Source organism: Triturus cristatus, chromosome 10 (genome assembly GCF_964204655.1).
Source record: "Triturus cristatus chromosome 10, aTriCri1.1, whole genome shotgun sequence".
In the NCBI taxonomy this organism is placed as follows: Eukaryota; Metazoa; Chordata; class Amphibia; order Caudata; family Salamandridae; genus Triturus; species Triturus cristatus.
In genome coordinates, this window is record NC_140593.1 from 1,113,028,133 (window position 1) to 1,113,316,490 (window position 288,358).

General features: G+C 45.1%; 2 protein-coding genes and 1 pseudogene across 2 annotated transcripts; all 3 read right to left on the bottom strand.

Annotated features, from left to right (window-relative positions):
* Positions 1 to 31,735: 31,735 nt before the first annotated feature.
* Positions 31,736 to 105,754, bottom strand: LOC146796658 (somatostatin receptor type 2-like). The gene is made up of 2 exons (XM_085629337.1): positions 105,627 to 105,754; positions 31,736 to 39,639 (listed from the first exon to the last, which is right to left on the bottom strand). The coding sequence occupies exon 2, from the start codon at positions 39,587 to 39,589 to the stop codon at positions 38,627 to 38,629; it is 963 nt and encodes a 320-aa protein (XP_085485463.1). The 5' UTR covers positions 39,590 to 39,639; positions 105,627 to 105,754; the 3' UTR covers positions 31,736 to 38,626.
* A 21,050-nt stretch (positions 105,755 to 126,804) lies between these two features.
* On the bottom strand, positions 126,805 to 166,154 carry LOC146796659 (somatostatin receptor type 5-like). The gene is made up of 2 exons (XM_085629338.1): positions 166,060 to 166,154; positions 126,805 to 130,623 (listed from the first exon to the last, which is right to left on the bottom strand). The coding sequence occupies exon 2, from the start codon at positions 130,560 to 130,562 to the stop codon at positions 129,576 to 129,578; it is 987 nt and encodes a 328-aa protein (XP_085485464.1). The 5' UTR covers positions 130,563 to 130,623; positions 166,060 to 166,154; the 3' UTR covers positions 126,805 to 129,575.
* A 27,250-nt stretch (positions 166,155 to 193,404) lies between these two features.
* LOC146796660 (somatostatin receptor type 1-like) lies at positions 193,405 to 194,388 on the bottom strand (annotated as a pseudogene).
* Positions 194,389 to 288,358: the final 93,970 nt, after the last annotated feature.

The window sequence follows — 288,358 nt, forward strand, 5'->3', positions numbered from 1 at the left end:
ATCAAGTTATCTTGTACCACAGTCACAATACTCTTCCATAAAACCCTGTAACTATCGTGTCTCAGCACTTGTTCACTCAACGCAGAGGCAATTTGATTAAAAGTATTGATTTGAAGACATTAAGAATGGAGAAATCAGCAGTCTGAGACAATATCTCTCCAAAGGAGCACAGGTCAGACAACCACATCACATTGCTCCCTGTTGGCTTGATTAAAATCCAGTTGCCTGCTACAATAGTTGATAACAATTACAAAGAATAGTCTCCAAGGGAATCAATTCTTTTCATTAGGTTTCGCCTGCATAGCGTTTGCGCTGTGCTTCAGACATCTATTGTATTCAATATAATATTTAAAGCAAGTACCCTTGCATTTCATTGGTTCTTGTGATTGTTACTTATTTTTCCTCCATTTCTATTGGCTGCAGCATAGTTTCTTGCATTTACCAATGCTTGTTCCTCTCTACTTCTCCTATCAGTTTCCCATCGTAAAAGTACTGTTTCACTCTGCTTTTGGGACACTTTTGTTTAATGCACACTGTTATTTAACACCCTTTCCTTTCTGCCTTCATTTGTCTCGCATTTTATTTAAACTTTTTGGGCACACATTTTAAGCGTGCTTGTGAACCCCTGCCAAGACTCGAACTTGGCTGCCCAGCTCCAAGGTCAGCAGTTCTGGCCGTTAGGCCACATCATCTGTCTTATAGGCGAAACATAATCCATTTACCAATGCTTGTTTTTTAACGTGAATATCACAGAGTATGAGAGTTCATTGTTGTGCAAACCAGAACTGAGTATATCTTAGCTTCTTATTGAGGTTTAGTTAAATCATACAATTATTACGACCTGCTCATATTCTTTCTCGTCATCTAAAATTTTGCGGCAGCGATCATCAGATTTAGGATTATTCACAAACACTTCCTAATTTTTGGGGAATAACCTATTTGGTTTGCATATTGCTCCTCTTAGATTATGATTATGTTATTATTTTTCAACATGGCTACTTACCTTTTGGAAGACATCAAAATACTTGATATCTCAGGACTTTCATGCGTATGCAAACGACTCGCTCCATCTACATATGCATTGCCAAATAAGGAACTCCACAATGCGCTGATTACTGGATCCCAAACAAAAAAAAAATTCTGGCACCGTCTGGGTTGAAATTAAAGTAGTAAGTGTATATTTTGTGCACTCATTTTGTACAAGTGGCTAAGCAATGCTGGATAAAGGCTCTCCGCTGGACAATACCTATAAATGCAAATTAGGGAAGTGGTAGATGTATTGATAGTGCTGGGAGAGTGGATTTGTGCATGTTCTCCACGGTGAAATGTCTGCAAGTGAGCTTCCTGTGCACACATATACAGTGGGGTAATGCAAAATGATGGGGCCATCCTGAAGAATGTGTTGTTAGGACCATGAGCCTCCCATAGCTCACGCCAACTCATGACCTTAAACTGAATGCTACCCCCTTCCATGGGGAGGCCCTCCTGCACTGCAGGGGCTGCAGGGACCTGTGTTACACCACTGCAAATCTAAACATATGCTCTAAAACAAGAGGGTCATGCAACAGAAAAGGCCTGGGAGGAGCTCAAATCACGCAGTGGAATGTCGAAGTGACCATGTGTAAATAGGTGCAATGCAAGGTTTTGTTGGTGAAATCAAGGCATGTTGACTGATTTTGGGAGTCAGAGTCAGTTTTATGGTATTTTTCATCCCAACAAATTTGAGAAGACGCACTTTTTCATCCAATTTTTTAATTTTTCCTTTTGCTGCTTTTGTTTAGGTTTGGAAATAAGAGGAGCACCTCTGGTGTGCAACAATAACACGTAGCGTATTCAATGTGTGATTCTGTGCAATGGCATATATGAAAGAAAAGTCCACTATTTCTTCTGCTTGGATTTCGCCAATGTGGGTACTGTAACATGCCCCCTAGTGAATTTATGTCTATGTGGCTCATTTATGAGATGCGAGCGTGCCGCTGTAAGACCAATTCACATTACGTCAGTTGCTTGCATTGGTATTGGTTACCAATGCAAGAAAGCACGGCAAAAATGTAGGGTACACACAGGTAAAAGGCGTCTACCCACTATTTTCTTGGGTGGATGCCGCCCCCCCGCTAAGAAGTTGGGCCCCAGTGAAGTAAGCTGAACTTCTCCTGTTGTAATTTTCTGACATCAAAACACATTCACCAGCTCCCCTCACATTGTCTGCTTTCTGCTGAGCAACAACGTGCAGGCAGTGGAGAGGCTATTAGGTCTCGGCTAGACAGCGCATGCGCTGTCTCGATGAGACATATTGTATTTAATCTGTGGGCTTCAGTCCACTCATAGGCTTACCATTTGCTTGCTCCATCTTCACTCTGATATTCTTTGTCTTTATCTGTCCATGGCATGCATGTGTCATACCTGGTCTTGTGTTTAGCCCTCCCTCAGAGCATGGACCAAGTACTTGTGTCCATCCGCTGCTCCCATTTTAGGAGCTCCTTTTTTGTTTCTTTTTGAGCTCTTCACATGAGTGCTTGTGTTTTTACAAGTTCCGTCCCATACGTCGCAGAGCTCTCTTCCTGCAGCTTCCAGACAGTCTACCTGTTGCGCCCTCCTTGCCCATCCTCCTCCCATTCCCTTTGCCTCTCCCAGCAGCTTGTTGTTTCATCCTATGATAGTGCCCCTGCTCCTCCATGACCCCCACTGCTCCCGGTCTCTGGTAGTCCTTCTTCTTGTTGCCGGCCGGGGTGAATGATCTGTCCCACAACAGGTGCACAATGCCCATAGGCTTGTGCATCTCAGCCTGGGCTGATGCAGCTTCCAGGGATACCACATACAGTTTCTGAGCTGTTGTGGGCTTGGCTGAGCAGTGTCTGGCATCTTATCTCAGCCTCACCCGAGTATTTCACAGGTATTTAAAAGACAATTTACATGCCTTTGGAATTTGTTAACGAGGCTTTGTAATACATTTGGTGAATACCCTCAGCAGTGGTTCATGTTTTGCAGAGGCCCACGCCATTTAAAATGATGCTTCTTTCACAAGATATGTTCATGTAGCTTATTTACTGTTGACACACACTCTTAGAGTGCATGCCTCTGCAGTCCCAAATTCACCTTTTCTGTTGCTGCTCGGTCTCTTGTGTTTTTTACCCACACCCTGGCATCCTCCCAGCTGTCTCTGCTTGCTTTCCCACCCCCTGCCACACCACCCCACTCCCAGTCCTGCTTTAATTGTCTCCAAAATCCCCCCTCCTACCTCGTGTTGCTTGTTACAACTGGCACTGTAGTAATCACTGAAACAACATAGGGAGAATAAAATGTTTTTTCAGCCATTCTTTGATTGAACTATGTGCGGGCACACAAGCCCTTAATTGTTTCTACCTTTAATGAAAGCACATTTTTAAGATATCAACATCAAGCGATAGATAATGCAAGGTATCTTTTTGGGAGAAACCGAGGCGAAGTAATTGAACTGGAGAGCGCGTGGGCCAAGCCTCTCAGCGCGAGCGTCTTCCTCCAGTGGCTCTTGAAGGCATTTCTGCTGAGTATACCTATTTCCAGCTCCATTTGCATAATTGCTTAGTTACGTGTTCAGCTACTTAATTACACTGTGGTTTACAGCCGTCCATGATTGCATGGTGGGGTCGTTCATTCGGTGGTTGTGTGTTCCACACCCCTCTCACACTGGCTGAGCAGCAAGTATAACATTGTGCCACAATCTAGGGTATATCAAGGCAGATTAAACTGCTGCAGGAAAACTCATGGACTGCCAACAAACTGGGCCTGTGAGAAGACAGAAGGGCCAGGGCTGGGACAGGGGCAAATGGCAAAATGATGTCCTCCACCCCTGAGGTCTCTGAGACTCCTGTAAGTCTCAGGGGCTTCAGCCAATGGGAAGCGATTGCCAAATAGTTGTTTGCTTTGGCTAAGATACCTCGGTGTTCTTGGCACAAAGATTTCATAGAAACCTCTATTGAAAGAATCATGTGTACCTCTGCATTCTTTTATGATCAGGGTCGCAATCGCAGGCTCCAGCTAATCAGCACATGGGGAACAGAACTTTACTCCAGAATGAACCACAGCTTTTCATAGATGCAAGCATGCTACCTGGATCACAGCTTTCACTGGCAGCTCAAGGGTAATACCACTCTCAAATTTCGGGGGATTTTGGGATCTTTAAGAGACCCACTGTCAAGGGCATCAAAATGTATAAATAAGACCTTGTGTAATGTAACTGGTGATCTTGTAAAATGCTCCAATACCTTTGGGTCGAGTTCCCACTATATAAAACTTCAACAAAAAAGAAAAAGTCACACTATAATCCCATGGCCCGCATCCAGTCCTTTCCTCAACGTAGATCAGGCATTAGGGTCCCCATTAGGACGCCGGGCAGACTTCAGTCCACCCGCCACCCTAGCGGTGCTGGGACCAGCTGCCAGGGGTGTGGCGGTCCCGCACCGCCAATAAGGATGCGACCACCACCCTGGCGGTCGCATCCCGCATCTTTAACATTGCGGTGGGTGCCGCTGTAAGCAGCACCCGCCGCAATGCCAAAGAGGCATGTTGTGCATTGCCATGCACAACGTGACAGGCACTGCGCGGTGCCTGCCACCTTCAGCATGGCAATGTAGGGGGGTACCATAGGTACCACCTAAGTGCAGCCCCCACCTCCTTACCCCCTGGGGGCCTGCAATGGGCCCCCAAAGCAATTCCCACCAGCCCTTCTATGGAAAGGCCTGAACCGCGATGCATCACAATATGGATGGCGGTGCCTGGCACCATATTATGCCCGAGTTCAGCCCGGCCGGCAATCGTGACGATTGCCGACCGGCGGATGGACTTTCCGTCCGCCGCGGTAGTCCCCACCATGGTATTATGGCGGGGGTAAATGTGGTTGTGATGGCGGGCAGATCGCCACCGCCGCCGGGCGGTGGTCGATCCGCCCGCCATCATAATCACCCACTAAGTTCGCAGATTTCCAATGAGGAGTATGTTAGCAACATTCTGTAATCTTCAATTGGTGTTTTTTCCAGGCTTCAAAATTACTCATAAGCATATGAATTGTATCATTTTAAATAAGAGCGAATTGTGGGAAAGCACAACACAGGACGTGTGATACAGTTCAGTAAAAATTACCTTGGCAGTTCTGCCTATAACACGTCATGACTCATGGTGTGAATAAATTATGTCTGGGTCTTGTGAGGAGCAGTGGCCTCAGTAACACATCTCTTCAGAAGGGAACATACCTGTGCAGTGCAGTGTTTTAGAGAGTATGTGGTTATTATCTTGCTCCTCAGGGCGATGACTTTGTCTTAACAGGTTGTAACTGCAGTTTGACCAAAGACTGTAGCCTCCTGTCTAAATGAAGAGGGCCGACCACTTTTTTGAGCGCTGCTGGAATAACATTACCTGGAGTTGATTGAACTATACTTAAAACTGCATTTTTTTTATTCTTCCTCCAGTAAGAGAGTTCCCATGCACTTTTTCCTCTGCATTCTGCTGCTGTGAAACATGGCTTAAAGAAAAAAAGTGATATCAGGCAGGCAGCTCTGGCCATGTCATAGCGCTTTGCTTTTATTTACTTTAAGCCATGTTGCATAACAGCCTGCACTAATGTGCAATATGTAAAAAAAAAAATTACAATGCCAATAGGTCAACGGTAAGTAAAGCCTGTTGAATTTGCCAATGCTTGTTGAAATTCCTGTCCCTCCTGTGGCTCCATCTACTGAGTTCAGAGCAATAAGGTCCTTACTGTTCACAAAACTAGGACATAGATGTCTGGAGAGTACATGCAACTTGTGAATCCGTCCTTGGACACCCTTTGCTTTCCTCCAAAAACACTCCTCTTTGCGGTTATACTAAAAAGGCCAAGCTGCGGAACCAAAAGCAGCCTTGCCAACAATTTCAAAACAACCCGCTCCCATCCTCTGCTCGATCTACTTGTCTCTTTCAACCCATCTTTTCAATCTCCTTCTCTCTCCTCCCTCTTCCCCCTCTCTGATTGTTCTCTCCACCTCCCTCTCTCTCTCTTGAATCCCCCTGCCCTGTTCCTGCTAAACTTAACCTTGGGAAGCTGGAGAAAGTGACAGAGGAACCAGCAGCATGTGCTGGGATTTCAAAACCAGCCTCCAATGGCTGGAGACCATGGAGGAAATTCCCAAGAGAATAAAAGGGCAGTGCACTTTGCTGCAATCTACCCAAACTATACTCAATCCAATCTACCTCACCCCAATTTACACACCCTACCCGATCTACCCCACCCCACTGCAATATACTTCACTCCACTCTACCCCACTAAGATCCAGTCTACCCCACTCCATTTCAATCGCCCCACTCCACTCCAATCTACCACACTCCACCCCAATCTACGACACTTCACTCAAATCTACCCCACTCTTTTCCAATCTACCCCACTTCACTTCAACAACGTACCCCACTCCAATCTACCCCAATCCACCCGACTCCAATTTACCCCCAGCCAACTTATTTCAATCCAATTTATCGACTCCGCTCCAATCTACCCCACTCCACTCTACTCCACTCCAATCTGTTCCAGTCCAATTTACTCCACTCCATTCTAATGTAACCCTACTCCGCTCAAAACTCCATTTGCAATCTATTCAACTCCTCTCCACACTAATCTACCCCACTCTGCCACAAACTACCCCACTCCACCACAATCTATCCCACTCCATCACAATCAAACCCACTTCAATCTACCACAATTTACCCCACTCTAATGTACCCCAATCCACTCCAATCTACCCGACTCCACTCCAATCTACTCCACTCCACTCTACTCCACTCCAATATATCCCACTCCAATTTACCCAACTCCCTTCCAATTTACCCATACTCAGCCCCAAACTCCACTGGAATCTATCCAACTCCTCTCCACTCTAATCTATCCCACTCCCCTACAAACTGCCCCACTCTACCACAAATCTACCCCCACTCCATCACAATCGACCCCACACCAATCTACCACAATCTAACCCACTCGAAAATACCACACTGTCCAATCTACAACACTCCAATCCACCCAATCAACCTCAATCAACCCCATTCCACTCAACCACACTTTACTCCACTTCACCCCATTCCACCCAACTCCAATCTACCACACTCCACTCAAATCTACCCCACTCCACTCCAATCTAAACCACTCCACCCCGATCCACCTCAACCCACCCCACTTCACCACAATATTCCCAATTCCACTCTACCCCTACCCAATCTTCCTCACCCCGATCTACCCCACTTCAATCAACCCCTCCACAACCTACCCCACCCTCCAATCTACCCACTCTAATCTACCCCTATGTACTCCACTCCAATCTATCCCACTACACCCCAATCTACCCTACTCTTATCTACCACTCCCCAATCTACCCTACCCCAATCTACTCCACTCCAATCTACCCCTAGCTACTCCGCTCCCATCTACTCCACTCAAATCTACCCCACTCTACCCCAATCTAGCTCACTCCACCCTACTCCAGAACAGCCCACCACACTCTACCCTTCCCCACCACACCCCACTCTTCCCCACGCCACTCTATCCCACTCCAATCCAACCCTCTCCACCCTAGTCCACCTCAAACTACCCCACTCCAAACTACCCCACTCCAATCATCCCTCTTTAATCTACCCCACTCCAATCTCCCCCACTCTAATCTACCTGACTCCATTCCAATCTATTTTACTCAAATCTATCCCATGCCACTCCACCCTACCTAATCCACCCCACTCCACTACACTCCAGTCTACCCCACTCCACTACACTCTTCTCAGACTATCTCACTCCACCCCAATCTCAGCACGACTCCAATCTATCCACCTCCAACCCACCCCATGAACCCCACTCAAATCTACCCCACTCCAATCTACCCTACTTCACTCTACCCCAATCTGCCCAACTCCAATCTACCCACTCCGATCCACCCAATCTACCCCACTCTACCCTAATTGACCACACTCCATTCCACTCTACCTAAACTTCCCTCTTCCCCACTCCGATCTACCACATGCCACCCAATCCACCCCACTCCAATCTACCCTACTCCACTCCACCGCAAACTACCCTACTCCAATCTACCCCATCCAATCTGCCCAACTCCAGTCTACCTCAGTCAGATCTATCCCAATCTACTCCAGTACAGTCTACTCAAATCCATCTACCCCACCCAAACCCAATCTAACCCACTACAAAGTTCCCACCCTATCCTAATCTACCCCACACTACTCTATCCAACTCCACTCCAATCTATCCCACTCCACTCCAATCTAACCAACCCCAAACTACCCCACTCCTTTATATCTAGAACCAATCTACCCCACTCCACACCAGTCTACCCCACTTCACTCCAATCTACTATACCGTAATCCACCCAATTATCCCACTCCAATTTACCCCATTCAACTCTACCCCACTCCACCGTCATATATCCACTCCACTTCAATCTTCTCCTCTCCACTCCTATCAACCCCACTCCACTCCAATATACCCCGCTTCAATCTACCTCACTCCACTCCAATCTACCCCTATTCACTATACTCCACTCTTTCCCAATCTACCCCACTCCAATCTACCCCAATATATTCCACTCCACTCTTCCCCAATCTACCTCACTCCAATCTCTACTCCACTCCATTCCAATCTACCCCACTGCACCCCAATCTACTCCAATTCACCCCAATCTACCCCAATTTGGTCTACCCACTCTCCCACTCCAATATGCCCCACTCCAACCTACCCCAATCTTCTCCACTCCAATCTACTCTGCCCTACCCCAATCGACCCCATTTTATCTCAATCTACCTCACACCACTCCAATCTAGCCCACTCCCCTAATCTATCCCACTCCCTAAATCTACCTAATCCTCTCCACCCAATCAACCCTACTCCAATCTACCCTCGCTCCATTCCATTCTACTCTACTATAATCCACCCGCTCTATTGCACGCCAATCCACCCAACTCCATTGCAATTTACCCGAGTACACTTCAGTCTACCCCACTTCAATCTACCCCAACCCACCACACTACACTCTTCCCCAGTCGACCCCACTTTGCTCCAATCTACCCCAATATATCATGCTCTACCTTATAGCTGATAGCTGAACTGACAGAACGCGGCACTGTATATTTTAAACCGGCGCTTAAGCAAGCGCGATCAGGACTTTACCTGAATTTTTAAAATCACAACCCTTTTCTGTATTTGTGTTTGCATATGGTTTAGTTTACCTTGTTTTTAAATTGTACCTACTGTTCCTACTTGCCCACACACCCGCACTTAAATTGGAAAACTCACCGCTGCTTTAGCGGGCAGAACCGGCTGTTTATTCGTTACCTGACGCCATATTGGAATTCCCTCGGGGCAACATCGCGCAGAGCGCTCTAGTGCTCAGCCGGAGGGAGGGGAGTGACTATTTAAGGCGAGCTTTGGCTAGTGTGGCTAAGGATAGCTGAACTGACAGAACGCGGCACTGTATATTTTAAACCGGCGCTTAAGCAAGCGCGATCAGGACTTTACCTGAATTTTTAAAATCACAACCCTTTTCTGTATTTGTGTTTGCATATGGTTTAGTTTACCTTGTTTTTAAATTGTACCTACTGTTCCTACTTGCCCACACACCCGCACTTAAATTGGAAAACTCACCGCTGCTTTAGGGGGCAGAACCGGCTGTTTATTCGTTACCTGACGCCATATTGGAATTCCCTCGGGGCAACATCGCGCAGAGCGCTCTAGTGCTCAGCCGGAGGGAGGGGAGTGACTATTTAAAGCTCACATTGGACCGCGCAGCGGTGACGCGCAGCGGTAGTGCCAGACTCGTGCCTGAGTCGGGCCAGAGTCTTGCCCGTCTGCGCCCGTCAGCGCAGCGGAGGCGGGAGACTCTCTGTTTCTGGGCTTTATCTATACTACTCCACTGCAGGTAGGGCATCCCTGATCGTATCATTTGGCACGAGTCCATCAGTTGACTATCATAGGCGGTAGACCTTGTCTCTGCCGCGTGTAAACAAATATATTGTTATGCCTCTGTCTGTATTGTCCCCGGAAACGTCACCTACCTCCCCCATACTACGAGGCGGTCTCATCAATGCCCGCTCGTTGTGTAAAAATGCGCAAAATATACAGGAGCTCATTTCCGAAAATTACCTCGATTGGCTTCTGATTACCGAGACATGGCTTAAGCCTTGGTGTAATCCTGATTTGGCCACCGCTCTCCCGGAGAATTTTTCTATTCAGCGTCTAGATAGAAAGGAAAAACGGGGAGGCGGCCTGGCCATTATATATCGCAGCTCATTAAAATGCTCCTCCCATGAACTCGCTGAGATAAAGGGAGCAGAAGCGTTAGCATTCTCTTTGGGTATACATGATTCACTCACATTTTCAGGTGTACTCATTTATCGCCCCCCAGGCCCCCCTAAGGAATTCCTGGAAACTGTGGGAGAAGCACTCAGCAATCTGGTACTTAGATTTTCGAATTTTACCATACTGGGTGATTTAAATCTGCACCTTGACTCTCCAAAAGCCTCTGGAGTGGACTGCTTTATGGACATTATTAATATTCTAGGACTCACTCTTCTGACTCATCAATATACACATTCGGGTGGCCACTTATTAGACTGTATTTGCTCTAATTCCAGCTGTCTGATAGTTAATCCTCCCTGCCCCCAGATTTGGTCTGACCATTTCTTTATCCCGTTCTCTATTCCATCTCCGCATAAAATGTCGGATAGAACTAGAAATAATACCACCACCCCTAACATGATTCGTAAACCTAACTGGAAACAATTATCCAGCAGACTTGATGTGTTGGATGCTCCTGGAATTGGCACCCTGGCGCCAACAGGTAACACCTCTGTTGATAACCAAAAGCTGCGGGATTGGATAACTATGATAGGCCATCAACTAAGTCCCTCCAGCATTAGAAACTCCACTAAAAAGAAAAAGAAGGCTCCTTGGTTTACATTGCCCTTGAGAGTAAAACTGGGGAAACTAAGAATATTAGAACGCCGGTGGCGCAGGCATTATGAGATCACTGCCCGTGACACTTATAAACAGGCCAGAAGACAGTATCATGCAGATATAAAATCAGCCAAAAAAGCTTACTACCTTCAGGCAATTGAAACGGCAGCTCAAGGGCAAAGGGAAATTTTTAATATAGTCAAGGACTTTATGAATCCCTCTGTCTTGTCGCAGGAGATTCCACCATCTCAAATCCTATGTAATGAGATCTCGGATTATTTCGAGAATAAAATTCTTAAAATCGTGAGAACCTTTCCTCTAGCTCCTTCCATTTTAGAAGCAGATGAAAGAGGGGAGAGGGTGAAGGCTCCAACTAGTCTGGACACTTTCGCCCCTGTCTCCCTTGAAGACTCCCTTAAAGCCATTTTTGCGAGCAAATCCGGTTCCCCCTTTGATCCTTGCCCTCCTTCGGCTTTACAATCTCTGGCAGAAACTATCAACCCCATTGTAAACAGTATTATTAATTCATCTTTAGCGACGGCAGATGTCCCTAGTGATTGGAAGCTTGCTGCGGTCAAACCACTTCAGAAAAAAAACCTCGCCGACCCTACCACCCTTTCCAACCTACGCCCAATCTCCCTGCTTCCAGTGATGTCCAAACTAACTGAAAAATTTGTGAATATCCAACTCACAAATTTCCTGGAAACAAATGATATTTTACATCATAATCAGTCAGGGTTCCGGTCAAAACACTCTACCGAGTCTGCCCTATTGTTTACAACTGAGACTCTCCGTTTGGCCATCGACCAGGGAAAGAAGGCGGTCCTAATTCTACTTGACCTGTCGGCAGCGTTTGATACGGTCTCACATAACATCTTAGTGGACCGTTTAGCTGCCGCGGGGGTAGATGGGACAGCTCTGACCTGGCTGAGAAACTTTCTCAGAGATAGACACCAAATCACAGTATTGGGCCAGTATCAATCTGAAGCTAAGGCCCTCAGCTCGGGAGTCCCCCAGGGTTCGAGTTTAAGTCCCATACTTTTTAATCTGTACCTGGTTCCCCTGATTAATTTGATCACTTCTTTCCAGATCAGTACCATTTCGTATGCTGACGACACCCAGCTTATTCTAGTACTAGACAGGGATCGAAAGAGTGCCTAGCCGCAACATTTAAATGGATGACAGATAATCATCTTAAATGCAATGCCGAGAAGACGGAAATTCTACCGGTCGGAAAAGAAAATCTGTTTTCCCCGAAAGGTTGTTGGCCGGATGGTGAGGTAACTCCTCCCAATACCATCACATCAGTCCGGAACTTAGGCATTAAATTCGACAATCAGCTGTCTTTTAAACAACAAGCTGTTGCTGTAGCTGGCACATGTTTTCACATAACCAAAACCTTGAGAAAGTTCTTTGATCTTCTGCCGTTGTCAGCTAGGAAAACTGTTGCAGTAGCCTTGATCACTTCTAGGCTGGACTACTGCAACAGTTTATATGCAGGAGCCAACAGATCGGTACTCCACAGACTACAAATGGTCCAACATGCAGCTGCCCGCCTAGTATTAGGCTGGCCCCGTAGATCATCAGCTTCTGCAGCAATGGATGCATTACACTGGTTACCAATTGCAAAGAGAATTCTTTTTAAGGTCCTCTTGATTACTTTTAGGGCTTTTCACCATCGAGGCCCTAAATACCTAACCCAGGGTTTTAGGCGATACAATCCGGTACGCTGTCTAAGATCTGTGGGCCAAAACCTGCTGGTTATCCCTAAATTTAAGCTGACAACTAAAGGTGGAAAATCTGTCTTTGTGTTGGGTGCTAAAGCCTGGAACAAGCTTCCCTTTTCCTTACGTTCCTTGTCGGATGAAACCCAATACAGGAAAGCATTAAAAACTTGGGTATACTCTATGTCCGACTCAGCTTGTATAGCAATGGTCTGAGATGTAGTGTGCTGTGCGTAATCTGTGTCTACCCCCCCCCCCTTCTCGTACATCTGAGCTGGGTGAGCGCCAAGATACTCCCTGGAGTGGTAGCAGCGCTATAGAAGTAGTTTTTACATTACATTACATTACATTACATTATGCCAATCTTCTCCTTTATACCTCACTCCAATCTACCCCAATTTAGTCTACCCCATCCACTCCAGGCTACTCCACTCCACCCCAATCGACCCCCCTACACCCCAATCTACTGCAATTCAATCTACCCCACTCCAGTCTACCATGCTAATCTACCCAACTCCCTCACTCCACTCACATCTACCCCAATGTACCCCACTCCCATCTACCCCAAGAGACCTCAATTCAACCATTCTAACCCTACTCTCCCCACGCCACTCTACCTCAATCTACTTCATTCCACTCTACCTCAATCTACTCCACTCCAACCTACCCGACTTTACTCCACGCCACTAACTTTTAGCCATGCAGAACAGCTGCATAACAGGTATACATAATGGCTAAACACAGTGCCAAAGCCAATAAATACCTCTATCATAGGCAAGACCTATTGACTTTGCCAATGCACTTTTTATTTTTCGCCCCAGCTGGGCCAAGACAAAGGGCTGATTTAAAGACCGTCAGCTCTCCTTTTGGGCAGTACGCTCCTGCCTGGGAGAAACCTGTAGCCTAACTCACAGCTATGTGCAAGAGCATTGGAGGGGAAAGCAAGGCACACAGTTTGCGATCACTTCGCAAACATTTAAGAGAAACACGTATTTGGGAGCAAGCTTTAGAATGTATTCAATGCCCACCAAAAGCCATTTCAATTCCCTTTGCTTTCATGAATTATTTTACAGATACCTCTTCCTGTGATGCCATACATATGCGATGTGACGCGCGGTGATGTCATTTGTATACTGTCTAACTTAATCCCTCGCTTCTGTTTTCTTAGAACTTGTGTCCTGCATGAAAGATATTCCCCAGAGCCCTGAGGCGGTGTTAGTGGTAAGAACGCGCTAATTATCGCTTTGGAGAGCTCGGTTGTTTCTCTTCCGTCCTTTGTGAGAAGAAGGCTTGTTTGGTTTTAACTTTGACTGACAGTGGTCTTGGTGGCTATGGTCCCCCGATAGAGGGCGCTGTAGGCCTGTGCAATACAGTGCTTGCTATTCTGCTGACTCCGAATTACCACTACCAGGTTTCCTGGTAATTTCCAGTGTTCTGGAATTCCCATAAGTGGGGCCATTGAATTTATCGGGAATTTAGGGGCGAGGATGTCTTTCGGTTTGCCACGTTGTCCCCCCGCAGTGCATGAGGGGCAGATAACATGAACTATTCCACATATGAAAGTCCTTACTCCGGCTGTCTGAACAGGATATAGGATTAAACGGCAACCCACCGAACAGACTTCAAAATGAAGTGGCTAAGAGTGTGGGGCGAACATATTGGGGGAAAATGTTAATATTGGGATTCTGAAAGTTTCCCAGATGAATTGCTCGTTTAATTTTCTCCCACACACTTCAATAGCGTTCAGTTCTGCCATTCAAAACATTCTGTTTGCCCCAAACTATACATTAAAATATACGGAATGATCCCTGTGCACCCCAAACTTTCCCCCTTACTCAGGATATTACGTAGTGTGCTGTCTCCAACTATAAGCAGGATTAAACTGTGTACAATTTCCCCTCACACACCTCACTGCTGTGTAGAGCAACCTTGCACATGTAAATGTAAATCAGAGTTCTTTTCTTCCATATTTGTGCCCACAGGTGGCCTATCCCCCTTTACCAGCAAAGCAGGACTACTTTTCTAGGGTCTTACCTCCCAATGGCTCACCGGTACCCATCTGCCTGTTGCTCCTCTATTATAAGTGTCTAGGACCAGAAAATGCTGGTTTATCAGTTTCTCTGTGTTTTTCTGTCCTCGTCAACGTGCTGTGCACCCTCTCAAAAACCTTTACAGACTTTCGCCTACGTCATGCTTGTGACGAAATGTCAGTGTCAATCAATGAATCTTCATAGTTTTACATTTCATACACAAAAGATATTACATTTGTAAAAAATTCTGAAATATGTAAAACCACGTGTGAAACACGAATACCATGACTGATAGTGCAATGCACTTACATCTTCACTTCGTCTTGTGAGGCTGGTCACAGACGTCACTGAGGTCCCTCACACAGCTACAAAAGAGCACAAGTGGCAGAAAAAATGGCATTTAATATTTTCTGTAAAAATAAATTTTCCAATCTCTAGACAGAAATTAAATGGAAAATTATTTTTATGCCCAGATGTAGTGCACAGCATCAACGTCGTCTGATCTGTGTCACACTGGCCCGCTGGGCTCTGACACAAGCCTCTATGTAGCTCTCGTGGGACTCCAGGCAGTCGTGTGCTCTCGTGGAGTCCAGCACTTTTCACGAACACCAGTGCGACACCTTAAATCTCCCAGATGCTTCTGTAATCCAACTCTCACATGGTCTATGTAATAAGATGTATTCCTTCACCCTGCTTGACTCACTGAGACTCACTCGCTTCCGCACTCACTGAATTGCTCACAGTTTCCCTGCCTGTGTTTTGCAATCCTTGCCCCCAACAGTTTACTTGGATTTCATGTCAAGACAGGAGGCTAGCATTATGCATGACCTTTTAAGCAGCACTTAAACATTCACATGGAACAACATGAAGTCACCCAACAGTTGAACATTCATCATTAACATAATTCCCCAACATTACAATCTAATCCTCTTTTGATTGCTGCTTTTGAGCAGATTAGTTTATTTTTGTTTATCTGTGTGTTTGTGTGATAGATGTGTGAATGAGAGATTTTTTCATATAAGGAATGATTTTTTATGTTTTGTTTATCTCAGTTTGGTATTTATGGTGTGGTACAAGTTGTTTGTATGTTTTATTAATATACCAAATTTTCAGATAATATCTCTTTATGTACATGGTACATTGATATTTCCTGAACCGCGAGAGGTCCAGGGAGGCTCGCCCATGTGAGTCCCCAAGCCTCACAGTAAATACAGTCCAACCACTAATCGTTATCCCACAATTGAAGAAATGTCTAAATGTGAGGATTTCCTTGAATTTGCCTCTGAGTGCTACTGGTCATTCTAACCTTGAAGGCTGCCATCTTTTAGCAAGGAAGGTCATTGTCTCAGAGGAAGGAAAGGGGAGGGGTGGATTTGAGGGAGAGCCCTAGAGGACCCCAACTTTGACTTCGAAGGGGGACCCTTCTCTTTGCTGCAGTCACCTCACAGAACTGGCAGCAGGACTCAAGAAGTATGAAGCGGACAGTCAAGTGTTTTGTACCCGAAGTCCAACCTACTGAGCCCCCAACATCAGAAGCCACGGCCCGATAAGGTAAGTCGAACTCTTCACTGCATCATTTTGAGGTCTGCTGCCGCGCTCTCTGCCTAATAGACCAAGTGAGATATCAAAAGGGAGTAATGAAATGAAGATAGGATTTCTAGAGCACGACTATTACCCGGGGTATCTAGGTGCTAAGCCGACTCAATGAGACTTTAGATGATGACAACAGGAAAATAGGAACTACTTGTTAAATAACTTAGGGGCATATTATCAAGCCAGGTGATAAAATTATTGCCGCTTTAGCGCCAGAAAACTGCAGCTAAAACGGCGATAATGGGCTTGATAATATGCTCTATGGAATTCCAAATGAAGCCCACGTTAAATGTGAAGGACATCTAACATGGGCTTCAATTGGAATTCCATAGAGCATATTATCAAGCCCATTATCGCTGTTTTAGCGGCAGTTTTGTGCCGCTAAAGCGGCGATAATTTTATCGCCTGGCTTGATAATATGCCCCCAGGTTTTCAGACTTTTCCTGAATTCTAACAGATTTGATTTACTCTTGAGTTCTAGGGGGAGCGAGTTCCACAAACGTGCTATGCAGGCTACGAAACTCCTCCCACCCCGTTTGGTCTTTGTAAATTTGGGGACAACAAGATTTCCACTAAGGGAAGAGCAAAGAGGGCTCTCTTAGGTGTATAACGTTGAAAACGTTGTGCCAGAGAGGCTGGGCAGGAGCCGTGCAGAGGGACTTGAACTGAATGCGCTTGCTGATATAAAGCCAATGCAGCTGGATCAAAGCTTGGGACACAGATTTGTGTCTAGGGATGACCAGCAGCAATCGTGCTGCTGCGTTTTGAAATGTCTGAAGGTTGTTCAAAAAGCGTTTTTGGATATTATTTACAGTGCATTACAATAGTTCAATTTGGAGGTGATGAGGGCCGTGACTACTGTTTTTTGTTTGGTCAGCAGGATGTACGACAAAATCTTTATAAGAAGTTTCAGAATAGAGAAACTTGAAGAAGTAATGTGATTTATCTGACCTTCAAATGAGAATTTTGCATCGAAAACAATCCCCAAGTTTTTCACCTCAGCACTTGGGATGGTAAGAGAACCAAGGGGCATATCAACAAGGGCTTTATCTCTGCTTTTTTGGCTTTAAAAGCCAAAAAAGCAGAGATAAAACTAGCACCCTATCAACAACAGGGTGCTAACATGCAAATTGGCATGTTAGCACCCTTTTACTCTACGCTTCCCCTTGCATCTCTAATAAGATGCAAAGGAGGCGTTCCAGAGTAAAATAATAGGAGAAATGTCGCTAAGCGACATTTCTCCTATTATCAAGAATATCGCTAACCCTGTTAGAGACAAAAAAAGCAGCGCTAACCTCGTTTAACGCTGCTTTTTTACGTCTGGTATTTTTCTGAGTTAGCTATGATATCCTATGGAAGGAGGATATCATGGCTAAGTTTGTCTGTCCCTATCAACAATCTAACGTGAGATTATCGCTGGGTTTCCAGCAATAATCTCACGTTAGCCACTTAGCGTGCGGATTTTCATCGCTATTGAGATAAGCGTTGCTAACAGCACGCTATCTCAGCGATAAAAATCCACGCTAGCCGGCGATAATTATCCTAGCGCTAAGTGCGCTTAGCGATAATTATCGCCGGTTGTTGTTGATATGCCCCATAGGCGCATATTAACAAGGGCTTTATCTCTGCTTTTTTGTCTTTAAAAGCCAAAAAAGTGAAGTTAAAAATATCGCCCTATCAACAACAGGGTGCTAACTTGCAAAATCGCATGTTAGCACCCTTTTTCACTACGCTTCCCTTTGCATCTCTAATGAGATGCAAAGTGGGCATTCCAGAGCAAAATAATAGGAGAAATGTCGCTAAGCGACATTTCTCCTATAATCAAGCTTCACGCTAACCCTGTTAGAGACAAAAAAAGCAGCGCTAACCACGGTTAACGCCGCTTTTTTACGTCTGCTAATTTTCAGACTTAGCCATGTAATCCAATGGGAGGTGGATTACATGGCTAAGTCCACCATGGGCTATCAACAAAGATATCCCTATCCTTGTAGTTTTATCGCTGCATTACCAGCGATAACCTCCCAAAATGCCGCTATCGCTGGATTTGTTATCACCTAGGCGGTTAGCGTTGTTAATAACGCGATAACCAGGCGATATTATCCAGCGATAGCGGGCGATAAAAAAATTAACGCTAAGCGCCCTTAGTGTTAATTTTCCCTGTTCCTTGTTAATATGCCCCCAAGTTCTTGAGGCACCAAATTCGAGACCAGAAAGAGGGATTATTGCCAAACAAGCAAGACATCAGTTTTTGAGAAGTTTAACTTAAAACAGTTGTCCCGCGTCCAATTGCCTATCTGAAGCATGCAGTCATGGAATTTGACTGCAGTGGCATCTGGGTTTCCCACTCCTCACTTGATTATCTGAGAGTCGTCCGCATAGGAAAGCAAGGCGACTGAGCCTAATATACGCTCAACTGGGTAAACCCTAATGCATCCCTACATCTTTACCATCTATTGCCATTATTGGGCAGACTGGCCTGGCCATTTGGGACAGCGGAAAACGCTGTGGTCCCGATTCACAAAGGGCTTTCGCACTTGTGGCAGAGGCCACGCAGAGGTAGCAGGGGGCCTGCACATGTGGTGGGACCACCCCACTGCAGTTTATCATTACAGAGGTCCCACCATGAGTGTCGTCCCCCCCATCACGACTACTGGGCCTTCACCACGAGTGCCGAGGCCCTTTGTGAATCAGGCCCCAATTTGGTGGACAGTAGGAGGCTGTCAGAGCAAGAAGAGCCCCAATGTCTCTACTGTGCATGAGACCTCGATAGCACTGAGCACGGGCTTAAATGATGCTCCGCTGTGGAGGACACCGATCTTCGATGTCGGGTCACAGAGTCCGAGTTGATCTCAATTGTTTCTCTTCGAAGAGACCTTGGAAAGCTCTTTAGACAAAGCACATTCAAGACAGAGCTGTGACATGAATACTTTGACCCAACTTTAAATACAGACTTCTCGATGGGTGACCTATCCTGAGCTGCCCCATCTCTTCCTCTGGATAGTGTAGGGTTTGCTGGCTCTCTCAGTATGAGGCTGATCTTAAAACATTTCCAAACAAGGCTTTTAGGTTCCAGTCCAGCACTGATGATTGCAGTAAGTGTTAGTAATGTCCAATATTGTCTGCAGATGTTTCCCTTCCTTGGAAGAACTATCATATTCCACCAGTGGCAGCTTCCCCCAAATTGAAGGCTTTAAAACACCCCCTCTATTTGTGTTCTTGATTAGCTGTGCTTTTTGGACAGCCGTGCAGTTTTTCCATTAAAACACTTTTCTGCTTTTTTATAGGAGTAGGAAGAATATGTTTCAGAGAAATGAGAGCTCGGTGCTGTGGGAGTGGGTAATTCCCAATGCCATAAACATCAGCTGTAAACTTCACTAGATATAGTTTCATTATTTATTTTTCAAATGCAGTGCATGTGTTTTAGGCACTCTTTAAATCCTTCTCTGTGTTACATACTGAACCCTTCAGCTTGACGTATAGCTAACATCATTAAGACAGTACTGAACACAAGATTGGGTTACTAATCACTTAGCATATAATGGAAAGTTAGATGAAATCCTCAATATTGTATTTGTGTTATGAAAATCTGTGAGTGATGAAAGTTACTGATCTGCATTTTCTTCTGTGGTCTCTCTTGGAGAGTGTGACATATTTATCTTGACAAATATGTATTAATTAATTAATAATTAATTAATTACTGTATTTATTTATTAATGCTTTTATGTTCTTAATTGCATATACCAGGCTCTTGAGCATCACAGGGCTACACAGAGACCAACATTAAACAGACGTGGGTTACAACAATAACTACTAAAACTGTATATTACAACTATTATAACTGGTATACTAAGTGCTAATACAAAAAGGCAATCTATGACAGCATAACATTTCAAAAGTGAAAGAAGCAGGAGTAGGTAAGAAATGACTGAAACAGTAGTTGAGACATAAAAAAGACTAGTAATCAAAAATAGATTATATTCTTCTTCAAGGTTCCAATGAAACCAGTGACCACTGAGAGATGGAGACCGGAGTCAGGTGGAGGACGAGGGAAAAAAACTGATTAAGGAGAAAGAAGTAAGTTCTCTTTGAAGCAAGATGAAGAGGCGATGGTACAAATCCAGTATGTGCATCCGGAGAAAGATTGGTTGAAGGTGCAGCACATTGGGGTTTACAGTGAAAGAGAATCTGAGCTTCATCGTTGGTGGGATCCTAGAAATCTTCAGCTTGCTTGGCCGGCAGTGAGTGTTGTGTCTTGTGTGCATTTAAGAGTTTGTGCACAAAGCACGTAAGTGTTAACGTCAATCTGCGTACGACAGGGAGCCACTAGATTGAAAGAAGTATAGAAATGATGTGATCAGTGTGACCAATCCCAAAGGTTAGGCATGCAGCACAGCAGTTTGAAGAGAGGCTTTTGGCAAAGCTGGTGAGATGGGAATGCTCAAGGGCGAAGTTGTTGTAGCCAATTCTCAATAGAACCAGTGGTCGGCTCTTTACCTTAAGTAGGCCTGGGCAGTGAACTCTGCTCGCGGAGTTTGTGAAGTTTTCTGCACTCTGCACTCCGCGGAGCTAGGGGAGTGCAGAAAACTCCGCTTTGCGTAGTGCAGCGTTAATTTTTTTCCCCGCTCGCGTACCGTTCGCGAGCGCAAGCTGCCGCACCGGTAGAATTTCTACCCGAGCGACAGGAATTCCAGCCCGAACTGCAATTCGCACTGCACTCCGCCACTTCCGGAACTCTGCTGAGTTTTTTAAGAAACTTCGCGGAGTTCCGCGTAGCAAAACTCTGCGAACTATGCTCAGGCCTGGTTAAGATCCTATTCTCTGAGGGGGGCTTGATTCCACAAATGAAATGAACATTGTGATTGGCTCTGCTGGCCAAGGTATTAATGTTTTACTGTAGGTTTAATTGGGAGTGAACAATAAAACCTAATAATTTGGCATTGTCATTATTAGATTGATTATAGCTGAGGATGTTTACAAAGAGGATCAGTTCTCAGAGTAGGAGGGATCAGACAATATAAGGGATTTTGTTCTGCTGCCACTGACTTTAACATGATGTGTGGTCATCCAGGTATGAAAGTTCTTGATAGTTGTTACCAGAGTGATGTCCTTGGGAGTAATGGTCTTCAAGTACAGCCTTGTATCATCCACACACCGCAGGCATGATAAGGCTGGACCTCTAATAATGTTGAGAAGAGGCTCTAGGTAGAGGCTGAAGAATACAGGATCACTTACTTTGGTATTACCTATGGTGGGAGTATATCTTGGAAACCACATGTCACCAAAGCTGCCCTAAAACTCAAGCAAGCCACGGGGGCAATTCTTAAAGAATACAGGGCCTCGCACACTAAACCTATCCCTCCTGAGTTCCATCTTTACAAGGCTAGGGTTCAGCTTTATGCCGGGCAGAGTTGTGGGGCTTATCCAATATTGAATCACTTATCAGTACTGAAAAGAAATTCTTATGTAATCTCGCATCTCTTCCCCCTAGCACCTCTATGACACCACTCTCACTGGACATGGGTGTAAAAAGTATTTCTGGTAAAGTCAGGTTGCGCCCTTTATCATACTGTAGACAGCTATGGACAACCCCAGAACTTGCTCACTATACCACAGCCCTTCAGGACGTGATACATGCAGATCAGTTCACTAAAGTACCCTGGCTCCTCAATATTAAAGAGTCACTTTACACCTTTGGGATTTTTGACCTTTGGGACTTTGCCGCCACTTCTTGTTTCCTGTCAAAAAACTCACTGAAGGCGCTTTACTGGGCAGATACAGAGGCCAGCGACCTAAGAAGGGCTGACTCCCTCAAACTGGTTAGAGAATTCCTTGATTTCAAGCCTCTGAGAGGGTATGAGTCATATGGGCATCAGGTGACCGTCTTGATTGACAGGAAGTAATTTAATCAATTCAGAGTGGGCACTCTCCAGCTGGGAGCTTTCACCCAGAGGTGGACCATCGGGGACACTAGTGTGTGCCCTGTATGACTGCCGCAGAGCAGCATATCGCACATGTTTGTTTTCTTTGCTTGCCCAGCCTATGCCCAACCATGTAGAATCTGGCTAACTCTCACCTGCAGGCGCCTATACCAGCATAGCCATTTTTCTGCCCTACATATCTTGAGATCGGACTGAAGCTTACCCCTTACCCCTTGCCACACCAATTGTCAAGTTTCTGGGGGCTATATGCATACTTCATAGAAAGGCACTCCTCCCCTCCCAAATTTAATGTGGCTGATTGCATTTTATCCTTGTTTCTTTTATATCATACTGCAACAATGTTTAATAATACTTTTTAGCATTTTATTCCATACATGCAAGTCGACATTTTAATTTCCTACTGCACCATTTTGGTGGCTACTTACAAGGACCATAATTGCCACAGGTCAGATTGTCCTGTAATTCACTGATTTATTTATTTATTTACCATGTACTCTTTTTTTGCACTTGCACTTTTATATCCCTGGTGGTCGAAATAAAGTCATTTGAAATACAAGTAATACTGATCCCTAAGATATAATGTGGTGCACTCGAGCGGAACTTAAAAGGATCGCCTATGTTGATAGCATGGGATCAATTAGCTAGAAATGGAGTGAAGCAGTTGAAAACTCACCTTCAAAGTCCATGCAATCCTTAATGTTTGGATAAGAATGCCGTGATTCACAGCGTCAAAGGACGCTGAGACGTCCAGTAAAATCAGCAGGCAGCAACTCCTTTGTCTGAGATACATAGAGTGTCACCAATAAGTGATAGGATGGAATCTTCAGTACCATGCCAAGTCCAAAACCTGCTTGTAGTCACCCAAGCAATGTTGTGATACCTGCATTTTTCAACAAAATGAGGGCATTCCTCTTCTCCAGCAAGGGTAACAGGTGCCATCATCATTTCTGGAAGGATAGCTCTAGAATACTTACACACCAGATGTTATATGCCTTAGGTATGTTACTATCGTCAATCTTTTAGCAGCACTGCATGTTTCGATTCTGTCTATCCTTTGTCATGAGATGGAAGTACATGTATCGCTACTTGGTCACTGAAGCCAGAGTTTTATTCGCCTTTGCAGCTGACCAGTCCATTCGGAGACTTTCGAAGACCTCAACTCACCTCCTCTGGAGCTTATGTCTTTCCCCGTACCCTCACGGAACAGGACATTGAGTCACGCCCTGCAGTAACTCAAGACAGAAGGACCAACTGTTTTACTAACCTTGTTACATTTGGGTGATCACTCCATGGGAGATAACTGCTAGAGGTAGCCAGCCAAACCTATGACTGGGGTCTTGTTATGTTTGGCTTGACACATGAGATATTGTAAAGTGTTTCTGTGCAGTTCACACTTTGGGAATTTGTACACAGCCCTATACATGATTACATTTTGGGCTTGGTTTGGGATTCTGCACATGGATTACTCTGTTGCAATGTTGATGGATATGCTGTCCGCCATACTGCAAGTGTTTTAAATCAAATATAATGTGGATGGGATACCCGTCACACAGGGCTTTAAGTGGGTTGAAAAAACTGAGGGGGTCTCTCAAGTGGGCGTGGCCAATGTAATTAAAGGCGCGGCTTAAAAACACATGAGCTAAAAATTTGTGCTTAGCATAGTGTGCCACCCGACTGGTATTTTGCTGTTTCTCTCATTGCATCCAGATAAATGAAACAACAAGTAACATCATACCTACAACAAGTCGGGACTATTGGCTTTGTCAATAGTTGTTAGTTGCATAAGATAAATAAGCAGCAACTATGGCTTGCAAATAATATTGAAAAAGCTTCCCCTTAAAGCCCTGGTGACACCACAAAATTGTTGCTGCTCCTGAGTTTTAAAAAGAGAAGGGAAATCTGGAGAGAAAATGACTCTCTTTAAAGGATTTCCCTTCCCCTATAACGCTTGGAAAAAAAAGGACCGCCTGTCACAAAACAGAGCCGGATAGAGACCCGTTTCGAGGCCTCCTTTAAAAAACTGCCGGTGCTCAGACCCGGTGAGACCCGGCCCACTTAAAGCCCTGCCGTCACACATGTGATGGGGTAACCCATCCGCTGAGCTCTAAATCAGACCTTTATCCTATAGAGGGAAAAACATGCCGACATTCTCATTCTAAAACACTTGAGACTCCACTTCAAATTGTTCACGGGCACTTTCGAGCAGATGGTGGTACAATGTAAATACCATCATCACCCCCTGAAGGAAGGTATGACCTGTTGAAAGGTTTTCGTTAATGCAGTAAATGCTTTTTCAATGAGTGGGAGTAAATTTAATTGAATTCACCAACTGGGTGAAACGTTTTACGCAATGTAATGTGAAATCAGGCACTATTTATCTAAAAGGTTTGTGAAAATGACTTGAAATTACACACATTTTCCATTCAAACCAGTCACCTGGAAATAAATTAAGCAAAATTGCACACCCATGAACTTTTATGAATGCAATACCCTGAGCATCCACCGTTACAAGAGTACAGTACATGTGCACAAAAATTCTTTTTGTTCCTTGTTCCTTTGTTTTCTTTTTTTCTTCACAATCCAATTGGTGTTTCTTAGATACACTGCATAGTCACTCGAACAGCTTCAGTAGTCCATGTGTTTTGTAAGTAAGGTATGAACAGGCACATGCATCAAAGGAAAAACTGGTCGCAAACGGGCAGATTCTCAGAATCTGCCCCTTTGCGACTGGTATTTTTGCATTTGGGCTGCATCATCCCAAATGCAAAAATCGCAATTTAAGGAATCTCTAAATTGCAATTACTTAAATTGCGATTGCATTTAAGGAATCCCAAATTGAGATTCCTTAAATGCAATGCATTAAAGTAAAAAAATTTGCGATTTCGCTAATAGGGGGAGCAAAATACCAAGAAGTTGAACTTCATAGTAATTTGCAAAAACTTTGAAAAATGCACTTTTGTACATTTTTCAAAGTTTCATGTTGCGCAACAGATCAATTTCAGGGGTGACACCCTTGCTCCCTTGAAATTGCATGAGCAATTTGCGAGTACCTACAGGTACTCGCAAATTGCTCATGCAATCTCCAATTCATTCCTATGGGCCTGGAGGCCCATAGGAATGAATGGGACGGCATTCCTTAATTGCGACTCGCAATTTGCGAGTCGCAATTAAGGAATGTGTATGAATCGCTATTTTTATGGCGATTCCTACATGCATAGGCTTTTGCAATTCCTTATTTGCGATTCCTTAATAATCACAATTAAGGAATCGCAAAAGCCTACGTTGATGTATGTGCCAGATAATCACTTCTGATTTCGTCATGGCTGCCGTCATCAGCAATCTCTCAAATGTACGAATAATAATAGTAGCTCCTCAGTTTCTTCTTCAGAACGGTAATGTTCTCTCTACTTATATTCTAAGTTCTAATCTCCAAAAGAGATGCTGCCTATGAATTGTAATTCTATCTGAAAGAGAGTACTCATCCATGTATACATTACAGCGTGGGGCACACATTTCACATTATGTGAAATTCACAAATTTCATACATTTTGCAAGCGTAACTAAATTCACCTAGTCCTCCTTTAAACTCAGTGACTGCTCTTAAACTTACATGTATCAACTCGTTAACATGCCATTTGTATGTTTATGTTTCATATTCGTCATTGAGTTTCTTCCAACTGCTCGCTACACTCCCCTGTGGTGTTGCTCAGTAAGTTCCCCATTATGAGCTGCCAGGCAACTCAAAGGCTTAAGTAAGGTTTACAGCCACACAAGGGGCAATTTGCGCTGCCCTGCATGACTTTGTGAAGAAATGTAATGCAGCACAGCGACTTGCAGCACATTTCATAGTTGTAGGCGTTCCATGTGTGGAGCATGGGCAATCCCATACGTCCACCTATGGATTTTGACACAATGTCAGATTTGCAGAAATCAGCCCCAACCATGGAGTAATGAGGAGAAATAAGTTTATTTCCTCCCCATCACACACAGAAAGAAGAAATTGCCTCTTAGGATTTTTGTTTGCAGGAATCCTGCCCATAACACAGGCACTCTTGCACCATGGCAGACTCAAGTGCGGCAGCACAGGTAGAGAGCTGAAGAGGGTCATATCTTAGTAGACGTTGCATCGTTCAGCTCTCTCCCATTCGGTAAATATGCCCCTTGGTTTTATTGGGTGCGCTTTCTCACCAAGTTACAAGTAGGGTGGTATGCCCCCGGCAATGGGCCCCTGAGTGCTTGAGTGTTAGAATGTAGAAAATATATCCACAGGTAACATGGAAAGACGACATGCGGCCTGGTAAATCAATGTATTTAGGGCCTGATTTATGGTTTGGCGGACAAGGTTCTCCATCAAAAAATGCATCTGAGTTCCCTGTAGGCAAACCATCAGTCAACCTACCTCATTTCGAGTCCAGCGAAAAGCCAGATTCCTGTCAACTGAGCCCTCAATAATTCCTTTATTGCCACCACTCAGCAGCAAGAAAAAACAAACATCATGTTCTTAGAACAGAGAATACAGAATCTCTAAGAACATTCCATTACTAACAAAACTCTTTAACAACCTCTATTCTCCCTTCTGACATTGCCTGCTAAAAGAGAGAATTTATATATTTCACCATTACATATTTCAAGTCCATAAACAGTGAATAAAACCATTCAAACGAAATCTTCTTTCTTTCCTCAATGATGTAGCCGTCCAAAACCGAACAATCCCCGTCAGTTTAACTTTGTCCTGCATAAATACAAGATATAAACATTAGGGTTCGGGAAACAAAATAACGGGAGGGATAATATTAGCCTCCGTGTCCTTAATAAAATCCAGATTTTCAGCCCACCAAGGCTGTGGAAAATCTACATTTTATGGCACGACACGGAGGCCAACATTATGCAAATTCAAAGCATATTTACAATACATTGAGCTGCATTCTCAATAGGCTTAAAATAATATTTCCTAAACACAGAATCTGATGACCAATCTGCACATTTTAAAATGTCTTGCAAACTACCTCCCAAAATACGTGCTTTCGAAGCAGCTGCACCTCTAACAGAATGTGCACCAAACTTACTAATATCTATACCTGCTTTCTCCATTAATGTTTTCACCCATCTTGCCAAAGTTGGTGCAGAAACTGCTTTATATGGATATCTGAAAGAAATGAGTAACTGATCTACCCCAACAGGTCTTATAGACCTCGTTCTGCACTCATACTCTTTCACACAGCGTACCACACAAAGTTTTTCCTTATCTTGAAAATACGGATAGAAAATTACATTTGAGTTAGTTTTTGTTCTTTGTCTAACATAAAAACAAATACCCTCAGGAGTAAAACATCTGCTTGATACTTCCAAAGCACGAACATCCGAAACCCTTCTAAACGAAAGAAGGCATAACAACATTGTGAGTTTATAGGATAAATCTTTCAGATCCAAAAAACCATTATCATCCCATGACTCAAGTAAACGCAAAACTATAGACACATCCCAAAGAGAGGTATACCTTGGACCAGGAGGTTTAGCCAACCTAATACTTCTCAATAATCTTCTGACCATAATATCTTGACCAACAGTATTTCCATTTATCAAAATATGACCTGCTGATATTGCCGATCTATACAAATTCACTGACCTATATGCCAAACCTCTTTGATACAAATCTGTCAAAAAATTCAAAACATGAACTACATCCGCTGATACGGAATCCAAATTCCTTTCCACACACCAACCATTCCATTTATTCCATGCAGACTTGTATACCTTCCTTGTTCCATGTGCCCAAGATTCCTCAATGAGTTTCGATGCCTCTGATGAAAGCCCTGGCTTACTCCAGACTCTCCTGAAAGTCTCCATGCCAACAGGTGAAGATGACCTGAATCCACCAAACTGTGAACCTCCCCCAACGGTCCCCGCAAAATCCCTTGATACATTGGAATTAGAATTGGAAAATCCACGCTCATCTCCAACAACATAGGGTACCATGCTTGCGAGCTCCAGAACGGGGTGATCATCACCACCGTTTCCTTCCACTTCCGTATTGTCCCTGTCACTCTGCTTATCATTGAAAACGGAGGAAACGCATATGGATGTAGACCTCTCCAATCCTGAAGAAATGCATCTATTCCCATTGACTCTGGGTCCGGATGCCACTGAAAAACCTTTCTAGTTGAGTATTTATTCTGTTTGCAAAAAGATCCGTCTGAAACGGACCCCAAAATTGATTCACCTGCGCAAAAACTGATCGGTCTAACATCCAGTCGCTCGAATCGTAAAAATTCCTCGAAAACCAGTCTGCCACCGAATTTGAGATCCCTGGGATATGCTCTGCCTGAACATGAATATTCCTCTCCAAACAATACTCCCAAAAAACTCTTGCTAAATCTGCAAGGCCTTTCGATCTCGGACCACCCATCCTGTTTACATATCGTACTGCAGAAGTATTGTCCATCCTTAAGATGATAGAACATCTTGCAGTTCGTTCCCCAAAACACTTTATTGCAAAAGAACCTGCTAACAATTCTAAACAATTTATATGTAGATTCCTTTCCTGACTTGTCCATCTCCCTCCAGTACTTACTAATCCGCATCTTGCACCCCAACCTTCCAAGCTTGCATCTGACTCCACAATCAGATCTGCATTCTCTCCAAAAATTGCTCGCCCATTCCATGCTTCCATATTCCTTAACCACCAAATCAACTCCTGCCTCGCTTCCTGCGAAAGACATACACTCTCCGAATATCTCAAACCATTCCTTAAATGGAAACCTTTCAACCTCTGTAATGCTCTGTAATGCAAAGGACCTGGGAAAATTGCTTGAATCGTTGAAGATAATAGCCCTACTATGCGGGCCAACATTCTCAAAGATATACTGTTCAATTTCAAAACATTTTTTAGTTCTTTCCGTATCCTCTTTAATTTTTCCTTCGGAAGTTTCAACACTGCCTCTCTCGTATCCACTATAAAACCCAAAAACTGAGTCTGTTGATTCGGTACACATTGAGATTTCTTCCTGTTCACAACAAATCCCAAATCCTCTAGCAACCTTATCGCCAACCTCGTATGAGACAGAAGAGTATACCTGTCCTGATCCATTATAAGAATATCGTCTAAATAAATTATCAGTCGTATACCCCTCTCTCTCAGAAAACCCGCCACCGGGCGTAACACTTTCGTGGGGTGCAAGATGCGGATTAGTGAGGAAGGTCATAACACCATACAACCTATCTAGAGTGAATAATGTAATGTCTTTTTGTCCTTTCCAATACCACAAGGCAAAACTTGATGGTGAGGGACAGCGAAAAATAATGATGACCCTCACACCTTGCGAGAAAACTCCCAGGGTGGAGATCTTATTTGTTTTTTTGTTTTTAAATGACAAACCTCCACGTTAGGAGTTTGTTCTTGGAAAACAAAAAGTTTTGTAAAGTTTGGTGTACCTCTGTCTAAACCGATTGCAGACGTACATCAACATTTTTGTACATTGATAGGATACACCATGATGGCAGCTCCTTTCAGTGTACAGAATTGTCCACTGGGCCGGTGGACAACTCTAAATTTGGTGGCTGGAGTACCCTTGGGATGGGAAAGGTAATATTCTCTGCCAGCCTGACAGACACTACTATGTCCGACAAACTCTAAATCCTCCCTAGTCTCCTTGAAAGTGGTACTTAATGGCTGATGGCCGGTGTGAAATGTATATTTTAAATACAGATACGACTGCGTTGAGGGCATCATTTTTTATGCAATACAAGAATAATTCATAACACATCGTTAATACCCTTTTAAGAAATTATTTCTTAAACTACATTTTTAATGCTTAAATCAGTTGCTCCACATGTGTCCTTTATGACGAAAGAATGTACTTAAGAGCCTTTTTACCGAATAGATTCATGGGTGCTACAAAAGTACCTTGTGATGGTACGCAAACGCATGTGGAGAGAGATGGACAGGTTTGTGACTATCCACTGCTTTAAGGACTTGCAGACAGCCTGCCACTGCTCGACTGCCTTTGGCAAAAAAACTGGCCTCATCTATCAAAGACCCATGCCACTAGAGATGGTACCTTAACCTACTCTTGACAAGTGTTCATCATGGCCTGCTTCCCTTTCTCCAACACATTTAGGAAGGCTGTGTCTGTGCTTGCAGAGGAACCAGCAGGTATGTATAGCAGGTATTGTATCTACCTCTGTGTTGCCAGCTGTCTTAGTGAAGAATCTGTGTGGCTCTGTTGGTTCTTTTTGTTTCTTGTAGTCTCCAGCATTCTTCTGTGTATCAGCTTGCAGGACATCACCATGTTGGTTTTGCTGTATAATGCCAATGAAAACCTTAATGGCCTCAGATCTTGGTTTTGGGTTGTAGAGGTGTGTGAGGACTCTGCTTGCTGTCTGTGCTAGTGCCATGTGCTGGTGGTCTGCCTGTGAGTGGCAGAGGACCATCCTCAGGGTTACATTCTTTGGGGTGATTCTCCTGTGTGACACCTTTAGCGATTACTCTGCTAGCAGTTTGTGTTTGTGCCTGGAAACCTCATGCATGTGCCTCTTGTGTGTCTTGCGCTTCAGATACTTATCTTTAGCTGATATGTTCATCCAGCCTCCAGTCTTCTAGGTATTTCTGTAATCCCTACAATGGTCTGTATCACCAGAGCTCTCTTCCATGGCCCTTAGATGAGCTAGGGGTCAAGCCACCTCTTATGGCAAGACTAACAGGTCACTGTATCGACACAGCAATCCACATTTTATGTTCCTCATTTCTTCTACATCACATGAAAAGTGCGGTCATCTTGTCATTGATGGCTTCCCACAGCCCTTCCCTGGTTCTCTGGCTAGTCTGGGTCATCAGTCTCCACATGTGATGTGCCTCCTTTCTTACCACTTCATCTGCTAGCACCTGTACCTCTTCATGTGCAATTGTCTATTTTGCTGCCTAGCACTGCTATGTGTGTTATCGGTTTAGGTGGTGTAACCATGCTGCTTAGGTTTTTAAACCTTATCAGGCCTTTCTGCCCCCTCCAAGGTCTCAGGAGTCCTGGCTCAACGATAGATTTGTTTTGAGAGACCTCAGTGTTGTCTGTCATTTTCTTAATACTCACACTCGTTTTCAGGTTTTTCTGCAAATCACTACTTTACCACGTGCACCATTATTACATCGCGCTGTCACAATGCATGAACTAAAAACTCAATTTAATTGAGCAAATTATGTAAGATTGAATGAATCCTCTGCAACAATTTACTCAGCATGCGCACTGGTCTAAACGAGACAATTTCCCCACATTTTAAATACTTATACATGGTGATTCCACATCACCATGTGCCCTGACTATTTCAGGAGCCAGTTGCCATCCTGAGCAAAACAAAGCTAAACTGTATGCAATGGATAAACAGAAATAGGCCTATTACCCATTAACTTTAATGAGGGAAGCAGTATCAATGACCACAATACATTTGAATTTAAATATATTTTTATTTAAAAATGCTATTATGACGTTGTAGTGATCCATATATAAGTACTATGTTAGCATGCATTGTAAAGAGATAAGACTCAAATACTAAAATAAAACATGTTTTTACTGCTTTGTCTTGCCAGTGAAACTCTTTCATATCTACAAACAAAAGTAGGTTTGGCACAATATTGGTTGAGTCAAAAAATCCAAAACCAACATGAATCGATGCATTTTTTTCAGATTTAAGAAACACTTTATTTTGAGATTGCATCATGCACACATGAAGGACAATTCAAATACTTCTTTGGGCGGTCGCCATTTGTAAAAAAAACATAATAAGTGGGCCCTACAAGGGCATTCCTACTGCCATGATTTTGTGTATGTCTGTAATAAATTTCAAATCAGTTATTTATGCTTATGGTAATTTCATTATACTGATATTCATTATTATTACTTTTTTGCTGCAAAGAACGTGTTCGTTACTATCTTCATCAATTATTAGGTATGTTACTTGCATTTGTTGTTACCTGCCATATTGCTGTGAATAATGGCATTTGAAGTTTGTTTTAAGATCTCTTATCACACTTGCATATTAATGGTCATTGAAATGGAAGGCATTATTATTAAAAACATGAACATGCGTAGTTGCTCCAGGGCACATATTAATGCTTCCTAATGACCCTGAGAAGCTTACGTGCAACTCTACCCTTCTTTGCAAAGATGTCCTCTGAGGACATTGGACGATGCTAGGACCAGCTCAGATTTACACCAGCTATCCTATAGAGGATTTAAAAAGATGTCTACTGGATCACATCAGAAAATGCCTGGAGCTTCCCAGATCCTCTTGAAGATACACTTCACCAAATCATTCTAATTTCACTCAAACGAGAGTGACTCAAAGATTCATATCCAGGTTTTCAGGTCTTTGTCAATACGGTTGTAGTCTGGAATCCCGCAGAGGAATATCGAGTGGTCACAATATCATGACCAATGTATTGAGGAGGAAACTGCATAGTGGTAGGCATAGATTTACTATTCTTAACTCTACGTCTACAAATCATATAGGTATGAATAGGTGAGTTAAGTATAGCAAATCTATGCATGCTTAACTGTCAATGTTAAGGTTCTCGATATTCCAGTCACGATATTATTAACTCTCAATATTCCTTTTGTGATATTCCTGACCCAACCCTGGGAATAGTCAAATCGGGCATAGGATGCTTGTAAATCGGAATAGCTCCCGGCACCACCTGATGTGGTTCAGGGCAAGTCTCTGATCTGGACCCAGTGAGGTTTTTGATTCCACAGATGCCTGCAGCCCTAACCAGATAGGCTTTGCACAGAATCTGATCCAGCAAACATCTTCAACGTGCAACAGACTTGAGGCACGATGAAGAACATCTTAATAAAAAAAGCATTTGCAATGCAATCGGTCTCGCCTTTGGGACCTTATATGTATTTAGCTATGCCGCACATTAGCCAGGGTGCTGAAACATCTACTGTTCTTTAACATGGAGGGAAAGTAAGCACCAAACTGCGTGACACGCCAGGAATGGGAACACATGGAGAGGTATATTTCCTTTCAGCGGGAAGTGGTATAGTCCAAACCTCTGTTTTTAATTTAAAATCAGGGCCTTCGGTTGTCATATCATTGAAAATACAAGATTTGAAAAAAATATTATTGTCAACGGGTGCTCGTGGAAGACAATTTCTATGGACTGACATCTAGAGAATGCTGAAGTGATTCTGGTATTTTACTGACTTCTGCTGGTTGTTTTCTATTAAGAAAGTTAAATAGAGGCATTTACCAGAAATCTTTTTAAAAAGAAAGTCACTCAGCAGAAAGCAATTCTGGTATTTTAGTGACCTCTGCTGGTCGTTTTCTATCAAGGCAGTTAAATAGAGGCAGTTGAACAGAAAAAAAAGTCCCTAAACAGAAGCAGACTAGTCCTAGGGCTAATCTACAGAGCCCACAAAGTACATACACATATAAGTATATAACAAGTATATACTAAAGTATATACAAGAGGTCTCGAATGCTCGACCTAAAAATGGCGGAGATAGCTGATGCGGTCCTGATTAACTGGGGAATAATCAGCAGAAACATTGTTTCAACAGATCCTTTCTTTCTTTTCTTCCGGGAACAAAAGTTGCCATTGATGCTAGTAAAGTAACAGGAGGAGGGCGGGGTTACTGTGACAGCTTCGGGCAATTTCCGGGTACATTTGTCACTCTCTGGAGTTAAATAAATGTACAGTAACAACATGTTCCTTATTTAACTTTGCTGGATGCCTACTATACACCTCAGAGGGGGCGCTGTGGTAAAAGTAAATCATTCCAACGTTGTGGTAAATCATGTAGAATCGGCGCGTATCCTTCCGCAAATACCTTATTTATTGTGCACCTCACTGCAAAGAGATCCCTTTAAGATTGTAAGAGCACTGTAATATTAAAGGTATACAAGCTCAATTATCAAACATTTAACATTTTACTGTTTAAACAATTATTAAGCATTGTAAAACACAGAAAGAACATTCAAAAGGACTAGGAAGGTAACAAAGTAATTTACATTATTGACGTAATGGGAATGCCCATGCACTTCGCTTTGAAGACAGTACTGTCAAAACACTATTAGTTACATTAATAAACGTAATTTGAAAGACTATAGAAAGGGGGTAATTCTGTGGTTTGCTTCAAGGCCATCCACCTTGTGACGTGGAAGAGTTTATCTGCATCCTTTAAAAACAAGATTGGGAAAGCCAACATATCTCATCAATGCGACATATATTGTATTGGCTTCGTCAATTCTTTTTTTCAGCCATGTTGTACAGCAGCACAGCTGAAAGTAAAGAAAGTGCAATGATGCGGTCACCGCTGGCGGCCTCATAGCACTTTATTTTTCAGCCATGCTCCGCTGTACAACATGGCTAAAAATATCTTGGGAGAGCCAATAGATGTTGCATAGGCAGGATCTGTTGGCTATGCCAATGCTTGTTTATCTCTGGCACCCCGTTAAAGCTGACTGCAAACTGCGCTTGCTCACATTTTTCACATGCTTTTTCCACCTTATTTGCCAAGGGGACTTTTAGAAGGTTGCGACAGCAGGAGGAAAACGTTAAAAAAATGCAAATATCAACCGCAAAACATGCAACAAATTCGTTTTTATTAAAGTAATTCATCATATTTTGCCTCACTGCGTAGAAAGGACACCAGCCCTCGTTGGATGCATATATAAATTCTATTTAAACCTGCATTTACCATAGTAGTTATGAGTTTCATCTCTTATAACCCTTACTTAAACAAAGAGCATTGGAGGTTTAATAACATGTATTTCCCAGTAGTATTCTGCTCTCTGTTAATCAGAGACAGTGGGGTGGCATTATATTTCTTTAATGCATAATAATAAGGGTGGGATCAATCTGAGTGCCCTTCCCTTACTTTCATTTGGTTATGTATACCAATGTGGAGGTCAATCTACTAGAGTTAATACAGTAATGCTCGGCAACGGATATTGTGTACAGCTGAAGTGCTAGAGGGAGCTCAGATTTCAGGGAAGCGCTGCTTAGGGTCGAGAAGTAGAAGTTAAGTGAACCCCAGGTCGCAGAGGGATGTGCCTCCGTCCACTACGTGTCCGTGACTCCGGACACTGAACGCTTTGCAGTTTGCTCGTATTACACCACCTAGAAAAGTATGCAAATAAGTTGAAGATTATGAAAGCTAAAAAGAAGACAAGATTCAGGCACAGCTGGAGTGAGATCACTTTCCTTCCTCTGGAGAGCAGCTCGGGTGTGAAAGGGAAGTGCAGTGATTCAGAGCTGTGTGTGAATGACTGGAGCGCACTGTGCAGAGCAGCGGATTCAAGCTTGGGTAATCCTGCTGTGTGGTTCATCAACAGCGCTGAATAATAATAAGCATTAAAAATAGTACCGCCATCTGTACTTGGTCCATGCTCCTGAGGAAAGAAGAGGAAGTGAAGCCTTCATGTGCTGCCCAATTAGTAGTCAGAAAAAAAGAGTTCACAGTGCCGCCAACGAATGGTAAGCAGTGGGCGGGCTCTAAGCTCCATGTTGGATACAATATGTCTCACAAGCAAGAGCACATGCACAGCATGCGCTGTCACGACCTACAAAGGCAGTTTTCTGGCCTTTCATTATTTGGCACACACTAGTGATGGAGGTCTAAAGCTTCTGACTTGCCTCCTATTATCAAAGTGAGGCCCCAAATCCCAAGTGCCTAACCTCACTGCACTCTACCTGTTTGCTTCCAGAGTGTCCCTTGACCAGTGGTTTGCACCTACCATTCCTGGTTGGCATTACAGCCCAATATTTTCAGTGTATGCACATCAAAACCCTCACTCTAATTCTGCCCCCTCAAACTCTACACTGGATGATCATGGGGGCGCTCCTTTTTAGACCATGGTAAACTTCCAGCTGAGATGTCAATCGCCAAGCAACAAAAATGATGTCACCCTTTCTAAGGGGCGACACTGCAGGCCCCTTCAGTGAACCTGGTTCACACTCCCACAAGAGAGTACAAGCGATTCAAAGACAGAAAATACACGTTTACTCCAAATTGTGAGTAAACGTTTGGAAATGTACATTTTTTTACTATTTTGTGATGAAAATATTATCAGAACGTTGGTACTCGCGATGACAGTCTCAAGAGAGAAAACAAGAAGAGAGGACAACTATGGTAGGATTGAGGACAGTCGGAGCATGACGTGGTAGGAGGGTTCATTGGGGTCTTTCCCATCATTCAAGGCCTCAATTCTCAGACGGAGGTTATTTACAAGTAGTTGAATTGAGGTCAGAGAATCAGTAGGAGTGAAAATGGGCAGCATTCCGAGTAAAAACTTGAAGTAGTTGAAATGGGAATTATTATGTCAAAGAATTAAAATGCACTAAAATGCAAAGTTTAATAAGAAATGACAACATCCAAGAGAAGGAATCAGATGGGCGAATCAGTGTGAAAACAGGGAACAGGAGCTTCAACAAAAAAACCCTACCTAGGGTCTATAACTATAGAATATTTACCATTATTATTTTATTGTGTTTGTTGACATTTCTCTTACATTTTGGGGCGAAATGCATTTTGAACCAGCCCCTCCTTTACCACTGCCTCCACTTAACCCACTCACATAGCTTTGTATTTATGATCTGTTTGGCTTCTTTTTCGAGGTTACATGTTTCTTAGTTATGAGGTAGTGATTTTTACATAATGCCAGATTAGCAGAGCTCGTGGGTCGATTTAAGGCATATCAGCACTTAAAAGCAGTTACAGACCTAAACCAGCAAATCACTTTGATTTCTTAGGACTGTCAAAACTGAGGCATTGTAAAGAAAGTTTATTTTTGGTTAAACATACACCTGCATTTTGTCCTTTCTTTCACATGCTCTTCATTTGGCATCAGTCACACTAGGTAAGCAGACCACTGCTCACCCTCAGGGTGTCAGTGACATATTCTCAAATATTGTTTGCATGGCAGCAAAGTTCAAATTCATCACGTTAACATGCATATTGTAATAAAGTAAATAGCAAATAATGACCATGTGATGAAGCGGACTCCGTTGGGGTTTGCATGGCAGGAGAACTCTGGGGCCTATTAGGATGGCGGGTGGACCTGAGTCCGCACGCCATCCTTGCGGTGTTGGGACCGGCCGCCAGACATGCGGCGGTACAGCACCGCGAAATAGGATGCGACCGCCACCCTGGCGGTCGCATTCTGCATTTTAACATTGCGGCGGGTGCTGCTCGCAGCAGCACCTGCCGCAATGTAAAAATCGCATGCCTGGCATTTCCCTGCACCACATGGCAGGCACTACATGGTGCCAGGCACTTGGTGCAGGGAACTGCAGGGGGATACCATGGTCACCCCCCAATTGCACCCCCCCAATCCCTGCTAGCCCTTCCATGGTGGCATCGCCGTCATGGAAGGGCCTGTATACCACACACATCGTAATATGACTGGCGGTGCCTGCTAGGCACCGCCACCATATTACTGACCCAGCACCGCGCGGCCGGCAATCGGAACGATTGCTGACCGGTGGAAAAACAGCATACCCCTGCCATCATAATATGGCGGGTGGTATTTCTCGTTACGATGGCGTAACGGTCGCCACCACCGGCTCGGCGGTGGCGATCGTTACGCCATCGTAATGAGCCCCTCCGTTCTACAATTCAAGCTGCCCATTTGTGACCCTTGAACTGTGCTCCCTTCTCTGTGACCAGTGTCTTACTTTTAATGAGAGAACATATTAGGCTTTATTCACAAAAGAAACTTGCACTTTTGTATAAGTTTACAATTGTTTTCTGTTCACAAAGGCATTTTACTAGTAGTATCTTTATGACTGTGGAGTCTCCTCACATAAAAAGATAGGACAGCCTGGTCTTTTTATGTGCAGAAACTCCAAAGTTGTAGAGATATTACTCATAAAATAACTTTCTGAATAGCAAACGATTAAAAACTTACACCAAATTGTACGTTTATTTTAATGAATCCTGGCCTGAATGTCCTCTTGCCTGTACTGCTGGTGTTCAGTTCTATGCTTACAGCCCATTGCTGAGGGCTACACCAGTTGTTATAGGCCCTGAACCCATGTTGTAGGCCTGAGCCATAGGCGAGGGCCTTGAGGGAGCAAGAGGGCCTTTAAACACCAGTATAGCATGAGACGGAAGAGCTATAAGGATATTAAACCATTTCACCCACTAAAGGTAGAATGTTTTAAATTAATTGGAGAGAAACAAAAAGACAAACATTGGAACATTGAAGCAGAAGGTGTATACTAACAATTATTAGCTCCAAGCCACTTCATTGTCTTCAATGGAGCTCCCAACATTCGGAGGTTTTCCACAGTGTTCACCCGAGTCAATTGATGTATCCTGTCCACTTATTCGATTGCTGAGTGTAACATCAATTCCGTGTAACTGGGACTCTAACTTATAACCAATAGCTTCACTGCAGCTGTTCTATTTTCTTGCAGCACACCACACTCTGAAAACATTTCCTGAAATCATCCGACACAAACCAATACATTATTGGGTAGATGCAGCCCTTAATATAGGGCATAACAGCAACAACTGAACCAATATGCACCAATGCACGGTACCCCGTGATAGAGCCCAACTCAACGTAGAGCATGTTGAAAATGTGCAGTGGAATCCAAAATGCCACATAGACAACAAAAAGCGTGACAACCATTCTTGTCCTATCAGATCCTTTGTGTTTTGGGACAAGTGGATCGACAGGCGGTTGTGCTTTGACTGCAATCATCAGTATGCACATAACAATCAATACCACAGGTTGGAAAAATCCTAGACAATACAGAAAAACTGTGTAAATATAATTCTGATTTTGGTCATGCCAGAAGAGTTGACAAGTGGAAGGATGTTCGGGGACCGTTCCATACACAATCACTGGAACTGAGGACAGCATGGAGATCCCCCAAACGGCTAAGCTGAGAAGACAGGCCACCTTTGGTTTATGCCACTCACTGGCCAGGGTGGGGCGGTAGAGGACCACACAGCGGTCAATGCTCATCACCGCTACAAAGAAGATGCAGGCTACCGGATTAATGGACTCCACTGCCAGAACAATTTTACACCAGATGATTCCAAAGGGCCACTTAATCATGGCTTCTTGAGTGGCAAGAAAAAGCAAGGCCAGCATAAGGAGGGTATCACCGATGGCCAAATTGAAAATGTAAATATTGGAGACAGTTCTGATCTTGGCATATCTCAAAAACATGTACATCACCAAGGTGTTGCCCAGAAGCCCAATCACAGACAGCAGAAAGTAACTGATGGCAAGAGGGAGATTCGGATATAAGGTAATGTCTTCCGTAGAGAAATAGTCAGTCAAAGTCAGGTTATGAACCAGTGATCCATTTCCAAACATTTCTTCGTAATCGGGATCCATGTCTCTTCTGGCTTGACTTATTTCAAGTTTAAGTGTTTTTCAGAGACTACCTGGTTTCCATGTAAAAGAGAATGAATATATTTATTAGTTTTTATATATTTATTAGTTTTTTAAACATACAATTATATATTGGTCCCCACAGAAGCTCCTGATACATCATTCTGGCATCAATAGAATACACTCTCAAATAATTAATAAAAGGAAAGAGAAAAATTCAGTAGTAAAACATCATAAATATCATAAATTATTAACCTGAAAAGAAGGAGAACTAACAGACAAAGGACACGTGTGCTGAATGTTGTTATGCACTGCAAATGTTTATTTTGACAGGTTTTAGTCTTTCACACTTTACTGGAATTTCCGCTTAGCCTGAAATCACGTGACTCCAAAACACACTCCCAATCTTATACCATGTTTATACCACAGGAGGGGTATATTCACATGTTAGCTGGAATCCACCACCAAGGCTGTTGTAGAGCTAATTTTTTTACAGTGAGAGACATTTTCAGGATGCAGTATAAAAATCTAACTCTGGGCAAACTACTATTAGAACAGTGGAATGCTGGGAGCTCCATTTAAAGCAATGGGGTGCTCAGGCTTCTAGTGGCAGTAGAAGCCCGGAGCTCCAACATTTCAATGTTTGTTCACAGCTGTTGCTGTGAACAAAAGGCCTCCTGGAGACCAAGGGGATTTCAAGATATAGCGGTCCAACCATCATAGCAAAATAGCCGCCAGAATGATGAGTGTCTCACCAGTGTTGTCAGAGGCCAGCAGGACTGTTGGACTTGGCCCTCTTTGGCTAATGTTCCCTAAATTTTTTGCCTTCCTCCTAGACCTTTTTCTGACATTGTGTTACCAACTTAGATGCTTTGGGCAATTTGCCACTGTTGATCAGTGTCAAAGTACAAGTGCTCCCTGTGTAAAGTGTTATGGTAATTGGTTGTCCATAATTGGTATGTTTGTCTTACTAGTAAAGTCCCTAGTAAAGTGCAGTACGTGTGCCAGGGTTGGTAATGCAAATGCTACTAGTGGGCCTGCAGCACTAATTGTGCCACCCACACAAGTAGCCCTAAAGAGAGAACTCAGGCCTGCCACTGCAGTGCCTGAGCGCAGTTTGTTAAACTACCTTGGGGTAGTTTACAGGCGCCACTTCAGGAGTTCGTTCACAGGCCTGACCTTGGTATCAGCATGCAAATACCATTTGTTGACAGCGAGGTAATTGAGGAGAGACAGCTAAGGAATTTAGACATCAGCAAGAGTGGCAACAACTGCCAGAAAGACCATCATCAAGGTCACCAAGTCCAGTACCATCAAACCCACCACCACCAAATCCAAAAACAGCGATACCACAAATAGTAACAGTGTGGAAAACCCCTATCCTATTGCTGTTTTGGAAGCATTTTATATTGCTATAACACTGATCAACCCGGGTCTAATGCTGTGTCAACAAAAAAGAAGAGAAAAGCGTATCTACTGATTCTGACATCTCTTATTAATAGAGAACCCTTCTAGGAACAGAACCCATCAATTCACCAAGGAGTCAGTATGTTTGTCATCATTTGGGTCTGTGTCTCTTGATACAACGCCCCTGGTCCTGATGGAACGACCCGGTGGCGAGTAAAGAGAAGTAGCATACAAGGGTTGCTGTCAGATCTCCACCAATAATAACAAGAGAAATGTAGTAACCTCTCGCTTATGTGAAAAGGGTCCTAGAAGTGCAGCACTAAATCATAAAAGTGACGATAAAAATGGCTAGGGGAACTCAAAAGTGCTTTAATTGGTAGAGTACCTCTGCCAACATTAAAAAGCAAAATGGCAACTTAGCATAAATAATTTGTCATTATGCTCATTGTCCATAGCATCTTGCTATGAATGGGATGTGAATGGGTAACATGGCATTGAAGACTAGAGCATAGTCCTTTCCTTTTCCAGAACACTTACCTCTTGGACAATACTTGCAGAGGACACAAGATAATAATCTGTGGCATCTATTCCACCTACCAACTCTGGATGTTGGAGCACAATATTCAAGTTAAGGCAACTACAATAGAGCCAAAAACATCATGCAACCAGCACACAAAATCAGAAAATGACCAAATGACTGCTAAGGATCAACAAAGCAAATCTATTGAAAATATGAAAACAATAATAAGAACTGGTTGCAAATTTTGAAGAAGGCAAACTTCAACAAAGTACAAAGAAAACATTAAGTTATAAGTTGAAAACACTCTGAATTCAAAGAGGAAGAAAAATACACCAACTAACATGAAATCTTGGGAAAGCCAATAGAGATTTTCCGGCGCTAGAATGGCATCCGCCAAGATTTTCTCATCGCAGCCGGTCATGACCGTTCGTGGTGAGAAAGCTGCTGCTCGGGTAGAAAATCTACTCAAGCAGGAGCCAGGGAGCAGCTCCCTATGGTGCACCGCATGGTATAGTTTGCACTGATTTTGCAGCACGAAACAAGCTTCCGGCTACAAAATCAGCACAAGCAGTGTGACGTACTGATTTCCTCCTTCTTCAGAAATCTGCGGAATCTCGCAGAGTTTTTAACTAAGTCCACGGAATTCCATGGAGTGAAACTCCGCGAGTTCAGCCCACCCCTAGTAATTTTCTGATAGTTCCTAGAAATTTTTCGCAGTGTTTGCAGTCATTCTGCAGATGAGCCCTTTTAGATTAAGGCCTGGTGTACAAAGCCACTTTACGTTTGCAGACCCTACATTTCACAAAACGACTGGGTTTGTGATGAAACCCCTGGGTTTGTGGTGGCAAAATGGCTTTTTGCGATCTACCAAACCTATTTTGTGAGTTGGAAAAGCATTTCAGACTCGCAAAATGGGTTTAGCGACTGATTCCAAATCACAAGTACAGATGCATGGAAGGGACGCCCCCTCCTGCAGTTTAGAATGCTACGTATCAATGGTTTGCTGCTTAAATTGCATTCACAATCTATTTTAAAGTTACTGACTACTCAGAGGAGGGCAGATCAGATTCAAAAGAGAAAGCTGTCCTTGTTGGGCAGCTTCACTTTTAGGAATTCTATTAGGCGACCATGTGAGAAGCTGGCAGAAGTCTGGAAGTTTTTATTTTTTTGCAGCACACATTGCTTTAAAAACATAATTTTCCAATTTGGAAAGGCAAATATAGCAAGGGCGGTCTGCTGTTCCTTGCTGTTTGTAGCGAATCACAGAAAGTCACAAGTAGCAACCTCTATGTCACACAACCACCCTCCCTTCATCCTATACCATACACATAAGCTTGATGAAAAACAAACCAAGTCACCATCTAAGGAAACCCATTTCTTGGGTAAAAAAAATGTCCTTAATCTCTAATCGTAGCATTCTTCATCATCAAGCTACTGCTACACCCACTGTTGCCCATCAACAGGGATGGAGCAATTGTTCTGATTGGTTTTTAATCACAATCATGAGGGGTCATGATTGTGAGAGTCTTTATGGGTTAAAATTGCCTTAAGGGTGTATATTCAATTTTAATATTTTATTCCTGGGTTTGCCCAGACAGAATTAAAAATTGCTTCATTCCATGGACTATGGGCTTATTTTTTGCCTAACCATCGCTCTAAATACTCACTGCCCTCTTTAGCTTAATATAATCTTTATGTAAATAGCACTTGTACGTATGTGCTCTCTTTGGTCTAATGGTTCTTATTGCTATTTCATTAAACAAATGTTTTTATTTCCGTTCCCCCTCATACTCCTGTAAAGCGCTCTGATACCCCTGGGTCTAGCCAGCGCTATATAAAACCTTTAAAATAAATAAATAAATAAATAAACGTCAACATGTTTCAGCCAATCTTTATACTAACCCTGGGTGGAAAATGACGCTACGCTTGCAGAGTGTGCGTAGCGAGCGCAACTACACGCTACGCGAATCGCATGTAGCACAGTGCAAAAACGCGTAGCGTAGCGGGCATTTTTTGCTCACTCGCGGTCCTCAACGTCATTTGTCGACTGTGATCGAGCAAAATCAACATCCTAGCTAGACTTTTTCCTCGTTCGCAATCGGCAACATCAAGTTGCCGATCGCGAGCGTGGAAAATAAACCTCCCGGCAAGATTCTCAACGCGGGGAGATCAGGTTTCTCATTGTGAGTGGTCGCGTATGCTCGCAAACGCACGCGATGAGAAACTACCAGTCCGCGTTGAGAAAGCTGCTGCTTGAGTACAAATCTACTCGAGCGGCAGAAAACGACCGCTTGCACTGTGCATGATGGCGTTCACAATGATTGCACGGTGCGGACAAGCATCCGGCACTGTGCAATCATTGTGAACAGCATTTCCCTACCGCACTACGCAGTTCGCGTAGCTACGCGTAGCGTGACGTAGAGCAAAGTGCACTTCGCGTAGCGTAGCGTGACTACGTGAACTACGGCAGGGTTAATTTATACACCAATAAGGGTTGATGGCCTCCATCAGGAATTTATGATCCCCTTTATAATCACTGTTTCTTTTGATTCGTCGGTCGTATTTTTTAGTAAGACCTATAAAGTGTTAAACATACATCATGCAAATTCCTTACTCATGGTATGCACACTATGACGTAAGAGCTGTTCTCTGTAATAACAGAAATTATAATTGTCACATGCTGATTCTTAGATGGCATAATATGCCAGGTCACATTGAGTGAGTGGCCCGGCATTAAAACATCACTTTATGAATACTTACTTGTTATTGTGGTGCAACAACAATATGGGGAGACGAGACACTGCAAACTATGAGGCACAGCACACAATAAGTGAAGCACATCTTGAAGACACACAAAAAACCTGAAGTCGACATCACAGGTATTCTTAACAATTAATCTGGTTAGTAACTCCTAATCCTGGGTGGGAGCATTGCCCTGTAGTCACACACTAAGGCGCTGATTACGACGTCGGTCAAAAAGCCCCTGACTGACAGTCGGATTCACCTAGACTGTGTCGGAACCCATCTGCCCGACTCAGTAGGAAACAATTCTGACTGACTGATTACGATGCTCGCGGTCGGAAGGGGAACCGGTCGGTCATTCCAAATCGGTTCCGACTGGCAATCGGAGAACCCGAGTTGGTTGGAGGCGATGCGTACAGTTCTACGGACAGCGTTTCCGATCGACCGATTACTATGTCGCATTCTGACAGCCCTTCCAACTCGGTCTGTCCGACACAAAAAGGCTGTCTGAAACTGACTTTGGGGCCCCCCAGCAGGCCCCCCTTCATCCTGAGTCCTCTGGTTTGGGGTCGAGGGGTTACCCAAGGGACCCTCCTGTAAAACCATGCACAGTGTGGCAGGCATCGCTACAGGGTGCAAGGTTTTCTGCAGACACCAATATTCCCCATAGGAGCCTGTGTTGTCGGTCAGAACACAGGCTCCCATTGAAGTAATTGGGAGTCCTTCTGAACTGGGTTCGGAAACATGATAATCGGTCAGGCAGACTCGTCTACCGCGAGTCGGTCGGAACCGAATCCGACAAGTAGTCGGGCGGTTTGGTTTCCGACCGACTTCATAAATGTGTGAAAAATGAAAAGCAGCTTAATATGTGCATTAGGGTATTCTATTGGTCATATCCAAACTTTTGTATGACACTTTTTATTTAAATATATTTGCTTCTTTGGTCTATTAGTCTATAAGGGCCAGATGTACGACCAATTTTAGCATGCGCAACCGGGTTAGCGATACGTTTGCGCATGCTAAAATTGGTATGGCCATGTACTAACACAATTTTGCGACTCGCAAATGAATTGTTCTCTTCCAAATAGCGAGTCTCTAACCCATGTACTAATGTTTTGCGACCGCAAGATGTGGTCGCAAAACACTTGCAATTACCACCTACTTCAAGTGGGAAGGGGACCCCTTGCCAGGAACCACTGCCTGTCCTTAAAAAATTAGACAAAAATGGTTCATTTTAAATGTTTTAAATGCATCCCATTTCCCTTTAAGGAAAACGGGCTTCATTTGATATAAAAGGTGCTTTATTTAAAAGCAATCCCAGACAAGGTGGTCTGCTGAGCCTAGCAGGCCACCATCCCTGGGAGGACCATCCATTCAAAATGGGGTCACAAATTAATATTCATGAGCCTCGCATTTTGCGACCCCATTGGGAATCGCAATCAGTGTCTCTGACAATGCCGTACATACTAAATTGCGACTCGCAAATTCCGACTCTCAAATGAGCGCAAATTTTGAGCCGCAATTCAGTATGGTCGTACATCTGGCCCTAAGTTCCTATTATTCTTTTATCATAAGCGCTGTTCCTTGTTGGACCCTATCAATGGCAAAAAATATCCTCCATATTAGCTGTTTAGGTTAAATAGTGCTCCCATGGAGAGGGGAAGCTCAAGTTATGTGTCCCCAGATGTACTTCGCCACCTGCATTGCCGCTCCAGACCCTCTGTCAATGACCACAAAGCCAAGGGTTAGGGATTAACTACATATTCAATGAGACGTGTCCCGTGGCTGGCATTGCAACACTGATGCATCAGAGGAAAGACTAGGATGGTAATCCAGATCTTCCCATGTAGTGAGGCGGGGTGACACTATTTTTGCCATCAAATGACTAGTACGGTAACCCTAGCTTGGTTAATTGTAGAGTCCACAAAAGTTGGGTATTTCTGGAACCGTTATGATTAGAGCGATAAACCCTGTTTCATTAAAAACAGTTAACTGCATAAAACATATATAAGATGTTAATTGTGTTTCTGGAGCCATACAATATTACATGTGTGCTTTCACTCAAGACCGAGAAAGTAAAATTCCTTCCCTTAAGAGGATACTCTGTCTTCAATATGGTCCATGATTCCTGACAACGTATAAATGTTATTTCCAGGACAATTGGGCCAACTTATTGTCATTCTATATTTTCACAACCTCTGGCTCATGTAGGCCTCTTTTCCCTCAACATCTTTTTAGAAGGGAACATTTATTTTATCTCTCTCACGAAAGGCACAAGGGGTACTTCTTTAGACGTAACCCAGGTCTTGCTTTTGATGAGCATTGCCCCTATGAATAGTCAGTGTAGTTTCCTGTTTCTAGACGGTGGACATAAAAAAAATACAACATAAACTCTATTTATTGGCTGTTCTGGTGATGCCATGGGATATCATCGTTTAAACCCCTCACATGACTTCCGGCTTGTCTCAACAACTCTGTCCTTGTCTAGAAAAGAAAATGTTTTGCATCTCTTAACTAGAGTGTATCTCATGCTTGTCCAAACACACCTATGCTAGGTGTTAACAGTGTGATTGTGTTCCAGGAAGTGAGTGGTTAGTTTCGTTAATGGTTTTTTTTTTTTTACATTTCCCATTACTTCTGTTTTCCATTATCCTTATTCTTACCTTCTTGGTAGTCATTCTTACATATAGTAGGTGGCATTGACACCTGCTCAAATACACTACACATTCAGAGTTGCATGTAGTATGATTGATCAGAATCCATGGAGTTTTTAGACCCAGGTTATAAGATTTTGTAGTTTTTGTCAAATGGCACACTTTACATGAACCAAATGCATAATGTCCAGTGATTGGTGGAAAATTACTTATTGCTGATTTTCTTGCCAGTATTTGAAGCTGTGCTGTAAGTGGTTACACATATCAGTCTGTAAATGTTTGGTCTATTGACAGTGTCTAATAGTGCTTACTGATTGTTGATTCTTGCTCTCTACCTAATTGTAGTGTCCTCTGCCCTGCAATTTCATCCTTGGTTATTCTGCTTCTTGATCAAAATCCTCTGTGAATGTGCAGTTCCAGTGCAGATGTAAAAATTGTCCATAGGGCAGATTCTGTCACAGTGCCTCACGGTGAAAACTTTTAGAAGAAAGCAGACTGTTTTTATCAGTGCATTTTCTATAAAATATAGTTATTAATTTGCCATTTTGTTCAATGATGTTCAGGTCCAAAAATTATGTGAAGTGCAACAGGGGGTTCCTCAAATTAATCCAGTTCACAAATGCTTCCTATGTTTTCTCAAATCCTTTCCATACCAAATGAACATCATCAATGTCCAGGTTAAGTGGGAAAGCTTTTTCCTACATCGCTCCCCTCTATTGGAACCAACTCCCCATCCATCTGAGACAATTTTCTGACTATCTTCAATTGAGAAAGCTCCTCAAGACCGCTCTGTTCTAAAAACTGCTCGTCAGCCTAACTGCAGCACCGTTCGAAGCGCAGAGATACCCCGTCAGGGGTGATTCAGGCGTTATGTAGAACCTTTAAATAAATAAAAAAATTAAAAAATGTATCATCACCAGAGTCAGATATTCTGTCGTAATATAGGTTCTCAGTTGGATAAATGAATTCTTTTTCAAATTGGTGTACATATAAGACATGCCAGCCACAGTGCAAAAGTGCTCCCCATGGGTCCCGTGTTTCTGAAGGTACTGGGTGCTGCTGAACTAAAACAAATTGTTTGTAAGTGACAGTCTCGCTAGGTCCAAGATAAATGCTCATGGGGTCCTGAATTGCCAATCCAGATGGTAAAGTATTTCTTCAACCACACTCAAGGTCTCACCTCAAGGAATGTTGGTGTATAGTGATTCTATATCCAATCCACCAATAATTAGGTCCAACGGTCAAAGGGAAATTATTGATGAGGTTAAGGGCCTCCTCAATGTCCTTCAAGTATGACGGCATCTTCTCCACTAGGGGTCTTTAGAAAAAAAACACAGAATTGTGATAGGGGTTCCAGAATTCAACCGAGGCCTAAACCTTTAGGCCATCCTAGTGGTGAATTTGTAGGTTTGTGAATTTTAGGGAGTGTGTAGAAATAAGATGCAACACATCAATCAAGCGAGCAAAGAGCCTCAGATTCCCTGTGAACCGTTATGTTCATAGGAAGTAAGTTTGGCCACTATGGAACAATACCCAGTGGGTATGAAAAAGCCCTCACTCACCAACCTGGTTGGTGACATGCTTCATCATTGGGCTTCCACTGGGACGACCGAATGTCATCCCAGTGTGCTGCGACGCCAGGTTACTGCGGAGCTGGGTTGGTTGTGTGGGGAAAGTGAATTTAAAATATCCAATCAAGTCAAAAAGAAACTTTATTAATTTTGCTTAAATGGAAAGGAGTAAAAAGGAGTGAGGGTCTAAAAAATTAAAAGACCTGGTTCACTCCGTGGCGGTCAACATGTTTCTGCCTCATGGAGTGTTAATCGGGCATTCGTCAGGACCAGAGGGGGATGTGCGCAGCCTCGGTGGTGTGAACTCGCTAAGGTCCACCCAACCGTAGGCTGATGTGTGAAAAAACAAAAAAACACTAAATAGTGTGAACTCCGCCAAGTAAAATAATTAATTATGGGGAGAGGAAAGAGTTTACTCTGATGGTACAAGGAGACAAACAAACAGAAAGACAAAACATAAAGAGAGGTATCAATGTTTGTCACACAAATCGTGCTCTACAGATCAGGAATTAGGAACTGATGTGCTCGAAGGACAAGTGAGTGCCTCTAGGTCTACCACAGGTGCAAAAAATGTGAGAAGCTGTGCACCTAGGTATAGTCAAATATCTGTGTAAGGAAAACGGGACGTTATCCTCTCAAAAGTGACTAGTAGTCAAAACTCGAAACGCATGTGAAATGTAGCAGTGACACTCATATGCGGAGAAATCAGGCTAGGGACTAAAACAGCTGCACGCGATGCTCAGTGTGCAGAGAAAAGGAACGGATCTTACAGAGAGGCCTGTCCGTTAGAAGCCTCATGGATCCCGGGAGGGGGGTGGGAGCAAAATGGCACACCCTGCATCAGGAAAAGATAGAAAGAAAACGAAGTTCGTGTAAATATCACGAACGGGTGAGAAAGCGAAGGCTCGCTTACCTTGTTGGACGAGGAGCGGATAAGGTTACTTACGCCCTTGCTGCTCTACACCCGCGATATGCCTAAACAGCCTCTTGCTGCCGGGTCCGGATAGTAGTGAACCGGGGCCGGAGGTATGAATATAAAGACCCCACGGCGTCTCCCTGGTCAGGCTCTCAAACAGAGCTTCTCCCTGATTGGGTAGAAAGCTCTAACTCGAACGCTGATTGGCCCAGTGGGAGCCAATCGGTGCGGAGATAAAGAAAGACGAAGATATTCGTTGCGCTAGGCAACGCATAGCAACGGAGGGGAAAAAAATAAAAAGGAAGTTTTATAAAACTTTAATGGCACGGAACCAAAGGAGCATAAACGAACCAGCACAAAGCCCTCGGGAGTGTGCATCAGGGCCTGGGGAAAAGCAGAGGTACTGCTGAAAGGGGCTATGTGGCGGACTCGCGCACAGGGTCAAGGAGACCTGGCTTATACGTGAAGGGCATGAATAAACCAAGGTAATCATAATCGGCAAAGGAACAAACCGGACTGGGTGTCAAGAGTTCCTAAAATACAGGATAGTAATCTTAAAAACAGAGAGGATGACATGAACCCATCGACTAATTAGGGTCAAAAAACAGTGGTATCAGGGGATTAATTTGTAAGAAGGTGATATTCATATAGGATGAGAGCATTTAGAGGATATTGACCCAAGGGACATTATCATTCAACCCATGGAGGTTAGTCCCCAGGCGGTACACCCACCTCTGTTCCCTTTCAAAAAGCACTTTGGGAATGTTTCTGCCACTTGAGCTCTCTTCTATCACTGTCCACCTTAGATCGTTGGTAGTGTGGTTGATAGAGAGAAAGTGTTCACTCATTTTCGTAGTTGTGCGTTTGCACCTAATGTTACTCCGGTGTTCGCATATCCGGAGTCTCACCTTCCGCGTCGTCATCCCCACGTATCGTAGGCCGCAGGGGCAGGTAATAGGTAGACCACATTCGTTGTATTACAATTCGTGTGGCCTCTTTGGGTCCAGGTCTTGTTGGATTCAAGGTCGAGGGTTTTGGTATGTGTGGTCAGATGGCATACACTGCAGTCAGAACAGGGAAAGTGCCCAGTGATCTTGGGGAGGCCCCAAGCTTCCGTTATAGATCTCTGTGGGGTCTCTCGTGGCATCAGTGGTCGTGTGTGTACCAGATTGTTGCGGAGGCTTTGTGCGCGTTTGAATGAAAAGAGGGGTTTTTCCCAGTTGCGATTGGCGCTGTTGATTATACCCCAATGTTTATTGATAGTCTTTTTGAGTTGGTTAGAAAGGGTACAGTAGGTGGTGACACAGGTAAGTGGGATAGATGCAGTGTCCTTTGGGTAGTCCGTTAAGAGTACATCCCTTGGTTGATTCCTCGCACGTTTGTAACTTCTGGAGAGGAGGGGGGAAGGGTACCCTCTCATACTCAGTTTAGTTGTTAAATCCTGAGATTGGCTCTTGAAATCGCTCAAGGTGGTGCAATTTCGTCGTAAGCGGAGGTATTGTCCGTAGGGTAAATTTTCCCTCAGGGGACGTGGATGAAAGCTGGTGAACTCGAGGAGATTGTTCCTCGAGGTTGGCTTGTAATAGGTCCTAGTTTGAAAGGACCCTCGTACCTTAGTTATCACCACATCAAGAAATACAACCTCAGAATCGTCATATGTATATGTGAACTTCAGGTGCGGGTTCAGAGTATTGATCCATGTGAGGAAAGACTGGAGGGTGTTGTTACTACCTTGCCAGATCAGGAGCACATCATCTATATATCGCTTCCATAAGGCTATGGAAGAGCGGTAGGGGTTTGAAGTCGGGAGGATGAACTTCTGTTCGAAAGCATAGACGTATAGTCCAGCTACACTGGGAGCAAAGGTACTCCCCATGGAAGTACCTGTGGTTTGGAGAAACAATTGACCCTGGAACTCAAAAAAGTTTCTCTTCAAGGCCAAAGTGGCACATTGTATCACGAACTCTTTGGTGGTTTTGTATTCCCAGGGAGTGGAGTCAAGCGATTCTTCCAGGACCCTGATGGTTTCATCCTGGGGGATGCTCGTGTACAAGCTTTCTATATCCAATGTTGCCAGTATAGTGTGTTCTGAGCACGTGGTGTTACTGAGTAGTTTCAGAAGGTCCTTTGTATCCTTAAGGTAGGTGGTCGATTTTTGGACCAAAGGTTTTAGGAAGTGGTCACAGAACCGAGATAGGGGTTCCAAAAGAGAGTCAATCCCCGAGACAATGGGGCGTCCAGGTGGAGGGACTCTCTCTTTATGGATCTTGGGGAGTGTATAGAAATAGGGGATCTTCCCCGGGCCTTCAGTGAGAAAACGTGCTTCAGCTCTGGTGATGACACCCTGTGTTTGTGCCTCTTCGACCACACTTAGGATCTCGCTTTTGAGCCCCTCAGATGGATCATTGAGGAGTGGTGTATAGTTGTGGCGGTCGTTCAATAAGCGGAGGCATTCCTGGTCGTAGTCGGTAGTGTTCAGTAGTACGACAGCGCCCCCCTTATCTGCGGGTTTTATGGTTAAGGTGGTGTCCGCACGGAGAGAGGTGATGGCTCTGTACTCCTCTGCCCTCAGATTCTTAAAGGTAGTGGGGATGATTGTGTGCTCAAGTTCGGTAAAGACTGCTCGTTCGAAGGTCGTAATTTCCACAGGAATGGTGTGTGGAGGGGGATTAAAGGTCGACGGTGGTCGGAGGGGGGTATCCCCTACGTCCAAGTCAGCTCCCTCGTTAACTCGACTTTCAAAGAAAGCTTTTAATTTCAGCTTCCTAAAGAATGCTGCCAATTCGCAATGAAGGCGAAATTTGTCAGGGCGGGCTGATGGAACAAAGCCCAATCCCTTTTCCAAAACCGATCTCTCATGGTCTGTTAGTGTCTTATTTGACAGATTTACGATCAGGCTGTCGAAGTGCTCGGTCCCGAGGCCAACAGTTCCTGAGCTTGTTTGCTCCGGGTGTGGTTGCCCACTGGGTCGTCTTGTGCCCAGTGTACTCTTTGGTTGTTCCCTCTCCGCCGGCCTTTTCCCCTTTGGCCCCTCTCTAAAAAATGGGGCTGTGGAAAGGGGTTAGGGGGGTACATTGGGGAAGCATACCCTGGATTCCATCCCATCTGCGGGCCGAATGGGTAATGGAATTGTATGGGATGTGAGCCCATAGCACCTTGTTGTGGGGGAAAGTTTATCCAAGGCGCTTGATTAGGGAAGGGACGCGACCTTCCTCTTTGTCTGCCCCTTCTGGGTTGTCTGGAGCTGCCACTGCTTGAACCGCTGCTGTTAGAGGAGTCAGTGAGTGTGCCATGCTATCATAGCCCAGCATGGCACTGCACTCGAGACTGGTTAGTCTTAATCATTAAAACAGCCGTCCGACTGTCTGAGGCGATTATGATTGAGATTACCCAAACTGAAACACAATTCAAAACCACACTCACTGGTTTTAAAAAACGACTTGATGAACTGAACAAAGACATCAATGAGTACAAAGAGAATCTCACACAGAGTAAGGTAAATCAATTTCAGAAAGACCTTAAAAAATTTGAATTCAATAAAGTATACCCTTATGCTGACCCGGCCTTTGTGTCCATACGTAGAACTGAAACTAACTCCTACGGGACAGATGATGACTCCTCTAACAGCAGCGGCCCGCAGATGGGATGGAATCCAGGGTATGCTTCCCCAATGTACCCCCCTAACCCCTTTCCACAGCCCCATTTTTTAGAGAGGGGCCAAAGGGGAAAAGGCCGGCGGAGAGGGAACAACCAAAGAGTACACTGGGCACAAGACGACCCAGTGGGCAACCACACCCGGAGCAAACAAGCTCAGGAACTGTTGGCCTCGGGACCGAGCACTTCGACAGCCTGATCGTAAATCTGTCAAATAAGACACTAACAGACCATGAGAGATCGGTTTTGGAAAAGGGATTGGGCTTTGTTCCATCAGCCCGCCCTGACAAATTTCGCCTTCATTGCGAATTGGCAGCATTCTTTAGGAAGCTGAAATTAAAAGCTTTCTTTGAAAGTCGAGTTAACGAGGGAGCTGACTTGGACGTAGGGGATACCCCCCTCCGACCACCGTCGACCTTTAATCCCCCTCCACACACCATTCCTGTGGAAATTACGACCTTCGAACGAGCAGTCTTTACCGAACTTGAGCACACAATCATCCCCACTACCTTTAAGAATCTGAGGGCAGAGGAGTACAGAGCCATCACCTCTCTCCGTGCGGACACCACCTTAACCATAAAACCCGCAGATAAGGGGGGCGCTGTCGTACTACTGAACACTACCGACTACGACCAGGAATGCCTCCGCTTATTGAACGACCGCCACAACTATACACCACTCCTCAATGATCCATCTGAGGGGCTCAAAAGCGAGATCCTAAGTGTGGTCGAAGAGGCACAAACACAGGGTGTCATCACCAGAGCTGAAGCACGTTTTCTCACTGAAGGCCCGGGGAAGATCCCCTATTTCTATACACTCCCCAAGATCCATAAAGAGAGAGTCCCTCCACCTGGACGCCCCATTGTCTCGGGGATTGACTCTCTTTTGGAACCCCTATCTCGGTTTTGTGACCACTTCCTAAAACCTTTGGTCCAAAAATCGACCACCTACCTTAAGGATACAAAGGACCTTCTGAAACTACTCAGTAACACCACATGCTCAGAACACACTATACTGGCAACATTGGATATAGAAAGCTTGTACACGAGCATCCCCCAGGATGAAACCATCAGGGTCCTGGAAGAATCGCTTGACTCCACTCCCTGGGAATACAAAACCACCAAAGAGTTCGTGATACAATGTGCCACTTTGGCCTTGAAGAGAAACTTTTTTGAGTTCCAGGGTCAATTGTTTCTCCAAACCACAGGTACTTCCATGGGGAGTACCTTTGCTCCCAGTGTAGCTGGACTATACGTCTATGCTTTCGAACAGAAGTTCATCCTCCCGACTTCAAACCCCTACCGCTCTTCCATAGCCTTATGGAAGCGATATATAGATGATGTGCTCCTGATCTGGCAAGGTAGTAACAACACCCTCCAGTCTTTCCTCACATGGATCAATACTCTGAACCCGCACCTGAAGTTCACATATACATATGACGACTCTGAGGTTGTATTTCTTGATGTGGTGATAACTAAGGTACGAGGGTCCTTTCAAACTAGGACCTATTACAAGCCAACCTCGAGGAACAATCTCCTCGAGTTCACCAGCTTTCATCCACGTCCCCTGAGGGAAAATTTACCCTACGGACAATACCTCCGCTTACGACGAAATTGCACCACCTTGAGCGATTTCAAGAGCCAATCTCAGGATTTACCAACTAAACTGAGTATGAGAGGGTACCCTTCCCCCCTCCTCTCCAGAAGTTACAAACGTGCGAGGAATCAACCAAGGGATGTACTCTTAACGGACTACCCAAAGGACACTGCATCTATCCCATTTACCTGTGTCACCACCTACTGTACCCTTTCTAACCAACTCAAAAAGACTATCAATAAACATTGGGGTATAATCAACAGCGCCAATCGCAACTGGGAAAAACCCCTCTTTTCATTCAAACGCGCACAAAGCCTCCGCAACAATCTGGTACACACACGACCACTGATGCCACGAGAGACCCCACAGAGATCTATAACGGAAGCATGGGGCCTCCCCAAGATCACTGGGCACTTTCCCTGTTCTGACTGCAGTGTATGCCATCTGACCACACATACCAAAACCCTCGACCTTGAATCCAACAAGACCTGGACCCAAAGAGGCCACACGAATTGTAATACAACGAATGTGGTCTACCTTATTACCTGCCCCTGCGGCCTACGATACGTGGGGATGACGACGCGGAAGGTGAGACTCCGGATATGCGAACACCGGAGTAACATTAGGTGCAAACGCACAACTACGAAAATGAGTGAACACTTTCTCTCTATCAACCACACTACCAACGATCTAAGGTGGACAGTGATAGAAGAGATCTCAAGTGGCAGAAACATTCCCAAAGTGCTTTTTGAAAGGGAACAGAGGTGGGTGTACCGCCTGGGGACTAACCTCCATGGGTTGAATGATAATGCCCCTTGGGTCAATATCCTCTAAATGCTCTCATCCTATATGAATATCACCTTCTTACAAATTAATCCCCTGATACCACTGTTTTTTTACCCTAATTAGTCGATGGGTTCATGTCATCCTCTCTGTTTTTAAGATTACTATCCTGTATTTTAGGAACTCTTGACACCCAGTCCGGTTTGTTCCTTTGCCGATTATGATTACCTTGGTTTATTCATGCCCTTCACGTATAAGCCAGGTCTCCTTGACCCTGTGCGCGAGTCCGCCACATAGCCCCTTTCAGCAGTACCTCTGCTTTTCCCCAGGCCCTGATGCACACTCCCGAGGGCTTTGTGCTGGTTCGTTTATGCTCCTTTGGTTCCGTGCCATTAAAGTTTTATAAAACTTCCTTTTTTTTTTTTTTTTTTTTTTTTCCCCTCCGTTGCTATGCGTTGCCTAGCGCAACGAATATCTTCGTCTTTCTTTATCTCCGCACCGATTGGCTCCCACTGGGCCAATCAGCGTTCGAGTTAGAGCTTTCTACCCAATCAGGGAGAAGCTCTGTTTGAGAGCCTGACCAGGGAGACGCCGTGGGGTCTTTATATTCATACCTCCGGCCCCGGTTCACTACTATCCGGACCCGGCAGCAAGAGGCTGTTTAGGCATATCGCGGGTGTAGAGCAGCAAGGGCGTAAGTAACCTTATCCGCTCCTCGTCCAACAAGGTAAGCGAGCCTTCGCTTTCTCACCCGTTCGTGATATTTACACGAACTTCGTTTTCTTTCTATCTTTTCCTGATGCAGGGTGTGCCATTTTGCTCCCACCCCCCTCCCGGGATCCATGAGGCTTCTAACGGACAGGCCTCTCTGTAAGATCCGTTCCTTTTCTCTGCACACTGAGCATCGCGTGCAGCTGTTTTAGTCCCTAGCCTGATTTCTCCGCATATGAGTGTCACTGCTACATTTCACATGCGTTTCGAGTTTTGACTACTAGTCACTTTTGAGAGGATAACGTCCCGTTTTCCTTACACAGATATTTGACTATACCTAGGTGCACAGCTTCTCACATTTTTTGCACCTGTGGTAGACCTAGAGGCACTCACTTGTCCTTCGAGCACATCAGTTCCTAATTCCTGATCTGTAGAGCACGATTTGTGTGACAAACATTGATACCTCTCTTTATGTTTTGTCTTTCTGTTTGTTTGTCTCCTTGTACCATCAGAGTAAACTCTTTCCTCTCCCCATAATTAATTATTTTACTTGGCGGAGTTCACACTATTTAGTGTTTTTTTGTTTTTTCACACATCAGCCTACGGTTGGGTGGACCTTAGCGAGTTCACACCACCGAGGCTGCGCACATCCCCCTCTGGTCCTGACGAATGCCCGATTAACACTCCATGAGGCAGAAACATGTTGACCGCCACGGAGTGAACCAGGTCTTTTAATTTTTTAGACCCTCACTCCTTTTTACTCCTTTCCATTTAAGCAAAATTAATAAAGTTTCTTTTTGACTTGATTGGATATTTTAAATTCACTTTCCCCACACAACCAACCCAGCTCCGCAGTAACCTGGCGTCGCAGCACACTGGGATGACATTCGGTCGTCCCAGTGGAAGCCCAATGATGAAGCATGTCACCAACCAGGTTGGTGAGTGAGGGCTTTTTCATACCCACTGGGTATTGTTCCATAGTGGCCAAACTTACTTCCTATGAACATAACGGTTCACAGGGAATCTGAGGCTCTTTGCTCGCTTGATTGATGTATTGCATTGACTTAGAGTGCCCCTTGTTTCATATTATTGTACACTGGCTTTGTTGTTTTTTGATAGTCTACTGAGGGGACTAGCCGTGTTGATCCCTTCCTCTCCTGTTGATTCTGATAGAAATAAGATGCAACAGGTTTTTCATTGCATAGAACTGCACCTTTGTTTATGGAAAACTAATTGTTGGTGATTCCGTTTTCTACAAGAGTTCTGATTTGATCCTGTAGATCTGCTGTTAGTTTCTTCTGTCTGAGAGGAGGCGTAAGCATTCTGCATCATAGGCCTCTTTTGATTGTAGCACAATGGCAGCTTTCAGAACTGGTTCCAATTCCAACCTACCTAATTCATATTCATTAGCAGATTTAACCCTTAGAGGTCTTTATTCAGTTTGCCCGGGTGGCAGATGACATTATGTCTGCCGCCCTCACGGACAGTGATGGCTCCTATGAAGTAAACTGCTTGGCCGCTATCTATTTAGGCAGCCGAGCCCCAAACTCATTTATTTTTCAGAAACAAACTCAAAAAGCTAGACAAAAAAAGACTAATGACCGCCATACATGGGGAATTTTTCTTTAGTTCAGTGACCTGGTGGTCAAAAGCAGAAAAAAGGACATCAGACCATCCAGTCTCAATAGGGTGGGCAGTCTGAAGTCTTTACTCTCACGGCCCTTAATCCATCAGCCATTGGAGTTAGATGTTTGATGGTGGAGCCAGCGGGGCACCGCTGTCGGAAAACAGACTAATGGACTCAGGGTTTGGCGGACAAATGTTACATTGACTCTAATGTGAGAGCCGTAAAGGCCAGATGTGGGATAGAGAGAAGACGTTGGACTCAAGGGGTGTCATGGAAACATAACCACATTTTAGGAAATATGGCTTATCCAGCTTGTTCAGTTTTATTTTCACATTGGGCTTGTGTTAGGCCTGCACCATCCTTCAGTAGTCCAGGCTGCAAATGACAGTTTAATGATCTGTAAGATGCAGCTTCTCTGTGAACTTTGACTTTGCATGCATTATGCACCTCTAGAGCAGCTGTGCGTACATTTCATGCCCAATAAAAAAGTCAAATACGTGTATTTCATTTCAGCAGCTCTTGAAACAAGCCTTAGAGTGGCTACGCACCTTTCATCGCAGCTCAGCTGCTTCACTGCAGTCAAGCCGCTGTCTGACAGTACTTGTCACAAGAAGGTACTTAGAACTGCAACAATCAATGCATTCTGTTGTAACTACTACAGAACTGGATTGTCAGATGTTTACCAATAACCATGTACCTTGATTGTGAAGTGTCTGCATGGTGTGACCAATGTTGCTCCTCTGCAAGATCATGGTGTCATGGGTTGCCACAGGAATCCTGGGACAACAGTTCAGTATACAGAGGAGAGCATCGGCAAATGTTTGTGCAGCACTAATGGCTGTGGGAAACTTCTTTAGGTGTAGGTGGGACCACCGCAGTTACATGTGTACAGTCAGCAGATTCCAGAGCATTGGGGCAAACCAGTATGACATAGAAGTGCACCTTGATGGTATTAGTTGCGCGGTGACCCATGGCAAATATTATTTGCTTGCCACTCCCAGTCAACAAAGCATTGTGTACGTTGCTGAAGGTTGGTTGTGTCATGCTGTGAGCCAATGTTGTCCACTGTGTGATGCCGATAGTGAAGAAATGAAGTGCATTTTCAGGAATGAGGACAGTGCAGATCTGTATACTGTGGCATGTGATGGCAGCGTTTTCTTTTCATATCCAGCCTGTATGGCATCAGCCTCCCTGGAGATTCAGGGGATCCAGTGTGACTTTGACTTAGTCTGCACTCCTGCACCCTCGGTGTTTGTGAATGGGCTGTCAAGCTATCCTCTTGCTACTGCTTGGATTGCTGCAGCAAATCATGATGTAGTGACCTAGCAGTACTGTGTCCATGGTGGTGTCCTGCTCATTTGAAAGGCATGAGCTGCTGTTATCCATCCATGCATGATTTATTTTGCATGGTTTTTCCTAGGTTCATGTATGTATGAGCTATGGGCAGTGGTTCCCAAACTTTTGACTCCTGAGGACCCCCATTGAGTCACCACTGGAAGCTGGGGACCCCCGAGCAATTTGTAGGATTTAAATTTCTAACATTAAAACAGTAATTCGAAAAAAATAAACAAGCGTGTGCACACAAAACAAAACAAATACTCAAATTACTAAGGATTTTAGGGGCATATTTACAAGTCCCTATCGCCATAGGAATGTCACTTTTTGCGATGTTCCTGTGGCAATAGGGGCTTTGCCCTATTTACAAGGCACTTATTGTGGCTTAACGCTGCCTTGTAAATAAGGACCCCTTTCACGCAATGCTTAGCGTGAAAAAGGTGGACAGTGGGAGTTGCAGTGGGCGTTTCACTCCGACACCCATTGATTTTGACGCTGCCCTCTATTTACAAGGTCAGCTTAAATAGGAGACAGCACCAGAATTAAGACCATGAAAAACATGGTTTTAACTTGGCGAAATGAGGAGAAATGCCTTATTTCTCCTCGTTTTTGCTTGTTTATGTTCAGGATGGTGACCCTTACTGCACACAAACAATCTTTAATAAAAATGACGTTTTGTAACTTCCATGTGTGCTGCCTTAGTGAAGTGACAAAAAGGCATTACAAAATTGTTCATGTGCAGGAAGTGGGAACATAGCAGCATCAGTATAATGATAGACTGGGAATAAACATATGTTGATAACTTTTACCATGCAGTTTGCAAGCAGCTCTTTGATGACAGTTTATAGGACACTGCTAGACTATGATTGTCCCTTATGAATTGCACAGTGACAAAAGAATCTCTGTGACAAAATCTGTAGCCCACTGACCTATGCACATAAAATACTGTTTTTTAAAATGCATTGTACACGTTCTTTGCAGTAGGCATATTAACCCTCTGTGTCACATTAGATAAGTCAAAGCTGCCACTAGACAAAACTCTCATCTCTCTCCAGCAGGTACATTAATCACTGGCATTTTCTTGACACTTTTATAGTTGCTCGAAAACTGCTAATTTTACAAGGAACTTTACAGTGCTTTTTAAACTTCTGCCTGCGGACCCCCTGGGAATGTGCCACGGACCCCTGGGGGTCCTCGGACCCCAGATTGGGAAACACTGAGCTATGGTGAAAACAGAAACAGTGCATGTACTTTTTTCTTGTAATTTGTATTTTTTTTCTACAACAAAATCTACAAATTTTGGATAATTGTCTACCAAGGGATATTTTCAGGTGTTACCTTTCCACTAGTTTTGACTAGCCTCTCATACTTAATTGGGTTTTATGTTCACAAGCAATATTTATCGCACACAGTAAATATCACTATTAATATTTTTCACTTGCGATATTTAGCTTATGTGGACAATGGGCTATTGGTATTATACACATGCTCTGAACACTTCATGCTGTTCCATACTCGAGATCAGAGAGGAGCACAAAATACATGCAGAATTTACCAGGACATGCTGTAGTCCCACTATCACAAACTTGTCATCGAGGAATATTTCACAGCAGGAGCAAACCATATTTATTTATTTAGGATTTTCATATAGTGCTGTGCATCCCCTGCCATTCACTTCAAAGCATTTAAGGTGAACAGGATCATCCATGTTTGGTGATGGGTCAGTTAGACTCCAGTCAGTACGAAGTTGGCCCCAGGTCTAGATTCTTCAGTTGTTACCCCTTTCAATGTGGAGCTCACTTATAGGTGATCCAGAGGAGTTCAGTTTTGGCCGCTTCTGAAATGTGTCCATATTGGCCATGCGCTCACTCTTCACTCCAGTGTATTCCTCAGCCTGGGACCCATGGCTCCAATTGAACCTCCTTCATGTTTTATTCTTTCGAAGGATCTTTACTCAATGAAACGTGCCATTCATGGGGTCTGATTTCTGTTTGAAGCATGGGGGAAAATTGATTTGAAGGGATCCTGATCCTTTGACCCAGTAGGTCTTATGGGAAAAGGGTCTAATTTACAAGCTCCTTGAGCCACTGGTGCGCCCTTTCTAATATGGAAAAAGTGATGTAGCCGTGGCGCAAGGGGCCTGTAAACAAGCCCCAAAGCATTTAAGGTGAACAAGATCAAGAACTTTGAATTTGATCTCCATTTTCACAGGGAGCCAATGCTGTTCTTTCACAGCTGGATTGAGTCGGTGTTTTTGCAGATTCAGCATATGTAATGTTTGCCTATGAACGAAAACTGATTTTGTTCGAAGAGGACTTTACAATTGGGACTACTTTGTGTTAGATCATTCAGCCATCTGCCCTCAGCCTAGTGTGGGTTCTCCTATGGACCTCATGGCCAGTGGCCCCTTCCCAGCAGCTTTGATGCATCCAAGGTGATGTGTTATGTTATATGTAATAATTTAATATTGATGTTTTCTGTGTTTAGCTTGAGTTTGTCACGTGTCAATAGTCAATAGTCTAAGGAAGCTCTCCTTGTGATCTGACTCGGGCAATATTCCTTCTCCACTGTTGCTAAGAAAACAGGGTGTTGTACACAGTCAATCGTCACAGTTCCCATTGTAATGACAAAATGTACTCTTTATTAATGTGGGGTTGAATTGTTACTGTTAGCCAACATCTTTTCACAAAAAGGTGTAGTTAGCAATTAAAAAGCCACAACCCCAGGTGGCCGTGTTCTTGTGCATACTACTTACCAAACTTAATATGCAATTGAACACTCTTAAAGTGTTTTCATTTTGTGGTTGGGATTTTTTTCCAAGGAATTCCCTTTTTTCTGGTATCAATGACCACTTCATGAATGGCTGTTTGCAAAAGAATACAAAATAGTCCCATTTTGAAAACATGTGCTGGTTCAGTGGCTCTTCTTTAGTTTCTCCACTAGAGGGAGCCAGTTAAGCAAATGGCTAAATGCCCCTTCTATGGTGCACTCCTCTGTGTTTTCTGTTGCCTTTTGTGCATTTGATGATGTTGTTTTTCAATACAACAGTTGGGGCCGGAAAGGTAATTCAATTCATTCTCACAAAATGCAAGAAAGGATCATTCAATAAAAATATGAATAGAGAGGAAAGGGTAAATGCAAATTGCTCAGCTTACCAGATTCCTTAATGTGGGTGGCTACTACTGCTGTAAATGTGATTGCAGAGTGCTGTGAGACTGCAACAGATAAAAGCTTCTTCAGGGCTTAGGGCAAGAAATGGAGAATGTCAGAGGAGGAAGGAAGGAGGGAGATGCAAGCAACTGTGATTCTAGATGTATTTATGTTACAGTTGAGGTCTGATTATATACATTGGAGCCGCAAGAATCTATGAAGAAGCAGAACTTTCCAGAGAGCAAGAAAAAGATATATTGAGAGAGATGTGGTTTGGGAGTAAGAGAGAAAAGGAGAGAGAAGAAAGAGAGAGAAAGAGAAAAGGGAACAAAGAGAACCGAGACACTCTCAGAAGAGACAGGTTTGGTGTTTGTGAGTCCAGAAGAAGATGGGGTAGCACTACAGGGCACAAGCACTGGTGGCACAGGACCGATATATCCTTTCAGGGGACCCAAGAATTGGAGTGGGCCCCTGCCCTAGAGAAAGGGACTGTGTGAGTGTGTCTGTGATTGTTTCACCAGAGTAGGAACGCTTCCAGGAGGAGGTAGGCTCCATAGATGTCTTCAAGATAGCTTCAAGCGCCTGATGTACAAATGACTTTCAAGAATGTAAAAAAGTGCTTTACACATTACAAGCGAAGTCCCCTCCTATTTACAAGTCCCTGAGCTATCTGTCAATGGTCTGTGGCCACTGATCAGTGACCAACCCCTGAGTTGCAGTGGTAACCGATTAACGAAGGGGAAGCTGTCCATCTGAGACGCCTTCCTCGTTGCTGATCAGCCTCGGGAGGAGTGAGCAGAGGTTCTGAAGACCTCACATGATCCTCCTAATGTCTTCTCAAATGTTAAATATTTTTTTGAGAAAAAACAGCACCTGCCCTTTATATGGACATGGCTGTTTCTAAAAACATGTTTCCAGATGTTCGGGAATGCATTTGCAGGGATGGAGGGTTACTGACCCAAGCAGAATTCTATCCCCACAGTTAGAGCCAATCCCAGGTGTCGTAAATTGTGACCTATTTAACTAATATACATTATGCAGGTCATTTTGCGACCTCCTGCATATGCACCATGTGCAGTGTAACCTACTAGTGCATAGGTAACATCGCAAATTGCATCCTCGTTTGCAGATAAGTCGATGTGAAATGTGTACCTTCCAGATTTATGAGTGGAGATTGTGCCTCAGCCCCAAGCCCCTATATATAGTTTATGTGCACACGGATATATACTAGTGACATACTGACCACAGGTATAGGTTTGAGGGCGAGATATAGCCTCTACATGGGGAAACTAGGGCAACATATATGTGACTTTGTTAGTGTTTTCATTATGCATTTATCACACAACTGACATACTTGCTTTTCTTCCTAACTGTACTTCACAGTTTACTTCTGCAAATATTTTCAGTTTGCAGAGCAGCCATCTGCCAGACTTCTCGAATCAGTGTAAAGTAAAGCTCGCCTTCACTTCCTTGTCCAGCCTGCCTAGTGACTTAAAAGGTGTGCATATTCATTGCAGATGTCTCTTGACATCCTCCTGGGAAAAGCTATCTTCTGTCACTTTTGTGTAGTTTTGCAGCAGCCGCTGCAGCTCCATTGACAGAAAACAGCCTTCTTGAAAACTCACTTCGTTAAGAAGATACATCCTGGCTCCACCTTTCATCTCTCCACAAATTCCTAGAACTGCTGTCCAGTCCCTGGTCCTGTCACAACTAGACACCAGAAATACCTCCATCACAGGAGCAAAGGCTATCCACGGGGGTCCGGAGCATACAGGTGTCCTGGGACCCCATCCCTGGGACACAAGTATTACCAGGGCCAGACTGGGAACGGCAACCAGCCCTGGCAGATTGCTGCTTGACCGGCTGCGGGGGAGGGTTTGGGGAGGCGTGCTAGTAAGAAGTACCGCTCCCGCTTTTGTTACATGGGGCCGATATTGCAGCACTGCTGCAAAAACAGTCTCCAGTAACAAAACGGGCCCCCATGGCCACAAAACCGGCCCCCACCCCTCCAGCCGACTGGGGAAATGCCTGGTGCCCGCTACGGCCAGTCCGGCTCTGATTGTTACCTGCCCACCAGAGCATGGTCAGGGAAGACTTAATTGCCCCCATCCGGTGGGAACAGTAAGGCTCCCACTGGTGGGAGAAGTAATGTATCTCCCTGCCCACGCTTTGGCTGGCACAGAACAGAGGATTTCACTCAACTGGCAGAAGCACATAGAAAAGAAGCTTCCACTGGATGGGAGAAAACTAGTAAAGCTGCTCCCACTACCACCACAATGGGCGCAAGCAGAAGACCGGTGGGACCGGCAGGACCATGGTCCTTACCCCGCAACCCCGAATGAAGAAAATAGGTTGTGGCGCCAGGGCACACCAACATTTAAAAATGTGAAAGAGGTGTAGCCGGCTCCTGAGCCGGCACACCAACAAGGTGCTGGTCCTGGCGCCGGCAGGGTGCAAGGGCCATGGGCCTCCCTCCTCAGTCACCAACTTTAGAATTCCGGCCGGCTGCCGTAGGTGGGACTGGGGCACCGCAATAATAACAACAACAAAGAAAAAGAAAAACCTGTCCGGCTCCTATGCAGGTAGTTGTGTAAAATCATCAAATATTGATATTGAGGGCTTCTAGTGACATTTTGAATTTGTATATTACATGTTTATTTTGAGGCAAATAGCTTTAAATATCTGTTTATTTCAAAGGCCAGCTAGTAATGAACACCAATGGGAATTAGACTTTTTAAGTTTTGTTTACATTTTATGAATACATTTTTGATTAAAACTATGGACAATGGTGAGGGTCATTGGATTTGTGTAATCCTGTGGCTGTAGTGTTTACTGTATAATATGGATTTCCCACATTTGCCACATAATTTCCACACTTCCCCAACATTTTGATTCTGCTTAAATGGATGAAAATAATAGTACCAGAGAATGTGCCACATAATTTGGCTATTTGCCAGTCTTGGGTGAAAGTGAAGTTAAGCTACTGATGTCACATATAATGACCCACGCATGAAACACAGCCTTGGCAAAAGTCCCCAAACTACAAATTGAAAGCTACTGATTCCGATCATTGAGACGGAGCAGCCCAGGGTGAAAGTGAAAGAACAGGCATTGAGATGGAGCAGCCCAGGGTGAAAGTGAAAGAGCAGGCATTGAGATGGAGCAGCCCAGGGTGAAAGAGCAGGCATTTAGATGGAGCAGCCCAGGGTGAAAGTGAAAGAACAGGCATTGAGATGGAGCAGTCCAGGGTGAAAGTGAAAGAACAGGCATTGAGATGGAGCAGTCCAGGGTGAAAGTGAAAGAGCAGGCATTTAGATGGAGCAGCCCAGGGTGAAAGTGAAAGAACAGGCTTTGAGATGGAGCAGTTAGTGAAAACACCTCATGCTGCAGTGAAAGCCACGCATCGAGATACTCAAGAGCTAGCTTTCGAAAATCAGGAGACTGAAGGGAAAGTGAGAAGATGGGGAGGGAAAGTGAAGAAGGCTGGGAATTGAGGGAAAGCAAGGAATGGGAAAGTGGAGTGAGGAGAGGAGAGGGAAAGTGTTGAGCAGGGGAGAGAGGAAGACGGAGTGTAGAGGAAAAGCAGGAATAGTCGATGTGAACTGAGAGCTCCTGGAGGACAGGAGTGCAGATGTGTGTCAGGCTGCTTCTTGAAGACCCATCATCAAAACCTAATGTAAGAACTAATATAGCTATGTAACCATCCGCGAGATGCCACAGCCTTGATGGACAGCTCAAACAAGCAACTGTACGCCACTCAAAACACGTGTCAGGCTATGGCTGAAGGGAACTGACCAGCATCTGACCCTCTCTGTACCTCTTACATGTACATTTTTCAAAGTAGTGGAAACGAGATCTTTTAAAAAGCTAGTGCTGTCTTTAATGATACCTAAAAATGGGCCATAGTGGGAGTACTTTGCATTCCTTGTGAAAAGAAACTTAACATCATCAAAAAGGAGTTGGTAAAGCCAATAGTAATGGCTTATAACTAAAAGTGCTTCTATCGCATATGAGATTAGGCACTAAATAAGTAATCATACGTGCACTGTCGCTCATCTGAGCAATCATGCATCCATTCATACACCCACTGTCTCACTCTGACATTCACCCAGAGATCATCTTTGATGGAAAAAAAGACAAAATTCAGTAAGAATAGGGAAGATATATTCAGTGGCAGCAGCCACAAACAAATGGTGGTGGGGTGGGTGGAGGGAACGCGGGAGGGGTCGCACGGTGGTGTGTTGTAGTAATAATATCTTTTAAAAACACAGAACTTGCCAGACACTGCCAGCCACCTTCCGCGTTGCGCGTCCCCTACTCATCCTGGTCCCAGCAGTCCCTGGTACAGACTCCCATCCAATCCCTGTGCCACAGACCAACACGTGGATTGGCCTGAGTGAGCTAGAAAGATGCTCCACTCAGACCATGGAGTCTGTGGGGTTTCTCCAGCCCGGCTGTTCAATGCAGCTAAACTGGAGAAACCTAAGTGCACATGTGTGTTTTGGCTGGCCTGAGAGGGCTGGCCAAACACATATGTGCACTTAGGGAGTGCACTTACCACTCCTCTTCTCCGACTCATGCCTTTGCCCCGCCCCTCCCTACAGCGCTGGTTCAGAACCGAAAAATGAAAAAGAAAACAATGCTAGAACATCATTTTATTTTTCATTTGCTGGCTCTGAGCAAAGCAGTGGGGAAATGCTCCTCCGCCGTTGCTGGGTATATTTAACAAATGAAAGTAGCAAAAAGATGTTGTTGCCTAAACATCAATCAAAAAATAAAATTAAACAGCAGTGTGTGGCCATCTTGCAATGGTATTGTAAATAATAATTAAAGTTCTAATCTGGTTGCTATGCTTAGAAGCAAGGTATTAGATGTCTATGAGCAGTAAAACAATGATACACTATGCACAATACCATGCCAACATGGCCACTCATTGTGGTCATCTTGAAGTAGTATTATGGGTAGTATATAATTGTTGTAGTAATCCAGGATAACCAGTAAAATGATTTTAAACTTGGTGGCCATCTTGGAATGGTAAAACAATGAAACTCTATGAACAACACCACTCCAAGATTATTCAAGGCTTTGAATTAGTGGCTGCACAGAATGCAGCACGCTGCAGATGAAGAGCTTTATTTACAAGACCCTTGCACCGCTGGTATGTCACTTTTTCCCATATTAAAAGTGGCACACTGGCGGCGCATGGGACTTGTAAAGAAGCCCCCAAATGATCAACAAGAGAGCATACTGGTATCACTCTCTGGGAAGCCGCGTCAGAGTGACTTCCTGTGCAACTTGCATGTTGAGCTCTGCCGGCCATTGAGTCCTGGTGTGAGGGGCATATGTCTTGCCACTTTGAGGGCAACAGAATGACATCATACGTAGCATATGTGTTATGTTATATCTGCTTACTGTTCATAGTTTATCTATGTCTTTAAGAGTGAGCATCATTTTAGTATGCACTGTGTAAAGAAGGCCTGAAGACAAAGGATCCAGACATAGCGGTGGTCTAAGATTGCTACTTATTATGCAGCATAATATTGTTGCCTATCTTATACTGTCATGTCAGATCATTAACAAAACAAAAAAAATATATCATATCAATAAACATGGGCCCTGTAAGCATAGTGAACAGAGGTGTAGTGTCAGCAATTGTTGCACAATCATGTTGGTTTTCAGGATTCATGCTCATTATATCATTAAAAGATAATATGTATATTGAAGGGGATGATTATGTTCCCAAGAGGGCCATATCAGAGTTGTTGACCTTGCACTCCAACACAATTCTACCTCTAATTCTATGGCTCGTTCCCATCATCTATGTTACTCCATTATAATATATGGTGCTGAAGTATGTCCATGGAATGCCATCATTGAGACCTAACTGGTAAGTCTGAAGATCTTAAACCCATCTCTGTTCTTTCTCCAGAAGTATTCCGGACATCTTTGTGGGAGATCGACAGGACATTACTTCATCAATAATCACCCATAATAGATATTTTTTCCGTGTCCTATATCTATGTAGAAATTGGTCATGCGTTTGGTATTATTTATTACATTTGATGTTGCTACGATGTTTGCAAATTTGTGTCTGATTTTTTGACATGCAATAACAATGTATCGCAGATTAAATGGACATTAATCATATATACATATATATATATATATTATCTACTGGCGGTCTCCAGTAGATAGTTATAGTTAGGACCTATTTTCCATAGGAGATCTGCAACATTCTATTTGGAATAACGTTAGTGCCGGTTGACGAATCCTCGCGAAATTTTCCAAACTTTTGGCCAGCTCCGCCCTGCTCCCACCCTGAAAGTTTTGCGGTGATCTGTCAAGCGGGGGTCGAGAAAAAAGTGGGGTCCAAAAACGCGTTTTCCCCATGCAATTTCCCATAGGATCTGTTGTCGCAGCTACAGCCCGAACCGCGGAACGGAATGACACCAAATTTGGCAAAGAGGTAGTCCTCAGTTCGGACTCGTGCCTTTTGCATATATGGTGTAAATATACTCAGTAGTTCCTGAGAAAAATATGGTAAAAAAGTTAGTGATATCTATGGCCGCGGAGGATCCGTGGACCGTACCCGCACCGTAAGCGCATCCTCTCCGAACCGAGCGCGCACCTTCCCGATCGCGCGCTGAATGCTAATTGGCTGTCGAGTGTCTCTCTACATTCAAAACCAGGAACTGTTGGTGGCCATTTTCTGCCTTGGTAGAATCGAGGCTGAAGATGCAAGGGGAATAAGTGTGTAAAACATATAAAGGGGACAGAGTGGAAATACTCTGACCCTCTAGAGGTGCTTAGGGGGCCCCAGAAGGACCCCCTGGGGCCCCCTTTTTAAAAAAAAAAACACGGGAAAATGCGCGCACGGTGCGTGCATCCTATCGCGTTGGATGCACGGATTCTCTCGCGGTGGGTGCGCGGATCCACGGCAATGTTTTTTGAAAAACGACTAGAAATCATTGGCTGTATGACAACTTTCTACACTGAAAGGTAGGGTGTATATTTCTATTTTTTAAAGGTATGATTGTTATTGGTTAACAAAAACAGATTGTAAGGAACATTATATATGATAAGCTGATATGTTGAAAAGTCAAGCACACTTCCTGTCTTGTGTAGGAACATTGTGTGCTGAACTTGTGACCTGTGAGCTCAGTGCAGTGTTCCATGACCTGTTTCTATGGTAACAGACAGAAGGCAGATTGGGGGAAGGGTTGAAATGTATTTCAGTTGGAAAGGGTTGAAATGTTTAACCAATAGAAATGTGTGTTTGCTTTTGAGTTTATGTGCGAAGGATTGTGATTTGATGTTTACATGTATATGTGTGGAAAATGAAAGGGAAACTTTTTCATTCTTTGCTTTTGCTGAGAGGTGCACAGTGCAGAGATTCTGTAAAAGAAAATATGCTGAGTGATTGATATACTTCTTAATCTACAAAAGAAGTTGAAAGATGAGTTATTTAATTGTGAGGGGATGTATGTAGACTATTTTGATTTTAATCAGACTAATGTATTTTTCCTGCTAAAGTGTAGGGAGTGCTTTTTTTCTCTACAATGTGTCTGCATGTAGAAACCATTCTGTGATAAGCATTTGTGTTTTTCATGTGTTTGTAAACAGATAACTGTGCAGTTTTTATATTTTGGTAGAATTAGAAACCAGTCATTGTTTATGAATTTGTGAAATGAGTTATGTTATGTTTCTATACTAAAATGTAGTACTACTTCTAGATGAAGAAATGTGTTTTGGTATAGTGCAAGGGATAGTGTTGTTTATCTAGAATCACACAGTGAGTCTGTGTACATTTGGGAACCACTGTGAGAGAAGCATTTGGTAACATTGTGTATTTGCTGACAGATAACTGTTTTAACTTGTCATGTTGTGAAGTTTTAGTAGAATTAGAAGACAGTTATGGCTTATGATTTGATTAAATGAGTCAGGCTTTGACAGAAAAGTGCAGTCCTGAAATATGTAGATTGTGTGCAGTTCCCTTACCAGTTGCACTGTAGTGAATGAGTTTTGGTAAACTCATAGGGATAGTGGTGCATGTCTAGAATCACAGTGTGAGTTAGTGTGTATTTGGGATCAGTGTGAGAGAAGCATTTGGTGATATCATGTATTTGCTTACAGATAACTTTTTTAAAACCTGTCATGTTGTGAAGTTTTAGTAGCATTAGAATCCAGTCTTTGCTTATGCGTTGATTAAATGAGTCATGCTTTGACACTGATGTGCTGTACTTAAATATGTAGATTGTGTTCAGTACCATTAACTCTTCCAGACTAGTTAATGAGTTTTGGTAAACTCCTAGGATAGTGTTGATTGTCTAAAATCACACTGTGAGTCTGTGTGCATTTGGGTAAGGATTGTGAGAGAAGCATTTGGTAACATCGTGTATTTGCTGACAGATAACTGTTTTAAAACCAGTAAGGTTGTCAAGTATTAGTAGCATTAGAAGACAGTTATGGCTTATGCTTTCATTAAATGAGTCAGGCATTGACAGTGAATTGCAGTCGTGAAATATGTAGATTGTGTGCAGTTCCCTTACCACTTGCACTGCGGTGAATGAGTTTTGGTAAACTCATAGGGATAGTGGTGCTTGTCTAGAATCACACTGTGAGTTAGTGTGTATTTGGGATCAGTGTGAGAGAATCATTTGGTAACATCATGTATTTGCTGACAGATAACTGTTTTACAATCTGTCATGTTGTGAAGTTTTAGTAGCATTAGAATCCAGTCTTTGATTATATGTTGATTAAATGAGTCATGCTTTGACACTGATGTGCTGTACTTAAATGTGTAGATTGTGTGCAGCCCCCTTACCCCTTCCACTGTAGTGAATGACTTTTGGTTATGTCCTAGGATAGTGGTGATTGTCTAAAATCACACTGTGACTCTGTGTGCATTTGGGTAAGGATTGTGAGAGAAGCATTTGGTAACATCGTGTATTTACTGACAGATAACTGTTTTAAAACCTGTCATGTTGTCAAGTTTTAGTAGCATTAGAAGCCAGTCTTTGCTTATGCGTTGATTAAATTAGTCAGGAATTGACATTAAAGTGTAGTCGTGAAATATGTAGATTGTGTGCAGTTCCTTTACCACTTCCACTGTAGTGAATGAGTTTTGGTAAACAGCTAGGGATAGTGTTGTTTGTCTAGAATCACACTGTGAGTCTGTGTGCATTTGGGAACCACTGTGAGAGAAGTGTTTGGTAACATTGTGTATTTGCTGACAGATAAGTGTTGTAAAACATGTCATGTTGTCAAGTTTTAGTAGCATTAGAAGACAGTTATGGTTTATGCTTTCATTATATGAGTCAGGCATTGACAGTAAATTGCAGTTGTGAAATATGTAGATTGTGTGCAGTTCTCTTACCACTTGCACTGTAGTGAATGAGTTTTGGTAAACTCATAGGGATAGTGTGCTTGTCTGGAATCACACTGTGAGTTAGTGTGTATTTGGGATCACTGTGAGAGAAGCATTTGGTAACATCATGTATTTGCTGACAGATAACTGTTTTAAAACCTGTCATATTGTGAAGTTTTAGTAGGATTAGAATCGAGTCTTTGCTTATGCGTTGATTAAATGAGTCATGCTTTGACACTGATGTGGTGTACTTAAATATGTAGATTGTGTACAGTACCATTAACTCTTCCAGAGTAGTGAATGAGTTTTGGTAAACTCCTAGGATAGTGTTGCTTGTCTAAACTCACACTGTGAGTCTGTGTGCATTTGGGAAGGATTGTGAGAGAAGCATTTGGTAACATCGTGTATTTGCTGACATATACCTGTTTTAAAACCGGTCATGTTGGGAAGTTTTAGTAGCATTAGAAGCCAGTCTTTGCTTATGCTTTGATTATATGAGTCAGGCTTTGACATAAAAGTGCAGTCCTGAAATATGAAGATTGTGTGCTGTTCGCTTACCACTTCCACAGTAGTGAATGATTTTTGGTAAACTCCTAGGTATAGTGGTTGTTGTCTAGAATCACACCGTGATTCTGTGTGCATTTGAGAACCACTGTGAGAGAAGCATTTAGTAACATCGTGTATTTGCTGACAGATAACTAATTTAAAACCTCTCATGTTGTCAAGTTTTAGTAGCATTAGAAGCTAGTCTTTGCTTATGCATTGATAAAATGAGTCAGGGTTTGACACTAAGGTGCAGTACCATGTACTATTCTGTTCACTGTGGCAGAACTGAAAATTTAAAAGTTTTACCTAAGCACTGTCCTAGAAGTAGTCTGATTATTTAGTCTGTTTGTAAGTACCAAATAGACTGCTTCAAATGTCTATGCAGTATGCATGTAGTGTTCTAACATACTATACACTTGTCTATTACACCTTCAATTCCCTAGTCAGTATCCATACACTTCCAGGAAACATCCTGTCACTTCCTTTGCAGTCCTCTAGAGACCCATTCAACAGCATGTACTAATCCATTCACTATGCCAAAACCCAAACACTTATAAATTCACCAAGACACTCTCTTTCCAGTAGTCTAATGATTCAGTCACTGCCTAAGTATTCATGCACTGAGCCACGTCTTAGCACATGGACTTCTTCAAACCCCTATGCACTATGCATGCAGTCTTCTAACCACCTAGACACTTGTCTTTCACACTTTCAATTTCCTAGTCAGTATCCATACAGTCCAGCACTTGTGACTGCCTTTGCACTCCCCTAGTGACCCATTCAGTACCAAGTACTAATCCATTTCCTGTGCGAAAAGCCTAGCACTTATAAATTCACCTAGGCACTCTCCTTGCTGTACTCTAAGCATTCAGTCAGTACCCAAGTAGTCATGCAGTGAGCCAGGCCTTAGCACATGGACTGCTTTAAATGCCTATGCAGTATTGATGCAGCCCTCTAATCACCTACACAGTTGTGTTTCACACCTTCAATTCCCTAGTTAGTATTCATACTCTTCTAGCAAACACCCTGTCACTCACCCAGTGTGTCTCCTTATAGTACTGTAACCATTTAGTCAGTTAGCATGCAGTCTTTTAGTGAGGTAGGCTTTAGGGCATGAACTGCTTCAAAGTAGTATGCACTATGCATGTAGTGTTTTAACGATCGTCACACTTGTGGTTCAGGGCTATAGTTTCTTAGTCAGTTTTTATATAAAATGTGTTTGTACAGTAATGGAATAGAATACATTTGAAAGTTATTAATATACATTTATTTGTGATTCTTTTTTACAGATACAGAACCGGAGTGTTTCTCATCTGTTTGCACTCTTCTCGTGCAAGATTGTTTGGATGAAGGGTCCTTAGGTGTTTCATCATGCTTGCTGTGCCGCACGAGTATTTTTTGTTAGGATCCCCTCGTAACAGAACTCTTTGGCAAATCTTGCGAATGAAGAAGGTGGCATTGGTCTTTGTTTGCTCCTTGGAAAAAGTTAAAAATTTCTTCACCACTGAAGAAAAACGTTGTGGGCGTGGTGCCTTCTGCAAAAAATTTTCCTCAGATTCGGTAAATATTTTAAAGCGGCAACATTTACAGTTTTTGTAAGTTAAACTTATAAAATGTTGTTAGCTGTATACATTTTATATATCTGTGATTTGTTTCTTGTGGTATTTTGTTGAGAATACCATGTTGTTTTTTTTAACAATCTTTCTGATTTTCCAGGTCTGTCGTCGACATCCGTGGTTCCCACAGGAGTGTTCCGCCTTGTTGTTTTGTATTATTGTTGTTAGATTTTGTTTATTAGTTTATTGTTTATATTTATGTTAATAAAAAAATAAAGTTTGAAAACAGTTTATCGTTTATATATTTATTATTATAAAAAATAAAGTTTGAAAAAAATAATAATAATGTTTTCGGTTGTTCTCTTAACTGCTGTGTGACTCTTTCTTGTTCTTATTACTGTTATTTGATGGAGTCTACCATGGTGTTAAATTTTGGGGCACTTATCGCTGGAATACTGGTGATATCTGCAGTTTGCACCAACTTCTGAATAGTGTGTTAGATTTAACTCAACTTTACTTCCGTTATAGTGCTGATAATGAAATGGAGAGTAGCCGTTCCCATGCAAAAAGACACGAGGTGCACCTTTGCGATTTATTCTAAATACTAAAATCCTGTATTGTATTGCACTGAGGTATTGGCTGCACTTACAGTGTACACAGAAAATCTATTAAGAAATCTCATTGTATTTATATTGATTGGGAATAGTGCGTCAGGTGCTGGATCTTGACGAGATACACTGCTCAGTTCGTATATTGTTCTGCACACGAAAAAAATCACATCACAACTTTCACACCAATTGCAATGCGAAACAAATTCCGGCGATAAGAAACGTTAGCACCAGGTATTTTAGACCTGCTTTCTGCTGGTGTTAAGCAGGACAACTAACTGCACCATGAAAGGGAACACAGCCAAGAGCCACACCAGAACACCCACAGGTGCCATAGAGTCAATGAGCATGATACAGGGATACCCATGAGGACCAGAAGACTCATCTCAACAACTCCAGGACCGCCAATGCCCCCCAAACCCACATCTTAGTAAGTGTGTCCCTGTGGTCATTGTCTTAGCATGATAGGCACGAGCCCTGCAACATCACAGTGTGCTGTCACCTCAGCGTTGGCAGTGAGCCTGGATGTGTAGCTACGTACGCATCCTCCTACATGCACAACTGGCGTGTGCTGGTCTGTCGTTCACAGGTCAGTGCAGGGGTGTGCCTATCCGGCAAGGGGAACGGGGTGTCTCGGACATGTCCGTGTACAGGAAGTGTGGTAAGTGTGTCTCTGTGTTCTGGTGTGGCCTGTTACAAGAGCCGCAGCAGTCGATGTTGTAAAGTGGCATGCACCACCTCCAAACGGCACTGTGATGTTGTAGTTGGAATGTAGCAGGACATGCGCAAATAGGCATTACAATGGCGTGTCGTACGAGTGCACAAGATACAGCAGCTCACCGTACAAAAGTGTGGGGGCTCGTGGGAGGGAGGAGCATCCGTTTGGCAACATAACACACAGTGAACTCGACCATGTGCCACATGCTGGGCATCTCATCCATGATGCCCACGGTCGCAGACATCCCACAACACCAACGACTGGCCTTTGTACACATCCTGTATGAATGCAGCGTGGTTTTCACTTCTATGCTCGTTCAGTGGTGTGATGTTGGCAGGTTGTGTGACTTGTGCTCCTTGTTGGTGTGTTTCATTTTGGCCATTGTTAGTCTATATGTGTGTTGTACTTAATTGTGCATGTGTGCCATTCTGCCCATCTCCCCCCCTCCCCCCACTCCCTGCTTCTTCCTCCTCCTAGTGCTGTTGTGTTTATAATTTTGTTGCTGCACACATAAATACATGTAAAGAATAAATTAGAATAGTTCCTTGATTCTTTTAGGTTTCAAAACTTCTCTATTGGTTTCTTTTTAATTTTCCATAAGAACCGTTTTTTAAAATATTTAACAACACATAGAAGTCAGAAGTGCAACGTATTCTATCAACACACATTCTACAATACGTGCAGGTTAAAAGTTCATCGATTTTTTAAAACTTTATGATATTTTTTTGTAACATTTTCTTGAACATTTAATGACACGTGCAGGTTAAAAGTTGACGATTGTTTTAAGTTCGAACAGTGCCTTCCAAATGCAAGTAGCAGGTGTGGTTGAGCTGAGCAAATTTTATCCTATGATATGTACTCCACGTTGAAACTGCTTTTTCTTAACCAATCACAAAGATGCTTTTCCACAAAACTAATGTGCACCCTACTTTTAAAAAAGAATCCTTTTCATGATATCTTCAGAGATAAGTTATAGATAGGAATTAGCATTTAAAAAACCTTTGAAATTCACTGAAAAAAACATAGGTTTCCTGCATGTTATAGTTAGGAATTGGCCTTTAAAAAACCTTTGAAATTCACTGAAAAAACCAAAAGTTTCAGGGGAGTTATAGTTAGGAATTGGCATTTAAAAAACCTTAGAAATTCACTGAAAAAACCATAGGTTTCAGGGGTGTTATAGTTAGCTGGACATTTCCCTCGTACAAAACCCTAGAAATTCCCCTGTTATAGTTAGTTCAGCTAACTATAACTCGCGCCCCCGCAATGCACTGCTGATTACGTCACATATTACATCACTCATGACATGGCCAGTGACATCACTGATGACATCACTGATGACATCTCAAATGACATCACTGATGACATCACTGATGACGTCATCCATGTGATAAATTAGTGCATCTTCTCACACCCTAATATAACCTTTGATACACCGACTCATTCAGACGGCCATTTTGACAACCATAGATACTCCAATACCAATAACTACTCACCCACTCATTGACTTTTAGGTCTACAATCTACATACATCTCCACTCTCTCACCTGTACAGTCACTCATACTTACAGTCACTCTGTGCATTTATACACCTATATAGACACTCACACACCGCCAATCATCCATTGAGGTACTGACACATCTAGTCAGTCATGCAAATAATTAATCACAGTAAGATTTACTCACCTATACAGTTAAAAACACTCAAGTTCACTTACTCATAAAAATACTAACAAATTCTGTGTCTTCCTGCAAAAAAACAAACAGCACATGACACAGATATCCTTGCACTATGGCGCATACAGCCACTCCCAAAATCACACACTCTCACATATAAATAGTTATATACTCTTACACACATATACACTGCGTTTCACATATGTAGTTACTGACACATGTACAACTGAGATATACATTCAATCACTAACACACCCATACATACACTCACCCAACCATACAGTCCATCACAGATGCACTCTTAAAAACATGCACCCACTGAATCACCCACTCACACATCTAGTCACAGAGTCACACACACCCTACCCACACAAATACTCAGGCACCCATACAGATACTCAGACAACCAATCAATAACCCATATAGACACTCATATAGCTATTCACAAAACCATGCAGCCACTTATACACCAACACACAGACACATACAGACATTCACACAGTTTAATCACTAGTCTGCAGTAAGATACATTTAATGACTCACTTATAGACTCAGTTACGCACCTAGAAAATCATCCATTCACACACTTGTACACCCACTTATTTTTCAACAGGCCTTTCCCTATATATATTAAACCTAATAAAACTGTTCAGAAATACATACTCAATGGATGATGTCATCAGTGATGTCATCAGTGATGTCATTTGAGATGTCATCAGTGATGTCATCGGTGATGTCACTGACCATGTCCTGAGTGATGTATTATGTGACGTCATCAACAGTGCATTGCGGGCGCGCGAGTTATAGTTAGCTGAACTAACTATAACAGGGGAATTTCTAGGGTTTTGTACGAGGGAAATGTCCAGCTAACTAAAACACCCCTGAAACCTATGGTTTTTTCAGTGAATATATATATATATATAGATATCAACCCTGGCAGAGTTTTATGCACTCCGTGCTTTTCCTCGCTAGTGTTCCTCAACGTCAAGTTGGCACCTGCGAGCGAGGAAAATCAACCTCCAGGTGAGATTTTTCCTCGTTCGTGATCGCCAACATCAAGTTGGCGAGCGCGAGCGTGGAAAATCATCATCCCGGCGTGAGGACGGCCGGCCAAACACACGTGCCCACTTATAAGTGCACAGTACGCCTCTCTACACGGCCCGGCCCCGCCTCTCCTGTCGGATGTATTTAACTCCGACTGAGATAATAAAATATAATAACAACGTGTTATTATTGTTTTATTTATCATCTGCTGGCAGTGCTGGCAATGGGGCGACGCTCCTCCGCCAATACTGAGGAGCTGCCCCTACACGCACGTACCAACATAAAAAAAAATAACATTTACCGGGAGAAGCCGTAGTCTCAGGTGGTGGGAGGGAAGCCCCTGAGGTTTGTGGAAGGTTGCGACTGACCAAAGGTCAGCCAGTGAGAGGAAGCAGCAGTCCTGTACTCGTCACAGAGTGGGATGGGTCAGTGAGAGTTGCTGACCCCACCCCACTCTGTGTCGGGCGTCACTGATGGACATTCAGGCCTGGGCACTTCACAGCTTAACACTAAGGTGCCCTGGTCTGAGTCTACCAGGACCTCCAAGCGATTATGCCAGGCTGAGAAGGTCACGTCACCAAGGCTGTGAAATTCTCAGCCTGGCAAAGTTCAGCTCAGGGAACCAGGCACCTGAGCATTTAGCACATGCACAGTGCCTGGCTGCCTGACATGACCATGAAGAGTGTCTGTCAGGCTGACCTTTACTCAGCTTGATAGACACTTGTCATGTCTGAAAAAAGGTGGGGGGGACTTCCTCCCTTAAGTGGGGGTGGGGCCACTCCACTCTTAAGGACGGGCCACGCCTGGTTTTCTTAAAAACGTACTGAAGATTAATCTAATTTTTGGAGAGGAAAACTACAAAGCATAATAGTTTCAAGGCACAACAAACAGACTCAATCTCAGCCCTAAGTCCCTCCTTGCCCCATGTCATGCATCATCAAAATCATGGCAATCGGAAACAAGCATTGGTAAAGTCAATAGGTTTCGCCCATGCCAAATCTATTAGATTTGTCAAAGTTTTTTTATGTGTTGCACAGCAGTTGAGCTGCTAAACAACATGTTTTTGGGAAAATCATGGAAATCGACACTAAAAACAGTACAGCAGACCAAAAAAGTGGCACATATGTATCAATCGGTGCTTCTTTGAATTAGTAAAGACAAGCTATTAATGTGCTTTGCAAGGCACGAGAGACTGTATTCATGTGTGCTTACTGCATACAATGTTGTTGATAATATCACGCCGTGTATGCGAAACCAGAAATTGTATCGTAATTGAAGAAAAAGATGAGCTGGGGCACTAGTGCAGGTGGATTGGTGGAATGGGTAACCTCTGTACATTGTGAAATTTGCCACGACATCCACACTCTTGTGACACGATTCAACACTTACTAAGGAGGTCATAAAGCTGGTATCACACACTCAGAAACACAAAGCAGGAGCAGCAGCTGCGCTAACAGGAGAAATAAGCAGCAGGCTTGAGAAAGAAAAAACAGACTTCGACGCTGCAGGAATCAGATGGCTGTATGGAATAGGAGCACAGCACGAGTAAACACAGACACAATTTGTTTTTGGAAGAAGATTTTATTTTGAAAGTATGTAAGCGAATAAGGTAATAATAGAAATAAGGGTCGAACTAATTACCAGTAAAACCAAAGGTCATTTCTAAAAGAGGGAAGGAGGAGGGTGGGAGTGAGGGAAGGACTTCTTTGAAGTGGGGTATATTTTTAATCTGAACTTTCTGAGGTTTCTCTGAGAAGCCATGTTTAAATAACAAACAGCAGGCAGGCGTTTTGGGGGAGGAACAGCAACAGGTGGCGGAGGTGACTGGGTGTAGGAGAAGTGACAACAAGCCGGGATAAGAGAAGACAGCCTGTAGATGCACTTGCACAGAGTGCTGGCTACGAAATAAAAAAAAAAAGTACCTTCAGAGTGGAAGGATATTGGCCAGTAGGCAGTGGCCGATGACCAGAACCTGTACTTGGTCCAAGTTCCATGCCATGGCATGGACAGGCAAAGTAGAACAAGAAGACATACAAAGTTGATTGCTGACCAATCAGAAGCATGTAAATTAGAGCGACATTGGAATCCACCAATGGGAAGTTCATGTAAGCATTGGGCGGGTTCTAAGACCCTTTTAAGACTTTTTATAGGTCAAGCCTGGCAGAGAGCATGTGCTGTCTTCAAGACATGCTGTATTCACTCAGTGGGCTCACAGCCCGCCTTCTGCTTTTGATTTGCTTTTGTCAGTGTCATTCAAAATTCCTTGCTTCTAAATGTCTAATGTTTGCTGCGTGTCCCGCCTTTTTCACAATTGTTAACTCCCATGGAGTATTTTTGGAGGACTTGCCCCCTTCCACTTGTACCATTTTTTGTCTTTGGTTCTTTTTTTCTTATTTTCAATGGGCACTTCTGTGGGTTCATGTGCAGCCTCGTGCTTTTCATCAGCAGGGCGACCGCTTCATGGCCGCAGTGCTTCGTGTCTCATGAAGCACAGCAGTCATGATGCAGGCGTCATGTTGCTAAAAGAAAGGCACGCGGCTGCTTCCTCCGACTTCAAAACAGGCCTTTAATTCTTGTTTTTTATTGGAGCTCTTTTCTGCTCAGTTCGCTCCCCCACCCCCCACACACACAGGCTGTTGTTACTACTTTTGCATCCTCTTACTTCCCTGGAATCAACTGGAGGAAGGGCTGGAGCACCGCACTGATTGCAGATCTGTGAGTGGCCTAAGCAAGCCCGGCCAGCAGAAGCGCTTCCCCTCAGCCTGCACGTGAATGTACAGCAGGCGGCAGCTTTGTGCGCACATTCACCGGGTGTTTCTTTCTCAATACTTCCCATCTCTTTGCATTGCCTCTCCCCTTTGTCCAACAGTCAGTCCATCCAATGAATCAATCAATGAATCAATGAATCAATGAATCAATTAATCAATCAGTCTGTCTGTCTGTCTGTCTGTCTGTCTGTCTGTCTCTCTCTCTCTCTCTATCTATCTATCTATCTATCTATCTATCTATCTATCTATCTATCTATCTATCTATCTATCTATCTATCTATCTATCTATCTATCTATCTATCTATCTATCTATCTATCTATCTATCTATCTATCTATCTATCTTATCTATCTATCTATCTATCTATCTATCTATCTATCTATCTATCTATCTATCTATCTATCTATCTATCCATCTATCTTCAATATCCCTAACATAACAGTGTCATAATGTCAAACCCTCTTTCTCCTATCCTCCACACTCACACTGGACCCCCTTTCCTCCTCTAACCCTTTTGAGTTAACTATTCCCATATTTCATCCACTCCTTCCCTGCATCTCCAAAACCTCAGGACACGTGCTGCAGCAACTCTATTCCTCAGACAGCCCATATCAATATTTAGCCATGATGTGAAATGTATAAAAAAAAAAACATGCTTTATGTAAAAGGAAGTTCAGACCCTGTTCCCGGAAGTCACTCTGGAGGTGGTCTCTGACCTGTCACTCACAGGCGTCAGGCTCTGACTGACTTGGTAAAATACTTCTTCACAAAGGGTGGCCTCTGGTTCTGAATATTTAATTGATCCAACCTCGGGCCGATAACTTGCAGCCAAGGCTGGGGTGTTTGATTAAGGATTTAATGAGGCTGGCTTTAAAGGTCTCGGTTTCACTAAAACCTTCCGCCCCCCCATCTATCTTCAGACCACCCCCAGGATTTCCTACTAATTTGTACGATTTTAAGATCCTTTTGGCAAATTGTGCCTGATCCAATTGTTTGATCTCCCAATAGATCTATCAAAGCTTTTGTGACACCAGGTAACAACTTTTGGGTGCCACTGAGGTTTTTAATCCAAGGAGCACCTGACATTAAGAAAATATTTTCGCTATGGGAAGAGAAAACCCAGTAGTTGCCTCCACATAGTAGCCTGGCCGTGTAAACTGCACCCCATAGCCTCACCTTATTGCTTTATAGAATGTTTCATTCCTCCTCAGCTATGTTCCAATATGTATATTTTTGAGAGATTTTCTCAGACAGGGTCAATGTTTCGTAAAACAAGTTAGTTCCATTGTCACTCTCGTAATATTGACCACAGAATACCACATTCTGCCACAAAATTCAACAAAACACCACATAATTAAACTCCACAATATAAAATACCATTCCACATAATTACACTCAATGAGACACAATCCCACTCCCCATATATCCAGTACACTCAAACCATATAATTACTATCCACATAATTCCACTGCACACCATGCCACATAATTCCACTACACACATCCACTCCACACCATACAATTCCACGCCACACAATTCCACAACTAACAATTCTAATCCAACCCACATAATTCCATTCCACACTACATACATCCACTCCACTCCATAATGCATAGGTAAAAGACATTGTCATTTACAATGCCGTCATAGATGATTTACCTCACACTTTAATGTATTTAATGGCCAATGGAATATAATGGATAATGTGCTGCCTGGCTAAACACTCATAAGGTCCCAAAGGTGAGACTTCTTGGCTATGCCAATGCTTGTTTTTTTAATACTGTGATTCCGCAAGCACTTTGCAGGCGAAACCTAAGAAATGACAATTTCCCCACATATACTTTGCCACAGCCATCCTGTGCCTATTCATTGGTTGAAAAAGATAGTGAAAATAAATGAACTTACTGGTTTTGGTAAAGACAAATGGAGTTCTAGCTGTAAAACAAAGTATGGCTTCCAGTTTCTTTACTCGCTGGATAACTTAGTAAACATTTATGCACCCCGAGGCAGAACAGTAAGTAGAAGATGTATGGAGTCTGTTAAGTGTGGTCCAGTGCCTGTTCTCTTGTCATCATCCGTTTGAATTGCTAATAGAACTGGAGCTTACTTGAAAAGCATAGATTTTTCAAAAAATAATTGCAAGAATAGCTTTTTGCATATTCCCATGGCAATCACAGCAAACATTGGCAAAGCGAATTGGTCTAGCTTTAATGATTCCTGGAGAAAAAATTAACTTTGCCAGAGAAATTTGTGAATTTCCCGAATTTTGTTTTGCATTTAATTCTTACATTTCTCATACAATTTCAAGTAATTTTCCTTTTCAAGAACTTTTTTATTGTTTTTAGGTCGAGCCTAGGCAGCCCGCATGCGCTATCTGGCAGACCTTCTGTAATCACTGTACAGAGTGAAATCCTGCCTGCTGCTTGCCATTGGTTCACTCATGCGTTGCTCTTTTTTTCAGGCTCCTTATTGGTTGGTGCTCCCGATCCATCATTTCCGGTTTATGCCGAGGAGCACTGGTCAACTATAGTTTACTTACGCTGTAGGTGGTTATCTGTTCCTTCAGGGACTACTTATTATATTTCCTGCTAGTCATTCATCACGGCTCCCGCTTCATGGCCCGCCACGCGCATAACTTTTTTCCACACGGATGCCACGCTTCATGTTACAGCACGGTGTCCACTTTCATGTGGGCCGTCAAGCGCATTACTGTGTTATAGATGGGCACCATGCGTTATGTTTCAGCATGGCACCCGCTTTTATGTTTACCATCCCAATTGCTCTAAGTCTCGCAAATGCTAGAACTATTGCATTGCAAATGCTTGTTTAAAGTAGAAGCTTATAAACACTTTCAATTAACATTCTGTGCTGCCACAGTGGAGAAATCTGATACCCTCCTCTCCCTACCCCTCCCCTCTCCTCCTACTCTTCCCGCCCTCACATAACTTTATTTAAGCAGGCACACTTGTTAAAAACAAAACTTCGCACAATATACCAGCGGAGAATGGCGCATACGGAAAAATATCTCTAAGATACATTTTGTGCTTCAACCAGTCTACCACTGTTAGACTTTTTTTTACATGAGCTGTGCTTTGTTAAAAAAAAATCTTTGAGGTTCTGGCCATCTCAAAGAGTAATTTCGCAAAATGTTAATGATATTTCATGTACATTTAAATTGTGCAGTTTTGCACACCTTTTTAGGTCTCGCCTACGCAGAGTGCATGTGCTGCTTAGGCAAAAAGACTTTTAGCAATCGCTTCAGCTTTTCAGCCGAAAATGTGCATGCGTTCCATTGCCTTCAATGGCAACGCATGCACGTGTGACGATTGCCTTGCGGGAGCGAGCTTGACACATATGTTTGTAAGTAACTTACAAACACATAGTGCCCTTGGCTCGCTCCCTCAAGGGGAATGCTTTGTGTGCTGTCGCACTCCCCCCAACCCTTCGCGTGCGCTTGTTATATGTATCAACGTGCTGTGATTCGCCGGAATCTCACGCACTGTAGATTATTGTATGCCGTATGCAACGTTTTTTTTAATATCAGAACTGCCCTGGTCATATGCAAACAGATGTGAAGCATTAAAGAGAGCGATTTTTATTCAATGGGGACGTTTGGTGACCTCCATTTTAACGCACTTGGTGAAATCTAATTATATAACATCTCATGTGCGCTTTCAGGCATTTGCCTGAAGAATCCCTCGGTATGATTACAAGCTAGGAAAAGGACAGTGCATTGAATTTCACCCGCCATTGTCCCATTCCAATTTACAAATGTGGTAGAAACGTCATAGTTTGAAGGGTGCTGAGAAAGGAACGATGTAATTTACCTAGCAAATGTAAATAACACTCATAACTGATTCCGGAACCCTGTGCATTGTTTTTCTATAGACTCTTTTCTTCTAGTGTTTGTGTTTCAGTGAGCTTGTTTTTTAATCCCCTTTGTGGCCGGGTGGGAATGGAGCTCCTTGTGGGCACGTCCCTGATCTTTAGGAGTTATGCCTGTGCTTAGGGAGTGGCCACCTTTGCTTTGCTGTCTCTTGTAAATGAGGGCTGACTTGTTTGTTAACTGACATCGCAGCATGTAAATCATCCCGTGGAGCTATGAGAAAGTGTCCGCCCACCTGACACCCCCTTTGCCGAAAGGGATAAAAAACACAGGGCGCTTGCTTAAATTGGATTTTAGTGTTCGCTTTGCCTCTTGTGCTTTGGAGGATATAATCCTGTTTTACTATGGGCTAGAGAAGCAACAATGTACATGCTCATCCTTAAGACACATCCATAGTATGCCCGTGTTACTGAATCCACGGAGTACACATACAGTCCTGCATCACAGGAGTATCCCACCCTCGTTGGGAGCCAGTTCTATATGCGAAAACCCCCGGCATGGTTACTATTATACCACAGTGTACTTTTCAGTAACTTTTGCCTTGTCCACCTACCGTTGTTCGGGTCAGGTAACGCATGTTTAGCACTGTTGTCTTTGTTGCAACACCATATTACGAATGTTTTTCAAGATCTTTTAGACTGAGCAGAAGAATGATGACACCCGTGGTCTAAAAACAGAGTCGTTTGTAGATGACGATGAGATGCTATGCTGGAACACATCATGAAACCTATAACCTTCGTGGCCCTGAACCAAATCAAAGTTGTGTCATCGCCAGAATGGCCGCTGTGCCTTAGTATTAATTGCGGTACGTTACTCAGACAACCTGCTGGTGTCAGGTGATGCTTCAGCAGTGTGACACACTCATGAGTCAGGGCGCTCTGTTTCTGTGTACAACATACGCGAGCTGTCTGTTTTGTAGTCAGAAGATCACTTCTCAAGGACGTAAATACAGGCCTTCTGAGCTGATTGCGACTTTTCAGGCCAAGAAGAAATTACTTAGTCTGTCCTCCATATGTGTTCATTGTGTTATGGGAGTACGATAGCCGAGGGGACGAGTGTCTGTAAGAGATATGTGTATAGGTAATGGAGCACAGATTCACTTCTTAGCAGACCTGGGTCCGACTTTATTTCCTCGAAGGTCCAGCGCAGGCAAACTTTAAGTAACTATTGCAGTGTAGCTTCTTGAGGTGCAGTGTGATGTGGGTCCATCTGGGGAGCTCGAGGACGTCAATAATGCAGGTTCTCATTGAGAGCCACATGGTAGCCTTGTGGTGATGAAGGGAGGTGATGAAGATCTCATGATGGAGGCCTAGGTCTGAGCATGCTATGCTGAGGTCTCGCAGCAGGTGAGATTTCCGTTTCCTGCAAGAGTACTTCCCATTTATGTGAGTCTTTGCTCTCCTGGTTGGATCGCTGTCAAACGAGCGAAGAAAGCATTCGGTCGCATTCCTGAGACTGCAATTTGACAACCAACCATCGTAGCATTTGTCAATTACGGCACGTAGACACTGCAGTCACAAAGTGCTGTTAAGGTGTCTGCTGGGATGGGGTGCTCTAAAGTTATGACTCAAGAGTGTCAATCGCAGACGCAAGATGACTGCATTAATGCCAGACTTTCAGGATAAGTACATAAGTTGAATAGTACATGCAGGTAATGCAAATGTAACTCATTTATATATTTAGTTATTCTGCAATCGTAGTTGGAGCCGAAAATAGCCACAATAAACTTTGATCAAATATCACACCAAAGAAGTCCTTTGTAGTTAGGGGTCAACACAGATGCTTTACATAGTCCACTTTTTAAAAATATTACTTATTGACATTGCCACCAACCGTAGTTAAGTGATGAGACAATTCAGTTTGCAGTGCCTTCTCTGGAGTTTCGTTTTATTATGTGGTTGTTTTTTAGGATTCTCTCATACTGTGATCAAATCCATAAATTCCCCATTTAGACATTACCCCCTTGCTGCAATCGTGGGCTCGTGCAGAGGGAGCTGTAGTATCTAGCCACTGGTCAGTTTCTGTCATTTGATCATTCGATATTGTGATGTTCTGTTCCCCTTACTCTGGATCTGGGTTATTAAACGTCAGCCCAAGAGGCCAGGGTTCATGTCAGATTATTCCTGTGACGTGTAAGTAAAGTCAATAAAGCTGATATACATTCTCAGTGGTTTTCCTAAATATCAGGTGCTTCTAGACCTACAATGGACATTCCCACTAGAGTGACTGCTAGCCATTGGTATGTTTCTCTTGCCTGCGTGTGATTACTGTATAGGCAGTTGCTCTTTTTTTTTCTTTGGAAGGCGTTTGAGATGGTAATTGTACATTAGGTTTTCTAGCATGGACATTTGGGCTAGGATTATTTTAATTTTTGCGGCTTCCTTTTCCATTTCCTCCAGACTTGCATTTCCTTCCCTCTAGTGAGTGATGTCACTTTCTGGTGAGGCAACGAGGCATATTTACAACCCCCTGCGCCACCACTATGTCACTTTTTCGTGATGTACTGGTGGCGCAGGGGGCTCCTCCATATTTACAAGGAGAGGAAAAGCCACCATGCGTGACTTTTCCTCTCCTCGTAATTATGGCCCCTTCACACGCAGCACTGTGCGTGGAAGGGGCGTTCCATGGGTGTTGCTGTGGGTGTTCCCATGCAACACCCATGGAACAAGACACATCTCCAGATTTACGAGAAATCGTAAATCTGGAGATGCATGTGAATACTAAGCCACCCTAGAGGTGGCGCAGCGAGGCGCAACGAGGAGAAATGTTTTCATTTCTCCTCGTTATTTCTTCTTTCAATGCGTGCTGCATTCTACAACACATGTTGAAAAAGGAAAACGCCTCTTGTGATTGTTTTTGTGCAGGAAGGTGTCCCCATGACGCAGGCATCCTTGCACCATGGTGCAAGGGTGCCTGAGCCGGCGCATGGCTGCAGTTTGTGCGCCAGCGCTGGGGAAGCACAGAGATGCGACATATTCTTGTAAATATGTCGCATCTCTGTGCATTCCAAACTAACGCAGCACGGCGCAGCAAAATGACTTGCTGCACCGTGCTGCGTTACTTTGTTGTAAATCTGCCCCAATGTCTCTTCACCAGTCATCCTGGATGGAAAGTGACATTACCGTTTGGAGGATGGGCACCGCAAAAGTAAGGAAGTACTTGTTTTATAGAATAAGCTGAAAGAAAAACATTCGAAAGTAAGTCTGCCGCACTGTCACAAAAGTATGCCTAACATTTCCTAAAGGAAAGTAGAAAAGAAAATGTGATAAATATTCCTTATTGACCTAGTTTGTAACATACGTATGTTTTTTAAAATTCATTCAGTAAAGTTCCGTCCACCTGCATAGAACGTTTTAACGCTGGTTCTCCTAGCATACTGTATTCTTTTTTACTTTAAATTTGACCTGATGGTGAATTTCCTTTTCCCATTACTCTGGATAATATTCAGTAGTGTGATCTTTTGTAGTGCCCTTTTCTGTGTACTGAAATGCATGTAATAACAATATAGTAGCTCTTCACCATATACAACCTATACAGGGGACAATTCCGATCCGGGTCGGAAAGCAATCCGACCGAGTCGGATCCGGAGTGTTTTCCGACTGAGCCGGACCCCTACAGTCCGACCGAGCGAGTACGATGCGCACGTATGCTGTCGGACTCGGTTCGGTCGGACTCCCATAGAAGTCAATGGGAGCCAGTTGTACGACACGTACATGCGCTCCCATTGACTGAATGGGTACGTCTCGAACAAGTGCGCCCCCTACAGTGGGTATGCGTTTGTGCCATCTGCGCCGTACATGCCTGTGTGGGGGAGACCCATGGGTCTCCCCCTGTGTGCGAGTCGTACAGCTGCGGGTGTCGGGGGGACCGACTCTGGGAGCTTTTGCGAGCTGGACACTCCAGCTCGCACAGGCTGTCCGACGCGTGCATCGTACTGGCTCGGTCGTGAATCACATCCATTGCACGCCACGGTTAGCTTACGACCGAGACGTACGGAGCGGTTCGGACCCGGAAACGACTCGGTCGGTGAATTTCATGTGTAGCTCGCATCGTACTGGCTCGCTCGTAGAGCTGTATGAGTCGGGCGGAAAACACGCATACGGCTCATAGTATTTATGGCCCGGATCGCAATCGGCCCCACAGTATTACATTTCCACGGATTGTCGTTTTAGCTGAATAATGGTGTTTTGCACAGGGTTCTTAAAGCCAAAATCTGGGTACCCCTTTTGCCTCCAAATAGTGTTAGTTGTATAATACTTCTGGACCGTTCCTATTGCAGCAGGACCAAGTCTTATTTGCATATAGCTGAGTCTAATTTGATGTGTCATGGTGTGCCACAAACAGTGTATTGGGATGTGGCTCTAGTAAATTGCTAGTGGCTGAGATTGATTCAAGCACTCAATGCGTCCCTTTTTTGTAGTTTATATTGTGATGCCCTTAGTGTGTGTTTGATTTGTTCTGCATTCCGTCCATCATCTGTTGCTTTTGCACCTGACCCTTTAAATGGGATGGGGATTCCCAGGTGTGGGACCCGTGCCAAACCATGTGGTAAAAACCCTTACTGAACTGTTGACATGTAGGAGACTGTAATGATTGCCTTCATTTTCTAAATGATTCCCAGTGTAATCAAGGTTCTGTGTAGAGGAACCCTCTTCATGTGTTCACATGCCATCCCTCACACCTGATCTCCAAGTGCATGTCTTGTGCCCAAATGGCCTTTACTTTATCTCTAGCAAAATGAACAAGCATTGGCATAGCAAATAGGTCTCGCCTTTGGGACCTTATAAGTGTTTAGCCATGCAACCGTTGATGTTGTTGCACCAAGGATATTGTGCTGCATAACTAAATACTTATAAGGTTCCAAAAGTGAGACCTATTGGCTATGCCAATGCTTGTTTTAATATGCTAACATATACAAACACAGAGACGCGCCCGCGTGCACAGGCTGTTTGTGATATATTCCTATGCCTCCTGAGTCTGCACTCTGTAGATTTTTAGGTCGAGTCTGGGCAGCGCATGCACTGCTCTGCAAGGCATGCTGTATTCAGGTAGGGACTAGAAGCTTCGCCCACTCTACACCCATATTTTTCATTGGGTTGTGTCATTGTCCACTGTAAAATGTGGCTGTTCATTGGTTATTGGACGGCCTTGTCTCATTTTGTCACCTCCCATCGTGACACCCCGTTACGTTACGTGTGTTATTACTTGGTAGGCTTTAATTACAGCTTTTGAGCACTATTCTCTCAAATAGCTTTGTCCTGCCTGCTGCCTCAGGCAGGACATGATCTCTCCTAATGCGTTTAAAACAAGCATTTACAATGCAATGGTCTCGGCATTGTTAAAGTTAGAGCTGTTGGCATTGTTCATGACATTCTTGTTTTTGTTTTTAAAACATTTAAAGAAACGGCATTGTTATTTACAATGTTAATAGCTTAATCACTCTCCAATGCGAGACCTATTGCATGTGCACTCACACACAGAGCCACACACACACAGCCACCCAAACACAGAGCCACCCACACACACAGAGCAACCCACACACAAATAGAGCCACCCACTGAGCCACCTACACACACAGTTACCCACACACAGACAGAGCCACCATGCATAGAGCCAGACACATAGCCACACACACAGAGCCACATACACAGAGCCACACTCAGTGCCACACATACACACACAGTGGCTTCCACAAACCTTCCAGCACCTGTGACGAGATTAGCAATAAATCATCATTTAACAGTGTTTAAGGCACGAGAAACCTAAAAAGGGTGCCAGGTAATTGAAGCTCCCCCCACAGCCGAGCATCACAGCGAAGACCTGGTCTCTTGGTAACACCCACTAGGAGATATATGTCCCTTCCACTCTGGAACCATCACGCCCCACACCCCCTTTCCCATCACACGTTCAAGGGTACCCCCTCGCCCGCCTGGCAACCGCATCCCATGCCCACCCCTTCCGTGCCCAGCTCATACATTCACAAAGCTTCCCCAGCTAGAGCCCTCCTACTACCCCTCCTTCCCTCCTCTCATTTTCACCTTCAAAAGATGGCGGGCAGGGAAGAAAATTTTTTCCCTCCCGTGAGATAGTAAGGAGAAAAGCAAGACAGAGAGTATTCCAGCAAGCAGAGAAAAGACTTTGTACACACCATGCGTCAGTAGCACATCACTGGCTCAAAATCTACCAACACCATTATAGCCATGCGCACAGAAGACACACTGTTTGTAGATAGTGGACAATCCTAAACTCCCCACCCAACAATGAAAACATACTAGTCTGGGACAACCCACAGTTTGTCAATACTGAGCAGAGGACTCCAGTTCAATGCGAAAATATACCTCTGGAACAGCACAACTCCGGGCCATAAACACACAAAGCCAAAAAAAGAGATGTTAAAGCGTGGAGATCAGCGAATTGCATATTCGATAGCAACACATACTGTGACAGTCACAGGTCATGCAAATCACTCATTACATCCACGTGTCCCATGTCCTTTGCATGTATTTTACCACTGTTCTATTTTGCAAATGAAGGACAGGGCGGTGATTCAAAGTGGAGAGGAGCGACGGAGCGACGGAGATCCCGAAAGGAAAAGAAAGGGATTCTTGTAGGGAAGCTCGAAGGGTCAGTGATCGTGGCTGGTCAGTAATCCAGGGGAGGGGAAAGGGGGCCTGCGGATGAGGTAGGGTCTTCTAAATATGCGGGCGGTGGGGGGACATCGGCGCTTAAATGGTGGTACAGAGGCAACTGCCAGGGAATAGCTTCTAAAACGAAGAGAGATACACAGTATGAAGGAGTATACCAATTATTTATTCCAATAGAGGGGGGCCTCGTGATTGCCAAGGGGGAGCGGTATGGGAGTAAGAATTGCCGAGGGTGATTGCTACATATAGCGCAGTAGTCAAGACACCTCTCCTTGTAAAGTTTCAACCCTCACTTTAATTTAAAAAAAAAAAAAACATCCGTTACAAAATGAGAGCTACTTTCTTAGATCATGAAACTAAGTGCTGACCATGAGCGGTGAATCCAAGGGGGTGCCGACTTCCAGTAGGCAGCAGAGTTCAGTGAGTCCGATCCAGGTGTTGACCATGAAAGGGGGAGGGTAGAACCAATCACTGGGAGCAATGATTTTGGCGGGCGGAAAGTGATTCTTGGTTGAAGGGAAAGAGATTCCTGGAGGTACAGCGACTCCCGTGGGTTGGTGTTCAGTATCCTGCAAGGCTCCTCCCACTAGCCTCCATCAGTAAATTTGCTGAGACAGCAGCTCTGAGTCTCCGTCGGGCAGTTGCCCCGCCTACCCCGCTCTCTGGTTTCGCTGGAGCCCATTGTTTACAAACTGTGCTCACACGCACTAGGCTGGGAGTCGCGCGAGAGTCAAGTCCTAGTTTGTTTCCAGTAACCGGCCGTGCTAAATGTACAGGGAGGAGGGAAATGGGGACACCAAAAGGACGCCGAATGGGGCTACGGGAGGCGACGTTAAACGCTGAAAGGACGAACGTGAATCACAGCTGTCGCTCTGCGGAAAAGTCGCTTGGAAGGGGCAATTCTTTGAGTGGAATCGGCAATAAAAACAAATCGAGGTTACATAAAAGGGACCTGCAGAAAGTGTAAAATAACCCGGGCACTACCTCCTAATCTGATTTTCTAGGCTCAAACGTTACGATTTCCGTTTGCCCATGTACAAAAGAGCAGTTAGTGTCCACATAAGCGGTCTCGACATTTCGCTAGTACAGCAAGGTGGGTGAGACATTTTTACGAACATAACATGGGTCCCTGCAGCTCTTGCGACGCAGGGGGTCCCCGACCATTCTGGGGGCCCGGAATCCTTCAACCCAATGCAAACAAGGCAGAGCAAAAGGCAAGCACACCACTGCCTTTCTCCGAGGCAGAGCAGAAATGCCTCGGAGAAACGCAGTGGCGTTTTCGGATTCGGGGGCGTGTTTTGCTTTTATCTCCTCTTGCCATTGGCTGGAGGAGATAATTAGACTTCTTGAAAATAACACGCCCCCCGATCCGAAAAGGACGGGGCCTAATCGGAATGACGGACCTCTTCTCCAATGGCTGGCCAGCATTCAAGAGGCCAGCCAATGGAGAAGAGGGTAGAAGAGGGGCGGGTGCAAGCCCCTCTTCTTCAAGTCATTAAATCTCGCAAGCGAGACTGCGCAAGCGCAGCCTTCGCTAGCCGAGACCTAAAAACGCATTGATCTCGCATTTGCCAGAGTTTAAACTATTGGCATTGTAAATGACAATGATTTTTATTTATCTGCTTTAAAAACAACACATAAATAAAATTAATTGTCATTCACAATGCCAATATCTCAAACTCTCGTAAATGCGAGACCTATTGCATTGCAAATGCTTGCTTTCCCAAGTTGTCACAGAGCTGCCAGGGCCAATCATGCATGGAAGCAAAGGAAATGAGACGTAATATTGTCTCTAACTGTGTTTCTAAAAGTAGCACAGAAGTGACAGAAACTCTGAGCCCAGCCAAACTGAAAGTTATTAAAATATGTTTAAAAACCAAACGGGTCCGTGTGAATAACAGCAGCCCTGGCATGTTTGCGGACTCCGTTTACCAGTGTGAGTTGTAATTGAGGGGAAGTAGACGAGGTCCCTTTAACAGAAGCACGTGTTAGCTGAGGCGAGAATACAGGCTGTAGTCCTCTGAAACCGTCAAAATGGGGGTGCAGAACGCAAAACCATGTACAGGGTGTGGGGGGGGCGGTCACGGAACGGAAGTGAGAATGCTTCGATATCACACTGGCAGGCACTGTGATTGAGGATACATTATTGGAAAACGGACACAGGTGACTTTCTGATTCTGAGTTTTGGGAACAGGAAGGAATATTTGCATTCGTCTGTGGTATGTGGTTTGCAAACTTTTGAACAAAAAATGTTTGCGCAGCTTCTGTGTGTGGATGACTTGTGAGATCACTGAAATATGGAAAGAAAGATTTAACAACACGGGCTTTGCCTCGCCCTTCATCTGTACCAAGCACGTCATTCACCCTTGTTTTTTCCTGTTTCTGTTCAATAACTGAAAAAAATCATTTCTACATTCTTGCAAAAACGTCCATTTAAATAGCTTGCTGCTATCCAATCGCTGGAAAATTGAGGAAAACCGATCCAAGTATGCAATACAGCTCTCAAATATGAATGTATAGATCTGTCCTTCAACTCTACTCTCAGCCTCTGCTGACACCTCTTGAAGGGCTCTGCCTTTTATCCGAGATCACGTCCCATAATGCATTAGATATCTCCATTCATCTTTCAGAGCAACTGCAAAATATGTCACGTTAACTCAACATGTCTCCACCAGAAGTTCCAGCTTGTTGCTTTGCAGAGGACACTGGAGCCTCTGTGAGGGTGAGTCGTTGTCAAAGGATGCAGGACGCGCCTGCATTCCATAGGGCAGCCTCATCACAACAGACCAGGCTGTCCCAGACCCCACTGGCTGTCCCCCATGGTGCTCCCATCACTGGACCTGGAGTATGCACTCTGACATTCTCCTTTGTGCTGGGGCTAAGTGCCAGCATACTGGGCTCACAAGGCTTTCTTTGTGTCTGTTTACAGTCAGTGGCCACGAAGAGATGACAATCTGGAAACAGCCAGGAAGCAGACACTAAAGTACTAAAGACAAGGGGCCAGATTTACAAGCCCCTTACGCCTCCTTGCACTGCCATTACGTCACTTTTTTTTACGCAACAGCGGCGCAAACAATGAAGCCAATTTACAACGTGAGGCATCTAGGGAGATGCATCATGCTGTAAAGCCCTGTGTCACATTATACGTGCGCCAGGTATAATGTACGCAGGGTGGGCGTTCCCACGCAAAACGCCATGTAGAACTGAAGCAGTGAAATTGACATTTTACTGCGTCACTTTACGCCTTCACTGCGCCAAAATCCCTACGCCTGCTCAGACCAGGCATAAGGAATGATGCAGGGCTTTTTGTATGGGACTCACCTATCTGTTGTGGCACATTGCTGGAGTTATGTTACTTTCATGAGGAACTCCAGCGGTGCATCACTTTTGTGCCAACAGATGCATCAGTATTTCTGACACATCTGTTAATCCTTGCGCCATGGAGCACTCTATTGTAAATACGGTGCATCCATGGTGGCGCAGGGACATTTGGCACTGGCGCATGGAAACTGACGCATCTATGCAGATGCGTCAGTTCCTTGTAAATCTGCCCCAAGAAGTTTTAAAGCAGGGCATGGTATTTCGAGCTTTGCAGAGCAACGGAGCAACCACAATCTCAAATCGACAGCAATCAAAACGCAGTTGTACATATTTAATGTATTTTTTCGCACACCATGCTGCAGTGATAAGTGGGTGCAAATGTAACTTTACGCTGTTGAGTAGGTACTGTGATAGTTGAAAAGCACAAAACACCTTGGCTGGAGTATGGAAGTGAGTTTGCGTTCATTCTTTTTGAAGGAGCGCTACTGACAGCACAAAGGGTTTCTAGGCGCTAACAGAATCGTGAATGCGGATGTTGCTTCTGCTCTTGACAATGGTCTCTCAGGAGAGAGGTGGCGGTGCTATCACCCATCCTGGGCAGGTGGAGACTTAGTGAAGTAGCCATGTCAACTATGCGTTGGAACAGGACCCACCCCCCAACTCCCCGGCCCCAGGAAGGGAGTCAAGAATCTTTACATAATACCAAAAGAATAGTACCTATTTCCATGCAAAGTTCCTTGTGTGGGGACAGAAAAATAATGCCACCCCTCACACCTGATCTCCAAGTGCATTTCTTGTGTCTAAATGGCCTTTACTTTATCTCTAGCAAAATGAACAAGCATTGGCATAGCAAATAGGTCTCGCCTTTGGGACCTTATAAGTGTTTAGCCATGCAACAGTTGATGTTGTTGCACCAAGGATATTGTGCTGCATAACTAAATACTTATAAGGTTCCAAAAGCGAGATCTGCTATAAAAACAACACATAAACAAAATGCATTGTCATTCACAACATTATGCAGTGCATTCCTATCTTTTACCTGCACTGATGCACAGTGTGCTGCTTAGCGCCAACGCAGGCACCTTTGCACAATGGCAAAAGGGTGCCTGCATTGTAAGCAGGGTTATTTTTGTGCAGGAAGTGACACCTTACGGCACAAAATCAACCCTGAGAGGCATTTTCTTCTTTCTACATGTGCTGCAGAATGCAACACACAGAAAGATGAAGTAATGAGGAGAAATAAAGATTTTTTCCTCTTTATGCCTCACATGGGGAGGTGTATCATTTTGACACATTCCCAGGTCTCCCACTGATGTTAAATCTTGTGCTGCGGCAAAATCCATGGGTGGATGAGTGGGAACATCTACGCTCCACCCATGGAGCACTTTCTTGGGGCAGAATAATGCAAACGAGGGATTTGCACTGAGTTGCGTTACTCTGGATTTATCAAGCCACGCAAGGTGGCCTTGCATGGCTTGATAAATCAAACTCAAGAGCTGAACCACTCTTGTGCCCCATTGCATGGCACAAGAGTGACACAACGCTTCCATAAATATGCCCCATATTTTGGTGGTATTTGCTCCATGTCATTGCTCTGAGCGAGTCCACCCAAATACAGTTGTCAATACAAACATAATAGAAAAAGAGGATCTTTCTACTGTTCTGAATAATGTTCTAAATAAGGCACCTGTGGACACTCAGACTCAATGCCAGTATCCACACACAGGCTTATACGTATGCAGACAGGCTTACTTACACCAGCACAGCAGATATCTACACAGAAACCCAAAGACACACTGCACCAAACACACACTCACACACACAGCACCAACACTTACCAGCATGTATGCACACAGCCACACCCTGTAGGAACTCAAGGCAACCCATCAATAATAGAAGTTTGATCCATCCAACCTAATCAATAGTAGGCCAATCACTAATGACCCAGACAGCTGATTGAAAGAGCTGCCCCTATGAGATCTCCAACTTTGCTAAAGAAAACGACCTACTCTCAGATTAACAACCTGGGTTCTTTCCAGATAGGGAAATGGAATCTGTTCTGAAAGCCTTATGAGATCATCTGAAACTGATAGTAGATAATTATGGAGTGGGAGCAATGCTACTCATGGATCTTTTGGCAGAATTTGACACTGTTTACAACCAGACCCTACCTTTGAGACTGGAAAACTCTGCTTATGTGGACAAAGGTTTCTTTCTGCTCTCAGATCAGCCCTGTTAACTCTGCCCTGTCTCTCAGTAAAGTGGTCTATTTGCAACTAAAATGACATCTGTGTCTGGTTTGCAGTGTGGCATAGCCCACCAGTCACAACGAATATATGATGTTACAACGCAAACAATCACAATGCATGCTTTTACAACGCGGTTTTTACCTCGTAACTACCATTACATTACATGATTTTACAACGCATGCCATTACAACGCATTTCTAAAAACTACTATTACAATGCATTCCATTACAATGCATACCATACAATGCATAATACTTTGAGGGCAACAGTAGTGTAAGTGTTGGATAGTGTAAGGGTAAAAATGACTATTCCCACTCCAGTGAATGCAACAGTAGGGAAAGTGTTTGATATTCTGGGGGTAAAAATTACTATTCCCATCTACCCCAAAACCCGTACCCACCCTAAAAGTAAAACATCTCTATTACTTACCTTATAATGCGTTGTAATGGCATGCGTTGTAATGGTATACGTTGTAATGGCATGCATTGTAGTGACATGTGTTGTAATGGCATGCTTTGTAATGCAAGCAATGTAAAGGCAGTTGCGTTGTAACAGCTGCATTGTAAAAGCAGTGTGATGTAATGACTGAGTTGTAATGGATGCTTCCCATCACAACCATCAAACTCAAGAACAGACTTCAAACTTAACACAATCTTTCAGGGTCAGGAGTAGGTGAGTAAAATAAGTTCAAGTTGCACATTACTATCACCCCTCAAAATGTTTTGCTCTGCTTAGACTATTAGATTTTGAATTGCTCACTTTCTCAGTTTGAACATGGCTGGAAGGGCTTCCTCAGCGGTGAAAGCAAATTTCCAACTGTGACACATGAGTAAGCCAATTGCATACTATGCACACCGCTTTCAATCAATCAATCGAGGATCAATCGAGGATTTATAAAGTGCGGCAAATCACTTGTGAGGTTCTGAGGCGCTGGAGACCACCCCTGTAAACAACTAGGGTATTTCTTGTAAGTCCCTGGTGCCCCGAAGTCCCTTCAAACTTTGTGACCACAGTACATGTGCTGTATGCACAAATACATGATATCTTAATGTATTTAACTATAGCACAGAATGTAATTTTCTCTGCAAAGACGCTGCCCTCAGAATGTATGTAAGTATGCGGATAGGAAGAAAGATATGTGAAACCCCACACACATACATTGTGCTATGCTGGCTTTCTTCTTGGGAGCACAGTACTTACTTCCCCAAGGGTTGCTGTTTACTGCCCTTCTAATCTAAACAAAAGATCACTCTTGGGTTTGCGTTCGTCGTTAGCGTTGTAAATGTAAATGTAAATGTCCAGTATTTGTAAATCGCGAACAATTACCCGAGGGTGTCAAGGCGCTGGGGGCTGTCGGGAAGATTAAGCGAGCTATTGCCCAGAGTCACATGGTGCTGGGCTGTTCTGGTGCCGGGGATGAAACCGTGAGCCCCCGGGTTCCGGAGTCAGCCGCCCTGGCCGCTGCAGCACACCCCTTCCCTGTTGGCTGCAGAAAGGACAGGTAGTGTGTGCTAATGGTGTGTAGCCATCCAAGTCTTCTTGGAAACATCTAATATAGTGTGGCACCCTGCTAAGCCACTAAAACTAAACAAAAGTGACGGTCTGATTCCTTCATTCTGATGGACTTTAGCAAACACAGCACTCTCCCCCCTCTTCGTGAACCTAATGTTGTTTGCACAAGGGTGCGAGGGAGAGACCAGACTTAGACTACACCTTGTGACCTCCGACCTACAGCAAGCGCAACACTCTCCCCGCTTCCCTCTTCACGCGCCAAACGTAGGGGCATATTATCAAGAAACTGCGATAAAATTATCGCCGCTTTAGCGGCAGAAAACTGCTGCTAAAGTGGCGATAATGGGCTTGATAAAAGGCCCTTGAGAATTCCAATAGAAGCCCATGTTCTGGTGTCACCATGGGCTTCTATTGGAATTCTCACGGGCATATTATCAAGCCCATTATAGCCGCTTTAGCAGCAGTTTTCTGCCGCTAAAGCGTCGATAATTTTAACGCCGTGCTTGATAATATGCCCCATTGTTTGTCCAAGGGTGCGAAGGACAGACGAAACCAGATGGAGACCACACCTCATGACCTCTGCTGTGGCCAGGCTCAAGTCACATTTGTCCTGACCCCGAGGTAGAGACTTGTTATCACATAATGTGATCATGAGTGGAGTCGAGTGGACAGTGGACACATCTACTAGTCTGTGAGTGAATAAGGTGAGCTGGGGGCCAGTCTGATTATATGAATGTAAATCTGTGAGGTACTCAGCATTGTTATCTCAAAGTCTGTTATGAAGTTCTGTGGTTATACTGAATAAGCAGATACCTATGCCATTATCACATTAAATCTCTTTATTGATGTCATAACTACACTTTCACAATTGCTTTATTACCCTTCTTCTTTCTCAAATATGCTTAAAAATGCACCATTTGCCCACTCTTTTTTCAAAATATTTTTGTGGGAATAACCCCCCAAATCCCCTTAGGATGGCAGGAATCACTCGCTGCGCTCGCTCATCACTGGGCACTCATCACAAACTTTTACGCCTACCACTTTCAAATGTCAGCAGCCGCCACTGTCTTCGACGCGGATCCAGTTTGTTCAGCGGGCCTAACTGTGTCCCTGAAGCCAGCCCTCGCTCCATCACAGTCAGTTGGAACTTGGGACTTTGATAAGGTCCAGTGCGACAAGATATACACAAGTTGGGGTTTTGTGCTTTTTAGCGCTATTTTCACTAAAGCCTTAATAATTGCATGTCTCCGGTTCTACTGATTGGATTTTTGTAGTTTTAATATTGTTTTACTTATTAAAAATAACTCTACGGGGTCTATTAGGATGTAGGGTGGATCGCCACCGCCCGCATGACGTTGGCGATCTGCCCTACATCCTACCCCGCCCGCCACCCATTTCCCCCCACCATATTAGTATGGTGGGGGGAACCGCGGCGGACGGAAAGACTGCCTGCCGGTTTTCCGCTGGTCGACCAGTCAACCAGGTGGAAAAGGGGCTAGATATGGTGGCGGTGTCTGCTAGACACCGCCATCCATATTAGCATGGACAGTGGTGCATGGCTTTCCATGGCGGAGACACCGCCATGGAAAGTCATGAGGAGTCTGCTTTCGGGTGCCCGTTGCGGGCCCCCAGGGTATTGAGGGGGTGGGGGTGCACCTATGGTACCCCCCTACATTGTCATGGACAAGGTGGCATGCATCGCGCGGTGCCTGTCACCTTGTGCATGACAATGCACACTGTGTCTTTCTTAGCATTGTGGCGGGCGGTGCTGTGAGCACCGCCCGCCACAATGCTGGGAATAGAGGATGTCACCGCCACCGTGGCGGTGGCATCCTAATCACTGGTGCGGGACCGCCGCACCACTGGCAGCTGGTCCCAGCACCGCTAGGGTGTCCGCCCGCCATCCTAATAGGCCCCTATGTTTCTAATCTGGTGTACGATTCTTTTTCTGTGGTGCTTTCACTTTATTACTGGTTGAAGTGTTGCACAACTACTTTAGCCATTGCCTCTGAATTAAGCCTGTCTGCCCTGTGCTAAGCTACCAGAGGGTCGAGCACAGTTTAATTTAGGTTTGGTATGTGCCTCACCTTGACAAGAACTGTGGTTGCTGCTTGACCAGGGCTCATGCGCCAGTCAACGAACACCTCAATGTCTCAAAGAAAGCAAGAAAGAAGGCATGAAAGCAAGAAAGAAGGAAAAAAGGAATGACAGCAAGATAGAAGAAAAGAGGGAAAGAAAGAAAGCAAGAGAGAAAGAAAGCGAGAATGAAGGAAAGTATGAAAGAAAAAAGAATGAATGAAAGAAGTAATGAAAGAATGAAAGAAAAATGAAAGCCAAGGAAGAAGGAAAAAAGGAATGGTACAAAAAAGGAAAGTAAGAAAGAAGGAATCAAAGAAAAAAGGAAAGCAAGAAAGACAGAATGAAAGAAAAAGAGAAAAAAGAAGGGATGAAAGAATGTAAGATATAAGAAAGATGGGATGAAATACTGAAAGTAAATAAGCAATGAAAGAAAAAAGGTATCTATTTCTACTGATAGATTCCTTGAAATGTGTAGATATTCAAAATAAATTATTTTCGTATATTTTAGTGTGGCTTTGGGGTTTACTTCAAACACAGGACACACGATCCTGAGTGTTGGTTTAACTTTTTTTCTGGGAACGACAAATACTGAAAACTCAAATGTTCATGTTATTCCCCCACTAAAGAGAGCAATGGGAATCAAGAATGGGGCCAATTTTCGACTTTGCATATTTCTCTTTTTTTGAAGGCAGATGAAAAAGGATTCCTCCTTTGCTACTTCATGGGCACGTGCCATTATCTCCAATTTTCTGTAGGTTGTTGGCTCTGATCTGCTAGACAGTAGTTCATCACACAATACACAGCTCCCTTGTGTTATTCAGGCATTGTATCATTGAGCCAGAAAGGCACAGACGGGTGCAGTTACTTGCAAAGGTATCCTGTAGAATCATGGTTACTCAGATATGAAACAGATCATTCGATGTGCATGTGCTGTGCGCACTGATTTTGTCATATATTTGGGCCCTCATTTAACACTGATAGATTGTGTTTACTAGTGCAAGATCAAAATGTCTGTTTTCAGCCTTACTACTCAAACACTAGCCTGTTAGTTATTTTTCTGCCCTCCTGTTCCTCCTAAGTCATCCTGCTCATCAGTTTCAGTGGCGGCTCCTCTGCTATGGCGAAGGAGCTACACCCCCAACTAGCACCCTCAAAAACTTGAAAAATAAAAACACCTGTTTTATTATCATTTTATTTTTCTTCTAACTAAGTGTGCTGAGTCTTGGGAGTTGGCCCAGGGTGCCTACAGGCACTGAGGGGGAGTGGTATGCGCTACCTTCAGGGTGCATGTGTATTTGGGTGGCCGTCTCAGGATGGCCAAAATGACATGCGCACTGAAGCTGTTTCCAGCCCAAGCTGCTTTCCCGGTTTGGAGACAGCAGGCACAGGCTCCCAGTCTCACCGGGAGCGCAAATCCAGGGCACTGAGGCCTATCCTGACGCTGCTCTCATGCTGCATGAAAGCAGCTTCAGGATTGGCCGCAGGGGATTCTGCAGAGGAGCAGAAGAGCGCGATGCGGCTGACTGAAGGTAAGATCTTATTTTTTATTATTTTATTTTGGACATAGTCCGTCATCGCACCCCCCACCCCACCCCGCAACTCTGCCCTGACTCCAGCCGCCACTGACAGTTACAATTATTCTCTACATCGTTGTGAGTTACTGCTTAGTAGCCAAAAGGCATTGTGGCAATCTCAAATCAATCTGGGCCAATATAAGGCATTCTGGGAGGTCTGGCTATATTTGCTTTTGCAACCCTCAACTATAAATGATTAAAGTGAATAGAAAAAAGGCATTGTGGAGGTGGTAAGCTAAGAGAAACATAACACTTGAAACTAATTAACCAGGGTGATGCATTTTTGATTAGATGTTAATTTGACTGGGGGTGAATGTTTTGCCAATGTGCAACATTCCGTCCATCATCTTGTGTGTTTTGCTGTTCGCCCTATGTGGGAAGGGTATGCCCAGAAGTGGGTCCTGTGTTCACTACGCCACTGGAGTCAAGCTATCCTGGCTGAAGAGGGGTGAAACCCCGAAACCGGTCCTAGGATGCTTGTTTCCGGTCCAGGGAGGGCCTGGCTTGGCAGTTCGGGCTGGACTGTTCCCATGAGGCACAGGGTCAAGGCTGATTTGCATATGGCCAGGCCCGAACTGAGGTGGCATGGTGAGCAAAAGAATGATGGATTTAACCCAGATCTCTTGACTGGGGGTGAATGTTTTAATTTGTTCTGCATTCCGTCCATCAATTGTGTGTCTTTTGCTTTCTCGCCCTAAGTGCGCCAGGTATGCTCATACGTGAGTCCTGGGCTCACTGTGCCACTGGAAACAAGCTATCCTGGCTGAAGAGAGGTGAAACCCCGAAACCGGTCCTAGGATGCTTGTTTCCGGTACAGGGAGGACCTGGCTTGGCAGTTCGGGCTGGACTGTTCCCATGAGGCACAGGGTCAAGGCTGATTTGCATAAAGCCATGTGTGAACTGGGGTGGCGTGCTGAGCAAAATAACAATGGATTAAACCCAGATCTGTGACTGGGGGTGAATGTTTTGCCAATGTGCAACATTCCGTCCATCATCTTGTGTGTTTTGCAATTTTACAAGTGTCTCACTAAAAGGGCCTTTACAACTGTAACATTAGATCTCAGAAACAAACATAAAATGCTTGAGACTCTCCAAACAAAGAAGTTTAATTGTATAGTAACAACTTCACACAAAATTACCCTATACACACTATGCCTTTTATGTTATTAATAAAGAACGGATTATTCTCTGTACTTTGGAAAATGCTTCGCTGACATGCATGTTACTGGAGTGATTCTCGCCTTTAACGATAGTAACCAGAAGGTAAATGTTAGCAAATTTCTTCAAATTGCTCTAAAGTTCATTCTCAGCAGCTCAGTCCCATTAGCTTTAAATGATAGTGTAGTTTAGTGTAGTTTAGTGAATCAAATTACTTTGTGAGAGGAATCCCTGCCTTTAAGATTGCTACTACATAACGAGGCTGAATACGGGTGTGCAAAATTAGTGTGATTTGCTTTTGATTAATATCTTGAAGTTTCTAGAAAATTATGTGAAATTGCATGGAATTAGATAAAATGCAAATCCATCATTTATCGCTAAATTTTGGGGGGTACAAAATAGTGCAAAAAAACAAGTTTCAAGAGCAACAGGCGTTCTGGCCATTTGTGTTATTGCTGTAAAATTGTCCAGTGACTGATGCATAAATAAACAAAGTGGCAAAACTGCATAATTTTAGGAATTTCATGTAACAAGGATAACACAAAACTCCAGAGATGACACAAATTACATTGCTATAATTTAAATTTCCCCCTTGTCTAATGTCTTACAGGACATCATATCCACAGTTAAATCAGGCTTACCACGGATCCCGCCCCTCCCCTCATTTTAGGTAAGGCAGTGGAGGAAATTCTGCTCGCCCTGTTTGACTTACTAAACCTTTTACTGCATACAGGTATTCTCCCTACAACCTGGAAGCATGCCATGGTGAAGGCGATGTTGGACAAAAAACCTCTGACCCCCTGGATTTGGAAACTATAGACCCATCTCCCTTCTCCCAGCTATCAGTAAGTTCCTGGAGAAGCATGCCAAAGCCATGCTTGCTGATTTCTTAGAAAGCCAGGTCATTCTTCATCACACCCAAACTGGATTTCATTCTATCAGAAGGGGAGGAAGGTCTTTTCGGTTTAATGTTGCCAAGCTGTGGCACCCACTCCAGCAAGTCTTGTTCCGCAAACAATGTAAGACCTGGCTATTTGAGGGGACAGGAACACACAAATTGAACCCTTCAAAGTTGGTGCATGTGATCACCAAAGATTATTTACCCTTACAGGGTCCTCAAAGTCCAGAGCTGCATGAAAGTCTCTTGGCCGACTTTATTTTTAACGTGCAAAGAGTCATTCTTGTAACAAGCATTGGCAAATTTAATATGTTTGGCTTGCATTTTCAGCCATAAGCAGACATATTGGTTTTGACGATGTTGTTTCAAAGACAATGTGGCTAAAGCCAATGGGAGATAAATAAGAACATTGTGAATCTTTTGATTACATTTTAACATGTGTACAAAATATATAAGACTAAAGAACTGTCATTTAAACGCTTTATACATACAAAGCAAAGAGGCCAAACAGTAAATGAGCGTAAATGCTGATATGCCCTCTACACCGCACCTGCAATAATATAAAGAGGTGTGGATTCATGTTGGTCTCGGGCTGAGTGGACAACCCACTTAGCTGGCAATTCCAACTGATTAGATACAAATCGTTACTACTAGATCCAGGGTCACTGGAATTATGCGATTGCGCGATACGATGATTTTCGCATAATTATAGATTTGCCACATTTGCCACATAATCCATCATCTGCGACATACTCTGCAGATTTTAACAAAAATAAAGTTTGGTTCTAGCTCAAGCAGTTCAAAAGTTACTAAAAATGCAGCTGCACATGTTGCACCGCAGTGGGAGGTCTTTCGCAAGGGTTGATTGGTCACTTCTCAGTTGTTTATTGCTATATTTGTGTATTAAACTAATGCTAATGAGGTGCACCCAATGTCCAGACGCTGTTAACAAGTGAAACCAGTACTAAATAATGAAAGTTATACTATTAAAAAATGTGCCACATTATGCCGCATAATTTGACTTTACTTTCCGCATAATTTGTTCAACCCTGCCACATAATTTGGCCCTCTCCTGCTGCATAAATCCAGTGGCCCTGCACTAGATCCAGTTGCTGCAGATGGGTTTATTTTTAGTCTATATAGATATGTTAGCAGCAAAAACCAAGGGGAAGATGCTAACCGAAGCAAACAGGCACCACGGCACACCAATAATCTATTCCAAGATGCAACTGCATTCAAATAAGATTTTAGCCGTAGTAACCTGAGCCGTTGGCCATCTGGAATTTCCAACAGAGTCAAAATTGCTGTGGTAGAGGATGAGATCCGTCCTTTGTAGCCGACCCTTCCTGTAAGAAAACAATAAGCCCACTCCCCGAAATCCTATCAAGCGCACAGAACTGAATCCATTTGCAGCAAGCGCTATACCAATAGTGAAACCTTACACCCAGATGAGAAACAGTTCACACTTCACGTGAGACACCGGCACATAGTGTGTCTGTAGCGGCTCTCCTGAGAGAAAGGGAGGGGTGATGAGGGGTTAGAATGCAAGCCCGCTGCAAAGTGCCAATCTGCAACTAGCGCTAAACATTTGTTCCATTAGTAAAGTGCCATTCTCTTACTTTTTCCAATTGGTTAAAACGATCTTGTTCTTTGCTAGTCCAGGGAGGCCAGGCCACTAGCAGAGTTAGATAAGAACGGAAAATATCACAAAGAGCTCAAACAGCAACATTCAAGCTGTCCACAGATGAGTAAAACAAACTACCCAAAACTTACCTGCTGCTGCGGCTTGCTCCAGTCTCCAGAACTGTGGGCTGCAGACCGTTGGCTCCCAGCTCAGTGAGCGGGAAGTGTCCTCAGTCCACACCGCCCTGTGTGTGTGTGTGTGTCACGCCTGGAGGAAGGGTCAGAGGGGAAGGGGGCAGCTCAAAGAGCCCTTGTTCTTGTAATCTGGTTTACATTACTGCGGACCCTCCCTCACGATTAGTTGCCGCACTTGGAATGCTCGCCTGCTTTTTCACCACCCCCTCTGTTCTCGGAAGATATCTGTGAGCATCGGAAGCTGCTTTTTGTCCCAGCCTGGCCTCCATCCTTCCTGCCTCCCCACTGCCTCTCGGCCTATGATGGCAGGAGGGAGCGCCTCTTGTTGTGTTGTTATATGGGCCGGTACTCACCGGTACTGAGTACCGGCACGTCTTATTTTTACCGATCAGAGTACCGGCACTTCTCCACTGATAAGGAGAGAACCGGTACTCAGTGAAGGTAAGCTAATTGGTGGTAGTGCTACGGAGCTTGAGGCAGTCAGAGCGGTGCAGATCTGTATGGAACTCTGACAGTCAAAGCGCCTCTCTAGCGGCTCATGTGCGTTAAGCAGGGGGTGTCCCTGTTTGGAATTTAAACGCCCTGCTGTGTTTGATAGAGATGGGCCCATTAAGGCCCTTCTCTGTCAATGACATTCACACTGTGCTTGCTGTAACAATCCCAAGTGAACCTTATTGGGAGAGGGAGAGGGAGCGAGAGGGAGAGTGTGTGCGTGCGCACTTGCCTGCTTCTGTGTATGTTTGAGTGTGAGAGAGAAAGCGAGCTCAGAGACGATGAGAATCTGGACACACTCAGGAGGTAGTTTTAAAGAAATGCGCGAAATGCTTTTGTATGTGCATTGTCTGCTTGCTTTTGGGTGTATTAGAGGTATTTTGCCAAAAGCAACCCAGTGGAAACAGTATGACAGTGAGAAGCTGCAAATATTGCAAAACAAGGAAATCTTAATATGTCGTGTTAGGTATTTGGGGGCATATCAACAAGGGCTTTATCTCTGCTTTTTTGGCTTTAAAAGCCAAAAAAGGAGAGATAAAACTAGCGCCCTATCAACAACAGGGTGCTAACATGCAAATGTGCATGTTAGCACCCTTTTACTCTACGCTTCCCCTTGCATCTCTAATGAGATGCAAAGGGGGCGTTCCAGAGTAAAATAATAGGAGAAATGTCGCTAAGCGACATTTCTCCTATTATCAAGAATGTCGCTAACCCTGTTAGAGACAAAAAAAAGCAGCGCTAACCGCGGTTAACGCTGCTTTTTTACGTCTGGTATTTTTCTGACTTAGCCATGATAGCCTATGGAAGGAGGATATCATGGCAAAGTTTGCCTGTCCCTATCAACAAGGTAACGTGAGAATATCGCTGGGTTTCCAGCGATAATCTCACGTTAGCCACTTAGCGTGAGGATTTTTATCGCTATTGAGATAAGCGTTGCTAATAGCACGCTATCTCAGCGATAAAAATTCACGCTAGCCGGCGATAATTATCCTAGCGCTAAGTGCGCTTAGAGATAATTATCGCCGGTTGTTGTTGATATGCCCCTTATTTTGTGTAATGAGTTAACACGTTTTGTTTATATTGATATTTTTCTCAAATGTTTTGGTATGTCCTGCAACTGGCGTAGTACTCATTATTAATGCTGCTATGCCAAACTCTCTTTTTTTCTGAGGCACACTGATAATTAGCCGGAATAGTGCTGTTGATGGCTTGACTGCATTCATTTAAAAGCTCCTTCTATTATGATTTAGGGCCTGCTCCCAGCAGGTATTCACACCACTCTTTATCATCATATGCAGCTGTTAATCTGCACATATGGGAAGTTTTAAACTACTATCAAGGGAAATGCACAGGCAAAATGAATACTCCATAGAAATGTCTTAGTATCATCATGTCTTGCCCCGCCTCTAACCCCGCCCACTATCCACGCCCCTAGCTCAATTTAATGAGTACCTACACTTATTGTTTCCCATTTAAAGCACTGTATATGGGCTTTGTAAAGCACCCAACACAGATGGCATGCAGGGGCGTAGCTTGGTCAGTGGTTTTGAGCATGAGATTCTCCGACAGCAGGCTGGCATATAATGTTTCAATACATTATGTGACAAGCAGGGCGCATGAGAGGGGCCTGAGGGGCAGTGGAAAGGGAGAGGAATGCGGATTGGTAGGAGTACTAAGAAAGAAAACACTATTTTATTTAAAGTAACTGATTCTGAGGACTTTCAAACAGAGTGTGTGCATTTATGTCTGTGTGTCTGCAAACAACGCTGGTGAAATCCAACCGACACCTCACAATACCCGACCGAACGCATCTGTACCCAACTATTTATCAGAAAATACATTTATGAGGGGGGTGTAACACTCCCCCCCCATGCTACCCCCTGCTGGCGTGGCTTCTTGGCACCCGTGTATACCACTGCTAGAGGTCATCGATAAACCTGCCAATCATTGCTTGGTGTGACTTTATGAATACCCACGATTTTAGCACCTTCCTAGAATAAACATTGTCATTATATACTGCATGTAAATCATAATGTTATCTAAAAATGGAACATGTTATGAAGTCACTAAGATCGGCATATAGAGTAGAGCTGGGCATTAGGACCCTGCGAATGAGATGGCCAGTAGCCAGATGTTCATCCCTGGGGAGGCGGGACCAGGAGCAGGATGAGGAGGACACTTGGGGTGACAAGGGCCGTAGGGGTACGTCAGAGGAGAGGAATGACGTTCTATGAGGAAATAAAGGAACTCACTTCCACTCGCTGTGTGCTGTGTCCTTCTTGTGCAATGACCCGACACGCAGGAGCCTCATCCATATTCCCAAGAGTTTTATTAGCTACACAACCCAAACGTGGTCAGCCCTGGCCAGCCATAAGTAAACTGTAGGGCAAAGAGACCCCACCTTGAAAGATCAGCACAGAACCTCCTTAACTTCTTACATGCAGTAAGGCATAAGGTCCCACTTATGCCTTAAAGTCATGACAGGACTCTGAGAGAGCGACCTGCCCCATCTTGAAATTTCTAGACCATTGGAGACCTGTGGCCACTCCAGAGTGCACTCCCTGAGGAACAATCCATCAATGTGCCACTCAAAAAACTGTGATAGAATGAAATAGCGAATACAATATATGTAGCATATACATGGAATGGAATGGAATGGAAGGTACATTTATATAGCGCAGCTATAACTCCAGGGAGCACCTTGGTGCTAGATGTCAACATAGATGGAACATGTTGGCTACTGCTGTTGTTCGAAGGATCCTGTGCATATTATACTAAGGCTTTGTATGCAGTGTCTGTAAGGGAGAAGATCCAAGTCTTCAGGGCTTTCCTGAAGGGTTTTTCTGTTGAAATTTGCCGAAGCTGCGGTGGCACTTTATTCCATGCCCTTGAGCCGATTACAGCGAGGGATTTCCCACCCTTGCCGGAGAGCCTACATTTAGGGATCACTAGGAGATTTTGATTAGAGGACCTTAGGCTGCGGGCAGGATGATAGCGCCTGAAGCTGTTCGACAAGTACCTGGGTCCTCGCGAGTGAAAGGCTCTGAAAGTGATGACCAGGATTTTGAAGAGGATACGCTTATGTATTGGTAACCAGTGGAGAATAGTAAGGGCTGCCGAAGCCGAAGACTTTCTAGGCCAGCCCAGGACTAGACGGGCGGTTGCGTGCTGGACCATCTGTAGTCGGTGGAGTACAGATTTATTTGCTCCTGCATACAGGCTGTTACAGTAAGTCCAGCCTGGATGTTATGAGTGCAACCGCGACCGCTTTCCTTGCTGGAAGGGGAAGGAGGTCAAAGAACTTTCTGAGGGTTCTAATGATATGAAAGCACATTGAAAGGTGTTTCAGGTTGCTCCCTGTGGCCATTAGAAGGTGGAGGGAGCGCACTGAGTTGGTCCAACGTTCATAGATGGAGCATCAGCTGGCGGCCATTGCAAAAAGGAACATGCAAGGTTTACATAAAGGCTATTGGCATAGCCCAGATGTGACAGTACCAAAGAAATTACCCACAGTACCTTTTCTGAAATCAGTAGTATATGAGTATTCTTTCTATAGCTGAAAGATGGAGCAACTATATGTTAGATCTCTGTTCCTAAAAAATGTCCAGCCTTTGTCAGTTGTTGACTCACCATATCCCATGCCTTGAGGTGAATTTGTATCTCCTTCATTTAGGGTACCCGTGCCCCTTGGAAGCGTCTCTCTACCTAAAGTGTACCCTGGTTTCTGGTAAACTGAACCTATTGCGTGCCTGCTATGGTATATATCTGCTTTTCAAAACCATCTCTGATGTAAAGACATATGTTAACCATTTGGAGACGGCACGGCATGTCACCAAAAGCTTAAGTGACGGCATGTTATTATCATTAATTATTTTATATCCCTCCAAAGTAGGTTCAGTCTTGCTACCTGTAGACACAGACCACTGAGCTACCTTCCCGACCCACCAAAACATCTCCAAGCGCAAGACAAACCTCTTGCTCAGAATCTTTAATCCTGGACAGTGTCAAAATGTGTTCAGTGGCTCTGGTGATACTTGTGTGATATAAATACTCTGTTCTTTTGTTTTCTGTTCGTTTTTGTGTTTTCATGGTATCAAAGACCACATAGTCAGGCATCTTTCACCTCCAGTCATCTGACTCAATCTAATTCATTATGTGTTGCAAACCAAGGGGCATATTTATAAGACGTTATCGTCACCAGAACGTCACTTTTTTGAAGTACCGGTGGTGATAACTCCTTCGCCTTATTTACAACGCAGCGTTAAGTCTCTTAACATGGCTTAAAGCTGCCTTGTAAATAATGCCCCTATTCACGCAGCACTTAGTGTGAAAGAAGCGAGCAATGTGTGTTGCAGTGGGCGTTCTGCCGCAACGCCCATTGCATTTTGAAGGGCAATGTCAAAAATAAGACCAGGGAAACCTGGTCTTAAACTGGTGCAAAAAGGAGAAATTATTAATTACTCCTTGTTTTTGCTGTTTCTATAAGTGCTGGAGATCCCACCCAGCAGTTCATCTCACTTACTACTTATTGTCACAGAAGCTGCACCTCAAGACTGGTACAACTAGCCTCAATGGCACCCTGCTGAGCGGCGGCGCCCTGGGCTCTGGGAGTCAGCTGGGCAAGATGCAGTGCCTGGCCCCTTAGAATTTACTGCAGCGGTGCAAAGGAGAATTTGTACATGTGATCATACCTGTGTAGGACATGATCTGCTCCTGGTACACCTTTCCTCTGTTCTCTTGCCAGATGGGACAATTGGCCGTGCAATATCCCACTCTGCGGCGCTCCAAAGGCCACAGGCACAATTGTGAGCAACTGACAACTTCTAGCTTGGCTGGTTCCTCCATTTTTTTCTTAGTCTGTTTTCCACATGAGGATTCTGACATTCCGGAGTTTCCAATGCACACAGAGGGCAATCATAGCTGAGGTCTACCAAAGAGAGGTTCTGCAGATGGGGGCATGCTCACTACCCTGCTGCATATCCTTCCTCTCAGCCTTTTGGTACCCCTGAAGAGGCACCTCTCCACCACACTCCTTGGGTGAAATAACTATGCACCACACAATCCACTTACTTCACTGGCTTCCACACTCCTGGAATCTCATGTCATTTAACTATGGCACACAATGACACTTTTCCAAGGCCTCAATCACCTATATGAACCACACTCTAAAATGTATGAGGTTATGGTGGACACAATAATGAATGAAATCTCAGCCACCAACATTAAGATGAGAGCAATGGACATGACAGTGACCAAAATATGTTCTTATGTCAAGTCTTTGTGCATGGAAGTTGCCCCCATGGGAAAAATTGGAGCATGCAGGGCAAAGCCGTAGAATAGGATGTGCAACGCTTTTTCGGGAACTGGAGAAAGAGTACCAGTCATTTTGGTAAGATTGTGTTAGGAATCACAATAAATGGTAAACAAGCTTTCCACCTCTAGAATACTCTGTTTGACAACTGCTGAGGAGACACTGCCATGATCTTTAGACAAACAGAAGACCTTCCTGCTTGCATAGACATACGAATGCTTATTTTACTGCAAAATGCATATGTTCAACAGGCTTGCACCATTTCAAATCAGATTGTGACCATATATTAATATCCAGAAAAGTCTATTACTTGATAAGATAATGTGAAGAAAAAAAACTAAAAGTCTGACTCAGAAAGTGCTATCAGTCAAACATAGGTTAGGAAGACATCCAGTTTTAACTGTCATGCATGAGAATTTCCTCCATAAGTGATTAAACGTATGAGTTCTCTTCGCATCCTAGTAACTGACTTCCCTAGCTGATCTTCTAACTGATGCATTCCGTAAAATTCCCCTTCAGCAATCCTGGGAAGGGTGTGCAGGGGTATGTTTCTAGTTTCGACGAGAATAGTCCTGGCTAATATAACAGAACTTAAAATCACTTTTCCGCTTGAAAGCCAAAAAGAAATAATACAGGATCAATAGCTAATTCCAAATTCTGCATCTAATCTTACATTTTGAATATTTTCCCTAGATAGCCGATAGGGTTGGACAGGTGACATCTGAATCCTCCCTGTACAGGGTTAGGGTGAGAGCTTGGACAAGTTCCATAGTCCTCAATGTTGTGGTAGGCCCCTCACTGAAATTGGAGTGGAGTTTGGATCCCTGATGGCAGATAGAAAATCGAGGGTCCTTTACGAAGGGACCTAAACAAGCCAGTCCTCTTTTTTTTGTTCCAAAGCTGCAGAGAGACTGCTTTTTTGTTCTCCAGTTGTTCATAAAATCAGTGATAAATTAAGGACAAGAGGAGAGAAGAGGAGAGATGCATATTCACATAGGCTTTCTCCAAAACATATATGGGGCTGAGGATCGTGAAAAATAATCTTGAATTTGCAAATACTTAAAAAATGCTTCCTTAAATTTAAAGTATGTTTTACAGTGTCTTTAACTAATCAGTGGGTCTCATCTACTAGAAAATGACGCAGCGCGGCGCGGCGCAGCAAGCTATTTAGCTGCGCCATGCTGCGTCAATTTTCAAAGCTCAGGAATGAATCGTATTAATAGCAATACAACGCACCCCTGTGTTTTCCCTTCCACTGTTGCACAATTGGCTGCCATGAGCCAGCGCAGGCATCCTTGCATCATTTTGCAAGGGTGCCTGCGCTTCGGGAATGATTGTTTTTGTGCCGAAAGGGACACCTTCCTTCACAAAAACAATCATTAATGGCATTTTCCTTTTTCTATGTGAGTTGCACAATGCAGCACGCAAAAAAAGAGGATATAACAATGTTGCTCCATTTCTGCACCTCCCCTGGGGAGGCGTAGGATTCCGACGCCTTCCCAGTTTTACAAAATGTAAATCTGGGAATGCATCAAGTTCCATGGATGCTGTGTGGGAACACCCACAGCAACACCCATGGAATGCCCCTTTCACGCAGAGTAATGCGTGAAAGGGACCCATATTTACAAGACAATGAAAAGTCACGCAGGGTGACTTTATGTGGCCTTTTAAATATGGGCAAGTCCATTACGCCGCCGGAGCGTCAAAAAAAGTGATGCACAAAGTGTTGAAGATGCGGATGCCCACAGCCCACCATTGTATCTAATCCTGTCATAATTGGAAATGCTTTAATGAAACCTTGGTTGGGGTGATGAATGCTCCCACAATGCAGATGTATTAGGCAGCCCAGGAATGTGGGGACTGTGTTTGATTCATTATCAAATACACTAGGACGTACAAGGGCCTTGAACTTAATAGGCCTTATTTATGAAGGCCTGCATCACATTTGAGCCGCTGTTGCCTCACTTTTTCTGATGCTGCGGTTGCGTAAATAATGCACTACGTTGCACGATATTTACGAAGTGACACATCCAGGCAAATGTGTCATTCTGTAAACCCCAGTGCTACATTATACCTGCGTCAGGTATAATGTATGCAGGGTGGGCGCCCCCGCAAGAAAGCCTCGTAAAAGTGGTGCATTGAAATCTATAAGATTTCAGTGAGCCACTTCTAGGACTCCAATGCATCAAAATCTTACGCCTGTGGCAGGTGTAAGGAAGACGTGGGCCCTTTCACATGGGGCTATCCCCATGTGAAAGGGCACATTGCTGGAGCTGTATTTGTTTTCACACACATCCAAGCAATGAGCCTCTTTTGCACCTACAGATACTTCTGTAATACTGACGTATCTGTCATTCCTTGCGACAGGATACGTCATACAGTAACTATGATGCATCCATCATGTCACAAGGAGGACGCACTGAGAAGTGTTGCATCGCTGCTTTCACGCAGCGATGCAACACTTCTTATAAATGAGGCCCAACATCTTTAATGAAACAATGGACTGTTAAATTTGAAGAGAGCATCTTTGCAATCTCGTTGTAGATAGTTATCGAAGAAAGAGGACTTTACAAGGCTACATTGGGTCTCTAGCATTGTTTAACCAAGGCAACCAGGCAGTATGTATCTTCCTGGCAGGTAAAGCCCCTAATTCTACAAGCCAAGAGTAACAGCACATATCAATGTGCCCTCTTAGGTCTTTACGTATCCCAGATAAAGGTGAAATGGCTGTGTTAAGTTGTTTAAGTAGTGGAAGTAGGACATAAAAGGTCAGCGTCCGACGGAAGGTGTAAAATGTTGGCAAAGTAATCATCCACATGATGTTAATTGGGACGTGTAGTAGAAAGTGGGGGATGTCCTCTTTTCTTAAGCATCTTCAGACACTGTGTGAAAGTAAACTCTTAATTATGTTTGGAGTTCCCAGGTATGTCTGTGGAGGGTATGACTCTGAGATATCAAGCGAAGTAGCAACCAGTCTCCCGCTTAAGTGGTGTGACAACTCTGTCAAATACCTTAGCATACACATTCATAGGGATCAATCACAAATCATTCTTCTCAACTATGGTCCAACCTTGGAGAAACTCTCTGATAGCATCGACCTCTGGTTAAAACTCCCCCTGTCAATGGCTGGTAGAATGGCTCTCATCAAAATGGTCGTTCTCCCGTAATTTTTATATTTGTTTCAGAAGATCCCCAAACCATTGTACGGGAGCTTTTTTGCAACTCTTTGTTTTCAACTTCTTCGTCGGTGTGGTGGGGTGGTCAGCCTAGGGTCAGCTGGGACGGTCTTACTGTGCCCTTTGAACATGGGGGATTTGGAGTTCCTAACTTCCGTATTTATTATCTGATTGCGCAGTGTAGCTTCTCATGCCACTGGTTCCACGCAGATGCTCGAATCCCGTTTCTCAAGCCTGAAGCAGACCTCGCCCTCCCCTCCCCCTGTCGGTATTATTGCCGGTGGGTTGCCTCGTGATGTGAGCCCCAAGATTTACAAACCCTCTCCACAACTAGTTGGGCATGGAAACAACTGTCCCAAGCAATCGGGGCGCCACTGCTTTATTCTCCGTCCCTCCCGCTGACGGGGAACCTATGGGTCCCTCTCACCAAGGAGGTTGTAGTGCAACGCACCCTTTCTGAATTTAACCTGGGAACCTTCGGGGATTTATTCCCAAACAATCATGTCTTCTCTCGCTGTGAGGACACTCGTTTCTCTGAGGCCACCTTTCTTGACCACTTTATATTATGCCAGTTATTGAGCGCACTAAGATCCACGGTTCCGACTTATCCTATTGAGCCGCCTGAGTTTCCCCCACTGTCGCTCCTCATCCAGGATACTAGCGGTGACAACTTGATGTCCAAAATGTATAAGGCAGCTATTGCACTTCACCCACCTAGGGATTTGAAACTGAGGCAGGCGTGGGATCGTGACCTGGTTAAGCCCCTATCGGAAGCCCGGTGGCACTATTGTTGTGAACAAATCCAAAGATTTCCTTTAATTATAGGCACAAATTGTTGCATTTCAAATACCTGTGGTGGTCATATGTTACTCCTTGTGTGGTTCACCGTATGGATTCCTCCAGGCCCCACACATGTCCTCGGTGCAAGACTCCCATGGCAGATTTTGCATAGATGGCATGGTCTTGTGACAAAGTTGCCTCATTTTGGGGTAAAGTGTTTGATGCGCTATCTTCAATGTTGCAATGTTCCCTCCCTCCATCTCCCCTCCTGGCCGTGCTGGGATATGTCGGAGATCTTCCCAAGTCCTGCAGGTGTTTTTGCGCTCTCGCACTGCTTTTGGCTAAAAGGGAGGTCGCTATTTTTGGGAGGAATAAACGCTCGTCCATGTTGAAGGGTTGGATATATGGCATGACTTTTTGCAACACTAATTCAAAATTATACGCCCAGTTTCAGCCGCCTGCACCTCACCCTCTCAATATTTGGCAGCCTTTCAAATCTTACCAGTTGGCCCAAACATCGGTGAGCTCACAAACTGACCTGGAGTCCACCACAGAGCTTTAATTTTGTATTGTTATATTGCCTATGCTTTACAATGTATGTAATCAGGGTAACAAGATGAAACACATTGTTACGTCATGGCTGATGTGTACAACTGTGGATCTCAAGAAGTATTGATTGTTTTTGTTGGGAAAAACTTTAAATAAAGGTTTAAAAAAAAAAATAAGCGAAGTAGCAACCAGGAATTTGGTAGAAGTCAGTTTGTCATTGAGAATAAATTGGATCTTGATTGAGTTTTGAAGCCAGACAATGTCCTGAAACGAGCATTTTCTAGTCCAACAGCCACAACTGTTGTATCTCAGCTAGTAGTACATACCGCTACATCAACATCGTGCTCTAGAGTAGAGAGTACATCCTGAGCAGGCATTGGACAGAGTTCTCGGATTGTTGACTAAATACCTGAGGAGTGACCCAACACATAAAGTGATGTGTAGCAGTCTTATTTGGTGCATGCTTTATATTAATGGGGAAGTGCTTTATCGGTTAATCAAAGTAGGAGCTAGGAGTTTGAGTGACTTGTTAATAAAGAAAGGGTATATCTGCATACATACCATCTCCACCTCCCCGGCCTTGGCTCATGTTCCCCCCATCCGTCTGAGCTGCTGCGGAGGTCGTTCCTTCTCCTACCTAGCCGCCAAGTCCTGGAACGACCTCTCCCTGTACCAGTGAACCGCCCCTTTGCTGAAAGAGTCCTGGAAAAAGCTCAAGACACGGCTTTTCAACCAATGCTCACAAAACCCCAGCACCTCGAGACCCCCAGGGTGACAAGTCACGCTATACATGTCTGGTTGATTGACCATCACTTTCCAGATAAACTGCCACGACACCCAGTTGAAACATTTCACTACAATTATAACCAAAGACAGATTAGTGTTTAATATGGTAATTCTCATGGTTCATGTATAAGGTGGCTGTGAAATCCAAGTAGAGATGCTGATAAATCCAGGAGAAGATCAAAGTAGAAATGTGTTCTTTATTAATATCAAAAGAAACTCCATCCACAGCTGTGCAGTTCCAGAAGGTCTCCGATCATCTGTCTTCAATGCTTCTCTTCAAGCCATAACATCATCAACCCAGGTAGCTCAAACCAACAATGCTACAATAGGTAATACATTGAAAGATGACAATTATAGTATACCTCACATTTCAAAACCACAGTGGTGTTTATGCATGGGGCAACGCACTGCTGAATAGTGGAAACAACAAAAAATACTGCAAGAGATAGGCATTTGGCACATGTTCTTTAGTAGATCTAAGGGTCTGAGTTAAGAAGTGAGGAGGGTTGGTAGAACCAACAGGCTAGTGTGTCTTTGGCTTATTTGAAAGTCTACTAGGAGCATTGTGGCTGTAGATGCAATGTCATGTATCATATCTATGAAAGTTGGGATAGTTTGAAGAAAAAACACTATGTGAATTTTACTTGAGAGAAAGTTGGGATCAGCGGCTTTTCTAATAACAAGTTTTTATCTTTTATCCTATTTGTCATAGTTTTGTATGTTTTTGTTCAGCCTCATTTAAATCCTGTTCTAGTAAAGGAAGGGAAAAAAGACGTGGGTAGATCAGGTATGCCTCCTGAATATCGAACCCATAATATCAGTGGGACAGAAGATGGAAGACAAAATATTGAAAACAAAAATACTGCTAGGTAAGTAAGTCTATATCTTCTATACTTAACTACACGTATATGTACCTACATGGTACATAAATCTTCAAGGTACGTATGTGTGGAGTTAGGAATAGTAAATCTATACTTCTCTACGTTCCCTTACCTAGAAAAAATTAAGCATTCACTGCTAATAATCAAGTTTAAGAAGCCAAAGCAACTTTCAAGCACAAGGCTTAAAGCGCATTAGCCAAAGACAAGAGACACATCTCAGGGAAGGGTGGGGAGTATATTATATATGCATCATTGTCTATAAAATATTTAATTCTTCTACAGTGAAAGTAGGAAAATTTCCACTTCATCACAAGATAATGAGGGCGGAAATTATGCAAGTTTAAATAATGGACGGGACTTGATAAGTGAAATGTTCAGCTGGCTTAAGGTACAAGGTCATAACTGCCACTGCCTGAGACTTAACCACAGGATTAAAAATGTCCTCCAGTATTGAAGCAGCTAAGAAAGCTTCTGACACCATAACCTAATGAGCCAAATGGGCTCCAAAGGTGTAAGTATCTATGCCTGTGGCAGATATAGTTAGCTTGACCCAACGGGCCAAAGTAGTGCAGCAGAATAATCTGAGGAGGGCTCCTAAAACAGAGAAAAAGCTAGTAAAAGGAACAGTAAATGTAATCCTGAATCTAGGAGACCACACACAGTGCAAGAAAAGATTGGAAATAATTGCAGCGGACAGAGCTAGAGACTGTTTTAGTACAGGCTGAAATGCAATACATTATTCCATCAGGTAAAAACATGGAGACCAGAGAGAGAAAGGTCCCTAAAAATGCTTTCATCTAAGAGGTAAGGCACGATAAGGGCACACGTGTGTAGGCGAACTCCCTTAGAAAGAGAGACAGGTTTGGAAATTTAGAAGATAAAAGGGAGAGGACAAAAAACATCTCAGACGGAAAAGTATCCAGGTAGGGGAGGCCTCTTGAGAACGATGCACCTCAGGAGGCAAAAGACGAGGTGTCTCTATGTAGGGAGATAGAGTTGAAAAGAAGGATGCGTGCAATGCTAGCTTAACAATAGATGTTAATAGTCCTGTAATATAGATATTTATCTAAAAGAGCTGAGGGAAATTGGCAAGGAAGGAAGGACAGGAAGTAAGGAGATCCAGGTTCTGTCCTAAGAATCAATGGAACAATGTGTTCCGGGCTATATTATAGGCACATCCTGGAGAAAATAACTAATCAACCAAATCTGCAGTGAACTCTGGCTGAGTGAGAATCTCCAAAGATTCTCCAGGCTGAGAGGTATTGCTGACAGTGCACAATGATGTTTGTGTGGAAGACATTCTGGGTCTAATAGAAGAGTGCCGAAACGTGGAAGAAGAAAGGAAAAACCTATGACCAAATACAGAAGGAAAGGAAAGCAGGTGTGAAAGGACAAATGGTGGGTGATCATCACCACGAGTGTATCGTGAAGTGGAGGGCCTGGGGTGAAGAACGATAAGGATGGACAGTACTCCAGCACTGAAGAAAAGCATCCCTCTTCCACACTTCTGGGTCTTAGTGCCAGTTCACAAAAATGGGAAACTGATGGTTCAGCAGGGAAACAAAGAGGTCTAGTCTAAGATGTCCCTATAGCAGCTTGAGACAGTGAAAGATACTCAGGTCTAGCATCCAGTCAGTTTCAGACTGGAGTCTAGAATATATCTGGATATCCAATCCTAAATGAAGATGGAGAGTCCTTGGAGGTACCTCGCTACTACTGAGAAATTTGACGCAGAAACAGTGTTCCCAGAGGGGAACAACCTTTACAACGCAACTTTTACAACGCACTACACGTACAACGCATTTTTTACAACGCAACATCCACTACAACGCATTCCATTACATCGCATGACACTACAATGCATTTTTAAAAACTACCTTTACAACGCATTCCATTACATCGCATACTACCTTTACAACGCATACCATTACAACGCATAATATTACATTGCATTTAAGGTAAGTATGCACCCCCTGGAGTTAGAATAGTAAATTTTACCCCTACACTATCCAACACTTACCCTACTGTTGCACCCCCTGGAGTTAGAATAGTAAATTTTACCCCTACACTATCCAACACTTACCCTACTGTTGCACCCCCTGGAGTTAGAATAGTAATTTTTACCCCTATACTATCCAACACTTACCCTACTGTTGCACCCCCTGGAGTTAGAATAGTAATTTTTACCCCTACACTATCCAACACTTACCCTACTGTTGCACCCCCTGGAGTTAGTATAGTAATTTTTACCCCTATACTATCCAACACTTACCCTACTGTTGCACCCCCTGGAGTTAGAATAGTAATTTTTACCCCTACACTATCCAACACTTACCCTACTGTTGCACCCCCTGGAGTAAGAATAGTAATTTTTACCCCATTACTATCCAACACTTACCCTACTGTGGCACCCCCTGGAGTTAGAATAGTAATTTTTACCCCTACACTATCCAACACTTACCCTACTGTTGCACCCCCTGGAGTTAGAATAGTAATTTTTACCCCTCTACTATCCAACACTTACCCTACTGTTGCACCCCCTGGAGTTAGAATAGTATTTTTTACCCCTATACTATCCAACACTTACCCTACTGTTGCTCCCCCTGGAGTTAGAATAGTAATTTTTACCCCTATACTATCCAACACTTACCCTACTGTTGCACCCCCTGGAGTGAGAATAGTAATTTTTACCCCTATACTATCCAACACTTACCTTAAATGCAATGTAATATAATGCGTTGTAATGGTATGCGTTGTAAAGGTAGTATGCGATGTAATGGAATGCGTTGTAAAGGTAGTTTTTAAAAATGCGTTGTAGTGTCATGCGATGTAATGGAATGCGTTGTAGTGGATGTTGCGTTGTAAAAATTGCGTTGTAAGTGCATGCGTTGTAAAAGTATGCGTTGTAACATCATACATCCGTTCCCAGAGCAAAGATCCGCAAGAGATTTGGACTGCACGTCTCTTAGATTTTTAATGTATCTCACTGCGGACAGATTATCCATTTGCAGGTTAATACAATAGTTAGATTTGTGCTTGGCAAGCCATTTGATGGAGAAAGTACCCATGAGGAGCTCTAAGGCACTGATGTGCAGATTTCTCTTGGATAAGGACCATAGGACCCAGTGGACAGAGCCCCAACAATGGCTCCTCATCCAGACATGATGGCATCTGAATTGCTACCCATATCTGGGCATGAACCAAAGCTAGATTTGCCATTACAATCCTCCATGCTGAGAAGCGACCAAGGCAGCTTTGCACAGGAATTGGTGGCTAGGGAGATATGGTGTGAATATGAGAAGCCCTGACAAAGGACATAAATCGTCCAATGTTGAAGGGTTCAAGACTGAAGGATAGCCAGACATATTACTTTGACTGCAGGTTGCCAGAAGTATGATGAGGTCTGTGGGAGGATACGGGGTGCAATGGCAAAGTTTAGTTCCCACCTGAGAAGAGACACCTTGTTGATAGGTAACTTTAAGATGCTTAATATGAACCCCAGGAAGTCCATTAATCTAGGAAGGCGTACGGGGGCGGTTCTTGAAATTGACAGGGCAACCCAGGTCATGGAGGAGAGTGTGCATTCAGTCTAGATGTTGTGAGACTTTTACAGATGACTGATACATTAAAAGGATAGCTCCAAATAAATTATGAGATGAACTCACCTGATTTCCAGCTGTGCAACCAGGATGTGGGGAACGTTGGTAAAACAAAATAGGGTGGTAGATAGGCCAAAATGAAGGCATAAAACTGCAGCAGATGGTGCTTCCATTGAAACTTTTAAAAGGGTTGGTTATCCTGCCAAACTGGAATCAGAAAATAAGCATCCTATAGATTAAATCTGACCATCCAATCTCCAGATAAGACAGTGCCTTGCAGATGGATGTTTTCAATCTTGATGTGTTGATATGTAACCTAATGGTTCCTTTCTCCTTTTTGAAAAACTGACAATCAAAAAGATAATGCATACTATATATGCCTCATTGTCTTTAATGAAATCTTACATTTCCTCATGTCTGAGGCCAGGAAAATAGCTGAGATGGCCTCAACTCACCCCCTTTCATAACACATAGTTACTTAATACAATGGTTTACTTAATACAGTGGGTTACTTTATAACAGTGCAGCTGTGAAATAGAAATCAAGCTAAAGGTCAAAGTCTTCTCAAGCAGCAGCTGAGCTGACAATTGAAATTGTGACCACAATTATTAGTTGATGAAGGGCAACTTATGGAGGAAAATATACTGTCTGTCAGACACTTTTTAAGACTGTCTAACACAGACAATACCTTTATTCACTGAAATGTTCCTTTGACTTCATGAAAGATATTTAAATGTACACCCTCGAAGATACACCCCATCATAATCTGTGCTGGTTTATCTTCCCTAAGGTTTAGACGTTCTTCTTTAAATACAAGATATGATAAAGTTCATTTCAAATCAGGAAACATTGAAAGCCACTTTGCCCACTCTTTCCAAATAAACACAGCATTCATGTTTATTTCAAGTAGGCAAGGAATGCTGACAGTCTATTGTGGATCCTTGACGTGCTGGAGAACTTTGACATCCTGCTGTCTCGTGTCAGGATGAGGCACCCAAAGGCACATGTTTGCACCAAGCTGTGCTAAAATTGCTGCGCGTCATCTTAATGATCAATAATAACTACACGTACAACACTGTACAAACTATAGTGTTTATAGGTGTCCCAAATATTATTACCTAACTCAAAAGAACTCATTCACCACATATATCACACAGTAAATTGAGTGACGCACAAGAAAATAGTTTACGCTGATGCACCTAGTAATGTATTAGTATTTTCTTGATTGTCTACAGTAGAGTGACAATGCCATAGTTGCCTTAGTAATTGTAGCACTTAGAGGAAAGCAAACCTTTTTTTCTAGTGCATGAAGCGTGGGCACTGAGACTGACAAATGCGAACACTTAAAGTTGGCACTGAAGTTGGCTGTAATGATCAAGGCCTGATGACCATTGATGTTAGATGATAGGCAGGTATATACTTTGGAGGAGGCACTGATTACAGAAGACATGCAGGTGATTTGCCTGGAGTGTGCACTGGGATAAGTGTATGGGCACCTTCGTGCTCAGTCACCAGCATCAAGCAGATGTATGCCTGAAGGGAAAGATAGTTCATGTAATATTCACTAGAATCACAACACATCATATTATACAACAAAGTTGTCTACCTTAAATTTTAAAGAGTTGTTTTATTTTCTGTATTTTTTCTGTATTTTTTTTCCATTCATAAATGCTTTTTAGTTGCCACTTTCCCTCACGTCCCAATCCACTAGAGTGGGAATGTTTCTTTCTCTTATGTAATCGTACGTGCACCCTTGAATATATACTGTAAGGAATCGGATGCACAGAAATTATTAATGAAATAATGGCACGATGGGAAATATTTTAGATTCATTTTAGAAGCTGTTAGTAAATATAATGTATTTTACCTCTGTAAACATTGTTATGGTTTTAATTAACTAAAACAATTACATTTTACTTGACTTGATAATGTTAAGAAGGGTGTGATAAAGAAGAGGTAAAACTGGGTTACAAGCTTCTCCAAATAATCTGCACACACCACATCCATCCTTTTGTTGGTGATTTCATACCAGAATTGAAGCACATAAAGAAACCATGGAGGAGAAACCTATGCTGAACAGCCATTCACCTCCAGAAATTACAGGCAAATGCTCAAAATAGCGCCTTAAAGTGCAACCTGCACATGTGTAAAAGCATCAGTGAACTTTTGTTGAGTTGTTAATTTGACATGGAGACACCCTAAGAGATGACAGAAAAGGCTGACTGAGCACAGTGCCTCAAACTCATACTTATGTGCACACATTGTCAAGAAGTGTAGGAGGTTCTGCTAGGAGGCAAGGCAAAGGAGGGTGAAATATGACCAATCATCCCACAGCATCATAATAAAACCATAGGGTGATAGGCCTGTTGTTAGAAGTGCAGACCACTAACACCTTGGCATTCCCTTCAACAAACACAGTAGGTGCATGGGCTGCTGTGGGAAACATCCTTTACCTCACAGTCACAACAATGACCTGTGTTTACAACAAAGTCAGTACCCCTACTGCGACATTACCACACATTACTTTAACCCGCAAGTTGCTACAACAAATTGCTTTAGGGGCAGCATAGTTGGGCTGGTGTTGGATTTGTAAGCCCAACACTTTCCATAATGTTGCGTAGACTGGAGATGAAATAGTAATTTATACTATTCCAAAGTCCAGCCCCCCCTTATTCCAAAGTCCAGAGCCCACAAAAGCAAGTCTTTGTTACACCTTGCGTGGTAACGTAACATGTGATAACGTCGCAGTCGGGGTAGTGACTGTGTTGTAAAGGCATGTGGGGTTACGTCATACAACCGGCGCTGTAGTTATACTGACGTCATTGACAGCCCTGCCAATACCGATGCTGTTCTTTACAGCGGAGACCAGCATTGAGATTGGATGACTCAGTAAAAGGCAACCCAGTGCTCCACCAGAGACCTGAGTGCACTATTTGCCTCCACCTCTCTGGTGCAGCATGGGTTAGCATGCACAGAGAGGACTTTAAATTGTACTGCACGTGTCCAGATGGATGAGGCTGATGCTAAGGCCAGATATGTGCACTTAACTTACTAGGCATCAGGCAGAGGAAACCTGACTCATTAATATGGTCATGTCTCCTTCCGTAGACCACCAGCTCTCAGCCCAGTGCTGGCAGAGCAATTTAAACTGTAAGGGGCGTCCAACAGATATCAATATATATTCTTTTAAATGACACCATTAAGTTTTCGAGACATCTCAGAGACGAGGCACTGCCAAAGACCCACATGGACAAGCCACCATTTTTAGGTCTCGCCTAGCGTTGCTGCACATGCGTTGCTCGCTCGGCGAGACATATTGTGAGAGAGGAGATTTGAGAAGGGGGCTTGAAGCCCGCCCCTCATTTATATTGCCTGGTGTCACCGTTTATGCGAAACGGTGGGCAGCCATTGGAAATGAGGTTTTTTTGTTGGCGCACTTTCTCCTTTTTGTCCGGCCCATCCGGACTGGGTCGTCGGATTCACGGCTGTCGTGAAGCAATTTCTTATCTCAAGGAGGCGTGTTCACACTCCTCTGAGCTTTTGTGTAAACAGGGCCATGATTCTTATCTCATCGCAATTTGCTGTTCAGGCAAAGACAGAGATCAAAGGTCAGATGTGGTTCCCCGAGGGCGCGTGTTTATTTTCCTTCAGCTACATTGAACTACAATCATTGTGAAGAGTCCTCCTTGAGCACTAATGCTTGTTAGCTTCTTTACTGGTGCCGGCCGCGGTGAACCGAATGTCCCTCGTATTTTATGCAATATTTATTAAAATGCTACCATGTATAGGTCACTGGGGCTGGGGAAGGATCACTCCCAAGCATGTCATTTTGCCCCTCGGTTCCCACCAGCTTCTCCAAACTCGCTGGCTTTTTGGTAAGTTCTCAATGTTTCCATACAGATTGCACTGCGCATTATACCGTGTTTTGACCTTGCAGTAAGTTAAACTAGAATAACTCCATAGTCCTAAAGCGCACAGGTTTACGAGAGTCCCGCAGCGCTTTGTTCCCCGTATGTGCCCGACTCCCCTTTGTTTCCAGTCACTAGATAGGGCAGCTCCAGCCACTCGCCAATACCACGTCCTTCGAAATCTCCCGGGCCTTGTGTTAAATATAAAGAAAGGCCTGGGGGGAGGTGGCAGCACCGCACGTGAACTCTTCTTCTTTGTGTCCCCTTTTGGGGGCGGTGTTTGGGTGTGCACCCTGCGGGATTGCACTTCCGGAGGTTGTTTTATGGTAGCAGGGGTGCGCCTGTTGGGCCAGGGGTTTGCCAACGTACCGTGAAGTATAAGATGAGCTTCTTTCCAGGCTCTGCACAAACTCCAAAAACAAACCAGTAATGTACTGGTGATGCAAGCACTTAGTTTGTCTTTGTGATGTTCGCCCTTGGCCAAATTCCTGCAGGTTTATTCCCTCCACCCCCACACACATACACACATACACCCTGGCAGTCTCAGCTCCTTGTTGTATTAATCCAGTAACGCACACGAGTACAGCAACCAAGCTGTGACCCAACTTTGAATAGGAGGCGTCTGAACGTAAGGCGGACATTAACCCACCTGCCCCATACATTTCCTGATGAAAATAGTTGTGTAAAAGAGGCGAAGAAGCGCAGTGCCACAAAGACCTGATGCGGTGTTAAAAGTCTGAACAACGGTCCGGGAGGCAAATTAACAATGCACTCTTACTGCATGCAGTAATAGCGCCCACCTAACCTAAGGCGCTAAAAGTGTTACTTAATGTAAATATTTAGGACCATTTGTGCTCGTGTTGTATATAACACGTAGGCGTGAACAGTAACTCTCCCTTGACAACAAACGCTTTCTGAATGGTTCAATAGACTTTTTTTTTTAAATCACAAAAATAAAGGCTATAAGGAGTGTGAAAATATTGACCATATTGCATTAGAGAAATGTAGCTTGAATTCACCCAGTCACGTCTAAACTAGTTTTGCTTCACAAAACGGGAGGATTGATAGCAATGGGCTTTAACTAAAAAGTGAGTGCAGGTGGTCCCATGGATAATATGGTGCATAGCTAAATACTTATAATATCCCAAACGTGAGACCGTTGCATTGCAAATGCTTGTTTAAGTGTCTGTTTAAGTGCCTCTCAAATAATGCATGGGGCAGCTTTGCCAGATATGATCTGCATGAATTCACTGATTTACCAACAAATGTATTCAATAATGTGCCCCCTCCTCCTCCCCATCAGCTGAGCCCAGTGGAAAGTGAAAGCACCTTAGCCGACCACAAGCGTAAGAGCTATGATACAAATGCATGGAGTATTAAATAAAGAATCAAAACATTCACTTGTTGTGCATGCTTGGTTTAAGACCACACACGCTGCTCCCATTTGTTCATGTTTTGCTGTAAATCCTAAATTAGATAATGTTACAAAATTATCAAAATTCGTGAAGTGTAATTCTTCATTATTTTAATCCAATGCTGTATACATCAGCAGGAAAAACTGGAAAAAGTCTTGATAGTTTCAGGTGTTAATGCAGATGCACAATGATAGTGCAAATTGCATCAACAGAGTCAATCACTGCATGAAACAACGTCAATGAAAAAACAAATTCACTTTTATTTTTAAGTATTTTATTTTAAACAATATCACGATTACAATGCAGTATGCAACTAGTATGTGTGGTACAATTTAGGTTAGTAAATCACATTTTTTGTTATCTGACATATTATTGTTATAAGGAAAGGGCTATTTTATGTTTATATCGATTGTCATTGAAATATAATACTGTATTATATAGAAAGCAATACATGCAGTTGCTCCAGAGCGGATCCTAAATAATCTCAGAGATTTAGGGGCCAATGGGCCTCAATCCACGCTGATTTGCTCTGGGCAGAGTGGGATATGACTGGAGCATTTCAGATTTATACCCATCATCCTCTGCATTATTCAAAAAGCTTGCACTTGCACACATTTGGAGGTATATAGTGCCTTTTCAAGACAGCAAATCTTTGTAAATTCACCCACACATGGGAGTCTCAGAGATGTCCCAGGCATCTCCAGATTCGCGCAAGTGCGAAAATTTGTGAATGTGGAATAGAACAGCACATGCGAATCGGAGATGCACCATGGACCACCTTTTTAAGGGCAGAGCCATTTGGATTCAGTGAAATATCCTGTTCTACAAGTGCCTGAAAACCTACCTGGCCATACTCTGATTAAAATTAAAATCTCGCCAATTATACATCTTTAATTTCGAATAGAGTTGATTCCTGATTTAGAACCTGCAAATAAATATGGCAGAAATGATTGAGCAGGTAATACCTTTAACGGCCGCCATTCCTGCATATTTAGAAGCTCCATTGTGTTATTGTGGAATAACTGGAAGGAACATTGGGGAATATTTACAAGAAACAGGCGGAGCGCGGTGTTACGCCGAAATTGGTAACGCCGTGCTCCGACAGTTTCAAAACGCAGGGATGTGCCATATTCACAAGAATGCAGTGCACTCCTGCGTTACTCCTAGCGCTGGCACTAAAAAGCTGCTGAGCGCCAGCGCAGGCACCCTACCACCATTTTGCTTGGTTGCCTGAGCTTCAGGGGCAATTGTTTATGTGCAGTAAGAGACATCTTCCTGCACATAAACAATCTTTGCAGGTGATTTGCTCTGTCTATGTGTGCAGCAGAATGCAGCACATGAGGAAAGAGCAAAATACAAGGAAAAATAAAACATTTCTCCTCGTATCGCTTGCTTAAGACCAGGTATTCCCTGGCAGTATTTTGGCGCTGCCCCATACCTTACCCACTGCATCACCTAAGGCACTCTCCTTTGACTTAAGTGCTATGTGAATAGGGGCATTATTTCCAAGGGGGTGTTAAGCTATGCTAAGTGGCTTAATGCCACTTGTAAATAAGGCGAAGGAGTTAACGCCGCCATAACGTCAGAATAAGTGACATTCTGGTGGTGATAACTCCTTGTAAATATGACCCATTGTTTCCACAGTAATTTCCTCTGCCGCACAAGGCTGCAGGTCAAGTAAGAAACATTCCAAGAAATTAAGCGCCTTGCATGCCTTTAACCTAAATAAACAAAGAAATCTGGGAAACCAAGCGCATTCTACATAGTCGGCCAATCACCATCCTCAGAGGTCATGATCACACCTGGGTATCTAAAAGCACTGGATGTGCCTTTCTTAATACAGTTTCCGCTGTCTACAGTTCATAGTGGAGTGTGCACAACCAGTTAACCTGGAAGATTCACAATATGATTGCTGAAGATCTGGCACCAAGAAATGATGTAGGAAGAATTCAGTAAATTTGAGGTCATTGTCTTTAATATCCCAACCCATACAAATGTGCTTACCAACTGACTATCCCAAGGACATTTATAAGCATCAATTAACAATTGAGACTCTTTGTTGCTTAAAAAGGCTTGGAGAGTAAAATAATTTTAAAAAGTGGGAAAATAACTTGAAACTGAATGATTACGCTTAAAAATGTAGGGGCATATTTACAAGCCCCTATCGCCACCACAGCGTCACTTTTAAAGACGTTGTGGTGGCGATCCAGGCTTCGCCTTCTTTACAAGGCAGTGTTAAGCCACTTAACGTGACTTAACGCCGCCTTGTAAATAAGGCCCCCTTTCACACTACACTTAGCGTGAAAGAGGAGGGCAATGGGTGTTGCTGTGGGCGTTCCGCCGCAACACCCATTGATTTTGACGCTGCCTCATATTTACAAGGGGGGTGTAAATATGGGGTAGCGCCAAAATTAAGACCATGGAAAACCTGGTCTTACTCTCGTGAAACGAGGAGAAATCTTTCATTTCTCCTCATTTTTGCTCTTTCCATGTGTGCAGAACACAAAGGCAGTGAAACCCTACTTGAGCCCCAAAATATGATAGCCCTTAAGTTTGCCAAACCTGAGACATTTGAATGAAAGGTCCATTTTGAATAACCTGTCACCTGCCTTTTGCCACAGTCCCTTTATTTTATCTCATATGCCCTAAGCAAAAGTGAGAATACCCTAAGGGCACTACGCTAATTTACTCAAATATCGTTTGCATAAGAGTAAAGTTGAAATCAGTGAAATAAACAACTCTAACAAACAATTACCAACAGTGGTACTGTGTTGTGGTACCCACTGTAGGATTGCCTGTCAGCTGCAATTTCTCCCCAACAGGATGTCTATTCGTGACCCATTAACTGTGTTGCCATCACTTTGACTGTTGCCTTTGTCTATTGAGAGAAAACTATTTGCCCAAATGAATGAATGGCTAGAGTTGAAGTATTGTGTGTTTTCTACAGTGATCGTCCCTGCATCTCTGCTCCAGCCGCACACTTTTTCCTTTTTTTGGGGTGTAGCATCTATTCCATCTGAGAAGGGCCCCCTTCCAGTGACTGAACCACTGCTCTTTTTTTGCTGCAGCACAACACACTCTGAAAATATTGTCTGAAATCACTTGACAGATGCCAATAAATGAATGGGTAGACGCAGCTCTTAACACTGGTCAGAACATTAACAAATGAACCCACATCTGACAGAACGTGGACCCTGGCGGAGTACCCGGATGGGGTGACGGGCTGTAAGCTGAGCAGCATGAAAATGTACTTTGGAAGCCATAAGATCATATACACCACAAAGAGCACCACAACCATTCTCGTCCTATCAGATCCCTTGTGCTTTTTGACAATGACTGGAGGGGCAGCCGGCGGTGCTTTGACTGCAGTCAGGCATAGACACATAGCAATCAAGGTCACGGGCTGTAAAAACCCTAGGTAAACATGGAAAAAAGTAAATTTAAAAAGGTGAAACCAGTTAAAAGCACAAATAGGGTTATACTCTGGTATCGGCTGGAAGAATGTCACCGGAAGTGTGGACAAAATAGAGATGACCCAGACTGCTATGCTGAGAAGACAGGCCACCTTTGGTTTGCGCCACCTACTGGCGAGGAGGGGACGGTACAGTACCACAGAACGGTCGATGCTCATTACTGTTACAAAAGAGATGCAGGCTGTCGGGTTCATGAATTCCACCGCCAGAACGACTTTACACCAGAAGCTGACGAAGGGCCAGTAATTCGTAGTTTCTTGAACGGCAAGGAAAAATAAATTCAGCATCAGAAGAGTGTCACTGATGGCTATGTTGAAAATATAAATGTTGGTGACGGATCTCGTCTTGTCATATCTCAGAAATATGTACATCACCAAGGCGTTGCCGACAAGCCCAATCAAAGACAGCAGAAGGTGAATGATGACAAAGGGCAGGCTCCGGTATAGGATGACGTCATCCGGATTCAAATAGTCAAGAAAGTTCGATCCATTTCCAAAGGGGTTTTCATAGGCGGCCTCCATGTCTAGTGAGGCTTGGTTGATTCAAGGTGAAGATAAAATGTCTTTACGTAATATCTGGTTTCTATAAATGAAAAGAGAATAAAGGAATCAATTGTGAAACTTGATGAATTCTGAACTGTACATACACAGCAGAGTATTCAGAAGAAAAAAGCACTTAGTGCTAACAAATTTAACATGGGCAGGATACAAAAAAACTATTTTTTGTGTGTAATTTAGCTATGTACTGTAAGTGTACAGTATTGCAGGTTTTATTTTATGTATTTATTTATTTATTGCTGCACCATGTCTTTATCGGTATTTAAAGGCAACACGCTCAAAAGTCAACACAGTACACAACAAGACATTGTTCTGTTTTACAGATTTGAATCCACCAAACTCTTTTCACTCCTAACATCCCCTTCCCCTACACTCCCATAACACATAACACCTTTTCTTAGTATTTTTGTGCGTGGCCCCTTTGAGGACTTGTCCTTGACTCTTCAGCGCCCTGTTTCTTCTTACCCTGCATCTGGGATTTCATCCCAGGTCTAATATATTTCTTCCATGGAAAGCATTTTATTTTTGTGGATTTTTTTTCCTCATTTAGGATGTTATCAGCAAGTTCTCCATTTCAGATTTTCTTGATATTGATGTAGTACCGGATTTTGGGTCCAGCTAGAACTAAAACCAAGGTCCTCCCATCTGAGTCTTTTTCCTTTGATAGTTTGCTCCTGTTTGGGCAGAAGGAGCATCTTTGTCAGTGACTGGAGTTAAGCATCACATTTTGGTGGTGCGGGTTGTGTAACTAGTGTGCAAACAAAAGATGAAGGAGGGTACAGAGCAAAAAGAGAAGTTATATTTAAGGGCACAAACAATCATCAACAGCAGCCACCACTGGCACCAAATACATTGTCGTCACACTTCATCAAACCCACAACCACCAACCCATAACACCACTGCTACAAACAGTGATGTCTGGTGCTCACCAAGATATCTCGAACAGTGTTGAAACATGTTCAAGTAAGAAGTAGAAGTAAATGAGAGTAGTGAGGGCAATAAGAACGGTAGTTTGAAACAAAAAATGCCACTAGAGGACAACTAAGCTAGCTTTGCCACTAATTATCACCCGCGCTATCAGCACTGAGCGGGCACTGTTTCAACATTTTCAAAGTATATGTCATAACTGTAGTAAGCATCTACCAGAGTGCTCCGGGGAGTTTGTTTTACATGTATCTTTATCTGCATCAAACAACTTTATACGCTGTTGTTCCCCATGAGAATAATTACCATATGGGTTGTCCATCTTATTTTGAGTGCAATTGACACGGATTCTCCTGACGCACTTGTTGTTTTTTACTTTTCTTCCTCCTCTTTAGGACACTAACAATTAGTGTGTTCCTACCCTGACCACATTATCTCCACAGCCTAATGGGGTGAGTTCTGTATATAACCAAGAGTACCATGCCTTCTAAGAAATATAGATTAAGTCCTCCTATAAGATTCTGCTGTTTGCCTCGACAAAGTCCTTTTAATACATGCTCACATTCGACGCATGCCACGGTTTCTGGTTTGACATAATACGTAACTTTAATTGAATCAGATGCCTCGAACTGATGTACAATAACAATGTTTTTTTCAATAATTGTGTGTTTTTCTTCACAGGTTGTGTGTTCTTGATTTACACGGCACCACACGTTTTTAGGGTGCTGTACGTGTGGCTACCATTGACACCTCTTAGAGGTTGTGGCCACCACCAAAAAGGTGCAGGTAGCCGTATCCATTGGTCCTGAAGAATTGCCATTTAATTAATATCCAGGCAAGAAACATGTTGACCTTTTTTATTATTGTTGTAGCACATATCACTCATACACCTAATGGTGAGAGATGTGCAGATTGTTTTTAATCAGGGTGGTGACCATACTTTATTAAATTAGTTTGAAGTGGATCACCTACCCTGTTTTAGTACACTTACCTTTCACTCCACTTGCACCTACACTAGTTATATCAACTAACTGTTTTCCCCACACACCTCACTCACCGGCGTTTGGAAATAAAGATCTCCGATAGGAAGGCCCCCTTGGGGTGCCTGATCGGGCATTGCACCGCCGGCCCGATAAGGAGCAAAGACCCGGTGATGAAGCAAGACACCCGCTTGTTGGGTGTGTGAGGGTCTTCATTTCCAGTAGGAGTACCTTTTACTCCGCTTAACTAGACCGTGTTCACACCATCACCCTGGGACCCAGTGATTCTAACACACACTACGTTATTATTAGGAACTGCATACCCTTTTGTTAAAGATTGATTGTTGGGCATGTATGCTGGACCTGCAATATCATTTAGTTAGGTTTTTATTGCAAAAGCCCCGCCTTTCCCTCTTTTTGTTTGAGACTAATTATCACCACCAAACGCAGACATGTTCCAAGATGGTAGAGTAGACTTTAACCCATGAATAATATCATAACAATCAGGGAAACTATTACACAATGAGAACATTGATTTTTGAGTGTTCTCTTTTTGTGGTTCCTAGCACTTATAAGTCAAGCCAATTGTTCATTTGACTTCAATGTTTTTGTGCTTGGCGTGACATGTTGAATGTGGGTCATTGAGGCAACAGATGTTTCATCCTATTTGAGTTCTTTCTTTTTAAAGCTGTGCATGGTCTGGCAGCAACCTAAAGGCCGATCCAGCAAAATGTTTTTTTCTCTCCTGTATGAATTCATGACACCACCAACAAAGTATTTCCACTGCTTACTGCTTTGCAGTGAGAACGCACTAAATAACCTGCACAAGCTGTCTGCTCTTGTACTTCTAAAGAGTGGTGCTAAACGTTTTCTACTATGTTCATAGTACAGGTTAGCAAATAATTTTAGTAATGATTATTCTGTTTGTTGTTTTTTCTGTGAGACGCTTATCAAATCAGGAATCAATTGAGAAATGGAGCAAGAAAATGTCTATACAAATGCTGTACCTTGCTACTAGGCTGCTGGTTGACTCTACAGGGAGGACGTGCCAAATATATACTACCTACTGGCTGTCGCCAGTAGGTAGTTATAGTTAGAACCTAGCTTTCATAGGAAAAGCATTTTTTGTTTCGCCAATAATTTTGGGCCATTTACCAAATCTTCACGAAATTTAAAAAATTAGTACGATGCTCAATTCAGCTGCTGTGTTGAAAGTTTCAGGATGATCCATCAAGCAGGGGATGAGAAAAAGGAGGGGGGCTCAAACCTGTCTTCCCCATGTTAATTTCCATAGGGATTTTAAGACACAGCTACAGCCCAAACTGCTGAATGGAATTACAGCAAATTTGGCCCACAGGTAGCTCCTGCTCCAGAAATCGACCTTTTTGTGTATTGGTGTGCATCTGTCGAGTAGTTTTTGAAATAGTAAGGAAAAAACATATTTGTATATATATATATATATATATATATATATATATATATATATATATATATATATATATATATATATATATATATATATTCACTGAAAAAACCATAGGTTTCAGGGGTGTTATAGTTAGCTGGACTTTTCACTTGTACAAAACCATTGAAATTCCCCCGTTATAGTTAGTTCAGCTAACTATAACTCGCGCGCCCGCAATGCACTGCTGATGACGTCACATATTACATCACTCATGACATGGTCAGTGACATCACTCATGACATCACTGATGACATCTCAAATGACATCACTGATGACATCACTGATGACATCATCCAGTGAATGTGTGTTTTTCTGAAAATTAAATATGTTTTATATATGTATATCTCAAGGTCGATGGAAGAATAAATGGGTATATAAGTGTCTAAATGGATGATTTGTTTTTGAAAAATTGATTGTGTAACTGACTGATTAAGTGTATCATAGTGAATACATGGCTTAGTGAGTAATGTTTAAATATGTAAATATCTGTATCAGTCTCTCACTTTGTGTATAAGTGGCTGCATGGGTTGGTGAGTAGCTACATGGGTGTCTATATAGGTTATTAGTTGGTTTTTTGAGTATCAGTCTGAGTGTCTGCATGGTTCGGTGGGGGGTATTACGTAGTGCATAGGTGCATGAATGAGTGACTCACTGTTTGTATGTGTTGAACACAGCATGTGTGCAGGACTGTATGGGTGGATGAGTGTGTGTATGGGTGTGTTAGTGAGTGAATGACTGTCTCAATAGTGTCTTTATGAGTAACTACATATGTTTTAAACTAGTATATGTGACTATTGGTGTATATATGTGAGTATATGTGAGAGTGAGAGATTGAAAGAGTTCCTGCATGAATAAGTATGTGTTTCTATAAGTGATTGTTTAAAAGACTAAGTATGTGTAAGTTTCCGTAGAAGTAAGTATGGTGGTGTGTGTATAACTGTATATGCAAGTAAATGTATGTTTGATTCTTTATTAGCATGAGTGACTATGTGTGTGAGTAACTCTATGGATGAGTGGCATTGTGTAACAGGATGTATAGGTGTATGAGTACATATGATGAGTGAGTATATGTATGAGTGACTGTATAGGACTGTTGGTGAATGAGTGGATGTGTATGTGGATCTTAGAATTACTGAAGAGGTTGTTGTAACTGGTATTGGTATGTCCATTGTTTTGAAAATTTTAGTCTCTATTTTTGAATGTGTGTATCAAAGGTTATATTAGGGTGAGAGGAGGTCTGCCACTCTATCACAAGGATGATGTCATCAGTGATGTCATTTGAGATGTCATCAGTGATGTCATGAGTGATGTCACTGACCATGTCATGAGTGATGTAATATGTGACGTCATCAGCAGTGCATTGCGGGCGCGCGAGTTATAGTTAGCTGAACTAACTATAACGGGGGAATTTCAATGGTTTTGTACAAGTGAAAAGTCCAGCTAACTATAACACCCCTGAAACCTATGGTTTTTTCAGTGAATTTCTGAGGTTTTTTAAATGCTAATTCCTAACTATAACGTGCCTGAAACCTATGGTTTTTTCTGTGAATTTCAAAGGTTTTTTAAATGCTAATTTCTAACTATGCCTACAGAGATAGGACATGTGAAGAAAGAAGAAAAAATGCACAGAAAGAAACAAAAGAAGTGCAGAAAGAAGCAACAGAAGTCCTCAAATACGAAGATAAGTGCAGGAAGAAGGATAACGTGCAGAAAGAACAAAAAGAAGAGCAGAAAGAAGCCTTGTTGCAAAATCATCCTGTACCCTCAACTTTTTCAGACGGATACTGGTGGTAACTGAGTCTGACTAACCAGTCCTAGAGCCAGTGCTATGTTAAAAGACACTTAGAATACAGTGAAAACACCTACATACACTAGGGAACATTATGCGTTGGGGTCCCCCTGTGATTAGCATGACCTCCTCTGTAAGCCCCTAGTGTATAATAGGGCATGGGGATTAAAACTACCTCTTAAAACAGGCCACAGGGCGTTTTTGCACACGTTAACTCAGGCCCCGTCCCCTCCCTTCACCACTGTGTAAACACGCCCTGTGTCCATTTTTAGTTGGGAGATTAAGTTCATTTGAATCCTGAGGGTCCCTAGGGTCCAACTAGCCCACTAGGTACCTCCAGTAAGTGCCACAGAGCTGCGTTGCAGAGAGGTGTAAAAAGTGGCACGGCCTGGACCACCTCTCTGCAATGCAGCTCAGTGGCGCTTACTGGAAGCAATTGGTGGGCTAGTTAGCCCCCAGGGGCCCTCAGTATTGAAGGGAAATTATATCCCCAATTTAAAACATGCCATAGTGCGTGTTTGCACACGTCACCTCAGGCCCCGTCCCCTCCCTTCACCACTGTGTAAACGCGCCCTGTGGCTGTTCTAAGTTGAGAGATTAAGTCCCCCTGAATCCTAAGGGTCCCTAGGGTCAAACTAGACCACTAGGTACCTCCAGTAAGCGCCACAGAGCTGCGTTGCAGAGAGGTGTAAAAAGGGGCTTGGCCTCAGAACACCTGGCTGCAGCGCAGCTCCCTGGCGCATACTGGAGATGCCTGTTGGGGGCGCGTTTGCAGAGTGCTGCACGGAGGGGGCATGGCCTCCGGCACGATGCCAGTCTTTTATTTATTTTAGTTTTTTAAGAAGGGGGGCTGTTTGGTTCCCCTTCTTATTCTAATTTATTGGCCCTGATGACCCCATCCCCCAGGGCCAGTCTCCTAATTATATTTTTTTTACCCCAATCCCCAGGGCCGGCCACTGTTTTTTATTATTTTTAAAAAATATATATTTATAGACACACCTAGGACATGCTGGACAAACCGTACGTACCTATCACCATGACGATTTGCGTGATATTCATTAAAAGGCGACTATGCATGCAATGAATCCACGTGGAATGTATTTACACCACTAGTGAAGCTCTGACATGTCTGATGCCCTACCGTGCCTAATCCTGGTAGACACCCTTGTCGTTTATTTATACAAACATGGGTAGCTATTGACGGGCACATTTAATACACATGCACACCAAGCCATTCAAAGGGGATTCGACAAAAATTCGACCAAAACTATGCAAGAAACCCCCCTCACGGTTAATAAAACACACATCCACTGCCGGATGTGTAATACTTTTTATTTTACTCTCTGGAAAGGGGACGAACATCACTTGAGAGTCACAGCGTGCTCCTGACAGAGCCCAATGCTGTGTTACACCCACCATTGCCTGCCGAGTGCCACACACCTCTGTGTTGTATTCCACTAGCTAGTGCATATGCTATGACACTCTCTAGCCCATGTGCACTGTAACACCACCCCGTGAATATGTCATGACACACTTGTCTTCGCACGGGTTATATTGCCCCATCTAACGAGCCTTTCTCGATGCCTATGTTATAACGCACAGTGCTATGCCATACATATTATAATCTGGGATCCATATCTTTGTCACAGTGCATATGCAACGTTACACTCCCCAGCACATATTTTATATTACAACTTTAGAGACTAGTTAGGTTACACAACACTGCCCTGTGCATATTACACTCCAAGGCGCATATCGCATAGCACGCGCTAGTGCCTGTGCTATCTCGCGCTCTCCAATGAATCTGTCATTGCGCACAATGTATTGCATATTATATTTCACGCCCGGTTCATCTTATATCACACTTTTTGGTGCATAGTTTATACCATACACTATATCTAGTTTTTATTTTCAATCGTGCTCTCAGGACTATGTTCTATATAACACTGTGTTCACCTACCCTTTTCACGGGCATTACATTTTGCGATAGGGGGTGGAGGGTCAGGGGGTGTTTCTGCCAAGTGAGCCCGGAGTCACAGTCACAAACGTCCTCTTCTTCCTGAATAAAAGTGAGATTATGCTGCATACTTGTTCATATTTTAAGTAGTTCGCACAGACACAATGTTTTAAAAACAATAAAGTTCCTAATACCCGCCTTCTCTGAACAGTTAGCTTGCTGCCCCATCCCCTTCCTCCCTATCCTCTGTTGTGTGAATCCATGGACTAGCCTCCTCCCTCCTGCCATGCATGGTCTGATGTGCTGCCACTGCCCTCAATTTAGTATGACCACTCCTCCTGCCCACCATTGCCCAATTCTATGCCCCATCATTGACCTCCTGCTTAAACTCTGTGCTTAGCTTGCTGCCCCTATTCTCCTTCCCCCTGCCCTCCGATGTCTTTGTGCATGCCCCTGCTCCATCCTTTTTGCCCACCATGTCCCATGGACCTGCCACTCCTATCTACTCTGAGTGTTCTGTTGAGCTGCCACTCCCCTCCCACCTGCCTAGCATTGTCAGATGACTGTAACCTGTCCCTGCCACCTCCACCCTGCCTGTCCACATGCCATGCCCCTATCCTCTTCCTCCTGTCCTACATGGTCCATTGTACTGCCACACCCTTCTGCCCTCCCTGGTCTGTTGTGCTGCAACTGCTCCTCCTGCCTGCCCCGTGTGGTCTGTTGTGAGGTCCCTTCCCCTGAACTTTCTTGTCTGTGCACAGGTCCTGACCCTCCCTTCTATCCTCCATTGTCCTTTGTGCATGCCCCTCCACCCTCCTTCTTGCCCATCATAGCCATTGTGCTGCCACTAACCCTCCCACTTGCCATGCATGGTCTTCTGTGCTGCCATGGCCCCTCCCACCTTCCCTGTGTGGTCAGTTAGCTGCCCCTGACCCCCTCCCACCTTCCCTCCATGGTCTGTGTGTATGCCATCACAGTCTCACTGTTGCTCTTCATGGTGTGTCTTGCTTCTAGTGCCCATCCTGCCTGACCTCCATGGCTATCTTGCTGCTCCTGCCCTGCCCCCTTGCCCCCAGCCCTACTCCCTCCCTCCTGGCCTGTCTGTTCCATTGTAATGCCCCTGATCCGCCCCTCCTGCCCTTTATGGTCTGTTATGCTGCAGCTTTCTCTCCTGTCTGTCCATTATGGTCAGCTAGCTACCATTGCCTCTTGCCCCTCTGTTCTCTGTTGTCCATGTGCATGGTCCTGTCCCCTCCCTCTTGCTTTCTATGGATTGTTGTGCTGCACTCCCGTCCTGCATGCCCTGTGTGGTGTATTGTGCTGCTGCAAACCCTGATGCCTGCCCTGCAGGGTCAGTTTGGTGCACCTCTCCATGTCCCTCCTGTCCTCTGTTATCCAAGTCCATGTCCCTATCCCATTTCCTTCCATGATCCAATGTACCATACTTGCGAACATTTTGAACTTGGTAAGAGGGAGATTTTGAAAAAAAACTGGGGTATTGATTTTCCCCTTTGGGTTACATTGAAAAAGAGGATATTGTAGACAGGAGACAGATCAAATAAAGCCCATTTGAGCTTAAAAACATTGGACGTTTCCTGGCTGAATCGGGTCTGTTGGCATGTATGGTTGTACTACCATTGCCTCTTCCTTCTGCCCACAATGGTCTATTACATTGCCACAGCCTTGAAGGAGGGTAGATTTTGTATCACAGGGGGCCCCTGGCCCGTTCTGTCCACACCTGAAGTATGAGACCCTTGTCCTTGCCCTGCCGGCTGCATTTGTAGGCCGTATTAAATTGACCAGCGGGTCCTGTGTTGCTATATAATTATCCTGAGACATCCTTACCACTCAGCCAGCATAAAACCCCTGTGTAGGCCCTTCTGTTCAATATGTAGGCCTCTTTGTTAAATTGACCATAGCTCTGCAATTTTAGTGTATAGCAGTCTGAAGGCAGGTCTGCGAGGCCTTCTGATCCAAACTAGTAGCCCCCACCCTACCCGAGTGCTCCGTGCTCGGTATCAAAGTTCAACATCCCCCTGAAGCTGTCGACATACAGTAGGCTGCATCCTGGACTGGTACTTGCTTCCTGGGCAGGTTTCCCGCTTTTAAGGAAGTGGCAACCGCAGAGCGTCAAGTTAGGAGAACTGAGGAGATTTTATACATGAATATATTGAATTCCCGTACAATACCCATTATTTTCTGCTTGCTCTATGGAACTTACGATAAGCGATTGGCCTGAGAGACTGACCTTTTCACCCAGTCCATTGTCAGCATTAAGTGGGTAAATGACGAAATGTCTGGTAAAATCTGCAGACGAAGCTTTTGGGTAGCATACGTAGGTAGATGTAGCGTGCAAAGGAGCCCACAAAATGATATAAAAAGGGAGCACCCACAGATATCGACGGACTACCTCGCCGTCTGTATGTAGGTTAACAGGCAGTGCAGGTTTTCCCCAAGAGCTGGGAGCTCTTGTCTTCCTTTGCTTAAAATGTCTTGCTCTGCTTTGCTATTTTTCTTATTCTATTTTACCTATATGAAATGTCATGTTATGTTTAACCATTGTTCTCTTTACTTTTGCATTTAAAAGATTTTGTATTGTAATTGCAGGAATGCTTGCTCTAAGAGTAAACGTGAGTGTTCCTAGGTAACATTTTCCTTGGTGTAACTTGTTTCTCATGATGCATTTATAGATGTGTTTTCTCTCTCTCTCTGTCAGTACATTAATTGAGATACAGAGAATATTATGACAGCTGTATGATTATCTGGATTCTGTATTTTGTACTTTATGTCTCTATTCTGCGGTTTCTTTGAAGTTGCATCTTCTCATTAAACTGCCATTGTATTCTGCCTCCAATTCCATGTCTCATATGTCTGTTTTCTTCATTTTTGGAGCAAGCGTTCCTAGGCACCCCGGCTCAAATTAAGGTGCCCCTTTTGTCCCTGACTCACTCTCCTGCTCAGTTCTGTGGTGGCTCCCGGGGATCTGGGGACCGCCCCTAGCTTCCTTGACCCGTAATAGATCTTCCCTCCAACAGCCTCTCTTGCAAGTCCTGTATTGTTGGTTTGTTGCCCCTGCCCCCCTTTCCACTGCCCTCCATAGTCTGTTGTGCTTCCACGGCCCTTCCTGCCTGCTCAGTGTGGTTAAATTGTTGCCTTTGCACCCTCCTACCTGCCTTCAATTTTCAGAGTCCGTGCCCCTGGCCTCTGCCTCTCAACAGTATCCTAATGAACAACTAGTTTGCTAACATTCTATATTTATTACAAAAGTGTGGAACGCCTGACATCATCTTGATGTAATCAAAACTGTAATACCTAGAGCATTTCCTTTAGAAATTACATATATGAGAGGGTCTTATTGGCATCAAAATTATGGTTAGTGCTCTAAAAGACTAAAATAAGGACATATTTTCTGAGTTTTCAAATAGCGACAAAGCACTTTTAAATTATTTGTTATCTTTATGTTTTTTTATCCAGTTGACCACTTGATTAAATGTTGCACTTAGGGGAGAGGATGTGGTGCTACTTCCAGAACTGCAGACTTTGCAACTGGGGAACCAGGTTGAAGTTTCTGCTTCAGCTCGACATTCTGTGATTCTGGTCAAATCACTTAGTCTCCCCATGTCTACAACCAAAATGAATTTGTTCTTGTGTGATGTAACCAATGCTCATGTAAAGCACTCCAATACCTGACAAGTCTGCACTATATAACACTGCAAAAACACAAAATAATAAGTGTTTTGCACACTTCTGTCATTGGGCTATATTTGGGCTACATCTGGTTGATTTTGGGCTACATTTGGGCTCTTTTGTCTCCGGTGGCCATCTTGGGAGATTTATTTGTTATGAAGTTTCCTAATTTCCTCATGTACTGCAGTCTCCTCAGTAGGAAATGCTTTCAGTTTTTTACTTTGATTCCATCATGAAGGTATTCAGATATGTCACACATTTGCCATAAATTCTGAATGTTAGCACTCTAGTTGCTCATTAGATCACTGTAGTAAAACTACTGCACCATGGAAGTCTGCTCCTGGTATTAAAAGTGCATGTTTCAGTCTGCATGTCAGAATTTTTTAATGAAATAGAAGAGGATTTGAGAAGTCACCCAAAATGTGCCCTCATTTTCTTTCTTCAGCATTAATCATAATTTCTATGGCAAAATGAACCTCCTCATTGTGTTCCTTTTTAAATTAAATGTTTTAAGTGTTACCAGTTTATACCAATCAAGATGGCTTCAGGTGTGCCATACTTTTGTCATAATGAAGACAGTAAGCGCTCTAGTTGTTTTTAAGAACATTCTGGGACATTCTGTCATTGGGCTATACTTGGGCTACATCTGGGTGATATTTGGGCTACATTTGGGCTCTTTTGTCTCTGGTGGCCATCTTGGGAGACTTATTTGTTATGAAGTTTCCTAATTTCCTCATTTACTGCAGTCTCCTCAGTAGGAAATACTTTCAGTTTTTTACTTTGATTCCATCAAGAAGGCATTCAGATGTGTCACACATTTGCCATAAATTCAGAATGTTAGCACTCTTTTTGCTCATTAGATCACTGTAGTAAAGCTACTGCTCACCAGGGAAAACTGCTGCTGGTATTGAAAGTGCATGTTTCAGTCTGCATGTCAGAATTTTTTAATGAAATAGAAGAGGATTTGAGAAGTCACTCAAAATGTGCCCTAATTTTTCTTTCTGCAGCACTAATCATACTTTTTATGGAAAAATGAACCCCCTCATTTTGTTCCTTTTTAAATTAAATGTTTTAAGAGTTACCACTTTAATCCAAGCAAGATGGCTTCAGGTGTGCCATACGTTTATCATAAGTAGGACTGTTAGCGCTCTAGTAGTTCTTTGGAACACTCTGGGAAGCTGCAGTAGAACACAAAGGAATCAACTGACAGTCTCTGCCCTTGTTGGATGTACATGTTTTACTGAGAATGTCAGACTTCATTCTCACATGACTGAGAAAGATAATGTGAATTTACAGAAAATAAGCTCTCAGTTTAGCCTATAGATCACCTTCCAAACCTCTGTGGTAAAAGCATGAGAAAATATTTTTCTCTCAATCATGATATCCCAGCAGAAGGCTTTTTCACATGGTGAAATCACCTTAGAACATACCACAATTCCTAAAATGAGTATGGTACCATCAACAAATGATTTATAATGTAACTAAAGTCTTAAAACCTTCTATTAACTGCAATGCTTTTTAATGAGGTGCTATCATGTATATTGGTCCCAAGATGGCTGCCAACACTTCTTGGATGAAGTGCTGACAGCCAATCAGATCTCAGGATGAGATGTGTGGTTAGGCTCCGCCCACATATATATATGCTTTTAAATGCTATTTTCTCAGGAAATACTGAACAGATTTACACCAGACCTGCAAAAGGCACTTCCTTGACCTTATGGCTACCTCTCTGCCAAATTTCAAGTAATTCTGTTCAGCCGTTCGGGCTGTAGCTGTGTCTAAAGGTCCTATGGAAAAATGCATGGGGAAAACGCGTTTTGGGACCCCCCTTTTTTCTCGGCCCCTGCTTGACGAATCCCCCCGAGACTTTCAGGGTAGGAGCGGAGCGGAGCGCCCCACCTATTTTGAAAATTTCGCGAGGATTCGTCGACCAGCGCCAAAGTTATTCCAAATAGAATGTTGCGGATTTCCTATGGAAACAGGGTCCTAACTATAACTACCTACTGGCGACCGCCAGTAGGTAATATATATATATATATATATATATATATAAGGACGTAGATCCTCCTCATATCCTCCTCGGATTCGCGAGTCCACATGCCTACAGGAATGCCGTGATTGGCTGGCCGCAACCTGAGAGGAAAGTTGTGACTGCCAGTTTGTTCCTCAGGACTGTGTTCCCAGCGGAGAAAATCAAACTAAAAAGTGATAGAAGTGGTCAAGGTTGAGGTACCATGCTCCTATGGGATTAACAAAGGGGTCTGTAAGGGCCCAATCATGGATAAGAAATTATCCCAAACCCCTTTTTTACCACATTAGGAGCCGTGGACCCTCCACAGATCCTCATGGATTCAGGTGGATCTGGGGATCCAGAACCCCAATTAAAAAAAGCATACATTCACTCACAGATCCACACACCTTCTCACACACATTCACAAACTCACTTGCACACCCATGTGACCACTCACACACCCATGCAGTCACTCACACACCCACTCACAGACTCACAAAACCATTCACACACCCACTAACAGACCCACACAGCTTTCACCCACGCACCCACATGCCCGATGAAATAACCACTCACACATCCATACAGCCATTCACACACCCACTCACAGACCATCAAAACCACTCACACACCCACTCACAGACCCACACAGCTTACAGCCACCCACTCACACACCCACTTACACACCCACACAACCATTCAGACAGCCACTCACACACTCATGCAGCCACACACACACACACTCACAGACCCACAAAACAACTCAAACCACTCACACACCCACACAGCCACTCCCACACCAACTCAGAGATCCACACAGCCAGGCACACATGCACTCACACACCCACCACACACTCACACACTCACTTACACACCCTCACAACCACTCACTCACACATCCTCTCACACATACCCTCACACACCCAGGTTGCAAGGACATTATATTTAGGAAATAGCATTAAAAACTATAAACACATTGAAAAACCAAAGGTCACAGGGACGTAATAGTAAGGAATAGAATTTAAAACACCCTAGAAATTCACTGAAAAAACCAAGGGTTACAGGGACGTTTTAGTTAGGTTTAGATTTTACACACACAAAACCATTGATCAGCTATAGTAATCTCATTGTAACTGTAACCCGTGCCCTAAGGTAACTATAACTCACTTTCTTGCCATGCACTGCTAATCACCCCGCATATTACCTCACTCATGAAATCTTCTATTACATCATTGATAATATCACTGCACATTTGCAGTGAAATAATTGATGAGAAAACTGTGCATGGTGGGCCGTATCTTAACGTTACCTAAGGGCACATTGTTATAGTTGAGATAACTTTAAGTATAACTGCTGAATTTCTATGGTTTTGTGTGTGTAAAATCTGAACCTAACTATAATGTCCCTGTAACCTTTGTTTTTTTCTGTTCATATATCTATATCCCCAAACACACTGTCGCCGAAAGGAAGCCCAAGACCACAGCAGGGCGACCTCAGCGATGCAGGGATGGAGCACCCTATTAAGTAACCAAAATTCACTCCTTATTTAGAAGAATTGCCGCACGCCAAACTTTCAAGGATTAAGGCGCCTTATTCAATGAACAAACTGCGGTGGTTCACTTTCAATCCTTTTCCTGATGTGTTTTGGCTTGTGAGGAGCCTTCTTCACAGGTGAGCGCAGACTCTGATTCAAACATGACCTAGTGCTTCTTAAATTAGTCCAAGATTACTTAGTTGTTCCATAGTTTTAAAGTCATATCATCATCATAGTATGCAATTAAAGTATATCACAGCACCTTGTTTCAAATTGCAACATAATTTCCATTCAGTCTTTCTTTCACCAACACTGCAGCCTTTAGTAACATTCTTTACTTTAAATGTGTACAATTGAGACGGGGTAGGGGGAAGACAATACCTAGATTGACTAGCGATTCCCCTATTCAATCTAGGTATTGTCTTCCCCCTACCCCATCTCAGGAGGTCCCTGATCCCTCGCTAACTGCCCACATCCTATTGACTGCCTCACCTACCCTGATCAACACACAAATTACTTCAGACCCTCCAACCCCAGGCTCCCCTAATTCACCCATCATCCCACTACATGTCCAATCTAGTGGCAGTAATCACGGATCAGTTGTTATCCCTCACTCCGACCACCTCTCCGGCACTTCATCCACCCCCTCTCCCACTAGCCCTGGCCTACATAACTCCCAAACTCAACAGCAGGCCTGCCTGAAAGAGAGTGACTATGTGATGTTTGTGGATGGGTCTTGCCTAAGAACTGGAGAAGGGATTCTGAGTGCTGCATATGCTGTATGTACTGTAGCGACTGTGTTGGCAGCATCTTGTTTGAGAGGAGTACAATCTGTGCAAGTTGCTGAGTTGTTTGCACTGATTAGAGCATGCAAGTTGGGAAAGAATTTGTGAGTCACTGTAATTACTGACAGTCAGTATGGGTTTGGAGTGGTGCTTGACTTTGGGCAAATCTGGTCCCAAAGAGGTTTCTTGACGTCGAGTGGAACTCCAATGAGAAATGCAGAAATAGTTGGAAAATTACTTGAGGCGATACAGCTGCCTAAACAGATCGCTGTTATAAAATGTAGTGCACACAGAAAGGGAACTGACTATGTGTCAGCAGGCAATGAGTTTGCTAATGACCTAGCACAATATTGTGCACGAAACCAAACTTCATTAAATCGTAACAGGGAGAAGGAAGTGGATTTATGTCACTTGCTTTTTACTAACACCGTAAGTACATGGGATGAAGTGAGACAGTTACAGGAAGAGGCAGGGGAAGAGGAAAAGAAACAGTGGATAAAATCAGGATGTACGCCACAAGAAGCAGACAGAGATTGGGTTTACCATGATGGAAGACCAGTAATGCCTAATAGCATGATCTCTACCATGGCACAGATTTACCATGGGCAGGATCACATAGGTAGGGATGCCATGATTAGACTTTTTAAACAGACCTGGTATAATGCAAAGTTTTGGCTTATAGCTGAGAGCCTTTGTCAGAGATGTCTTATATCCAAGAAATTTAATCCAGGAAGGAAAACTGTGGTGAGCTTGGGAACCATAGGACAGGAGGGAGGTCCTTTCACTCGAATGCAGCTTGATTTCATTGAAATGCCCTCATGTAACAGGCTAAAATATGTATTGGTGATTGTCTGTCTGTTTTCACGTTGGGTGGAGGCCTACCCGACCCGAAGGAATGATGGAGTTACTGTAGCAAAACTCCTACAGAGAGAGTTGATTCCTAGGTTTGGTTTCCCGGTAATGATTGAAACAGATAGAGGAACACATTTCCAGAATGAGGTTATAAAATTGATTTGTGAAGCATTGAATGTACAACAGAAACTGCATTGTGCCTACCGACCAGAGGCTTCTGGGGTGGTGGAGCAGATAAATGGTACCATAAAGAACAGATTGGGAAAAATGTGTTTGGCCACAGGTGTAAAATGGCCAGATATCTTGCCTCTAGTTCTCATGACAATTAGATCAATTCCTGATAGGAAGACTGGTAGAGCGATGAGACATGTTTTTATTCCCGTCAACAAACTGCTGCCTTTATCTAATGACTTCGTCTTGGATTATTGCAAAGGATTGGCTGATATGGTCTTTCTGTGTTTCATCGGGTTGATCCAGATGCGATCACTCTTGAAAAGAAGCCAGCTCATGACTTGAGTCCTGGAGACTGGGTATGCACAAAAGTACACAGAAGAAGAAATTGTCTGGTTCCACACTGGGGAAGACCACGACAAGTGATTCTGACAACAACGACTGCTGTGAAGTGTGCAGGAGTGAAAAACTGGATTCATGTCAGTCACACTCTTCGAGTCCCAAATCCAGAAGATCAGTCTGAAGAGGAACAATGAGAAGTATCAGATACCAGTTCTGAATCAGAATCAGAAGAAGCGAGAACAAGACAAAACCCAGAAGCAGGAGAAGTGGGTTTAAGTCAAATTGTTGGGCAAGAAAATGTAACACTAAGAAGACTCCTTGAAATTTCTGATACCAGTTCAGAATCTGAGACAGAACCAGTGGGAATACAAGAAAGAATAAATGAAGACACTGAAAAAACTGAACAAGCAATCTTTGGAAAAGAAATCCAGAGTACCAGCACAAGAGAAATTCCGCCCGAAATCATATAGATAGAAGGTGAGGAATTAGATACAGAAAGTGAGGGTGAGATAATTGCGGAGGAACCACGAGGAGGTGTCGGGACGCAACACACACAGGTAGAAAAAGGGACAGATAGTCAGCAGGAAGATTGCGTGGAAGAAACACGAGGAGGAATAGATACAGACATTGAACCTGAAGTATTGAGGATAAAATACAAAGAAAGTAAAATCCAGACAGATACAGAATCTGAAGAAAGTGAGGAAGAAAGCAAAGGTGGAAGAACTTTGAGGAAAAGAGCTTGGAAATCCGAGCAAGAAGGGAAAGGATTGAAATTGAAAAGGCCTTTGAAAGAATATATTTGGCCTAACAAAATCAAGAGATTGAGATACCGACTAATCAGAATAAAATCTGATAATGCTGAACAAGTGAATGAAGTGTCTAGTCAAGAAAAACAAAAGGACACTGATCAGAAACACTTGCAAGGAGCAAAGAGGATAAAGAAACCAAACCAGAAGTATAAGTCACCGGAATGGACATATGTGGCACTTCCTGATATCCAAGAGGAAGCTGATAGCCAAGAAAGTCTAAGAGTGACTGTGCAGAAAGTGGACGAAGGAGAAGAAGATTCGGAAATCCTGAGAGTTATTGTGTCTGACACCAGAGAAGAAACGGATGATCAGGAAATTCTGAACAAAGACTGTGAACCTAAAGAGAAAGACAATTTGTACATGGATTGAGTGGCAAAGGAAAATCACAAGGAATTAAAACCAGGACAAGACACATGATCTGAAAAGAACCAAGTAGGCAACTAAAGCCTTAGGTTTAGACAAAGGTAAATTGTTGAAGAAAAGAGGCTAAGTCATAAGACACTGATCATTACCAAATGGCATACAGTGAAAATAGAAATCCAACATTTGGGTTTCTCCGAAGAAGGTGTAACATGTGATTTTGTTGTACAGGATTACTAATGCTTGTATGGATCATATTAGCAATAACAATTTCATTTAGAGTAACATTTGAAAATATAGATGAACATACAGTAAACGGATCTGTTAGGGAAAATGCTGATGAAAGTCATTTCACAAAACTGGTAGATAGAACAGAACTTCACAAAGATAAGTCCATAAACGATTTTTCTAATAATGTTTTTTCAAAATTATTGTACGAATATGTGAAAATAATGGAGGTTAGAGACTGTTATGTTTGCATGCAGTTACCTGCATCTGTATCAGAAGGTGTGACTTATCATCACCTTCCTTTGACATATGGGATAACTTGTAGTGTCTTAGCTAGTTTATTTTATAAAACAGGAAATTTAGAATACTATTACACTGATGTAGATAATATTTTCTCACAGATTCCTGTAGTTCATGAACTAAACAAAGTGATTCCTGGCAGAATACTAGGTGAATTTTTCCTGGAAATAAGAGAATTAACTTTAGAAGAAATGTTTAAGAATAACCTTACTTGTAGTTTAAGAAAAGAAGAGAAAACTTTCCTGAACATGGTAGAGGAGAGGAGAGGAGAGTTAAAATGCAAAAGAAGGCGTCTAGAGAAAAGATGGAAACAACATTTTGGGATGTTGGGAAGGAAAATCCTTTAAAGGGAGAAACAAATCCAGCAATGGCTTTAGATTGGCCCTAGAAAGGAAAGTTAGTAGAGATAATACTGTATATGATAATTATTTTGTAGGTGCAAGTGAATGCCATGACTTATATAAAATCATCCGGTATTCCCTGGAATATATTACATCTGTGGGAACAGAGCTTACCGGACCACTACTACGGGACATGTTGCCTAGGCCTGGTCTTTCCAAAAATATTTCATGTGGAAAGGGGAGATGACGGTTTGCACGAAATAGGTAGATGACTAACACGTAGAAGGAGGGAAAGTTGGTCAGAAATTATAGGTGATATCTTTGGATCACTGATACCAGCAGTCGGAATATCTCTGAATGCACATAAAATTAGAAAATTGTCTACAGTTGTGGATCATTTATCAACAAGCACAGCTGGAGGGTTCTTGATGGTAAATACCAAAATGGTTGCCATGAGAGCGATGATTATGCAAAATCGACTTGCTCTTGATATTATATTAGCCAAAGAGGGAGGAGTCTCTGGAATGCTGAAAGTACAACATTGTTGTACTTATATTCCTGACGAAAGTCAGAATTTAAAGAAATATATTAAGAATATCACTGATTTGCATGAAGAAATTGTTCCACTGGAGGTTGAAGGTGTATGGGAGAAACTTGGTAAGGGTTTTTCCACTATTAAGAATTTATTAACAAAACACGTAGCTCCTTTGTGGGAAAAATACTGATACCTGTGACCTTTGTGATTGTTTTAGTGTTAATATTAAGATTGGGATGTGTGTGCATAAAAAGAAGAAAATTACCAAATAAGATAAAAAGAGAAAACAAGAAAAGGAAAGAGAAGGAAATAAGAGAAAGAGAGATAAAAGAAAAAGAATTAGAAGAGTTGCAAGATAATGTATACAAGAAAACAAAAGAGAACAGTATGGAGAACACTATGATTTAACCTAAGAAATACTGGGACTGAATAAAACCATTTCTGTAGAGAAATTTAGAAAATTTAGTGATTAGTGGTAATGTTTAAAATCACCAAAGGGGGAATTGATGGAGCAGGTAAACAACATTTTGTATACCTCCTCTAAACTACATGAAATTAGTTACATAATCATTCTAAATCTAACTTGCACTAACTGGTTTGCAGTGAAATTTTACTAATCAACTTTTACACCTTGATAAACACGAGATACACGTGGTACTAAAATGCTAATTGCATGGCAGAATAATTAATTAATTAATTATGGTACGCAAACTAACCTTAGATTGTGGTGAAATAGAAAATTGCATGTTTTATGTTGCTTTGTGATTGTTTGTACTTCCAAGACTACAAAATGGTGAGTATTATCGCTTTAAATGTTGCTACAGCTAGGGAAATACTAATATATATTGGGATTAGTGTGGGTTTAAACATTAGAATCTCCATTTCTATATTTTAATTACTGTTATGTTTGTTTTTGCGTAAGTTGGCATTCGGGCCTACTTGGCCGCTGTACCCAAGATGGAGTCTCTACTGAAAACGCCACCATGTGAGCGCGATGGTTTCTGCGCAGAAGTGGATGGCTATGGAGATCTCCAAATGACCCCAGATCTGTGACACCATGTTCCAAGGAAAGGATATGTACGTCTTTGCCTGCCAACTGACGATGGTGTGAGAACAGTGGAAGGGAAAATACAGAACCTGTGGAGAAATGTCTTCTCTTCCTCTAAATGTTACATTCGCAACTTTTGCCTGGGAGCAAAGGGAATATTATACAATTTGCGCCTTCCTATGCCAAGTCTGATGGAGAACCAGTTTACCCTGGGAAACTTTAGAAAACTTTCAGATAACCCCAAACTGTCCAATCAGAACATTTCTCTACCCCTAAATTGTTGCATGTTAGAATGAAGTAATATGGAAAAAGGGTATAAAAGCCCTCATCCGCCAAAGGGGGGTATTCATCGGGTTGATCTTTCATGGCGTTGGGTCTGCATTGAGCTGGTGACGATTTCCATGGTTTGCCTTGGGTTTCTTTGGTTTTCGGGAAGTTATTTCATCTGACGGTTTGATCTTTGCTGTGGGTCGGACAGCTTATCCCGCAGTTTGTTACAGAGAATGCGGATAACTCTCTGTTTGCTCAGAAAGTCGCCAACGCTTGCTAATTGGTAATTAATTATCTGCGCTTTCTAAATTCATTCTTTTTACTAAATGTCTGTTTTCTCTTTGAAAATAAAACTGAATTTATATTATGAACTGTAGTGCATAAATGCTAATGCAGAGAAAAATTATTATTTGATAAACAAAATGTAATTAATAAGAAATGAGTTTGTGGTTCTTTAATTGATTACAGAAAATAATCAAATGTTTCCTAGGCTTTAATTGGGATTTAGCTGGTTCTAATTCACCATCAACCAGTCCAACTAAATGGTCCATCGACCAAGTGGTGGAGTGCCTTGATGTTAAGGTCAGGATTCTGTAGGTGCATATGTATAAAATGTATATAATGTAAAGAAAATTAATCCTGATAGGTAATAAGGTACCCACATGTCCAGCGCTTTTTCTCCTATGTACGGATTCTAATGAGAAGAGTGCGTGTTGGTGTTATGGGTCCCACCAATGAATGAGTGTATGGATGAGTTGTTGTGATTACAAATCTGTGACATAGGGAGAATATGTAAATTTTGCCCCTTGCGCTGCATCACTTGCATGACATTACTTTCCTCTCAAAACTCTTTTAAAATAATTGGACGTGGATACAGAGGGAATGGAACTGTCAGATGTTGTAAACTTCTGGGGAAGGGACATACATATGTTTATAGTACAATCCTGCCCTAAAATGTCTCTCCAAATTGATAATTCAGTGCCCCGAGAAATCAGTCATGTTTTTAATCATTCAAATAACCTTTCGCATCTGAATCACTATCACAGTTCCCTTAATGGAGACTACTGCAGATGATACACATGGGAAATTATTCTGAAGTATACTCCCAGGTAAAAGCTTGACCCTATCAATCTGCCTCAACCTGGCATCTTGCATTTGACCTCATCCTTCACCAACCCCTACTAATCTTCTCTGGTGAAGCACTTCTCTCCCTGCATATGTTGCCATTTCACTCTATATGTGACTTTCTATCAGAACTGTATGCAATTAATCAAACGTGCTAACTACTACCAAGCCTAATACCCTCTAAATTGATGAGGAGTACTAAACAATACTAATTTGTTCACAACAACTTGAAAGAGACAAGTCACATCGACATCTACCTATGGATACGGGTTTCTAAAACATCACATACTCAACATTATCTCTCAAAGTCTTCACAAGGTGTTGTCACATAAACTCCTTTCATTTTATACAATTCTTTTCCCTCAGGACTTATCCTTTTTGTTCTTCTTCTTTTTTTCACATACAGCCTTGAGAAAGCCCTTGCCAAAATCGTGCCAAAGGGGCGAAACACGTGTTGGCTGTTCTTGCTCACTTTTGTCACGAATAAAGAATTCTTTGGATTTACCAAGCGACTGGATATTCCTTATTACAGAGAGAGGGAAACTGACTCACTACTACAAGGATTTATGATTTTTTAAGGCCATAGAGGTCCAGTGCCTTGAGTCTTTTCCCTCGAGAACACAATAACGAACTCACCTAAATTCAGCAATACTCTCCAGGACCTGGGATCCCTGGGCCTCAGTACTCCCAATCATACTCAATAAGGATTCCACTATCCCTGGAGCGCTAGATACTCATTGACTGCCAAACCTCCTAATAAATAGATACTTTGTCCAATTGTAGATACTCACTACCTCGCACCAAGTAAAGAAAATCTGAAGGAAAAATGGCAACCTATGACAATAGGAGAGAAAGAAGGAACATTAGACTTGAAGAAATCTTTGACCCATTAGGAACTAACACAACACGAGCAACGAATACACTCAATACACAATCTGCAAAAAGTACCTTCCAAGCACTGGAAAAAGCAGTTAAAAAAGAAACATCTAAATGGTGGGAAGGAGCGTCACTCAAGAAATACCTAGAACATAACTTGATACCTAGAGGTCTGAGAATCTTAATATTTCCACCAATAGAAACAACATTACCTGAAAAACTACAACTCTGGGAAGACAATCTTAGAACGGCATCCAACAACATGTTGAGACAATTAATAGATATTGCCCAGGAAGAATATGATAAATACAAACTGGAAGTGGATACACTGTCCAAAACTATTGAAGAAGCCAATTGGGGTGACATTACAGTCAAAAATTATGCCATCCTGAACAAAGTCCTTGATGATTTTGAGGAAGACATTATCCAAAGGAAGAACCGCAAATTCCGACGAGACATGACAGATTATCAACAAGGTAGAGTCTACACCTTTGCAAAAAAGTATGACAACATTACTCCTCCTACTACCACGACTCATGTAAGCAGCTCTTCTGAAATGATACCATCATCTGATGCAGAATCTATAGAACAACCAGAAGAGTTGAGAAATACGAGACCACATGTAAATTTTCACGAGGAAGTACGCTGACATCGTCTAGGAAATGCACAAGACAATCGAACCCGACTACCAAATATACAAACTACAAAACCCAGTATATTGGGAGTGCAAACACGGGCACGAAGCAAAGAACTGATAAAGTCGGGACCACCAGAACAGAAGTAACACCATGCAACTTAGTGGTCAATCTCTCAAACAAGACCCTGACCCCAATCCACCATCAAATATTAAATAAGGGCCTATCGTTCTGTCCCACATCTAGTTGGGACCTGGTACAGACCCAAGTGGATCTATACAAATTCACTCGGAGATTGAAACTACACTCTTTCTTCTCAGATGGAACTCAACAACAGAGACAAACAGGTCACCCCAACATCACAAGTCATCTTTCAGCTAAGGACCTAGAAGACATCAACTTACTAACTCACTTGTCCACGGATGCCCCAACAGATGATCTAGAATCTCTTACCACTACGGCAGAAGAATTGGATATAGATATCTTTTACTGCAAAAATACAACACTCAGGGGCAAATCACAATTCACGCCAATTCTACCAGCTGGCAACTCAATAGACACCTTCTTCTCGGCAGTGAACAACGACCTGGTATCTGAACATCACAAATATCTGGGTAAACAAAAATATCTCACACATAACATAACGCGGAAAGAAAAACATGCACTATTGGAACTCAAAAATGACCCATCACTAATCATCAAGGAAGCAGACAAAGGAGGCAACATTGTCATCCTCAATACATCTGATTATCTTCAAGAAGCCGAACGCCAATTGGAAGACCGCGTCTGCTACACCAAACTCACCAATAACCCAACTAAAGAAATACAAAACAAACTGCTGTGCCTACTGAACAAATGGCATGACAATGGCCTCCTTACATCAGCAGAAAAACAACTCCTCTTTATAGAGACCCCTGTAACTCCGACTCTATATCTTCTGCCGAAAGTCCACAAACCAGGTACACCTCCGAAAGGAAGACCCATTATTGCAGGTATCGATTCTATATGCTCCAGGATTGGGGCATATATCGATGAAGAACTACAGCCGTTCATGAGAGACCTTCCCTCTTTCATTCGTAACACCAAGGATGTACTACAGAAGCTTAATATTATCACATGGCAACCGGACTATCTTCTCTCAACTATTGATGTTGTCAGTCTATATACGTCAATCCGACATCCTGATGGTATAGCGGCAGTAAGGAAATGCCTGTTAGGAAGATCTGTACACTTCACCGCGAGAAATAACATGATTTTGGAATTCCTGGAATTTTGTTTATACAATAACTTTTTCCTATTCAATGGAACCTATTACCTACAGACCCAAGGCACGGCGATGGGGGCAAAATTTGCTCCACCGTATGCCTGTATCTTCATGGGAGAAGTAGAGCGCCACTGGATCTGGAATGACAACAAACCAAACTACTCTGAGAACATAGTAATGTGGGGGAAGATACATCGATGACATGCTTTTAATATGGCAAGGATCTGAAGAACATCTACTCAACTTCATCAGAACTCTGACACCAAATCAATGGGATATCAATGTCACCTTTACCATATCCAAAAGCGAAATAGAGTTCCTGGACTTAAAAATATCTGTTGAAGACAACCTCTTACTAACACAGTTTCACCGTAAGCCCACGGCCGCTAACTCCATTCTACATGCGACCAGCAGTCATCCTCAACATACTATCAAAAATATACCATCAGGAGAGTTTCGTAGGGCCAGAATCAATTGCAGCTCAGACCAAGGATTTGAAACACACTCAAGAGACATTACATCAAGACTCGCCCAACGAGGATATAATAGTTGTTCCCTCAGAAATATCCAACAACAAGTCTCCAACCTGGACAGAAACAATCTCCTCCAAAACAGGAAAAAGAAGGAGACGGAACCCATCATACGTTTTCTCACTCCTTTTCACAATGGTCATCACCACATACGCAAAGTGCTAAAAAAAAATTGGAATTTACTAACACTTAACCCAACAGTCAGATCCGCAGTAAAAGACCAACCTCAACTCAGCTTCAAGAGAAGCAAAAACCTAAGAGACTCACTATGTTCATCATTTTTTGAACCCAAACAAAAAACGGCATCTTTCTTACAGAGACCACATGGATTCTATACTTGTTCCAACTGCTCGATATGTAAATTAGGTCAATCAAAACTACAACATACAACGATAAATGGACATACTATCGTTATCAATGACTTCATCAACTGTGAGAGCACCTTTGTGACCTACCTTATCACATGTCCGTGTGGGCAACACTACATAGGGAGCACAACTTGCCCACTCAAAAAACGAATACAGGAACACTACCGCAACATTCATAAAACAGACGATAGACAACCCCTAGTTGAACATTTCAAATTGTACCATGAACACAATCGGAACTTTGTCTTCTGTGGTCTAGAAAAGATCCGACAACACGACAGAGGAGGCAATCTGGAACAACGTTTGAGACAGAAGGAAAGTTCCTATATAATCCGTTGTGGGACCGTAGAGGCTGGTCTCAATAAAGATCAAGAGTGGCACCATTGGCTGTAAGACACATCAATCTATATTTCTGGGCACCAAATAGAAGATGTACCCCGAAGGTCGAAGAGCACTACCATCTAACCTTGCCACATCATAGTGCTACTGAAAAGACAAAAATGGACGTTGGACTGTTTCAGATATCATGCTTATGACATTTATGTGTATATATATAATTCTGTTTAAATCCCAGACGAATATTCTCCTACTTTTCCTTTCTTCTAGCTTGTTCTACGAACTGAAAGCCATAATATTTTCTAATTCCTCCTGACTGGCCCTACAATCAATTCCGCAATCTAAGTGAGCAATCAGCTCCATATCTTTCTAAAAGTTTCTTCCCACCTAAGAACGTGTAAATTACATATTTTCAATCCAATAAGGATGCGTATCCAAAAAATTATAGGAGTAAACTTAACCCTCTGCACACGCATTAATTGTCCCTAATACATATAGACCATATGCCAATAATTTACCTAATTTTACACTGCTCCGTGGCCATTTCAAGATGGCGCCGGTGGCTCTAACAAACTACTAGTATTAAGAAATAAGATTATCAATGGAAGTCTCGTCAGCCCGCTGCCTCACCCCCATATTAAGAGGGTGAGAGGATCAATAAATAGAAAGCGGTATAACCAATCAAATAATCCCCCTCATTCGGTCGCTCGAATAATCGAAACATGGATGAAGAGAAACCAACCCAATTAAATGTAGTACTTGCAGCTTTCAACACTTATGACCACACTACAAGATGGCGCTGACCAACTAAGCAACTCCTTACAGCCGGTCGCGCTAATCTAAAAGCGAAGTGGGGAAATGAGTAATTAATAATGGAACAAAATAGATGTAATCCCTATCTCTCTGATGTCAACACATAAATCACACCTTAGTTATAGACCCTGTTTTTACAAATACGACAACACTACAAGATGGCGCCGTAATAACTTTGCCTAACGCAAAAGACACGTGACTGGCCGCACCAACCCCTTTAAGATGGCCGCGGACCAGAACGCGATTATATCGCGCCGAAGAATACCCGTGACGGCAATCCCTTCGTGACCCTGATCCTCAAGCCCAACAGTAAGTAATTAGCTTCTAGGAAATGTTTCTCTAAAAAAAAAAAAAAAAAAAAGCATGGTTTACGACTGGGTCCCCTGATCGCTTTGCAACTCTCCCCATGGGCTCACACCATGATACTTAAACGCGCTGTTTCACTCTCCACAACCGGAGAATAAACGTAAAAACTCCATATCTAAAATATCCGCTGTTGGGCTCAGGGAATTTTACTACTAGAACAAACTTAAGAGGTGTGATTAGTAATGCGAATACGATCGTCACAATGCTTATGCATAGCTTAATATTAGACCACCAAATACCGGGCGGTCCCTTGTATAGATTGGTCTCTATGAAAAATAACTTCTCCTTTTCATTTCTTCTTACTATGTCCACTTTTTCATAGTCTGCTATTACACATATATATATTGTTTTGTGCAGAGGCTGGTATACCTGTATTGTACAGTAACCTTTGAAATAATGAAGAAATAATGAAGAAGTAATGAAAGATTTGAGATGATACACATGGGAAATTATTCTGAAGTATACTCCCAGGTAAAAGCTTGACCCTATCAATCTGCCTCAACCTGGCATCTTGCATTTGACCTCATACCTCACCAACCCCTACTAATCTTCTCTGGTGAAGCACTTCTCTCCCTGCATATGTTGCCATTTCACTCTATATGTGACTTTCTATCAGAACTGTATGCAATTAATCAAACGTGCTAACTACTACCAAGCCTAATACCCTCTAAATTGATGAGGAGTACTAAACAATACTAATTTGTTCACAACAACTTGAAAGAGACAAGTCACATCGACATCTACCTATGGATACGGGTTTCTAAAACATCACATACTCAACCTTATCTCTCAAAGTCTTCACAGGGTGTTGTCACATAAACTCCTTTCATTTTATACAATTCTTTTCCCTCAGGACTTATCCTTTTTGTTCTTCTTCTTTTTTTCACGTACAGCCTTGAGAAAGCCCTGGCCAAAATCGTGCCAAAGGGGCGAAACACGTGTTGGCTGTTCTTGCTCACTTTTGTCACGAATAAAGAATTCTTTGGATTTACCAAGCGACTGGATATTCCTTATTACAGAGAGAGGGAAACTGACTCACTACTACAAGGATTTATGATTTTTTAAGGCCATAGAGGTCCAGTGCCTTGAGTCTTTTCCCTCAAGAACACAATAACGAACTCACCTAAATTCAGCAATACTCTCCAGGACCTGGGATCCCTGGGCCTCAGTACTCCCAATCACTACTGCAGATGACCAGCTTAGACCACTGACAAATAGAAAAGGGGGTTTCTGCCACTCTAGGAAGGTACGTTTCTTGCAGTAAGTATAAATTCAGCTTTTATTCGTCCAGGAGTTATAATATGGCAAACCATTTCAGTATAGTGTTCACCCTATTTACATTACATGAAAATACCTTCAGTTTCCTGAACAAAATATCACTTGTAAGCTATCCAGCCATAGACTCTTTTTTTCTCCTCCCAGCCATCCCCACTGCCTCACACCAGTGCCCCAAACATCTCCCAGTCCGACTGCAATCGAAGAAGCAACTGTGTTTGACCAGATTATACCGTCCCCCACAACCTGGTATATCAGGTGCATAGTTAAGAACCTGCAATGACAATATGCTGCCAGAATATCCTCACACCACTCCAAACAAGCAGAATGGGCCAGAACTTACTCTACCATAAAATTGCAATATACAATATCAGCTTCTCTTTTCTCTCCCATGCCCCCCACCCATTTCTCTCTTTAGTGCACACATATTTCCCCTCCATTTACTCACTTCCAACTAGCTTAACTCTGCATGTTCATTTAGTAGATCTAGAACAACATTTTCTCAACAATTCTTGCAACTCCATTGGCTCTGAAAAATGTGTAAAACTGCCCTCTCATGTTCACTGTCAGCTGGCTCATAGAAACTATTTTTGCAGGGGTATACTGCAATCTTTTGTTGGCCTTGAAGAAAAATCAGGAATGATAGCACAGGAGAAGTTGCTATCTGTCATGTCTCGCTAACAATTCCCTGCAACTTCTCTCTTAGCATAAATACTGAGGCTAAGGGCAGTGCTTGGTTTGAGCCGGTGGTTTCCCGTGCACAGCACCAGCACTTAATTATCTGCATCGGCACTTTTGACATGGTTATTATTCCAATATACATTAACAATGACTAATACCTGCCACCTAAGCCATTCTTATAGTTTTTCGGGCATGGGACATGTCACACTTGTAGGAGTGTGATGGTTAGTAGTTACGTTAGTACTGTCAATGGCGGCGCAGGCACAGGCAGTGGGTGGTACAAGCTGCAGTGGCCTCCCGATGAGGGCCCTGGCACTTATATCTTAACAAATTAAGCCCTGGCTAAAGGCCAATGATGGAGGACAGCCTCTCCGTCACTGCAGCTGAGAGGAAACACCCTGTATGTGCTGCACCATCAAGTCCCATGCTGCTGTGGCTGATGAACCATTTGGTTTTGTGTTGAAATTCCCTCATGAGCGACACTTGTTACATTGCGAACCGTTACACTGGTAGTCTTTATATTGTGGCCATTACATTAGGAGTACCATTGGTACTCTACATCTGAAGTATTTAACTTCACAGGAAAGGTGACAAGTATAGTCTTATACTAGACAGTAGCAGACACTTAAGTTATAGTTATGTCAAGGTTTCCATAGGAAGAGGGTTTTTTGTTCTGCAAATAAACTTTGGCTCTGATGAATCGTCACAAAAATTTCCAATAAAAGTTCATCGACCTCAGATCCTTCCTGGAAAGCTTTACACTAATTTGCCAAGAAAACCTAAATGTTGATTTCCTGTGTCAATTCCCATTGGAAGCTTAGTGCCCTGTTGCAGAAGTAAAAACTGAACGGACTTACGCTAAATTTGGCAAAAAGTTCATTTTTGGGTGCAAATCCATTTTCGCTGTTTGGTGGTGGCTAATGCTATGGTTAGGACAGAGTTTCCATAGGAAGAGCGTTTTTGTTTTGCTAATAACTTTGGTGCTGTTTGACAAATGTTTATAAAACTTTTTTTAAAAAGGTTTAGTCACCTCAGTTCCTTCTAGGAATGTTTTGGGGTGATCCATCAAGCGGGGGCAGAGAAAAAGACGGGATCTCAAAACATTATTGGCTGAATGGAATTTCACCAAATTTGGCAGAAAGTTAGATCATTACCCAGAAAGAATGTTTTTTATTGTTTGGTTTAAATCGGTTCAGTTCTTGAGAAATTTGTGTTTAAAGATGTGCTCAGGGTGGTGATGAAGGGGTTAAAAAAGTAGGTATATCTGGACGATTGTTTCCGCATGACGTCTCATGGAACTCCGGCGGCACCGTAAATTAAATAAAAAACATAATGGTTTCTGATTGGCTGACAGAGCTTTTTCTCCCATTGGCTATTTCGTCATTCCACTGGACCGAATGATTTGTTTGGCTGGATGCAACTTGAAGGAAAATGTTGTGGCTGACATTACAGGGCACGGAGACTCAGTCCCATGTCCTGAACTAGTGAAAAAATAAGATATATGGGGTCAGGATAGGAAACCCCTGACCATTCGACATTCAACCAGAGAGTCCAACCCAGGGACTAATAAATGAGACAAAAATCATACGGTGGGTACCGTGATATTCCCTCAGGACATATGGCAGCTCTCCTGTGAAGTCCAGCAGTATACCACAGTGATGTACCGCTTCCACTGTCCTACAGTACCATGGAGGTGGCACTTGGTCAAGGTAAAGAAGGAGTAGCACACAACAGCAAAAAAATTAAAAATAAAATAAACATACTCAAGGGGTAGCGTCAGTAGGGGATTGGTGGCGGTGGGTGCTGGACCTGGCCAGAGCCCAAGCCGTGTCTCCAACCCTACGCAGCGCATGGCCTATGGCATGCTCGATGGCGGGCTGACAGCCAGAGAGGGATTTGGCACAGAGCCGTGCCGCAGACCAGGCCCTATATTCAACCTCACGCATGCTTGGCTGAAGGCCATTATCAGTGGGGTTTGGCAGCCCATGGTGGGTTAGCCACTCACGGGGAGTTGGTCACAGGGACTAGCCAGAGGTTACGCACTGGGGCCAACCCACCGCTTGCAGGATAATCGGCTGATTAGAATCAAAAGCAACTGAAAAAAAAAAGTTTAAAACAACGTGATAGATAGGTTAGTTTATAGGGTAATATATTTTTTTAATACAAGGTAAGATCTTATTATCATAGCTAACTATAACATTACTTTAACCTTTGTTTTTTTCAGTGAATATCTATATAGTTAAGGTTAGGTAAGGACTCTTAAAAATTAACTTATCTGTGTAATAAAAGTCTGTGATGTAAAATACTGTAAACCTCTCTGCAATGGAAAGACTCCTGATGTAAGAAGCTGCGATGTCAAATATTCAAGACTGACCTGCGATGGAATGACTCCTGATGTTATTACCGCAGTGTAATGGCTCACGATGTAATTCCCACAATGGGTCGATGAAACACTTCCCCTCATTCAAGATGGATGCTGTGACGTGCCGTTGAAACTATGGGTTCCACTTATAATCAAAGCATTTTGATTAGTGATCCTGTGTTCATGGCTGACCGCCTCTCCTCTGTCCCAGCGACACTGGCACTGCTTCTCCACTTAACGTGGGTCGATGATGGAGCCCAAGAAGGCCAGCCTCATTTTACGGGTCATTTCACAAAATGCTCAGTACTAGAATTTAAAATTGAACAGCACACCCAAGAGCATCATTCCATATTAAATTCACATATTGTCTCCTGCAGCAGGCATCTGCTGTGCTTCCAGCCAAATATACAGCATAAATTCACATGTTCGTACATCCTTAGATTACCGTACAAGGAGACATCAGCATCTACAAAGGTGATCACTGAAGACTATTTACCCTGACAGGGAGCTCACAATGCAGAGCTGCAGTAAATCTCTTGGCCGAGACCAGTCTTAAAGTGAAATGAGTTTTAATGTAGCAGCCATTGGCAAAGCCAATAAGAATGGCTTGAATTTTCATTGATTAGCAAACTTATTGACTTTGCCGATGTTTATTTCAGCGATATTGCGGCTAAAGTCAAGGGGGGTTGACAGGCAAATTATGAAGTTATGAATTTTCTTTTAAAATGTATACAAAATCATGTCGCGATTGAGCATTGTAAGCTAAACTCTTTCACACATACAAAGCACAGAACCGAAGAGTGAATGAGCGAAAATGCTGGAATGCCCTGTGCCAATCCATCACATGCCCTTCAAAGAGATGTTGATTCATGCCGAGCTAATGGGCAAAATGCCAAACTGGCAACTCCGGTTGAGTAATTCCTAATTGTTACCACTACATCAAGTCGCTGCAGATAGGGTTATTTTTTAGATCGAGCTGTATAGTTATAGGGGAAAAAACCAAAGGGTTTTATTCTGAATGTACACAAATGTTAACTGAAACGAACAAACACCAAGGAACACCAGTACCGATTTCGAAGCACAGCTTCAGTACACTGTGACTCCCTAGGTAGCATCCGGAAACATTAGAAACGAATACTAATTGGTCAACAGGAATTTCCAACCGAGTTCGAAAATGCAGCCGACCCTTCCTGTCAGAACATAAAACAAGCATTTGCAATGCAACAGGTCTCGCATTTACGTGAGTTTGAGCTGTTGGCATTGTAAATGACAATGCCTTTTATTTATGTTTTGGTTTTGGAACATAAATAAAACACATTGTCATTTACAATGCCAACAGCTTAAACTTGCGTAAATGCGAGACCTATTGTATTGCAAAAGCTTGTGCATTGAGTATCGTCGGGTAGTGCAAACTCGTGTTCTCACTGTAAGTGGAGTGAAAGTGGCCTTTGGTTGTTGAGATTTGAATGTTAAAAACATAGTTGTGTTGCTCCTCATCAGCCGGGCTAGAACACATAGCTGAGTTAGTTACAATGTTATTATTTCTTGTGTTTATGAACCTGGGGTTCAAATGGCAGAAAATGACCAGCAACTGGCAGGTAGGTATTCACCCTTTTAGCATACATTGCTTAGTATGTGCACAACGGAATCCATGAAGTCGTCTAGAGCTAATAATGTCACGAGAGGCCGGCGGTCACCGAGTTAACAGCGCCTTTAATGCAGGGGCGTCCTACGTAGTAAGTACGTGAGTGGCAGGTACATGTCTTATTTTCAGAATGTCTAGGTATGATTCATTTTCAAACAATTAATTTAAATGATGTCAGTTCCACTCAATAGTCAGACCATCTCATAGTATTGGATTTGTAAATGAATACCAGCACATAAAACAGTGCAGATTTTTGTTTCCATGTAACGTGTTCAGCAAAGTCAGGGCATTCCAAGCAACAGTCCAATCCCCTGCAAATAACTATAAGCAGGCAATAGCTGGTGACTCCAATAATTACTGTATTTAATGCATAGTGTTCAAAAAGCAGAGAAGCTTAATTTGGGTCAGCGGTTTCCGGTGCGCGGCACTGGCAGATAATTGTCAGCACTGGCTCTAGTGACAGCCCAGCACATGGTGAGGTTGTCTTTTTTAATTCTGAGGTGAGCACATCATCTGTGTCTATTATGTGAACATACACTGGGCATGAATAATACCAGCCTCTCATGCAGTTATTATAGCTTTGGAAAGCTGGAAATCTCTGAATTGTTAAACTTGTAGGATATTGCTGCTTAGGTGTTATGTTGGTACTGTCAATGGCAGTGCTGTCGGGTTTGCGTGGTGCGGGGTGCAGTAGCCTTCTAAGAAGAGCCCTGGCAGTTATTTTTTTTTTTACAAATCAAGCAAATAGAATGTTTCCAATATTAATTATTAAGGGGTACTGTGCTTCATTTCCTAGGTGGCACAATTCATCACTGGGGAATGGAGCCAGACAGGAGCTGTAACTGAAATGTAGAAGCCCTGGAATGTCCGTGTTATTGAACCCTCTCATTAACCTTCTCCGGGCCGTGACATATCCACAATTATGAATGCTGCTGCTTTCGAACTGTGATTTGTAGGCCAGTGGCACATTTTGGTTACAACCTACTTCCAAATAAATACATTTTTGCCTGCTTACACCAAATAACCCCTGGCTTTTATGCTCGCATGCCCCTGCATGTACACTGCGGGGTTTCTTAGCATGCGATTCTTTGGGGGCCAGTTCTCAGAGAATCTTCTTCAGCTAAAAGCCTCAGTACAAACTCCACATTCGACGTGGTAAGATCTCTCTAGATAATCCACGTAAAACAAGCCGAAAATATGCTCTTAAGATAAACGTGCCATGCGTGACTAGCTGAACATTTTCACAACCCCCATGTTTAATAGCATACCTAAAGTGTGTTCACAAGATCTAAGTTTATGATCATGTTGAACATCTCCTTATAAATTGAACATGCACTCACATGCTATAAGTCCCTGAAAAAAAAACGCCGAAAATGTACGCTCTATTAATAACCAGCACTGAAAGTGCATGCTGAACATTAGGGTTTACAAGATCACCAAGTGTTACGGGAAAGCGCTAAAAGGTCAAATAATTGCTACAGTGGGGATACGTAGTAGAAGAACATACTATGATGAGACATATGTTCAAAGATTAACACGTAAGGGCATGTCGAAAAGCTGTTTAATTTACAGCAGACACATGCATCTGTTCACAACTTCCACATGCAATGACATGCTTGGAACAAGCAACAAGGTTGGGGTATTAGAGGAGGGGGGCGTTAATGAGCACAAAGGAGACAGGGCGGGAGTTAAAAGCAGAGACGTGAGAGGAGGAAGGGAGGGACTGGACTCAGGTAAACAACCAGCGGAGGGTTGGAGGTGGTGCTAGATCGGACGGCCTGGGGAAAATGCGATCACATACATATAGTACATTGCCTATACCACTGCGAACCTCTAGCAGATGTGTCTGCGCGCACACAACCAAAGCTTTCAGCCAGGATTTAACAGCGCAGGCACTTCTGTAAAGTGCTCCTGTAAATAATAATTGAGCATTGAAGTTCACGCGCTCCCACAGCCGAGGCAGTGTTAATTCTTACACGAAGTTTACTTTGACAGCATTGTACTTTAAAGACCCAGCAGCAGTACAAGGAAAGAGGGGAAGGCACCTCCAAAACTGCTGGTAACATTTGGCGTTGATCTTTAAATGCACAGCAAATGTAAGGAGATAAGGCATGATTTACAAGCGTCGTAGGCACAACCTAAACAAGCGCGCACTGAAGCTGACGGAGTGGGAGGGGGAGTGGGGGCGGGCACGCAGGCTGCCAAATGGTGCGATAAATCACGGCTAAAGTGAAAGCAAACAAGTGGTTGCAGGACTCCAAATGGTGCGCGCGCCCGGACGGGTCACATGCACTGTAGTTGGAGGCCTGCAAAGCCACTGTTTGCACTTCCAAAACGCGCTTACTATAAGTCTCGCCAGAGCAGCGCTAAAGCGCTGGTCAGGCGAGACCTAAAAAACCACTCCCGGAAAGTATAACCACTGCACAGAATTAATTCCATATGCAGTAAAAGTACAACCTTACACCCATGCTCTTCCTGCGACACTGACACATGAAAGTGCCACCATGGAGGCAGATCTCCAGAGACAAGAGGGGGGGATTAAAATGCAAAGCCGGCTGCAAACTGTTAGCCCTGCAAGTGACACTAAACATGTTGCATTATTAAATTACCATGCCCTTACTTTTACTAACTTGACAAAATCATCTCACACCTTGTGAAAGAACAGGTCACTCCCAAGAGGGAGGGAGACCAGGCCACTAGAAGTAAAAAAAGCTTAGAAAGGGAAATAAGAGCAAACGTTCAAACCCAACATTCGATGCAATCCACAATAATGTAAGGAAAAGGAGCCATAAGTTACCGGCTGCTGCTTTCTCCAGCCTCCAGGACTGTGGATGGCAGACCTCCACTTGGTGCGTTACTCCTAACTTGGTTTGTACGTGTCCTCAAGCCGCGAATCTCTGCGTGTCTGAATGTTCCGCTCGAAGTTCCCTTGTTTTTGTAATCAAAATTACAAGATTGCTCATTCTCCAGTTGTTCGCCTCACTTGGAATGCTCGCTTGGTCTTGTACAATACTCTCGTTGTTCTGGGAACATGTTCCACAGAGGCTCTCTTGGTGCCTCAGCCACTCTTGTTTGTCCAAGTGCCTGGCTTCCATCCTTCTCTGCTTCTCGGCCAATGATGAGAAGGAGGGGTACTCCTCTTGTTGTTAGTTGTGTTGTTATTTATGATTTGTGAAGCACCCAATAAAGCTGGCATGGCTTCTTAGCGCTCTATTTTGCCAGTCATAACTGCAGAAGTAGAATTGTACCCCAATATTTAGGATACCCCAGAAATTCGGATTACATAGGATTTACCTCAAACGGTCCCCCCCTACCCCTTACCCCCTTGGGTTGATCTTGCACAAAAGGCACCCTTCCAAGCATAAATTTAGGAGAGTAATAATCATCAGTAACTGGGACCACTCAATAAATTAGTTCTTCTAGATCAGGAGAAAAGTTAAAGGGTTTTATTACAAAAATCTAAAAAATTAGGAGGTTAAGAGTAAATTCCATGAAGACTTAAATGCAGAATTATACAGATTGGTCAAAAATAAGAAATCATTTAAATCTCAATGAGCGGAAAAAACATACAGACATTGGGCATCATCACTAGTAGAAAAAGAAGGCCTTAGGGTGGTCTAACCAGGTCTAAACCTTACATTTTTTATGCGCATAGTTCACCCCTAGGGTAGGCCCTGAATAGCCCATAGGGCAGGGTGCAGTGTATTTAAAAAGTTAGCCATATACTTTTTACTTTTACATTTCCTGGCAGTGAAAATTTTTTACATTTGTTTTTCACTGCTATAAGGCCTACCTTTTCCATAGGATAACATTAGGTTACCTTATTACATGTAATAAGTGACAGCTTTCAATTGGGACAAAGTAGAAATGGTGAGTTTGCTGTCTAAATAATTATAATCTAAAACCCTCTTTAATGGTAACGTTGGATTTTAAGTCACATTACTGTGTAAATAAGTGCTATGTAATACCCTCTCAAATAGTAAAATCAGATTTTAAGTCACAATTTTGAAAATGCCACAATTTATTTTTTGACACTTTATTTTGATATTTGACGCTCAGTCGCACAGCACTCGTGGTGATAGGAATCTTCAATCTACTTGACAGTTCTATTTCTATAATTTTCTTTGTTTTTCATTCTTGACATTCTGACACTTTCACTGCCACATTCTTAAAACAAGGCACTAGTCCTGCCGAATTTATGAGCCTTAATTGTTAACTCCATAATGCTTATATAAGTTGTGTATTTAGACAGGTTTAACAATTGTGTACACTGCTGTTATTTATGTTTTGTAGATTCCCCTGACGAAGGGCTTTGCGTTTTCAGCCCGAAATGCATTGGGAAATTGTGAAATTGCGACCATTTATTTGAAAATGTGATCATTACAGTGGGATTTTGCTGTAACAAAGCTATGAATCTCGACCTTTTGTGACAGTAAAGAAAGAACTGTTTCACAATCAACAAACGACTGTTTTGGATTTCATTTGATTCACTGATAAATGTTTTGGTTCATTGATAACAGTGAGATATACGTGTTATATGTGATTGAATAATCTTTGAAATACGTACACTGGATAGTGTATTTTAGTAGTGCACTAGGTATCCCCAGACACACCTCTGGTCATCTATAGTACGTTTGTATCTAGTGGTCCGCAGAGCCACTCATCCTGGTGCACACATAACCTTAAAAGTTAATTTGAAAATGTAAAGCAACGATATATGGTTTGAACTAGAGGACTTTCTTGAGTGCATCACAGCTGTTTTTCTCACAATTAGAAAGTTGGCATTTTCTTGCCCTTCTAGCCATTTGGTGCTTGCAGTCTACTTCCTGGGTCACGTGGATAGGTGTAGCTGACAGTTGTTTTTTGTGTATTTCTCCCAGACAGTGAGACAAAGGGGGAATAGGTGTTGGCAGGATGGACCATCTCTGACTTGATGGGGGGAGGAACTGTCACTTACCACACCTGCAGATCACAAAGGCTCTGCCTCAGCACGCTGACAAAGGGTTTCACCCCAGTCTATTGTGCCCCAAGGAAAGCTGCGAACAGGCAGTGAGGCAGGAAATTCCAAACACCGCATGGGATGGAAACATCCAGACTCTTCTCTTACTTCAAAGCTGGCACCAAGTATAAATATTAGACTCTTTGATACAACTCTTCAGTGACCTGTGGAAGACTAAGAAGAAAGACTGCTGTGCTGCCAGGAGAATTACTACTCTGCTGCTCTACTGCTTAAGTGAGAAGGACTGGACCTGCATCTTGAACCCAGGATGGCCTCCTAATGAGAGCTTCAGGGACAGGAAAGGCACCAGCCACCTTGAACCCAGCACTTGGACTCTGTCTGCTGTACATTTTGCTCCCCAAGTGGTCCCACCCCAGTCCTGGTACCTTAGAAGTGGCGCTGAAGGTGCTCTAACAGCCCAGTTGTGGACTCTTGGGCAGAACCTACACATCATGATGCATCTCCTTACAGCAGAGCATCTGAACCAACACTGCGCTACTCATCTCTGATGCAGGACCTCACATCGGAGCCCACAATTTCTCAGAAATTGACGCTGCCCGACGTATCACCAATGCATGACTTTGTATCACCAGCCCTAGTCAACGGCATCCTTGACGACAACGCAGGACCTTGCATCGCATGCCTCGTCTACGGCCTTGTCACGTGGTTAGGCTAGGCCCGGCAAAGAACACCACCATTTACATGCACATGTTCATTAAGTTGCTTTCTCTTTACACACAATGACTTCTGACATACATTTGCATATGTGACAATGCAGGATAACATTCTCCGAATCCACACTGCTCACATTTCTACTTTGTAGGCACACTATAACAACACCTTGAACATTCAGTAAAAGGGATAAAGTTAATTACGCAAAAGTCATTTTTGATATTGACTGATGGGCGAAAATGCTTTCCAACTAGAATGAACCATTGCTACCGAACAGAGGTTGTAACATGGCCACACGGGTGCTGTTTATTATATAAACCAAGCCACTTCCGTGTATAGGGAGAGGAGCACTCAGCTGACACTGTGAGATCTCTGCATGCCGGAATTCCAGCTCAGCTAATTCCTATTTACCGACACGAAGTATGTCCAGCTCTACACCAAGACGGACAGCATGATGACACTTACATGCAGGTAATGGGGAGTTAGTCCATCTGGCAGGGATTTGGCAAATCACCCATCCTAGGCAAGACCAGGTTAGTGAGCGATAGGTAGGAGTAGGTGTAGGTGTGCGGTGGAACAAGATGGGAGGGGGAAGAGCAGGAGAGAATGACAGAACAGCATCAGAATAGCATCCATGTTATCCAAAATGGCACTTTCATATAAATGTGATATGACTAAATTATGTGAATAAACACACATCTATATAACATATTAAACTAGTTTCAACTGTAATCATGTTAATTATACAGCATTTATGTATTGGATCAATCATAAACATCATTATTGTTATTATTATTCACACAATCATATAAACCCCAGAACAACACTACCACAACCGATCAATCATAGACCTGCCTGTGTCATGTCTCTTAGGTTAGTTCCATCATGTACAAACAGATTACTTACATTGCGTCCCATCCACACGACATAACGGTCTTACATAGGTGACCTTTTACCCAGTAGATTACTTCTGTCTCTTCAGGCTCTTGGTACCATATCTTAATCCCTGTACCTGACATACACAAAACATGTCCCCAGGCACGGTAGATTTATTCTGTACAAGAGTCACCACTTTTTTCATTCTTTGCCAACAGCCAGCTGCATATGTTCATGTTTGTTTAGAAAAGGTAGAAAAGGATTAGCAGGGGATTAGTGAATGTTTTCAAATCATATTGATTCTAGAAAAGCCCTGGAGGGACCCCTTTAGTATAAAAGACTCTCACTCCCCCTTACCAAGGCAGAGGAAGAATTCCTTCCAGGCTGAACCGAGACTCTGCAGGCTGATCCTTCGACAGGCAGAGACCTGACATCCCTTGCGGGGTGCTACCCTCGATGCAGAGATGGGGTCCTTCATTCATAACCATCAGGTGAGGGGTTCGCACTTCCCAGGGGAATTTTTGGCTCCATTAGGTTCCATTAGGACATATCCTAGCACTCACACATACATGCTTCACCTACACATCTAGGCTATGCACGGTTAGGTAGGATACAAAACATTGAGTATGCCAACGCTATTGTTTTATGTAATATGCTTTTATTAATCTTATTAGCACTATGGTAGAAATGTATCTACTTTTCACGATATTGGTACCAGTGATTACATTTGTCTGCTCCTGTCTTTTGATTGTCGCAGCTAACATGTTTCATACTAGATTGATGCTTGACCCATAAATATTTATTGAAACTATTCCAATCGTCATTCTATGTATTCTGAGAAAAGCAGGCACGAGTGACTGAGCGAGAGATACCGTATTGTTTCCACGATACCTGAGGAATCAGAGCTGTCATGTTCAGTGGTTGCCAGAAACTACCTACCATACTGTATAGTACAGGGGGGTGGTAGTGGCACTGTAGAGCTAGCAGGTCTAATGGCTGACTCATCCTGCGGCGGTGTCCAGAGTCAGTCTTCACACCAAGCCCTCAGTTTAGGTCATCCAAAACGCGCAGGTCCTGGGGGGGTCCTAGGAACTACTCAACACCTGACAGGTATCAGATGGTATTGCTTGCTTTCACTTAGTGATAACCCACAATTTTAGCATATTTCTGGCATGAACATTGTTACTTATGTACTGTATGTAAACTTTATTCTAAAGATCATTCACTTGGACGTAGAACAATTTTCCCCCTTCTTGAAATCTCTAGAACGCTGGGGCTGTAAAAGAAGACCTGTGGCCGCTCCAGAGTGCTCTTCCTGAGAAGTAAGGAATCAATTTACCTGTAAGAAATTGTGTGTCTTTGAGCTAAAAAGCGGGATCTACAAAGTACAGTATTTTAAATTCTATTCTTGTTACTCCCGGTGGCCATTGGAAAGTGCTGTGTGGCATGCTGAGGTAGGCCCATGTTCTCAAATAAAGTAGTAATCAGAAAGCTATTGTAAAAAACAACATAAAAGGCCTGGATTCGTGCTACTATCATACTCCAAGCGAGATAATATTGAATCAATAACTATATGTGCTTTGGCCCTACATTTACAAAGCAGCAAGGAAACATACTGCACTGAAAGGAAGAAAGCAAAAATGTGCCATATTTACTAAGATATGGTGCACTTCTGTTCTCTCCATGCACTGGCACATGTTTGGCAGCCTAGTGTCAATGCTGGCACCCGACATCATGATGCAAGGATGTTTGTATTGTGGTCAGCATAGTTTCTGTACACAAAGCGATACTGTCCTGCACAAAAACTATTCTTAGATGCTTATTTCTCTTTGCAGTCAAAGAGGAGGTAACAAGGAGAAATAAAGATATTTCTCCTCATTACGCCAGCCTCGGGTAGTTGCACCATTTTGACATAAACCCAGGTTTACAGACTTTAGTAAATCTCTTTTTGCATCAAAATACTTGGGTTTATGCACAGGAACGCCGAGCTCCACCCACGTAACGCCTCCCCAATGCAAAGTAATACAAGGCAACGCTATGCACTACGTTACTTTTTTTTTTTTTTTTACAAGTCCACTCAATACAGGCTTTGCTTGGCTCTGTTATTCCTGAAATATATTTAATGCTATGGCTGCGCCAAAAAATGGCACCCTCACACGATACAAAATGTTAGTAAATCTGGGCTTTACTGCGTAAATGAGGGGCACCTGAATATTATTTATACTGTCTTGTCTTAACTAAAGTAACATCACAAAATATGATTCATTCAGTATTTTATGTGGCTTTCAGTGATGTTTTCTCACTGTTTTCCAAACTTTTTATCTTTTGTTTATTTAGCTGTATAAAAATGAGTTCTACCCCATTGTTCACCTCTAGATCATTTACATCTAATAACAAACAAGCACTATATCCGCACCAAATGTTGCACATCTAAAACAATAAGATAGGCCAACAGCTTGGTATCCCCACCCTGCAAACTAACCAGAATAATATCTGCGGAGGCCTCCAGTCGTCTAAGAAAGGGGTCTATATATAGGGCGAACAGCAGGGGAGAGGCAGGACATCCCTGTCTTGTCCCCCTACCGATTGAAAATGGTACTGTCTCTTCCCCCATAATTCGTAATCGTGCTATAGGGTTGACATACAAAACCTGTATTGCTTTCACGAATGAATCCACTAGGCCTCAAGGGTCTTCCATAGAAAGCTCCATGACACCCTGTCGAAGGCCTTCTCGGCGTCCAAAAAAGCTACACCCATAAGTTTTGCGGAGATCTCAGTGGCTTCAAAAAGTGCAATTACCCTCCTAACGTGATCTACAGTTCCCCTTCCTTGTATAACCCGTGCTGCTAAACCGAAACAAGATGCATCACAGAGTTTAAGCTTGAGGCAAAGATTTTGGAGTATAATTTGGCCTCACTATTTAGCAATGTAATAGGTCTATATGAACCTAAATTCATAGGATCTTTGCCCTTTTTAAGAAAGATAACAATATTCGCGACGCCCAAAGAACAAAGTGGTGTAGTCCCTTCCCTAATCTCCTAAATTAAACCGAGCATAGCAAGAGATGTCTCCCTAAAGAAGACTTTATAAAACTCTATGGGGATAAAATCATTTCCCGTTGCCTTGCCCGAGGGAAGGGTTTGAAGAGCACCATATAGCTCCTCCTATGTAATCTCTACCCCTAGCCAGGAGCACTCCTCCTGGGGGACCCTTCCAATTGGGTCAAATTCTAGCAATTTCAGATTTGGTAAATGACCATCACGAGATGGAGCCGAATAAAGATCTTCATAAAACTCCCTGAAAGCCTCTCTAATCTCGGCAGAATCTGTCACAACTTTCCCCTGCATATTTCTAATCCTCTCTATATATCCATCTGCCACCTGTTGTCTGGCCCTGATTGCCAATAATCTGCCCACAGTCTCGCTATATTCATAGCAGTCTGCCTTTTAGCTAAATACTTCCCAGCAAGCCTCTCAGCGTTAAAATCAATCAGGCAGTCTTTGGTTATATTAATAGAGTTTGTGATTCTAGCCACATCACCTCCACAAGTCACGGTACTAATTCATTCTGTTTCCAATCGGGCAAGCTTTTTATAAAACTGTTTATTCTGTTCTGCCTCTTTTTTTTGTTTGCTCAGGCTGTATTGCAATATCTCACCTCTCACTGACGCTTAAAGGCATCCCAAACCATTCCAGGGGGGCACTACCACTATTGTTATAAAAAAATTCCCTGACCCAGCCCTTCATATGTTTAATAAATTCTTGATCTGATAAAAGTGCCCTCTCAAACGTCCATCCTGAATACTCCAGTTAATGAGAACTCCAAGACAACAGGATTATGATCTGACATAACTCTGGGAAAGAGCTCAATTCGTGCCTCTTGGAGTATGGATGGAGAAGTTAAAAAATAATCCAGCCTGGAAGAACTTACCATGTGGGGCAGAGTAGAAAGTATAGGCAGGCTCTGGAGGTCTAAGTTTAGGCCAAGCGTCTACCAGACCAATATAACTTACAACATTTTTAAACACCCTCATCGAATGTGGTTTCTGCCCCTTACTGGAACTTCCGAATGTCCCTGGGGTCCCACTAGATCCATTTAGGTTCAGTTCTCCACACACAACATACGGTGCAGGCCAGGATGGTAATTCATTAGACAAAAAGTACAGTAGCACTGGGTCATCTAACACTGCAGAGTAGACGGAACATAATGTAAATGAACCGGTTCTATGTCTACATTCCAGTATTACCCATCTACCATTCTTATCCACGGCCTTCCTACAGCCTTTTATGAGAACCTCAACACCCTTAGTCTTCACATCTTGTGTAGTATAAGCTGCTACCTTCAGCTCTAAGGCTTTAATTGCTATCAGTCCCAGCTATGTGGGTCTCCTGAAGACAATAAACATCTGCCTTTAATACTTTGAGATATTCCTGGATCCTCCTTCTCTTAGCATTATCCTTAAGCCCGCAAATGTTAATTGAAGCGATGCGTACTTTAGCCATTATTCCAATAAAACCTTTCATCCAGTTGTATTACCTTATCAGAGTGAATACAGATACTGTACTGGCCCTGCAGGCATTTACATCCAATCTTTCTGACTGATTGTTCTTTAGCCTTTGATATCAACAAAAGATGACACAAATCATAAACAACGCACTTCAGCTGCAATTTACACTTCACCTTACCACCGCGTAAATGAGGGGCACCTGAAAATTATTTATACAGCCTTGTCTTAACTAAAGTAACATCACAAAATATAATTCATCCAGTATTTTATGTGGATTTCAGTGATGTATTCTCACTGTTTTCCAAACTTTTTATCTTTGTTTATTTAGCTGCCTAACCTCCAAAATCGACAAGAACTGTGGGGCATATTATCACCAAACGGCGTTGAAATTATCGCTGCTTTAGCGGCAGAAAACTGCCGCTAAAGCGGCGATAATGGGCTTGATAATATGCCCTGGAGAATTCCCATAGAAGCCCATGTTCTGGTGTCAACATGGGCTTCTATGGGAATTCTCTACGGCATATTATCAAGCCCATTATCGCCGCTTTAGCGGCAGTCTTCTGCCGCTAAAGCGGTGATAATTTTAACACAGTGCTTGATAATATGCCCCGTTGTTTGTTTTCCAATTATTACAAAACACATTGCTGTCTCCCAAGTGACAATGTGTCCAAAGGTAGTCTGTGCTAAGCATAGTTTATGTATAATTTCATGAATTGCACTCTCACTGATACAAAGACTCTCACATGCTCTCTCTTACATCTCATTACATCTCATGTTCACTCTTTCTGGGCCCTGTCTATTTTACACGGCTATTAGTGAATTATAAAAGTAAAAAAGAGATATATTCATTTTTTTTTTTTAAATATATTTGTATTTTTCAATAAAACAGTGTAAATGCAGCGAAAATCACATATTAATACAATCCAAACAAATAATAAAAGAAACCACAATTTCATTTGAGATAAAGGTCAATCAGTTAATACATTGCTCAAAAATAGCAGTGAATCATAGGCTAGAAAAGAACATAATGTAACAGCAATATTTTCAAAATAAATTAAATCTATTTATGCCCTACTTCGCGTTTTGCCAATAGACTTAAAAAAATTCTATTAATGTAAGTGATGTAATCCAGGAGGGAAAGGGGCCCCAGATCCTATTCCCTTTAATCCTACCCTTTCTGCCTCTCCTTTCATAGAGTGCCTTTTCTAAATTATATATATGCAAAAATCGTCCCTTCCATTGCTGAAAGGTTGGAGGTTGTGAATTAAGCCAGGCTGAGGCGACACAAAGCCTAAGAACTGCCATTGCTATAAAAATGAGTTCTACCCCATTATTCCCCTCTAGATCATTTACACCTAATAACATCAGCTGAGGTGTCAGAGGAACATCTTCATTTAATACCTGCTGTAAAAAGCCTGATATTTCACGACCTATAGGTTCTATGTGAGGGCAAGTGGCAAAAATATGCACTATATCCGCACCAAACGTTGCACATCTAAAACAATAAGTCCCCTCCGTTCCCCCCATCTAACAATTTTCGCATGCGTTATATAAAAATCAAATAAGGTCTTAAAATGTTGGGACCACAAATTGGCAGAGCACAATACCGTGTACCCTAGTTCTAATGACCTCAAAAAGCAGTATTAAAGGGAGGTGTGCTGCCTTAGTTTTTTTAGCTCTGGATAATTTCTGAAAATATTTGTAATTCTCAGGAACTGTTCAGGATCTGGATTACAGAACACTTTCCCATTCTACTGTATTATCAGGAGGTTCAACATCTCAATGCAAGCATTTACATATAAAGCCAATTATTCGGACATTTTCAACAAGGTGATTATCCTCTCAAAAGTTCCATTGGTTTCTCGGTCATTTTTGATCAACTCTGCAAATATGATACTTTTATAATTCTCTTTAGAGTATTGTACCATTGAAATGTAGCAGCAATTCTGTTCAGAACACGTAACATTTTCCTGTTTAAATAACTATGAGAAATTATAAAATATCAAAACATTTTGAAACCTGCTAGGCCTGTATCACATGGATTTAAATAGAGGAGGCCAGGGTCGCCCATTTTATTTCACCGATAATACATTGAAAAACGTGTTCAATGTAGGGCCTTGGAAAAACTGCATTTATATGATAATTTGTAGGTCACTTCTACAACATCCACTACCTGCCAGTGTTTCCTACTTAGAACTGATGGGGAAAGTGCCTCAACCAGGATCAGTGCAAGCCTGCTTGGTGCTCCAAGCATGATATCATAATGCCGCTCTCGCGACCTCAAGTCACCACAATAAAGAAAGCTTTTTTACTTTTATTTTTTGTTTTATTTATTTTTCTGGGATTTATGAAGCACAGCATTCACCCAAAACTGGGTTTCTTGCCCCTAAAGTAATCCACCATGCACAGCTTATAAACATGCAGAGAAGGAAGGCCTAGGGAGATGACACCAAGACCAAGGAAGTAAACAGCCATGTCTTCAGCAGTCTGCACAACTGAAGCCGATTTGATGCTGCTCAGAAATGGAGGAGCGTAAAAACTCAATGAGAGACAGCTGAGACGAAAAAGGCCTTAAAGCCAGGGGGCCTATTTACTACAAAGTGGCGGAGCATGGCGTGAGCCTCCTTGGCTTACCGCCGTGTTCCGCCACTTCTGAAATGCAGGGCTGAACCATATTTACAACAATATGGTTCAGCCCTGTGTTTCCCCCTGTGCTGGCGCTAAATTTAACAGCCTAGTGCCAACGCAGGCACTCTTGCACTATGTGCAAAGGTTTCTGCATTGAGGGGAAGATTGGTCTCCCTTCCTGCACATAAACAATCTGTAAATGGCGTTTTGTAACTTCTATGTGTGCTGATTAATGCAGCACACATAGAATTTGCAAAACTTCATTTTAAAGGTCTCGGCTAGACAGCGCTTGTGCTGCCTCTTTGAGACATACTGTATCCGCTTTGTGGGCAACAGCTTGCCTTAAGGCTTCCCATTTGCTGGCTCCATTGCCACGCTCCTATTCTTTCTCCTCATTTGTCCATGGCATGCATTTGTCATGCCTCTTGTGTGTTTACCACTCCCCGACAGCAGGGACTAAGTACTAAATAAATACACTTGTAACCATTTTAACATCTGTTCAGGAACTCCTTTCGTCTTTAAGCTGGAGCACTTGAGAGAGTGCTTGTGGTTCACTGCTGTAAACAGGGCTATACATCTCGTTTCTTATCGGACATTTGCTGTGCATTCAATGACTGAGGTCTGTTATTTTATGATCTTTCGCCTCTACTTGCATGTCTTTTAAAATGCGTGCAGTTTTCACTTTGCTGAAAGTTGCCACTCCTCACACATCACAGTATTTTTTCACCCTTTTTAGTGTATTCGTCCACCATTACACAATTTCTGTAAACAGCCCTTTAAATCTTGTTCTTATCTTGTCACATTTGCTGTGCATTAAAAGACAGAGGTCAAATGTCAGTGTCTGTCTTCCAGGGATTTTGTTGTTTACTTTTCTTTCACTAACTTCAAAGTGAGAGGATTTATGTGACAATCATGCTGGCTACCTGGGGTATGGTGTACCATGTTAATTGTTTTCTAACACAAAACAAAATTTAAATGTCTGCAAAAGAACTGTGTAGATATTTCAAAATATGGAAAGCACAAATAAAGAATATTTATTGATAATTCAGAATGTGGTGAAAACAAATATTTTAATGCAAACAAATCATTGCGCTAGGTGATGACATTTCCACACATTATCATTTGTGTACTGTATACTCTTATCAGTAAAACTGTATGTCTGTGGAGATGCAATAGTCCAATTGAAGATGTGCTGTCTCTAATGGCAGTGTGCTACCATACCATGCATACTCCATCTTAACCAACTCCACTCTACTCTGCACTCCTCCAAAACTTGGCACTTTACTCTGCACCACTCCACACTGCGCCACTCCGCACGGTGTCACTGCAATATAGACTGCACCACTCCACACTATGCCATTCCACTCTACACTGCTTCTCTGCACTCTACTCTGAACTAGTCCTCTCTGTGCCACTTTACTTGATGCCTCTCTGCTCTAAACCACTGTACTCCATACCAGTGCACTCTACTCCACACTACTCTACTCTGCACCACTCGCTCTTTGCCACCTCACTCCATCTCGAAACAATCTACTCTACGTCACTCTATTCCACTCTGCACCGCTACGATCTATGCAACTGCACTCTGCATGACTACACTGCACGCGAATATACTGTGCACCACAGCACCCCACCATATGCTACTCTGCAACTCTTGACTCTACTGCACTCTAGTCCACTCTATTTTACACCATTGTATTCAATGTCACTTTTCTCTGCACCAATCTACACCACTGCACTCTGCTAAAATGCACTCTACACCACTCAGCTCCACTCTGCTCTGCACCACTTTGCTTTGTGCCACTGCACTCTACCCTGGACCACTCCATACCACTTCACTCTATGCCAGTGAACTCTATGCCAATGCACTCTGCGCAACTGCACTCTGCATCAGTGCACTTTGCAACACTTTACTATGCATACCACTATACTCTGCGCACCACTCTACTGTATGCCACTCTAATCTACAGTGCACCACTCTACTCTGTCAGTACACTCCACCCCACTCTACTATGCACTCTGTGCCACTGTAGTCTCACCACTGCACTCAACTCTACACCACTCCACTAAACTCTACGCCACTCTACTCTGCATCAGTCCACTGTATGCCACTCTAATGTATTCTGCATCACTGCACACCACCTGACTGCACTCTACACCTCTGCACTCTACCCTGCATCACTCCCCTCTACCTTGCACCTTTCCTTTCGACCCTGCACCACTCCACATTGCAAAATACCATTCCACATAATTAAGTCCATCACACTAAATCTCACTCTACATATTTCTGACAATTAGTACCATTTAATTACTATCAACATAATTCCACAGTACACCATGCCACATAGTTCAAAAACACCCCATCTCTACCTAACACTTCCACCAACCCTGTCATCTCTCTCCCACACATCCACTTCCCCTTCCCTCACACTACCACTACCCCCTCATATCTCGAAATTCAACTGCAACCCTCTCATCCATCCCTCACACTTCCTGTTTCCTCTCTATACTGCCTGCTCCCACATACTACCTTACTATGCCTCCTCATTCTGTGCACATTTCCACCTCTCTAGGTTCCCCTCCCACTCATCCTACTCTCTCTCATAATCTCTCTCACACCTCTCTGTCACGCACTCTTCGCACCTCTCTCATGTGGTTCACTTCAGATCTTTGATTATAGTTTCTTTCCCAGCCCTTATCAAGATATCCATCCCACAAACACACACGCTCCTTCTCTTCTTAGGTTGTCTTCTGTTTACACAGGAGCTTCCTCTTTATGCATCTATTGCCTGCTCTCCCTTTCTTTCTCTCTTCTCACATACTCTTTCTGTTCCTCTGTCTGGAGTTCTGTGACTGCTTCGTGCACAAATTACTAGTCCCTCCCTATCTTGGTTTCTATCTATTCTGTGCAGCGCTTATCCTTATCTATTCACCATGCCACATTATTCCACTACACAAATGCACTACACACCACACAATTCCAAAAAACACAATTGCACAACTAACAGTTCCAATTCAAACTACATAATTCCACTCCACACTGCATACATCCACTCCTCTCCAAACAAAAACACACACATCAAAGACATTGTCACTTACAACACCAACAGCTCTAACTCTGGCAAATGCGAGCCCTATTGCATTGTAAATGCTTGTTTTTTATTGTTTATGTTCAGGAAGGGTCACCTTCTTGCACATAAACAATCAATGGCCTGTTGCTGTTTCTTAGTGTGCTACACAATGCAGTACACATGGAAACAGCAAAAACAAGGAGAAATGAAACATTTCTCTTCGTTATGCCCTGTTAAGACCAGGTTTTCCCTGGTCGTAATTTTGGCACTGCCCCATATTAACACCTCCCTTGTTAATATGGGCAGCGTCAAAATCAATGGGTGTTGTGGTGGAACGCCCACCGCAGCACCCATTCAATCAATCAATCAATCAATCAATCAATCAGACAATTTATATAGCGCGCTGCTCACCCGCAAGGGTCTCAAGACGCTGGGGGGGGGGGGGGGGGGGGGGTTCCGCTACTGCTCGAAAAGCCAGGTCTTGAGATGCTTCCTGAAGGAGAGATGGTCCTGGGTCAGCCGTAGGTGGATGGGGAGGGAGTTCCATGTCTTGGATGCCAGGTAGGAGAAGGATCTTCCTCCGGTGGTGGCTCTGCTAATGCGTGGAACGGTGGCGAGGGCGAGGCTGGTCGATCGCAGCTGGCGGGTTGGCGTGTAGAAAGTGAGGCGGTTGTTGAGGTACTTGGGGCCCAGGTCGTGGAGAGCCTTGTGTGCAAGGGTGAGGAGTCTGAACGTGATCCTCTTGCTGACGGGGAGCCAGTGCAGGTCTTTCAGGTGGGCGGAGATGTGGTTGTGGCAGGGGATGTTCAGGACGAGTCGTGCGGAGGTGTTCTGTATGCGCTGGAGTCTTTTCTGTAGTTTGGCTGCACGCTAAGTATAGTTTGCGAGGGGGCCTTATTCACAAGGCGTCTTAAGCCACGTTAAGTGGCTTAATTCTGCCTTGTATATAAGGTGCAGCCCCTATCGCCACTACAACGTCCTGAAAAGTGACGCTGTGGTGGCGATAGGGGCTTGTAAATATGCCCCTTGTGTTTTACTATCAACGCAGAGACCACTAACTGAGTATGTATAGCTAATCTTAATGGGTAAGTAGGACAGGACAATCAGAACCCGTTCTGCAGCTGCGATTGTCAGGGAGAGGTGAACATTAACAGCCTTGTGCACCTGGAACATGGATGTGAAAATAATTTGCTGTTTCTCAGGAAACCAGCGCAAGAAAATGAGAGCAGCTGAAAGAGGCTCTTGGGGGGACGAAGGCCAATCCTAGCAGCAAACGTTTGGACTAACTGCAGTCTATGAATTTGATAGGTGAGAAGCCCAAGATAAATTGAATTGAATTAGTCTAGATGAGAAGACACAAAGGCATTCCCTGTCTGCAACCTCTGGAAAAAGTGGAACATACAGAATGCGCTTAAGAAAATGTAGCTGAAAAAAACCAGACTTAGCTACTGACAAAATGTGATCTGAGCAGGGCGGCTCCTCCGTTCAGGCACAGGAGCGTCGCCCCACTAACCAATTTGCCTCCAGATGTGGAAAATAAAATTGTAATAAAGTTAATTCATTGCCATTTTATTTTTCCAAACCCCGTCCTGAGCCGAGCGTCAGGACGGGGTGGGGTTTTCTGGTTTCGACGGGAAACGTCTATTACAACGCAGGCCTTACGTCGCAATGCCTTTACAACGCGACTTTTACAATGCAAGTGCCTTTACGTCACATGTATTACAAAGCATGCCATTACAATGCATGTCAGTACAACGCATGCCATTACAACGCATACCATCACAACACATTATGAGGTTAATAATGGAGAATTCTAAGTTTTGGGGTGGGTATAGGTTTTGGGGTAGTTGGGAATAGTAATTTTTACCCCTACGTTAGCCAATACTTTCCCTACTGTTGCACTCACTGGAGTGGGAATAGTAATTTTTACCCCTACGCTAGCCAACACTTTCCCTACTGTTGCACTCACTGGAGAGGGAATAGTAATTTTTACCCCTACGCTACCGTACTGTACTGCACTAAAAGTATTATGCTTTGTAATGGTATGCATTGTAAAATCATGAGATGTAATGGTAGTTGTGTTGTAAACTCATGCGATGTAACGGTAGTTGCGTTGTAAAAACTGCAATGTAAAAGCATACTTTGTAATTGTTTGAGTTGTAACATCATATATTTGTTTCTACTGCTGCCAGTCAGGCAGCAGGAGAAAGCAGTGATGGGCAGGGCACTTTAGGTTTAAAGTGTGCATGTCTTTTTGGCAAGCCTTCTTGCAACGGCCAGCAACACGCAGTTCAAATTTCTCTAACCCAGCTGTCTAAGACAGCTTGGTTAGAGACAGCATGAAAGCAGCTCCAGGATTGGTTAAAGCATGTTCCTGGTCCCGCATTAGGGCCTGCCTGCTGAAGACCGGAGCGAGGAGGACGTCACACTAGGATTAAAGTGTAATTAAAAAAAAAAGTGTTATCACTTTTATTTTTTCCCCTCCGCCTCACCACCCTCCTTATATGCCAGCTGCCACTGGATCAGAGAGAGTTAAAGATTGATCGATTTTAATGCTCAGGTGTCTTGTCCCCATTTACTTTAAAATTAGATTAGTATTACTCATTCAGTGATGTACCTCAGACAAACAATTACAGCGCACGGTAGGCATAAGACAGCCAGGAGCAGTTGTTTGTACAATAATCTGTGTGTCATCTGCATAGAGAAAAAGAATGCAGTAAAAGATTTGAATAAGGAGGACCAGAGGAACCATAAATGGCTGGAATAACAGAGACAACAGAATGGAACCCGATGGTAAACCACAATAACAGGACTTGTGAGAAGAGGTCAATGGCGGCAGAGAAATTTTAGATGTTCTACTGATAGGAAATCCTGGAACCAAGGCAGGGCCTGATCTTTGATGCTCATGGCAGAAAGCCTAGATTGGGATAACTCGTCATGTTGAAATCCACGGAAAGGTACCGTGGATGTTAACTTTGGAACAGCAACGCAACTCATCAAGAGCAGATCGAACAGTTAATTCTGTGCTGTGACCAGGACAGAAGCCAATCTACCCTAGCTGAAAAAATTGATTAGCTTCCACAAACTCAGAGAATTGTTGAAAGACTGCTTTCCTCTGCATTATAGCTATAAATAGGAGCTGGGAGATGGGCTAATATTTGCATACAATTTTGGGGTCTATGGAGAGTTTCTTTAGAAGTGGAAAAACACAGGCCCATTTCGAAAGTTTAGGAACTGATCAAGACAGCAAGAATGCATTAACATTTGCTCTGGACCGACCAGCATCTCGCAACAATGGACTCTTATTGAGAGCAAAGGGAGGAGATGCCCAGGACATTAGGAGGCATTGCTTGATGCAACTAAGGTGGTAGATATATCGCCGTCCAAGACATCAAACATAAAACATCAAAGTAAGTAAGAGGTTAGATAAAAACAATTCCAAAGACACAAAGTTGGACAGTGGATCACCTTCAAAAGTGGTTTGAATACTGACATCTTACACTCGAAAAAATCTGCAATCTTATTACAGTGATCTGCAAAAGGGTCTCAAACTGCTTGCCTCGGGGGGGATCATGGCAATCTTTAATAACTATAAAGATTGCGGGTGAAGGATTATGGGCCTTAAAATTGTTAGGATAGAACTTTAGCTTAGCTCTCCTAATCTCATGTTTACAAGATGTCACCAATTTTGTTTAGTAGCTCAGTCATACGAGCAACAACAGTTGCATTCGACAACTGACAGCGAATTGTTTAGAAATATCAACTCCTGTGAGAATCAGCCGCAAGAGACTCACAGAAAAATTGCCTCATTTAGAAACTAGCAGTGCTAAATTATCTACCAATGTGGTTTGGGAGTTGTAGTAATCATTCAGCAGAATGATGGGATCACTGCACACATTGACAACAGAAAAAGCAGAACTAGAACCAGCCAAGTTATCCAGTGAAAGGGTGTTCCACCTCCTCACCCACCACCTCACCTCAGTCCAGGGTAGAAAGACCCAACTGTGTTTGGAGAACATACTAAGTTCACAGGAAAAAGGAAGGCAGAACATGACCTGACCTTGGACCTAGGATAAGATGGTAGGGCTGTAACTAATGGGAATGAGCTCAAATTATATCTAAGGCGTGACCTTTCACATGTATGTATGTATCTATGTATGATGTACATGGTATTTCTATAGCACAAACCTAGCCAAAAGGCAGAGGAGAGCTGCAGATGATCAAAGACAAGCATAATGTTGACGAGTAATAGGAGAGGATTTTGGGGTTTGGACGGTTTATGCATGGTGATGTAGTGTTGTTTAAAGATGTGAGTCGATCTTTAACTCTTTCCTAAATTGGAGCAGTATTTAGGTGGTCTTATAGATTGTTCAAGATCCTGGGCCCATCGATAAAAAAGGCCTACTGCCTTGTTTTTGCTTTTTTACACTTCTTAGTCTGCCGGTTGATGGCGTCCTGGTGCAGGTGTGCCTAGAACCATCAGAGATGGAGAGCTTCTCTGCAATATAAACAGTTTTGCTGGTCATGATGTTTCACATGAGTGGGAAGATAGAGATTACTCTTTAGATTAAAAAAATCCAATAACAAAAAACGTGTGGCTAACAATAATATTAGAAATCAAAATGAATATTCAGATCTCTAAATAAAATGAACTGTGAGTGGGCCAATCCTTCCTTGGCTAAAACAGAGGCAAGTGATTCACATACCTCTCTTCCTGCTGATGGAGGTCTATAGTCCAGCATAACAGTCCAAGGGGGGCTACCTGGGCCTATGATTTTGATAGTAAGAGTATCAACTGCAAAGTCACAAGTAGAATGAAGTTTTAAGCATTTCTAAGAGTCTTTTACTCCAGGCCACTGCCCCGCTTGCTAGTTTGATGAAACTCGAACAGAACATAATTTGGTGGAGTGATATCCTTGAGAACATCTAAAGAGTGATCTGTGAACCAGGTCTCGGAGATGGCCATTAAGTCAGGTTTGTAGTTGATAATGAAATCTCTAATCGACTGAGCATTTTTGATAGCTGAACGGGCACCGTTTGAGTAACCTTGTAATATAGTTGAGGTTAATGTCATCTGGGGGAGCAGAGCAAAAGCTACTAGCATATCGACATACATTGCATTATCAGTTAAAACGCTCTTTCTTCATTTTTGGCACCATCAATAAGTGGCTTGGTAGCGTGGTCTTACCCTCATCGCCCTATTTGCTTCCATGTTATTATTGTATGATTGCGGTTTATATGTAGTTATGCACTATTTGAATTCCAATGAACCCTATAATAATGCTGAAACCCTCCTTAGTCCTCTCCCTAATCTATGAAGTAAGGTTGGATGGATCCTTCCCCTTCCCAACATTGTACACACTCCTTTCTAATTCTACACCTTGGCTATACTACCTTGTCTTATTCCACTCTTCAAAAAAATACCATCATAACTTTTGGAGACACATCAAGGAATAAATTAGCAATAAGTCTGACCAGCACTCACCCCCACCAGAGTAGCCTTATCTAAAAATTATTTAGACATATCAGCTGAAATGTTTGTGATTGCTGGACGGCTTCAATGTACTACCCTCACCCTGAGGGTATCATTCACTTTGTCCCATATTCCTGACAGAAATGACAAGTTCTTCAACTTAGCCTCACACATTTTGCTTTAAAACCAAGGGTTGAACAGACATTAGTAATTAAACAATCTACTGTTGCACAAGAAGATTCATTTTGCTGCCATACCAATCGGTGATGGTCATTTTGTTGTCAGGAAGAGAGAGTACAAGGATGCTCAGAGAGGCATTACACACTCACTAGCAGCTGCATTACAGTACCACCAAACTCATTCTGCAAGTTTATGTGGACCAGTTACCATTAGAAGCCATGATCAAACTTATGTTTCTAGAGACACTTATAGAGAGAACAGAAGGAATACATTTCATTCAGTCGCTCACTCACACCATGACATGTTTAAGAATATTAATGATAGTACGAGATGTTGGCCGAAATCAAGTTTATCTCACTTTGCCTTATAAACCCACTTACCAAGTCAATTTCCTTCAATCCACTTACAATTCTCCCAGGGTAACTTCAAGTATCGTTCTGTGTGGGTGCCACACTCTCAAAGATACAAAAATGGAAGACCTTTCACACTGTTCATATACTAGCAGTCTTGTACCACCAACAGTACTCCAACACCGATCAGGAGAGCAGTCACACACTGTGAGACATCATCTCTAGCAGTCTCACACAACCAACAAACCTCACATTGATTACACAGGTTAGTATTCAAATGCTCTACCAATATCACTCAAACCCTTCATAGAGTGATCAGACAACACTCACAGCCCTTAACTCTAGCACTCTCACACCACCAGCAGCACTCTCACATCGCTAACACATGTAGCATTCTCCCACCACCAACAGCAATCTCCCACCCCTTCCATCAAAGCACTTATCAACACTCTAACAGCACTCATATGCTACTGCCGGCAATCACACATATCTCACAGACTAGTGGTTCAAAGTCACTTGAAGAAATCTCACACACCTCACAAACTGGCAACAAAGCCAAAATCTTTGTTTGTTAAGTGAAAGTGTATATTTATTGATTGCTGACCATGTGTGTGGTACTCTGGATGTGGATGCATGCAAGAATGAGTCAAGGGGTGGGTGGACAGAGACAGAGATGAAAGGGTCAGTATGATGATGAGGGATTAGAATCAAGGACCGGTGAATGAGTGACTGCATGGACTGAAATATCTAGGCACTTTAAGTTAAATGACTCACTTATTGGCTCTGCCGGTTATTTTTTATTATGTTTATTGCCAATGCTCCTTTATTTTTGGAACAGGAAGACTCTAGGAACTGCCCTTTTATCCCCACACCATACTCTTGTGCTTGTCACTTTTCGTCCTCCCCTCAACCCCCGCGCCCCTCCCCGAAATGTTTACTTATGATTATATAGGTAATCATTTTTGATTGTGGCTTTCTTGGTTATGGTATGCAGATTTTCATATAATGCCAGATGAGCAGAACTCGATGGGAATGAAGCTTGAGAGATCTCAAGAACAGGTAACACCAGCTGAAGACCTACATCAGAAAACCCCTTTGATTTCTTAGCTTTGCCGACACTGAGGCATTTGGAAAAAAGTTCAGTTTTGATTAATCAGCCTCCTGCCTTTTGCCACATGTCCTTCTTCCCATCCCATGAACTCTAAATGAAAGTGTCATTGTGATCATTGTAATTTACTCTTATATTCTTTTCCCTGCAGAAAAGTTCAACATCATGACCTAGACATACATAATGTAATGAAGTAAGTAACAAACACTGGTACTGTGAAGAAGTAGTAGTGTTGGGGTATGCATAGTAGGAGAGACTGGTTGTTGTAGTTTATTATGAACAACATTCAATGTGTGATCCTTAAACTGTGGTGCTATCATTGGGTATTTTCTTATAACTATCGCCACTGAATTAGCTGCAAACCATGTCCACCTGATTCATTTTTAGTATACCCCTAACTTTTTAGGTCTCGCTGAGACAGCGTAAGCTGTCTCTTTGAGACATTTTGTAAGTGGGCTTTCAAAAGTGCTACCCACATGGTTTTGCTGGCCTAGGGCTTGAGTGCACGATGGCGTGCACATGCACAGCTGCTCCTCTGCTCCTTGCAGTCCCCCCTCCCTTCTCACCCAGCCCTTTGATGCTCTGCTCGATTACTTTCACTTTAGCCGCTTTGACCCTTGCATTCCCCCCTCCCTTCTCACCCAGCCCTTTGATGCTCTGCTCGATTACTTTCACTTTCGCCGCTTTGATGTTTGATCGCAAACGCGATCACTTCTGCTTGGCATAGCCTGTACTTGTTCTCTTTGTCCTCACATATGCTCTTCCCTCTATGTTTTTCTCTCTGGTCTCACATGTGCTATTCCCTCTGTATTTTCCCTCTGCCCTCACATGTGCTTTTCCCTCTCCATTTTTCTCTCTTTCCTCACACATGCTATTCCCTCTGTATTTGTCTCTCTTCCCTCACATGTACTCTTCCCTCTGCATTTTTTCTCTATGCTCTCATATGTGCTCTTCGCTCTGTATTTTTTTCTCTGCCCTCGCATGCGTTCTTCTCTCTCTATTTTTCTCTCTGCTCTCACATGCTCTCTTCCCTCTATGTTTTTATCTCCGGTCTAACATGCGCCCTACCCTCTGTATTTTTCGCTTTGCTCTCACATGAGCTCTTCCCTCTCTATTTTTCTCTCCTCCCTCACATGGACTCTTCCCTCTGTATTTTTCTCTCTGCCCTCACATGCTTTTCCCTCTGTATTTTTCTCTCTGCCCTCACATACTCTTCCCTGTATGTTTTCCTCTTTGCCCTCAAGTGCACTCTTCCCTCTGATCACATGCATACACAACTATGCACACATACAAGAACGCACACCAACATACTCAAACACATATACATACACACAAACATGCATACACAGACATAGGTATACACACAAACATATGTGTACACATCCATGAAGACAAATGAACACAATGACACACCCATACTTGCACACCAACACACACATGCAAACACAAACATATACACATACAAACACACACACATGCATACACACACAGATATATACATATAGACACACACACTATGCACACACACGCATCTCCCGTACTGTCTCAGGGGAAGAGTCGGTGTCAGCTGTCTCCTAGAGGGAGATCTCGCATGAGACAGTAAGACTCAGAGACATGTGGCGGTGGGGAGAGACAGACATGCCTCCCTTTAATTGTGTTGTTGCAAGATGGTGACTATCTTCTGCCACTGGTGCATTCAGATAAGCGGCAGGAAGTTCGTCGGACACATGCACTGGTTTCAATTTCGAGAAAGTGGGGTGAGCGTTTCACAGATTGGGAGTGTGTGTCAACACGTGCTTCTCCTTCACGGCAAGGCCAATCAGTACGTTTTGTTTAACCGTGTGGTCATGAATCCTTTAATTGCATAAGTGAGTGGGTATGGATGTAAACAAAAATGTAACACTAATACCACATTTTCTGTCACTCTTGTGAACAGGTTTGCTGTGAATGTATGAATGAGAATGGCGTTTTAGAATACGTTGCATGGAAAAGGGTCAACATGGTGTATACGTGTTTTTGGGTGTTTTTTTATTTTTTATAAAAAAAATTTTTTTTTGCTTGGTTAACGTCATGATATACCGGATTCGGATGCTTCATTGCAGATCAGTTGTTTGGCCCGTGGTTATTTACGAGTTTGGAAAATACTTTTGTATTGTTTCAATTCTTTTTGTCTCTGCCCTATCCCTTGGCTGCGTCCTTACTCTCTCCCATCTTCTCTCTCCACCTCTTTGCTACATGTTCTCTCGTAATGTTTTCATTTTCCTCAACTCTCCTCTTTACTCTCTCTAATTCTTTTTTTGCTCCTTTTCGGTCTCTGTCCCTTCTCTCCTCTTTCTCTCCCCACCTGTCCCTTCTCTAACCCCACTCCTCTTCCTCTGCCCGCCCCCCATCCCTCTCTCTCGCAGTACTGCAGCATAGGCAGCACCAGGTCTCTGATGCCTTCTCAGTGTTGGCCCTGGGGGTGGAGGAGGTAAGTCAGCCCCCCAAGTGAATCCCATTATCAACAGATAGTGAACCTCTATTTACCAACAAGTACGGAGCGGTCTCGGGTGACGGCTGATGCGAACAGTGATCTGCTCTCGACCCCGGTAGAGCCTGTGGGTTGGGGGCGTTACCTTACTCTAGGAGAGGAAGTAAAAGTGATATCCTCCCCTCCCCCCACTCCACCTCTGTCTCTCCTCACCCTCCACCTCTCTCTCTCCTCCACTTCTGATTCCCTTCCAACTCGGTCTCTCCTCACCCTCCACCTCGGTCTCTCCTTACCCTCCACCTCGGTCTCTCCTCACCCTCCACCTCGGTCTCTCCTCACTCTCCACCTCGGTCTCTCCTCACCCTCCACCTCCGTCTCTCCTCACCCTCCACCTCCGTCTCTCCTCACCCTCCACCTCCGTCTCTCCTCACCCTCCAACTCTGTTTCTCCTCACCCTCCACCTCACCCTCCACGTGTCTCTCCTCACCCTCCACCTCCCCTCCTCACCATCCACGTGTCTCTCCTCACCCTCCACGTGTCTCTCCTCACCCTCCATGTGTCTCTCCTCACCCTCCACACGTGTCTCTCCTCACCCTCCACACGTCTCTCCTCACCCTCCACACGTCTCTCCTCACCCTCCACACGTCTCTCCTCACCCTCCACACGTGTCTCTCTTCACCCTCCAAACGTGTCTCTCCTCACCCTCCACACATGTCTCTCCTCACCCTCCACACGTGTCGCTCCTCACCCTCCAAACGTGTCAATCCTCACCCTCCACACGTGTCTCTGCTCACCCTCCACACGTGTCTCTGCTCACCCTCCACATGTGTCTCTGCTCACCCTCCACATGTGTCTCTGCTCACCCTCCATCACCCTCCACACGTGTCTCTGCTCACCCTCCACACGTGTCTCTGCTCACCCTCCACATGTGTCTCTGCTCACCCACCACATGTGTCTCTGCTCACCCTCCACGTGTCTCTGCTCACCCTCCACGTGTCTCTCCTCACCCTCCACACGTCTCTCCTCACCCTCCACACGTCTCTCCTCACCCTCCACACGTCTCTCTCCTCACCCTCCACCTCACCCTCCACACGTGTCTCTCCTCACCCTCGTGTCTCTCCTCACCCTCCACGTGTCTCTCCTCACCCTCCACGTGTCTCTCCTCACCCTCCACGTGTCTCTCCTCACCCTCCATGTCTCTCCTCACCCTCCATGTGTCTCTCCTCACCCTCCACGTGTCTCTCCTCACCCTCCACACGTCTCTCCTCACCCTCCACACGTGTTTCTCCTCACCCTCCACACGTGTCTCTCCTCACCCTCCACACGTGTCTCTCCTCACCCTCCATGTCTCTCCTCACCCTCCACACGTGTCTCTCCTCACCCTTCACACATGTCTCTCCTCACCCTCCACACGTGTCTCCTCACCCTCCGCCTCACCCTCCACATGTGTCTCCTCCTCACCCTCCACATGTGTCTCTGCTCACCCTCCACATGTGTCTCTGCTCACCCTCCACGTGTCTCTGCTCACCCTCCACGTGTCTCTCCTCACCCTCCACACGTCTCTCCTCACCCTCCACACGTCTCTCCTCACCCTCCACACGTCTCTCCTATCCCTCCACACGTCTCTCTCCTCACCCTCCACCTCACCCTCCTCACGTGTCTCTCCTCACCCTCGTGTCTCTCCTCACCCTCCACGTGTCTCTCCTCACCCTCCACGTGTCTCTCCTCACCCTCCACGTGTCTCTCCTCACCCTCCACACGTGTCTCTCCTCACCCTCCACACGTGTCTCTCCTCACCCTCCATGTCTCTCCTCACCCTCCACACGTGTCTCTCCTCACCCTTCACACGTGTCTCTCCTCACCCTCCACACGTCTCTCTCCACCCTCCACACGTCTCTCCTCACCCTCCACACGTCTCTCCTCACCCTCCGCACGTCTCTCTCCTCACCCTCCACCTCACCCTCCGCACGTGTCTCTCCTCACCCTCGTGTCTCTCCTCACCCTCCACGTGTCTCTCCTCACCCTCCACGTGTCTCTCCTCACCCTCCACGTGTCTCTCCTCACCCTCCACACGTGTCTCTCCTCACCCTCCACACGTGTCTCTCCTCACCCTCCATGTCTCTCCTCACCCTCCACACGTGTCCCTCCTCACCCTTCACACGTGTCTCTCCTCACCCTCCACACGTGTCTCCTCACCCTCCGCCTCACCCTCCACATGTGTCTCCTCACCCTCCACATGTGTCTCCTCCTCACCCTCCACAGGTGTCTCCTCCTCACGCTCCACATGTGTCTCTCCTCACCCTCCACACGTGTCTCTCCTCACCCTACACGTGTCTCTGCTCACCCTCCATGTGTCTCTCCTCACCCTCCACATGTCTCTCCTCACCCTCCACACGTCTCTCCTCACCCTCCACACGTCTCTCCTCACCCTCCACACGTCTCTCTCCTCACCCTCCACCTCACCCTCCACACGTGTCTCTCCTCACCCTCGTGTCTCTCCTCACCCTCCACGTGTCTCTCCTCACCCTCCACGTGTCTCTCCTCACCCTCCACGTGTCTCTCCTCACCCTCCATGTCTCTCCTCACCCTCCACGTGTCTCTCCTCACCCTCCACGTGTCTCTCCTCACCCTCCACACGTCTCTCCTCACCCTCCACACGTGTCTCTCCTCACCCTCCACACGTGTCTCTCTTCACCCTCCACACGTGTCTCTCCTCACCCTCCATGTCTCTCCTCACCCTCCACACATGTCTCTCCTCACCCTTCACACGTGTCTCTCCTCACCCTCCACACGTGTCTCCTCACCCTCCGCCTCACCCTCCACATGTGTCTCCTCCTCACCCTCCACATGTGTCTCCTCCTCACCCTCCACAGGTGTCTCCTCCTCATGCTCCACATGTGTCTCTCCTCACCCTCCACACGTGTCTCTCCTCACCCTCCACACGTGTCTCTCCTCACCCTACACGTGTCTCTCCTCACCCTCCATGTGTCTCTCCTCACCCTCCACGTGTCTCTGCTGCACGCCTCACACTGCTGCACGCCACACACTGCTGCATGCCTCACACTGCTGCACGCCTCACACTGCTGCATGCCTCACACTGCTGCACACCTCACACTGCTGCACGCCACACACTGCTGCATGCCGCTGCACGCCACACACTGCTGTACGCCTCACACTGCTGCACGCCACACACTACCACACACTGCTGCACGCCGCACACTGCTGCACGCCACACACTGCTGCACGCCACACACTGCCACACACTGCTGCACGCCACACACTGCTGCACACCGCACACTGCTGCACGCCGCACACTGCTGCATGCCGCACACTGCTGCATGCCACACACTGCTACACGAAACATTGCTGCACGCCACACACTGCTGCACGGCACACACTGATGCAACCGGCACACTGCTGCACGCCACACACTGCTGCACACTGCTGCATTACTCACTGCTGCATGCTGCACGACACTGCTGCACGCAGCACACTGCTGCACGCCACAGTGCTGCATGCCTCACACTGCTACACGAAACACTGCTGCACGCTGCACACTGCTGCACGCCGCACACTGCTGCACGCCGCACACTGCTGCATGTCGCACACTACTGCACACCTCACACTGCTGCACGCCTCACACTGCTGCACGCTGCACACTGCTGCACTCCACACATTGCTTTTATGCGAGTTTATGCTACTGACATTGTAAATGACAATGCCTTTTATTTGTTTTAAAACCAAAACATAAATAAAAGGCATTGTAATTTTACAATGCCAATAGCTCAAACTCTTATAAATGCGAGACCTATTGCATTGCAAATGCTTGTTCTTTCAGGGACTCAGCATTACAACCAACGACATCACTGCTTTTGTTCTTTTTTATGCAGCACAACATACTCTGAAAAAACTGCCTGAAATCACCTGACAAGTACCAATAAATTATTGGGTAGCTGCAGCTCTTAACAGCAGACAGAGCATTAAGAACTGACCCACACTTACCAGAACATGATGCCCCATTACATGTTGTAAGCGAAGGTAGGGCTGCAAAACAATCAAGTTGAAAATGTGCTCTGGAGCCATAAAACCATATGGATGACAAAAAGCATGACAACCATTCTTGTCCTGTCAGAACCCTTGTACTCTGAGACATTGAATGGTGGGACCAGTGGTTGTGCTTTGGCTGCAGTCATACATAGACTGAGAGCACACACCTCCAAAGGCTGCAAAAAAACTAGGCAAAAGTGGGGAAGGGTAAAATAATAAAGGCGAAATTGACTAGGTCTGACGAAAGAGCACATGGGATGGTCCTCATGTGAAGATGCAAAGAAAGTCACATGAAGTGCACACAAAATGGAGAACAACCAAACTGCTATGCAGAGTAGAGAAGCCACCTTTGCTCAGAGGGGACGTACACAATGGTCAATGCCCATCACTGTCACAGATGATTAATGAACTGTACTGAGAGTAGGAACTTACACAAGAAGATGCCAAGGGGCCAATTATTCGTAGCTTCGTGAGCGGCAAGGAAAATGAAGGCCAGCATAAGGAGATTATCCCCTATGGCTAAATTGAAAATGTAAATGTTGGAGACAGTTCTCATCGTGGCATATGTCAAGAATATGAACATCACCAAAGTGTTGCTGACAATCCCAATCAAGGATATCAGAATGTAACAGATGGCAAAGGGGAGGCTCTTATATGGGGTGATGATGTCTTCTGGGTAGAGAGTGTCAGTGAAGTTATCGTTCCACTATCCATTTCCAAAGAAGTCCTTAAAAGCATCCTCCATATCTCTTATATTTTGGCATATTCCAAAGTTGAGCTAAAATGTTCTTCAGACTGTGTCTGAACTCTATGTGAAAAAAAGAATAGAAAAAAAACAATCAGGTGTAAACCACATTGAATCCTTAGCCATGTCTCAGACGTATCTTCAGTAACTAAGGAACACTGAGTGACAGTCCTAATTAAAAGAATATAACAAGAACAAAGGATTTCATTAAAAAAAGAACTATGGGGCATATCAGCAACGAGGCGATATAAAATTATCGCTGCGTTTGCGTCCGTTTTCGGGTGAAAAGCGTCGATAATTTTATCGCCTAATCAGCAAGGTCACGCTGTCGCGTGAAACCTTGCATTAGCGCCCGGATTCTTAACGCCCAGCTTTGCATCTCTAATGAGATGCAAAGTGGGCGTTCCTGACCTGACATGACTGGAGAAATGTCGCTAAGCGACATTTCTCCTGTCATCAAGCCCCACGCTATGAAACATAGCGGCAAGAAAAGTAGCGATAACCCCTGTTATTGCTACTTTCCTTACGCCAGCTTCAGGACTGACTTAGCCATGATATCCTATGGAAGGTGGATATCATGGCTAAGTATGTGAGGCCCTATCAGCAAGCTAACGCCAATCTTTGTGAGATTATCGCTGGGTTTCCAGCGATAATCTCGCATTTGGCAGTTAGCGCCAGGATTTTTATCGCTTTTGAGATAAGCGTTGCTAATAGCACGCTATCTCAGAGATAAAAATCCACGTTAGCCGGCGATAATTATCCTAGCGCTAAGTGCGCTTAGCGATATTTATCGCCGGTTGTTGCTGATATGCCCCCAAATTCTTGTGAAAGCAAGCTTGTGCATGACCTAACAAAGCACAGTAATGTTTTATTTGCACAAGGTTTTAATGGACCTACTTCACCAGCCCTTTCTTTTTAAGCACAAATGCCAGACTAAGGGTCATCTCAATTTACTAATTTAATAGGATCAGAGGGTGATACATGGAAAATACTTACTTTCTTCCCCTGTGTTGAAATCGCAGAGCACAACATATGCTTCCACCTTACCTCAACACTGCACCAGTCTCTACATGTCGTCTCTAGAGACACAAAATAAGTTGAAGTATTTTCTGACAAGTTACTGAAGGACTTGATTTGGAAACGATAAAGTTGGAAAAAAAAGAAGAGGTGTGGCATTAAATAGAATTATAAGCAAATATATAATTAAAGGAAGGTGCTGGGTCCTTTACACACAGGAGTTTGGACCACAATCACACAATTATAAACCAATTAACAATACATCGTATGGAACATTATATATATTTTATTCCAATGAACAAAAGATGGATCAATCTATTGATCACCAAATAGTTACTTTCATTATGAATTGCTACTTCATTGGCATTTCATTGAAAAATTCATTCCATAAGATAGAAATCATGCACAGGAGAACATTATTTTTGTCAAATTCAAGTCAGACGTATTTGAACGAGGTGGCATGAGGCCTTCTTCAGTTAACCTCTCTGCACAGAAGTGTAATATTGCTGTGTGAACTTCCTGGAGGACAAAATCTCTTGAGAAATGTTGGCACAAGCAAGGGTGTGCTGGAATGGAAACCCACAACTGCTACAGCCTGGCCCTGACACAGTTGTCACAGCAAGCCACACCACCAGCACCATGGCACAGAGGCAGGGGCAAGGAGGAGGTCAGTGACTGGTCCCATTATGGGAAGAGAGGGGCCTTTTCCAGGAGACGAAACTCTTAGGGGGAGACTTACTTAGCTTTTGTGAACAAAAGTGACGCAAAACGACGCAAAATAGTTTTTTTGTAATTTACTTTCCAGCGCTAAACTTGCGCTGGAAATAACGTAAAAGAAATGCAAAGCAGGGCATTGCCCTGCTTCACGTTACTTTGCGCCATGGGCGCGTACCAAGGGTGGAGCATGGGCGTTCCCATGCAACCACCCAAGGTTTCTCATGCTAAACCCTATTTACTAAATATAGTAGATTGGGTTTAGAGAAAACTGCGCCCTTTTCAACTAGGCGCAAGGAAGGAGGAATGCTTTCATTTCTCCTTCCTTTTACGATTTTGCATGCGTGTTGCACTGTGTAGCACGCATACAAGGTGGGAATAGCTTTCCCTTGTGTCGAGCATAGCATTTGTAAAGGAAGGGTACTCTTCCTGTACAAAACCTATGCTGGACTCATGCAAACACCCTAGCGCTGTGGCGCTGAGGTGTGTGCATGGCGCATGGCAGCTGTAATCGGCGCCGGCGCAAGGGAAAGGGGAGGAGATAGCCATATCTTTGAAGATATGGCGCTTTCCTGCTCCCTCCCTGTGGCGCAACGCAGCGTAGCCTCGCGGGGGGCAATGCTGCATTGCGTGTCAGACCTTTTGCGCTGGTTTAGCGTCACAAAAGTGACGCTTACCAGCGCAAACCTTTTTTTGTTGCTGTTTTCTTTCCAGCACAGCCTTGTTTTGCCGGGAAAGCCCCTTCTAAGTAGCGCAAAGCAGCGCAAGCACTGCTTTGCGTTACTTTGCGCCAAGGGGGTGTTACATGGGTGATACATGAGCGTTCCTATGCAACCACCCATGCCTTTTGACGCAAAACCATATTTACAAAGATTTGTAAACATGGTTTAGCACCAAAAGTTAATGCCCCTTCAAAGGAGGTGCCAACAGGAGAAATGCTTTCATTTCCCTGTGCTTTTCCGACTTTCCATGTGTGCTGCACTGTGCAGCACGTATTCAAAGTGAGAAAAGCTTTGCATCGTGCCTAGCATAGTATTTTGTACAGGAAGGGTACCCTTACTGTACAAAACCTATGCTACACTCATCCAAAAACCCTAGCTCGGCGGCGGCGCTCAGGTGTGTGCATGGCGCACGGCAGCTGAAATCAGCACCGGCGCAAGGGAAAGGGGAGGAGAGAGACATATCTCTGACGATATGATGCTCTCCTGCTCCGTCCCTGTCGCGCAACCCAGCGCAGCTTTGCGGGTGCTGCGCTGCACTACACTGCGTTGCGTGACTTTTTTGAAAATCTCTTCCACAGAGTGCCTGAGAAGGACTCCTGCATTTACTATTTCCCCGTTTAAACAATTATTAAACATTATAAAATACATAATACATATTCTAAATATTCTGTAAGACGTCGATTTAAATAAAGCAGGCCCAGGGCCCTAACTCTACTGCTTAAAACACTACTCGATAAACTGGAAACAAGAGGGCTATGGAAATGATTTCAATTATATGAAACGTTGTAGTACACTGCTATGCCATCCACCAGCTGTCATATTTGCCTACTTAGAACTATTGTGGCAAGTGTGTCAACCAGAAGCTGTGAAAGGATGTTGGGTGCTCCAGGCAAAATCGAATTATGCCACGCTAGTGCTCCCCATCCTCCCCAAAAGGGGCGTTTTTCTCCTCTTTCCTTGTTTTCTAGCACCACCGGCGCCCGAAGGTTACTTTTATACCAGGCCTGTTGGTAGTTATGACCTTGTTCTTATCCTCATCAGGCTACCTATTTCCACACTATTGTTGTCCGATTGTTATGTATATACATATATGCTTTATTCAAACCTCTACTAGCCACATTGTAATGCCCCTCCTTTATGTTCGGCTTAACACATGAAGTAAAGTTGGTTGGACCCTTTCCACACTCCACATTTTGCACAATTTTTTTCTAATTTTAAATCTGAGCTGCAATACCTTGTTCCATTCCATGCCTGCAAAAATTGAAAAACATACTACATTCGTTTTGGTTCAGATAATTGTAATTTGTAATTTGTAAAGCGCATCTAACCAAAAGTCATAGCGCTATAACCGGCAAGAACGAACAGGACAGACCAGCAAAGGCAATTATGGTTGTGAGAAAAGTCAGATTTTCAGATGCTTGTGAGATGCTAACAATATGAGCAGGGAGAGTATTCCATATCCCAGCAGCTGCCACTGAGAAGGCACGCTCATCCCATCTCATTCCTTCATGAAATGGGCAACAACCACTTTCCTCTGCCCAGCTGACCTCAAATGTCTGCTGGGAAGATACCAGTTGGAAACAGTTTTTAAGTAATAAGAGACCTACTGGTTGAGGGTCTTATAAACCAGACACATGGCTTTAACGATCAATTGCTTGCTCACTGGGAGCCAGTGAGGTGTCCACAATCCCTCCCTCACAGAGTAATGTTTAGGAACCTCCAACATCAGCCAGGCAGCTGCATTTTGGACAACCTGAAGTTTTTACACGAATACTAGTTGGCATTCAAATACAGAGCGTTACAGTAGTCAAGGTGAGATGTTATGAGCACAATGACCACTAACACTCTCAACTCCATGCGAAGGAAGGGAAAGATCTTGTTTAGACTCTCGATGATTCAGAGACAGGAGGTCACTGTCCTATTGACCTGTGAGTCGATTGTCAGAGTGTTATCGAAATCACCCCCAGCTCTTTAGTGGAAGTTCCTGGAGCAGTTAGTGGACCGCATGTCTCCGGCCAAACCGAGTTCTTCGCCCTGAATACCACAATCTCTGTGTTTACGGCATTCTTCTAGAGCCAATTGTTTCACATCCAGGAGATGACTTCTACCATACAAAACCTAAACTTGTCCGCTACTCCTGCCTAATTACCAGATATAAAAATAATGATTTGGGTATCTTCTGCATAGGACAATACCTAAAAACCAAAGAAAGTTTTTGCTCGGGTGGGCACATAGAGATTAAATAGTGTGGGACTGAGGAAGGACACTTGCAGGACACCACAGGGGAGCTGGAAAGGTTTAGCCATGAAATCCCTGCAGCTCACTATTTGGGTCCTATTCACCAGAAAGGATTCCAATAGATTTAAGGCAGAACCCCTCATCCTGCCCTAACGCAGTCTTTGCACCAATCGCAGTGGGGAGATGGTGTCAAGAGCTGCAGATAAATCTAGCACAACTAGAATGGCCATGACTCCCTGATCAACTTTGCGGTGAATGGAATCTGCTGCTGCGATCAGTGCCCATTTAGTGCTGTGGTTCCTCCTAAAGCCATTCTGTGAGGAATCCAAAAAAGCTCATGATCTGTAAAAAAAAACTACACTAGTTCCAGATGTATGTGGCTCTCAAGGATTGTGACCAGTGCAGGCAACAGGGAGATAGGACGCAGTTTTTAAAAGCTCCCAAATCCCTATTTGGTTTCTTTTTAAGGGGAATGATAATCGCCTCTTTCCAGCACGGGGGATAAACTCCAGACTCCAGCACCTGAGCGTAAAATTTCTCCAAAAAAGCACTAATTAGGTCTGGTACGAGATGCAGCACGGCATGTGGGCTAGGATCATCTGGGGAGCCTGAAGCAATTTGTCTCAGGAGAGATATCATTTTAGCTGCTGGTAAACTTGAAAAAAAGTCAAATTCGCCATTAGTGGAGGCCTGTCCAGAAGAATCATGTTCCACAGATGAGAGAGCTGTGCAGTCCCCAGTGACTGGGAATTCACAGAGCAGCTTCAAAATCTTTTCCTTAAATACAAGGCCGCCCTATTGGAGAAATCTTGAGAGTTCTCCAACTCCTGTTGAGCTATGGACATGTAAGATCTCTTACCACCTCAAACAATACATTTATCAAAGATCTTATTGTAAGGGAGAAGATTGAAGATTTTACCTCTTTGATTGCACTTTTGTGTTTTTGAATCACCTCTTTATGCTTAGCCTTTTCTTCTGAATTAGGTAACGTTCTCCACCTCCATTCTTGTCTGCGGCATTGCCATTGGAGATCTTCCAATCTCTCTAAGAACCATGGGGCAGAAGCTTTCCTCCTCCCCTTGGTTTTGCTAATAATAGGAGCTACCACATCTATAGCTGATCGCACCCATTTATTAAATTCCTCTGCCATCTGTCCCTGACCGCTAAGTCCTTCAGCCTAGGAAAAATTAAGAGCTTCTTTCGGCTAATGGCTGGAGATTTTGTTCCACCTTCTGTAAGTGGTGCATTTGACTGGTCTAGTTTTTTCACCTTTTGGCCCTGCATTCCAAACCCCACCACATAATGATCCATGCAAATTAGAGGCAGGCAGTCTTTTACCGACAGGGTCTTGTGATTGGTATAAATGCCATCCTGCATGTATCCCACCATGTGGGTTGAGGAGACCACCTGTTGGCAGAAGCCAAAGCTGTTCATCCGGCCAGAAAGGGCCCTAGTGTCATTGCAGCTCTCTTCTAAATAAAAATGTAAATCCCCCAAGATGGTGAATTTTGCAAAGGAGATGAAAGGTTTCCATACCTGGCTACAATTCTTTATAAACCTTATTTGTTGACCAGGAGGGTGTTAAATCAGTAACCCCACAAAAACATGTATGAGTTTACCTCTGATCCTAAAAACACACACCTCTCATCACTTAACAGTTGAGGTATTGACCCGTTCTAAGGAGGCATCTCAACTGGTCCTTCAGAATAGTAGCTGTGCCCTCTCCTCTCTGAGCGGCCAAATATAGTCTCACCATAGTGTAGCCTGAAGGAGTGGCAGCTGCCAGGTCAGTACCCGAATCTTCCTTTGCCCACGTCCCTGTTACAAACAGACAGTTTAACAAATGTCAGTGCTATGTTTTATCATGGAGCGGGCATTAACCAATGAGCAGCAGGGGGAAACCTTCCCCTCTATTTCCCAGCATCCCCTTCTCCCCCTCCCCCCCCCCCCCCATTAGAGGTCAACTTTGCCTTCACCCCCCAGGTTTCAGAATCCCAGTTGCACTGAGAGCAGTACCACTTTGTAGTGTTCATAGGGTCCATGCTGCCACACCCCTCTCTATTCTCCATATGGCGAAGTTTAAAGAGATCACACCTGGAGCAAGATAACCTTTCACTAACCGAATTAAAATGGGCAGGTTTGCTGGCACCGTCCAGGTGCACATGGGCGCAGTCGGGCTTGCCTTAGGCATGTTTTTCATGTGCCAGGGGCACGCTCTCTGCCCGCGTCCATGCATCAGCCCGTTTTAAGGACGCGGTGGTGCTCGAGAACATACGGGCTCCCAACAGGCCCCTTCGAGAACACACGAGCTCAACCAGGCCCTACTCACAGGGCGCAGCACGCTGTCTGGCGAGCACCAATTCCCTCAAATAGTAAGTACACACTAAATCTGTTTAAAATTCGGACTTCACTAAGTTAGTAATAGCCACAAAGGCTGCTATGGCATATATTGCCCTCGCAGCTTCTTACCGCAGCTGCCGTCCGCTCTTAGACCCGTTTTAAGCACGAGGCAGTGCTCATGTGATCAGCCTGGAGCGCTGACCAACCCCTCAACGAGGCAACCAAAAATGGCTGCCGATCGAGAGCACATGGGCTTTAACAGGCCCTTTCAAGAACACACAGGCTCCAACAGGATCTTCCCGCAGGGTGCAGCACGCTGTCTGGTGAGCACCAATTCTCGCCAATAGATATGTAAACGACTGTGTGAGCAATAAGTCTTACTAGCACTCATATCCACCTAAATAGCTTTATAAAACAAATGATTTAGGGGTGCAGGGAAGGATGTTTGTTGGAGCCATATGGTGAAGGCTTCGAACTATTACCCTGAGTCCAACAGCCTTATGCACTTTTCCACAAATTTCTGGAGCAATTTCATGTGCCTTTTCACCCCCTCTCACATTCAACTTTTATTTAAAACCTATGTTTGACTAGGTGTTAGTACTTCAACAATCCATTGTAGCACAAGAAGATCAATTTTGCTTCTATACCAATTACTGATTGTCTTTTTGTGATCAGGAAGAGTGGAAGAGAGAGTACGATAATACTCAAAGATGCCTGGCATACTCACAGGAAGCAACATTATGGTACGATCAAGGGCATTCTACATGTTTATGTGAACTAACCACCCTCAGAGGTCATGATCAAAACTATGCTTCTAATGGCATTTCACAAGGAATAAAGTTCACTAATTCACTCACTCATGTCATGACAAGGTGATAGTTGCTTAAGGATATTGGTATTAGTACTTTACACAATAACAGGATGCCAGAAATCTTTTTTACCTCTCTTTGGCTTCCAAACCCACCTAACGCGTCATTTTCCTTCACTCCACTTACAATACTCCAAGGGTAAACTATAATATAATTCAGTTCTGATGGCAACCCTCACAATGAAACAAAGTTGTTATCCCTCTTACACCAGATGTATAATATCAGTCAAGAGCATTCCATGCCCTTCAGAGAAGGAGTCCCGTACTACCAGATGGACTCACACACCTCACACAGACAAGTAGTCACACTCTACCAACAACACTCAACTATTTGCAGAGATGTTTGACAACAATCTCACATGACTCATAGACAAGCACTCACACCTCAGTCTGAGTCCATGGATGATGAGTGATTAAGTCCATGGGTGGATGAGTGATTTCATGGATGGTAGCTTCCAGACACTTTAAGTTGTATGCCACACCTATTGGCTTTGCCACTTCTTATTTATTATGTGTGTTGCCATTTCTCCTGTGAGAGCTGCAATCTTTTAAAAATTTCCACAAATAAAGCCACTTTAAAAATTACTTAGAGAACCTGGAAGTTCTGTGCCTTTCTAGGTCGATTAATTTTTCCTCCATTTTAGAATAGAGCATCGTACAACAGAGACATCAATAATTACATTTGATGCTCAATCAATAAAGAAAGGTTTGGTGAAGTTTTAAAAGTTTATTTGCTCTTGTTAGAAAGTTAGTCGATATTTCTGTTCTTTTCATTCAAATTAGTGGTCAATCAATTACAGAAATGATAAGAAATAAGATTGGTTAGAAAAAGCATAGCAAATGACAGTGTGTTCCATTCAGAGTATAATTCATGTTTCAAACTAAAGGACCTATCCTATCCTAACAAGAACCCATAAAGAGTTCCCTCTGGAAAAGAGCAAGTAGAATTTGGAGCGAAGTCAGAAAACTAAGGAAAAGATCAACTTCCCATAAAGGTTAGTTCTGGAGACTGAGCCGAGACCAGACAATTGCAGCAGCAACTGTCTAATCAGGTGAGAAGGAAAGAATCACAGCTGTAGCTATGATCAGCGTAAAACCAGAAAATCACCTCACTCAGCGTTCGAAAAAAAAGAGGAAATTACCGTCAGCAGTAGATTATGGTAAATCGAGTTAGCACAATAGCGCGCTAAGGGGCATGGCAGGGTAGGGATGCATTAAATGACTTAGGGGCATATCAACAACAACCAGCGATAATTATCTCTAAGCGCACTTAGCGCTAGGATAATTATCGCCGGCTAGCGTGAACTTTTATCGCTGAGATAGCGTGCCATTAGCAACGCTTATCTCAATAGCGATAAAAATCCTCACGCTAACAGGCTAACGTGAGATTATCGCTGGAAACCCAGCGATAATCTCACGTTACCTTGTTGATAGGGACAGGCAAACTTAGCCATGATATCCTCCTTCCATAGGATATCATGGCTAAGTCAGAAAAATACCAGACGTAAAAAAGCAGCGTTAACCGCGGTTAGCGCTGCTTTTTTTGTCTCTAACAGGGTTAGCGACATTCTTGATAATAGGACAAATGTCGCTTAGCGACATTTCTCCTATTATTTTACTCTGGAACGCCCCCTTTGCATCTCATTAGAGATGCAAGGGGAAGCGTAGAGTAAAAGGGTGCTAACATGCAAATTTGCGTGTTAGCACCCTGTTGTTGATAGAGCGCTAGTTTTATCTCTCCTTTTTTGGCTTTTAAAGCCAAAAAAGCAGAGATAAAGCCCTTGTTGATATGCCTATTAATTTCTAGCTAGGAACACATACTATATAAAAAGCAGCTAAAGCATATTGCAAAAACATGTGCAAGTGTCCTCGGCGTCCAATGGTGAGAGATCTTCCGATGGTCTGCTGTCTTTGCCTCAATTCCCATGGTAAATGGCCAAGTCACCATGAAATCAATTAGAGGAGGCTACAACGTATTACAAAAAGTTACTGCTATGAAGTTTCTCACGAGAACCTTTTGCAAGCCTAATCTGTTAGCTGTCTAGCGTCCCATTATGTAAGAATGACCTACTCTGTGAAATCCAACATTTAAATTCTGGTGTGTCCTGGTAAAATCACGAAATGTAAGCTGTAGCAAGCATTTACTTTTCATTAATACACATATTTGTTATGTATATGTGGCAAAGAAAACAATCTAAATACAGTGAAGTCATATGGTGTGAGGACAGAATGAATACATTTTGCAGGAAACAGCACATTTAACAATAGGTCAAGCCCTACAATTCAATTATAACGTTAAATCACTAATTTATGAAAAGCGTTTATTTTCCTAAAGGGATAGAATGGAATAAAAGAACAGTGCGGCCTAATAAGTAGGGAACAATAGAAATGAGAGCTTTTTGTGGGAAATAAACACATTTTTCACTTTTGCACCTTAAATGAAGGCACATTTTCTAACGTTTAACATATGATGTATTTTTCATGTTAATTTTTAGCACGTTTCTATAATATGATGTGGTTAAATTTTTGTAAACATTTTTCGACTTCCACACTATTATTATGCCCTCTTCCCTAACCTTCATTTACTTGTTTATGTAACTTTCTATTCACTCCTCAGCCCTTTTCCTCAAAATAAATAGGTGATAAATAGGTATTTATGATTTATTTTCTTGGCAATATTTTCTAGATTGTGAGTTCCTTGGGTTTGAGATATAGATTTTCACATAATACAAGAAGAGGAGAACTCAATAGCAGTGGCATCTGTTACCGGGAAGCAGCAGTGGGGCAGGGAGGGGGAGAGAGGGGGAGGAGGGTTAAAAATAAATCACTTACCTGCTGGACGGCCTGCTAACCAGCCGCCGCCGCTTCTTCGCCGTCCTTTTCCTGGCTTCTTCTGTGGATGCAGGAAGCACCCGGGCTCCCAGCCAGGCTCCCATAGCCAATCACAATGCTCCATGCAGCGTTGTGATTGGTTTGAGTGCTGTGGTTCAGTGCTCAGCCAGGGAACGGGAGCCTGGGGATGTTCTCCACGCAGGCTGTAATGCAGCCTGCATGGAGAACAGACAAAGTGTGCATGAATGTTTGGCCGGCCCGAGAAGGCTTGTCAAACATTCATGCGCACTTACATAGTGCCCATCGCTCTTCCCCCTGCTCTGAGAGCAGACCATATCTGCCCCGCCCGCTGAGACGCCACAGCAGGAACCAATAAAATGATAATAACGCAAGTTATTATAATATTTTCCCTTTTTTCCAACTTCAAAAAGAAGTGGGGCGATGCTCCTCCGCCTTTGTGGAGGAGCCACCACCGCTCAATAGAAAGCCAACTTGAGAAATCTAAAGAACACAGAAAACAATTGAAGCTCTAAATCAGAAAATCACTTTTCTTAGCTTTGCCAAAACTAAGGCACTTGAAAGAAAGGCTATTTTTGATTAATCAATCCCCTGCCTTCTGCCCCTGCCTCTTCTTCTTGTCTCATCAACAGTAAGCAGAAGTGCTAATTCTCACCGTAAGTGCATCAACATAATTTACTTAAATGCTGTTTGTTCAGAACACATTTCAAACACATTACATAAACATGTTATGAATTAAGAAATGGAAAATTACACAGAGAAGAATCAGGGAAGTTGGGTATGTGTAATATGAGAGCTCTGTTGCAGTAGTTCCATCACAACAAGAATCAAATATTGGACCTTCAAAATGTTTGGTTTCTGTGAACAACACCTTAGTCTAAAGAGAAACGACAAAGTGTGTATATACGTCCCATACACACATATGTCTTCAATAGTGAAGCAACACAGAGTGACAACCTTTATAAAAAAAAAACCTCTATTCTTGTAAAACTTGTGTTCTAAAGCGAGATGACAGTGTGCACTTGCATGTATTTCTGGTGTTTGATTGCTGTGCATTACTTATAAAAGTGTACAACTGAAATCAGTTGCTTTGCCTTGTCAGGCACAAGAAAACAGAAAAAGAAACGCGAAAAACAAGAAAAGGGGGCAGGGTAGAAACACCCTGACCCCCTAGGCCTGCTCAGGGGGTCCCAAAAAAGCATTTTTTTTAAAAAAAAAATAGTCGAGATTCGCGCATCCAGCGTGAATTTCGGCCGAAATCGTTTTAAAAAACGAAGCAGGGGCTCCTGCGCTTCGTTAATATTTAGCCCCCGGGTGGGCCAGGTCCCTGGGGCAGAGAAAAAAAAGTGTGGGGGCCCCAATCCCCCCCACACTGCCCCGGGGACTGCCACCTCCACGGGGCCAGGTTAATGATTTGTGGGGGGGCACGCAGCCCCCCCGCAGCCCCGGGGACCACCACCCCGGGGCAAATTTTTAAATGTGTGGGGGACCTCTAAGGCGCCCCCAAGCCCCAGGGACCGCCACCCCCGGGGCTTTCATTAATTGATTGCAGGGGGCACATGGCCCCCCGCAGCCCCGGGGATTGCCACCCCCCGGGGCTTTGAAAAAAACAAAAACCTGTGTGGGGGCTTGAGCCCCCCCACATGCCCCAGGGACCGCCACCTCCCCGGGGCACTAATTAGTCAAATTAGTGAGAGGGGGACCGTTGCGGTCCCCCTCCTGGAGCCAGTGATGGCCCTGGGGACCGCCACCCCCCAGGGCCAGCTTCTGCAGTGTCCCAGGGTGCCCACTCCTGGGACACTGCTGTTTGCAATGTTTGCTCCCGCCCTGTCATTGCAAACTGCTTTGCTTTATTCATATTAGCAGCTCCCCGTGTGGAAAAGCAATGCCGGCTCCCGCAGGACGCGGGGAGCCAGCAGGGACTGTGGGGGCATTGGGCTCCCCCCACGGTCCCCAACGAGGTGGCCAGGCCCCGGGGCCAGTAGTGGCCAGGGAGGGGGGCCACGCGGCCCCCCTCCCCAATAATAATTTTTTGGGGGAAAAAAATGCGCAAAGGCCGGCCCCGGGGATGGGCTCCCCAGGGCCATAAATGTCCTGAGGAGGGGGCCACGCAGCCCCCCTCCATAATGATATCAAAGAAATTGGCCATGCCCCGAGGGATGGGGTCCCTGGGGCCCAGAATTGGCAATGGGATGGGGGCCCACGCGGCCCCCTTCCCGTTAATACATTTTTATTTTTTTTAATTTGGGGGTCAGGCCCTGGGGGATGGTCCAGGCCACACAGCCCCCCTTTCAAATTATTTTTTTTAAAAAGACCCGCGATTGTGCCTAGGCCCCGCCCCCTCACAAAAACACTCTGCAAACACGCCCTGTGCCGCGTTTTAAATTGGGAAATTAATTCCCCTTCAATTCTGGGGGTCCCTGGGGGCCAACTAGCCCACCACGTACCTCCAGTCAGCGCCACAGGGCTGCGTTGCAGAGAGGTGGTCCAGGCCATGCCCCTTTTTACACCTCTCTGCAACGCAGCCCTGTGGTGCTTACTGGAGGTACCTCGTGGGCTAGTTGGACCCCAGGAACCCTCAGGATTCAAGGGGACTTAATCCCCCAACTTAAAACGTGCCACGGGGCGCGTTTGTACATTGGTGAAGGTAGGGGGCGGGGCCTGAGGTGACATGTGTGCAAACACGCCCTGTGGCGCATTTTAAGTTGGGGAATTAATCCCTCTTCAATCCTGAGGGTCCCTGGGGGGCAACTAACCCACCAGGTACCTCCAATAAGCGCCACAGAGCCAGTTATGCAAATAAATAATCACACACCCATTTACTCACCTATACAGTTATACACACACCAGCTCACTTACTCATACAAATACTAGAACATTCTTATGCTCTTATACAATCACTGATACAACCGCACACTCATCCATACATCCACTCTCACAATCACACACTCTCACTTATAGCCATTTAAATACTCTAACACACATATATACTGCCTTTTACATATGTAGTTACTCGCACATGTACCACTGAGATATACATTCACTCACTAACACACCCATACACACACTCACCCACCCATGCAGTCCATCACAGATGCACTCTTGAAACCATGCACTCAGTGAATCATCCACACACACATCTATGCACAGAGTCACACACACCCACACAAACACTCAGGCACCCATACAGATACTCAGACAACCAATCAATAACTCATATAGACACTAATGTAGCTAATCACAATCCCATGCAACCGCTTACCACCTACAGACAGATGGATACAGACATTCACACAGTTTACTCACCAACCCATGCATTCAGTAAGATACGTTTAATCACTCATTTATAGACTCAGTCACTCACCTACTAAATCATCCATTCAGACACTTATACACCCACTCATTCTTCAATACGCCTTTCCCTATATATATATTAAACATATTTAAACTTTAGAGAAACACACAGTCACTGGATGATGTCATCAGTGATGTCATCAGTGATGTAATTTGAGATGTCATCAGTGATGTAACTGACCATGTCATGAGTGATGTAATATGTGACGTCATCAGCAGTGCTTTGCGGGGGCGCGAGTTATAGTTAGCTGAGCTAACTATAACAGGGGAATTTCACTGGTTTTGTACGAGTAAAATGTCCTGCTAACTTTAGCTTTCTCTAAAACCTATGGTTTTTTCAGTGAATTTCTAAGGTTTTTTTTAATGGTAATTTCTAGCTATAACGTGCCTGAAACCTTTGGTTTTTTACAGTGAATATATATATATATATATATATATATATATATATATATATATATATATATATATCTATATTATCTACTGGCGGTCACCAGTAGATAGTTATAGTTAGGACCTATTTTCCATAGGAAATCCGCAACATTCTATTGGGGAATAACTTTGACGCCGGTTGATGAATCTTCGCGAAATTTTCTAAACTTTTGGCCAGCTCCGCTCCGCTCCTACCCTGAAAGTTTCATGGTGATTCGTCAAGCGGGGGCCGAGAAAAAATGGGGGTCCCAAAACGCGTTTTCCCCATGCAATTTCCCATAGCATCTGTTGTCGCAGCTACAGCCCGAACCGCTGAACGGAATGACTCCAAATTTGGCAAAGAGGTAGTCCTCAGTTCAGACTCGTGCCTTTTGCATAAATGGTGTGAATCTATTCAGTAGTTCCTGAGAAAATTAGATCTAAAAGTACATATATATCTATGGCCGGGGAGGATCCACGCACCCTATGCGCACCCTGAGTGCACCCTCCCGAACCGAGCGTGCACCCTCCCGATCGCGCGCTGAATGCTAATTGGCTGTCGAGTGTCTATCTACATTCGAAACCAGGAACTGTTGGCGGCCATTTTCTGCCTCGGTAGAAGCGAGGCTGAAGAAGCAAGGGGAATAAGTGTGTAAAACATATAAAGGGGGCAGAGTGGAAATACTGTGACCCTCTAGAGGTGCTTAGGAGGTTCCAGAAGGACCCCCTGGGGCCCCCTTTTAAAAAAAAAAAAACGGCGAAATTCGCGCAGGGTGCGCGCATCCTAATGCGTTGGGTGCACGGATTCTCTCGCGTTGGGTGCGCGGATCCAAAAACATGGAAAAATATATAAAATAAAGTTTTGAACATATAGTTAAAAAATATTTTGAAAAATGTAAAAAAATATGTTTGAAAAACCCATTAAATTCAAATAATATTTTTTAATTTTTAAAAGAATTAATTTAAAAAATTTAAAAAATTAAAAAAATTATACAAAAGTATTTAAAAAAAAATAATTAATTAAATTGACACACTTAATTTGAAAAATATAGAAATCCAATCAAAATCATTAAACATGATATCTTTAGAGATAAGTTATATATAGGAATTAGCATTTAAAAAACCTATGAAAATCACTGAAAAAACCATAGGTTTCATGCACGTTATAGTTAGGAATTGGCATTTAAAAAACCTTTGAAATTCACTGAAAAAACCAAAGGTTTTAGGGGCATTATAGTTAGGAATTGGCATTTAAAAAACCTTAGAAATTCACTGTGATGTCATCAGTGATGTCACTGACCATGTCATGAGTGATGTAATATGTGACATCATCAGCAGTGCATTGCGGGGGCGTGAGTTATAGTTAGCTGAACTAACTATAACAGGGGAATTTCTAGGGTTTTGTACGAGGGAAATGTCCAGCTAACTATAACACCCCTGAAACCTATGGTTTTTTCAGTGAATTTCTAAGGTTTTTTAAATGTCAATTCCTAACTATAACACCCCTGAAACCTTTGGTTTTTTCAGTGAATATATATATATATATATATATATATATATATATATATATATAGCAGGGAAGGGACACAGGATTTAACAAAAAACAACTCTATTCTTGTGAAATGCACAACTTGTGTAGAACCTAACTCTGCACAATAATTTTGCATTTTTACAGATATCATACTTCACCAGTACTTTTCAGTTTGAGCAATAATTCCAGGCTAATGGTCATCAATATGTATTCCTCTGCCACAAACATGCTGACGGACTTCAACTACGCAAGTGTCTACATCTAAAATACCAGCTGTGGCCAAAAGTTAGTTGAAGTATTTTCCCGCTAGTTATTAAAGGTCTTAATTTAGAAATGCTAAAAATATTGAAGGAAAGAAGGGCTGTGGCAAGAAACAGAAGTCAAGCAGACATTGATATGTGTACCATGAATTAAATACAAAACACCACTGTCTGAACAGGATGCTGAGGCAGAAGAGGTATATTACTTTGCTTGCAACACCCAATAACAAGCGTCTGTATGAGCTATAACTGCCTGTGTGGTGGACTGAAAATCTAACCAATGATCTATCAGTATTAGCTGTCTGTACTGCAATGCAGAGGAGCCGCCGTAATGGCGGAGGAGCGTCGCCCCACTTGTCAAAGTCAGTTTGCGAAAAATAATATGATAATAAAACAATATCCTCATTTTATTTTCCGCTGACTTACTGACCCGATGTCAGTGTAGGGTGAGGCGGGGCGAGACTATAGCAAAGGGGAGGAGTGATGGGCACTGTAAAGTGCGCATGTCGGTTTGGCAGGCAGTCTTAGGCCGGCCAAACAGACATGCACACTTAGGTTTCTCCAACCCAGCTTTGTTGCACAGCTGAGTTGGAGAAACAGCACAGGCTCCCAGGCACTATCTGAGCAGCAAACCAGGCCGCTCAGACCAATCCTGTCACAGCTCTCATGCTAGGTATAACATGAGAGCAGCGCCGGGATTGGGTGGGGAGCCTGTGCCCCAGTGTCTGCCAGGAGGAAAGCCAAAGAACACCGAGGTGGCCGGCGTCGACAGGTATGTTTTTTTAATATTTATTATTCCCCTAATCCTCCCGAACCCCCTGCCCCAGCTGCATCCAGCACTGCTGCTATATGTAGTTTTGTAGCCAGTTTTGGGTGTCCATTGCTAATATAAGGTTTACCATCCTATCAACATTTCTTTGTGTATTACAGATGGACATAAAGAATAAACATGTCTGACAATTAAAAGCATGTCTATGTAGGGACACGGAGAGGGTTGATCACCACATCATCATACTGACTGCATCGTCACTGTTGGCAGAGGTAAGCATCAGCAAGGCCTGTGGCACAGGAGTAGTGTTTCTGGGATCAGCAGCATCAGCAACCAGCAAACACCAGCAACCCTCAGTTAGATAGTGAAGACCAGAAATGTACTCGCAGATCAACTGCACCAGATAAACTCTTGTGGGTCCAACAGAAAAATGTCTGCATGTCTGTGTGTTCTCTCTCCTTCATGTTTGCTCACTGAGCTCTTTGTCTGTAGCAGTCCCCGCCTCTGAATCCCCTCTTCTTCTCTTTATTTTCTTTGTTCAAGTTCGCCTTTCTTCTCTTGACCATGTTTGGATGTATTTTTATTGGCCAGTGTCCAGCCTTTGATACATTATTAATCTTTATTTTGATCTATCTCTCCCACATCGGTTTCCTCCTAGCATCCCTTGCCACTAAACACACAAAAATCCTGCTTCATCTTCCTATATGTATACATTTATACATCTATATATACCAGATCTAGGATTATTTTCCGAGGTCCAGTACATTTTATTTCACTGAAATCGGTATTTTTTTTAAACAGTTTTTGTTTTTCCCCATTTTCGTTTTAATAACAAATACAGATTCATGAGCCTGGGTAGTCAGGCTGATATTACCTATTTTAGATTGTTGTGCTATTTCAGTAGTGCTGGCTTTTTATTCATGGGAATATCTCATGCGCATGCCATTGTTCATCAGGGACTCCAACAGCTAACATCTGTTTTGCGATCCATGTGAAACTAGGACAACAGCGATCGCTTCTGAATCCTCACCCATATCTTATTTGTTAAGGTATAGGAACCAGAAACTGGCTTTGCCAGTTGAAAAGGACTTTGTGAAGTGTTGGTTGTGGCATCAGTGTGCAAGCAAAAGAAGGAGGTAGACATAGAGGCCAAAGAGGAGTGAGAGATAAGGAGCACAGATAATCGCCAGCAGCAACTGGTTCCAAATTCCACAAGAGCACATGGCATTTCGAAACTGATTTTACTGCCGCTCGAATAGAAAATCTACTCAAGCGGCAGAAAATCTACATGAACGGCAGCCCTCTCACCGTGACAGCTTGTGAAGGCCAGTGACTGCCGACGTTACAAAATTGTGCTTGGGGATTCCAAATCTTGCTAGCGCTCATCAGCTCGCATATTTTGGAGCCTTGTGGAAGAAAAAGTCCGCCACACGGTGACTAGCGAAATTTGGCCAGAACCCTGCATTAAAGAGTACCACAGAGTGGACAAAACTCTGCCAATCCCATGGGCATAGCGGAATATTCCACCCACCCTTACATAATATATTGAAAATCTTAAAACCTTAATAAGACATGTTTTCAAATTAAAAGAAGGGAGATGTCAGCAAAATGCAATGAAAACATTAAGCTGAAAATAAGAAACGAAATGAAAAACTAAAAATTCCACAAACAAACCATAATTCTAAGTAAACTCTGTGCAATAAAGGCATGGAATGCCCCCCAAAAATTGATACACATTGCAAATACGTTATTTAAAGAATAAACTAACCCTGGGCGTAGTTCGCGAAGTTGCCCTCCGCGAAGCTATGCAAAGTGCAGTTCGCACTACGCGTAGCACTTCGCGAACTGCGTAGTACCTTGTTCGCACTGTGCCAGATGTCGTTTTCAATGATTGCACAGTGCGGACAAGCAACCGGCACTGTGCAATCATTGAAAATGGCATCTTGCACAGTGCGAGCTGTAGTTTTCTGCTGCTCGAGTAGATTTTTACTCGAGCGGCAGCTTTCTCAACGCAAACTGGTAGTTTCTCATCGTGAGCGGTCGTGAGCATACGCGACCACTCGCAATGAGAAACCTGACCTCCTCGCGTTGGGAATCTCGCCGGGAGGTTTATTTTCCATGCTCGCGATCGCCAACTTGATGTTGCTGATCGCGAACAAGGAAAAAGTCTCGCCGGGATGTCATATTGCTTGCTCGCGGTCGCCAACTTGACGTTGAGGACCGTGAGCAAGCAAAAAATGACCGCAGCACTATGCAACACTACGCTACGCGTGTTCGCACTGTGCTACGTGCAGTTCGCGTAGTGCGAAGTAGCGCGTACTTCGCAAACTACGCGAGCGTAGCGTAGTGCTTTGCCTAGGCTTAGAATAAACAACACCTAGGACAGTAGTATGAAAACAGGCCTTCCATATCATAACATCACCACAAGCACAAATACGAAAGTACTTCATGCATTTAGTAGCCCGTTAAAACATTATCAACCCTAAATTAGCTTTGAGCTCTCCCACCATCAAACATAAGGAAGTCAAACCAGCACTAATGCCTACCCTCATAACCCCATCCCCCACCCACTAAGCTTATGGCATTCAGGCACTAAATAACTCCATACTGGAACTATAGAAAATGTTTGTGGGTTTAATTTGCGACCTGGATGTGGGCAAGATATCTGTATGTGTGTTCACTGACAGAATTTGTCTGGCTCCAGGAAATCAAATAAAATCAAAATATTGTTTATGTCCTGCCTCAGTGGTGCTTGGTATATACAATTATGCAGTATATGCCAAGAGGTTGCCTCCTCTAGGAAATTCCTTAAAGTGTCCAAATTCCAACACTGGTGATATAGAAAAATAAATAACAGAGCCCTATTACTTTCCAAACAACAACCCTAATGCCCAAAAATGGGAAAAAACAAGTGAATGAGAAGAACGTTTCCAGTAGACCACTGCTGCATTCACTATGTTCTCCATGACCATCAACGTGCTGAGGCAGGTACTGGGTTCAGCAATACCAGTCACTGCCCCATTATACAGGCCCGTTAATGTGCTCGAGACTTGTCATTCCTCAGCTCGACACTTAGTTGCAATTAAGGCAGTAAGGTGTTGTAACTTAAGGTTAAATTGGGGGGCGTGGCTTGCCTGACTCTAAGAGGGCGGCAGCCTGAGTGAGCTCCAGCAGCCGCCCATACTATCCTGCAATTATCTGCACCATCCAGAAAGCTAATGGCATAAAAAGTGGGGCAATCTGTGCAGCAGAAGGAAAACTGTGGTCCCTGAAAGTTTGGCATTCCAGATCTACTTCTGTGTTGAGCGGTGCTGAGTGACGCAGCGGCTGCCTTGCTGAGGCCTGCGGAGCACATTGGGAGGCAGAGGACACGGCGCGTAGACTCACAGTCAGACCCAGAGGCTGCTGTCCTAAAAACGCAAGGAGGAAGGTGCCAGATTGCCCCGGCCGGAATGGCTGCTGTGGACTGCGGGCTGCGGGGAGGCAGTAACTGCAGACGGTGAGAAACAGTGGTAAGCCTGTGTGGGGCCGGCGGAGCTCTCAAAGTGGCCTAGAGTGTGTAGCTGCAATCGCCGTGCCATGTACACAGTGCACAGCTCCTCAGACGGGATCCACAAAAGGAGATGGTCCTGAATCCCCCCCCGCATAGACATTGCTTGTGCCTCCCTCGCATGGGGGAATATAGTGACTTGCGATGGGCCCATACAGATTGCACCCGGTGGCTGCTTTGTCTTCCCGAGGGCATTATAGAGCAGCACAGCGACCGTAGGTCTTGGCGAGGCCTCATTGGAGGAGGCACGGCAATGAATCTTTATTCATAGCATGGGACAGCAGTGTACCCAGCGTGTGGGTTGTGGCGCCTAGTGAATAGCGCGGCGCTCATACAGTGAACACACAGAGCACTATGACTTGAATAAGGACAGACAGAAGTGGCATAATTGTGCTCCCTTGTACCTTCTGCGGTGGTGGTTTTCAGCCCCTCTTTCTCTCTGGGTGGCATCGAGCAGCATCTCGGGGGCCATATGATGGTAGCATTCTCCTTCTGGGGGGGGCCCTCTTGCCCTCTGGCTCTACCCAGCATGGCCCAGGAAAAATGAAAGCAGACCCTGATTGTAAAATATTGATCCTGCCGTTGGCAGGTAAGGAATTTGTTTGTGCCTGGGTCTGGCCACATAGAGTTGTTCGAGCTGTGTATCTAGTTGGGTCTGGTAGTTGAACTGGTGAACCCCGGAGGGCCTGACATATTGTTCTACTCATCAAGTCAGCAGGGACACGGCCAGGCTACCTACAATCAACTGGGTGCACCATAGGTGTTGGCTGGGCTACATAGAATTGTTTTATACCTACTCGCTGCCTTACGGAGGTGAAAATCATAGGGAAATGAGACAAAACACAGACAAAGATCCAGTTCGATCAGTGCAAGTCGATCAGGAATAGAGATGAGGACCCCATCCCCCCAACGGCCGAGCAATGTGAGGACCTAACTGCCTCTGGTGATTATATACAACAAATACTAGCGGCTATGCAACAGAGTTTGGCATCCATCGATGGCAAGATATACTCATTAGCTTTACGTATGGATCGGATGTCCGAGCGTGTAGATAAACACGCCAAAAGACTTGATATGGCAGAGCGCAGGATATTGGAACCTGAAGATGCACAAACCAAAATGGGGATGGCACATAAACAAATGGCAAAGTTAATAACAGCAATGCGCAACAAAGCTGGGGATCTCGAAGTGCGCTCTAGGCGCAATAATGTGCGCATACTGGGTCTGCCTGAGACCACTGCCACTGGAAATATGGAAATATTTGTAGAGCAACTGTTGGTGACGCTGCTGGGCCGTGAAACTTTCTCTGAGGTGTTTGTTGTCGAACGTGACCATCGCATTTTGGGCCCCAGACCCCCTCCAGGTGCTGCACCTCGCCCTCTGATTGCGAGAATCCTGAACTATAGAGACAGAGATGCCATCTTGAGACGCGCCAGGGACCTGAATGTACTTAAATACGAGGGTTAAGCCTTAGCCCTCTTGCCGGACTTCACTCCGCAGGTGCAAGAGGCTCACAAGAAATTTGGGCCTGTAAAGCGTAAACTAAGAGAACTTCAACTAGACTACGCGATGCTATACCCGGCTAGACTCCGGGTGATGATCTTTTCAGGCAAATCCAAAATATATGTCAATCCTAATCTGCTGCAGCAGGACCTCAAAAAGTACAACACAGAAAAATCAAGTAAATCTACCCGCCCACCGACAGCGGAGAGAGACGATGCTTCAGAGGACTTCGAACATGAAAATTCGCTTGAGCCGGGTACGCCGGCTTCGTAAGTGAACCTGGGACACTAGTTATTGCATAGTTATGTTGGACAATAGTTACACTGAAAAGCCTGGGTAATAGCCGATTTGCTATAATCACACTGTAAAGACTTATATCACGTATAGCCACTACATAGATATATGGTACGATTATCCAGATGCCTGGATGGCAACATAATGGGTGTGTAGTCGTAGGCTGTCTGGTAACACCTCAGGTCTGGCTGCCACCGCCTCCGAGTGTATTACACCTGGGTAGTGTTTGTTGGGAAAATGTCAATGGGGGGAGGGTCTGTTTAAGGTGGGAGGGAGGTTAGTTGGGGTGTTATAAAAGCCATGTCTAATTATTTTGAAATGGAGTGGGTGGGGGACAGGGAGTTATTTTCACTCATCAGTCCATTTACTATGTTGAATGTATCAGGAGGAAATGTACACTCTGAAATACTTCGCTGCATATGCATTGCATGATAAGTCAGATTGGAAATGCAAGTTAGCACATGTCGCAGCTACTTAAAGCTAGAACCAACATCAGATTTATGTCCTGGAATGTCAGGGGCCTTAATGATCCGAGACAAATACGAAAAGTGGGGGCCTATTTGTATAGACATAACATCGATGTCGCTATCTTACAAGAAACGCACCTTACCCCAAAATCAGGGCTACTGACCCCTAGAAGAATGAAAGGCACGTGCATATCAGCAGGATTCACTTCCCACACTAGAAGAGTGCTCATCTGTGTACGTAGAAATTCAGGTTTGCATGTACAGGAAATAGAGGTGGGCGCAGAGGGTAGGTATGTGTTAGCAAGGTGCCGTAAAGAGAACTTTAATGTGTTGCTGGTGGGCGGTCTAAGGGCCAAATTACGATGATCCTCAAGTTTATCATGCGCTGCAAGATAAAATGATGAGACACTCCCATATGCCTATACTCTGGGGTGGGCGACTTCAATTGCGTACAGAACCCTGACTTGGATAGGTCAAAACGAGCCCTTAGGCATCTGTCGCGTGCTGGAAGTGCAATAGCCAGTGTAAATGAGGCGGAGGGTCTATGTGATGTCTGGCGACACCGTGCTCCCACTGGCAGAGAGTACACACACTACTCCTCTGTCCATGACAGACACACTAGAATAGACTATTGGTACGCCTCACGTGCACTAATTCCTTTCATACAGGACTGCACAGATATGGCCCTTACATTATCAGCTCATTCCCCGGTAAAACTACAGATAACGCTAAATAACCTAACCTACAACATGCATGCAATGGAGGTCTGCTCAGTACGCATTATTAGATACAGTCTTCCATGCAGAACTGGGCACTGCGATTGACAAATTCTTCACCACGAACCTGGGCAGCGTCTCTACCATTGGCTCCATCTGGGAGGCTTTTAAAATGTATATAAGGGGCATGAAGATTTCTAAGCATGCAGGGGTTCTCAAATCTATTCACCCCCAATTACAAAAAGTAGAAAACACTCTTAAAACACTGGAATGTAGGCTTCAGGAAGAGGGGGATTGATGAGTACAATCAGCTGGCAGAAGCTGAAGTCAAGCATCTAGGGAAATATGCCATAGCTAGGGTTTATGCGGGGAGTGACAGACCAAGCGCCACCTTAGCAGCGACAGTTAGACCCGCCAGAGGCAATGGCTATGTCTCAAAAATGTACAACGAAAATGGTGAACTGGTGGACGACCCACAGGGAATATTGAGGCTTTTGTCAGTTTATTACACAAGCTTATATACTTCTAAAGGTTCTTCCGCCTCGGAATCTGGCAAGGAATACCTTGCACATATAGCCATGATATGGTTGGAGAATAGCGATAGGGAGAGACTTATAGCCCCCCTAATGCCTACAGAAATACTGGCAGCGCTAAAAGAAATGCCTAACAAAAAAGCCCCAGGGGCAGAAGGACTAACTGTTGCTTTCTATAAGACATACCAAGATAATTTAATCCCCCAAATGGTAAATTTAGTTGAAGAGATGGCTAAACTGGGCAGGATGCCGCCATCTATGAGAGAGGCCACTTTGGTCACCCTACTTAAACCCTGGGAACCCTCTCGAACACTGTTCCTCCTACAGACCCCTGTCATTGCTTAACACAGATACAAATCTGTTCGCCAAGGTGTTGGCGAACAGAGTAGCACCCCTTTTGCCAAAGTTTGTGGGGCCGCAACAGATAGGCTTTGTCCCTGGGCTTTTGCTAACGAGTAATTCATGTGCCCTATTTGGAACTACAGCAAGAATCAAGCCACAGGTAAAAGCAGCAGCATTATTTATAGACATCGAGAAAGCATACGACTTGGTAGAATGGAGGTTTCTATATGCAGTCCTGAGACATGTGGGCGTGGGAGACATCTTTTTAAAACTAGTGGATGTTCTGTATGCACAGCCAGGAGCACGTGAGAGTTAATGTTGCTCTGTCATGTACAGTAGCTATCGCCAGGGGCAGCGATGCCCACTCTTTCTTCTGCTGTATGCCTTGGTGGCAGTACGGCTGGCGTGTGCAATGCGTGAATATCATGCATACAGGGGTATCAGATGAGATCATTGCAATATAACCTAACTATTGCAGCATATGCGGATGATACTTTACTATGGTGCCGATCACGATCCGGTAAAAAATTCCCCCGTGCGACTCGTATCGGGTCTTTTTACCGTACGAATCGTACAAGTGCCGTACGAACTGGCAATCACGATTCGCATGGTAAAAAGTCCATACGAACTGCACTGGGAATCATTCCCCACACGTCCCCGGGTCGGAAAATGTGTCCGACACGTCCCCGGACGATTTACCTTACAAACGTGAAAAACCAAGTCCGACCTAGGAATCACGATCCATCCCGTGCGTCCGAGGTTACAACCGTATGGAAAAAACACCGTCCGCACCGAACTCCTACAGCAACCATGGAGACATGTGCCCGCATACGCGCCCAACACTCCCCCCAGCCCCCGTACGTCCGACACGTACCCCCCGTATATGTATACCCCCACCCGTCTAGGTACACCCCAGTACGTTCCAGTCGAACCCCCACCCCAGGACGTGTCATAGCCCCGTCTACCCACACCCCAGTACGTACCAGTCGTACCCCCACCCCAGTACGTGTCGTACCACCGTCAATGTACACCCCCCCACCCCAGTACGTGTCGTACCACCGTCCATGTACACCCCCTCACCCCTGTACGTGTCGTACCCCCGTGTACCTACACCCCAGTACGTGCGAGCCACACCCCCACCCCAGGACGTGTCATAGCCCCGTCTACCCACACCCCAGTACGTTCCAGTCGTACCCCCACCCCAGTACGTGTCGTACCACCGTCAATGTACACCCCCCCACCCCAGTACGTGCCGTACCACCGTCAATGTACACCCCCCCACCCCAGTACGTGTCGTACCACCGTCCATGTACACCCCCCCACCCCTGTACGTGTCGTACCCCCCGTGTACCTACACCCCAGTACGTGCGAGCCACACCCCCACCCCAGGACGTGTCATAGCCCCGTCTACCCACACCCCAGTACGTTCCAGTCGTACCCCCACCCCAGTACGTGTCGTACCCCCCGTGTACCTACACCCCAGTACGTGCGAGCCACACCCCCACCCCAGGACGTGTCATAGCCCCGTCTACCCACACCCCAGTACGTTCCAGTCGTACCCCCACCCCAGTACGTGTCGTACCACCGTCAATGTACACCCCCCCACCCCAGTACGTGCCGTACCACCGTCAATGTACACCCCCCCACCCCAGTACGTGTCGTACCACCGTCCATGTACACCCCCCCACCCCTGTACGTGTCGTACCCCCCGTGTACCTACACCCCAGTACGTGCGAGCCACACCCCCACCCCAGGACGTGTCATAGCCCCGTCTACCCACACCCCAGTATGTTCCAGTCGTACCCCCACCCCAGTACGTGTCGTACCACCGTCAATGTACACCCCCCCACCCCAGTACGTGTCGTACCACCGTCCATGTACACCCCCCCACCCCTGTACGTGTCGTACCCCCCGTGTACCTACACCCCAGTACGCGCGAGCCACACCCCCACCCCAGGACGTGTCATAGCCCCGTCTACCCACACCCCAGTACGTTCCAGTCGTACCCCCACCCCAGTACGTGTCGTACCACCGTCAATGTACACCCCCCCACCCCAGTACGTGCCGTACCACCGTCAATGTACACCCCCCCACCCCAGTACGTGTCGTACCACCGTCCATGTACACCCCCCCACCCCTGTACGTGTCGTACCCCCCGTGTACCTACACCCCAGTACGTGCGAGCCACACCCCCACCCCAGGACGTGCCATAGCCCCGTCTACCCACACCCCAGTACGTTCCAGTTGTACCCCCACCCCAGTACGTGTCGTACCCCCCGTGTACCTACACCCCAGTACGTGCGAGCCACACCCCCACCCCAGGACGTGTCATAGCCCCGTCTACCCACACCCCAGTACGTTCCAGTCGTACCCCCACCCCAGTACGTGTCGTACCACCGTCAATGTACACCCCCCCACCCCAGTACGTGCCGTTCCACCGTCAATGTACACCCCCCCACCCCAGTACGTGTCGTACCACCGTCCATGTACACCCCCCCACCCCTGTACGTGTCGTACCCCCCGTGTACCTACACCCCAGTACGTGCGAGCCACACCCCCACCCCAGGACGTGTCATAGCCCCGTCTACCCACACCCCAGTACGTTCCAGTCGTACCCCCACCCCAGTACGTGTCGTACCACCGTCAATGTACACCCCCCCACCCCAGTACGTGTCGTACCACCGTCCATGTACACCCCCCCACCCCTGTACGTGTCGTACCCCCCGTGTACCTACACCCCAGTACGTGCGAGCCACACCCCCACCCCAGGACGTGTCATAGCCCCGTCTACCCACACCCCAGTACGTTCCAGTCGTACCCCCACCCCAGTACGTGTCGTACCACCGTCAATGTACACCCCCCCACCCCAGTACGTGTCGTACCACCGTCAATGTACACCCCCCCACCCCAGTACGTGTCGTACCACCGTCCATGTACACCCCCCCACCCCAGTACGTGTCGTACCCCCCGTGTACCTACACCCCAGTACGTGCGAGCCACACCCCCACCCCAGGACGTGTCATAGCCCCGTCTACCCACACCCCAGTACGTTCCAGTCGTACCCCCACCCCAGTACGTGTCGTACCACCGTCAATGTACACCCCCCCACCCCAGTACGTGCCGTACCACCGTCAATGTACACCCCCCCACCCCAGTACGTGTCGTACCACCGTCCATGTACACCCCCCACCCCTGTACGTGTCGTACCCCCCGTGTACCTACACCCCAGTATGTGCGAGCCACACCCCCACCCCAGGACGTGTCATAGCCCCGTCTACCCACACCCCAGTACGTTCCAGTCGTACCCCCACCCCAGTACGTGTCGTACCACCGTCAATGTACACCCCCCCACCCCAGTACGTGTCGTACCACCGTCCATGTACACCCCCCCACCCCTGTACGTGTCGTACCCCCCGTGTACCTACACCCCAGTACGTGCGAGCCACACCCCCACCCCAGGACGTGTCATAGCCCCGTCTACCCACACCCCAGTACGTTCCAGTCGTACCCCCACCCCAGTACGTGTCGTACCACCGTCAATGTACACCCCCCCACCCCAGTACGTGCCGTACCACCGTCAATGTACACCCCCCCACCCCAGTACGTGTCGTACCACCGTCCATGTACACCCCCCCACCCCTGTACGTGTCGTACCCCCCGTGTACCTACACCCCAGTACGTGCGAGCCACACCCCCACCCCAGGACGTGCCATAGCCCCGTCTACCCACACCCCAGTACGTTCCAGTCGTACCCCCACCCCAGTACGTGTCGTACCCCCCGTGTACCTACACCCCAGTACGTGCGAGCCACACCCCCACCCCAGGACGTGTCATAGCCCCGTCTACCCACACCCCAGTACGTTCCAGTCGTACCCCCACCCCAGTACGTGTCGTACCACCGTCAATGTACACCCCCCCACCCCAGTACGTGCCGTACCACCGTCAATGTACACCCCCCCACCCCAGTACGTGTCGTACCACCGTCCATGTACACCCCCCCACCCCTGTACGTGTCGTACCCCCCGTGTACCTACACCCCAGTACGTGCGAGCCACACCCCCACCCCAGGACGTGTCATAGCCCCGTCTACCCACACCCCAGTACGTTCCAGTCGTACCCCCACCCCAGTACGTGTCGTACCACCGTCAATGTACACCCCCCCACCCCAGTACGTGTCGTACCACCGTCCATGTACACCCCCCCACCCCTGTACGTGTCGTACCCCCCGTGTACCTACACCCCAGTACGTGCGAGCCACACCCCCACCCCAGGACGTGTCATAGCCCCGTCTACCCACACCCCAGTACGTTCCAGTCGTACCCCCACCCCAGTACGTGTCGTACCACCGTCAATGTACACCCCCCCACCCCAGTACGTGTCGTACCACCGTCAATGTACACCCCCCCACCCCAGTACGTGTCGTACCACCGTCCATGTACACCCCCCCACCCCAGTACGTGTCGTACCCCCCGTGTACCTACACCCCAGTACGTGCGAGCCACACCCCCACCCCAGGACGTGTCATAGCCCCGTCTACCCACACCCCAGTACGTTCCAGTCGTACCCCCACCCCAGTACGTTCCTGGCGCACCCCCAACACAACCTCCTAAGTACGGAGCGCACCCCATGCCCCAACATCACAACCGCATGTACGAGTCTTACAAAGCCACACACAAGGACAAAATCGTACAACCAAATGGCCCATGTACACACCGTACACACACTCAAAACGCACGTACACAACAAGGACAAAACCAAACAACTCAACAATACACCATTCGAAAGGCACACAGCCACTAAACATGGCCAACAACCACTAAAATAACACAATCACTGACCTGCAACTGTCAAAAACAAACAGAGGCCCAATACACCACCACTCCTTATAACACACCCACCCAAAATTCAAACACTGCCACACCCACCCATGGACCAATGAAAAGGGCCCACACACACAAACCATGAGCCTTTGCAACAGACCCACTGCTGCCAGACACCACAGAACCAGACTACAAGCGACACCACATCTTACACTTGCACACCTTCACACGACCACCCTCACAAACACCCTCTCATCACATTCACACACACACACAACCATCCACACCCCCCCCCAACATCCACACCCCCCCCACACCCACACCATCCCCACCCATACCCCTCACCATGCCCACTACCAAGAATCCAAAGTTCAGTCACCGAGAGTTGGAGGTCCTTGTTGATCAAATCCTCAGAGTCGAGCCACAGATCTTTGGAACATTGGTCAGAAGCACCAGCCAGGCAGCCAAAACAGCCATGTGGCAGACCATCGTCGATGCTGTGAATGCTGTTGCGGACACCAGGAGGACCAAGCAGGATTGCCAGAACAGGTGGTACGATCTGCGGAGGAGGGTCAGAGCCAAGAGACAGGAGGAACACGACCAGGCCAACGCCACCGGAGGAGGGCCCTCCCGCAGAGCCGTACAGTACCATCCCTGGGAGGAGAGGGTGATGGCCATACTGCCGGTGGAGGCAGTTGAAGGAGTAGAAGGACTCCGAGACCCGGGTGAGTACACAAACAACGCACCTCACATGGGGGGAACTGCAACCACAACCAAAATTAATAACAGGCACGCAACCACCACAAGCCATCGCATTACTCAACCACACTCCATGAGCAGGCACATGCCACTGCTGCCACCATGCCCCATGCACCCAGCTGGACAATGTCAAGTCACAGGCCACAGAAGACAACAACACATGACACGGTAACCCGGATGGCGGGAGGCTGGGCACCAAGAATCACATAGTGCGACTCCAAAGCAGACAACAATGCCCTCTGCCCATATGGCCTAGGTCACAGCCAGACAAACACTGTGTCCCAACACAGGAATGACTTGCCAGCAAATGGCGGACGCCTTGCATCAACACATGGGGGTGAAGGCACTGTTTTGCACATGCCAGCAGCTAATGAACAGCCAACAGTGTGAAAGAGTGGCAGCACACACCACCACAGCAGCAGCGCACAGACACACAGCAGACAAAATGGGTGCCTGGAGATCAGAAACAAACTCACATCAACAGGCCAAGGGCCACTCAAAGATCTGCTAACAGTGTGTGCCCAGGAAGCTGGGTCAAGGTGACAGAGGGTGACACACGGAGGGAGGGAGAGGGGGACAGAGAGGGAGGGAGAGGGGGACTGAGAGGGAGGGAGACGGACAGAGGGAGGAGGCTGACACACAGAGGGAGGGAGAGGGGGACACAGAGGGAGGGAGAGTGGGACTGAGAGGGAGGGAGACGGACAGAGGGAGGAGGCTGACACACGGAGGGAGGGAGAGGGGGACACAGAGGGTGGGAGAGGGGGACAGAGAGGGAGGGAGAGGGGGACTGAGAGGGAGGGAGATGGACAGAGGGAGGAGGCTGACACACGGAGGGAGGGAGAGGGGGACACAGAGGGTGGGAGAGGGGGACAGAGAGGGAGGGAGAGGGGGACTGAGAGGGAGGGAGACGGACAGAGGGAGGAGGCTGACACACAGAGGGAGGGAGAGGGGGACAGAGAGGGAGGGAGAGGGGGACAGAGAGGGAGGGAGACACAGGAAGATGGACAGAGGGAGGAGGCTGACACACAGAGGGAGGGAGAGGGGGACAGAGAGGGAGGGAGAGGGGGACAGAGAAGGAGGGAGACACAGGGAGAGCAAATCAGTCCTTTGGTGTGTGGGAATGTCTGCTCGTCAGCAGGTGGACTGCGTGCATGTAGACAAGGGTGGCCAGTGCCAGAACCCCCCCTCTTCATCATGGCAAAACGCAGGGCCATGTTACAACCTGTACACGAGCACAAGGACAGCCACCTGCATCATATAAGTGTGTGGATCCACTCCATGTGCACATGTACAGTGCTACAAGGAAGGCGCAAATGCATAGCTCGGCACACATGCACACTCCACTGCTGACTGCAGTCACACTTGATGCAGCAAGTAAGACTGTGCCACACATAGTTAAAGGGGCCAAATTGGTGCCCAAGGGACACACACATGCACAAGTGCACTGTGAGTGGAATGCAAGACAGATCCTAATTCCAAGAGGAAATGTGCCAACTTTGTAACGGATGAAACATGGATGTTGCATGGATCCAAATTAACATTGTCTCTCTCACACACAGGTCAACGTCGTGCTGCACCCCCCAACACTGGGGGGGAACACTCACAGGACCCGGATCTGCAGGAGACCGATCCCACCGGCAGCGACCACTCTCACCACTCTGCGGACGACCCCGACCGACCTGGCCCCTCTGGTGTCCAACCACCTGCAGCACCTGCGTCAGGTACAACCGTGCCAACCACCACCCCCACTCCTGCCACATCCCAGGAGACACCCAGGATCCCTGCCCCAACACCACAATGCAGCCAGGCTCGCCAGGAGGGACACGGTGTCCCGGGCACCCAGGAGGAGGCAGGCGACAACGCCAATGCCACCCCTCAGGGGTCCCGGAGACCCGATGTGCCCACAAGTGCAGGCCAGACGCAAGTGGGCAGGGGTGGTGGGAGTGGAGGACGGCGGAGGCGCGAGCCTGACCAGTTGGCTGGGGATCCGGTATTTTCCCATGTCCGTAACATCCTGGACTCATACCGGCAGGACACCACGGGCATGGCCCAGGTTGTGTCCGTCCTCGAGGGGATCAAGGTCCAGCAGGCCCAGCAACATGCGGAGCTAATAGCCTGTCTACAGCTACACCAACGGAGGATGGAGGACAGACAGGCTGAGCAAGTGACGGCGTCCCAGGGGATTCACGCTGAACTCCGTCGGATGGCCGACACCATGGCCGACCCTCCCTGTGCCAGAAGGCGGAGAACATCACCACCCACAGGGAGGGATCATGAGGAGGAGGAGGAAACATCCGACGGAGCATCCCAGACGTCGTCACGGCCTGCTGCTGAGGTTCCCCGCAGGAAGCCGGGTCGTCCACGGAAAGGACCGTGAGGGTGGCTGCTACATCACCATCTCCCAGGACACCTGGCCTGGCACCTGGCCCACTGGAGCAACAGCATCACAGCATCAAGAGACATTCTCTGCCACATGGCCCTGCTGGTCACTGGCTGACCAATGTTGACAAAGACTGTGGCATGGACTCTGAGGATTTCCAATGGCAAGGACACCAACTCCCCTACTGAACTTTGGATTCCCTAATCCCGGAAAGCCCCTCACTTTGCCCCCCCCCCCCCCAATAATAAATCACACTATTAAGAGTAGATGCCTGCTGGTAGCATTATTACCTAACATGTGTCTTGTACAGTCTAAACATGCCTGAGTCATCTGTTCACTTCAACCATCCACACCCCGGGGCCTGAGTCTGGCACAGGACACATGGGTCACAGTTTTTTAGGCAAGACAGACATGGAGCACCATACACACCCGTGATGGTCAGAACCAGCTGAGGGGGTGGCCGAACAACCGTGCTGACAGACACATTGAGTACAGCAACAGTCATGCGCAGAGGTCAGGGATCCTGGCCCGTGTCCTGGGGGGCACCCAGGTACGTGTAGACAGGTGGCAGAACCATGTCCTGCAAGCTTGAGTCCGGTGGATGCAGAGAATGGGGTCATGGACAACGTTGGATGCATGGGGATGGCACATGTCACAATACCCACACAGTCATGGACATCATGCCCAATACACAGTCTCAGCACACACACACAGCTTGCATCTTGCCACTCGACACATTGACACATAGCCACAATCAGGGAATACCATGCCAGACATGCAGGATGCACCGTGCCAACACACCAGCATTGACTGAGAAGAGGCACCTTGGAGGCATAGGGACACCTTTAATAGTCATGTTTTTGGGATTGCAGAGGCAACTTGAAGTACACATGAACACATCATGTGGAGTAACATGTGGCTCCAACACTGGCACCCCCCTTCTGCAGCACAAATGCGTGATAGCCATGGAACTGGCACACAAGTGTCGGCTAACAGCTAAATACCCACAGCTGCTCACGGAGAGACTGCCATACACCATACATCCGCTGATGTGGAAGTCCCACGCCATGTCAAGACAATGTTAACCGTATGTGTCCGAGGGCAGTGTCACACACATTGATGCCTTCATCACAATCCACTATCCCATCACTGATGACTGACAACCAGGCAGCCCATCTATTCAGGTGTACCCAGCTGCATGTCGTGTCCCATGGGGATGCCACATGTCTGCAGAGGAACCAAACCCCGACCGGGGCAGTGTGCACACATCGTGAACAACTGCCACACCCAATACACCCCAGATGCATCCCTTACCCCATGGAGACTTCCAAACGTGTCCGTGCCTGTAACGCTGAGTCAGCCCATGATGCCATGTCCATGAGGAATAGCAGTGCCACAACAATGCAACCAGAAGACGGCATGCGCAGGTACCTGGGGAAGAGAGACACACAAGAAGTCAGCCACAAAAAGCACAGCCACTTGCATGTGCATTGACTCGACACATGTATGGATGACAACATGCTAGGTCACAATTATGAGTGGGGAAATACTACCATCACTGCCACCATCACTCCAGTGACACACCCACACACACCTCTGACTCACGTGCCATACATGCAGGTGGAGACACGCATCACAACACATGCCACACGGGGACCAAGGCGTGCACACTCAGACACTGGTACTCACCACTAAGCAAAGAAGTCGCGTATGAGCCGAGTCCGGATGTCCTCTTGCGGCTCCACATCCTCCACATCACTAGCCGCATTGCCAATCCCTTCGTCCTCCACGGGTGGATGGTCCTCGTCATGTTGATTCAGGATGAGTGGCACAGCTCTTTCAACTGCCATGTTGTGCAGCATGCAGCAGACCATGAAGATCTTGCAGACCTTCGCCGGGGCATATGGGAGTGCGCCGCCGGTCTTGTGGAGGCACCTGAATCGGCTCTTCAGCATGCCAAACGTCCTCTCTATCACTCGCCTTGTCCGGCCATGGGCGGTGTTGTAGCGGAGCTGGGCCGGCGTGATGGGGTTGCGGAGAGGTGTCAGCAGCCAAGGCATGTTGGGATAGCCAGCGTCCCCTAAATGGAAAGCACATGGATATCGTTAGAACTGGCGAAGCGGTAGTGCTGCTCGGCCAAACAGAATACAGGACAGACAGACTGTACCCACCAACAACACATGCCCGTTCGTTGCGCAGCTGCATCATCATATCAGGCATCCCGCTACGCCTCATGATGTAGGCATCGTGTGCTGATCCTGGGAAACGAGCACAGACATGTGAAATCACCATGTTGGACAGACACACCACAAGGGCATTGATGGAGTGGTAGTGCTTCCGATTGCGGTACGCCACCTCCCGTGCGTGTGGTGGTACCAAACCTACATGTGTCCCATCTATGGACCCAATGACATGGGGCATCCCTCCCAGGGCATAGAAACCACGCTTGACCTCAGTCATCTGTTCAGGGGTTGGGAACTTGATGAAGTCATCCAGGTGAATCAACATGGCCTCCAAGAAATCATGCAGCACACCGCTGAACATGCTCTGGGACATGCCACCAACATGAGCTATGGTATTTTGGAAGGTACCCGTGGCAAGGAAATGTAGGGCAGCCATTACCTTCAGCTGGGGTGTCAGTGCCGTAGGATACCTGTGCTGCGGTTGCAGGTGTGGTGCCAGTCTCGCCGTCAGCTCCAGAATCAACGGTTGGGTGAAGCGGTAGAGCCGGATCCTGTCATTCTCCTGCATGGTGGCCAAGTCTGGAATTCTTCGGGCAACAGGAGGCGCTCTGCAGTAATTTGGAAGTGACAAGGAAGAGTGAGTGCACTACGAGAACAACTCATGTCTACTGAGCACATGTAAATCTGGCAATACACACATGCCACATAGGGAGTCAGGCATGTGCTACATGCCCAGGACACGTATGGATGCAAGGTGACACTCCTTCCAAGACCCAGCTACACACGGTGATTGAGAACCTCCCCATGCCACGCCATGGAAATAGCTGTGTCCCAGTGCAAGTGCACTGCCCGACGCAAGACAGGAGTGACATACACCCACACATCAGCAGAAGTGTGATGCCGATTGCAGAGACTGGCAGCGGAACACCTGAGCCACAGGTCACATGACATTACACTAGTCCAGCCCACACACCTTGCCATGAAGGTGCACATGTCATGACTCACCACACATTCCTTGTGAGTTTGCTGACATGGCCTTGTCACGCTACTCCGTGTCCCTTGCATACATGTGCACCTCACATCCGATAACACATGTGGCATGGTGTTGGGAACAGTGTGCAATGACAATCTACACACAGCCACATGTTGGTTGCTGCAACGGCTGCAGCTTTTGAGGGTGCTACAACATCAACCTGATGTAAATCCCGGACACATATATGGCATAGTCACATTGTGCACTGTGGGTAGTGATAAGTCATGTGTCATGACCCCTGTACCGGGCATCATGGGACACTTCCGTGTGTTGGTGTCCGTGCCATGCCAGTGACGCTCACCCCAAGTGCGCAGTCCCACATGCACACATGTCAAAGGAGTCAAGGGCATGCCTGGCACACATTGCACCCTCACACAGTACACATGTACACATCTCATCATACATCTGGTGCCTTCTCCACTCAGGAGGCATGTTCCACATCACAGCCTGTGACACCTGTGCCCCACACATGTGGTAATGCACAGACGATGCCTTGATGTCCATTCCTGGACAAGTATGTCCATCCATGGACAAGTATGTCCGCCCTATTCCTACATGTGTGTCGCCTATCACCACAGTGATGTGTAAAATCCGCCGTACTGCTGCTGAGAGGGCCTGTGCATGTTCCCAAATCACTGTGGGAGTGCTGCCGTATGTGTACCCATCGTGATGGCGAGCGTAGATGCGAGTGTACGGTCCGTACCACTACGAGTACGCATACGCGTGCAGACCCATAGTGATAGAGAGCGTAGATGCGAGTGTACGGCCCTATCACTATGGGTCTGCACGCGTATGCGTACCCGTAGTGGTACGGACCGAACACTCGCATCTACGCTCACTATCACTATGGGTCTGCACGCGTATGCGTACCCGTAGTGGTACGGACCGTACACTCGCATCTACGCTCTCTATCACTATGGGTCTGCACGCGTATGCGTACCCGTAGTGGTACGGACCGTACACTCGCATCTACGCTCTCCATCACTATGGGTCTGCACGCGTATGCGTACTCGTAGTGATAGTGAGCGTAGATGTGAGTGTACGGTCCGTACCACTACGGGTACGCATACGCGTGCAGACCCATAGTGATAGTGAGCGTAGATGTGAGTGTATGGTCCGTACCACTACGGGTACGCATACGCGTGCAGACCCATAGTGATAGTGAGCGTAGATGCGAGTGTACGGTCCGTACCACTACGGGTACGCATACGCGTGCAGACCCATAGTGATGGTGAGCGTAGATGCGAGTGTACGGTCCGTACCACTACGGGTACGCATACGCGTGCAGACCCATAGTGATGGTGAGCGTAGATGCGAGTGTTCGGTCCGTACCACTACGGGTACGCATACGCGTGCAGACCCATAGTGATGGTGAGCGTAGATGCGAGTGTTCGGTCCGTACCACTACGGGTACGCATACGCGTGCAGACCCATAGTGATAGGGCCGTACACTCGCATCTACGCTCTCTATCACTATGGGTCTGCACGCGTATGCGTACCCGTAGTGGTACGGACCGTACACTCGCATCTACGCTCACTATCACTATGGGTCTGCACGCGTATGCGTACCCGTAGTGGTACGGACCGTACACTCACATCTACGCTCACTATCACTACGAGTACGCATACGCGTGCAGACCCATAGTGATGGAGAGCGTAGATGCGAGTGTACGGTCCGTACCACTACGGGTACGCATACGCGTGCAGACCAAAAGTGATGGAGAGCGTAGGCATGCATGTACGGGCCGTTGCCATGCATTTGGGGTGCCCTAGGGCCCCCACACGCACCGTACCTGTGTGTGATGCTCCAAATTACATAGGGGACAAGTATTAAGGCCTACATGCATGCTGGTTGTCATGGAGACCAAGTTCAAAATTCGAAATTGTTCTGGAAGGTGCACAGCAGAAGTCAGTTGGGATTTGTCTACTTTGTTGCAATGTGTTTGTGGGGCTGACATCATGCAGGAGAATGAAACCGATAGAGAACCCACAGACTGCTAGGTTTGAAGGGATTGGTGGAAACATAGGATGCAAATGTGAGTGACCAATCTCTCTGTACTCCTGTGCATGAGACTGGGCAGAAGGGCACATATAAGGCAGCCAGGTCCCATGAGGGAGCACTTGCCTGCACATCTTTGCATTCGTCGACCCAGCTGCTGCTACTGATTCCCTGGAACCATGTCAAGGGCTGTGGAGAGGACACAGCCATTCACCCTGGAGGAGAACATGGCTCTGCTGGATGTGATCCTCCCACAGTACTCCATGCTGTATGGGCGACCAGGTTATCAGGTGAGTGCATAGGCCACTGCCACAGACTGTCCCTATGTGGTGACTGTGACTTCTGCCATTGCGTCCAGGTGTAACACACATGCCATGTACTGTCGGGGGGGTCCCAGGGGGGGGGGTGCCTGATGTCTCCCAGCAGTGCCCTGAGACAGGAGGGGTGGGGGCCTATCACTCACAGCAGTGCCCTGAGACAGGAGGGGTGGGGGCCTATCACTCACAGCAGTGCCCTGAGCCAGGAGGGGTGTGTGCAGAGTCCTCCCAGCATTGCCCTGAGACAGGAGGGGTGGGTGTGGAGTCCTCCCAGCAGTGCCCTGAGACAGGAGGGGTGGGTGCCCATCACTCCCAGCAGTGCCCTGAGACAGGAGGGGTGGGTGTGGAGTCCTCCCAGCAGTGCCCTGACACAGGAGGGGTGGGTGTGGAGTCCTCCCAGCAGTGCCCTGACACAGGAGGGGTGGGTGCAGAGTCCTCCCAGCAGTGCCCTGACACAGGAGGGGTGGGTGCCTATCACTCCCAGCAGTGCCCTGAGACAGGAGGGGTGGGTGTGGAGTCCTCCCAGCAGTGCCCTGACACAGGAGGGGTGGGTGCAGAGTCCTCCCAGCAGTGCCCTGAGACAGGAGGGGTGGGTGTGATGCACAGTGTGAGCCTTGATCATTGATTGTGACATTGCCATCATTCCACCTGTGTACCCACTGTGGCACGTAGTGCTTTTTCCCTCACCAGGGGATGATGTCCCTATGACAAAGGTGCAATGCGTTGGCTGCATGACATGCCTTGTTGTAACCAGCTAATTTGTACCCATATGTCTCTCTGTGACATGTGGCTGGTGTATTGATGTGGTGTCACTTGTTCCTCCTCACAGGTAGGCGCCACTGCCAAGGAGCAGATCTGGCTGGCCGCCGTCAGTGCCGTGAGGGGTGTGGATGGTCGGAGGCGGAGCCTGCCCCAGGTGAGGAAACGCTGGCAGGATATCCGGTGCTGGACGCGGAGGATTGCACGGCTCCTGCTGGGGGACTCACCTGAGAGCCACAAGAACCGCGGCCGCCGCCGTCTGAGCCACCTCCACAGGCGTGTGCTGCCGGTGGTCTTTCCAGACCTGGAGAGGCGCTTACAGGCGATGCAGCAGCCGGAAGGGGGTAGGTACATGTGTGTTTGTTGTGTGTCACCGGCATTTGTAAGGGCACAGTAGCATGAATCCACTGGCAGGGTTTAAAGGTGCTGTGCAGATCCTGTTTGCCCCAGTATAGCGCTGTGCCCCTGCCACCCTTCCCCTCCTTGCAATGTGTTCCCTGGTCTGTGTGTAGTCACTCCTTCACAGGGTAATGTAGGCTGGCGCTTTGTCCACGGGAACAATGTCTGTAGCATCATGTGTGGGGGTGGTGTGTAACAGGTTGTGGGACCTTGCCTGTGCACTGTCAAGTTCACTGCATGTGGGTTCCATGTCAGTTGGCACTGATGCTGACTCCAGACATGGGAGTTGGTCTCTCATGTGTCATGCCTTACAGCGCGCATGTCCTATGTAGTGGCCTGTGACATGATGTGCATGAGTGTGCGATACACATAGTGCAGGGATGGTGACGTGTGTTGCAGTCATTACCATTCAGTAGCATGTAGTTGCGTGCCCACTACTGTCCCCTGGGGCACCTTTTCCTCAGTGGTGTATGTGTCATCATAAACGTGGCCACTGTCAGTGTCTACAGCGTAAGTTGTGCTCTGTGCCATTGTCCCCTGTCACCATGTATATAGACGTGCTAATTTGTACAGGTGTCCACTGTGCAGCCTGACCTGATTGTCCTTCTTCATACTCACAGTTGCCAGTGCCTGTGTGTCTTGTTATACTCATCTGAGGATGGGCACTGGTACCTCATTATTTGTACAGGCGCACCTTGGCTGTTTGGCGTCCAATCTTGCTTTTTGCCTGCCCCTGTGTGTATCACCCAGACTATGAGATGTTGGTGCCACCTGTGTCTCAACAATTTGCCTCGTGTAGGGTCTTGTTGGGGCGGGCAATGCCTATGTGTTAAATCCTGATTACCACTTGCTGGGTCTGGGCAGTGTGTGATGTGCCTGGACACACACGCAATGTGCAGTGACCGAGTCATGTTGTGCATGTTTTCAGCATTACCTATGCAGCATGTGTCTCAAGTTCATGGATATGGTCCCTGGTCATCGGTATTTTCGCCAACGCTGTGTGGTGCAGATGCAGTGCTGGATTGTCCCCAGGGCCTGGGTGCTATGTCAGACTCCTTTTCCTGTGTTTAGCTATTGTCTCATGCTCTCCATGGTATTTCAGTGGCATGGTGGCTCAACCAACTGTGTGTTTCATGCCCTACATCGGTACCCTGTTCAGTAGATGTTAGGGATCTTCCTTTTCAGGCCATGCAATGTTACCTATGTAGATTGGACTCATGTGACAGATGTGTACAGGTGTCTGAATAATTTCTGTCTCTCCACCCTGCCCACAGCATCGTCGGGGGACACAGAGGGAGACATGGACACAGACCAGGCGGAGGGACCGAGCACCAGTGCCAGCCGTGACATCGGGTCTGGCACATCGAGTGGGACAGAGGCGGAGGAGAGTGTGGCCGAGGACCTGTCGACTGGCACATCAGACTACGAAGCTGACAGGTCCGGGGACGATGTCTCCGAGTGGGCGGAGGCTGCACCAGCAGCTGACAGCGGAACAACACCTCCCACCGCCCCCTCAGTTTCCACCAGCCGCCTCCCACTTGCTCGTGTCCCTTCCCAGCGTGCCCGGTCACAGCATGTCTCCTTCCTGCCAGGCACCGCACCCCCTGCCCCTGTCTCCACTGCTGCCGCCAATGCAGAGTCTGTGGACATCCAGCGGCAACTGCAGGTTGGTCAGGCTGCGATCCTTAATGTCCTCCATGCCCACGGCAAAACCCTCACCAACATCGAGGCTTTCTTGGAGGGCATTCATTCATCGCAGGCTGACCAACGCAACTTGCTGAGGTCCATCGACTCCACACTGACTGCAGCAGTGGGTCTCCTGCAGCGCGACCTCCCCCCACCTACCCCTGCCCCATCCACACTTCCCACTCCCATGCCTGTCACACGTACACCCAGACGTCGGCATGCACCCACATCAACGGACACGGGCACCACACCAGCAGGGAAGGTCCACCGCACTCCTCCTGACACGCACACACAGGGTGAGGTAGGCACACCCACTGGGTCGGGGGGCAAACGTGTGACACGCAGCCATAGTGGGAGTCCGCATTCCACCCAGTCCACTCCCTCCAAATCCCCTCCCCTCAGCTCTCCTGGCCACATCTCCCCCAAGGACTCCTTCATGGCCGCTCTGTCCCTGAGCCCCACAGTTACACCACCACGCAAGCGGTCAAGGAGGTCCCCGGTCAGGGTGGTTGAGTCTCCCCCCCTGTCTCCACCCTCCCCCGGTGGCGCTGCGACCCATCCCTCTGACCCCCCCCCCCTCCTTGGGGCCTGAGGTCCCTTCGGGTGCAGGGGACTCCCTGGAGGACCTTGCAAAGGTGTGTAGTGCCATCCTGGCCTCCGCCTTTGGCACTGACCCACCCCCTGTGGTGGAGTCCTCCATCCCTGCACCCACAACGCCGCCCCTTTGCCCTGATGTCCCTGCGGTGCCTGTTGCTTCCCCCCCCCCTGATGCCCTCACCAGTGTGGAAGACGATGCCATTTGACTGTGCAGGCAAGGTAGGGGACACGCATCCCACTGTGTCCCCCATCCAGCTGAGAATCATTGACTGCCCTATGGGCTTTGTGAAGATTGAACTGCCTGCGATCCACGGACATTGTGCTCATGCTGAATAAAGCTTAATTTTGTTTTCATTATCACACTACTGCTATGCTGGTATTGGTGTTGGTGGGGCTGCTACATGGTTTTGGGTGGTGTGTAAGGGTTTGGGTGTGTGGGATATTTAGTAGTGTACTGCTCATTGGTGGGACCCTGTGATCTGTGTGCCATCACAAGGTGTTGGCTAACTTTCTTTGTTCATGTAAGCAGTTACTGCATGGTGCACTTGTCCCAGGGTGTATTCCTTCCTCTGTGTACCCAGCTTTCTTCCCTGCAGGGTGTTCCCAATGTTTAGCGCAGAGCTGTGTCTACATGAGCTGTGTGTGTGACGGAGCCCTTCTACTTTGGCCATGAATGCAGGGCCATGTCTCCACCTGCGACAATCGTGGCATCCTTGGTGATCACTGTACTTGTGTGTGGAGTCTGTTGACATGAGTTCATGGGGACATGTTCCCTTGTAGCCAGTATGCATGTGGATAATTCTGGCCTCACACACATGTGTTACACCCCTCCAGTCTCAGGGCACTGCTGGGAGTGATGGGCACCCACCCCTCCTGTCTCAGGGGACTGCTGGGAGGACTCTGCACACACCCCTCCTGTCTCTGGGCACTGCTGGGAGTGATAGGCACACACCCCTCCTGTCTCTGGGCACTGCTGGGAGGACTCTGCACCCACCCCTCCTGTCTCAGGGCACTGCTGGGAGGACTCCACACCCACCCCTCCTGTGTCAGGGCACTGCTGGGAGGACTCCACACCCACCCCTCCTGTCTCAGGGCACTGCTGGGAGGACTCTGCACCCACCCCTCCTGTCTCAGGGCATTGCTGGGAGGACTCCACACCCACCCCTCCTGTGTCAGGGCACTGCTGGGAGGACTCCACACCCACCCCTCCTGTCTCAGGGCACTGCTGGGAGGACTCTGCACCCACCCCTCCTGTGTCAGGGCACTGCTGGGAGGACTCCACACCCACCCCTCCTGTCTCAGGGCACTGCTGGGAGTGATAGGCACCCACCCCTCCTGTCTCAGGGCACTGCTGGGAGGACTCTGCACCCACCCCTCCTGTCTCAGGGCACTGCTGGGAGGACTCCACACCCACCCCTCCTGTGTCAGGGCACTGCTGGGAGGACTCCACACCCACCCCTCCTGTCTCAGGGCACTGCTGGGAGTGATGGGCACCCACCCCTCCTGTCTCAGGGCACTGCTGGGAGGACTCCACACCCACCACTCCTGTCTCAGGGCACTGCTGGGAGTGATAGGCACCCACCCCTCCTGTCTCAGGGCACTGCTGGGAGGACTCTGCACCCACCCCTCCTGTGTCAGGGCACTGCTGGGAGGACTCCACACCCACCCCTCCTGTGTCAGGGCACTGCTGGGAGGACTCCACACCCACCCCTCCTGTCTCAGGGCACTGCTGGGAGGACTCTGCACCCACCCCTCCTGTGTCAGGGCACTGCTGGGAGGACTCCACACCCACCCCTCCTGTCTCAGGGCACTGCTGGGAGTGATAGGCACCCACCCCTCCTGTCTCAGGGCACTGCTGGGAGGACTCTGCACCCACCCCTCCTGTCTCAGGGCACTGCTGGGAGGACTCCACACCCACCACTCCTGTCTCAGGGCACTGCTGGGTGGACTCTGCACACACACCTCCGATTTCTGGATATGTGCGCTTGGCACATACACGGTGGGGGTACGCACAATGCATTCGAGGTGAGGGTACGAGTCTACTGACACTGGTGTGGTGGGGGTACGCTCCGTACGTCCGCGGGTGTGGGTACGGGTCGTACTTACACTGTTGGCATGGGGGGTACGCTCCTTGCATTCGCGGGTGGGGGTACGGGTCGTACATACACTGTTGGGCTGGGGGGTACGCTCCTTGCATTCGTGGGTGGGGGTTCGAGTCGTACTTACACTGTTGGCATGGGGGGTACGCTCCATGCATACGCGGGTGAGGGTACGGGTCGAACTTACACTGTTGGGGTGGGGGTACGCTCCGTACGTCCGCGGGTGGGGGTACGGGTCGTACTGACACTGTTGGCATGGGGGGTACGCTCCTTGCATACGCGGGTGAGGGTACGGGTCGTACTGACACTGTTGGGGTGGGGGTACGCTCCGTACGTCCGCGGGTGGGGGTACGGGTCGTTCTTACACTGTTGGCATGGGGGGTACGCTCCTTGCATTTGCGGGTGGGGGTACGGGTCGTACTTGCACTGTTGGGCTGGGGGGTACGCTCCTTGCATTCGCGGGTGGGGGTACGGGTCGTACTTACACTGTTGGGCTGGGGGGTACGCTCCATGCATACGCGGGTGAGGGTACGGGTCGTACTGACACTGTTGGGGTGGGGGTACGCTCCGTACGTCCGCGGGTGGGGGTACGGGTCGTTCTTACACTGTTGGCATGGGGGGTATGCTCCTTGCATACGCGGGTGGGGGTACGGGTCGTACTTGCACTGTTGGGCTGGGGGGTACGCTCCTTGCATTCGCGGGTGGGGGTACGGGTCGTACTTACACTGTTGGGCTGGGGGGTACGCTCCTTGCATTCGCGGGTGGGGGTACGGGTCGTACTTACACTGTTGGGCTGGGGGGTACGCTCCTTGCATTTGCGGGTGGGGGTACGGGTCGTACTTACACTGTTGGGCTGGGGGGTACGCTCCTTGCATTTGCGGGTGGGGGTACGGGTCGTACTTACACTGTTGGGCTGGGGGGTACGCTCCTTGCATTCGCGGGTGGGGGTACGGGTCGTACTTACACTGTTGGGCTGGGGGGTACGCTCCTTGCATTTGCGGGTGGGGGTACGGGTCATACTTACACTGTTGGGCTGGGGGGTACGCTCCTTGCATTTGCGGGTGGGGGTACGGGTCGTACTTACACTGTTGGGCTGGGGGGTACGCTCCTTGCATTCGCGGGTGGGGGTACGGGTCGTACTTACACTGTTGGGCTGGGGGGTACGCTCCTTGCATTTGCGGGTGGGGGTACGGGTCGTACTTACACTGTTGGGCTGGGGGGTACGCTCCTTGCATTCGTGGGTGGGGGTTCGAGTCGTACTTACACTGTTGGCATGGGGGGTACACTCCATGCATACGCGGGTGAGGGTACGGGTCGGACTTACACTGTTGGGGTGGGGGTACGCTCCGTACGTCCGCGGGTGGGGGTACGGGTCGTACTGACACTGTTGGCATGGGGGGTACGCTCCTTGCATACGCGGGTGGGGGTACGGGTCGTACTTACACTGTTGGGCTGGGGGTACGCTCCTTGCATTCGTGGGTGGGGGTTCGAGTCGTACTTACACTGTTGGCATGGGGGGTACGCTGCATGCATACGCGGGTGAGGGTACGGGTCGAACTTACACTGTTGGGGTGGGGGTACGCTCCATGCATACGCGGGTGGGGGTACGGGTCGTACTTTCACTGTTGGGGTGGGGGGTACGCTCCTTGCATACGGGGTGGGGGTAGGGTCCGTACATATCCGTCCCCACGCTATGTGATGTTTGTGCGGCCCGTACCCAGGCCTTTGCCACGTGGGTGCGATCCGTCCCGCCATTGTTGGGGTGACGTGTGTGGGCGTGGTCCGACTCGTACCCACGCTCTTCAGGCGTGGGTACGGGACGTACCTGTCTGGTTGTGGTGACGGACTTCCGTTGTGGCGGTCGCTGGCTTATCAGGACACGCCCCCACCCCCTCGTGGTGACCAGGGCATGGGAGTCAGGTATGTCCAGGCCATGTGTGGTGTGTGACTTATGTGGTTGTTTTGTGGCCTGCCCTGGTCGTGCCACCCCCACCCCACCCCACTTTCCCCCCTCCCTTAGTTATTCTGACCTTCTGCGGCGTCTGCGTCGTAACCTGTAGAGGAGGTGTACTGCTATGAGGGCAGGGATGACTCGTAGGTTCGGGTCCATGTCTGTCCGTCGCGTACTGGTCCTCCTTGTTCGCGGCGTCGTCTGTCCGTCGCGTACTGGTGGTCCTTGTTCGCGTCGTCCTGATTTCCCGGCAGTTTTTGGCTGCCGCAAAATATTCACCGTGCGGGGTGACGTCGGTGCGAATCGTGATTCCTGGGTCGTGAATGGCTGGCTGCGTGCGTCCCGACGTCAGGTCGGCGCTTTCCCGGATCGCATTGGTAGGTGTTTTTTGTTCGGTCGGGCTTTTTTACGAATCGTACGGTAATGGTGTACCCGTGCGAATCGTAATTCCTTGTTTGTAAAAATTGACGACCGGGTACGCGTCGGGCGGAGATTATGCTCCGTCCGACGGTTCGTACCCGGTTTTTGCCGGATCGTGATCGGCACCATGTTCGTGACCCGGAGCAAAACCTTTCACCGGTGTTGCAGTGGGTGGAGAGATTTAGACAACATTCAGTGTTGTACATCAATTTGCAAAAGTAACAAAAAATCCCGCTAACAGCTGTCACCACTCCAATTCAGACTAACTACCCTATGGAATGGACTACTGACCCAGTAAGATACCTAGTCATAAAGATACATACCGAACTATGGATGTGCGATACAAAAATTAACAGAGGTCATTGAAAAATGAATTAAGCTCCCATTGTCCTTGGTGGGCAATATCGCCCTAATGAAGATGGTGGTGCTCCCTCGGTTTTCGTTTCTCTTCGCAAACATTTCATCAGTTTGCCTAAGTCCTTTCTCCATAGTTTGTGTACATTGTTGACACGCCTCGCCTGGACTGGCAAACAGCCTCGAGTGAAATGGGAAAACCTAATCAGGCCATATTCGGAAGATGGACTAAACGCACTGGATATGGAGAGATATTATAGAGCCGCACAGACACTACATGCGCATGGTTGGATACATGGCCTGCATAACTTGCCGCATCTTCATATAGAATATAATATGGTCTCCCCATACCGCTGCCAAACTTGTTGACTGGTGGCTCACTGAGTAAACCTCGCACAACCGATCCAGTAGGTTGCACAGGGTCTCAATTACCCAAAATAGCAGACAAGCAACAGCTAAGCACAATATACTTTGCCAAATTACCTGTAATCTGGTGTGATTGGTTCAGCAAAGATAGTGCATCAATACAAACTTTTCATAAACTGAAAATAACACACATGGGAGACCTGTTCCGAGACGGAATTGTGAGAACATGGCAACAGGTGTCCTCTCAGGCCCGAGGGATGACTGCACTAGACACGTATCAATACTACAGATGCGACGGGCATTGCGTGTGACTTTGGGCCTGGACATGTCTCAACCGCAAGAAATGAAACCACTGACATATCTGTTACAGTCGGAATCCCCACAACATGGCATCACAATACTTTACATACTTCTCAAAGGGCAGGCTAACCAAGTAAAGCAGCAATTTCAACTAGGATGGGAGGAAGAGTTAGGAATCGAAAATTTAATTGTGCAGTGGTCCCACTGCTTTAGTAACACTAAAGCTATCTCACTGAACGGACGGCACAGATTGATTCATTTTAAATAGCTTCACAGAACTTATTACACCCCAGCGTGGATATATATAATTATGGGCTGAGGGAGGAAAACAGATGCATGAGATGCTCAGCAATAAATGCCAATTTCACACACTTGGCCTGGGAGTGCCCTGGGATCCGCACATTTTTGGGCGGGGTGTTCACTGCACTGACCGAAATGCTGGATCTAGTAATACCAGAACCGCCATTGGTTGCTCGGCTGGGGTTCGATAAAAACATTACAAAAGCCACACGTAGGCTGACCTCCATCAGCCTACTGCTGGCTAAACGTAGGATCGCAATGAGGTGGATGCGTGGCCCCTTGCCTAAATTATAAGAATGGCACACTGGCTTGGCATATTGTTCCACGCAATCTGAGAATTATAATGCGTTGATGCCTGTTAAATGTCAACCTAAAGATATTTGGGGACCATATCATGCATACTTACTGAAAAAAGATGCAGAGGATTCTACCTCAACAGAAAAAGATCCGACTGGAGTAGGTTAAATAATGCTATTGCTAATGGGTTGTACGAGGCTATGAGTAAGGGTGGGTGGAGCTGGATCATGCTAAGTATAGCCTCAGAATAGGTTGGATTTGTAAACTATCAGAATATCTAAGTGTATAATGTCTCCAAAAAATCTCTCATTACACGGCCGAGGAGCTGAAGCAGTTTAATGAGTCTTTAGGAGGGAACTGTGCCCACTACATCTCCCTCGGTGAGTCTGCTTTTGGTTGTTCCCACTATTCGTTTAAGTTCTCGCCCTCTTTTCCCACAGCCCCCCCCCCACTCAAAAAACCTATGATATGCTGCTATTAAACTGCAGGTCTTTGCCCCGGCACACAATGGAAATCTCTTTCCTTATAAAGGATTATAGCCCTGAAGTGCTGTTTCTTACAGAAACCTGGCTCAATATAGCCTCAGAGCCAGATGTGGTGCAAGCTCTTCCCACAGGTTATCTGATTCAGAGACTGGATAGATCGACAGGCAAGGGCGGCAGTATTGCTGTTATTTATAAGCAGAACCTCACCTGTCGCTTGTTTGGCAGTTTGCTAGAAGACTGTGAGAATTTCCATTTTTCAATTGGGTTTACTTCCACTCTTTCCTTCTCAGGCATTCTCATTTACCGCCCGCCTGGACCTTATGGTCAATTTTGTAAATCTTTACTGGAAGTAGTTGCTAACCTTTCCAGTACTACAGCGAACTCTACCTTGCCAGGAGACTTAAATCTACATTTCGATGATTCCACCTCCCTAGTTGCAACTGAACTGTCTCATGATCTTGCTGTGTTTCAGCTTCTTCAGAAGGTCCTGGCTGCGACTCATGTTAAAGGACACCTCCTTGACCCGATATTCTCCAACCTGGAGGATATCTCTGTGAAAGGCCCCATTCCACTACCCTGGTCAGACCACTTCCTGATTCCATTCTCATGGTCCCCTCTAAATATGACTCCACATACCCGACCTACGCGAGTTTTGTCCCGTTCCTGGACTAAACTCCCTGTAGACAAGTGGGTTCGGGAATTGGAGAGTTCAAAGCCAATTCTGAACACTAACCCGGTTGTCGCCAATGATAGCTTCAATTTTTGGATAGAGGGTACCCTTGATCGGGTTCTCCTGAAAAAGTTGGTTCAGATGAAAGGAGGGTCCAATAAGACGGCCTGGTATTACCCCAAACTTTGGGAATTAAAACAGAATTGCAAAAAACTTGAAAGAGCATGGAGGAAAGATTTTTCCCCCAGCAAGAAATTAGATTATAGGGAGGCAATTAGAATTTATAAAGTAGAAATCAAAAGGGCACAGGCTTTGCACTATGAGCAGAGGATATCCCTAGCCTTCAACTCTCCACGGGAAACCTTTTGCATTGCTAAAAAACTACTAAAAGCCCCCCTCCTTCCAGACACTCCGGATGTTTCAGGCCGTCGATGCAATGAACACGCAGAACATTTCCATCACAAAATTCAATCTATTTCCTCCTCCTTCCCCGTGGTTGACAATCACCTTAACCTTTACCAGGAGAATATTGGTCTGCCGAATCAGGGACACCTTTTAAAAGTCTTCTCTCCTATTACCCAGGAATCCTTCCAGTCCATTCTAACACAGATCAAGAGGGGATCGCCTTGCGATCCGGCTCCTCCTAATATTCTGAAGCTGATAGCCAACATTGTTGACCCACTATTATTGACCTGATTAATGCCTCGCTCTCCAAGGGTGTAGTCCCCCACCAATGGAAAAGGGCCATGGTAAAATCTCTCCTGAAGAAGCCTAATTTGGACCCGGATTACTTGAGCAATTTCCAACCAATTTCACTTCTCCCCGGGATTAGCAAGATCGCCGAGAAATATGTCGACCTCACCCTCTCCACTTACCTGGAATCTAATAAACTCCTCCATCCCTCTCATTTTGTTATTCCATTTATTTTATATGCTATAGTGATTGTATTGTGTACATTCCGCAAGTACTGCTGTAATGTTTCTTCTATTTCTTCTTTCTGAAAACTTTAAATACTTTTTTTTTTAAACTTAGAGATAAACTAGAAGTGAAATAATTTGAGCGTGACAAAATATCTAATCAATACCATGTATTTCTCTTTAAAGGGTAAATCAGTTGTCCGTTTGTCATTTTGGCGTGCAGAGCTCAAAAAAGTTGCTGTCTTTAAAATGTGGCTAACAATATCCACTGACTGGAATTGGAATATTTAGTTTTTTCTTACATTTCATGAGTAAATTGTAGATAAAACAATTGACAATGGTGGGGCCCGGAGAATCCATATGATTCTGTGACTGCTTTGTTTACCACATGATTACTGATTCATTACATTTACTACTTAGATTGCATAATTTTCAGATTTCCCCTAAATATTATTTCTAGCTCAAATTAATGAAAATAAAGCCACAGAGAATTAGCTGAACAATTCTAATTTTTTATTGCATAATTATATAACCTTGCCTTATAATTGCCACTGGGTAGTTATAGTTAGGATTGTGTTTCCATAGGAAATGTATTTTTTCTGTTGCTAATAACATTAGCTCCAGCTCACGAATTGCAACAAAACTTTCTTTAAAAAAAAAGTGCTACTTTTTGATTAGTTTGTGCATGAAAAGTCTTGGGGTGATCCGTCAAGCTGGGGCCAAGAAGAAAAAGGAGGGGGGGATGCCAAGAGGCGTTTTCCCAATTCTTGGCCTGGAAAGAGTACAGTTTGTGATTTGGTGTAAATATGTTTAGTAGTTTTTGAGCAATTAGCGCTCAGAAACTTATATTTCATGCTGCAAAGGATCCGCAGAGATTTCTCCTGCTGAGATCTGATTGGCTGCCATCATATTAACCAAGAAGTAGTGATATGTATCTTAGAACTCGGGACTCAGTCCGATTCCTATAAAAAAACACCAAAAAGGCATAGGGACAGGGTAGGGATACCCTGACCCCTGCAGGCTTGGTGGTGGAGCCTCAGAAGGACGCCCCCAGGGCTAAAAACATTTTTGTATTATTTTGCTGCGAATTCACGAAGAATCCACTGCAAAAATCACTAAATAAAAACAAGCATCGGCTCCATTCTCATGTAAATAAAACCCCCCAGGGTAGGCCAGGTCCCATGGGGGTCATGCATGTTTATAATTTGGGGAGAGTGGTACATGGCTCCACTCCCCTATTTCCCAGGGCCCAGGAAAAAAGAAGGAAGGGGGTCACATGCCCCCCCCTTCCTGGAGCATAATTAGACCCTGGAGACCCCATCCCGTGGGACCTAAATGCATTAAAAAAGGGGGCGGTGAGCACTGTCCCCCGCCTGAGCCTAAGAAGGCCCCGGGTGCCCTATCCCCAGAGCCATAACACTAATTAAAAGGGAGGTGGGCTGCGTTGTCACCCTGAGCCTTTAAAGGCCCCAGGGACCCCATACTCTGTAGCAAGCTCAGTGGCTGTGTCCCGAGGAGACCACTTCCAGAGCACAGTAGTTTCCTTGCCAGCACAAGCTCTGGCAGAAAAACATATGTTTGCTCCTGTCTGGCGGGAGCATTTTTAAATCTCTTGCCAGACGGGAGCAAACACGCAAGTGTGTTCCTACCTGTCCGGAGACCTAAAAATGCTCCCGCTGGGTAGGAGCACACTGGGGGCAGGGAAATACATATCATAGCCCGCCCAGAGGGAGTAAGCAGAAAACAGCTGCTCCCTCTGGACGGAATAAATGCCAGCGCCCACACTATGCGGGGAGCTGGCTGAGGCCGCTGGGGGCCCTGGGCCACCCCCGGTGCCTCCAATGTGGTAATTGGTGGGTGTTCCCGGTAGGCACCGGGGCACCCACCTTTAATAGAGATCCTGGGAGATGGTATCCACATGGATAAAACAGGCTCTTGGTAGGGGCTGCACCTCACAGGGGATGGGAAATAAGGGGACAAAGAAGGCTCCGGAGGGGCCCCCTTCTCCTGTTTAATTGTATTTTTCCCCTGAGGAAGGGGTCACTGGAGTCTAATGAGACTCAAAGAGGGGGATGTGGCCGCACTTTTTAATTGAATTTGGGTCCCTGCTGCCTGAGACTTGGGGTACAGGCCACAGGGTACCCTCTAATGTTTGTGTGATATTTGTCCCCAGGTTATGGGGTCCCCGGGCACCTAATAAGGTTTGGAGATGGGGCCTCATGCGTCCTTCCCCTTAGAATTTAGCCTTGGGGTCTAAGAATGTTCTGGGAGGGGACCACATGCCTCTCCTCTTTTTAATTATTTTAGGCCCTGGGGCTGGTGTCCCTTGGCCTAATGAGGCTCAGGGAAGAGGCGCTGCAAGCATGGTATTTCGGCCCAGTCTAGTAATAAACAGAATTAAGTCAGATTCAGTCATTTATCACTACAGTGACAAGTTCAAAGCCCATTGTTGTTGCCATAGTAGAAAACCATTTTCATTGTCTCCACTACCAGCATTATCCTCTAGAATGTTACAGTTTAATACTATCGAGGAATGCAATGCGAATGTACTCTGAGTCTTCTTAAATATGAACGCTTACATTGAATGGACACGAATGAACAGCACAGCATAAACAATATATAAAGATTTGTAGGTTGCACATTCACCCAACAACAACCTGTTAAACTCTCTAACTTCAATTCAAACATACAAAGACAAATAGCAGTCACAGAATCTCTGTAGCAGGTCAAGACATGTTGCTCCTCACACCTCATTTCAAACAATAAAACTAGGACAATGGCTAGATAGTGACTACTATGCATGTCTTGTGACCTTCTCGGTCATGAGGCCCTACCACCACATGTCTGCCCACTCACAATGCAACTGCTCCAGCAGAAAAAGGGCAAATTTACATATTCCCCCTATGTCACAGACTCGTCACCACCCTAACTCATTCATACATTCATTCATTGGTGGGGCCCATAACACCAACACTCATACGTCTCACTCGAATCTGTGCACAGGAGAAAAAGAAGCGCTGGACATGTGGGGGTACCTTGTTATCTATCGGAAATATTTCCTTTACATTATATACATTATATACATTAGCACCTATAGAATCCTAACTTTGACATCAAGGCACTCCACCACTTGGTCGATGGACCAATTAGTTGGACTGGTTGATGGTGATTTAGAACCAGCTAAAACACAATTAAAGCTTCAGAAACATTTGGTTAACTTTCAATACCTTATTAAAGAATCACAAACTCATTTCTTATTAATCCAATTCTAGTTTATCTAATTTAGTTCACTCTGCATTAGCATGTTCAGGGTTACAGTTCAAATAATTCATCTATTTAAGAGACCTCCAATCTTTTGATCTTTAGCATAACATTTTACATAACATTTATATTTACCGCATTTTGAACATTTGGCGACCTTCCCACCACACAGAATATTATTCCAGTCTCTGCGACAATCTCCAGAAGAACCCGTCAACCCACAGCAATAATCAAAACCCTTTAGATGGAATCATTCTGTTGCATTCAAAGAAAAACCCAGGTAAACCAGGAAATCTCCTTCAGTTCGACGCAGTCCCAACGCCAAAGATGGTCATTCTAACGAACCAACGAACCAACAAATCAACCAATGGATGAACGACCCCCCCCCTGCCAGATCATGGACTTTTATACCTTTTTTTTCTCCTTACTTTTAGGTCAATGTGCAACAATTTAGGGGTAGAAAGTGTTCTGATTGGCTAAACCAATTTCAACTTTCAAGTCTCCCAAATGTTCCCAGGTTTGCCTGATTCCCATGAGACCGGGCATGACATTTCTCAATTGTATTCTTTTTGGTAATTCACAGGCAAAAAGTTCAGAAGTAACAACATGCAAGCCTTCTAGTACAGGTCCTTCATTGTCCCCTCGATCGATCGCACCATTCTTTATTTTGGCAGTCCTCCATGTTCCTATCTTTGACAAGGAACACTCTGGTTCGTGTTGGAGGTCGCTTGGAGATCTCCAGAGCCATCCGATTCTGCGCAGTATGCGTCGCGCTCACATGACGGTGGCATCTTCAGAACTCCATCTTAAGCACTGCGGCCTAGTAGGCCCGAATGCCAACTTAAGCAAAAACAAACATAACAGTAATTAAAATATAGAAATAGAGATTCTAATGTTTAAACCCACACTAACCCCAATGTATATTAGTATTTCCTAGTGTATAGCAACATTTAAAGCAATAATACTCACCATTCTTCACTGCTGAAAGCACAAACCATCACAAAAGCAACATAAATCATGCAATTGTCTATTTTACCACGTTCTACAGTTAGTTTGCGTACCACAGTTAATCATTAAGGGGCATATTATCAAGCCAGGCGATAGAATTATCGCCGCTTTGGCGGCAGAAAACTGCCGCTAAAACGGCGATAATAGGCTTGATAATATGCTCTATGGAATTCCAATTGAAGCCCTTGTTAGATGTGAAGGACGTCTAACATGGGCTTCAATTGGAATTCCATAGAGCATATTATCAAGCCCATTATCGCCGTTTTAGCGGCAGTTTTCTGCCGCTAAAGCGGCGATAATTTTATCGCCTGGCTTGATAATATGCCCCTTAATTGTTTGCCATGCAATCAGCATTTTAGTCCCACGTGTATCTCGTGTTTATCAAGGTGCAAAGGTTGATTAGTCATTCCATTTCACACTAGTTAGTACGAGTTAATGTTTAATATAGTCATGTAATTAATGTCATGCAAAAATAGAGGAGGTATACAAAATTTTGTTTTACCTGCTCCATCACAGGACATTTAGTCATAGACTCTCTGTCTCACGACAGAAAGGGCATTAACCCACCGGCTTCCTATGACAAAGAGATATCTCACCATCTTACACATTCATGGCACAAACAAAATAAAACATTTAACAATACAGCACCTCAACTCAGACTTAACACCTGGCACATTCAGCAGCTCTTGTGGTTGGGCACAAGGGGGAGGCAGGACAAATAGCACCGTGGGACCCGATTCATAGCTGCCCCCCTCTAGAGACTCTAGTGTATTACAATAGTGCAGGTTGCAGGTATTGGGTTAATAATTTTCGAGAGGACAGTACTCAGATTTTGGACAGATATTTTCTCTGTGAGTCCTGATTTGGCATGTAATAATCACCCCTTGAGCCTTTTCTGTACATTTCTTATGCCACAAAAACAACTTCATACAAATGTGTTTTATTTCACCATTTTTAAAATGGGATATACAGTAGGATAGGATAGGATAGGATATGTGCTTGTAGAGCGCTCGAATGCCGTGGCGTCTTGGCGCTAAAAAGGGTAAGAACCTAGTGGAACCAACCGGCCTATCACCTGCAACTATGTTCTGGTGAACAGCAGAGTTTTCAAGGCTTTTCTAAACGCCAATCTGTTAGGTTGCAGCCGCATGGCTGCAGGCAGTAGGTTCCATAGTAGAGCCACAGGGTGTGAGAACACTCTGCCACCCCATCTCACTCTCCTGATCCTATCTAAACAAAGAAGATTCAAGTTACCCGATCGTAATGGTCGGGCTGGGATGTAAGGTCTAAATAATGTGCGCATTGCCCTTGCCCCACCTCCATAAAGCGCCTTGTGGACAAGACATAGAGCCTTAAATTCGACCCGATGCTGCATTGGGAGCCAATGTAAGGTTCGAATGGCCTCAGAGGTGGGTTTACCTCTAGGTATATCCAGGAGCAGTCGGGCCCCAGCATTCTGTAGTGATTGAAGCCTATTCATTTGCGTCTTATCGATGCCCAAAAATAAGCCATTACAATAATCCAACTTTGAAAGCAGGAGGGCCACTACCACTAGTTCCTGTTGTTCCTTCCTGATAAACGGGAAGATCTTCTTTAAAGTTTTAATCAGGAAAAAACAGGAGGAGGTAAGGCTGTTTACTTGGGCTGAGAAGGTAAGTTTGCATTCGAAAACAACCCCCAAGTTTCTAATCTTTGGACGCCGGGGTAGGGCACTGTCCAGCCATCGTGGGCCACCATGAGGCGTCCCATTGGGGTTGTCCCTGGCCGAATTCCATAACTTCCGTTTTGTCGGTGTTTATCTTAAGGTAGCTATAATTCATCCAGACTATAATCTCCTCCAAGCAGGCATGGAACCTGACCGCCGTGTTCTCAGAATGTTTAGCCATAGAGACAATGAGCTGAGAATCATCGGCGTAAGCTGTAAACTCGAAACCATGTCTCCTGATCAGGGTAGCCAAAGGCAGCATATAAATGTTAAAAAGTGTGGGTGACAAGGCGGAGCCCTGAGGTACCCCACATGGCAGAGGGAAACTTTCCGACTGCAGACCCTCCCAGCTCAGGTTCTGAACTCTTCCTTCCAAGAAGGAGGACAGGAGAGACAAAGCTGTGTCCTTGATGCCCACCTCTTGGAGTCGTTGGACCAGCACTGTGTGGTTCACAGTGTCGAACGCTGCCGACAGGTCCAATAGGACCAAAATTGCGTTTCCCCCCTGATCTATGGTTCTACGAATCTCTTCTGTGGCAACTATGAGGGCGGATTCAGTTGAGTGGCTTGGTCTGAACCCGTGTTGGGCTTTATCCAGTACTTCATTTGTTTCCAGATAGTTGATCAATGTTTTGTTCATCGATTTTTCTATGATTTTGTCCATAATGGGTAATCCGGCAATCGGCCGATAATTCTTTGGCTCAGCAGGGTCAAGCGTAACCTTCTTCAGTATTGGCTTAATAATTGCCCTCTTCCAGCAAAGCGGGAATGTGCCAAGTTCTACAATCTGATTTAACAGTGGGGCTAACACTTCCCCTATTCTACCGGCAATCTGATGCAGCATAGTGACAGGACAAGGATCAGTAGATGATCCTGATTTTAGGGAAAGAAGAATATCGCCGACTTCCTCTGAACCAATTGCAGGGAAGCTAGCCAGTTCCTCAGAAGGTGAACTCACTGTGACTGTTAATTCTTGCCCTTTCTCAGGAAGTGGGCAGATCTGCGAAAGGTCGTTATAAATGTCTTGAACCTTCTTTTGAAAGAACAAGGCCATCTTGTCACACAAGTGTTGGTCTGGATGAAAGGCAATGCCCAGCTGGGCTTTGGAGAGTAGATTAACTGTTTTAAAAAGCTCTCTGGTGGAGTTACCTGCTTCATCAATTTTATTAGCAAAGAACATCTTTTTAGCCTCAATAATGGCCATCTTGTAATCTTTAAGGGCGGTATTATGTATCACTTTAGCGGTTGTATCGTATTCCTGCCGCCATTTGCGTTCAGCAGTTCTACATTTAACCTTGATGGCTTTAAGCTGGGGATTATACCAGGGGGAGGTTGGTTTATGCCTTCTGATGGTAGACCATCTTACAGGAGCTACTTGGTCAGCCGCTGACTGTAACCAGTCATTGATATTAAGGGCAGCCGTGTTGCAATCTTGAGGTAGTAATCCCGGACCTAAACTAAGAGCCGATAAAAGATCCTCGACGTTAACTTTATTCCACCGTCGAGTCTGAACTTTTGTAGATTTTATTTGTTTCTGTGATGGTGGAAGAGAAAAACTGATCCGGAACAAGATTGCATAGTGGTCAGTCCAGATCAAAGGGGTGACTTTTTCCACATCTATATTGGGGTCGTTCGAAAAGATACCATCCAGTAGCCATGCTCCTCTCTTCCCAGCTGTCCTGTTTCACCTCAATGTAATGACACTTTAAGTAGCTCAAAGTTTACTGTGAACCTTTGTTGTCAGCCAAGGAGCAATGGAGTAAGAACACTTTTGAACATTCATCCTTTGTGCTGCTTAATTGTTTAGCCTCTGTGTTGTGTACAGAGCTGGGCTGTGAACCTAAAACATCCCAGAACAAGCACTGACAATGCCAACGAGTCTCACGTATAAACAAAAGAGCTTTTTCAGACATTGATAGGTTTAAGCACTCAATAGGTCATCACACGTGCATCCATTCATTCCACCCCGACTTGTTCCTCCAATTACCCAATTAAAGAAACACAATAAAACACACTTACCAACATATGCAAGATAAATTAACAGTCTAAAAGTAAGAAAAAGAAAACCTTCTGCCATCCAAATATGGAGGACACATACTTGTAATGCCAAATATAATTAATGATAGCTGTGTGTGGCTATCTTGCAGAAGAATTGTACATAGTGTATAATTGTTTTAAAGTTACTGCGTGGCTGCCAGGTTGCAAGTCAACATATTGGCCATCTTGAAATGGGAAAACAATGATACATTATGGGCAATACTGTTAAATGATGATTGATTGGTTTAAACACAGTGTGGCAGTCTGCAGATGAGATGAACAGGAAGAAATGGCTCATTAGCACTTTCTGAGGAGCTGTAGTATGCTCCAGAAATGAGCAAAAACAATTCCAAATGAACAAGTCAGCACTATGGGGCACATGCATCATTGTTTTTTACGGTCGCAAAGGGGCAGATTTGCAGAATCTGCCCCTTTGCGACTGCAATTTTTGCATTTGGGATGCATCATCGCTAAAATTGCGATTACTTTAATTGCGATTGCATTTCATTTAAGGAATCGCAAATAGCGATTCCTTAAATGCAATACATTAAATAAAAAATTATTGCAAACTAAAGTTGATGGTAATTTGCGATTTCATTGAAAAATGCACTAAAGTGCATTTTTCAAAGTCACATTTTACACACACACATGCCCTTGGGGCATGTGCATGCGCAACATGTGTAAAAATTGGAATTTCAGGGGTGCAACAGGGTATCCTTTTGGAACCCTTGCACCCTTGAAATTGCATGCACAATTTGCAAGTACCTATGGAGTACTCGCAAATTGCGCATGCAATTCCCATTGATTCCTATGGGCCCCTATTAAGGGGCAATTAAGGAATTGTAAGGAATCACATTTTTTTTGTGATTCCTACTTGCATTGCATTTTGCGATTTCTAAATAGCGAATCGGTAAAATTCGCTATTTCAAAATCACAAAATGCGGACTTGATGCATGTCCCCTTATATTCTTTATCATTGGCTTGACACCATAGCCAACAATGGCCTATTCAAAGGCAAGCAAGCTGGCAACCATAAAGTGTACAGCTAGAAACTATAAATATGTACAATGCTACTGTTGGCAAAAGTACACAACTACTAATAAAAAGTTCTGCGAGGATTATCACAGTTAGAATCTACCCCCAGAGTATGTTGGGAGGCAGGTTAGGGGGAGCAACATCAAAACTCTATCCTACTATGGTGATCTGTGAAGGTTCATTTAACAAATTACCTGTCTACAACATGTACCATGATGTGATAACAATACACTGGTAGAAGCCTATTGTCTTTAACAAATGTGTTTTTTACAATAAATATCACAGTGAAAATGTTCCCTCTCCATGGTTTGTCAGATGGGGTAACCACTACCAAAACACTTGCCAACTAGGGTAATCTGTAAGATTGCATGTAATAAAATAGCTCTCTGCAGGCCTTAATATAGGGTGAAAACAATCCACATTTGAAATGGTTATTGACTTTAACATATGCTTGTCACAGTAAATATGCACAGCCTACTGACTTTATCAAAACATTTCCTAAAACACAGATGGCGCCTAGAATCTTGATAATTGGCTTGGAACAACATCCAACACACTTCAGCGGCATTGAACATAAACTTTTCCACAAGGCCTAACGTGCAATGCAAGCACTCTTTTCAGTGGAAGAACACAACTTCGTGCCAATAAGATGTTGTACCAAGATGTGAGCAAAGCTCTTCTCTGGAAGCTCTTATTTGGTTTATCACTTGCTGTACAGATCTAAAAACGTTTAACAGCAGCCTATAGTGATTGTTAGTGTACCCAGCAGACACACACTTCTTTAGGTGGGTATTAAAAAGCCACACACTTTGCATGCAGTTCTGGGGAGGAACTCAATGCCTGGCATAGGGCAGAGAATGTCCTCGGCAGCAGCAAACAAGGGGGTAGATTTTCAAACCTTTTGCGCTGATGCTAACCAGCACAAAATATTTTTTACCAATTTACTTTCCAGCGCAATACTTGTTTTGCTTTGGAAAGTATCCTACAAGAAACGCAAATCAGGGGGAAGCATTGCTTTGCATTACATAGTGTCAAGGGGACATTGCATGGGTGGCACTTGGGCGTTCCCATGCAACCAGCCGTTCCTTTTGATGCAAAACCCTAGCTACAAATATATGCAGACAGGGTTTAACGCCCAAAGTTAACGCCATCTGAAAGGAGGAATTAAGAGGAGAAATGTTTTAATTTCTCCTTTTTTTCTTGCTTTGCATGCGTGCTGCACTATGCAGCACACATACAAAGTGGGAAAAGTGTTTGAACTTGTATAAGCATTGTATTTTGTACAGGAAGGGTACCCTTCCTGTACAAAACCTATGCTAGACTCAGGCACGGTGCGTGGTGCTAAGGTGTGTGCCTGGCGCACGGCAGCTGAAATCAGCGCCAGTGCTAGGAAGAGGGGAGGAGAGCGCCATATCTCTGTAGATATGACGCTCTCCTGCTCCCTCCATGTCGAGCAATGCAGAGCAGCATTATTGGCCCCACGTTTTTATTTGTGTTTTCTATAGCTGCATGCAGCATTTCGATGATTTAAATGCACGGCAAATAACCGAGATCCTGACTGCTCAGATAATGCGGATGCTAGAGTCACATCAGCACCAAGTTGGCCCTAGTCTGATATTTTCTGACGGGAACAGTTTAATTTTCAGACCACTTCGCAAACACCTGAAAGTTTGCTTTGCCTGCAAATTGGGTTCTGTGCGTTCCATAGCTGTGGGCTCTGAACTTTCAGTGATTTACCTCTATGTTTCACTTTTTTGAAGGTTCTCTAGGTACTGAATGAAAGTTTCCATTGGAGGCATCATGGGGTGCAAATATAAGTGTTTCAAAGACAGCTTGGTATTGTGCTCCTATGGTCCTTCTAACAAGTACAGAGGTTTTTGCGCTTGATCATCGCGTCTACTGGGAGCCCGTGAAGCACCTTTAGAACTGGTAGGTATGTTTGCATTCTGGTGCATTCTGGCATATGGAGACAAGACAAGCGTGTGTGCTGCTCAATTAGGACTTTCCAACTGATGTGCTTAACATGAGCTTCTGAGAAGCAACAATTTGGCAAGGAAGGGCTTCTGTTTAACAAGCTATAGCAGAATATTTTCTTTATTGTGGCTCTAATAACAGTGTGTTATGTACAGTGATTCACCCAACTTCCCAGTTATGACATTCTGTTTTCTTTGTTAATATACTAGATTTGATGCTTCTGCAGTGATCTGTACTCCACCACTAAGCTGACCTAAGAAATCAAGGTAAGCCCAATCCTGGTGCAGTGGTCGGTGCACTTACTAATGAATTGAGTTTATATGAAACTGAATATTCTTAATGTGTATTCTTTTTGTTGTTGGGATAGATTTGCTAATAAATGTTGTTTTCCTTACATTAATGAATAAAACATGCTTGACTGTTAAAAAGATACAAAAAATATGTGCTGGTCCAATGGCTTTTGGTTGTTTGCTCAGGAGGGATAAGTCAGTTGAGGATGGGCTCAAATTCCAAGGATAGTGATGTACTCTTTGGTAGTTGCCATCACCTTAAGTGCATTTATTGTTATGTCTCTCTGTGAAAAGCTGTAGCCTAGCCCAAACTATCCTCACATAATCTAGGCTTGGATGGATAAAACAAATGTCCACAGAAGATTTACCAGCTCTTTGCCCAGCAATGAAGATTTCTAGTGTGAGTAGTGCCTACTATTCTACATGATCGGCCAACTTCACGACTGGTGTCTGTGAGGTTGAATGCAGAGTACTGTGCATTCTGCAGCACACATAGGAAGAGCAAAACACCATGTATGATTGTTTATGTGCAGCAGGATGTCCCTTCCTGCACATAAACAATCATTGAATTATGACAATTCGCTACTTCTATGAGTGCTGCATTCTGCAGCACCAACAAATCACCATTATGTATTGTTTATGTACAGGAGACAATCATTCCCTGCAATGTAGGCACCCTTGCACTATGGTGCAAGCGTGCCTGCGTAGGCACTAGACAGCTAATTTTAGTGCCAGCGCTTGGGAAAACATAGGAGTGTGCTGTATTGTTGTAAATACGGTGCATCCCTGCATTTTGGAAATGTCAGAGTGTGGCACTGCCGGCAAACATATGCCCCAAAGTGTGGCACATAAGGGTGAAAACTTAAGGAGAGCATTGAGAGGCACTAGGCTTACCACACCCGCCATTAATGGAAGAGACAGCCATCAGCGTTTTTCGGGGGACCCATGGTAGAGACTGAGCTGAACTCGGTGGCTGGATAGCTTTGGCGGCGGGCCTTGGCAAGTCACTGTGGCGGCAGGCCTTGGCAAGTCACTGGCAAGGAGATTTCTTGTGGCTCATTGTATCACAAGCTCATACAGGCAAGAGGCAGAGAGGACCGAGAGTTGCTGTACCCAGATCTGGCATTCCTTGTTTAAGCAATAAGTGGTTGATATGCTGTGGGACAACCCTAAGGATTACTACGGATTACTATCCCAGATGGGCAAATTCAGAGCAGCGGGTGGGATCCGAGTCCATCATGTAGAGGCTAGATTCTGCTCAATTACATTGGCCACAAGCCATAACTTTAAAAACCATGTCTTCCACACAGAGAGATATACTTTGCAACTGTAGAGGACCATATGAAATGTAGGAGTAATTGGCCTCCCATCTACCCACCAAGGAGGAGGCGAGAAGTAACATTAAGTCACCAGAAGGCGAGAGTCACGAAAACTGGAAAACATGAGGTCTGATGCAAGATTTTATGCAGGACCACTAGAGTTGTGCGATTGAGCAGCGGCACCATTTTCCATTTATTTTTGGAAACACAATATGATTTAACAAATTTGCCAAAGAATCCACAACTGCTGCATAAATTTCAGCTTTAAACAAATAGAAATGTGTTTTTTAGCTCAAGTGGATTAAAAGTTACCAAAACAATGTGCCACAAGTGGAGCAGCGAAGACCATTTGCCAAACCTCACTGGTCGCCTTTTAGTTGATGATTGCAGTTATTAAGGAAATAAACTGATGTTAATGAGGCAAATCTTTTGTTTAGACTGTGTATATGTGTTTTGAAACAATAAAATAGTAAAATAGTAAAGCCTCATAATGCGAAGCATTTTTCATGCCGCACACTTTCCCTATCCGTGCATCATAATTTAGTCAGCCCTCCTTAACTTGGTTCTCTATGGCCACATAATCTCAGAGGTCCTGTTTATATGAATACAGAGTGAGTGTGCATGTACAAGCTTACAGAAGGGCTGTGATGGAAAATAGTAATATTTTGCCATTCCCTGACAGTGGCATTGGTATACAAATGTTCACAGTATGACACCGCTTAGCAGTATTACAGCGATTCCTTGACCAGAGTGTGACTCACATGGAGTGTTCTCTGGACCCCAACCTTAGGCTTGCAACACTGTCTATTTTAAGTATGTTGAGGTTTTAGGTTCAAATGGTACAGAGGCACAAAGGGCTAGTATTTGTTCCTACACCTCTACGCGTTAGTGCTAATCCGACCCACAGATATAGGTGCGCTTCTTAACACATCTGTGGACCCTAAGGGGAGATTCATGGATGGTCCTGTTTATCCCATGTCCTGCATAATATAGACTTTGACTCCTCTATTTTTTTCAAATGGGGAGTGAAGCCAATGCACCTGTGATTTCTAGGAATTGACAAGCCGCTATGAAAGGCAAAGCTCTTGTTGTCATGCTCTGTGTTCTTCATTCTGACATCCACGCACGCAAACACACACATACGCGTTACTTGCACCATCAAATGAAAGAAACCTAATACACAAAACACTGACTGCATGCCATTCAAAATCATTGGTGTTTATTGGGTGGAGCTTCTCCAGCTGAACATTTGGTGAGCTGAATAATGACCAGAGCTCTGGATAACATTGGAGACGGTGGTCATGGCCACTGATTTCAGCCCAAAATGCAATGATCTATATTTGCACTGTAGCTTTCCCCCTGCTCCCCAGGATTATTGTCAGGAAATTGGTAGGAAGTGCTGACTCCATAAGTGCATTTGCTTATTGATATAATTACTCTTTGAGGCTTTGCAATACACCTGTACAGAAGTGCACAAGTCTAAGAGTCTGATTACGGGTCTGATTACAAGTTCGAAATGGTAGTGGCGGTCCCCCCTGCCATATTACGATTAAAGCAGTGGGACAGCCCCATGCCCGCCGCAACTGCTGGGGATCATGGATCCTGCAGAGGTGGTGCAGAGGTGAGAGGTCCTACTATGCTGGCGGTGCTGCTGTAGCACTGTCGAGCCCATTAGGAGTTTCCTCACAGCCACAGTTTTCATGACGGTGAGGCAGCCATGAAAACTGTGGCAGTGAGAAAACAAAGGGGGCTCTGCCCCAGTTTCCTCAGGGTCATGGAGTGCCTGCAAGGGGGCACTTGTGCATTCACCCCTTTTCCTGCATGGCATGGACTGCATGGGTTCATGCGTTTGGCCTACTGTCATACATTAAGACAGCAAAATAGAATTGTGGCATTAAAATGATATGGCAAGTCCAGCATCATCTTCACTGGCCACAAATAGTTTGAAGTCGGATGATCCAGCAAGTTGTCAATAGCACACACTGTGCATGCAGTTTAATTTCATGATTCACCTCCAAATTACAACATCACACCCGTAGCACAAGGCTGCTGGCCACTATGCACAGACTTTTATTCAGATTGCAATGTTGTTCATGTAAAGGACAAATTGATCCGAAACCTGGGATGTCACCTTTTTTGAAGCACCAAAGTCAGTAACTGGACTTCATGCCTTGATATTGTTTCCAGTTCCTGGGTTGTTTGGTTGTTCTGTATCGATTCTGGATCCCTTGTGGTAGTAGTTGCCTTATGCCGCAAGCTTTTTTTGAAGGGAAAAAATGAACCTGTTAGTACTCCCACAAATGCTATGAGCATTGACAGTTCTATCTTTTCACCAAACAGATATACAATCGCATACGCATATCTACAGCAGAGTATTCATCAATAATGTGAATTGCGGCTTTTGTTCTTTTCCATCACCCTCAGGCAGGCGTTCCTGGGTCCCTGCAATGTTTAAATGGAAATGGAGGCGGTGTTGAATGGCTGCCATTTTTTTTTTAGGTTTACCACTCCCAATTTCACCAAAAGAAAACTTTCTTATGTAACCATAGCTGCATTTTGACCCTATTCCAGTACTATATCCCTGCAACTCTATTCGTCTACTGAATATTACATCTACAACAATAATGCCAGCAAGAAGACTCCCCCCACCATGGTCTGGTGATGCTATAATACCATCACTTTGTACTTCTTGGCTACTGTGTGGAGTGGGTATTCAATAATTCATTTACATACCCTCGAAGAATACAGAGCATTTTATCCCAGTTTCTGCCTCACCGTCGGTCCTCTCCACAACCGGCAATTTCTTGGCTGCTCCAGAATTTACAGATGCTACTTTTATTTTCTTTTGTTAAACAAGCAATTGCAATGCAATAGGTCTCGCAGTTACGAGAGTTACAGCTATTGGCATTGTAAATAACAATGCCTTGTATTTATGTTTTTAAAACAAAAATAAAAGGCATTATTATTTGCAATGTCAATAGCTCAAACAAGCGTAAATGCGAGACCTATTGCATTGCAAATGCTTGTTGTTCAAAAGCCGTCCCTCCAGAGTCTGCATGGTAGTGGTATAGCAAGCAACCATTAATTCGATGTGCTGGTGATCGAAGTGCATGCCCCAAAGTATGTGTCAGTGTGTGTCTGTTTAAGATTAGGGCTTGCCTTTTACGTGACATGGTGAGACCAGTGCTACTTCGGGTGTACAATCGAGTGCATGCAGTCATGAAATCTTAGCTGGACCTGCAGAAATGTAAGAGTGGCACCTTCCTCCATATGTACAAGGTGGTGTAGATGTCACTGGATCTCAGAGAGGCAAGTCATTGTGAGTTGTGCAGGCATGTGTTGCAGCGAGTGCAGTGCTGTCATCCTATGGCTATGAGAACAGTGCCTCACGTGTGGTGTGCACGGCAGCCAGGCGGCACAGAACAGTGGTAAAAAACATCTATTGGAAACGTGCTGCTTGAAAAAATGAAAGGCAAAGGAGACACGCTGTGTTTCGTTGTTATTATATCTCCTTTGAAAGCACCATGGGGGAATACTTGTGAAATCACGTATGGCTCATATTAGAGGTCAAAAGTATAATGTGCTCATATGCACTGTCGGGATTAGCAACATGCCTTGAACAGCAAACAAGACTAATTGCGCGCCGCATTTGAGCTGCAGCAAATAAACGTGACAGGGCTTGCATATTGACAACGCCCTAAATAAGCAATTTGGGTCATATTGATACTACTAACAGTCTCCAGTTCTGCAGGCCGGGACTACATGTCCCATAGTGCCTTAGTGGTGTTGTGAAAATATTGGAGGAGAACGCCTGCGCAGCCACAGACGTTCGTGCTTTTCCTGATAAACACGGGCACTGCGCTTGAAACCAAGGGTGGGCTGGGTAGAGGAGGGGAGAGCAGCGAAGCAGAAGCGCGTGAGGGCAGAGGGGGGACAGGGAGTGCGGAAAGCATGGAGTACAGTGAGACCTCACAGAGGCAGCATACATTGCCAAAATCATATTTTTTTTAAAGCGTTTTTTTGGTGTCAGAAGTTAACTTTAAAGTAGGCGCTCAATTACAGATCTGCAAGTGGCCCCAAGACAAGCAGTGGAAAGAAAAAAAACAAGACAAGCAGGAAGTGGGATAAGGGAGGGGGTGGCAAATGGCATGTACATTTCGCGGGCGCTTTGATGTTCGCAGTGGTCGCGCGGCTCTCTGAGAACATCTAAGCGCCCGCGAAATGTACACGTAGGCTGCCAAATGGTGCGCGCGCCCGGCGCACATGCACTGTGTGAAAGTGATCGCGATCACATCAAAGCGGTCGTGCGGCCCGCGAAAGTGAAAGCAAACGGTGTGCAGGCTGCCAAATGGTGCGCGCGCCCGGCGCACATGCACTGTATTTGGAGGCCTGAAAGCACCCATTTACAAAAGCTCTTGCGAGTGCAGCGCTAAAGCGCTGTCTCAGGCGAGACCTACAAAGGTTGTTTTTCTTGTTGTACCTACTGTCAACAGAAAACAAGAAATAGTGCCTGGATAGGCAATAAGTGACAACAGATGTTAAAGAACATGTACAGAGATTATGACTAGATATAATTCACGTAGGGCACCCAGAGGTGCACTGACTCAGAAACCCAGTGGACAAGAACACAGGCTTGAAAAACAGAAAGTTGGAGGGGATGGATTTGGGAGTGCACGGTATCATTTTGTAAATATCTTGACTTGTAAATGTTGTAGCATAGATTTGCAAGCCAAGATGGCTTTATGAATTGGGCCCCGAGTCACATAAAAAAGTTAAAAATTACTTTCAGAAATGCTTTACTCTCTTTGAATGTACTTTTGAAAATTTACAAAACTTTCTAAGGGCTCGCCTAAAAAGGTTCCCAGGACCGCCAACTTAGGAAGGATCATAACTTTAGTTTCTGTCACTTGCACTCCTTTTTGAACAATGCAGAATTGTTTTCAGGATAACACTGTGCACTGTCCTATGTCATTCATCTTTCGTCGATAGCTCATTTACCTCTCTTCTTTTTACTTCATGAGAAACATATCTTCTTCTTCCAATAGACACCCCAGGACGTTTAGGGGTGTTCCGATCCTCTTGTCACCCTGGCACTGGATTTAATACAGTCCTTGGCAAAAGCAAGACCCCAAACATTCCAGAGTGAGAAAGGCACAGAAATACATTTATGAATGTCCACAAAGTGCCTGAAGTGATTCACAAAATGAAGAAAATTTATGCTTTATAGAAAACTTACAACTCCCCGTGGGAGTACCTAAAATGCTCTGTCAGTCTCCAATTTTCAGGCCTGTGAGTTACATATTTGTCATATGTGCAGGGAGGTTGCAGCCCATTAAATGACAGCACCTTTGCCCTTTTTTTTCCATGAGGGACAACATTTCCTTCTTTGGAGACACAATGGATGTCAGGTTCAGTGCCCAAATCAGCTGTCCTATGCAGCATGTCACCTGACATCAGAAAATGACCAAAGCAGTTCAAACAATTTGTTTGTACTCAACCCTGCCCACTGACCTAAAAAATGTGAAAGATTTCTCAGCCTAACAACTAGACCCAACCAATGACTCTACTCCCGCACACCTACCGCATGCCACCAAAATCATGAAAATATCAACTTGCACTTCCACCTTTCTACTAAATAAATAAAAGCACTTACCTGTCTGTAAAAAACACAAAGGACTGCCATCCTGTTTCTTCCCTCATCAGGACGTCTGAGCAAACACAGGTGAGCCACGGGGTATACCAGGAAGTGGAAGTGACTGCAATGAAGCCCAGTACCTGCTCATGTCTATCATCCTTTAGAAGGAATAGCAAAACTTCGACTTATTTTAAAGACATAGAGGTATATTTACTAGAAACTGGCAGAGTGCAGTGCTACGCTAAAATCGGTTACCCAGTGCTCCGTCAGTTTCAAAATGCAGAAATGTGCCGTATTTACAAGAATGCAGCGCACCCCTGCGTTTACCCTAGCTCTGGCCCTGGTAAAGCTGCCTAGAGCCAGCGCAGACACTCTAGCGCCATTTTGCGAGGGTGCCTGTGCTGGAGGGGCAATTGTTTATGTGCAGGAATGGAAACCTTCCTACACATAAACAATCACAATCTTTACTGGTGATTTGCTCTTTCTATGTATGCAGAATGCAGCACACATAGAAAGATTAAAATACGCGGAGAATTAAACATTTCTCCTCATATTGTCTGCTTACGATCAGGTATTCACTGGCAATATTTTTGGTGCTGCCCCATACCTTTTAAATATGGGGCAGCGTCAAAAAGCTATAGGTGTTGCGGCAGAAAGCCCACTGCAACACCCATTGCACGCCACTTTCACACTTGGGGGCATATTAGCAAGGGCTGGTGATATAATTATCACCGCTTTAGCATCCGTTTTTGGGGGGAAAGCGGCGATAATTATATCGCAATATCATCAAGGACACGCTAGCGTGGGTTTCCTTGATGTAGAACCACTTTTTTCACAGCCACGCGTTGCATCGCTAAAGAGATGCAAAGAAGGCGTGGCTGTGAAAACAACACATGCTAATATCGTGAAGATTTCACAAAAGAAGGAAGGTGCACTCAACACAGAGTCATTCAAGGCCACAACTGTTGTCCATTATTATCTTACATTTATTCCAGATAGTTAAACACAAACGGCAAACAGCCAACGCGTTTCGTCCCTTTTGCCAAGGAACTTCTTCAGGGCTGTGAGAATAACATAAAGAACACAATTATAGTACGACAACCAACGTGAACACACGACAAACTACAAGTACAAGTATGAATATATAAATGTACATTGATCAATGACAAAACATTAAAATTATTGAAAACATCATATATATAAAAACCAAACAAAATTTAAGATGATAATGGACAACAGTTGTGGCCTTGAATGACTCTGTGTTGAGTGCACCTTCCTTCTTTTGTGAAATCTTTTGGACTTTAAAGCATCAATCAGCGACGGATGCTGGAAGTGGATGCACCGTTTTTTGATAAACTTAATTTGGGAATTTAAGTGCTTAACCTTTGTCTGTCGTTGGTGGCTTTTTTTCTGTTTAATATCGTGAAGGCAGCTTCGCGATATTAACAAGGAGGTGCAGCGATAAACAAAATCGCGCTACCTCAGCCTTAACTCAGGAAGTTAACGTCTGTTAAATTCCTGACTAAGGCATACTTTTAATGGGAGATGGATTATGCTGATAGGACCACAGGGTCGTATCAGCAATGTTATCGCTATTTTCAATGGAACATCGCTGGAAAACCAAAAAGTTAAAAGCCTCCTAGCGAGGCTTGGGGGCAAGCTGGGGAGCAAGGAGCGAAGAGACCGACTCCTGTGCTCCCCAGCCCTTTATACTCCTTGGTGGTCCGGCCAGGTTTACTGGCCGGACGTTGCCCCTTCGCGTGCTCCGGAAGTGATTATAATCACTTCCGGGTCACACCTCGGGCCGGGACCTATGCGAAGGAGGCACGCCTGTCGCGTCCCTAATTTGCGCAACAGGCCCGCCTCCTGTTCCGGAGGGGGCCGGCTCGACTGCCATACTTTTGGCGTGGCCGATGCCGGTCCCGCCGTTCTATGACATCCTGCACAGACAGCACTTCGAGCAGCCTTGACCAGTGAGGTTTGCACAGGAGGAAAGTGGTGGTCCATTTAATAGAAACACATGCAGACTCAGGCAGGAAAACAGGGCAGCCAGTTCTGTCTATACCAGAAATTTTCAAACTCTCTTATAATAAGAGAGACTTCTGTCAATAAAATTCAGCACAAAAGCAACTAACACACATTAGCAGTGTTCCAATAGCGGCCACTTCAGACAAAATTCTAATAGTGGCCAATGCCTGCTGGATTACAAGCAGTGACCACCTCAGTTAAGGTCACCTACATTAATGTCAAACAATGCCCCCTGGACCCCAGGAGGAACATCAGTATTAAGAGCCCAAATGCGAAATGAATTACAATTTAAATAGCAGTCTCAAATATATTTTGTTCTGAAAATTTCAGCTAATCAATTCTGAAAATGCTGACATTTTGGTTTCAAATGCATCTTTTTCAATTTTGGAAACATACCTAATTCAACCAATCAAAAGCTGATCTTTTACTAGGTTTGGATATACGTATGGGAGCTAGCAGCATCTCCCAAGCTACTAGGTGGAGAACACTGGCCTATATCTTCACACAAGATAATTGAATGACAGAGGAATGCTGGATTGTGGTTATGCCACTTTAAGTGGCCTGCCGTCCAGCTGAGATCAAGTCCAGAAGAACCCCAATTACTCTTTGAGAATGTGCCATGTGAACTCAGCCGTCATGTTTTCAGCTGCAAACACTAGATAAGTCTGTTAGGGTGAGCCAGACCTCAGGAATGCAAAATGCTGCTGAGTTGCACACAACAGAACAGATTGTCCACAGAGCCCTCCGTCTGTCCATCATGTATTTCACATTCACTGGACTGATGCGTGCACTCTGACCTTATATTCAATATGCCATCCTTCAATGACAAGTGACAACAGACTAAGCTACAGAGTCGTCATTGTTGCTGAGCACTGTTAATGGGAGTAAGGAAAGAACATCCTGAAAATAGCAAGGATGCTCACAAAGATTCAAAGTGTAGTGTAGCATTGAAAGACAAGAGGTTTTTAAAACTATTTGGTGACATCTAGAGCTATGCAGAGCAATGGAGAGACCAGACGTGCATTTTGAGTTCAATTCAAACAATCATGGAATTACTTCTTTCTTTGTTATTATCATTATTTTATGCACTTCAGGAACAGGCAAATCTATTTACTCATTCTTAGCATCCATCTGAACATTGATGATTCTGCTTACAACTAGTCTTATAGAACCTGCTGCACCGAAGCTCATGAACCTATCTAACCTCTAGTCCTCTCCCTGTTAACTCACCCATGTGGTTCAAAGTTTTTGGTATTTTCAGGTGACCCAAGTCACTCAGTGAACGAACACTAATTAGATGAATAAAGATATGAATTGTAGGAAACAGGAAGTCTACGGGGCATATTCTCAAGGAGCTATGGCCAAGTTATCGGCACTTTATCGCAGCCAAATTGGCGATAAATTTATCGCCCCATTCACAAGCTGGTGCAAACAGCCGATATCACCAGTTTTCCGGCGTTAGCATCCTCAAAAAACATCGCCACAGATGACCCCGGCAACTATCGCTAATGAGATGCAGAGTAGGCATTCCAGAGGAAAAATCAGCAACAACACCACACCTCAACATTCTCAATGACTAGCCTGATGTGCGATAAGATCACAAAACAGGCGATAAGGCACGTTAGCAGCAGGAAACTAACACCTGCTCTGCCCTGGTGCAAAGTCGGACTGCAACCGGCACCAGAAAAGGGAGCCCAGACCACAGCCACAACTGAAGAACAACAGATGCCATGGATCCACTGATCATGTAGCTCAGAGCCCCAACAGGGCCACAACACCCTCCTCCACCACCCCCTGGACCCCCTCCACCCCCTCCAGGACCAACACTGAGGCAGCACTGACAAAGACAGCGACCTCATGAAAACGCACCAACCTCACAGACCCAACACCAGGGAATGTCATTGCCCACTACAGGCTCAAAAGGACAACCACCCTACGCATCCTGAGCACCATTGAGCACAGGCTGATGGTACCAACACAGCGGACAACCAACATCACTCCGCAGGCAAAGCTGCTGGCTGTGCTGCACCTGTTGGCCTCTGGGGCCTTCCAACCAACAACTGCCAGAGTTGGAGGAGTCTCACAGCCAGCACAATCCAAGTCCATGTCATCTGTCTTGGATGCCATCATCAGCTTGGTACCCCAGTACCCATACTCCCCCCAAACTGCGCATGAACAGCTTGCAGAACAAGCAGGGCGTCTACGCCATAGCTGGCTTCCCGCACGTATCAGGGGGCAATTGACTGCACACATGTGCTACTTGTGTCCCCTGCCAACACTGCACACAATTACCTCAACAGAAAGCACACGCATTCCATCAATGTACAGGCAACAGTGGACCACCTGGGAATCGCCATCAACGTCGTTGCCAACTACTCAGGCAGTGTGCATGATTCCTAACCCTACCCACAGTCCATCATCAACCAGCGCTAACAGGATGGCACCCATGGAAATGCACTGCTCGTTGGCAAGTACCAAATAAACACACCACACCCCCCAACTCCACAGTCATGCAAATCACAACTCTGAGAATGAACACGTCACAGACTCACATCCAACATGCCAAACAACATGCCCACCCACCAGACACGACAGCACAACTTACTGTGGCAACCTGGGCTAGCCATGTACATGAGCCATCATTTGCATGGCACCTCAGCCACACAATAGCGGAATGTTGGGAGAGGTGGGAACCAGGCATGTGCGATGCAGGCAAGTGAACCATGAATGAGAAGGTACACAATGCCATGTGCGGCGGAAATGTGCTGGAAAGACTTCAGTATGCAGACCACAGACATATTCACGTGTACATGCACTGCTGGTGTATAGAGTGTAGTGGACAGTGGACACAACCATGTCACCCCAGCCAGTGGGATGATCGCGGAAATGTAGCTTGTGACGTCTCCTCCTGTAGGCGTGTGTGAAGTGGGCTGGCCCAGCGTACGCCAGGTCAGCGTAGGGGTGTGAATAAAAAGCACGTAGCTCTGGGCGTGGCTCTCTTCGGAATGCCCAATGTCTCTGCCAGGGTGGCACCTCCCAGTACCGCCACAGGGCCGACGCCGTTGCCATGAGTGGTGTTGCCTGCCATTCTGTGCTCCTGCTGCACCCCAGCCCGCTTGTCCCCGACCCGGCATGCCCACCTCCGCGTTGCCAGGCCTCACTGGACACCAGCTGACACCAGCGTGTGTCAAGGAGGGCCCACCACATGCCGGCGCAAGCCCCAAGCCCGAGGCCCGTGAGCTCAGCAGCCTCCTCAGACCATCACGGCCTCCGCCACACAGGCCCGCTGTACTCCTTTCTCATTTACATACTCCATCGGTCTAGACAGCTGCCCGGTCGGTCACACATTTGGAAATGAGTCTTGATTATGCAATGGCAGAGTACACACTTAATGGCTGCGTTTCTGTCACCATACTCCCTTCGATGTGGTGCCACCAACTCTTTGCATAGCATCCCGCACGACACCTGTCAGTGGCCCCTTTCTGACTACTGCCTTCGGCCTACACTGCGGTCGAGTAGGTCAGTCTTGATTATGGCAGCTTTTATATCATTGTACGGGCCTCATCGCAGACTGCACACCCCTACAGCTCCAGTGCCACTAAGTCTGTTCCCCGACAGCCATGGACACTTACTGTTTGAACTTTGTTGGCGACTGAGTCTATGGACTGGGGGTTGTCTTCATCTTCATGTTGGTGATACTGATTTTGTGGGTAAAACGAGGCTGTAGCATTCCACTCCTCAATTTGCCGCTTCCGGATAGCTTCTACCCTCTGCATCGTGCCCTGGAGGACACCTTCCACTGTCCCCCGCAACCCACCGCCACATTCGCCTTGGACATCGATGAGGACCTGCTCAGCTCGCGTGGCCCATCTCAATGCACCGCAAGTCACCGCACCGTGGCCGTGGTCCTGTGCTGGCCGCTGTGCATTCTGGGCCACTAACTCTGTCCGGCTCAAGTCAGGGACCCTGTCCGGTGAGATATTGGATGGCCTCGGAGACGATGGCCTTGGGGTCCTCAATGCCATGTGTCTGTGGCCAGGCGCTGTCCGCTGCCTCTGGACTCAAATGCTGTCCACCAGGGCTCACACATCAACTCGAGTTCTGACCGGCCTGGACGTCGTATCACCGCAGGAGGCACACGCCACCACCGCCAGGACCACCTACAAAGGCCAAATGCCAGAGTCGATACAGCAGCACTGGCAGACTAACGGAGTTTCTCACACATGTCGTGGATGCCATCATCTGCCTGATACCTTGCTCAGCACTCCAGTTGCCACTGACTCAGTGCACCACGACTCATGGACCATTTCTGAATGAGCTGTGTGCTGTGGTGAGCTCAGAATGCAATGTCACCTCAGGCAGTGTGGGAGACCAGGGATGATGATGAGGAAGATGATGCATGTGTAACACTTACTACAGCAGCTGCATCAGGTACAACCCGAAGGGACACAATCCTCTGCATTTTTTTCACATGAACACGCTCATCTCTATTGCCCCAACCTCAGTGCACTGCAACTCACGGACACTTCTGTTGGCATGTTGGGTGACCTCTGTACTTGCTCCGGCTAGCATCATGATTCTCTGCAGTTCTCTGTAATCTCTGGTCTTTTCTGTTTCCGTTTAAATGGTGTTCACTGTTCAAGTTGTTGCCAGCACGAACCACTCCGTGCGGGTTGGCCTACACTCACCCCACACCCATCCAGAACAGACACCACTGTACATGTGACCCTACCATTAAAAGGGCCGGGCGCATGTGCCCCTAGCCAGTTTCACGAACTGTCTGCGTGTGTCCGTGTGGTCAGGATGTATGCATGAGGCACCCGGGGCTTCCAACATCACATTGTGCTGTGTACAGCGGATGCAACAATGTCCCTGCTGGCAGAGGGTGAGACCTTGGACATGTAGCTTTGTCGTCAGCCACTCAATGCGTAAGGGGAGTGGCCTGGACCATCGTACAGTGGTCCAGCGTGGGTGTGTGGATGATGATTCCGTGGCTCTGGGCGCGGTTCATTGCAGGAAATGTGCACATGCATGTGTATCTGTCGTGGTGTGGGTCTCCTTTGTGGGGTGTAGGTGGTCCCTGGTGGGACTTGAACACCCATGTATGTGATCTAGTTCAGCTTGAATGAATGAATGAATGAAAGGATATTTATAATGCGCAACTAAGCCCAAAGGCATCAAGGCGCCTAACAGCAAAGTAAATCAGAAACAGACCAGGAGCCAAGACTACGGGTAGGCCTTGGCAAAAAGCCACGTCTTTAATGTCTTCCTAAACACAGGGACAGTATATTGAATTTTAATTTCAATAGGACAGGTATTCCACATTTTAGGTGCCAAGGAGGAAAAGGCCCTCCCCCCCATTTGACTCTACGGAAACGGGGAACTGACAGCAGATGCTTTTCCCAGGAGCGAAGATTTCTGCTCGGGACATGAGGTGACAATAAATCCTTAACCCCCTCAGCCCCCAGACCAGATAGAGCTCCGTAAGTCATGCACAGAATCTTAAAGGCAATCCTATCTTGTATAGGAAGCCAATGCAGACTCTTCCTGGCAGCGGTGGCTGAGGAGAACGTGGGAGCATCAAGCACAAATTTAGCTGCCGCATTCTGGGCTGTTTGCAGGCATGACATAAGGCCCTTATTTACTCCTGCATAGAGAGCGTTGCAGTAGTCAAGCCGAGAGGCGACCAATGCAACAACAATCTGTTTTCGAGCATGAGGAGATAGATAGTGTCTGATCTTTCTAAGGACTCTGATAATACCCCAACAGGTTGCAACGGTCTTATTAACCTGCTGAGACATAGAGAGAGAAGGATCCTAAGTTGCGGGCTAGGTCCGAGGGGACAGGACAAACTCCCAAAGAAGGAGGCCACCACTCAGAGCACCAGATGTCCCTATTTCCCCCGAAGGTCAGAACCTCGATTTTCTCTCCATTCAGCTTTAAGGAATTGAAAATCATCCAATGTGAGACTGCCTCCATGCAGTTCCGAAAGTTGCGAGCAGAGGAACTGCCAGACTGGGAGAGGGACACCATAATCTGGGTGTCATCAGCATATGACACCACCTCCATCCCAAAAGATCTTATTAACTTGGCAAGTGGGGCCACATAGATGTTAAAGAGGGTCGGACTTAAGGCCGACCCCTGGGGGACCCCACATTTAACCGGAAGGGATGGAGAAAGGTATTCACCCAGTTTGACCCTCTGTTCCCGCTGGTCAAGAAAAGAAGCCAGAAGGCTCAAGGCCACACCCTCCACCCCTATCTCCCTAAGGCGACAAATTAAAACCAAGGGAGATAGGGTGTCAAAGGCGGCCGTCAAGTCCAGCAGAACCAGAAGGGCAGAATGGCCCTGATCTACCTCCCTGCGGATGTTATCAAGCACTACCGTAAGGGCCGATTCCGTGCTATGATGTCTCCGAAAGCCATGCTGAGAGTGATCAAGACAGCCCGAGATGTCCAGAAATGCCATCAGATGCTCATTCAGATGGATTTCGAGCATCTTTGCAGGCGCAGGAAGCAATGAGATCGGACGGAAGCTTCCATGAGCTCTGACCCCTCCCTCACCTGTTCGGCCACCTACTTTTGGCATTCTGACACCTGGCATTGGGATGCGAGGTGTGCCTAGGTGACATGTTGGGAGCCAGCCCTGTTGGCGTGTGCTTCCTGCTGTGTGGTCTGTGCAGGGGCTGGGGTCTACTCTGTGTGGCTTGGCTGCCCTGCTCCTGTGGGTGGGTTGCCTAAGATGTCCATGGGCTGTTGTAGGGCGTCGGTGTAGATGGTGTGGTGGTCCCCTCCATCATCACTGATGAGAGGTCTGGTCGGCTCTGCTGGAGGTGTTGTTTGTCCATCAGCAAAGTGAAGGGGAGATGCACATTGACATTGTGATGTATGTTGGCACATTGTTCTAGTTTACATGCAGAATGTATGACTGTGTACATTGTGACTGTTTATGAGGTGCTGGATATTTGATGCGGAACAGTGGACATTTGGACTACATGACGGATGTGTGGTTGTACACGTGCATTTCCGTCTCATAGTTTCCTGCTATGTTAGATGTGATTGGCCTGTTTTTGCGCATGAGCGGACCTATTTGTGTCCTCTGTTCTGCCGTGTTGGTGTTGCACTTTGTGCCACATTGTCAACAGATGTGCTGTTATTGCTATGTGTGTGTGCTGCAGTGTGCCACAGGGATCAGGGACATGATCCAGGGTCATTGTGGGTGTGCGGTGTGCTACACATCGTTGTGCATGTGAGCCATTGTGCCCATCTCCCCCCGTCCCCCCAGTCCTGGTCGTTACTCACCCTGTTGATGTTCTGTCAGGTCCTCTCGAGCTGTGTCCTGACTCCCACCTTCTTGCAGCGTCTCCACACGGATGACTGTGGCCCCCGTTTCCTCCTGCTCCTCCTGTGGCGCAGGATTCCCACCTCCTGTCGCCGTTGCTGCCTTCCTGTTGGCAGCGGGTTTGTGCTTGGTTTGGCTTTTCAAATCATGCCAGCGCCTTGTGGCCTTCTCCATTGCCCTCCTCAACACTCCGACTGCATTCACGTTGGTCTAATTGTATGTTAGTTGATGGTAGTGTTCTGTCACCTCCGTGGCGCTGATCTGCTTTTCCTGCAGACTGCACCCCGTCTTCCTCTCACTCTTCTCCTTGGCCTTTCCTGACCCTGTTGTTCCTTGCTGGTGGTCTGTGAGGCTTGTGGGGTTCGCGTTGGCCTCTGCATTCGGTCCGGGTGCATCCATGGTGCTACGCAGTTTCTTTTTTTCTCCCTTTTTTTCCGTTGCTTTTATAGTGCATTTTCCCGCATGACGCGTAGGATATGCAGGCCTGTGGCTGGTTTTCGCTGGTTTTTGTATCGGGATTGGCCTCATCGCTACTTTTTTTTGCGTTCGTGTTTTGCATTTTGGCAGCGTTGCGTTGACTTTATCGCTGACATGTGACTGGTTATAGAGGGCTTATCGCATGGTATCACCGGCTTGGGAATACCACGTTACCACAGTGTTATTTTCCCTGCAATAGACTGCGATGTGAAGAGTTGCGTTAAGCTGCTTTTGCAGTAGTTATCACACGTTCTTGAGAATATCCCCCTACATGTATTGGTGTTGACACCCTTGTCAGATGGCGCCATAGTCAACTAGATGAGAGCTATGCAGGGGGATAGATCCATATGGAGGGTGAAAGGTGTTTGTATCCGATACCACACAAAGGTGCTTAATAATCTTTGTGCCAAGATGGGGTGATTTGGCGCCTCTGGGCCCAATAGTGCAGGATTTGGAATCAAAACATTTGGTGCACACGAACATCCCTCAATAACCGTACTGCTACTATTAGAAATGGGGTCTCTAGTTGGCAGTGGTTTGCACCCTGCACAAGCTAAAATAACCCCTGCTCACCGTGGCACAAGCAGTCAGATTTATCTCAGAGGCAATGTGTAAAGCATTTGTACATACACGCAGTAACACAGTGATAACACTACAAAATGAGTCCACACCAGTTTAGAAAAATTCCCAATATTTATCTGAATAAATCAAGACCCAAAATGACAAAAATCCAACATACACAAGTCACAATATCACTTTTGAAAGATCACGTTTAATCCATAGAAATCAATGGATGCGTTTGTTTTAGCACAAAGGGGCACATGTACAAGCCCCTATCACCACTATAACGTTACTTTTATAGACGTTGTGGTGGCGATAGGGGCTTAGCCTTATTTACAAGGCAGCATAAGCCACTTAATGTGGCTTAACGCTGCCTTGTAAATAAGGCCCGCTTTCACGCTATGGTTAGTGTGAAAGGGGTGGGCAGTGGGTGTTGCGGTGTGGAAATGTGTAATATTTTACTTTGCATATGCGACAGCCATTTTGGCTGTAGTGTACATTTAGTTTCCTTTCCTAATTCTTCCGTCCTCTGCTACTCGTCTTTTTCACTCTGCTTGTGTTATCTATTTTAGTTGACTTCCTGACTCAGCTAAAGCAATGTACGGGCTGGTAGTTTGTAGGTAGCTGCCAGTACACCTGATCTCAGATGTTAACTGTCGACCATTTACTGCAGCCATAAGCATTTCTGCTCCCCCTCCCACTTTGCTGACCAAGTGGGTATTCATCTGCCCTTGTTTGCTGATAGCTATTTCTAAAACTGTTCTTTCCATTTCTGTTCACATGCTTATATATCAGAAAACCGGTATAAAAGGGACAATGGTTTCAGTGTATTACCTCCTGCAGCACTTGAAAGTGTTGTGTGGACGAGGTCCCACTCATGAGTGATTAATAAACTTGTCCAAAGGAGTGGGCTTGACAGAAAATCAAAATATTACTGAGGATGCGCACTGTATGAGGAGACCCTTGCCTTTGCAGGCGGACGTGACCTTTCCCGTTTTTCTGATTTGACCCTCCAGGTGGTTGCCGGTCTCGGCTGGAGTTTTCTTTGGCGTAATTTTGCAGTGACCATTAGGTCGATCAGAGATCGGCAGGTGGGAGTTGGAGACTTCTGTTTGGTAAGGTCGCTGAAGCGACACTCTTGATTTGTTTAGCCTAGGTCTTTTGGTTTGAATTTGTTATTCACTTTTTGCAAAAATTGAAGGCAGATAAGGTGGAGATTTTTCTCCTTTTGGAATATTTGTTTGGAGTAGTAATATTTTACATATATTTGTAAAACATGCCTGTTCTCAGTACACTCCGTAAGTGGTGTTGCTGCTTAGTTTTGAATAATGTCAGCCGGCACCTCCAGAAGGGACCCCTTACAGGGAGATGTATAGTAAATATTGTATTTCTCCCCTAATGTACGGTTCATTGTGGAACAAATACACAAAGAAAGAACTCGACTTACAGTGGCCATCAGATGTAGCGTTAAGTATTTTGAGTCCAAAGTTAGATTATAAACACTTCCATTCACGTTACTGTAGTAGTCGATACGCTAGCTAGGATATTTTTGTTGTATTCTATTTTTGTGCACGATTGACATACATCTGGGTGCTTGTGCATGTTGTCTGTATGCTTAGGTTCTTGCATGTGTATGTTCTGTGTGAGTGTAAAAGCTAACCCTGGGCGTAGTGGGCGTAGTGGGGCTACGTGGAGCAGCGCATAGTGTGGCAAAATCTACGCACACTCGCGCGCTCCGCGTAACCCCACTACGCGCCGCCCGCCTCCCGCCCGGCTTCATTTTAAAATCCCTTAAAGAATGTAAAAAGTAAATAAAATGACCTTACCTGCAGTGCGGCGTCCCGGGGCTCCCTCTTCTTGCTTGCCGGTAACTTCTTTACACAAATGTGCATGCGCGGGCATCCGCGCATGCGCATTTGTGTGAAGAAGTTACCGGCAAGCAGTAAGAGGGAGCCCCGGGACGCTGCACTGCAGGTAAGGTCTTTTATTTACTTTTTATATTCTTTAACCTGTTCGACGCTTGTGACGGAGCGGTTCCGTCACGTGCGTCGGTTGCGCTGTGCGCATGACGGAACCGCTCCGTCATGGCCCCGCCCGCGCACGGAATCTTCAGCGCGGCGCGGAAATCCGCGCCGCGCTGAAGGGGTTAAAGTATTTTAAAATGAGGGCGGGCGGGCGGCGGGTGGCGGGCAGCTCCGCTTCGCAGCGGCGTGAGCGTAGCGCTGCCTGCTACGCCTACTTCGTAAACGGCGAAGCAGGCAGCGCTACGTGCACTCCGTGGGCGAAGCGGAGCACGACGCCCAACCTTAGTAAAAGCCTGTATTTGTCTTGCTTTGTTTACGTCGGTGCATTTGACTCTTCTTGTTATTGGCCTCTCTCTCTGTGTACTATACAAAATTGAAACCCATTGGCTTTGTTGCTGCTTGGGCTGACTGCTGCCTATTAGGACAGGCAGTGCCTAAGTATGCCTGTCATGTTCTCCTGTCAAGTAGGCAAACTTCAAAGGAAAGTCTCTGCAGTGTACAAGACCCTCCCTTTCCCTGACCTAGCTCCAGGCACACTACAGGGGAGTGGAGACAACTTTGTGTGAGGACAGGCACAGCATTAATCAGGTGTCAGTAACAACTCCACAGTGGCGGATGGTGACATTTGAAAGTGGTGGGGCGTAAACTTTCTGTGGGAGTGCACCGTGGCGAGCGAGCGCAGCGAGCGAGCTCGACCTCCTTAGAGAGAAAAAAAAGTGGGTAAAGGGTGCATTTTCAAGCAAATTTGAGAAGCACAGAGACTAGAGCTGCAAACACACATAGAGCCCACTGCAGAGGGTATGTTCTTAGGTGAAGTCCTGCTGAAACTAAAATGCATTAACATTATAATCTCAGTTTCCCCACTTAACAAAGAGTCATCCCCAGAAAATGAGTTCCCCATCCTGTTTCTTCATTACATTTTCAGACAAAATTAGGAAAATTCATAGACCATCCACACATGCATTAAGCACATTGTAAAAACAAAAAAAAGAATCACGTACAATAAAGCACAAATACACACACACAGTCGCACATACAGACATACATACCATAACACACACATACAGACATACACAGGCACATCTTGAGACTCAACATAATGAAGAACATGACAAAGAGACAGAGGGAGCAAAAATGTTTTGTGCTGATGGAGAGTTAATGTACTCACATCATGCCAGGAATCTGTGCCCAACCTACGGGTCAAAAGCTGTGGGAACCATAACATTAAGTCCTGCAGCATGAGAGCCAGGACATATCGTGCCACAATAGTATCAGTACAAGACACAGGACCACAATATGAAAGCCATAATATACAGTTCTGCAGTATGAGAGCTCGGACATACCATGCCACCGCAGTATGGCCACAAGATACAGGACTAACATATAACAGCCATAATATACAGAGCAGCATTATGAGAGCTCAGCTAGGACATACTGTGCCACAAGAGATTGAGCATAAGGCACAGAACTATGATATAAGAGCCACGATATACAGTGCTTCAGTGTGAGAGCTCGGACATATCATGCCGCTGTAATATGAGTACATGACACAGGGCTACAATATGAGAGCCATAATATACAGTGCTGCAGTATGACAGCTCGGACAAATCGTGTCACCATAGTATGAGTGCAAGACATAGAAACACAATATTAGAGCCATAATATACAGAGCTGCAGTATGACAGCTCGGACAAATCGTGTCACCATAGTATGAGTGCAAGACATAGAAACACAATATTAGAGCCATAATATACAGAGCTGCAGTATGAGAGCTCAGCTAGCACATGCCACCAGAGATTGAGGATATGGCACAGGACTACAATATAAGAGCCACGATATACAGTGCTGCAGTTTGAGAGCTGTGACATACCATGCTGCTGTAGTATGAGCACAGGACACAGGACCACAAATGAGAGCCATAATATACAGTGCTTCAGTGTGAGAGCTAGGATGCCACCAAGTGGACTTGGAAATGCTTTTGCCATATTAAAAATAAATACCATCCTGCTCACTGGAAATGTTGGAACACGTCACTTCTTACTAAAATGCCCCTGCAGCGGTGGGAGGCGGTGGAACCAGTCTGAGATTCTGTGTCCCCATGTTCTGGGGACATGCAAGAAGGTATTGCCGACCGCTCTCTCTGTATTAGGTCAGGAATAAACTGTTTGACATTTACGTTGTCCCATTTTAATCTCCTGCCAAAGTTGGATGAGAAAGTCAGTTCTCCCATGTCTTTTCCTCGTGCCCTTTCTAAATCCAAATTCAATTGTAAAATCAATAAACTATGATCATTCAAGCAATTATTCCTGATAGAAAAATCACAGGTTCAAGGTCACTCGTGACTATATTAAAGTCAATTAAGTTAGTCTTGCCATTTCCATGAAAGGTGGGTGGTAGTGAGCATGCTTTAAAAAAAGTATCCGAGGCGAAGAGCAAATTATGTTTGGTAATAATCTTATTTAAGGCCTTTCCATTGGAGTATGCAAAAGGGGAGTAATTATCACACCTTTTGTAGTGATTAAGCCACAAACCAGGGAATTACTAAAATTACAAAGCTTTAAGTTAAAATTCAACTGCCCAGATAACCGAAGTCTGACTATGTGCTTTTAAGAGTGTTTTGGAGAGACCTGTCCAAATGTTCACTCACCTCAGCGAGCGGCTATTATCAAAAACTGTAAAATCTGGAACCACACTGAATTATGTAACTTCCTTATCTTAATTGATGGAAATGTTACGTGACCAGGACTGCTAACCCCCCTTTCGTTCGGCCAGCAGGTGATGGAATCCGCTGGGGAGCAGTACGTGTGGAAGCCATCTAAATGAAAGAGGGACACCATCCATGTTTCCTGTAAGAAAACTAAATCAAATGTCCTGATTAAAGCTATGTTTTCCCCGCCATCCTGCCGTATTCTAGGAAGGTACAGTAATAGATGAAAACACACTAATGGGGTTACTACCCGGCGTTTTATTGCCGAAACCTATACTTTTTACAGAAGCTGGCTGGCTTACATATCTAATTTATCTGAGCACTCAGTAACGACCCCTGGGTGACCTCCTACCCTAGTCTGGTATTTCATCAGGTATCATTGTGTCATTGGGGGGGAGGGGAGGGGGGGGGTGTCGCGCGGGGGTGTTTTTATAAAAAATAAAATCCTACCTGTCCTGAGCAGGTCCGGCCGGGTCCACGCTGCCTCGCCTCAGGCCCGTTACTCAACTGCCGTTACTTCTGGTGCCGCCGCCTACACACTCACTCACTGGAACAGGCGCAGCCCATCTGACCCCTCTCAGCCAATCCTGTGCGGCTTAGAGCAGGCTTACGCTCCGCCCGCCTACCCATTACGAGACCGAGGTTTGAGCCTTGGCTCAACCTCGCTCTCCTAATGGGCATGCGCCAGACTCGGGAAACACTAGTGCGCATGACTGGGCACGGTGCAAAAATCGCCCTCCGTCCCCACTCATGCGCACTTGTGTGCTGCTGGCTGCCTGTCAGTCAACATGACGCCAGACCGCCCACCCCCTTCAGACTCTGAAGGGGGTGGGCCGTCCAACGTCATACTGACTGACAGTTCTCCCTCACCGTCGTCACCGAGGAAGCTGCGGCGCGAGGCGCGGGCGGGGTGGCGACGCCCCAACGCCCCCAATGGACGGACCGCCACTGCAACTCCACCCACCACCCTAGCTCAGGACGGCCCATCAGGCTGGTGACGACCCATCAGGATATGCAGGGCACACTTCAGCTCCCTTTGTGTGACTGTTCAGAGTGAAAGCACAAGAGCCAACTGTCGGCCACCTCAGACGTGTATTCTACAGACAGTAAGAGTCAAAGAATGATTAAGAAAGAAAAAGCCCACTTTCTAAATGTGGCATTTTTAAACATGCAATTTAAAAAACAACTTCACAAAAAGATGTATTTTTAAATTGTGAGTTCAGAAACTCCAAATCTCTATCTGCTCCCAATGGGAAATTACACGTAAAATATATTTTAAGGCAATCCCCATGTTACCTTATGGGAGAGACAGTCCTTGCAATAGTGAAACATGAAATTAGCAGTATTTCACTATTAGGACATGTAAAACACACCAGTACATGTCCTACCTTTTAAGTACACTGCACCCTGCCCATGGGGCTGCCTTGGGCTTACCTTAGCGGTGACTTACATGTAGTAAAAGGGAAGGTCTGAGCCTGGCAAGTAGGTGCACTTGCAAGTACGAAATGGCAGTTTAAAACAGCACACACAGACACTGCAGTGGCAGGTCTGCAACATGTTAGCAGGGCTACTCATGTGGGTGGCACAATCAGTGCTGAAGGTCCACTAGTAGCATTTGATTTACAGGCCCTGGGCACACACAGTGCACTTTACCAGGGACTGACTATGTAAATCAGATATGCCAATCATGGATAAACCAATCACCAATACAAATACACAGCAAGCACTTGCACTTTAGCACTGGTCAGCAGTGGTAAAAGTGCCCAGAGTCCTAAAACCAGCAAAAACAGGTCAGGAAAAATAGGAGGAAGAAGGAAAAATGTTTGGGGATAGCCATGCAAAAAGGGCCAGGTCCAACAACTACCTTAATAAGGCCACACCACAATAGCTGGGTTTAAACGGGCTACAGCCCACCTTCTTTGCTCCTATGTAGGAGCTTAAGAGTGAGACCTAATTGAGTTTAGATGGTAAATGAATGGCCCAGTTTAATAATTTAATGTATGTCTCATCAGGGACAGCATGACTCATAGTCACAGCACACTCATGGGCCTTAGATAGATAGTGGAAGATGCAATACTCCGGCAAACTGTGGCGGATATCCCACCCACTGTATTACAAGTGTTAATACATCAGAAAAGACATCTGCCACATTTGTGATTGAGTATCCTGTCCACAATGCTCTAAATAAAGCTCCAAGTAATGCAAATGGGAATAAGGACATCTGTAATCAATACCCACCGCCTTGTACAAGATTGCTAAATTGTGATACATTTTAATCACAAACAACCTGCTCACCCACCCCTTCCCGAACCCTGCAGTAACGACTATCCTACAATGACAGCAGTCTTCACTCTCCCTCCATTTAGTGTCAGTCCTCAAAGGAGGACAACTCTTTAAACCCACATTCCAGATCATCGTTGGTCACACCAGATGACAAGCTGGCACTGCCTAATTCTCCCTGTTTGCAGCAAAAGCTCCAGCTGAAAACTTATCCATGGGTAGTGGGAGAATTGTGCATCTCTACACATTGCAACTGCAAGAGACCTTGTGCACAGCATCGCCCTGCTGAATGCCTGTGGAGTCCAGCATGCGTTTGAGCGCGCCATCACATAACTGGTGCATTGTGGTCGCAGGACACCCCAGCGGTGGCCATCTTGTCATCCCGCCCCCTTTCAGTGCTTCAAGGTAGGGAGACATTTACTCGTTTATACCATAATTGAGCCTGTCACTTTTTCTTATATTTTTAGTTTCTACTTCCAACAACACATAATTATGTAAAATGTGTCTGCAAAACATAGTCCAAAACAAAGCTCTAATGAATGCACAGAAAATGCGTTGGAAAAAACCCAGCTATTAGCAAAATGATAAACATAATTAACATAGCTGGTTTTTTTTATCCTCACAAGATAAAGCAAACTATAAACAGGATAACAAGATTTTTCCAAAAAAAATGCAACTCCGCAGCTCAGAAAAGGTTAGACGCTTCTGAGCGTAAAACAAATGCGGTGCACTAAATCTGCATTTACAGAACAAAAGGTTGCTCTACTATTAGTACTTTTAACTGGAAGGATCAGGAAGGCCAGGCAGGGCTGATTCCAGTCCTCAGACAATCCCTATGGGCAACCACGGTCCGTGCATGTAACAGCAGTGGGTCGGTAGGGCAGAGTAAGGGGGGATTTCGAGGGACGATGCAGGAAAATTAGTTATTTATTTAATTTTCCCTCAGCATTGTCCCTCGAAATCCCCCCTTACCCGGCCCCACCACCCCACCTATGTTACCTGCATGGACCGCAGCTGCCTATGGGTGAAGTTTGTTAGGTTAAGAGTCTCTCTATATGTCCCCCAAAAGTGTTTTTTACAGTCTTTTGAGGGGCAGCTTTAGTTGTCTCAAGACAGCAAAAGCGTTAGTATCGATAATGCTGTCTATGGAAGACCGAGGACCTGATTCACAAAGGGCCTCCGCACTCGTGACAGAGGTCCCGCAATCATGGGGAGTCTCAGTGGTGTAACATAGGCCCCCGCAGTGCGCGGGCCCCCCAAGTTGCAAGGGGCACCCTCAGCACAGTACCACCTCCTCAACATTCTTTACGCCACCGGGTAGTTTCCACACTCGGGTGGAATCTCTGCAATGATAATTCTCATTGCAGAGATTCTTCCACGACCGTCGGTGGTCCACCACCAGTGCAGAGGCCCTTTGTGAATCACACCCAGACAGTTTGATCTATCTGCCGTGGAGAGCACTGTAACCAAACATTTGCCATGTGCCTAAAGAGGGAATTTGGGCTGCCCCTTGCTCATGATTGTATGTCTTTCTAATTTATTTCTATTTCCTGCTCCTGATTGGATAGTTTACCTCTCCATTCTTGTGTTTGTCATGCACTTGGAGCATTTCAATTTCATCCTGCTTTTCGATAGTTTGAGGTTATCCTCCAATGCTGATGTCAAGGACCTAGGCTTGTTTTTGCCTGTGTCTCACATATTTCAGTTTTAGGTAATGATAGGAGTGCTTGTTCACTTCACTTCACTTGAAGGCGGATCCTCTGCTCTGATTATGCTTGTTTTAAGCTCCACGTTCGATACCGTTTCACATGAGATCCTGTTGCATCGTCTACAGGAGATTGGCATTGGTGGTATGGCACTAACTTGGCTCATCTCCTTTCTAACTGATAGATCTTTTCAGGTCATCTCCTGTCCCTACCAGTCCCAGATTCAAACGTTATGTTATGGGATTCCCCAGGGCTCCGCACTCACTCTAACTCTGTTTCATTTTTACACGCATTCATCACACAACATCATATGGATTTCCTATGCTGATGATGTGCAGTTGGTAATCTCTTTCTCTAATAATTCCACGCAGAACCTAGCCAAATTTCATGATGACATGGTGGCCATTGCTGAGTAGATGGCAGCCAATTGCCTTCAGTTAAATTCTAGTAAATTAGAATTTTTTCTCTTGGGGAGAGATACCCACCTTTGTGGCGATCACTGGTGGCCTCCCGCATTAGGACCACCACCGCAGCCCAAAACGGCAGTAGAGAATATGGTGTCTGGGTCGATAATGCTTTGTCCTTTGAAGCCCAGGTGAAATCGGTGGCAGGCGTCTGCTTTGGACTCCTACGAGGTTAAAAAACCATTTTAGGATTTTTTGACCCCAACACTCGCCAGATGATTATCCAGTCCACTATGCTTTCTAGGCTGGATAACTGCAATGCAATGTTTCTGAATTCCCATAAGGCAGTGATTGAAAGGCTTCAGATAGCCCAGAATGCTGCGGAACATCTTATATTCGCCATTCCGAAGTTCTTTTCAATATCTTTCTTCATCCACAGGTTGCACTGGCTCCCGGTGGATCAGAGAATCCTCTTCAAGGTCCTGTGCTTTACTCACTAAATTCACACCTGTCAGGGTCCTCTCATCCTAGCTAATCTGCTTCGTCCTCATGTTCCCTCTCAAGCCTTGGGCTCTGCTTAGCTCCATTTAGCCTATGTTACTAGGGTAAGGAGAGCGAACGCAGGAGGGCGTTCCTTTTCTGCCAAAGCTCCCGTCCTTTGGAATACTTTGCATGTGTCCATTAGGACCATCAAGAATTACTGGACCTTCAGGTGGGCCATGCAGACCTGGCTATTCTCTGTCTAACTCTGTTCCTCTGCCAATCTCTTTTCCGAAACTAGCGCTGGCCCGTTGCTGGGGAAGCCATGTGCTTTACAAACACTCTAATATAACATGTCCTACTTCATCCTCTCTCCTACCTCCCACCTCTCTCTCTCTCCTCCACCACTGCCTACCCAGCCGTCCTTGTGTATCCCACCGAGGCACATTGTTTCCTTAAAGTTCTCCATACACCTCTCCATGCCCCCTTTCTCGGCTGACACCAAACAGTGCTGCCACTCATGTCTCTCTTCTCCTCCCCTGGCTCTAACTCTCTCCACCCTGCCTCTCGCTCCCTCTGCCTCCACAGAGTGCCTCCTTGGCCACTGCCTACACTAGCTCTGGAACTTTATTGTCTCTTTTCAAAGATGGTTATCATGATGTCTCTAAACAAAATGTGACAACTATCCTGGCAGTGTAGAAAATAATGATCCAAGAAGACTATCCACCACTCTTGGCTTTGCCAGTGCTTGCAGGTAATTTTGCGAACATTATCAAAGCCATTAACAGCAGCAAACAAGCACTGGCAAATTGAGACTACTTGGAATTGCCAATGCTTGTTTGCAATGTCATCTTCCTACTTGTTGCACCTTGAAATCATTGTTGTCTCTGCTCTAATATGTGCCTATTATCCGTCTTCCCTCTGCTCTGAAATTGGCCCCGGCTTCCTCATTCTTACCAACCACTCATTCGTGTCTCTACTCCTCTTTCCCATTCCATATACCGCCCATTCCCTTTCTTTCACATCTCACAGTTTTTTCTCTGCTTTGAACATTTTCATCTCTTTGTTATTCCACTGCTACATTAACCTGATATTACATTCAACCCTTCCTTGCACCATCCCATCTACACAGATTGTTGTCAAAAGTAGGGACACAACTGTGCAGATCAAGGGAAGTAAATATGTGATATCAAAGAAAGAGCCAGACTATTGTTATGATAGCAGACAGTGTAATTGCCAGACCCGCCAGGCTAATTTACAGGGGTACAAAACGGGACCAGCTTCTCAACAGTCCCAGAGCAGAGGGGGACATCAAAATAAAAGAAAAGCTACTGTGGAAAAGATTATGGGGGATATTCTCAAGAACATGTGATAACTACCGCAAAAGTAGCTTAACGTAACTCTTCACATCGCAGTCCATCGCGGGAAAATAACTCTGTGTCAATGTGGTATTCCCAAGATGGCAGCACCATGCGATAGTCCCACGACACCGCATCAAATCAACGTGTTAAAATCAACACGACACCATAAAAATGCGAAACAACAACGCGAAATAAGTGGCGATGATGCCAATTGCGATACAAAAATCAGCAAAAACCAGCCACAGGCCTGCAATCCCCACGCGACATGCGGGAAAATGCACTACAAAAGGTGAAAAAACCCACATACAAACAAACAACAGCGAAGCACAATGGAGTCAGCCGGAGCAAGTGCAGAGGACAACCAGAACCACACAAGCACCCCAGCCTGGGACTTCGGGGTCAGGGAAGGGAAAGGAGGAGAAGAGTAGGAAGAAAAGGTTCAGTCCACAGGAAAACAGGATCCTGATAACGGAGGTGATAGAACACCTTCAACTACTGTTCGTCCCCTCCACTGTGTCACTGGCAACTAAAATTGTAATATGGCAGACCATCGTGGACAAGGTGAATGCAGTCGGAGTGCTGAAGAGGACAATGGACGAGGTCAAGAGGCGTTGGAATGATGTCAAGCTCAAAACCAAGCAGAAACTCGCAAACAACCGGAAGGCAGCAATGCAGACTGGAGGTGGGAGTCCAGCGACACAGGAGGAACTGGACGAGATGGAGGAAATGGTGTCCACAGTCATCAGTGGGGGGACGGTGACAGGAGTTGGGGGACCGGACACTACTCAACAGGACCAGACACAACAGCAACAGGGTGAGTAACGACCAGGGACTGGGGGGGAGGGGGGAGATGGGCACAATGGCACACATGCAAAAGTAAGTATGGCACATCTTCAGACAAACCATGCCCCAGACCCCAAACTCCCACCAAGATAACAATGCACCCAAGAATGCAACATCCCAGCACTGTAGAAGCACAGAAGTCAAAGGCACACAGCATGTAAGGGATCAGGGGCAGCCAAATCAGAGCTGCAGGGACAACTCCCCCAAAAAGCGGCACACACATCACATACAGAGCACATCAACATTGACAACGATGTGGCACAATCCGCAGCACGTGCACAACAGAACAGGGGACACAACTGGTCCCACTTGTGTGCAGTAACTGGCCAGTCACATATGGCATCGCAGGGAAAGGTGAGTTGACAATGTACAAGTATAAACACACATCCGTGAAGTTGTTGAAATGTCCACTGTCCCACATCTCCCCACAAACAGTAACAATGTACACTGTCATTCAGTCAGCATGTAAACATGTACAATGTGGGGGCTGTAGTGTGTGCCATTTGACCACCGCCACTAAGGCCCTGAGCTTGGAACCCAACAAACAATGGCTACAACGTACGCACACGAACTGTAATTCAACAAACGTAATATACCTGATTAACTGCCCCTGCGGACTCAGGTATGTGGGCATGACCACAAGGAAAATAAAACAACGCATTTGCGAACATCGTAGTAACATAAGATGTCGCAAGAATACCACCAAATTGACTGAACCTTTTTTGCAACTGAACCACACCCCCAATGACATCAGGTGGACAATCATTGAGCAACCTCAACTGAACACGAGGGCGCAAAATGTGCTCTTCGAGAAGGAACAACGTTGGATTTATCGTTTATCTACGCACCAAACCGGGCTGAATGACAATATACCTTGGGGCACAGTGATGCGACATTAATCCTATCTGACTTACATTGCACCACATAGCAACACATTGATAAGGGATGGAACTTGTCAACTTTCCCTCTTTTCATTGATACCTTTGTCCACTCTTGATAGTAGCTACAACAGCCCCACCCACTATTGTTGGGGATCCCTGTGGACATTTCCATACAATTGGGGTTTTTAGAGTCATTAAGTAGGTTGGTACCTGTACATTACACATTGGGTTTGTGTTGAATCATTAACGTAAATACCCACCACCCCCCCACCTTCCTTTTTAACATTTGGGTCCTGTTAGACAGATAGCTCATACATCGGATGTGCCTCCACTACTGATGAACTTTACTGACGCCTGAGGATTGTTCTTGCAAACACCAGCGTCAATAAAGTTTTTTACATCAGAAAGGGCTCTTCCACTTTAAGATTTGCCTAAAATACGTCACGTCGCATGCCTCTCACATGACCGTAGAGCAGTATTTCATTCTACGTTCGGCATCTGCGTGGCAACATTCGGGCCGCGGACGACTGTATCATAGGTCTGGTGAGGGACCCCCCCTGTACTCAAGTAAGGGGGTTCTTGCGCGTTAGTGTTTTCCTGGTGAACCGTTACTTCCCATGCAGGGATATACCTATTTAACCCAACCCTTGTCTGCCTTTCCTTAAGAAGTTACATGGCGATAAACTCCCCCGCCGCGGGATCCCATGACGTGAAGCTATTTTGATCTTCAGGTAAGCCGCTCAACTTTACCGATACTCTTCCATGCTACGGTGTACTCACTTGGGCAGTAATACGTGCAGCGCGAAGGCCTGACCATGCCTTTTTTAACTTTTGAGGGGACAGCTCGAATTGAGCACGTATTCGGTTGTTGGTTGCACCCATGTACCACCTGAGTACGCTCGTAAAAAGATGAGTTGTACAGTATGGCTTGATATAATTAATCGATGGCATGACCAGTTAACAGAGATTTCCTCTAGTGTTACAACAAATATGAACACTGGTGGTGGGATGATTACGATCCACAAACACGGGGTTAGTGATGTGAATACACCTCGATAAACTATAAGAGAAATAAGTGTACAATCATGGATACTTTATTTTGTGTTTCTTGTCTATTTCTCTTTCAGATTGGGGCCCTTGGAAATCCCGGGAGTGCCCTTTTTTGGTAAAAACCGTGAGTTTTACCACACACACATTACTCCTCAGGTTAGGGTACGCCTTAGCGTGCGTATACCGCCGGGGAGTTTTTCGGTCCTTATGAAAGCTTAGCTGAAAGAGCAGTCATAAGCAGAAACATGTCGACCACTCCTTCACAGTAACATTTAGGATACTGTTGGCTCATTGTAAAGGCCAGCACGTGTCCGCTTCTCCTGTTTTTTTAACGATAGGGAGCTACCCTGTTATTAAAAGGATTTCTAGGTGCAGTTTCCCATCTTTTAAAATTGCACTTTTCCTTTTTTTGCACTATCACACTGCCAAAAAACTTAGCTCCGCTGTAATTCAGACGTTGTGGCACACCAGGGGGACATTCGGTCTCCCTGGTGGGAACCCGATGATGAAGCTTGTCAACAACTAGGTTGGTGAGTGAGGGTTCTTTTAAATAGAAGAGGTTTTCCCATCACTCCTGCCCCCCCTTTTTCATTATTACTTTATTTCTACACTAACAGTCACTCTTTTGTTGATTAATAGTATTATCCAGGGGAAGAAGAGTGATTTTTCTCCCTCTCTCTCTTGTTGTTTGTTACATTAACATGTACAATGCGTCAACATACATGTGAACACAATGTTAAACTGCATCTCCCCTTCACATTGCAGAGCGAAATTCATCTCCTCCTGCAGAGCAGTCCCAACCTCTCTTCTCTGATGACGAAGAGGACAACCAGACCTTCAACTAGGACGCCCTCCAACAGCTCGTGAACAGCCTGCACAGTCCACTTCCAGGAGCAGGGCAGCCCAGCTGCTACGAGGAGAACCCACCCCCTGCACAGTATTAACCTTGGGCGTAGTTTGCGTAGTCGCGCTACGCTACGCTATGCGAAGTGCACTTCACACTACACAAGCTACACGTAGCTACGCGAGCTGCATAGTGCGGTAGGGAAAATGCTGTTCGCACTGATTGCACAGTGCTGGATGCTTGTCCGCACTGTGCAATCATTGCAAACGGCATCTTGCACAGATGCCGCTCGAGTAGATTTGTACTCGGGCAGCAGTTTTCCCAACGCGGACTGGTAGTTTCTCATCGCAAGCATACGCGACCACTCGCAATGAGAAACCTGACCTCCCCGCGTTGAGAATCTCGCCAGGAGGTTTATTTTCCACGCTCGCGTTCGGCAACTTGATGTTGCTGATGGCGAATGCGGAAAAATTCTCGCTGGGATGTCATTTTGCTCGCTCGCAGTCGCCAACTTGACGTTGAGGACCACGAGCAAGCAAGAAATACCCCCTACGCTACGGGTGTTTGCACTGTGCTACGTGCAATTTCGCATAGTGCGAAGTAGCGCAAACTACGCGAGCGTAGCATAGTACTATGCCCAGGGTTATACAGTACACACAGCAGGCAGCACCCACCACCACGGCTGCCTCCCAGGACCCCCATGACGAACACATGGCCTTCCAACTCCATGTGTTGGGGTGCCAGGAGAAGCTGGTGAAACAGGTGCAGGTGGGGTTCGACCGCATGGCAGCCAAACTAGACGCCATACGTGGGTGTCTAAGTCCCATCATGGACCACTCACAGTCCCTAACGGATACTGATAGTCCGCTCCATGCTCTCCAACAAACCATGGCTGACATCGCCAGGGTCCTGACTCAGAGGCAAGAACGACTGGCCAGTCATAGTGGCTCCAGCAAGCTCACTTGGGAGTTGGTACTCATGCGGAGGCTCATGGATGACAGGGAGCGTAAGCGTGTGAAACCAGCGGCTGACACAGCTGCACACCAGCGAGAGTTAGCTGGGTCCCTCAATGCCATAAAGACCATCCTCATGGCATTGCTGCCACAAGGCCTGGCGCTGATGCATGCTGCTGCTACCACTCCATCCACATCT

Bases quoted from the DNA above. Each gene is read 5' to 3' on its own strand.
- LOC146796658 (XM_085629337.1), bottom strand. From the start codon at position 39,589: ATGGATCCCGATTACGAAGAAATGTTTGGAAATGGATCACTGGTTCAT.
- LOC146796659 (XM_085629338.1), bottom strand. From the start codon at position 130,562: ATGGAGGCCGCCTATGAAAACCCCTTTGGAAATGGATCGAACTTTCTT.